This window comes from Hyla sarda, chromosome 4 (assembly GCF_029499605.1).
Source record: "Hyla sarda isolate aHylSar1 chromosome 4, aHylSar1.hap1, whole genome shotgun sequence".
Taxonomy (NCBI): domain Eukaryota; kingdom Metazoa; phylum Chordata; class Amphibia; order Anura; family Hylidae; genus Hyla; species Hyla sarda.
The window spans coordinates 27592049-27861358 of NC_079192.1; the positions used below are offsets into that span (position 1 = coordinate 27592049).

At 45.5% G+C, this 269310-nt stretch overlaps 2 protein-coding genes across 2 annotated transcripts in view; both read left to right on the top strand.

Annotated features, from left to right (window-relative positions):
* Positions 1 to 53376: 53376 nt before the first annotated feature.
* Positions 53377 to 216455, top strand: LOC130367336 (complement C3-like). Its single transcript, XM_056569745.1, has 40 exons — positions 53377 to 53384; positions 54386 to 54572; positions 56301 to 56463; positions 59302 to 59372; positions 60883 to 60971; positions 63181 to 63263; positions 65504 to 65597; positions 78319 to 78421; positions 78503 to 78623; positions 80376 to 80491; positions 81585 to 81725; positions 82823 to 83029; positions 87283 to 87483; positions 96316 to 96468; positions 99906 to 100035; positions 112088 to 112144; positions 113794 to 113887; positions 114205 to 114287; positions 117272 to 117411; positions 124055 to 124264; positions 149279 to 149345; positions 149623 to 149706; positions 153971 to 154165; positions 157451 to 157526; positions 157624 to 157783; positions 157864 to 157962; positions 162827 to 162977; positions 176525 to 176685; positions 185203 to 185352; positions 186868 to 186924; positions 187374 to 187464; positions 190719 to 190770; positions 191552 to 191639; positions 193471 to 193554; positions 198153 to 198258; positions 198343 to 198435; positions 202651 to 202737; positions 204236 to 204319; positions 211002 to 211137; positions 216092 to 216455. Exons 1-40 carry the CDS (start codon positions 53377 to 53379, stop codon positions 216234 to 216236), a joined length of 4617 nt encoding a protein of 1538 aa, XP_056425720.1. The 3' UTR covers positions 216237 to 216455.
* Positions 216456 to 252014: 35559 nt separating this feature from the next.
* Positions 252015 to 269310, top strand: part of LOC130367337 (complement C3-like) — a 56917-nt gene continuing 39621 nt past the window's right edge. The window contains exons 1-2 of the mRNA XM_056569746.1: positions 252015 to 252079; positions 263037 to 263223. Of these exons, the coding sequence (XP_056425721.1) occupies positions 252015 to 252079; positions 263037 to 263223 (252 nt within the window). The remainder of the gene's footprint in view (positions 252080 to 263036; positions 263224 to 269310) is intronic.

Consider the following 269310-nt stretch of genomic DNA (forward strand, 5'->3'; position numbering starts at 1 on the left):
CCTGTAATCCTATCAATCTGCGGGACCTGTAAGACTCCACAGACCTGGACTGTGCCCGTAATCCTATCAATCTGCGGGACCGTAAGACTCCACAGACCTGGACTGTGCCCGTAATCCTATCAATCTGCGGGATCTGTAAGACTCCACAGACCTGGACTGTGCCCGTAATCCTATCAATCTGCGGGACCTGTAAGACTCCACAGACCTGGACTGTGCCCGTAATCCTATCAATCTGCGGGATCTGTAAGACTCCACAGACCTGGACTGTGCCCGTAATCCTATCAATCTGCGGGACCTGTAAGACTCCACAGACCTGGACTGTGCCCGTAATTCTATCAATCTGCGGGATCTGTAAGACTCCACAGACCTGGACTGTGCCCGTAATCCTATCAATCTGCGGGATCTGTAAGACTCCACAGACCTGGACTGTGCCCGTAATCCTATCAATCTGCGGGATCTGTAAGACTCCACAGACCTGGACTGTGCCCGTAATCCTATCAATCAGCGGGATCTGTGGGATCCGTTCTCTGTAGTGTAAGTAAGAAGGTGACCCGGGAACTTCAGATGACTAGAGAAATGGACAAGAAGATGCTGGATCCCGGAATATTCTGGAATATTGGAATGACAGATTAATCTAGAAGATCTGCCCCCGGCTCTCCATGCTGCCTTCTTCATTATCGCTGATCACTATGTTGAGCTGACATTTTGGCCTACAGAGGTTTTTAGCACTTATTTTGCTGGACTTTCGTGAAAGATAAGGTGTCGTGGTAAAGAAAATCCATCATGAAAGGAATAACTTCTCTTTATATAGAGTTCTGGTTTCCTATTGGCCATAGAGCTGACTGTACTAAGGTCCAGGAAACATCGAAACAACAAGTACATAGGTATATATGGGACTATATGGCAGGAAAGGATCAGGGGCTAGAGGCTGAAGACAGAATACATCTGCAATAATTGTACGGCATGCCATACCTTACCGGATCGGGAGCTAGGGACTCACGTCAGAAGTAGTGTTGAGCTGCATCGGCCATATTTGAATTCGCAATATTTAGCGAATATATGGCCAAATATTCGACATATATTTGCTAAATTTGCATATTCGCAATATTCGCTGCCATTTTTTTACTATGCGCCATAAAATTTGCATGCGCATGCGCCCTAAAATTTGCATGCGCATGCGCAATATCGCGTGATAAAAGAGATAAAAGAGCTAAAAGAAGGGAGGGATCAATATGCCCGAAAATTCGCATATGCGAAAATTTGCATATGCGAAAATACGCATATGCGAATTTTCTGGCGCTCGCCAGTCTGACAGCAACTAGTATTGGAGCCTTGTTAACACCACAAGCTGGAAGCAGGGAAGGGATGATCATTGTGATGTGTACTGTGAAAAAAAAAATGTAAGCGAATATTCGTAATTGCGAATATATAGCACTATATTCGCAATATTCACAAATCGCGAATTTGCGATATTCGCGATAAATATTCGTATTGTGAATATTCGCGCCCAACACTAGTCATAAGGCACAATATAAATCTAGTAATAAACCATAACGTACCTATTGTGCCCCTACACGTCATAAGTAGTGATGAGCGGCAGGGGCCATATTCAAATTCACGATATTTTGCGAATATATTGTGGATTAGTCGTCCAATGTTCGCGAAATTTGCATATTCACTATGTTCGTTAACCTTTTGTTCCCATGGAAAATTTGCATAAAACTTTGCATGTGGGAAAAAAAAAAAAAAAAATGAATATTCGTCATTAAGAATATATAGCACTATATGCTAAATATTCGCGAAGTGCCGATATTCGCAATAAAAATTCACATTACGAATATTCATGCTCATTACGAATATATAGCACTATATGCTAAATATTCGCCAAATGGCGACATTCCGATATTCAAAAAAAAAAAATTAGCATTATGAATATTCGTGCTAATTTTTATCGCGAATATCGGCACTTCGCCATTTTGCAAATATTTAGAATATAGTGATATATGTTCGTAATGACGAATATTTTATTTTTTTTTAAATGTGAATTTTTTTTTTATGCAAACTTTTCATGCAAATTTGCACATGGGAAAAAAAAAAGTGAACAGACATAGCGAATGTACGAAATTCGCAAGCATAGGACGAATAATCGTCAATATATTCGGGAAATATCGCAAATTCGAATATGGCCCCTGCTGCTCATCACTAGTCAATAGGCACAATATAAATCTAGTTATATACTGTACCATTACATATTGTACATATTATGACTGACATCATAAGTAGTGTTGGGTAGTGATGAGCGGCAGGGGCCATGTTGGAATTCCCAATATTTTGTGAATATATTGTCGATTAGTAGTCCTATGTTCGCGAAATTCGCATATTGGCTATGTTCGTTCACTTTTTGTTCTATGCAAATTTTCATAAAAATTCGCAATAAAAATTTCACGATATTCGCAACAAAAATTAGCATTATGGATATTCGTGCTCAACACAAGTGTTGAACACGAATATTCGGAATGCAGATTTTTATCACGAATATCGGCACTTCACGATTTTGCGAATATTTAGAATATACTGCTATATATTCGTAATGACCTATGTCATAAAAAATCTCCTATATAAAGAGAAGTTGGTCTTCGAGGACTTATCTTCTGTAAGGGAAGTTAAATTGAAGGCACCTTACAAGTATAACATAATACCTCCAAAAGATTAGGAGCGAGTGACTCGTGTCATGGAAGAGAAGTCAGTCACCAAATTTTACAGATTTCCGAACTACTGAATGAGAGAAATGAATGAAGAACACGTGAATGGTGTTTGTAAAACGTACAGCCCGCCCCTCGAATGTGGCTGTTTTATGGACTTGTATAGACTTATCTCCAACCGCTGGTCGATTGGGGTCATTGAAAAAAACATGTGATTACTTTTTTTTTATATATATATATATATATATATATATATATATATAGAGAACGATTTTCTGTTCCGTATTAAAAGTTCTGTATTAAAAGTTCTGTACCATAAACCTACTGCCATGACTCAGCCTTGTGTCAGTGCCCCGGGGGGTTGTAAACATGGAGGATTATAGGACGGGGTCATCTCTGGGTTTTCATATTTGTCTACATAGCTTTCTTCTCACATCACGGAACGAACAGGTGTGAACACGCAGAGGGTTTTACTGTAACATTGGTTTTGACACTTCAAATACTTTCTACATTACTATTGGTGTTTGCAAGCTTCCAATATCAAGGGGTTTGACATTTTCCCTAATAAAGGCAACATGGTGGTCGTCGTGAACAGTCCAACCATCGGTGGGAACGAAGCGGGCACTGTGGACATCGAGTAACCACAAGGAAGTCATTGTTGGCTGAAAATAATGTCAGGAGATAGGTAATCCGGAACACGCACCACTAGGGGCAGATACACATCCAGCAAGAGAACCAACACCGCGCGGTTCACACCTTCTCTAAAAGTAAAGGCGCTCAGTCTATGAAGATACATTACCATACATGAAAAGGAACAACAGTAGACAGCACTCACCATTCAGATTGTTTCGCACGACAGGTGTGCTTCCACTAGCAGATAGCAGGCAGGGTCACATGGGGTGTACTGCTCCTCTCTTAAAGGTACAATTACACATAGAAATAACATATATAAAAATAACATAACATGATAATTAGGAAAATATATTAACTTTTTACAAAGTTCTGGGACATAATAGACACAAGAATAAGTCCCTCAGTGGTCCCAACACCGGTGCCGCAGGTCTGCCTGAGGAAGTCCGAAGCCACAGGACAGCCTTTGGTGCTGGGACACCACACAATCATTGACTTATTACTTATCAGAGTGCCCCCTCCCCACATCCCTGTTATTGCTTTATTAGAATATTCTTGTAGAACATGTCAAGGTTTATCTCCAGGACATTCATACATGACATTCTCCTATACAGTACAGGGTGAGGAATATGAGCCCATCCCTCCTTCCTCCGGCTTCAGTACGTCACAAGAGACCACCAGCTGTCTATCCAGTCTCCCAGAGACAGGTGCAGCTTGGGGTTGTGTGTATTTTTAGACCTCCATACAATTTATGAGGCTTTCTACAGTCAGAACCTTTCCAAAACATTACAAAGCAATGGGGCAAAAGCTTCCAAAGACTGGGTATTAAAAAAATATACATATTTACCATTCAGGTTACAGGGTTAAAGGGGCACTCCGCTGAAAAACATTTTTTTTTCTTAATTAACTGGTGCCAGAAAGTTAAACATCTATTTTAAAAACGTTAATCCTTCCAGTACTTATCAGCTGCTGTATGCTCCACAGGAAGTTCTTTTCTTTTTGAATTTACTTTCCACAGTGCTCTCTGCTGACACCTCTGTCCATTTTAGGAACTGTCCAGAGTAGGAGCAAATCCCCCTACTCTGCTCTGGACAGTTCCTGACATGGACAGAGGTGTCAGCAGAGAGCACTGTGGTCAGACTGGAAAGTAAATTCAAAAAGAAAAGAACTTCCTGTGGAGCATGCAGCACCTGATAAGTACTGGAAGGATTAAGATTTTTAAATAGAAGTAATTTACAAATCTGTGTCAGATGTCAAGGTAGAGGTGCAGGGAGAGCACACATGGGGAACAATATCCCCTAATGCGTCTGCAGCAAGGTCCGCGGTGACCTCCGATACCAGTCTCCTGCGGGGTGCACGTACAAGATATGAAGTATCAACTAGAATAACAAAAGGAGACGTAGGTGCACTCAACGCAAAGTTAAGACTTTCACATCTCGGTATCCGGTGTCGGGTAGCCGGGTCACGGAATTCGGCGCTGGTATCTTGTGGCGCTCCGAGGCTCCGCCGGCAGTTTCGCACGTAGGTGCGTGCTTCTTCCGGCCTCTCTGAGGCCGGAAGAAGCACGCACCTACGTGCGAAACTGCCGGAGTAGCTTCTGAGCACCACAAGATACCAGCGCCGAATGCCGTGACCTAGCTAAACGACACCGGACACCGAGATGTGACAGTCTTAAAGGGGTATTCCAGGCCAAAACTTTTTTTTTATATATCAACTGGCTCCAGGAAAGTTAAACAGATTTGTAAATTACTTCGATTAAAAAAATCTTAATCCTTGCAATAGTTATTAGCTTCTGAAGTTGAGTTGTTGTTTTCTGTCTAACTGCTTTCTGATGACTCACGTCCCGGGAGCTGTGCAGTTCCTATGGGGATATTCTCCCAGCATGCACAGCTCCCGGGACGTGACATCATCATTGAGCAGTTAGACAGAAAACTTCAGAAGCTAATAACTATTGGAAGGATTAAGATTTTTTAATAAAAGTAATTTACAAATCTGTTTAACTTTCCGGAGCCAGTTGATATATAAAAAAAGTTTTTGCCTGGAATACCCCCTTAACTTTGCGGTGAGTGCACCTACGTCTCCTTTTGTTGTTCTAATTTACAAATCTGTTTAACTTTCTGAAATCAGTTGAATTAAAGGGGTACTCCGGTGAAAACCTTTTTTCTTTTAAATCAACTGGTGACAGAAAGTTAAACATATTTGTAAATTACTTCTATAAAAAAATCTTAATCCTTCCAGTACTTATTAGCTGCTGAATGCTACAGAGGAAATTCCTTTCTTTTTGGAACACTGGTGACATCACGAGCACAGTGCTCTCTGCAGACATCTCTGTCCATTTTAGCAACCGTGCATAGCAGATGTATGCTAAGGGCAGCATGGTGGCTCAGTGGTTAGCACTGCTGCCTTGCAGTGCTGGGGACTTGGGTTCAAATCTCACTAAGGACAACAATAAATAAAGCGTTGTTATTATTATAATAACGTCAGCAGAGAGCACTGTGCTCGTGATGTCATCAGAGAGCATTCCAAAAAGAAAAGAATTTCCTCTGTAGTATTCAGCAGCTAATAAGTACAGGAAGGATTAAGATTTTTTAATAGAAGTACTTTACAAATATGTTTATCTTTCTGCCACTAGTTGATTTAAAAGAAAAAAGGTTTTCACCGGAGTACCCCTTTAAAAAAAACAAAAACTGTTTTCCAGCAGAGTACCCCTTTAATGGTCAGAACCGGGAAATATCTGGATGCACATATATCGAGTCAAGTATTAGAATAATAGGTCTGATTCAGGTGGATGGGGAGGAGCTGTCACCCCAAATCCAGCGACTGGACAAGACTGGAGTCGTTTTTTTCCCCAGCTTACTAATATAGGGCAGGTTATATGAATACAAGTGCAAGGCAGACAAGCCATAGTGCTATATTATGGTGGCTCCCAGGGGCCAAATATTGGTGAATGAATCAGTATTGTAAGTCACAGGTTACATGAAGTGCACCATAGTGGTTTGGAACTTCTTACTATCACAAGAGATGGGCTGCCCAGTACCTTCTTAGTGAACCCTAAAAAGTCATGAAAATCCCTGAGTTCAGGGCCGGTTCTGCCTATAGGCAAAATAGGCAGCTGTCTAGAGCGTCCCCTTGATGGAGGGCACCACTCTCTCCACGCTGAAAGAAAGTTAGTAGCCAGCCAGCATCTGAAGCCCCCGCACAGCCAGCACAACCGTTTCACCCCAGTAGTAAGGCGATTACATGAGGAGGAGGTTTGTTACAGTGTGTCACCCCAGTAGTAAGGAGATTACATGAGGAGGAGGTTTGTTACAGTGTGTCATCCCAGTAGTAAGGAGAGTACATGAGGAGGAGGTTTGTTACAGTGTGTCATCCCAGTAGTAAGGAGATTACATAAGGAGGAGGTTTGTTACAGTGTGTCACCCAAGTAAGGAGATTACATGAGGAGGAGGTTTGTTACAGTGTGTCACCATAGTAGTAAGGAGATTACATAAGGAGGAGGTTAGTTACAGTGTGTCACCCAAGTAAGGAGATTACATGAGGAGGAGGTTTGTTACAGTGTGTCACCCAAGTAGTAAGGAGATTACATAAGGAGGATGTTTGTTACAGTGTGTCACCCCAGTAGCAAGGAGATTATATGAGGAGGAGGTTTGTTACAGTGTGTTACCCCAGTAGTAAGGTGATTACATGAGGAGGGGTTTGTTACAGAGTAGCACCTCAGTAGTTAGGTAAGTACATGAGGAGGAGGTTTGTTACAGTGTGTCACCCCAGTAATAAGGAGATTACATGAGGAGTAGGTTCGTTACAGTGTGTCACCCAGTAGTAAGGTGAGTACATGAGGAAGAGGTTTGTTACAGTGTTTCACCCCAGTAGTAAGGTAAGTACATGAGGAGGAGGTTTGTTACAGTGTTTCACCCCAGTAATAAGGTGAGTACATGAGGAGGAGGTTTGTTACAGTGTTTCAACCCAGTAGTAAGGTGAGTACATGAGGAGGAGGTTTGTTAGCGTGTTTCAGCCCAGTAATAAGGTGAGTACACGAGGAGGAGGTTTGTTACAGTGTTTCACCCAAGCAGTACGGTAAGTACATGAGGAGGAGGTTTGTTATAGTGTGTCACCCCAATAGTAAGGAGATTACATGAGGAGGTTTGTTACAGTGTGTCACCCCAGTAGTAAGGAGATTATATGATGAGGAGGTTTGTTACAGTGTGTCACCCCAGCAGTACGGTAAGTATATGAGGAGGAGGTTTGTTACAGTGTGTCACCCCAGTAGTAAGGGGATTAAATGAGGAGGAGGTTTGTTACAGTGTGTCACCCCAGTAGTAAAGAGATTACATGATGAGGAGGTTTGTTACAGTGTGCCACCCCAGTAGTAAGGAGATTACATGAGGAGGTTTGTTACAGTGTGTCACCCCAGTGGTAAGGTGAGTATATGAGGAGGAGGTTTGTTACAGTGTAGCACTCCAGTAGCAAGGAGATTACATGAGGAGGAGGTTTGTTACAGTGTGTCACCCCAGTAGTAAGGAGATTACATGAGGAGGAGGTTTGTTATAGGGTGTCACCCCAGTAGTAAGGAGATTACATGAGGAGGAGGTTTGTTACAGAGTAGAACCTCAGTAGTAAGGTAAGTACATGAAGAGGAGGTTTGTTACAGTGTGTCACCCCAGTAATAAAGAGATTACATGAGGAGGAGGTTTGTTACAGTGTGTCACCCCAGAAGTAAGGTAATTACATGAGGAGGAGGTTTGTTACAGAGTAGCACCTCAGTAGTAAGGTAAGTACATGAGGAGGAGGTTCGTTACAGTGTGTCACCCAATAGTAGGGTGAGTACATGAGGAAGAGGTTTGTTACAGTGTTTCACCCCAGTAATAAGGTGGGTACATGAGGAGGAGGTTTGTTACAGTGTTTCACCCCAGTAATAAGGTGAGTACACGAGGAGGAGGTTTGTTACAATGTTTCACCCCAGTGGTAAGTTGAGTATATGAGGAGGAGGTTTGTTACAGTGTAGCACCTCAGTAGTAAGGTAATTACATGAGGAGGAGGTTTGTTACACTGTGTCACCCCAGTAGTAAGGAGATTACATGAGGAGGAGGTTTGTTACAGTGTGTCACCCCAGTAGTAAGGAGATTACATGAGGAGGAGGTTTGTTACAGTGTGTCACCCCAGTAGTAAGGAGATTAAATGAGGAGGAGGTTTGTTACAGTGTGTCACCCCAGTAGTAAGGAGATTACATGAGGAGGAGGTTTGTTACAGTGTGTCACCCCAGTTGTAATGAGATTACATGAGGAGGAGGTGTGTTACAGTGTGTCACCCCAGTAGTAAGGTAATTACATGAGGAGGAGGTTTGTTACAGTGTGTCACCCCAGTAATAAGGAGATTACATGAGGAGGAGGTTTGTTACAGTGTTTCACCCCAGTAATAAGATGAGTATATGAGGAGGAGGTTTGTTACAGAGTTGCACCTCAGTAGTAAGGTAAGTACATGAGGAGGAGGTTTGTTACAGTGTGTCACCCCAGTAATAAGGAGATTACATGAGCAGGAGGTTCGTTACAGTGTGTCACCCAGTAGTAAAGTGAGTACATGAGGAAGAGGTTTGTTACAGTGTGTCACCCCAGTAGTAAGGAGATTACATGAGGAGGAGGTTTGTTACAGTGTGTCAACCCAGTACTAAGTTGGGGCGTGTAAAAGGGGGGAGCCAATGGTCAAGGGCGGCAAAATTAGCTTTTGCCTAGGGTGGCAAAAATCCTTGCACCAGCCCTGCCTGAGTTGGTGGAGAAAGGAGATGTCAGGATTCAGTACTACTAATGGAAGGGGAAGTGTCTGTGTTCGTTACTTTCTGGATATGTACAAAGGAAAACTGGAATTCGTAAGAAACTCTTTGTATCCATGAGGTGGTCAATACCATAGCCGATTCCTCCATGCACGAGCACGTTCGACTTAGCAGAGCGCATGAGTCCTATATAGGAAGAAGAGGGAAATCTGTTTCCAGACTTCCCAGGTAGCGGCTTATCTCCCTGAAAATGGAAAAAGAGTCCAAATCTAACATGTCCGATCCTGGTATATCTGCCATCGGAGTCGGGAGGTCCCCATACATCTTAGTTGTATGGCCTCACATAAATCGGTGACATTAGATGACACTTATGGGTATGACCAGCTTTAGACACTACTTCAGGTTCATAAAATGTTCATAATATGATCAATTTAAGGGACAACATAAGTTGGCAAGCTGGATCATCCCTCCAAGTATCTCCAGGGAGATATTACATATGGTTGGGGATGAGTCCATGGAGCCATGTGGTCTTAGATTAGGGTTATATGGCGATTTTGGCTGTTACAGGGTCATACGACCAAAGATGTGTTGACGCTCTACGTTGACCTAGCTGCATCGTTGACCGCATTGAGCAGGGTGAGTGGGGATCTCTCCTCCTGTTAGCACCCCTGTGCTTTACAGATACGTCAACCGCGGCACTAAGGTTCATCTGCTGGGTCTATGGTCACTAAGACCCTCATCTGGGTAACGTGAGTACCCCTCGGGGACATTTCGATATGCACTTTTGCCTGAGCATGGAAGTAATATTTAATCATTATTTTGCCTTTGCTACAATAACTTTTTCCCATAGGCTGTAACTGCATCCTTCTCATGTGCCATAGGGAGAGACTATTGACATACAGGCAGTGATACGAGGTACTGCCCTTAAAGGGGTACACCAGTGCCACAGCCTTCTGAACATCCACTTCAGAAGGCCTGGAGCAGCGGCCGCGATGTCATGGCCACGCCCCTCATGATGTCACACCACGCCCCCTCTGTTGATGTCTAGGGAGGGGGCTTCACGCCCCCTTCCATAGACATCAATGGAGGGGGGTGTGGTGTGACATCGTGACCGCAGCCGCTGCTCCAAGCCTTCTGAACATCCGGGTGTACCCCTTTAATTAGTTAGGGGACGTCTACATGGTTGTGTCTGAAACTATGCTATTTGGACCTAATTTATTACTTCTTACCATTTATTTCTTACCACTTAAATGTGTAATGTTTTTTCATATTCCTGACTATTCCCCTGAGGTCTCATACAGGAAGAAGAAACGCGTAGGAAGGTCATATAGGGTGTAACAGGGTATATTGGGGACAGATACCTGTTTGAGGCCGCCCTTTTTAGGAGGGTGTTTCAGGGTCAGTTTGTAGGGCATTTTAGAACCAAATTGCCTATCCTCTGTCCTGACAACACCGGTCCCACCATCAGGGCTGCAGCTCCCATCAGGCGAGTGAGGCGATCGCCTCAGGTGCGCGGTTGCAAGGGGGCGCAGCTGCCAGGGCTGCATTGGCCCTGGCCGCTGCACTTGCTTGCACAGGGATTCCAGCACACATTACACCGTGAGGCATTCTTAATTCCCAACTGGGGTGCCAGGAAACTCTGGTGGGAAATATGGTGCTAAAATTTTTTGATTTTCCTGCCCAGGCCTGCGCTCCCGTGAATCACAGGTGTGCAGGCCAAGCGGGAGGGAAGTCTGTGTGCAGTGCCAGGACGGGTGATGCGGCAGCTCCAATCCTCGTGTATCCTCCCTCTCCTGTGGAGCAGCTCTGGACTTGGGATTCTCCCTGGTCCCTCAGCAGAATGATGGGGATGGAGGGAAGGAGCAGGGGCAGCTCTGACAGAGGCCTACTCAGATTCAGGTAGTGAAGCCCACCCTTCTTTCACTCCTCTACACCTCTCTGTCACTCCCCGTAACCTCTCTGTAACCCCTGGACACCCCTCTGTTATCCCGTACACCCCTCTATCACTCCTCTACACCCTTCTCTCACCCCTCTAAACTCCTCTGTCATCCCTGTAGACCCCACAGTTACCACGTACATCCCTCTGCCACCCCTCTACACCCCTCTGTCACCCCTGCATGCCCCTCTGTCACCCATGTACACCCCTCTACACCCCTGTCTCCCATGTTCAATCCTCTGTAACTGTGTGGGGTAAGGCTGGAGGCATTGTGTGTGGGTGAAGCAGGAGGCATTGTGTGTGGGGAAGGCTGGAGGAATATGGGTAAGGCAGGAGGCATTGTGTGTGGGTGAAGCAGGAGGCATTGTGTGTGGGGAAGGCTGGAGGAATATGGGTAAGGCAGGAGGCATTGTGTGTGGGGAAGGCTGGAGGAATATGGGTAAGGCAGGAGGCATTGTGTGTGGGGAAGGCTGGAGGAATATGGGTAAGGCAGGAGGCATTGTGTGTGGGGAAGGCTGGAGGCATTGTTTGTGGGGAAGGCTGGAGGAATATGGGTAAGGCAGGAGGCATTGTGTGTGAATTTTCTGTTCTCACCACAGGAGCAAAAAGAGCTAGCTACAGCTCTGCCCACCATTGCCCTTATCTATATCTATCAGTATCATTATTTATCTGCAGACTGTTTGCGTACACTGGGTATTTATCACTATGGTGTCAAATTTGTAATTATGTTTTAGGTTGTATTAAACGATCTATTAAAAGTTGCATTTTAAATGCTATTCCTCAGTACTGTTAGTCTCTTCTCTAGCTGCATTGTTGGTACACAGAGTAAACTTTGTGATGCAAATATGGCCATGACCTCAACCTCCTCACAAAGAATTCATTTAAGAAAGAATGTTTGTGGCTATAGGGTCATGTCCACTTATGGGTTACAATGCAACCACATTTACTAAGCTATTTTGTCATGTGACCCCTCTCACACCCCAAATTACTGTGCAGCCATAGATATTGCACTTTAGAAAATCTCTACTATGATACGCAATATGACCAAAAGTATGTTCATGAGACAGGTTCTTGGGGTCAAGCTGCTGTACACAGGTCAAAGTTCAGCATGCACAATGCCAAGTGTCTGCTGAAATGACGTAAAGCACGTCACAGCCCCACTTTGTAGCAGCAATGGTTTGAGTCTGGGTTTGGCAAATGTCCAGAAAACGCTACCTACCAGAATGCTTACTGCCTTAGTGCCCAGAAGAGGGGTAATGGTGACATTTGGCCCCTTATTACTAGTAAAGTTTAAAGGTGTTGTCCAGAGATATACACAGGATAGGGGATAAGCAGCATTTTTTTTTTGGCTGATTAACTTTTTTAAAGGGGTACTAAGTCCCTAGACATCTTATCCCCTATCCGATGTCTGATCATGGGGGTCCCACCGCTGGGGACCTGGAATTAGTTTAGAGCGTTGGGTGCAGCGCCGGAGGTTTGTGACGTCACAGCTAGTGTTGAGCGGCATAGGCCATATTCGAATTCATGATATTTCACGAATTTGTCATATATTTGCAAAATTCGCATATTCGCTGCCTTTTTTTAACTTTGCGCAATAAAATTTGCATGCGCATTCACCATAAAATTTGCATGCGCATGCGCAATATCGCGTGATAAAAGAGCTAAAAGAAGGGAGGGATCAATATGCGTGAAAATTTGCATATGCGAATATTCGCATATGCAAATTTTCGGGGGTCCGTCAGTCTGACACAGTAACTAGTATTGGAGCCTTGTTTACACCACAAGCTGGAAGCGGGGAGGGATGATCACTGTGAAAAAAAAGAGAATATTTGTAATCGCGAATATTTAGCGCTATATTCGCGAATATGCGAAATTCGCAATAAATATTTGCATTGCAAATATTTGCGCCCAACACTAGTCACGCTCACGCCCACTTGTGATGTCACAGCCACGCCCCCTCAATGCAAGTCTATGGGAGGGGGCATGACTGCCATCACGCCCCCTCCCATAGACTTGCATTGAGGGGGCGTGGTCATGATGTCATGAGCCTCCGCCCTGCATCACCAGTCATCCAGCAAGGAGCGAAGTTCGCTCCGTGCACCAGATGTCTGGGGTGCCACAGCCGAGATCGCAGGGGTCCCCAGCGGCGTGACCCCAGCGATCAGACATCTTATCCCCTATCCTTTGGACAGGGGATAAGATGTCTAGTGGCGGAGTACCCCTTAAAGGGGTATTCCAGGCAAAAACTTTTTTTTATATATCAACTGGCTCCGGAAAGTTAAATAGATTTCTAAATTACTTCTATTAAAAAATCTTAATCCTTCCAATAGTTATTAGCTTCGGAAGTTTTCTGTCTAACTGCTCAATGATGATGTCACGTCCCGGGAGCTGTGCATGATGGGAGAATATCCCTTGCATGATGGGAAAATATCCCCATAGGAGCTGGACAGCTCCCGGGACGTGAGCCATCAGAAAGCAGTTAGACAGAAAACAGCAACTCAACTTCAGAAGCTAATAACTATTGGAAGGATTAAGATTTTTTAATAGAAGTAATTTACAAATCTGTTTAACTTTCTGGAGCCAGTTGATATATAAAAAAAAGTTTTTGCCTGGAATACCCCTTTAATGTTAGTTCTGCCTTATACAAAGACATTACCCAATTGTTGCTTCCAACTTCATGGCAATGGTCCTTTCCTCTAGCATGACCATACAAAGTGAGGTCCATAAGGACATGGTGGGACCAGTCTGGTGTGGAAACATTTTTGACCTTCTCAAATATATTCTACAACATAGTCATATCCTCTTGCTATGAACACATGAGCCTCTTCCTTTGTAGACGCACTATTTTCATTTTGTGGGTATGACGGTTGATACTGGTTTACATGTAAGCGCACAGGATGTGTCTGCTAACCCTTTCGATTTCCTTGAAGGCACGTACAGTAAAAACTAAGTACCAATGTCTGGTGGGTGAAGCTGCTCTCACACACGAAAACCCCTATGAAATAGTCAGTGACACGATAAGGTATTTGGTATCACCAGCAAGATTGATAAAAAACCAGCTCTTCAGCGCCAACATGTCAATGTGTCTGATATGACTCCACTAGTCTAATGGCCCAGCCCAAAAGGTGTCTAGTGGTTAGATGTACCAGTCATCCTTTTCATCACCATTGTGCCCTGGTGTCCAGTCTTCAGTGAGGGGGGTTTATACCTCGTCCCCTTGTCAGTGGTCTTGTTCCTAGTTCCTTGTATCTAGTAGTTTTGTGCTCAGTCCCTGATTTTTTGTGGTTTTGCAACCATTCCCTGGTGTAAATTGTCTAGTAGTTTAGTCTCCAGTTCCAGGTGTCTAGTGGTTAGGTTTCCTGTCCTTGGTGTCTAGTAGTTTAGTCTCCAGTTCCAGGTGTCTAGTGGTTAGGCTTCCTGTCCTTGGTGTCTAGTAGTCTGGTGCCAGTCCCTGGTGTCTAGTGGTTAGGTCTCCTGTCCTTGGTGTCTCGTGGTTTGGTCTCCAGTTCCTGGTGTCTAGTGATCCGGTGTCCAGTTGCTGGTGTCTAGTGGTCCTGTGCCCAGTCCCTGGTATCTAGTGGTTTGATGCCTATTCCTTGGTCTATAGAGGTTATATGCCTGGCCCCTTGAATCCAGTAGTTTGGTGTCCAGTCATTGGTTAATGATTTTGTGCCCAGTACCCGGTGTCTAGTGCCAGTCCCTGGTGTCTAGTGGTTAGGTGTCTCTGGTGTGTAGTAAATAAGTGTTTTGCACCAGTGGATTAGTGCTCGGGTCTCTGATGTTGAGTGGTTTGATATTCGTATCCATCGGTTTGGTGCACTTGTGCCTGGTATCAGCGGTTTTCATTTACATTGGCCGTGTCTAACCGTGCGGTGCAGCAGTCCCTGGTGTCTAGTGTCTTCATGCTTTACATCATGGTATCCATAAGATTGGTGCCATAGTCCCTAAATGTATAAGAGTAAGTTTACACATACATCCATATGACTTAAAGGGGTACTCCACCCCTAGACATCTTATCCCCTATCCAAAGTATAGATGATAAGATGTCTGATCGCTGCTGGGGACCCCAGCAATCTCTTGTGATATCATGGTCATGCCCCGCTCGTGATGTCATGGCCACGCCCCCTCAATGCAAGTCTATGGGAGGGGGCATGACGGCCGTCACGCCCCCTCCCTTAGACTTGCATTGAGGGGGTGTAACCGTGATGTCATGAGCCTCTGCCCCACATTCCCAGTCATCCGGCACAGAGCGAAGTTCGCTCCATGCACGGATGTCTGGGGTTCCGCAGCCGAGATAGCGGGGGTCCCCAGCGGCGGGACCCCCACAATCAGACATCGTATCCCCTATCCTTTGCATAGGGGATAAGATGTCTATGGATGGAATACCCCTTTAATACCATAAAAGCAACAAGATGAAAATGATATACAAAACATCACAATAGGTATAGTAATAACACATACAATATACTACAATCCTCATTATTGTCTGTAAAGATCTTACAGGACCTTTTGATTAGGAGGGAAATGTATTTACTTTTCTTTTACATAATAGGAGGAAGTGATCACTCCCAACCACTTCCCGCACCCTGTCCGCCTCTGGGAGCTGCGGGTCTCTGACCTTAGTTATCGTAGATTGGTGACAGTATCTGCAATTGGACTATGTGACATAATTTACTGGTTATAAGTAGTGCCATATGTTACTGGACATGGCCCAATTTAACACTGGGACCCAGGAAGAGAGCCCAAACATTCCTGCCACTTCAGTCTAACACTTTAATGTCATTTTAAAAGATTTTTTAAAAGCCTTCATAATTTGCTCTCTCTATTGTTAGTGAACACGTGAATGTTCCCTCCATGGTGCTCAGGTAATTATCATTCTCTTTGTTTCAGGGTGCTGGGCTGTTTGCCTGTAGTACACATAGGACTTTCATTCCCTTAGTTGTCTGGCTAATCAAAGGATGTACCTCTCTCTGTTATGCCATGACATAGTGCTGCAGAAAATGCACTGGCCTGGACTGTGTTAGGCTGTTGGCTTACACATAGTACACTACTGAGATATGGAGGGAGAAGGGGTTACTGATGCACTGGATTTACAAGGTGCTATGTGAGCAGGAAAACAGTTGCAGCACAGCAAGGAAAGGGTTATACTAAGAACTGAGCTTATTAACTATATTCTGTATTATACCATGTTCTCACTATTCTGCTGGTGGAGTCACTGTGTACATACATTGCTTATCCTGTACTGATCCTGAGTTATATTCTGTAAATCTTTTTTATTAGAAAAATATAAATCATAACAAACACAAAACCAGCACAACTTTGCCATAACTGAAAACAACAACATAAAATAACATAAACTCAAACTTTACATTTCAAATAAAAGAACATAAATCCTGCCTAACCGGCCAGCCCAGTTTTCCCTAAAAAATACTAGAAACGCACCTTACATAACCAAATATCTAACAACACTCACATACATACTCAACTTGCATTGCCAAAAAAAAAAGAAGCATAAAAATAGCACTATTTAGCTTTAACTCAAAAACACCCAAGCTTGGTAAAACACACACAACAAGGACTCCCACTACACACCATTATTTTAATTTATATAATTTTTTTTTTTAAATAATAACTATAATGGTAATCATATGCCACACACATGCACACACATTTCCATATCTTGACAGAAAGAGAATTAAATCTATAACTTTTTTTTTCCTTTAACACCCAAACTTGGGGAAAAGAAGACCTAGACCAAAGAAAACTAAATCCACTACGGGATACAAAAATACCAAAGAAAAATTACTACAAAAATAGCAACTGGTTCGACTGCCATAATATAAGATAAACAAAAATATAACATATTATACATATAAACTATATACACTATATACACCTAAATATACAGAAAACACACCTACAAATACAATAAAAAAAAACTACACTAAACAGTCCCTTCACCCACACCACCCGCCCTCCTGTACATGGGTCAGAGTCCATACAGTTCATAGTTTTCAATGTCCAGTCCATAACTGACCCATGCCAGGTCCACCAAAACAAACAACCACCACCACCCACTAATATACCCTCCCAACCAACTTTATCATTATCAGCATTATAATATACATAAACAAACAATACAACCCACTTTAGGCCCAAGTTTGGTGCCTGTAAGCCCTTCATAACCTTAACATCTGAAAACAAAACAAAAAGCTATGGTGCACATGCATTAGCCCACCACCAGGAAGAAGGATGGCAATTCTGATACATACAAAATGTACATTCTTTCCCTAACTGCACCCTACCTCTCTCCCTACCATTATCCCTAAAAATAAACTGACCCTACTATCACCCTAACCCTGTCCCTACATCACTGTCCCTAACTAAATCAAGGGTACTCTACCCAAAAGGTCTAGTACCTAGGGCACATCAAAAGAAAACCCTCTCCATAGAAGAGAAGCCCTACTGGTACCAAGACTGCCATACTCCAAAGACCTGATGTTCCTGAGGTCACCGGTGATGTTCCTACAGACCTCCACCTCGGAGAGGACTTTCCGCTGTGTAGACACTAAACACTGTGCATTCCACATGTAGTACCTAACCACTAAACTGACTAAGAATAAAGTGCCCCGATCACGGCCACCCAGGGTCCTGAATGCCCCATAAGCCCACTCCGGATAGGTAAGGCCGGCAAGTTGACTCCAGCCGATGGAAGTGCCCACCCGGTTGTAGACCCCTATATTAAAGGGAGAATGAAGCAGGAAATAGTCCATGCTTTCCAGCATGTCCCCGCACTCTTCTTGGGGACACCCCTGGTCATCAGATCTCCTACACTTCAAATTGTCCCTCACATATAGCTTCCCCTGAAAGCAGCGCCAGGCCAAGTCCCAAAACTTCTGGGGGATGCTTTTCATGTTTAAAAGATACAACCCCACCCTCAGATCCCAACCTGGGCAGTCCCTGAGAGCCAGAGACTTCTGGAAGTGGGTCAACAGAACCCGTTTGTCAAGGAACTGCCTTGACTGGGTCCTGATCTCCCACACTCACAGACCCCACCGACGTATCGCCTTCAGAGTCGGGGTAGCGTAAGCCGGAAGATATCCATGGGGTGTACGGAGGTCCTTCACTTGCCCTCCTGTCTCCCATTCCTGGAAGAAAGGCCGAAACCATTCCCTGCAGGAGAGTACCCACGGAGGAGCCCTCTCTGACCGGAGGTTTGAGATGTTAGCTTTCATGAGGACATCTAAGATCAGGCACCTCCCCATTTCAAACTCAATAACCCGTCGGCATTCAACCGGAGCGGTAAAAAGGACCGCCACCCCACTATACGGCACAGCCGCAAGAGACCAGTGGGAGGGCCCACGCCTCCACTCTCTTCTGGCTTTAACCAGAGAGGCTAGATCTGACAACCTGGTCTCCTGTAAAAAGAAAATGTCGGCTTCAACACGGCCAAGAAAATCAAAGGCTGCGAATCTAGCCGTATCCGACTTTATACTGGCACAGTTAATGGATGCCAGCGTCAATGGGGTGAGTGCCGCTGTGAGGTGGTTTTTGCGCCCTTCGTAGATCTATGCGTCCACTCCTCCCCCAGCTCTCCGAACATTTCCGAAGCTAGAACTGGGGGAGGGCAGAGCAAGGGGAGAGAGAAGTTCACGACCCCTCCCTCATCTCCCCTCCCTGAGGACGTAAATTTCCACGGCAGGTCCCCCTCCCTGAGGACATAGAGCAGTGCGCCCAATGAGCTCTATGTGTAAAGGGGGACATACTGCACGGGCTAAAGGGGACATACTGCACGGGCTAAAGGGGGACATACTGCACGGACTAAAAGGGGACATACTGCACGGGCTAAAGGGGGACATACTGCACGGGCTAAAGGGGGACATACTGCATGGGCTAAAGGGGACATACTGCACGGGCTAAAGGGGACATACTGTACAGGCTAAAGGAGGACATACTGTACAGGCTAAAGGAGGACATACTGTACAGGCTAAAGGAGGACATACTGCATGGGCTAAAGAGCCGGACCAGACCCAGAACCACCATTCACACCACCACTCACGTCATCCTTTTTTCCATCCATACCAGACTTCCCATTTGTATCACTACTCCCACCAACATTCACTCCACTGACACTCCTCTCATCCACAACACTACTACACTCAGCATTTTCACATCCTGCACTCATACCCTGCCTAACTGATTCTGGGCTGACTGGGTATTGTAGTACCGCTGGTTTAACCAAGTCATTTTTCCGGCTTGGCTGCTGCTGGAGTCAATGCTGATGGAGATGGCTCCTCCTGAATGGGCAATGACGCCACCTGAGTCTGGGGCTGCCCCACCGAGCGCACCCCAGCTCCTCCAACGGTGCCATTACCGGACACTGATCCCGGCACCGGGACACTCCCCCCCCCTCACAGGGGAGTGCCCCACAATGCCCGCAGAACACATTGTACTCGGGGGACCCCCGAGCACACAGACCCAACACTCTCTGGCGCCCGGACACTCCCCCCCTCACAGGGGAGTGCCCCGCGGCGCCAGTAGTGCCCACAGTACTCAGGGAACCGACCCCCGAGCACACGGCAGCGTAGCTCGCCTCTGGAACTTGGACACGCCCCCTGCCACCCTGGGGCGGTCCTGCAGTGCCAGAGCTGCCCGGCATGAGCCCATCCTGCCCCTCCCTACCAACAGGATGGGTGGGCTTCACAACTAGGCCCTCAGCCTTTTCTGACGCCATGCTGTACCACGCCATGCTCCACCACAGGAACGGGGTCTGGCAGTTTGGAGGAGCCCGCAGCCTGAACCAGCTTTTCAGCTGGCCCAGACTGCTGGAAAGGGACAAATACATATTGCACCGTCTCCTTGGTCTTCCGCTTCTTGGACTTCTGCTTGACCACCTCATCCTCACACTCATCGTCGCCAAAGGTGAAATTCTGGAAGTGGGCTGGGGACTCCTGCATCACAATTGCCCTCAATAGACCCCCAGCCTCACCCTCCACGTCATCCTCCTCACTCTCACTTGGTGGTAGTGCCACCTGTCCAGCCTCAATGTAGCTGTCCTGGGTCTGGGTGTCACAGGGAGTAGCTACAGGCATAGCATCAACTTTCACACATTGTGCACTTTCCTCCACCTTCTCCTCTTCCTCCTTTACATCTTCACCACCATCCTCACTATCTTCACCGCCAATACTCTCCCCATCATCCACCTCCACCTTACCTGGGAATTTCGTGGCGGCAAACCGATCATTGTTTAGCAGTTTCTCTTTAAAGAGACCGCTCCCCTCCAGTATCTCTGCTCTCCTCGCCTCCAGCTTCACAACCTCGCCTCTCAGCGATGTTATCCTTTTCCTCAGTTCTGGCTTGCTCTTTCTGGATCCAGACTCTGGGCCGCACGCAGATCCTCTCTGGCCATCCTCAGCTCCCTGCCGCACTGATCATACTCCGCAAACCTTGCGGCCATGCGGGAGCAGTACGTGGAGCTGGACTCCTTGGGCCCTCTCTCCGACCACATCTCCACACCGCCTTTCTTCCACCTGTGGATCTCTGGCTGGCACCCGTAGCCTGAGAAGCAGAGCCTGCATTGCTGCAGACTCTGCCAGATCTTCTCCCGGCTGGAACAATGGCTGTCGAAGTTTTCACTCCATTCCCCGCCAACCTAGAACGGGAAGTGGAGCCATGAGGCTCCATTGCAGGAGGCTCTTCCCCAGGAATCTGCCACCTTCCTGGGAAAGCAGGTGGAAAAAATCAACCTCTCTCCTCCGGAAGTCTGGAGTCTCAGGAGCTCAGCAACAGACAGACACACCTAGTGACCACACCCTCCAGAGCTGTACTCACTATTCTGCTGGTGAGATCACTGTGTACATACATTACATTACTTATCCTGTATTATACTCCAGAGCTGTACTCATTATTCTGCTGGTGAGGTCACTGTGTACATACATTATATTACTTATCCTGTACTGATCCTGAGTTATATCCTGTATTATACTCCAGAGCTGTACTCATTATTCTGCTGGTGAGATCACTGTGTACATACATTATATTACTTATCCTGTACTGATCCTGAGTTATATCCTGTATTATTCCCCAGCTCTAGGCCATAAGCAGCTGCTCTACAGTGCAGAACAGTGGTTTATATGAACCCGCGATAACAGGTGCCAGATTATGAAATATTCAGCATTATTATCCGTCCCCCACCCAACTGCATCAAGTAGAGAGCGGTTAAAAAAGGGATTATCGGTAATTGAATATTTCTTTCAGAATTCAGTCCATTCAGTTTATTTAGATTTGTCAAAACATGCGACTTTTTCCTGTAAACCACAAGACAAATAACTCAGAGGTCACTGGAGCCGAGTGTGGTTTATACTGGTTACCACATGTTCAGGGGGAAGTTATTCCAAGGACGTACGGTTTCGTTCGGAGGCAAGTGATCGCCATCTAGTGTCCACTTGTGTCTACTGCATACACAAGTAACACTAGTTTTTGCTTTAAGGTATAGGGCAGTGGTCTCCAACCTGTGGACCTCCAGATGTTGCAAAACTACAACTCCCAGCATGCCCGGACAGCCAACGGCTGTCCGGGCATGCTGGGAGTTGTAGTTTTGCAACATCTGGAGGTCCACAGGTTGGAGACCACTGGTATAGGGGATACAGTATATAGTGTCAGAAAAGCTTGGTTTAAATGAAATTTGAAGAGTTGGTGAACACTACCGTATACGTCAATGATTCTAGGGCGTTAGGCCGAGTGCATAAGGGAGCATGGCCTTTTAACCCATTAGGGCACAGCCCTAATCTTCAACTTTTTTTTTTTTATATCTCAACTGGCTCCAGAAAGTTAAACAGATTTGTAAATTTCTTCTATTAAAAAAATCTTAATCCTTTCAGTACTTATGAGCTTCTGAAATTGAGTTGTTCTTTTCTCTTTAAGTGCTCTCTGATGACACGTGTCTCGGGAACCGCCCAGTTTAGAAGAGGTTTTTCTTCTAAACTGGGCGGTTCCCGAGACAGGTGTCATCAGAGAGGACTTAGACAGAAAAGAACAACCTTAACTTCAGAAGCTCATAAGTAGTGAAAGGATTGAGATTTTTTAATAGAAGTAATTTACAAGTCTGTTTAACTTTCTGGGGCCAGTTGATATATAAAAAAAAGTTTTTTCCTGGATAACCCCTTTAACTTTAAAAAATCATAACTCTTTAAAATTTTCACCTAAAATTCTATTTCATAGCTTATTTTTTGCGTCACTAATTCTCCTTTGTAATGACATGAGTCATTTTACCCCAAAATCTACTGTGAAACGTGAAAAAAAAATCAATGTGCGACAAAATTGATGAAAAAACACTATTTTAGAAGTTTTGGGGGCTTCCGTTTTTACGCAGTAAAATTTTTGGCAAAAATGATACCTTATCTTTCTTCTGTAGGTCCATACGGTTAAAATGATCCCCTACTTATATAGGTTTGATTTTGTATCACTTCAGAAAAAAATCATAAATACATGCAGGAAAATTTATATGTTTAAAATTGTCATTTTCTGACCCCTATAACTTTTTTTTATTTGTCTGTGTTAAGGGCGCTATGTGGGCTCATTTTTTACACCGTGATCTGAAGTTTTTAGCGGTACCATTTTTGTTCTGATCAGACTTTTTGATCACTTTTTATTCACCTTTTTGTGGCATAAAAAGTGATCAAAAATGCGCTATTTTGGACTTTGGAATTTTTTTGCGCGTACGCTATTGAACATTCGGTTTAAAAAGTGGTATATTTTTATAATTCGGACATTTCCGCACGCGGCGATACCACATATGTTTATTTTTATTTACACTGTTTTTCTTTTATTCTTGGAAATGCAGCGTGATTCAAACTTTTATTAGGGGAAGGGATCATTGAAAGGGTTAATGATTTTTTTACACTTTTCTTATGCAATATTATAGCTCCTATAGGGGGTGCTATAACATTGCATTAACTGATCTTTAACACTGATTGATGCATCTCCATAGGAATGGATCAATCAGTGTTTTCGGCGATTGATTGCTCAAGCCTGGATCTCAGGCTTGAAGCATTCATTCGGCGATCGGACAGCGCAGGAGAAGGTAAGAAGACCTCCTCCTGTGCTACAGCTGTTCGGGATGCCGCGATTATACCGCGGCAATCCCGAACAGCTCCCTGAGCTAACCGGGCACTTTTACTTTCATTTTTAGCCGCGCGGCTCAGCTTTGAGCGCGCGGCTAAAGGGTTAATAGTGCGCAGCACCGCGATCAGTGCTGTGAGCTTTTAGCGGCGGGTCCCGGCTTCACTATGATGCCGGGCCCACTGCGGTATGATGCGGGGTCACCTGTGACCCCGCGTTATATCGCAGGACCGGGACTCAGGGCGTAAGTTTACGCCCTGGGTCCTTAAAAGGTTAAACTCCTTCACTGTATTTGCAGCGAGCACTTCTGCAGGAAGACTATTCCATGCATCCACTACTCTCTCAGTAAAGTAATATTTCCTGATATTACTGCAGAAACCTTTCCCCTCAATATGACACTATGTCCTCTTGTGGTAGTTTTTCTTCTTTTATTTATCTTCTCCTCCTTTACCGTGTTGATTCCCTTTATGTATATAAAAGTCTCTATCATATCCCCTCTGTCTCCTCTTTCTTCTATACATGTTAAGGTCCTTTAACCTCATCCTGCAATCCATGTACTTGTTTAGTAACTTCTCTGAACTCTCTCTAGAGTATCTATATCCTTCTGGAGATACGGCCTCCAGTACAGTGGGGACATTATTAGTGAGGATATTATTAGATACATTATTATGGTACACTTATGAGGAAATCATACTCTGCAGAGACAAGTCTCATTTGGGAGAAATTGCCATGCCGTCTGAGTCTGATGGAGAAGAAAAGGGAAAGAGAACGACACCGATCAGAGAAGACATGAGTATAATCACTTATGGGGTATATATCTCGTGTTGTACTGGTATATACCTCTATATGGTCCTGTATTTAATCACTTATATGGTATACAGATCCTGTGTACAGCTGGTATCTACCTCTATATGGCCCTGTATATAATCACTTATATGGTATACAGATCCTGTGTACAGATGGTATCTACCTCTATATGGTACTGTATATAATCACTTATATGGTATACAGATCATGTGGACAGCTAGTGTCTACCTCTATATGGTCCTGTATATAATCACTTATATGGTATACAGATCCTGTGGACAGCTGGTATCTACCTCTATATGGCCCTGTATATAATCACTTCTATGGTATACAGATCCTGTGTACAGATGGCATCTACCTCTATATGATCCTGTATATAATCACTTATAAGGTATACAGATCTTGTGTCCAGCTAGTGTCTACCTCTATATGGTCCTGTATACAATCACTTATATGGTATACAGATCCTGTGGACAGCTTGTATTTACCTCTATATGGCCCTGTATATAATCACTTATATGGTATACAGATCCCGTGTCCAGCTGGTATCTACCTCTAAATGGTCTTGTATATAATCACTTATATGGTATACAGATCCTGTGTACTCTATATGGCCCTCGTTTCATAGCGGGTGAGTACCAGTAGCCAGGAACTGACTGCTAATGACAAACATCAGTATCACGATCGCACCCCATTGAACCAAGACGCTATAGAGAGTTTGATGGTGCAAGTGTTAAAGCCACCAGACATCTGAGTATCCACTACTAGTCCCTTTCAGGACGTGTGCGCTATTTTGAAGGAGTACTCCGGTGGAAAACTTTTTTTTTTTAATCAACTGGTGCCAGGAAGTTAAACAGATTTATAAATTATCTATACAGTGGAGAGTCAGAAAACATCGGCACTCACCAGTCTTCTCTTAAAAAGCTTCTTTATTGATACATACTCACAACATGAAATGCAGTCAGGGAGAGGGATCTGTGCAGGGGGGGTAAGTAGTAGGCACACTACTTACCCCCCCCTGCACAGATCCCTCTCCCTGACTGCATTTCATGTTGTGAGTATGTATCAATAAAGAAGCTTTTTAAGAGAAGACTGGTGAGTGCCGATGTTTTTCTGACTCTCCACTGTATAGAAGATTTGACCTTTGCCACTGCGTCAGAGCACCACCACATCTCTATTGGTTTGTCCTTGTCATACGCCCGTCTCATAGTCCAGCTTAGCCAGTAGTAGCAGTGCCGAATATCACATCCTCGCTTTGAGATTTGTAAATTACTTCTATTAAAAAATCTTAATCCTTCCAGTATTTATTAGCTGCTGAATACTACAGAGGAAATTATTTTCTTTTTGGAACACAGTGCTCTATGCTGACACCTCTGTCCATTTTAAGAACGGTCTAGAGTAGGAGACAATCCCCATAGAAAACATATGCTGCTCTGGACAGTTCCTAAAATGGACAGAGAAGTCAGCAGAGAGCACTGTGGTCATGATGTCAGCGAAGAGCTCTGTGTTCCAAAAAGAAAATAATTTCCTCTGTAGTATTAAACAGCTAATAAGTACTGGAAGGAGTAAGATTTTTTTACTCTTAAATCTGTTTAACTTTCTGGCACCAGTTGATTTAAAAAAAAAAAAGTTTTCCACCGGAGTACCCCTTTAAAAGTGCAACAGCCCATGTTATGAATGTGCTTAAAATAGCGCATATGTCCCGTACGGAGTCACTAGGGGGCTGGGATTCCATTGAGGTTTTTTTGTCCACCAGCAGAAACACCAGAAAAACGGTCACAGCTTCTTCCTGCGTTTTGTCAGTTTTTCTTGCGTTATTTGTTGCGTTTTTGTTGGTGTGTGGAAACAAACATTTTTGTATCCTGTGGCAGTTTTATCACAGCCTTTAGGGTACCAGTCCATGGGTCAGATGTTGGGGACCCGGCTCACTGAGGGTAAGGAGGTAAGGAATGATGTACAGAATATACAAATACAGGGTGTTATATACAGGGGTGCATGGTGTATCCATGTATACTATACAGGAGCCCAGCAAGGAAAGAGTTAACCCACACTGCTGCTGAGCACGTGTGGGGTAAGTCTTTGTGTGCTATCCTGTGTATACAGCCATCTATAGATGACTGTATATAGAAGATACATTAGGCAGGCATCAAAAATTGGAGGCTCCCTTTTTAGGAACACACTGCATTATGTACTAACCAATTTTTTTTTCTTCTCATTTCAGATACGTGAATGCGGAGGACTATGTCAGATTCGGTGCACTGCGACGATGACCAACTTTATTGAATTTCAATAAAAGGGTTAACGAGGGCTGTGTGGAAGTGTTTTTTTCAGTAAAAATTTTTTTCAATGTGTGGTGTTTTTTCTAATGGAATTTTCAGGCTAAGTAGTTGAAGCCATTTTATAGACGGAATCCATTACTAAGCCGGTGCTTAGTGTTAGCTCTAAAAACAGCTAGCGCTAACCCCCCATTATTACCCCAGTACCAACCACCACAGGGGTGCCGGGAAGAGCCGGTACCAACAGGCTCAGAGCGTAAAATATGGTGTTCCTGGGCCTAGGCGGTAACAGGCTGGCGTTATTTAGGCTGGGGAGGCCCGGTAACAATGGTCAACGCCCACCCTGGTAACATCAGGCTGTTGCTGCTTGGTTGATATGTTGTTTGCTTGGCTGAAAATATGGGGGAACCACACACATTATTTATTTAAAAATATTTAAAAAAATGCATACTTGTTTGTGTGTCCCTACTTTCTTTCCTTTCTCCCTTGTGCTTTACTAATGAAGGTGTCCTCGCTTAGTGGTTATTGGCCCCACTCCAGTCCTCTCTTTTTCTTTTTTTATATTACTGATTTATATTACTTTTATGTGATTATTATTGATAATTATGCTTTACACTGACGTGAAGATGCTTTTTAGGTTAGGATTTGTTTTTTCTTATGCCGCCCATAAGGATTGGGTTTATACCGCAGGACTTTTTTGGGACTGCTAGGACTACTACTCCCATCATGGACAGACTCTGTCCATGATGGAGGTAGTAGTCCAGGGGCTGGCGACAGATCCCAGAGGGTCATTCTTCTTAATCCGCATTTATTAACTTAAAAAGCGGGAGGCACATGACGCTCCACTGCCCTCCCCACCAGCTCCAGACGGGAAATACTGTATACGCTGTCACAATTCATAATCCCTGCCGATGGGAGATGGGAGCTCTGATTGGTGAATAGCTAATCTGGCTTCAAAGCAGGTATAGCACAAACAGATCCCCCAATAAAAGAGGAATACACAAACAATAACACACAGTCTGAATCCTCACCAGGTCTTAAAGGAAGTTCGCTCCGTGTACCGGATGTCTGGGGTGCCGCAGCCGAGATCTCGGGGGTCCCCAGCGGCAGGACCCGCACGATCAGACATCTTATCCTCTATCCTTTGGCTAGGGGATAAGATGTCTAGGGGTGGAGTACCCCTTTAAGTATATAAAGCAAGAAAAGAGAGGAAAGAAGGAAAGGAAAGAGGATGGCAAGTCAAGGTTGAGAGAAATCAGTTTCTGTGTGAGAGGTTTTTCATGCCTTTTGCTATTATTACCACCATTGCTATATTTGCTATATGCTGTTACAAGTCAAACCTGTTAATGTTGGGCGTCTGCTGTCGCTCCAAAGTTCGGAGCGAAAATGGCTTCTCCTCTTCTCCCTTTTTCTTTACAGAGTGGACTTGAGCATTTACCAGCTTTCCCTGTTAGTTATATCCTTTAAGGTTGACGCATTTCATTTGTAGATTCTGCATTATGTGGGGTTCAATCGAAGATCCACATTTTGATCTGGAGGACTCTGTATCTGCAAAAGCCTATAGGGACCCAGTATAGTAAAGATATAGGCCCACATTTATCATTGTCTTTAGACTGTTTTTTGTGTCTAAAAAAAGGGCCAAAAAAGGCGCAAGCAGGGTTTTTTGCACCTTTTTTGCCCCTTTTTGTTTACACATTTCTGCTGATTTTGAGTTGCAATCCACTGATTTTGGCAATAGACATGATATGGAAAGGAGTTATCATTGCCCCTTTTTGTAAAAAGGAGCAAAAAAAAGGAGCAAAGCCACTGAAAAGTCTCTAAAACGACACCAGCCCAGACATGTTGTAGCTTTTTGGTGTATGTGTAGACAGAAATGTCAGAAAATGTGACCTGCACAAAATTTATCAGAGCTCTTTTACCTTTTAATAAATTTGGCGCTCCTACACATTATCAGCACACAAAAAAAAGGTGTAAAAAAATGCTTCACTTGCACTGCAATGATAAATGTGGGCCACAGTCCTTCATGAGCACAAGAGTTAAAGGCCTTTGCCTTACTCCTTCGTTGATAAGGGAACACAAGAGGTGCTACTTGGTGGTCTTTTGTTGTTTTTACTTCACAGATCCTTTATATGTAGTCAGCTACTTCTTGGAATAATGATTTCCTTTTATCCTGTAACTCCTTGGTTGCCTGTGTAATAGAATGCATGGCCGATAAATGACAGCAGCAAGTACCGCACAAATGAGCCTGTAATGGTTCATGCGGCCCTCCCCACTTCATAGTCGACCCTTGTAATAGACTTACTAGATAAGCACCAATCAACTAGATTGGCACTTGGCTTGTGTAATCAGTCCTTAAAGAGAACCTGTCACCAAACTAAACTTTTAATATATTGTTCTTTATGTAATTATAAGACATTTTGCTATTTACTTGCAGTTAAAATTCTCAACCTTCATATGTTTTTCTTTATGTGACTGAAAAAATGGCCACTAGGTGGCTCTGTTCTGTTCCCTGTGCAAGTCAAAGACTTAGGCCTAGCTAGAAGTATCCGTGGTCCACCAATGTCTGCTGTCTGGTGTCTACAGCTAACTCTACCTAACCACTGCCTGCTGTCCACAGGCTACAGCTGTAACGCCGAGCGCTCCGGGATCCACTTCTCCCCCAGAGCGCTCGCGGCGTTACACGCCTGCTTGCAGCGCCCCGGTCAGACTCGCTGACCGGGAGCGCTGCTCTGTGTCTCTCAGCGGGGATGCGATCGCCCGCGGGTCGCATCCCGTGTCACTCACCGGCCCCGTCCTCAGTCCCGGCGCGCATGGCCCCGCTTTGGTGCCTGGCCCAATTAGTTCTAATCACTCCCTACACTATAAAAACCCAGGCCCTATCACGTTCCACCGATGCCACAGAAACTGAAGCCACTCCTCAACACATCATCCCCCCTTAGTGTCTGATTTCTGCTGCTCTTGCTTCCCTGGTGCCAGTTCCTCCAGGAAAAACCTATGTCCCTCCACGACTCTCAAATGGGGTCATTCCTCCCACTTGGCGTGGCACGCTGGAATCAAAAAATCCATTCATATAGCGATGGACTTCGTCCTGTATCCCATGGCAACACTGTCATTTGGGTGGTCGTTGATTGATTCTCCAAAATGGCTCATTTTCCCCGCTTCCTGGTCTCCCTTCTGCGCCACAGTTGGCGAAGCAATTCTTTTTGCACATTTTTCGTCTCAACGGACTTCCCACGCATATCGTCTCTGATAGAGGCATTCAATTCATCTCAAAACTCTGCAGAGTACTCTGCACTCAATTGAAGATTAAGTTGAATTTTTCTTCCGCCTACCACCCGCAGTCCAATGGACAAGTGGAGAGAGTGAACCAGATCCTTGTTGACTTCCATGCGACATTTGGTCTCCTCCCGCCAAGATGATTGGGTCGACCTGTTACCCTGGGCTGAATTCTCGTACAATTTCAAAAACTCTGAGTCATCCGCCAAGTCTCCATTCTTTGTGGTGTACGGCCGTCACCCGCTTCCCCCCCTCCCCATCCCCACTTCATCTGGAGTTCCTGCCGTAGATGAATTGACCCTGGACTTCTCCTCTATCTGGAAAGAGACTCAAAAGTCGCTCTCACTGGCCTCTTCTCGCATGAAGAAACATGCGGATAAGAAGAGAAGAACTCCTCCTGTCTTTGCCCCTGGTTACAAAGTGTGGCTCTTTGCCAAATATATTCGGTTTCGTGTCCCTAGCTACAAGCTGGGTCCTCGTTACCTCGGGCCATTTAGAGTCAAAAGTCAAATCAACTCTGTTTTCTACAAGCTCCATCATCCTCCTTCTCTACGTATTCCTAACTCCTTTCATGTATCCCTTCTCAAACCTCTAATTCTAAACAGCTTTCCCACCAAGGTCACCGTTCCTGCTCCTGTCACTGGGTCCTCTGACGTCTTCTCGGTCAAAGAAATCCTTGCCTCCAAGGTCGTCAGAGGTAAAAAAATATTTTCTTGTTGACTGGGAGAATTGTGGCCCCGAAGAGAGGTCTTGGAAGCCTGAGGACAATATCCTCGACAAGGAGCTCATCCATAGGTTCCTGGGCTCCAAAAAGAGGGGGAGACCTAAGGGGGGGTACTTCTCCCGCTTCTCCCCCAGAGCGCTCGCGGCGTTACACTCCTGCTTGCAGCGCCCCGGTCAGACTCGCTGGTCGCATCACGTGTCACTCACCGGCCCCGCCCTCAGTCCCGGCACGTGCGGCCCCGCTCTCTAGGGCGCACGCGCGCCGGGTCTCTCAGATTTAAATTAGTTCTAATCACTCCATACACTTTAAAAACCCACTTCCCCTTCCTGTCCCTACCGGATCTTGTTGCCTTGTGCCCTGAGAAAGCGTTTTGTGAATTCCCTAGCCTGTGTATCTGACCTTCTGCTGTTGCCCCTGACTACGAACCTTGCTGCCTGCCCTGACCTTCTGCCACGTCTGACCTTGCCTTTGCCTTGTCCTTTGTACCACGCCTGTCTCAGCAGCCAGAGGGGTCGAGTCGCTACTGGGGGACACGACCTGGTAGTTACCGCCGCAGCAAGTCCATCCCGCTTTGCGGCGGGCTCTGGTGAAGACCAGTAACTACTTAGAACCGATCCCCCAGTACGACCCGCGTCATCGCCTCTCTGGCACAGAGGATCCACCTCCAGTGTCCTCACCAGCCCCTAATCCAGGTCCTGACAACAGCTACCACTAGTCTCCGCTGTGCACAATCATGCAATGGAGAGGATGGGCCACTCCATTTTGTTGTCGATGTGCAGCACAGTGCATTCAGTGCAAAATTTTAAAAACCTAATTTTGTAAACCTCCTGTTGTACTCTGTGTACTACCAGTCCCTCTAGTCCACCCTTGCTCCTCCCACCTTCAGCCAGGTCATGAAAAAATTGGTAAACCTCATTTTTAAAACCTCCTTCTGTATGCTGGCTACTATGCCTCTTACTAGTCCTCCTTCCACCGATGTACGCTGACCACTACAAGTTTGCCTCCTTCTGCTGTAAGCTGGATACTAACAGTCCCAACAGTCTACCATCACCCTATTTCTTCTTTACTAATTTTGGATATCAATCCTCTTTCAACTCCCAAAGAGGGATCATTTTTGGAACACCTGAAAAAAGCCACTGCGTCTTCCAATACCTCCGTGTGCATTTTAACACTAGTAGGCATCTACCAACAAATAGGAATATATTGTGAAGCTTTATTTTAGTGTTAATAAGCCTACAAAATCTGTTGGCTCATTAAAAAAGCTGCTAGTTACCATGGGTTAATGCATGTCGCCATAACTGAGCCTTAAAACAACTTGAAACCACTTCATAAATACATTTCTAGCAGCGTTATACAGAGCTCTTAGGCAGTGTTATGCACATGTTTAGAGGCTAATTTATTTACTGCCTGTTCACAACAAACTACACTGCTCAAAAAAATAAAGGGAACACTAAGATAACACATCCTATATCTGAATGAATTAACTAATCCTATGAAATACTTTGGTCTTTACATAGTTGAATGTGCTCACAACAAAATCACACAAAAATTATCAATGGAAATCAAATGTATCAACCCATGGAGGTCTGGATATGGAGTCACACTCAAAATCACAGTGGAAAACCCCACTACAGGCCGATCCAACTTTATGTAATGTCCTTAATACAAGTCCCAATGAGGCTCAGTAGTGTGTGTGGCCTCCACGTGCCCGTATGACCTCCCTACAAGGCCTGGGTATGCTCCTGATGAGGTGGTGGATGGTCTCCTGAGGGATGTCCTCCTAGACCTGGACTAAAGCATCCGCCAACTCCTGGACAGTCTGTGGTGGATGGAGCGAAACATGATGTCCCAGATGTGCTCAATCGGATTCAGGTCTGGAGAAGGGATGGGCCAGTCCATAGCATCAATGCCTTCCTCTTGCAGGAACTGCTGACACACTCCAGCCACATGAGGTCTAGCATTGTCTTGTATTAGGAGGAACCCAGGGCCAACCGCACCAGCATATGGTCTCACAAGGGGTCTGAGGATCTCATCTCGGTACCTAATGGCAGTCAGGCTACCTCTGGCAAGCACATGGAGGGCTGTGCGGCCCCCCAAAGAAATGCCACCCCACACCAATACTGACCCACTGCCAAACCAGTCATGCTGCACATTGAGACGTTCTCCACAATGTCTAAAGACTCTGTCACATCTGTCACATGTGCTCAGTGTGAACCTGCTTTCATCTGTGAAGAGCACAGGGCGCCAGTGGCGAATTTGCCAATCTTGCAAATGCCAAACGTCCTGCACAGTGTTGGGCTGTAAGCACAACCCCCACCTGTGGACGTCGGGCCCTTATACCACCCTCATGGACTCTGTTTCTGACCTTATGAGTGGACAAATGCACATTTGTGGCCTGCTGGAGGTCATTTTGCAGGGCATTTTGCACAAAGGTGAAGGTAGCGGTCCTGCAGCTGGGTTGTTGCCCTCCTATGGCCTCCTCCACATCTCCTGATGTACTGGCCGGTCTCCTGGTAGCGCCTCCATGCTCTGGACACTACGCTGACAGACATAGCAAACCTTCTTGCCACAGCTCGCATTGATGTGCCAACCTGGATGAGCTGCACTACCTGAGCCACTTGTGTGGGTTGTAGACTCCGCCTCATGTTACCACTAGAGTGAAAGCACCGCCAGCATTCAAAAGTGACCAAAACATCAGCCAAGAAGCATAGGAACTGAGAAGTGGTCTGTGGTCACCACCTGCAGAACCACTCCTTTATTTGGGGTGTCTTGCTAATTGCCTATAATTTCCACCTGTTGTCTGTTCCATGTGAAATTGATTGTCAATCAGTGTTCTTCCTGAGTGGACAGTGGGATTTCACAGAAGTGTCATTGACTTGGAGTTATATTGTGTTGTTTAACCTCCTGAGCGGTAATCCGAAGCGTGACTCGGGGTTAATTTTCCCTGCCAGGATCGGTAACCCTGAGTCACGCTCGGGGTAGAATTGCAGAGTTGCCGGCCGGCACGATATATCACAAAAGCAATGCGACATAGCGATGCGGCCCCCGGGAAAACATGTGATTATCTGCTCGGGTCGGCTCCCGTTGCGGGGGCCGGCCAGAGCAGGTAAAGACATATACTAAAAGTCAGTGTTTCCCTACCAGGGGGCCTCCAGCTGTTGCAAAACTACAACTCTCAGCATGCCCGAACAGCCAAAGGCTGTCCGGGCATGCTGGGAGTAGTAGTTTCACAACAGCTGGAGGCACCCTGTTAGAAAAACACTGAGCTAAGTGTAAAAGGAAAAAGGAGTAAAATAAAAAAAAAACTTTTGCTCACCTAGTCCCGGTCCCTGAAGAGGTCGTTCCCCTCCGTGCGCTCTGGTCCCTGCTCTCTTCATCTTACAGGACCTTTCACTTTTCAGCCAATCACAGGCCGCAGTGGTGTAAAGCCTGTGATTGGCTGAAGGGGAAAGGGCTTGTTCTGCAACAAATACACTAGGTTTGAAATCTGCCCAGCAAACCTAGTGTATTCTGCTGCAGGACAAGGTGACAAGGGGGGGGAGAATGTGACAGGAGGGGGGGATGTGACAAGGGGGGAATGTGACAGGGGGGGGGGATGTGACAGGGGGGGGAATGTGACAGGGGGGGGAATGTGACAGGGGGGGATGTGACAGGGGGGGAATGTGACAGAGGGGGGGATGTGACAGAGGGGGGATGTGACAAGGGGGGAATATGACAGAGGGGGGAATGTGACAGAGGGGGGGGGGGGGTGACAGAGGGGGGATGTGACAGAGGAGGGATGTGACAGAGGGGGGATGTGACAAGGGGGGGGAATGTGACGGGGGAGATGTGACAGGGGGGAATATGACAGGGGGGAATGTGACAGGGGGGAATATGACAGAGGGGGGAATGTGACAGAGGGGGGAATGTGACAAGGGGGGGAATATGACAGGGGGGAATGTGACAGAGGGGGGGTGTGACAGAGGGGGGATGTGACAGAGGGGGGGAATGTGACAGAGGGGGGATGTGACAGAGGGGGGAATGTGACAGAGGGGGGATGTGACAGAGGGGGGATGTGACAAGGGGGGGGGGAATGTGACGGGGGGATGTGAAAGGGGGGGAATATGACAGAGGGGGGATGTGACAAGGGCGGGAATGCGACAGGGGGGAATGTGACAGGGGGGAATATGACAGAGGGGGGATGTGACAAGGGCGGGAATGTGACAGGGGGGAATATGACAGAGGGGGGAATGTGACAGAGGGGGGAATGTGACAAGGGGGGGATGTGACAGGGGGAGGGGAATGTAACATGAAGGGGGGAGAATGTGACAAGGGGGGGGATGTGACAGGGGGAGGGGAATGTAACATGAAGGGGGGAGAATGTGACAAGGGGGGAGAATGTGACAAGGAGGGGGAAGAATGTGACAAGGGGGGAATGTGACAGGGGGGGGATGTGACAGGGGGAGGGGAATGTAACATGATGGGGGGAGAATGTGACAAGGGGGGAAGAATGTGACAAGGAGGGGGAAGAATGTGACAAGGGGGGAATGTGACAGGGGGGGGATGTGACAAGGGAGAGGGAATGTGACGGGGGAGATGTGAAATGGGCGGGTCGAGATTTGAAATTCAAATTTCCAGACAGAATCATACCGCCAGGGAGGTTAAAGGGGTACGCTGGTGGAAAACTTTTTTTTTTTAATTAACCGGTGTCAGAAAGTTAAACAGATTTGTAAATTACTTCTATTAAAGGAGTACTCCGGTGCACACTTTTTTCATGTTATCCCGTCCGGGCTGCAAAATAAAAGAAAACGCACTTTATCTTACCTGCCAACGAGCCCCCGGTGCTCCGGTACAGGTGTTCGTTCCCCGGGCTGTATTCTTCTTACTTCCTGTTAGTCCGGCACGTCACACGGAGCTTCAGCCTATCACCGGCCGAGGCGGGACATCGCTGCGGCCAGTGATAGGCTGAAGCTCCGTGTGACGTGCCAGGCTAACCGGAAGTAAGAAGAATACAGCCCGGGGACCGAACACCTGTACCGGAGCACCGGGGGCTCGTTGGCAGGTAAGATAAAGTGCGTTTTCTTTTATTTTGCAGCCCGGACGGGATAACATGAAAAAAGTGTGCACCGGAGTACCTTTAAAACATATTAATCCTTCCAGTACTTATAAGCTGCTGAATACTACAGAGGAAATTCTTTTCTTTTTGGAACACAGAGCTCTCTGCTGACATCACAAGCACAGAGCTCTCTGCTGACATCACGAGCACAGTGCTCTCTGCTGACATCACGAGCACAGTGCTCTCTGCTGACATCTCTGTCCATTTTAGGAACTGGCCAGAGCAGCATATGTTCGCTATGGGGATTTTCTCCTACTCTGGACAGTTCTTAAAATGGTCAGAGATGTCAGCAGAGAGCACTGTGGTCGTGATGTCAGCAGAGAGCGCTGTGTTCCAAAAATAAAATATTTTCCTCTGTAGTATTCAGCAGCTAATAAGTACTGGAAGGATTAAGATTTTTTTTAAATCTTTACAGATTTACAGATATGTTTAACTTTCTGGCACCAGTTGATTTAAAAAAAAAAAAAAAAAAAAAGGTTTTCCACCGGAGTACCCCTTTAAGTGTTCCCTTTATGTTTTTTGAGCAGTGTAAGTTTGCCCAGAACTGGACATTTTGCTAGAGCCCAGTGAATTGTACTTTTCCAAAGTTTGCTCATCTCTAACCATGAGTAACATATAAATAGGCCAAATAAATCTCTAAACTCATCTGTGGGGTCCTACATTACCTGTATTTTAGTATTGCCATCTTTTAGAGGATATATATATATTAAAAAAGAGATGCGCTCCTAGTGGAGAATCATAAGGTGGGTTGACGTGTGGGCGTGTCTTTTGCACCTTACCGTGTAGCGTTGTGCTGAGGGCACAACACCTTGATGAGCTTGTAGACTCGCTGGGGTTTGTAGTTGAAAGTACGGGCGGCAGCCTGGGTGTCCTTCACCGTGACCTCCAGGTCGTGGTGCAGCTTAAGTGTGAGGAGAACCGAAAAATAGGACTTGCTTGGCCCTTGGCGCCTATTCCCCAAGTATCAATTCCAGCCGGTAGGCGCCAAGCGCCAAGCAAGTCCTATTTTTCGGTTCTCCTCACACATCTTTTAGAGGATAACTTTTTCATATAATCAATTTTATACTATATTCAATTTTCAATTGCCAGGTACAGATGATATTACTGCTCATGAGAATCGCTATTTTATCAGTCATGCTAAATGTGGCAAAGCCTTACACCTGGAGATAGGCCGAGACTATGTGATCTGGGGAGAGACGATAGATCTCTGGGAAACCGATTCTGGGTAAGTGACAATAACATTTTTGAATTAAGGGTATCAAATCTGAATCACATATGAAGAGTTACCAGAAGAGTTACCAGATAGGGTCGCGTCTCAGTTGGATAACGGATCTACCATTTGGACAGTGGCACAGGGTACTTATCCCTAATCTAATTCCGGTAGGCCGCCCCTTCTGATACCCACCTGCTGAGACTGGATAGAGGCGATCCGTCACACCTGACATTCTGGATGCTGTAAACTTTCCCTTCTCTGCCCAAATTATTGACTATAGCCAAATCTGAAGAGGGTCATATTGGTGTTTTATTTATTTATTTATTTTCTTATTAAAAACAGTAATAAACTGGTCTATCTTTCTTTGATTTTGCAACTTTTGGTTCCTTTCCAGATATTCCTACATTATAACCAAGGACACATGGATAGAGATGTCGCCAAATGACCAGGAATGTCAGAAACCTAAATACGAAGATCTCTGTGAACAATTTGTACTCTTTGCAGATGAGCTGGAGCTCCATGGTTGCATATGATAAATTATTTCATACACTTTCCCGGCAACATATTCTTCTCTTTGTATATGCTTGGAATAAATGAATCAATAAAGATTGTTTTCTGTTTGTTGGTTTAATGTTACTTATTATATCAGTAGCTGAGTACCCGGAAAAGCAACAAAGGAGGAAGCTTTTGTCCTTATATCCCATTCTTATATCCTGACCCTATATCCCCTCATAATATTCCAACCCCATATCCCTATCTCATATCCTGTCCTTATATCCCAAACCTCATATCTCAATACTCAGGCCTCATCTTGTGACATCAGTCCGTATCAATAGGACTTAGCCCAAAAGTTCCTTGAGAAACTCCGACAATGGGGGGGAAACGCGTCGGAACGGGAAAAATTGTAATGTCCTTTTTAATTTATTCACCAAGTATTACACAATAGGTGGTATGTGTTAAGGTATACACCTGAAAAATCTTTGATGGTGAGTTTTATAGTTCTCCTTTATCAAAATTGTAATGTTCGGAGAGCTGGAGCCACCCTTGTGGCTACAATAGGTTGCTCGGACTCCATTGTGGGAGATAATAATACACCTTAGATGTACGTTGGCCTGTCGATCCTGGGGGACTGGCATATGACTCTGGGCTCACCACTTATAGTATCTATATCATTAATTCATTAGTGAGGATTGACTTTGGATTGATTTTTTTGGGATGTGCCATACATTTTATCGTAAAATGAGTGATGTCATTACAAAGAATAACTGGTTACGCAAAAAACAATCTCTTATACTCCTCTGTGGATGAAAATATACAAGAGTTATGATTTTTAGAAGGCGAGGAGGAAAAAACATAAACGGCAAAATAAAATGGGATGTGTCCTTAAGGGGTTAAGCATGCAGCAATACCAAATAATTGTTAAAGGGGTACTCCGGTGGAAAAACAATTTTTTTTTCTTTTTTAAATCAACTGGTGCCAGAAAGTTAAACATATTTGTAAATTACTTCTATTAAAAAAATCTTAATTCTTCCTGTATTTATTAGCTGCTGAATACTACAGAGGAAATTCTCTCTGCTGACGTTATTATAATAATAATAAGTCTTTATTTATTTATTGTTGTCCTTAGTGGGATTTGAACCCAAGGCCCCAGCACTGCAAGGCAGCAGTGCTAACCAATAAGCCACCATGCTGCCCGTAGCATACATCTGCTATGCACGGTTGCTAAAATGGACAGAGATGTCAGCAGAGAGCACTGTGCTCTTGATGTCATCAGTGTTCCAAAAAGAAAGGAATTTCCTCTGTAGCATTCAGCAGCTAATAAGTACTGGAAGGATTAAGATTTTTTAATAGAAGTAATTTACAAATATGTTTACATTTCTGGCACCAGTTGATTTAAAAAAGAAAAAAAAAAGTTTTTCCACCGGAGTACCCCTTTAACCTCTTTAGGACCCATGACGTATGCATACGTCATGTCTTTTCCTGGTCTCCGCCGCTCACCCGGCAGAGATCGGAAGCGGATCCCTGCTGAAATCCTTCAGCAGGCATCCAGAGCAAATGCCGAGGGAGGCCATGTAGGCCCCCCATGTCGGCGATCGCCGCAAATCGCAAGGGAAATCGCCCTTGCGATCTGCGGCAATACCGGGCTGATCGAGTCTCTGGGACCCGACCACCCGGTAATTTCGCATGATCCCGGCTGTCACAGACAGCCAGGACCATGCTAACGTATAGGAGCGAGGTGGCAAGCCGGCCACCTCCTACTATTTCCTGCGATCTGTCGGTTAGTTAACCGACCAATCGCAGGAGGGGGGGCGGTTACTTCCTCCCGTCCTGCCCGGCCCCTGGAAGTCCGGAGAGGACGGGAGGAAGACTGGAGGACGCGGCGGGGGACGGGGGAGTGCTGGGGACCGGCCCCGGTACTTACCTCGTCCCTGAAGACCCGGATCCCAGCGAGGAAGATGGCGGCGGCGGCGACAGGTGAGTAGATCTTCAACCGCGATCGGGCCCTTTACAGCAATGCACGTCGCCATAAAGCGACATGTATTGCTGTATTGGGACCCTATATACTACAACTCCCAGCATGCCCAGACAGCCCTTGGCATCTGGGCATGCTGGGAGTTGCAGTTTTGCAACATCTGGAGGTCCACAGTTTGGAGACCACTGTGCCCTTCCAGATGTTGCAAAACTACACATTCTCAGCATGCCCTTACTGTCCAGGCATGCTGGGAGTTGTAGTTCTGTAACATCTGGCCCTTCCAGATGTTGCAGAACTACAACTCCCAGCATGCCTGGACAGTTTTGGCATACTGGGAGTTGTAGTTTTGCAACATCTGGAAGGGCACAGATTGGGAACCACTGTATTAGTGGTCTACAAACTGTAGTCCTCCAGATGTTGCAAACTACAACTCCAAGCATGCTGGGAGTTGTAGTTCGGCAACATCTGGCTCTAAAGATGTTGCCGAACTACTACTCCCAGCATGCCTGAGAATGTTTGGGAGTTGTGGTTTTGCAACAACAGGAGGCACACTGGTTGGGAAACATTGTCTGTTTCCTAACTCAGTGTTTCCCAACCGTGTGCCTCCAGCTGTTGCAAAACTATAACTACCAGCATGCACTGATAGACTGTGCATGCTGGGAGTTGTAGTTTTGCAACAGCTGGAGGTCCCCCCCCCTTGTGAATGTACAGGGTACATTCACATGGGCAGGGGGCTTACAGTGAGTATCAGGCTGCAAGTTTGCGATGCAGCAAATTTTGCGCGGCAGCTCAAACTCGCAGCGGGAAAATCGCTGTAACCCCCCCCTGCCCATGTGACTCTACCCTAAAAACACTACACTACACTAACACAAAATAAAATAAAAAGTAAAAAACACTACATATACACATACCCCTACACAGCCCCCCTCCCCTCCAAAATAAAAATGAAAAACGTCTGGTACGCCACTGTTTTCAAAATGGAGCCTCCAGCTGTTGCAAAACAACAACTCCCAGTATTGCCGGACAGCCGTTGACTGTCCAAGCATGCTGGGAGTTTTGCAACAGCTGGAGGCACCCTGTTTGGGAATCACTGGCGTAGAATACCCCTATGTCCACCCCAATGCAAATCCCTAATTCAGGCCTCAAATGCGCATGGCACTCTCACTTCGGAGCCCTGTCGTATTACAAGGCAACAGTTTATGGTCACATATGGGGTATCGCCGTACTCAGGAGAAATTGCCTTACAAATTTTGGGGGGCTTTTTCTCCTTTCACCCCTTATGAAAAGGTGAAATTGGGGTCTACACCAGCATGTTAGTGTAAAAAAATAAATTTTTTACACTAACATGCTGGTGTTGCCCTATACTTTTCATTTTGACAAGAGGTAAAAGGGAAAAAAGCCCCCCAAAATTTGTAATGCAACTTCTCCCAACTACGGAGATACCCCATATGTGGGCGCAAAGTGCTCTGGGGGCGCACAACAAGGCTCAGAAGGGAGAGTGCACCATGAACATTTGAGGTGATTTGCACAGGGGTGGCTGATTGTTACAGCGGTTTTGACAAACGGAAAAAAAAAAAAACACATGTGACCCCATTTCGGAAACTACACCCCTCACGGAATGTAATGAGGGGTACAGTGAGAATTTACACCCCACTGGTGTCTGACAGATCTTTGGAACAGTGGGCTGCGCAAAAATTTTGTACAGCCCACTGTTCCAAAGATCTGACAGACACCAGTGGGGGGTAAATGCTCACTGTACCCCTTGTTACGTTCCTCAAGGGGTCTAGTTTCCAAAATGGTATGCCATGTGGGGGTTATTTTGCTGTTCTGGAACCATTGGGGCTTCCTAAATGCGACAAGCCCCCCGAGCAAAATTTGCTCTCAAAAAGCCAAATATGACTCCTTCTCTTCTGAGCATTGTAGTACGCCCGTAGTGCGCTTCAGGTCAACTTATGGGGTACCTCCATACTCGGAAGAGATGGGGTTACAAATTTTGGGGGGTATTTTCTGCTATTAACCCTTGCAAAAATGTCAAATTTGGGGGAGAAACACAAATTTTTGTGAAATTTTTTTTTTTTTACGTATGCAAAAGTCGTGAAACCCCTGTGGGGTATTAAGGCTCACTTTATTCCTTGTTACATTCCTCAAGGGGTCTAGTTTCCAAAATGGTATGGCATGTGGGTATTTTTTGCTGTCCTGGCACCATAGGGGCTTCCTAAATGCGACATGCCCCCGAGCTAAATTTGCTCTCAAAAAGCCAAATATGACTCCTTCTCTTCTGAGCATTGTAGTTCGCCCGTAGTGCACTTCATGTCAACTTATGGGGTACCTCCATACTCAGAAGAGATGGGGTTACAAATTTTGGGGGGTATTTTCTGCTATTAACCCTTACAAAAATGTGAAATTTGGGGGGAAACACACATTTTATTGAAATTTTTTTACATTTTTTTTACATATGCAAAAGTCGTGAAACACCTGTGGGGTATTAAGGCTCACCTTGTTCCTTGTTACGTACCTCAAGGGGTCTAGTTTCCAAAATGGTATGCCATGTGGGGGATTTTTGCTGTTCTGGCACCATAGGGGCTTCCTAAATGCAACATGCCCCCCAAAAACCATTTCAGAAAAACGTACGCTCCAAAATCCCCTTGTCGCTCCTTCCCTTCTGAGCCCTCTACTGCGCCCCCCGAACACTTTACATAGACATATGAGGCATGTCCTTACTCGAGAGAAATTGGGCTACAAATACAAGTATACATTTTCTCCTTTTACCCCTTGTAAAAATTCAAAAATTGGGTCTACAAGAACATGCGAGTGTAAAAAATGGAAATTGTGAATTTTCTCCTTCACTTTGCTGCTATTCCTTTGAAACACCTAAAGGGTTAAAATGCTGACTGAATGTCATTTTGAATATTTTGGGGGGTTCAGTTTTTATAATGGGGTCATTTATGGGGTATTTCTAATATGAAAATCCTTCAAATCCACTTCAAACCTGAACTGGTCCCTGAAAAATTGTGATTTTGGAAATTTTGTGAAAAATTGGAAAATTGCTGCTGAACTTTGAAGCCCTCTGATGTCTTCCAAAAGTAAAAACTCGTCAATTTTATGATGCAAATATAAAGTAGACTTATTGTATATGTGAATAAAATAAAATAATATTTGGAATATCCATTTTCATTACAAGCAGAGAGCTTCAAAGTTAGAAAAATGCAAAATTTTCAAATTTTTCATCAAATTTTGAGATTTTTCACCAAGAAAGGATGCAAGTTACCAAAAAATGTTACCACTAAGTTAAAGTAGAATATGTCACGAAAAAACAATCTCGGAATCAGAATGATAACTAAAAGCATTCCAGAGTTATTAATGTTTAAAGTGACAGTGGTCAGATGTGCAAAAAATGGCTGGGTCCTAAGGTGTAAAATGGCTGGGTCCTTAAGGGGTTAAGTTTTTGTTGTAAAATGGAAAAAGGAGATTTGATTTTTTTTCTTTAATTTACACTTTAAAGGGGTACTCCTGTAAAAAAAACTTTTGTTTTTTTAAATCAACTGATGCCAGAAAGTTATACAGATTTGTAAATTACTTTTATTATAAAATCTTAATCCTTCCAGTACTTATTAGCGGCTGTATACTACAGAGGAAATTATTTTCTTTTTGGATTTCTTTTCCGTCACGACCACAGTGCTCTCTGCTGACACCTCTGTCCATGTCAGGAACTGTCCAGAGCAGGAGAAAATCCCCATAGCAAACATATGCTGCTCTGGACAGCTCCCAAAATAGACAGAGGTGTCAGCAGAGAGCACTGTGGTCAGACAGAAAATAAATTCAAAAAGAAAAGAACTTCCTCCATAGTATACAGCTGCTAATAAGTACTGGAAGGATTAAGATTTTTTAATAGAAGTCATTTACAAATCTGTTTAACTTTCTGGAGCCAGTTGATAAAAGAAATAATAAATAAATTTCCAGCGGAGAACTCCTTTAATTCCCCATAGGGGACTTTTATATGCAATCATTAGATTGCCTTCACTGTATAATTGTAGGCCTATGGCATAGCATTACACAATGTGGTCAGCGATTACACAATCTGATTTGGCCAAGCCAAACTACATCATTAGATTGGCAGAAAGAGGAAGGTAAGGGGATGGCCCCTTTGCCATTTAAGCTCACCAAACTGGTTCGATGAGCTTCTCTGAGCTACCACAAATGTTCTACTTTAACTTTAGACACCATGACTAGCAATGATCATGGCATCTAAAGGGTTAATGAACGGCAGCGGTGGTAGTAACCGACACTCACTGCTCTGAAGCAAGTGCAGCTCCTGCACTCACTTCAAAGTCCCTTAAGGATTCAGGGTGTACAGGTATGCCCTTGGTCCTTAAGTACCAGGACACAAGGGCGTACTTGTACGTCCTTTGTCCTGAATGGGTTAAACATACTTATTTTGTTAAAAAAAGTTTGACTTTTTTTTAAAGTAGGAAAGTAATAGATAGGCATGTAAACATGGGTCTTTGACTAACAGAATAAAGAGAACAAGTCAGTTTTACCATAAAGTAAAAATGACCCCGCATTTGTTTGACCCCCCTTCCCCTCAAATAATAATTAATTTGTTGCTCTGTTATTTATTTTGACAAGAATATCATACAGTAAAAACGTTTGTTAAAAAGCATAGCCATGGAGCTGTAAAGATGTAAGGAGTACAGTACTCCCGGAAGTAAAAATGATGTTTCAGACTGCAGGCAGCAAAAAAATATATATACATACCTGCTGCCGCTCCCCAGGTGCCCCCAGTAACCCGCTCTGGCCTCCACCGCGATCCTTTTCCGGGTTGCCTGTGGTCGGTGAATCATACTTAACTCAGCCAATCACCGACCGCAGAGAAGTCCCGCCTTGGATGGCGATAGGCTGAGTTGAAGTGTGATGTTTTTGGTCCCGGAACCAGGAAGAAGACCAGTGCTGGGACCAAAAATGTCACACTGCTGCTCAGCCTATCACCAGCCGATGCGGAACTTTGCTGTGGCCGGTGATTGGATGAGTGCAGTATGACTCACTGACCACCAGCAACAAAGAAGAGGATTGCGGCAGAGGCCAGAATGAGTTACCGGAGGCACCGGGGGAGCAGCGGCAGGTATGTATTTGTAACACTCAAGTTTCAGAAGACAGGAACCCCGATGGATGTGGATCCGCTGGACCGGTGTGGCAGATGACTCGGACCGTAACAGGGAGCGGAGTCTAAGGTGCTGCTGGTTTTCACCAGTGCCCGCCGCAAAGCGGGATGGACTTGCTGCGGCAGGCGGCACCCAGGTTGCTACCCCTGGCACGGTTCAACCACACAGGCAGCTGAGGAGGTGTGAGGTACAGGTGGGATAAGGCAGCTAGTAGTCAGCATAGTAAAAGGTCAGGTCAGGGGGCACAGTAGCATAGTCAGGAAGGTAGCAAATGGTTAGTAGGCAGGTGGCAAGGAGCAAGGTCAGGTCACAGAGCAAAGGATCAGATACACAGCAAGGCAAAAACAGGAATGCTTTCTCTCAGGCTCAAGACAACTGCTGCGACTGACGTACCGCAACGGAAGGAAGATCCGCGACTTCAGGCAGGGGTACCTCAGCGGGATCCATGGCCTGATCTTACTGTAACACTCACATTTCAGATTTGGATGGATGTGGATCCGCTGGACATGTGTGGCAGATGACTCGGACCGTAACAGGGAGCGGAGTCAAAGGTGCCGCTGGTCTTCACCAGAGCCTGCTGCAAAGCGGGATGGACTTGCTGCTGCAGGCGGCACCCAGGTCACTACCCCTGGCAAGGCTCAACCACACAGGCTGCTGAGGAGATTCGAGGCACAGGAGGGATAAGGCAGATAGCAGTCAGGATAGCAGAAGGTCAGGCGGCACAGTAGCATAGTCAGGAAGGTAGCAAATGGTCAGTAGGCAGGTAGCAAGGAGCAAGGTCAGGTCACGGAGCAAAGGATCAGATACACAGCAAGGCAAAAACAGGAATGCTTTCTCTCAGGCTCAAGGCATTTATCAATGGGCCACAGGGGAAGTACACTAATGAGCACACTGACCCTTTAAATCTCAAAGCTCCGGCGCGCACACGCCCTGGGGGATGGGGACACGCACAATGGAGCAGAGAGGCAGGGGCAGGAGAAACCCCCGATGAGTAACAGACTGGGGCTCGCATGCGGGCGCGTCCCGCGATGCGAGTCCCAGCCCCGTCAGCAGCAGGTAACAGGACCATGCACTCATGGCCAGCGTGTGAGGCCGGAACGCATAACATAACAGTGTCCCTTTATTTGTTTTACTGCTGGTAGTCTGAAACACAATTTTTGCATCCCGGAGTACTCCTTAAAGGGGTATTCCAGGCCAAAACTTTTTTTTATATATCAACTGGCTCTGGAAAGATAAACAGATTTGCAAATTACTTCTATTAAAAAATCTTAATCCTTCCAATAGTTATTAGCCTCTGAAGTTGAGTTGTTGTTTTCTGTCTAACTGCTCTCTGATGACTCACGTCCCGGGAGCTGTGCAGTTCCTATGGGGAAATTCTCCCATCATGCACAGCTCCCGGGACGTGACATCATCATTGAGCAGTTAGACAGAAAACTTCAGAAGCTAATAACTATTGAAAGGATTAAGATTTTTTAATAGAAGTAATTTACAAATCTGTTTAACTTTCCGGAGCCAGTTGATATATATAAAAAAAAGGTTTTGCCTGGAATACCCCTTTAAAGCGAGCTCTGTACAGGCAGACGCCATAATGTTACTCTCACTCACCAGTTCCTCCTCTCCGGGGATGCCTAAACGCTTCGGGCTGCAGTATAGAACTTATAGTGGCAGTTCTACACAGGGAGATATGAGGCCGACACTGACGAATCAAGCATTACGGTAGATGACTCTTGACGGTCCATGAACAACACAACCCATCAGGATCCCCTGGGGAGAAATGCATTTTATGTCATACTACTTTTCCTCCTTACCTTCTAAAAATCATAACACTTTCAATTGTCCACCTAAAAATCCATATCAGGGCTTGTTCTTTGCGCCAACAATTTTACTTTGTAATAACATTAATAATTTCACCAAAAAATCTGATGCGAAACCAGAAAAAAAATATATTTGTGGTAAAATTGAAGAAAAAAAAAGCCATTTTGAGATTTTTAGCAGCTTTCGTCTCTACGCAGTGCAGTTTTCGGTAAAAATTGCAGCTATTATTTGATATGTAGGTCCATACTGTCGCAAGGATACCCAATTTATATAGGTTTGATTTTATTTTACTACTTAAAAAAATTATAACTACATGCACGAAAATTAATGTGTTGAAAAATGTGGTGGTTTGAGGGCTCATTTTTTGCGCGGTGATCTAAAGTTTTTAAGTGACCAAAAATACGCTATTTTGGACTTTGGAATTTTTTTACGTGTACGTCATTGACGGGGCAGTTTAATTAATTATATATTTTTATAGCTTGGACATTTACCAAGTATGTTTATATTTATTTACACAGCTTTTTAAAAAACAAATAGGGAAATGGGGGGGGGGGGGTGATTCAAACCTTTATTAGGGGAGGGGTTAAATGATCTTTATTAACTTTAGTTTTTTCCACTTTTTTTTTGCAATGTTATAGCTTCCATAGGGGACTATAACACTGCACACACTGATTAAATACACTGATCACTGTGATGCAATAGCATAATACTGATCGCTGTTATTGCCACTTTACTGCTCCTTCCTAGGGATCCTCCTCGTGTCCTGCAAGCTGTTTGTTGCGGTCCCGAATAGCACCGCTGAGCTAACTTACATTATTTACTTTCATTTTAGACGCGACAATCAAGTTTGATCGCCGCTTTGAAAGGGTTAATGCCAGGCATCAGCCCGATCGGCGTTGTCCGAGATTAGCCGTGGGTCCTGGTTGTTTATAGCAACCAAAACCCACCCAGTATGATGCGTGCCCTCCTGCTGAGCGCGTTTCATATCTCGGGACCCGCAAATTAATGCGAATATACGTCCATTTGCGTTAAGGGGTTAAACAGATCAACCCGATATCCCCTTAAAGGGGTACTCCAGTGGAAAAAAAAAATGTTTCTTCAAAATCAACTGGTACTTGAAAGTTAAACAGATTTGTAAATTACTTCTATATAAAAATTGTAAACCTTCCAGTACTTAGCTGCTGTATGCTCCACAGAAAGTAGTGTAGTTCTTTCCAGTCTGACCACAGTGCTCTCTGCTGACACCTCTGTTCATGTCAGAAACTGTCCAGAGTAGGAGCAAATCCCCGTAGCAAACCTCTGCTGCTCTGGATAGTTCCTGATATGGACAGAGGTGTCAGTAGAGAGCACAGTGGTCAGACTAGAAAGAAGTACTGTTACGCCGAGCGCTCCGGGTCCCTGCTCCTCCCCGGAGCGCTCGCAGCATTCTCCTCTCTGCAGCGCCCTGGTCAGACCACTTACCTGTCCCGGTCCCCGGCTGTCACGTTCTGGCGCGCGCGGCTCCGCTCCTTAGGGCGCGCGCGCGCCAGCTCTCTAAGATTTAAAGGGCCAGTGCACCAATGATTGGTGCCTGGCCCAATCAGTCTAATTAGCCTCCACCTGCTCCCTGCTCATATAACCTCACTTCCCCTTCACTGCTTTGCCGGATCTTGTTGCCTTTGTGCCAGAGAAAGCGTTTACAGTGTTTGCCTTACCAGTGTTCCTGACCTCTTGCTATCTCCATTGACTACAAACCTTGCCGCCTGCCCCGACCTTCTGCTACGTCTGACCTTGCGTCTGTCTAGTCCTTCTGTCCCACGCCTTCTCAGCAGTCAGCGAGGTAGAGCCGTTGCAGGTGGATACGACCTGGTTGCTACCGCCGCAGCAAGACCATCCCGCTTTGCGGCGGGCTCTGGTGAATACCAGTAGCAACCTAGAACCGGTCCACCGACACGGTCCACGCCAATCCCTCGCTGACACAGAGGATCCACATCCAGCCTGCCGAATCCTAACAAGTACACAACTTCCTTTGTAGTATACAGCAGCTGATAAGTACTGGAAGGATTAAGATTTTTAAATAATTTTTAATAATAATAATTTTTGCTATTGCACTCCTTATGGTAAATAAAAAATATTTCTAAAGTACTTTGTTTAAAAAAAAAAAAGTTTTCTATGTTCTATTTGTGTTTAAAAAAGCTGCCACTAGGTGTCTCCTTACTTGTCCGGAGCACATTCCCCCCCCCCCCCCCCCCATCTCTTGCACAGACTTTGGACTCCTGCTGGCCTGGCAGAAGTCCAAAATCAGGAAATGCAGTCTGTAGTGCTGAGGGGTGTGTGTGCAGCCTTAGCCAGTCATAGCTCATCTGACACTGAACTGCTCTGTGTGTATCAGATGATGTCACGCCAAGGCAGGGTGTGGTTTATCATGATGGGGGCAGTGAACTGGGAGGATTATAACATTTTTCAAATCAGACCTGTCCCACTTTATGTTGTGATAACTTTGGGATGCTTTCACTTATCAAAGTAATTCTGAGATTGTTTTTTCATGACACATTGTACTTAAAGGTTTTTTTTTTTTTCATCCAACGGATAGGGGGTAAGATGTATGATCGCAGGGGTCCCGCTGCTGGGGACCCCCGCAATCTTGGTGCAGCCCCCGGCATTCTGCCGGGCACTGCCTTTGAGACAGGGATGTGACGTCAAGGCCACGCCCCCCTCGTGGCATCAAACCACGCCCCCTCCATTCAGGCCTATAGGAGGGGGCATGGCATGACGTCATAGACATGAATGGAGGGGGAGTGGTGTGACATCACGAGGAGGGGGCCACTATATCACGTCCCCGTCACAGAGGCAGCGCCCGACACAGAATGCCAGGGGCTGCACCAAGATCGCGGGGGGTCACCAGTGGCGGGCCCCTTTGAATAGGGGATAAGATGTATAAAGCCGGAATACCACTTTAATGTTAGTGGTCAATTTTCCCTGTCTCTCTTTTTGCTGTGCTGCTGTTTGTTAACCCTTTTGTGCACTACCCTGTTCCCTGACTTCTGTACTGTTTGTTTATTGTTTTGGCATTGTGATTCCCTGCACTTAGTAGTTTAGGGACACTCATTTGGGATGTCTGTCATATAGGGCAAACCATGAAGTAGGCAGGGACAGAGGTTGTGGGTGAGCTCTGGGCCACACGTACCCCTGTCCTTTGTGACACACACTTTTAAATATCACCATATGAATTTTAACCATTACCAAGACTGCAATGGAAATGCATTGGCTTCTGGAACTTTTGGTGTCAGCTATATTAAAGGGGTACTCTGCTGACAACATGTTATACCCTATCCAAAGCATAGGTGATAAAATGTTAGATCGTGGGGATCCCGCCACTGGGGACTCCCACGATCTCCCCTGTGCCCCCCCTGTCATTCAGTGCATGAAGCGAACTCCGCTCCATGCCCGATGACTGGCGATGCCAGCCGCCACACCCCCTCCATTCACGTCTATGTACTAGCCGTCACGCCCCCCTACCATAGACATGAATGGAGGGGGCCTGGCGCGACATCAAGCTTCTGTGTTCCAGACCCCGCTGCTGCTGCCGGCCCAGAGATTGCGGGGGTCTCCAGCAGCAGGACCCCCACGATCTAACATCTTATCCCTTTTAATTTGGATAGGGGATAAGATGTTTTTCAGCGGAGTACCCCCTTAATGGATGTGTTTTAAAGCCTGTAACAAATGAAGCTTGAAGATGTAATTCCTCTGCACTGACTGGATTAAAGTGTTTGTTTGTATTCTTACACGAGCCTGGAGCGAGGCCACAGTCCATGCCGGAGTAACAAAGGGAAGCTGGGAAAGAGCATTTACATACATACGTGCAGACTCTTTACAAACATTATGAAATATTTCACCTATTATTCCCGGTAATGCTGTAATCCGCAGCTCCTCCTTGTTACTCATTAATCTGCTCGCTCAGCGTCCATCACCACATTTCTACTATATACACCCTTCATAGCCACAGTTGTTCTTCAATTCCAGATACCAACATGGGGTGCAGAATCCCTTGTCTTCTACTTCTCTCACTATTCTCTGGAGCTTTTACTGAGTCACCGTAAGTATTTTTCGTCTGCCAAGGAAAGGATATATGGGTACAGGGTGTACAGGGGACCCAAACTGGGAAATATCTTACAATCTGACAGGTTCAGGATAAGACTTATTGATGACAGAGAGACATTCTGGTCCCAGCTGTTGTAGATTGGTATAGCACTTGTGGAGTCTTAAAGTGGTACTCCCCCCTAGACTTCTTATCTCCTATCCAAAGGATAGAGTGAAACTTCCTCCCCAACAGATAATAGCGGAGAGATTCGAGTGCCCACTTAATGGCCAGGCACTCTCTCTCCACTATACTATACCTGGTCTCGGCCGGGGTCAGTTTGCGGCTGAGAAAGACAAAGGGATGCTCTTCCCCGTTGACATCCTGGGAGAGTACAGCACCGAGACCTACGTCAGAGGCATCAGTCTGTACCACAAATTCCCTTTTGAAGTCAGGTGTCACCAACACCGGAGACCCACACAGGGCCGACTTCAATGTGGAAAACGCACCCTTCAGGAGGTCTGTTAAGGGCACAGCCACTGTAGCAAAATGGTGGAGGAATCTCATATAGTAACCCACCATTCCTAGAAATGACTTTACCTGTCGGGTAGTGACAGGTCGAGGCCAATTCCGATTTGCCTCCATTTTGTTTACCTGTGGTTTGACAACTCCACGCCGAATGACATACCCCAGGTATTTGGTCTCTTCCAGCCCTATGGCACATTTTTTGGGGTTAGCATTTAACCCGGCCTTCCCAAGGGAGTCTACCACTGACTGTACTTTTGGAAGGTGACTTTCCCAGTCTGTACTGTGGATGATGATATCATCCAGATAATCTGAGACATACCGACGATGTGGCTGGAGTACAATATCCATTAGCCTTTGAAATAAACCTTCTGGTATGACAAATGCTGTTTTCTCTTTGGCAGCCTCCATCAAGGGTGCCTGCCAGTACCCTTTTGTTCGGTCCAAAACAGAGAAGTACAGAGCTTGTCCCAGCTTCTCAATAAGCTCATCAACTCGGGACATGGGATATGCATCGAACTTGGAAACCTCATTAAGTTTCCGGAAATCATTACAGAACAGTAACGTACCTTCTGGTTTAGGTATTAAAACTATAGGACTGGCCCACTCACTTTTCGATTCTTCGATGACATCCAGTTTTAACATCTGTTGCACTTCTTCCGAAATGGCTTGTCGCCGCGACTCAGGTACCCAGTATGGTTTCAACCATATTTTCACCTGGGGTTCAGTGGCAATGTCATGGCGGATGACAGAAGTACATCCAGGAAGATATGAGAACACATTGGGTTTTCCTACTGAACAACTCCCTGGCCTCCTGAATCTGTGCAGAGGAAAGGCGGTCAGCAATCTTTACTGTGGCAACTGCTTCCATCGCACCAGACTGAGGGACGGGAAACTCCACCCCTCACAAAACTGGTCAGGGGGCTGTCATCCACACTAGTATCCCTATCTCTCCAGGGTTTCAACAAGTTTACATGATACACTTGCTTTGGCTTCCTCCGCCTGGGCTGGTGTACCATGTACGTCACCTCCCCTATTTTTTAGGTCACTTCGTAGGGACCTTGCCACCTAGCCAGAAACTTACTGTTGATCGTTTGGTACCAGAACCAGAACGCAATCTCCCGGGTTCAAATTCCATACCCGAGCCTAGTGATTATAGACTCTACTCTGGGCCCGCTGAGCTGCCTCCATATGTTCCCTAATCAAGGGCAACACTGTTTCCATCCGTTCTTTCAACTGTGTGATATACTCAACTACACTTTTGTGCGGCGTGGGCTGTTGTTCCCACACCTCTTTGGCTATGTCTAACAGACCACGTGGATGTCTGCCGTTCAGCAGTTCAAAGGGCGAGAACCCAGTAGAGGCCTGGGGCACTTCTCGGACTACGAACATGAGATAGGGCAGCAAAAGATCCCAATTCTTCCCATCTCTAGCCACCACCCGCTTTAAAATATTTTTTAATGTTTGATTAAACCTTTCTACCAGGCCATCCGTCTGCGGGTGGTACACAGAGGTCTGTAGCTGTTTTACATGCAGTAACATACTGAGCTCTTTCATTACCTTTGACATAAACGGGGTTCCCTGGTCAGTCAATACCTCTTTAGGTAAGCCCACTCGGGAAAACATCTCCATTAGCTCCTTAGCTATGAGTTTGGCCGAGGTATGTCGCAGAGGTAGCGCCTCGGAATACTGAGTCGCATAGTCCAGGACTACCAGAATGTGTTGATGCCCCCTAGCAGATTTCGGCAATGGGCCTACAAGATCCATAGCGATCCGTTCAAACCGGACCTCGATAATCAGGAGGGGGACCAGGGGACTACGGTAATGTGGCTGGGGGCTCGTTATTTGGCATGTTGGGCAAGATTCACAATATCTTTCAACCTCCTTATACATGCTGGGCCAGTAAAAATTATGCAAAATTCGGTCCTGCGTCTTCTGCTGGCCCAGGTGCCCCCCTAAAACATGTTAATTGGCTAATTCTAACACAAGCCTCCAATATGCTTTAGGCACCACTAATTGTTCCACACTCTCACCCCGCACCTGATTTACCTGGTATAGCATCCCCCGGTGGACCACAAAGCAGGGGTATATAGTCTCGGACCCCGGTTTTTGTGGTACACCTTCAACAATTAAGACATTTTCCCAGGCCCGAGATAGGGTCGCGTCCTGATGTTGTGCTGTACCAAAATTTTCTCCTGAGACATTGAGGTCTGCCAACTCTGGACTTGACGGCAGCTCCTCCACATCTCCCTCCATTACATTTAGTGGAGATGACTCCTTCTCTTCCACCATAGTGGTGGTCACCCCAACTGCTGTTGCTTCTGACTCAGGTTCTCAGGGTCCGGGGTAACCCCTGAGTAGGGCCAGTCTATTGGGGATACCCCTGCCTCACGGGTCTGGGGAACTCTTGTCTGGGGCCACAAAGATACGAACCCTGGAAATTCTCTCCCAATTATAAGTTCATAGGGTAACTTCATGGCAACAGCTACCTCTTGAGTCCAGCAGACGGTCGTTGCAGACAAAGTCACCAGGGCAGTGGGATAGTATTTTAAGTCCACGTGTATGCACAAAACTTCCGCTTGTCGTCCCGTATACTCAGTAGGCGGCACCAGGTTGGACCTCACCAACGTCACCATGCTACCTGAGTCTATTGGTGCCACCACGACACTATCTCCCACCTTTACCTGGAAGAGGTGATCAGAGTCCCCTGCCCTGGGGACACCGGTGGCACACAGTCTCTGGGCATACAGGGACATATAGTTGGTGTCCATAGGTTCCTGCTGCTGGGGACAATTAGCCCTAACATGTCCCAGTTCGTGACAGTTCCAACATAGCAGCAGGGTGGGGCTTTTATGGCTTTCCAGCTGCCTGGGCAAGGGTGGGGACCTCCTGGGTTTCAACCGCCACCCTCCCGCAGTTTTACGGTGGCCTTTCTACGAGGTCTACCATTCCCAGTGCATTGCTAGGGGACGCCTGGCCAATCCAGCTCTGGAGGGAGTAAGGCAGAGCCCTCCAGAACTTATCGGCAAGGAGACGTTCCAGCATGGCAGTGGGACTCAACACCTCCGGCTGCAGCCACTTCTGCAGGTGTTGCTATCTCACAAAATCCCTTTTTTCATTAACTCACAGTGTAAGAAAACCTCTCACAGTAAGGGGGCATGTCCCTCCCTTGTGGTGGTGGAGGTGATTGGTGGGAGGAGCCGTGTCCCTCCTTGTGGTGGTGAGAGGTGATTGGTGTGTAGTGGGATGGGGCGTGTCCCTCCTTGTGGTGGTGGGAGGTGTTTGGTGTGTAGTGGGAGGGAGCGTGTCCCTCCTTGTGGTGGTGGGAGGTGATTGATGTGTAGTGGGAGGGGGCGTGTATCTCCTTGTGCTAGTGGGAAGTGATTGGTGTGTAGTGGGAGGGGGCGAGTCCATCCCTTGTGGTGGTGGGAGGTGATTGGTATGTGCTCATGCAGTCTTGTCCATCAGCCATGTCTTGTCCATGACTCATGGACAAGCCTGATGCTGCTGCAGGACTGGTTGGTGTGCCATTAGGTATGGGGACCCCTAGTGGTGGGATTTCAGGAGCTGTTTTCTTTAATACATATGCAAAAATCTTTAAACAACCATATTACAAAAGGTCTTTAATTTCCATCAGTAACAACATATAAAAAAAGTATTTTGATCTGACAGTGCACATTTAAGTGCCTTGAAACAACAAATTCTCCTTTGTGCATGTGCAATTTATTTGGTTGATTTCTAATTATTATAACCCAGATCCACAATTTTCCATTCTATGTCAAACATTCATTGGATATTGTCTTCTGCTTCCAGATGTGTCCTGATAACACCTGCAGTCCTGCGAGTAGGGAGAGAGGAGACCATTATACTTGATGCCTATGAACAAACTTCTGCATTTACTGCCCAAATCCAGATCATTGACTTTCCCTTGGGCTCTCGCCTCCTCTTCCGGACTGATGTCCACATGAATCCCAAAACCAGTTTCTTAGCTGAAGTTAAAGTAAGTGGTAACATGTTCTGCTGGTATATACAGTGGTCCCTCAACATACGATGGTAATCCGTTCCAAATGGACCATCGTTTGTTGAAACCATCGTATGTTGAGGGATCCGTGCAATGTAAAGTATAGGACAGTGGTCTACAACCTGCGGACCTCCAGATGTTGCAAAACTACGACACCCAGCATGCCCGGACAGCCAACGGCTGTTCGGGCATGCTGGGAGTTGTAGTTTTGCAACATCTGGAGGTCCGCAGGTTGAAGACCACTGGTATTGGAGGTTATACTCACGTGAACCGTCACCGCTGCCCTGGATGTCGCCTTCCATCACTGTCGCCGTGTCCCCGGGGTGTCCCCGTCGCTCCGGCAAGGCCTCTTCTTCCCTGGCATCCTCACTCTCCGTCGCCGCCATCACGTCGCTACGCACGCCGCTCCTATTGGATGACGGGACGGCGTGCGCAGCGAAATGATGACGTCGATGGAGAGCGCCGACGATGCAGGGGATCCCGAAGAGGACGCTCCGGAGCCCCAAGGACAGGTAAGTGATTGTCAGCGGACCACACAGGGCACCGTAAACGGCTATCCGGGGGCAGCTGAAGCAGTCTGCGCTGCCGGATAGCCGTTTATGTGATGGCCCTGACATACAAAAGCATCGTATGTTGATGCTGCCTCTGAGAGGCCATCGTATGTTGAAATGATCGTATGTCGGGGCCATTGTAGGTCGGGGGGGTCACTGTACAAGGTTCATGAGGAAGAAAGGATATGCAAAGCAGCACTCACATCACCTTTCCCAAATGGTTTTCCTTTTAAAAGTCAGTGTTTTATAGATTTACCATTAAAGTCAGTGTTTTATAGATTTACCATTAAAGTCAGTGTTTTATAGATTTACCATTAAAGTCAGTGTTTTATAGATTTACCATTAAAGTCAGTGTTTTATAGATTTACCATTAAAGTCAGTGTTTTATAGATTTACCATTAAAGTCAGTGTTTTCCTCCTACTAGGAGTCTAGGAAACTAACTGGGAATGTATTCTAAGCCATAGATCTGTCCAGAAGGAGAAATACTCATCTGCAGACATCTGTGTCAGGGGGGCTGCCTCTCATCAGCAATGACCCCAAAACAGCTGTCTGCAGATGGGTACTGCAATACATTCCCAGTCAATTTCCTAGACTTATAGTTGGAGTGAAACGCTAACTTTTAACACATATCCTTTATTTCCAGGACTTCCCTCAAAGTATTAATGGCCTATAAGTCTCCACATAATCTTTATGACACTGTCCTCAAGGAGAAACATTACCCCTTTAGGAAAACAGGGGAATTGCTATAGGGAACGGTTTTGTTACAGATGGAGCTTGTTTTTTTTTTTTTATTTATTGACTGAAACTGTGATAGAGATAGGAGAGATAGAAAGAGTGAGATGGTTTATCCTAAACAAAGCCTGCGGCATTTTTCGGGAGTAAAGCTGAACATACATTATAGATACACTAGTTCGGCCAAACACTATTTTACCTGATCCCTCCCCATCTTAATTTTTTTGCCCCCTTCCTAGCTATTAGGTTTAGGTGTTTGAGCTATTGCAAAAAGGAGCATAAAATCAAGCACACAACCAGGTATTCCCCATAGACTTACATTGGTAGCTGTATGGTTGGTACTTATCAGTAGGATGAAACTCAGGCAGGGAGCGATTTCTCAAATCTTTTTGTTAGTCTTTTAAATGTTTTTTTTTTATTAAGTTGCAGATAAAAGACTTCTACAGGAATGAGAACACCAAGCAGTTTGTGCATGTCTCCGTAAACTCCTCCGTGTGTTCTCTACAGAAAGTCTTGCTCTTGTCATATGACAGCGGATACATATTCATACAGACAGACCAGCCAGTGTATACCCCGGGCTCAAAAGGTAAAATACTATATGCACATACATACTATATACATATATATATATATATATATATATATATATATATATATATATATATGTACAGTATATGTATATATCATGGACAATATCTCTGTTACACAAGGCCATGTCAACCTTTTCTGCAGATAATCACCCCACAAAATAGGGAAAGGCCCCTTTTTATCAAATTTCGGGTATTTTGTCAGTGTCTACTTTGCCGGCAGACTTCTTTAATGTACCTTTTAATGTTAAGTAAATGCTCTTTCTGTACAGGACTCAAAAAAATGTGGTCAGCTATGTTTTTGACTCCCACACAGAAAGCACGTACATCCGTGAAATTCGCCAAGCATAGTCACATTTTGACTATGTTTGGCCCATTAAAGCCAATCGGCCATCTGGGGACACATTGAGCAATATGTTTTTATCCTTTTTTCATTCTTTTTTTTTTTTTTTTTACATAATTTCTATTCTTTTTTTTTTTTACATTTTTTACCCATGTACAAAACGAGACCTGAAAAAATGGTTTGAATGCAGCCTTAGCTACTCAATTGTAACCTCCAGAAAAAAAAGGAGGGTGGGTCTACGTAATGTTTTCCTAATGACCTCTAAATTACCCATTAAAGGGGTGTTCCAGCTTATGAAAACCTGTATCCGTTGAGACCCCCTGTCATCTCTAGAATGAACCCTGTCTGCTCTGAATGGAGCTGTATACATTTATTTTCTTAGAGAGCACCGGTGATGCCAGAGCGGTGTACTCAGGTTTCTTGACGCTCTCATAGACAATGAATGGAGTGTGTGTCGTCTACAGCTTTATTTAGAGCTGAGAGACAGGGTTCATTTTAGAGATCACAAGAAGTCCCAAATGTCTGACTCTCTCCCCCCCCCCCTCCCCTGCCATGTTCAGACACTCATCTAATCCTCTGTGTATAGGGAATATGTTTTTTCCTGTTGGAATACTCATTTAACCTCTTAAGGACACAGGGCGTACCTGTATGCCCTGCGCCCGATCCCGGTGTTTAAAACGGGGTCACGCCGTGACCCCGCATCACACCGGGTTGGTCCCGGCTGCTATTGATAGCCAGCACCCTGGGCTAATAGTGCGCAGCACAGATTGTTGTGCCACGTGCTATTAACCCTTCAGACGCGGTGATCAAAGTTGATCACAGCGTCGAAAACGAAAGTAAAATCTTCCCGGCAGCTCAGTCAGGCTGATCGGGACTATCATGATACAATCTCGATGTCCCGATCAGCTAGGACGCGAGCGGAGGCCCCCTTACCTTGCCCCGTCACATCCGATCGGCGTTTGATTGCTCCAAGCCTGAGCTACAGGCTTGAACAATCAACCCCCTATTACGCTGATCCATGCAGGGATCAGGGTAAAAGATCAGTGTGTGCAGTGTTATAGTCCCCTATGGGAGCTATAACACTGCAAAAAAAGTGAAAAAAAAAGTAAATAAAGGTCATTTGACCCCTTCCCTAATAAAAGTTTGAATCACCCCACTTTTCCCATAAAAAAACAACAACTGGGTAAATAAAACAAAAAATAAACATAAACATATGTGGTATCGCGCGTGCGTAAATGTCCAAACTATAAAAATATATAATTAATTAAACCACACGGTCAATTGCGTACGCGCAAAAAAATTCCAAAGTCCAAAATAGCGTATTTTGGGTCACTTTTTATATAATAAAAAAAGAATAAAAAGTGATCAAAAAGTCTGATCAATGCATATATGGTACCGATAAAAACTTCAGAACACGGCACAAAAAATGAGCCCTCATACCGCCCCATACACGGAAAAATAAAAACGTTATAGGGGTCAGAATATGACAATTTTAAACGTATAAATTTTCATGCATGTAGTTATGATTTTTTTCAGAAGTGCGACAAAATCAAACCTATATAATTAGGGGATCATTTTAACTGTATGGACCTACAGAATAAAGAGAAGGTGTCATTTGTACCCAAAAAATGTACTGTGTAGAAACGGAAGCCCCCAAAAGTTTGTCGTAACTATACATTTTTTTTCCATTTCGCCATGGATTTTTTGGGTAAAATGATTAATGTCACTGCAAAGAAGAATTGGTGGCACAAAAAATAAGCCATAATATGGAATTTTATGTGCAAAATTGAAAGCATTATGATTTTTAGAAGGTGAAAATGCAAAAACGGAAAAACGCTGAGTCCTTAAGGGGTTAAAGGGGTACTCTACCCATAGACACCTTATCCTCTATCCCCACAATCTCCCTGCTGCACCCGGCATTTGTTTAGAGCGTCGGGTGCAGCGCCAAAGGACCTTACTCTAGAGGACCTGTCCCGTCGGGTGCAGCGCCGAAGTGCCGGAGGCTCATGACGTCATGGCCGTGCCCCGCTCATGATGTCGTGGCCACGCCCCCTCAATGCAAGTCTATGGGAGTGTTGGATGCAGCACCGGAGTGCTGGAGGCTCATGACGTCACGCCCCCTTCCATAGACTTGCATTGAGGGAGCATGGCCGTGACATGGTGAGCTGGGCATGACTATGACGTCACGAGCCGCCACCCCCGCATTGCCAGTCATCCATGCATCGGATGTCTGGGGTGCCGCAGCCGAGATCGCGGGGGTCCCATGCGGTGGGATCCTAGCGATCAGACATATTATTCCCTATCCTTTGGATTGGGAATAAGATGTCCAGGGGCGGAGTACCTCTTTAATGGAGTATTGATAAGGTCAGAACCTTCTGGTGAAGCTCATACCAAACATATCTGTTAAGCATTCCTCTCTAAAAATTCCGTATAGCCCCTCAAATCATGATTATGTTAACAAAAAAAAAAACTAAATCTCTTTTTATATTTCCAGTTATGTATCGTATTTTCCTCATGGATTCAGACCTAAAACCAGCAGAGCGTCATCTTGTGACTGAAATTCTGGTGAGAATGACCACTTTACATCATCTGTAATTGACCTGTATAGGGTATATTCCAAGACAACAATCCACAGTATTGCAGCTCAGCAGTATTCATGGAGCTTAGCGGCAATACCAGACACAACCAATGGACAGGTGCACCACTGTAAAGCAAGTAAGTAAAAAAGGAGAGGTCAGGATCCTAAACTCAACTAAAAAAAGAGAACAAGAGCAATTACAAAGAGCGTCTCTTACTCTGGAGGACCTGTACTGTCCTGCACAGACAACCCATTCATGTACATTAAGTGGCATTGTGTAATTCTTCATTGTTCCAGAGATGGTGCTGCAGGGAAACTGAACACTTATTGCCAAGTAGGGAAAATCCAAAGAAGAGAACCATTTGAAATAGTATTCCCCATTTTAAAGGGGTACTCCGCCTCTTGACATCTTATCCCCTATCAAAAAGATAGGGGATAAGATGTCTGATCGCGGGGGTCCTGCCAGTGGGGATCTCCACAATCTCCCTGCTCCGCCCAGCATTTGTTAAGAGCATCGGGTGCAGCGCTGGAGGCTCGAGACATTACAGCAGCGCCCTGCTGGTTACGTCATGGCCACGCCCCTTCAATGCAAGTCTATGAGAGGGGTGTGATGGCCGTCATGCCCCCTCCCATAGACTTGCATTGAGGGGGCATGGCCGTAACATCACAGGCAGGCGTGACCATGATATCACGGGCCTCCACCCCGAATTGCCAGTCATCCAGCACGGAGTAAAGTTTCCTCTTTGCACTGGATATCTGGGGTGCTGCAGATGAATTTGTGGGGGTCCCCAGTGGCGGGACCCCTGCCATCAGACCTCTTATCCCCTATCCTTTGGATAGGGGATAAGATGTCTAGGGACAGAGTCCCCTCCCATAGAGATGCCCCGCCCATAGACTTACATTAAGGGGGCATGGCCGTGACATCACAGGCAGGCGTGACTGTGACGTCACAAGCCTCTGCCACGCATTGCCAGTCATCCAACTCGGAGTGAAGTTCCCTTCTTACACCGGATGTCTGTGGTTCCACAGCCGAGATCATGGAGGTTCCGAGCGGAACAACGCCCCCGATCAGACATCTTATCCCCTATCCTTTGGATAGAGGATAAGATGTCTAGGGGCGGAGTACCCATTTAAGTCCATTGTTGGTTAGTTAAGTGGGATCCTCTAGGCGTACCCCAGTTTACTGTGCACTGGCAAAAGGAAGTCAGGGTGCCATTGTTTTTGTGGGTGGAGGATATCAAACACAGGGAGGCGAGGAGAAGGTGCATCACAAGGAAAAGGTGCATCACAAATCAGAGAAGCAGTACCTCCGATACCCAACATCATACCCATGGTGGGGCATTACAAAAAGACCATTATCTCAACTGGCATGCCTCTGGTACCAATGGAAGATATAGTCAACATAGTCACCTGACCTTTTAGTAAAGCCATTCCTAGCTTGTGCTTATGGTAACTTATTTTATGGTGGTACATGCAATTTTATTTTTTTATGTTCAGAACCCAGATGGAGTGATAGTGTCCATGGAAGACTTTTCAAGTAGACAAAATATTGTCCAGGGTTCAGTAAAGCTACCTGAATTTGCAAGGTAAGGGGCTTTAGATAACAATTGGACGTTACCGTGTTTATATGGTGTATAATAGTAAAATACTTGAAGGAGAAGGGTTATATTTTCTTAGAGAGTAGAGACCCTGGTAGAATCACCTTATTCAGAAGACCATAAATGAACCAATCTATGGCCATCATTGGGATCATTGGTGATCTAGGCTCAACTCACTTGAACTACGAGGGTGTCTGGCTTTTTCAGCTGCAACACACAGGTCCTAAATGTGGCCATAGTATGGTCTCCCATATGAGGCCTTACTCAAATCCTAGAAAAAACTGATGTCAAAGGGGTACTCCACTGCCCCAGGGTTCAAAACATTTTGTTCCGAACATTGGGTGCAGGCTGTGGGGGTCTTGACGTAATGGCCACGCACCCTTAATGCAAGTCTATGGGAGGGGGCGTGGCAGTTGCCACACCCCATCCCATAGACTTGCATTGAGGGGGCGTGGCCGTGACGTCACGACCCCCACAGGGAAATGTTCATGGCCTGGGGGTGAACGACAATTCTGTATCCATTGCTGTATTCTCACTAGTGTTGAGCGGCATAGGCCATATTCGAATTCGCGAATATTCGCGAATATATGGACGAATATTCGTCATATATTCGCGAATATTCGCATATTCGTTATATTCTCGTTTTATTTTCGCGTATGCGAAAATACGCGCATGCGAAAATTAGTATATGTGGAAATTCGCATATGCGAAAATTAGCATATGCTAATTTTCGCATATGCGAATTTTCGCACGCCAGTCTCACACAGTAGTATTACAACCTTCTTTACACCACACAAGCTGGAAGCAGAGAGGGATGATCACTGTGATGTGTACTGTGAAAAAAAAAAAAAAAACCGAATATTCGTAATTACGAATATATAGCGCTATATTCGCGAAATTCGCGAATTCGCGAATATGCGATATTCGCGAATAATATTCGAATTGCGAATATTCGCGACCAACACTAATTCTCACTACTGTACAGTCGATTGCCAATAGCATATTGTAAAAGAAAGGGACAAACAGTGCACTCCTGTGTAGGATCCTTTGCCGGCAATGGAATACCAGAGTCAGTGAGAAATACACTCACCTGGTATGGTTGTGCAATTTCCAGGCACAACACTGATGATCGCTTGTAGAATTTGCAACTGCTGCGGCTTCCCACGCTGGATCCACCAGCGTATTCGAATGTGTGAAGAGCAGAGGAAAACGGAAGCTTGGGATCGCTCTGTCGCAGAAATCACTGGATTCAGTGCGTATCTTTAAGTTATATTTATTGTCACACAACGCGTTTCTGGATATAAACTGATCCTTTCTTCAGGCGTGATGATCACGCCTGAAGAAAGGATCAGTTTATATCCAGAAACGCGTTGTGTGACAATAAATATAACTTAAAGATACGCACCGAATCCAGTGATTTCTGCGACAGCGCGATCCCAAGCTTCCGTTTTCCTCTGCTCTTCACACATTCGAATAGCATATTGTGCCTTGTGAAAGGCGTAGCCGTGTCTGAAGTGCTCTCTGCTGACACCTCTGTCCGTGTCAGGAACTGTCCAGAGCAGGAGAAAATCCCCATAACAAACCTCTCCTGCTCTGGACAGTTCCTGACATGGACAGAGGTGTCAGCAGAGAGCACTGTGGTCAGAGTGGAAAGAACAACACAACTTCCTCTGTAGTATACAGCAGCTGATAAGTACTGGAAGGATTAAGATGTTTATATAGAAGTAATTAACAAATCTGTTTAACTTTCTGGCAGCAGTTGATTAAAAAAAATATATATATTCCACTGGAGTACCCATTTAAGCCAAGATTAAAGGAGATATCCAGGATTGAAAAACGTATCCCCTATCCTAAGGATAGAGAATACGTTTCAGATCGTGGGGGTCCGACCGCTGGGCACCCCCGCTATCTCCCATATGCAGCCCCGGCCCCGTAGGCAGCGTTCTGGCTGTGCCATAGAGTTGTATTGAGGGGGCATGTCAACCGCCGATTCGTGCGGTAGTCGACGTGTCCTCTTCCCGTGAGCTGCTGGGGCCCCATACTGGAGATCACGGGTGGTCCCAACGGTCGGACCCCCCGCGATCTAAAACTTATCCCCTATCCTTGGGATAGGGGATACATTTTATCAATCCTGGATATCTCCTTTTAGAGTGAAATAATAATGAATCTGCCCCATTGTTTTTATTGCTCCTGACAGCCCCGGAACATGGACCATATCTGCAAGACATGATGAAGATGATAAACGTTACTCCACAGATTTTGTAGTAAAACTAAATAATGGTAAGAGATTGTGCTCTTGTTGTGGGGTTCTCGCAGTATTTACCTCTACTTAATATTTTGGATTTAGGACTCATTCAGAAGGAAGAATATCTGCCGGCATTCACCGACTCACATTCTCTACATAGTCTCCACTGACGGCAATGCGTGTCTGGAATTTTAATTTCCTGCGGCAGAATATGTGTGCACGGTGCCACTACAATGGAGTTTCCTAGGAAAATGTTTACATTGGATGCTGCTTCGTAATTCTGCGATGTGAATGGGTTCTATGGCTATGGTAACAGTATTAGGGTGCATTCGCTCCACGTCTCCAAAATCCGGCTGCCAGATCCGACTGGGAAATTTCAAAACTGTCACTGCCGTATCCCAGCTGGACCGGTGCCAAATCTCATTCATTTAAATGAATTAGTTGCAGTGGCGTGTCCGGTTGCAGTGGCGTGTCCGGCGGCGATACGGTAGCGGCTGGTTTTGAAATTTCCCTGCCGGATCTGGTGACCTTATTAGCTAAACGTGATGTGAATGCACCCTTAGTGAAACTAACAAAAAGGAAAAATATAATGGAAAGATGTGCATCTCTTCCTGTGTTCCACTCCTGGTTTTGGTAAAAACAAAAATACTAACCAAAATAAAGACAAAAATACTGTGTGTCAACATGGTCTTAGAGGAGCTGTAACTTTTTTGTTCTATCAGCATAGCTATGTAGGGGCATAATCTTAGTGGGTCATGTTTAAAGGGGTACTCCGGCGCTTAGACATCTTATCCCCTATCCAAAGGATACTGGATAAGATGCCTGATCGCGGGAGTCCCGCCGCTGGGGACCCCCGTGATCTTGCGCGCAGCACCCCAGTTAAAATCAGTCCCTGGAGCATGTTCGCTCCGGGTTTGATTACCGGCGACCACGGGGCCGGCGGTGTGTGACGTCACGCTCCGCCCCTCAATGCAAGCCTATGGGAGGGGGCGTGACAGCTGTCGGAGTACCCTTTAAATTTTTTAATTTATTCACTTTTCATTTTAAGTTTACACTGCAGCTTTCTTATTCTTTGGGTCAGTAGGGTTACAGTGATGCCAAATTTATATTTTATAATATACCAATTTTTTTAAAATATATTGTTATTAAAGGGGTACCCCGCCACTAGACATCTTATGCCCTATCCGTTGGATTGGGCATAAGATGTCTGATCGTGAGAGTCCGGCCGCGGGGACCCCCGCGATCTCTGTGCAGCAGCCGGCGTTCATTTAGAATGCTGAGTGCGGGCCACTGAGGTCATGATGTCATGGGAGGGGATGGCACCAGGGGTGTGGCAGTGACATCACAACCCCCCCGCTCCAAGCGTTCTGAACCGTAGTTCAAATTGTAACCCAGCCTTAGACAAAAATGTTTTAAAACTTTTCCCCACCCCTCATGCTGCTCAATTTATCCACTCTGAAAACCAGCTCAGCTTTGTCCTGTGTCTGCAAGACAAACATTACAAGTCTATAGAGGGGGGAGGAGTGAGCTCCGCTCACCAGCTCTGGGAGAACTGCAAATTTTAAATGAAGCCTGAAGAGTAGAAATCTGCTAAAACATACCATAAACAAGTTATATAAAGGGGGAAAATAGTTCTGCTCCTCATGTACGTACATGGGGCAGCTTATCCTGAAGAGTTACCTGAAATAAGAGGGATGTTTAATTTAACACTTATCACCAGATTTTCCCATAGATTATAGCAGATCTATGGGTAGGACACCCTGTGGCCATCCTCTCATTGTCTGTACTCTTCTAAAAAAAAACTATTACATGGTGGGCATGGCCGTATGTACAGTGGTCTTTGAAGCTACAATATTAATTGGTTCCAGGATGAACGTTGTACGGTCTTAAGACTTTAAAACTGACTCTAAAAAGTCCAAAATGTCTATCCAAGATAAATAACACAGATAAAACAAGTTCTTACATGTAAAAGTCAATCACAGACACAGAATGCCAGGGCCTGCACTGAGATCGCGGGAGTCCCCACCGGCGGGACCCCTGCAATCATACATCTTATCCCTTATCCTTTGGATAGGGGATAAGATGTATAAAGCCAAAATACCCCTTTAAGTTACAATGGTCCAGGAAAGACCATTGTATGTTGAAAATATTGTAACCTGAGGCCATTGTAACCCGAGGGACCATTGTTTTAGCCAGCTGTAAATTTGTAAGCTAATTTAACAATCTCCATTCTGTTTCCCCATTGTCAATATCTTCCACAATGACGTCTGCACAGAACTCATACAAACTGATGTGAAAGTGGAATTGAAGCCAGAGACAAATTATTTCCCCATTGATGATGAGAAGATTACGGTGGAGATCCATGCGCAGTATGTAGTCTGGACTGTTTAGTCTTTTATTAAAGGGGTACTCTACTGGAAAAAAAATGTTTTTCAATCAACTGGTGCCACAAAGTTAAACAGATTTATAAATTACTTCTATTAAAAAATCTTAATCCTTCCTGTACTTATCAGCCGCTGTATACTACACAGGAAGTTCTTTTCTTTTTGAATTTCTTTTCTGTCTGACCACAGTGCTCTCTGCTGACACCTCTGTCCATTTAAGGAACTGTTCAGAGCAGCATAGGTTTGATATGGGGATTTGCTCCTATTCTGGACAGTTCCTAAAACGGACAGAGGTGTCAGCAGAGAGCACTGTGGTCAGACAGAAAGGAAATTCAAAAATAAAAGAACTTCCTGTGGCGCATATATGTCACGATGCCGGCTGGCAGGTAGTGGACCCTCTGTGCCAGAGAGGGATTGGCGTGGACCGTGCTAGTGGACCGGTTCTAAGCCACTACTGGTTTTCACCAGAGCCCGCCGCAAAGCGGGATGGTCTTGCTGCGGCGGTAGTGACCAGGTCGTATCCACTAGCAACGGCTCACCTCTCTGGCTGCTGAAGATAGGCGCGGTACAAGGGAGTAGGCAGAAGCAAGGTCGGACGTAGCAGAAGGTCGGGGCAGGCAGCAAGGATCGTAGTCAGGGGCAACGGCAGAAGGTCTGGAAACACTGGCAAGGGACACACAAGGAACGCTTTCACTGGCACTAAGGCAACAAGATCCGGCAAGGGAGTGCAAGGGAAGTGAGGTAATATAGGGAGTGCACAGGTGATAACTCTAATTGGAACCACTGCGCCAATCAGCGGCGCAGTGGCCCTTTAAATCGCAGAGACCCGGCGCGCGCGCGCCCTAGGGAGCGGGGCCGCGCGCGCCGGGACAGAACAGACGGGGAGCGAGTCAGGTAGGAGAGCCGGGGTGCGCATCGCGAGCGGGCGCTACCCGCATCGCGAATCGCATCCCGGCTAGCAGCAGGATCGCAGCGCCCCGGGTCAGAGGACGTGACCGGGGCGCTGCAGCGGAGGAGGTGAAGCGAGCGCTCCGGGGAGGAGCGGGAACCCGGAGCGCTCGGCGTAACAGTACCCCCCCCCTTGGGTCTCCCCCTCTTCTTGGAGCCTGAGAACCTGAGGAGCAGACTTTTGTCAAGGATGTTGTCCTCAGGTTCCCAGGATCTCTCTTCAGGACCACAACCCTCCCAGTCTACTAAAAAAAAATTTTTTCCTCTGACCTTTTTGGCAGCCAAAATCTCCTTGACCGAGAAGACGTCCGAGGAGCCGGAAACAGGAGTGGGAGGAACAGATTTGGGAGAAAAACGGTTGAGGATGAGTGGTTTGAGAAGAGAGACGTGAAAGGCATTAGGGATACGAAGAGAAGGAGGAAGAAGAAGTTTATAAGAGACAGGATTAATTTGACACAGAATTTTGAAAGGACCAAGATAGCGTGGTCCCAACTTGTAGCTAGGGACACGGAAGCGGACATATTTAGCGGAGAGCCATACCTTGTCTCCAGGGGAAAAAACGGGGGGAGCTCTTCTTTTCTTATCCGCGAACCTCTTCATGCGTGAAGAAGCCTGTAAGAGAGAATTTTGGGTCTCTCTCCATATAATGGAAAGGTCACGAGAAATTTCATCCACAGCGGGCAGACCAGAGGGCAAGGGGGTAGGAAGGGGGGGAAGAGGGTGACGGCCGTACACCACGAAAAATGGGGATTTGGAGGAAGATTCAGAGACCCTGAAGTTATACGAGAATTCGGCCCATGGAAGGAGATCTGCCCAGTCATCCTGGCGGGAGGAAACAAAATGTCGCAAATAATCACCCAGGATCTGGTTAATTCTTTCTACTTGTCCATTGGACTGGGGATGATATGCAGAGGAAAAATTTAATTTAATCTTGAGTTGTTTACAGAGAGCTCTCCAGAATTTAGACACGAATTGGACCCCTCTATCCGAGACAATCTGCGTAGGCAACCCGTGAAGACGAAAAATGTGTACAAAAAATTGTTTAGCCAACTGAGGCGCAGAAGGAAGACCAGGAAGAGGAATGAAATGTGCCATTTTGGAGAATCGATCAACGACCACCCAAATAACGGTGTTGCCACGGGAAGGGGGTAAATCAGTAATAAAATCCATACCAATCAGAGACCAAGGCTGTTCGGGGACAGGCAGAGGATGAAGAAAACCAGCGGGCTTCTGGCGAGGAGTCTTATCCCGGGCACAGATAGTGCAGGCTCGCACAAAGTCCCCAACATCCGTCTCCAGAGTTGGCCACCAATAGAAGCGGGAGATGAGTTGCACAGATTTCTTGATGCCCGCATGACCTGCGAGATGGGAGGAGTGACCCCATTTGAGGATTCCGAGGCGTTGGCGTGGAGAAACAAAGGTCTTTCCTGGAGGAGTCTGTCTGATGGAGGCAGGAGAAGTGGAGATCAGGCAGTCAGGTGGAATGATGTGTTGCGGAGGGAGATCAACTTCTGAGGCATCCGAGGAACGAGAGAGAGCATCGGCTCTAATGTTCTTATCGGCAGGACGAAAGTGAATCTCAAAATTAAATCGGGCAAAGAACAGAGACCACCGGGCCTGGCGAGGATTCAGCCGTTGGGCCGACTGGAGGTAGGAGAGGTTCTTGTGGTCGGTGTAGATAATAACAGGAAATCTTGATCCCTCCAGCAGATGCCTCCATTCCTCAAGTGCTAATTTAATGGCTAGAAGTTCTCGATCCCCGATGGAGTAGTTCCTCTCCGCTGGAGAGAAGGTCCTAGAGAAAAAACCACAAGTGACAGCATGCCCGGAAGGATTTTTTTGTAGAAGAACAGCTCCAGCTCCTACTGAGGAGGCATCAACCTCCAATAGGAAGGGTTTGGAAGGGTCAGGTCTGGAGAGCACGGGAGCCGAAGAAAAGGCAGACTTGAGTTGTTTAAAGGAGTCTTCTGCTTGAGGAGGCCAGGACTTGGGATCAGCATTTTTCTTGGTTAAAGCCACGATAGGAGCCACAATGGTAGAAAAATGTGGAATAAATTGCCTGTAATAATTGGCGAACCCCAAAAAGCGTTGGATAGCACGGAGTCCGGAGGGGCGTGGCCAATTTAAGACGGCAGAGAGTTTGTCTGGATCCATCTGTAGTCCCTGGCCAGAGACCAAATATCCTAGAAAAGGAAGAGATTGGCATTCAAACAGACATTTCTCAATTTTGGCATAGAGTTGGTTGTCACGAAGTCTCTGAAGAACCATACGGACATGCCGGCGGTGTTCCTCTAGATTGGCAGAAAAAATTAGGATATCGTCCAGATATACCACAACACAGGAGTATAATAGATCACGAAAAATTTCATTGACAAAGTCTTGGAAGACGGCAGGGGCATTGCACAGTCCAAAGGGCATGACCAGATACTCAAAGTGTCCATCTCTGGTGTTAAATGCCGTTTTCCACTCGTCCCCCTCTCTGATGCGGATGAGGTTATAGGCGCCTCTTAAGTCCAATTTAGTGAAGATGTGGGCACCTTGGAGGCGATCAAAGAGTTCAGAGATGAGGGGTAAGGGGTAGCGGTTCTTAACCGTGATTTTATTAAGACCGCGGTAGTCAATGCAAGGACGTAGGGAGCCATCTTTTTTGGAGACAAAGAAAAATCCGGCTCCGGCAGGAGAGGAGGATTTACGGATAAAGCCCCTTTTTAGACTCTCCTGGACGTATTCGGACATGGCAAGGGTCTCTGGGGCAGAGAGAGGATAAATTCTGCCCCGGGGTGGAGTAGTACCCGGGAGGAGGTCGATAGGGCAATCATAAGGCCTGTGAGGAGGTAGAGTCTCAGCTTGTTTTTTGCAGAAAACATCCGCGAAATCCATATAGGCCTTGGGGAGACCGGTTACTGGAGGAACCACAGAGTTACGGCAAGGGTTACTGGGAACCGGTTTTAGACAGTTCTTGGAACAAGAGGACCCCCAACTCTTGATCTCCCCAGTGGACCAATCCAGGGTTGGGGAATGAAGTTGAAGCCAGGGAAGTCCAAGGAGAATCTCCGAGGTGCAATTGGGGAGGACCAAAAGTTCAATCCTCTCATGATGAGATCCGATGCTCATAAGAAGGGGCTCCGTGCGGAAACGTATGGTACAGTCCAATCTTTCATTATTTACACAATTGATGTAGAGGGGTCTGGCGAGACTGGTCACTGGGATGTTGAACCTGTTGACGAGAGAGGCCAAAATAAAATTTCCTGCAGAACCAGAGTCCAAGAAGGCCACTGTAGAGAAGGAGAAGGCAGAAGCAGACATCCGCACAGGCACAGTAAGACGTGGAGAAGCAGAGTAGACATCAAGGACTGTCTCACCCTTGTGCGGAGTCAGCGTACGTCTTTCCAGGCGGGGAGGACGGATAGGACAATCCCTCAGGAAGTGTTCGGTACTAGCACAGTACAGGCAGAGGTTCTCCATACGGCGTCGTGTCCTCTCTTGAGGTGTCAGGCGAGACCGGTCGACCTGCATAGCCTCCACGGCGGGAGGCACAGGAACAGATTGCAGGGGACCAGAGGAGAGAGGAGCCGAGGAGACGAAACGCCTCGTGCGAACAGAGTCCATATCTTGGCGGAGTTCCTGACGCCTTTCAGAAAAACGCATGTCAATGCGAGTGGCTAGGTGAATAAGTTCATGTAGATTAGCAGGAATTTCTCGTGCGGCCAGAACATCTTTAATGTTGCTGGATAGGCCTTTTTTGAAGGTCGCGCAGAGGGCCTCATTATTCCAGGACAATTCTGAAGCAAGTGTACGGAATTGTACGGCATACTCGCCAACGGAAGAATTACCCTGGACCAGGTTCAACAGGGCAGTCTCAGCAGAAGAGGCTCGGGCAGGTTCCTCAAAGACACTTCGGATTTCCGAGAAGAAGGAGTGTACTGAGGCAGTGACGGGGTCATTGCGGTCCCAGAGCGGTGTGGCCCATGACAGGGCTTTTCCGGACAGAAGACTGACTACGAAAGCCACCTTAGACCTTTCAGTGGGAAACAGGTCCGACATCATCTCCAGATGCAGGGAACATTGGGAAAGGAAGCCACGGCAAAACTTAGAGTCCCCATCAAACTTATCCGGCAAGGATAAGCGTATCCCAGGAGCGGCCACTCGCTGCGGAGGAGGTGCAGGAGCTGGCGGAGGAGATGACTGCTGAAGCTGTGGTAGCAACTGTTGTAGCATAACGGTCAGTTGAGACAGCTGTTGGCCTTGTTGCGCAATCTGTTGTGACTGCTGGGCGACCACCGTGGTGAGGTCAGCGACAACTGGCAGAGGAACTTCAGCGGGATCCATGGCCGGATCTACTGTCACGATGCCGGCTGGCAGGTAGTGGACCCTCTGTGCCAGAGAGGGATTGGCGTGGACCGTGCTAGTGGACCGGTTCTAAGCCACTACTGGTTTTCACCAGAGCCCGCCGCAAAGCGGGATGGTCTTGCTGCGGCGGTAGTGACCAGGTCGTATCCACTAGCAACGGCTCACCTCTCTGGCTGCTGAAGATAGGCGCGGTACAAGGGAGTAGGCAGAAGCAAGGTCGGACGTAGCAGAAGGTCGGGGCAGGCAGCAAGGATCGTAGTCAGGGGCAACGGCAGAAGGTCTGGAAACACTGGCAAGGGACACACAAGGAACGCTTTCACTGGCACTAAGGCAACAAGATCCGGCAAGGGAGTGCAAGGGAAGTGAGGTAATATAGGGAGTGCACAGGTGATAACTCTAATTGGAACCACTGCGCCAATCAGCGGCGCAGTGGCCCTTTAAATCGCAGAGACCCGGCGCGCGCGCGCCCTAGGGAGCGGGGCCGCGCGCGCCGGGACAGAACAGACGGGGAGCGAGTCAGGTAGGAGAGCCGGGGTGCGCATCGCGAGCGGGCGCTACCCGCATCGCGAATCGCATCCCGGCTAGCAGCAGGATCGCAGCGCCCCGGGTCAGAGGACGTGACCGGGGCGCTGCAGCGGAGGAGGTGAAGCGAGCGCTCCGGGGAGGAGCGGGAACCCGGAGCGCTCGGCGTAACAATATAGTAGCTGATAAGTACTGGAAGGATTAAGATTTTTTTAATCAAAGTAATTTACAAATCTGTTTAACTTACTGGCACCAGTTGATTTTATATTCTGTACAGTTCCTAAAATGGACAGAGGTGTCAGCAGAGAGCACTGTGGTCAGACAGAAAGGAAATTCAAAAAGAAAAGAACTCCCTGTGGAGCATATAGCATCTAATAAGTACTGGAAGGATTAAGATTTTTTAATCGAAGTAATTTATAAATCTGTTTAACTTACTGGCACCAGTTGATTTATAACTATTCTGGACAGTTCCTAAAATGGACAGAGGTGTCAGCAGAGAGCACTGTGGTCAGACAGAAAAGAAATTCAAAAATAAAAGAACTTCCTGTGGCGCATATAGTAGCTGATAAGTACTGGAAGGATTAAGATTTTTTTTAATCATAGTAATTTACAAATCTGTTTAACTTACTGGCACCAGTTGATTTATATAAAAAAAAATTTTTTTTCCAGCGGAGTACCCCTTTTATGTTTTTTTTACCGTGTATATCGGATACTTAGATACCAGCTGTTATTTATCCATGTATGTTACGGTTACTATTCTTCCAAGGCTTTGTTCACACTACCTCGGATGCCTCTGACGTATACAGCTTTATGCCACACATTTAGCTGCCCGTAAGACAAATAGGTCTTTATAGTAAAATTATCGGCAGAAACCAATGTATAACAACTAAAAGGACGTTTTTTTGGCATCTGTTTGGTCTACAGATATAAATTTAATATCAGGATACATACACTAAGGGGGAAATTTATCAAAACCCGTCCAGAGGAAAATTTGCCCAGTTGCCCATAGCAACCAATCAGATCGCTTCTTTCATTTTGCAGAGGCCTTGTTAAAAATGAAAGAAGCGATCTGATTGGTTGCTATGGGTAACTTTTCCTCTGGACAGGTTTTGATAAATCTCCCCCTTAGGGGGAGATTTATCAAAACCTGTCCAGAGGAAAAGTTGCCCAGTTGCCCATAGCAACCAATCAGATCGCTCCTTTCATTTTTAACAAGTCCTCTGCAAAATGAAAGAAGCGATCTGATTGGTTGCTATGGGCAACTGGGCAAATTTTCCTCTGGACGGGTTTTGATAAATCTTCCCCCTAAAAGTACATTGAATATTTTTTTTTACCTCTTCTTCATTTATATAGTTTTTTTTTATTATTACATTTATTATAAAATGTTATATTACAGTGGTCCCTCAAGTTACAATATTAATCGGTTCCAGGACGCCCATTGTATGTTGAAACCATTGTATGTTGAGACCATGACTCTATGGAAACCTGGTAATTGGTTATGAAGCCACCAAAATGTCATCCAAAAATAGGAAAAAGTGAGGATTAAAGAAAAATAAGTAGATAACTAATATAGATAAAGCAAATCCTTACATAGAAAAGTAATAAAGATCTGCTGGGAGCTGTAAATCACTGTCTAGGTCAGTGATTCCCAACCAGGGTGCCTCCAGCTGTTGCAAAACTACAACTCCCAGCATGCCCGGACAGCCGTTGGCTGTCCGGGCATGCTGGGAGTTGTAGTTTTGCAACAGCTGGAGGCACCCTGGTTGGGAAACAATGGTTTATGTAGAGGACAGGAGCTTCTTCAGGGTCCTATACAGTACACACAGTGTCCCAAATGGAGCCGCCCTTACTTGGTGTCCAAAAGGAGCAGCTAACCCTGGCATAGGTAAGGAGTAGTACAGAACTTGTAGTTCCTCCCTGTACTGCGGGGGGCGCTACCAGACCGCCAGTCGGTGCATGCACTTCAGTAATACAGGTGATTTACCAGTGAATGCCCATTCTGATTGGTCGGTTCCTCCAGCTGTGACACGTTTCACAGATCCTGACTGTCCTGACTGTACATTGTATGTTGAGTCTGGTTTCAAGTTACGATGGTCTAAAAAAGACCATTGTATGTTGAAACTATTGTATGTTGAGGCCATTGTAAGTTGAGGGATCACTGTACTTGAAATAATCCAATACAGAAGCCTTCTCCTTTTTTCTCTACAACTTACTCCAAGTGGAAGAAGAAGCTATTGATGTTTCCCTATTCATTGAACTTCTAACAATTCCTTGGGAGGATTTCGGGTGGGTTCACATGACGTTTACTTAGTACGGGGACCGGATCCGGCTGGGGGGGGGGAGTGAAAACCAGGCGCTCCTGTATCCCGGCTCATTTTTGCCCCGTATCCGGTTTTCTGATGGTTTGAAAACCGTCGTATGCTGCGGTTTTCAGTCCGGTGAGATAACTGGATACGGGGCAAAAATGAGCCGACCGGAGTCACTGTTTGACTCAAATAAATGAGAAGGGGGGCGGGTCCGACTGAGATACGGGAGTGCCCGGTTTTTACTCCCTTCAGCTGGATCCCCGTACTAAGAAAACGTGATGTCAACCCAGCTTTACAGGGTTTACTGGGAAGACCTCAGAGATAGAAGAAGAGTTCACATACTGTCCCAGAATCGGGAAGGGGAGATATCTCCCAATGTACCAGGAAGAGCTAAGGGAACATTCACATCACGATTTTCTCCTATGGTTCCCTTATACGGTTTTGTTTATGAAAACTCTAAGCTGCCGAATCGGAAACCGTAGACATTGAGATGCATCCGGTTGTGTATGGTTTTGTGCTTGTCCTTTTTTTCCCGGACAGCAAACCGTAGATTTTGTGTCCTTTTTCAAAACCATATATGGACAGCATCCATTATCTGTTAACATTGAAGTCAATGCAAACTGTATGCAAAGCGTATGTGTCAGTAGTGGCACACAGATTTTTGTATACAGTTTTGTCTTGCACATGCTCAGTAGAAGTATTGACCCTTTTGAAAAATAATAGAACTTGCTATTTCCCTTGAAATTTCAATAAAAAAATGGAATCTTTATTGGAATACATTTTTTTTAAATTAAAAACATATACTTGTTTTTATTAATTTTTTTACAAAAACTGATGCAACTGGACATAAAAATTTAAACCACATACGGTTTAAATGATGAGTTTGCATAGTGTTTTGTAGGATACGTTTTCCAAAAAAAAAAAAATTGAAAACAGTATGGCAAAATCGTGATGTGAATGGAATGTACCCTTAGAGCAAGCATGTCAAACTCATAGGCTAACATGGGCCACATTAGGTGCGGTATAGTTCCCCACATTAGGTGCAGTACAATTCCCACACATTAGGTACAATATATTTCCCCCACATTAGGTACAGTATAGTTCCCCCACATTAGGTGCAGTATAGTTCCCCCACATTAGGTGCAGTACAGTTCCCACACATTAGGTGCAGTATAGTTCCCCCACATTAGGTGCAGTATAGTTCCCCACACATTAGGTGCAGTACAGTTCCCCCACATTAGGTGCAGTACAGTTCCCCCCCCCACATTAGGTACAGTATATTTCCCCCACATTAGGTACAGTATATTTCCCCCACATTAGGTGCAGTGTAGTTCCCCCACATTAGGTGCAGTACTGTTCCCCACATTAGGTGCAGTACAGTTCCCCACATTAGGTGCAGTACAGTTCCCCACATTAGGTGCAGTACAGTTCCCCACATAAGTGCAGAACAGTTCCCCCACATTAGGTGAAGTACAGTTCCCCCACATTAGGTGCAGTATAGTTCCCCACATTAGGTGCAGTATAGTTCCCCCACATTAGGTGCAGTATAGTTCCCCCACATTAGGTGCAGTACTGTTCGCCACATTAGATGCAGTACAGTTCCCCACATTAGATGCAGTACAGTTCCCCACATTAGGTGCAGTACAGTTCCCCACATTAGGTGCAGTATAGTTCCCCCACATTAGGTGCAGTATAGTTCCCCCCACATTAGGTGCAGTACAGTTCCCCCACATTAGGTGCAGTACAGTCCCCCCCCCCACATTAGGTGCAGTATATTTCCCCCACATTAGGTACAGTATATTTCCCCCACATTAGGTGCAGTGTAGTTCCCCCACATTAGGTGCAGCACTGTTCCCCACATTAGGTGCAGTACAGTTCCCCACATTAGGTGCAGTACAGTTCCCCACATTAGGTGCAGTACAGTTCCCCACATAAGTGCAGAACAGTTCCCCCACATTAGGTGAAGTACAGTTCCCCCACATTAGGTGCAGTATAGTTCCCCACATTAGGTGCAGTATAGTTCCCCCACATTAGGTGCAGTATACTTCCCCCACATTAGGTGCAGTATACTTCCCCCACATTAGGTGCAGTACAGTTCCCCACATTAGATGCAGTACAGTTCCCCACATTAGGTGCAGTACAGTTCCCCACATTAGGTGCAGAATAGTTCCCCCACATTAGGTGAAGTACAGTTCCCCCACATTAGGTGCAGTATAGTTCCCCACATTAGGTGCAGTATAGTTCCCCCACATTAGGTGCAGTATAGTTCCCCCACATTAGGTGCAGTACTGTTCCCCACATTAGGTGCAGTACAGTTCCCCACATTAGGTGAAGTACAGTTCCCCACATTAGGTGCAGTACTGTTCCCCACATTAGGTGCAGTACAGTTCCCCACATTAGGTGAAGTACAGTTCCCCACATTAGGTGCAGTACAGTTCCCCACACATTATGTGCAGTACAGTTCCCCCACATTAGGTGCAGTACAGTTCCCCCACATTAGGTGCAGTATAGTTCCCCACATTAGGTGCAGTACAGTTCCCAACACATTATGTGCAGTACAGTTCCCCCACATTAGGTGCAGTACAGTTCCCCACATTAGGTGCAATATGTTCCCCACATTAGGTGCAGTACAGTTCCCCACACATTATGTGCAGTACAGTTCCCCCACATTAGGTGCAGTATAGTTCCCCACATTAGGTGCAATATGTTCCCCCACAGACATACAGCCTCCAGCCATATACAGTGTATGGCTGGATGCTGTATGCCTGTGTACTGCCCCACTTCAGTGCTCTGACCACCACACCACAGGGGTGGTCTGAGCACTGAAGCTGACAGCGCGCATCTTCCACCTCCATGTTCTGCTCCTCCGCGCTTCCGTTGCTATGGGCGCACGCACGGGACATCACTGACGTTCCGGCGTGCGCTATCTCCCGGCGGCCCCTGCATTTTTAAACTTAATGTGGGGCCGCTGAGAGTTGTCGGGGGTATTCCTGTGTCCCGAAAACATCTTTCGGGACACAGGGATGTCCTTAATAGTGATGGGGGGATCTGCCACTGCAGGGCAAGCACTGGCTCTGCTCGGGCCGCAAAAATATTCATTGTATGCCGCATGTTTGACACCCTTGCCTTACAGAGTAAATGAGAGGTTTTCTCACAGTTCCCAGGAGACCATAAAGGGGAAAGGAGAAGTTCTATCACAGAACCAGGGAGACCTAAAGGAGGGAAGGGTATGTCCTTGAAGCTGTCAAGGTTGCTCAAGAGAGCTCCCCGTCACTCCAAGTAGCCCCTCTCCCTTCCCCCTTACATCCCTACCCTTCCCCCCCTACATCCCTACCCTTCCCCCCTACCGCCCTACCATTCTCCAACCCCCATCTGGTCTTAGCCTTATACACTTTCGTGAATCCCTAGCGCCCTCCAATTTCTTTGTTCTAACTACATTTTACTCATTAGCCATATCATCTGACAGCTCCAATTTGGTCCAATAAGCTCACATAAGCCCTTTTCATGACTTTTTACCTCACTATTTACTTTCTATTTTAGTATGACTATTTGTCTAACAATTGTTTCAAGCTTTGAAGGATCTGTGAGCCGGATTGTTGTATTGTTATATTGTCTATTGTTTATCTAAAACAAAAAACAGTTAGATAAAGAAATTATAGATTAAAGGATACCTCCGGGATGTCCAAATTATCCCCTATCCTAAGGATAGGGTATAAGTGTTAGATCGCGGGGGGTCCGACCGTTAGGGCCCCCTGCGATCTCCCGAACAGAGCTCCAGCTCCCTGCATGGAATGGGCATTTTTGACTACCGCAGGAAGCGGCGGCCGACACGCACCCTCCATGCAGTTCTATGGCAGAGCTGGATCGCTGCTTTCGGAAATCTCCGGCTCTGCCATAGAACTGCACGGAGGGGTGTGTTGGACGCAGCGATCTAACACTTATCCCCTATCCTTAGGAAAGGGGATAATTTGCACATCCTGGAGTTCTCCTTTAAAGAGTTTTAGATTTCCCTAGTACAATGAGAAAACCTCCCCATTGTACTAGGGAAACCTGAAAGAGGGAAGGAAACGTTTTCTCATGGTGCCGGAGGTTTTCCTACCGTACCAGCAAGAACTTAGAGGGGACAGAGGAGAATCCTCTCATTGTACCAGGAAGAGTAAAACTGGTTATCCAGGAATAGAAAAACACAGCTACTTTTTATCAAAAAAATGCTCCCTGTCTGTCTCCAGGTTGGGTGTGGTTCTGCAGCTCAGTTGAAGAAAATGGAGCCAAGTTGTAAAACCAAACACAACCTGGGGACAGACATGGAGCTGTTTTTGAAAGAAATTAGCTGTGTTTTCTATTCCTGGATAACCCCTTTAAGAGACTGAAGAGGAGTTTTCTTACTGGACCAGGGAGTCCACACCTTAGAGAGGGAAGGAAATGTTTTCGCACTCCATAAGGTTGAGCTGAGAAAAGTAAGGGGTGGTTCTCTCCTTTTGCCAGGAAGACCCGAGGACAATTGAGTACGTCGACATTGAAGTATTTATTGAAGTATTTGTTCCTCTGCGAGTCGTGTAGTAATTGTTAATACCTTACAGGTACAATATTCACCTACCACTACATGGAAAAGCTTTTGTCATGTTTGGATTGAAGAAGAATAATGAGAAAGAACGTCTTACAGAAACCTTAAAACAAGTGGAGGTAATGAAAACCCTTTGGTAATTTGACCACTTGCTGGGTTACTTACATATTAATCCTACCTAATTTTTTATTTTCTTTCAGATTTCTAACGGGAAAGGGCGTTTTGATATCAAAAGGAAAGAATTATTGAATAACTTCAGAAAGCCAGAAGATTTACTAGATTTTACCCTCTACGTGGCTGCCTCGGTTTTTTCTGACTCAGGTTAGTGGAAGAAGCAAGAGACCAATAACTGGATATTATTAAAGTATCTTCCTAATGTGGATCAGTGTTTAAAAAAAATAATAATAATGAAACTAGTTCTTAATCACTTAAGGACCAAGCCCATTTTGACCTTAAGGACCAGGGCAATTTTATTTTTGAGTTTTCATTTTTTCCTCCTCGCCTTCTAAAATCCATAGCTGTTTTATATTTCCATCTACAGATCCATATAAGGGCTTGTTTTTTGTGTGACCAATTGTACTTTGTAATGAAACCTCTCATTTTACCATAAAATGTACGGCGAACCCCAAAAAATATTTTTTTAGGGAGGAAATTTAAATGAAAACCACAATTTTGGAGGGTTTCGTTTTCACACTGTACACTTTATGGTAAAAATGACATGCGTTCTTTATTCTGTGGGTCAATACGATTAAAATGATACCCATGGCTAGATACTTTTATATTTTTGTACCGCTTAAAAAAAATCAAACATTTTTTGCACAAAATCAGTAATCTAAAATCTCCGTATTTTGACCACCTGTAACGTTTTCAATTTTCCGTATATAAGGTGGTGTGGGGGCTCATTTTTTGCGCCATCATTCTACTTCTTATCGATACCACATTTGCATATATAAAACTTTTAGATAATTTTTAAATAATTTTTTTTTGGAATAAAATGAGACAAAAAAGCAGCATTTTTGGAATTTTTTTTTTTTACGTTTACGCCGTTCACTGTATGGGATCATTGACATTACTTTTTGATAGTTCGGACATTTACGCACACGGCGATACCAAATATGTTTATTTTTAAAAATTACGCTTTTTGGGGGAGGGGATTTTTCACTTTTTTTTACTTTTTATTTTTACATATTTCAACTTTTTTTTTTTTTACACTTTTTATGTCCCCATAGGAGACTATCTATAGCAATAATTTGATTGCTAATACTATTCAGTGCTATGCATAGTACATAGCACTGATCAATATTATCGGCGATCTTCTGCTCTGGTCTGCTCCATATCAGACCAGAGCAGGAGACGCTGGGAGCCGGACGGAGGCAGGTGAGGAGACCTCCGTCCCCTCAGGAATGCACGAATGTTGTATCTCCGTCTCTCCCATAGAGATACATGGAGGGGGCTTGTTGTCCAAGAGACGAGGCCCCATTTAGGAGATCGTGGGGGGTCCCAACGTTCAGACCCCCTGTGATCAGACACTTAGCCTCTAATCTGCACATAGGGGATTAGTTGCATTATGCTGCAGAACTCCTTTAATTTTTACATTTGTTAAACAGGGAACTCTGAAAAAGGGATTTAAATAGTATCAGGGATCCTCCCTGTGTCATGTTCCACTCCCTCGGGAACTGCATTCAGCATGATTCACTGGATAAGGTCTTTGGGTATATCACAGCCAATAAGTAGATAAATATAAACAAATTATTAATACTTTATTCTCAGGAGTAAATACATTTAAAGTAATAAGTAAAGTAGTAAGTAAAAAGTTAATAAAATTCACCAAAAATAGATTGAACCTCAGAGAAGAGGAGCTGAACAGAAAAAGGTAAAAGAGGGAAGGAAAAAGGAAGGACAGGAGCGGAAGGTAAGTGACCAGGACGATGAGACATACCGTATATCTTGTCTGATTATTCATGGCGGCCAACATCACCGGTGCTTAAAGAGTTCGGAAATGTTTTTCCATTGCTGTGTATTGTATATAGACAACGTGGGGTCTGTTGTTCACTAAATATTTGTCTATTTTAGGAAATCATATGCAGAACCCCAGACTGGAAAACATTCCTTTTGTGAAATCTCCATTTAAAATCTTCTTAACCCAAACACCAAATTATTTCACGCCTGGATATTACTTGGATCTGAAGGTATCTAGATTGCTTTTATTTATTGTCCTCTAAATTAGAAACTTTTATCTTTTTACTTCCCAAAAGTAAAAAAAAAAAAAAGTAATAATAATAATAATAATAAGAAAAAAAAAAAAAAAAAAAAATATATATATATATATATATATATATATATATAAAATAAATAAATATATATATATATATATATATATATATATATATATATATATATATACAAGTGGTCGCTCAACATACGATGGTAATCCGTTCCAAATGGACCATCGTTTGTTGAAACCATCGTATGTTGAGGGATCCGTGCAATGTAAAGTATAGGACAGTGGTCTACAACCTGCGGACCTCCAGATGTTGCAAAACTACAACACCCAGCATGCCCGGACAGCCGTTGGCTGTCCGGGCATGCTGGGAGTTGTAGTTTTGCAACATCTGGAGGTCCACAGGTTGAAGACCACTGGTAGAGGAAGTTGTACTCACCTGTCCCCGCCGCTCCGGACCGTCACCGCTCATCACCGCTGCCATGGATGTCGCCTTCCATCACTGTCGCCACGTCCACCGGGGTGTCCCCAACACTCCGGCAAGGCCTCTGCTTCCCCGGCATCCTCGCTCTCTGTCTACGCACGCCGCTCCTATTGGATGACGGGACGGCGTGCACAGCGACGTGATGACGACGATGGAGAGCGCCGACGATGCAGGGGATCCTGAAGAGGACGCGCCGGAGCCCCGAGGACAGGTAAGTGATCGTCAGCGGACCACACGGGGCACCGTAAACGGCTATCCGGTGGCAGCTGAAGCAGTCTGCGCTGCCGGATAGCCGTTTATGCGATGGCCCCGACATACAAAAGCATTGTATGTTGATGCTGCCATCGTATGTTGAAATGATCGTATGTCGGGGCCATCATAGGTCGGGGGGTCACTGTATATATATATTTTAAGAACCATATGGCGAAACACTGCCACCCAACATCTAAGGTTCTATGAGATCAACAGTGACTATGTAAGCAATATATATTACTACATCTAACTTGTTGTTAATATTGAGGGGTTATGCATTGCCCAATGAGGTCTAACGTTACTCTTTCTCCATTGGGTCTATCAGGTTCTTGTCACTTATCCTGATGGTACTCCTGCCAAAAAGATTCCAATAGTGTCAAGAGATGTTAGAGGAATGAGTGATGAAGATGGAATTAGTCACCTGAGAATCAATACCAGATTGGATACATTCTCCATCCAAATTACGGTAAGGAAGAGATGAAAAAAAAACCTGGAATCTCCTTGTATTTCTAGTTGTGCAAACTGGCTTTCCACATTAAAGGGGTACTCCACTGGCCAGCATTTGGAACATTTAGCTCTAAACGCTGTGTACGCGCTGTGGGGGTCGGCCGCGGCCCCTCGTGACATCACGCCACACCCCTTAAATGCAAGTCTATGGGAGGGGTCGTGACTGGTGCCACGCATACCCTCCCATTGACTTGCATTGAGGGGGCGTAGCGTGATGTCACGAGGGGGGCGTGACCGAATCCCGCAGTGCACACACAGCGTTTAGAACTAAGTGTTCTGAACGCTGGCCAGTGGAGTACCCCTTTAAAGAGCATGTATAGTCATTCTCTAGCTTCCTTGGGGGGGAAAAACTAGATTGACACCTCCTCACCACTTCTACTTTGGGTTTGTATGTAAATCCAAAGAAAAATTAATTCACTGCTAGCATTGAAATTATTCTTTACCATATAAGTATTGCCCCAGATTGTTGCGAGTAGAGATGAACAAGTTCATTTGGCCCACCAGATGATCACCACCCAGAGGGAAGCAAATGGTTACACCACTTGGCCTAACATATGTTCCTGAAGGAGCAAGGTATAAAATGGCGTGGTAGCATAGATAGCCACCCAAACTTCAAAAAGGACATAACTGGAGCCCCTACAGTAAGCAGCAAGTTCTTTGCATGTCTGCTTACTTTTCTTGGGAAAAAGCAGTGTATGTGGCAGTGCTATGCATTATCACTTAGTATAGTATATTCTTAGTATGGGACAGAATCCGAATTGGCCGCCAAATCTAAATCAGATCGACAGCAGATTTGTAGCAAATCCACCAAATTAATTTGGTCGCCATGATTGTTTAATTGATTAAATGATGTAAAAATGGCTCAATATTCCAGTAATATCACATTTAGGCCGATGGGTTGTCTTGTATTTTATTTTCATCGGTATGAGACTATTTTTCACTATGTCATAGAGGATGGTTTACCTTTCTCTGGATCCACATTGTGGGGCATTAGGTTGGACTCTCAGGTATATTCCTCTAAAAGCTGTGGTTCAATTCAATTGGTTTTCTTTCTAGGTCAAAACAGCTCTCCCTTCTCTACCTGTTGAAATGCAAGCATCTGCCTCATTTGTAGCCAAGGCTAAAAGGCAAGAATCTGGAAAGGTCCTATTCATTAATCCCTCATCCTACAAAATAAGGCCTAGAGAAAAGTTCTTCATGACCATCATTGTCTCTAAAGAAGATGCAGGATGGAGTGACCAGGACCAGTATTTCACCTATTTGGTAAGAAGATATTGGATTTTTGCGGCTAAGACATGTACAGTAACTATGAGATTTTCATCCATCAAAGTGTTCATTTTGACAGCAAATTTTGATTTCGTTTTAGTCGTATTTAAAGGGGTACTCCACAACTAGACATATAAGAAATAAGATGTCTGATCGCGGGGGTCCCACCACTGGGGCTCCCCTCAATCTCCCTGCTGCACCCAGCGTTTGTATTGAGCATTGGGTGCAGTGCCGGAGGCTCATGACGTCACAGCCGTGCCCCGCTCGTGACATCATGGACACGCCCCCTCAATGCAAGTCTATGGGAGGGGGCGTGACAGCCGCCATGCCCCCTCCCATAGTCTTGCATTGAGGGGCATGGCCGTGACATCACGAGTGGGGCACGGTTGTGATATCACAAGCCTCCGCCCTGCAGAGCCAGTCCAAAGTTCGCTCCGTGTATCGGATGTCTGGGAAGCTGCAGCCGAGATCGTGGTGGTCCCCAGCGGCGGGACCCCTACAATCAGACATGTTTGGATGGGGGATAACATGTCAATTCCCTTTTAGGGTATGTTCACACTACGGAATTCCGCGAGCGGAATTCAGCAGTGAGAATTTAACATTAGTCTGAATGGGTCTCCGCGAGACCCGTTCACTCTGCGGAATTTCAGCGGCGGACAATTCCGCCTCTGAAATTGTTCTGCGCAAAGAAAGAACATGTTCATTCTTTGCACAGAAGTCCGCGATTACTGCATAGCCGTCAATAGTGACGGCGCAGTGCCGCGCGGTCCTACCGCCGCCGTCGGCTGCCAGGCTAAATCTCCACTCACGGAATTCTGCGATCGGAGATTCCGTTCACACTCTGTAGTGTGAACATACCCTAAGTCAGCTGAATTGTTTTAGTCTAGTTTTAGCAAAAGTTTGTCAGAAAGCAAAAGTGACACTCACCCTTAAGAAGAAATCTTCTTATCTTTATCTCAGTTGTGCAGACACATATGTGCCGCGGTAGGACATACAAACAGACAGAGTGAACGATACCAATCAGCGACAGCTGTTTCAAGACATTGGTTCATCGGCCTGAAGAAGTGTGCTCTGATACTTGAAACGGTTGTAGCCGCTTGGTATTGTTCCTGCTGTCTGTCTGTATGCACATATGTATCTGCACAACTGAAATAAAGATAAGAAGATTTCTTCTTATGGGTGAGTGTCACTTTTCCTTTCTGACAAACTTTTGCTGTACGTGTATGTCTATATACTAGTGAGCACCCTCATTAGAATCTGCAGACTATTCCGCTTGATAAGTATGACCAGATGTGTACTCTATACAGAGGAGTGACAATACCAAAATTGACCCTTGAATGTCTGGATTAGTCTCCTTTTAGTCACTTAACTAAAAGTTGACTAAGTTTACAGCAGATATATTTGAATATCATCTTACTGGTTTAGTTAAAGTGTAATATTAATTCTAGAGAAATGCTTAAAGAGTTCCTCTCATGATCTTGTAAAATGTTATAATCCTCCCAGTTCACTGCCCCACCATGATAAACCAACCCCCTGCCTTTATTTTTGTTATTTTTTAGTTTTCTACCTTCATATTGCTCTGTATTTTCTGCTCAGTCCAGCTTAGTTTCCCAGCAGACGTGAAATAATCTGAAGCCATACAGGGGAGAACTTCCTCCCTCACTCTGCTAAACACAGCCCAGAGCAGTTCAGTGTGAGATGAGCTATGACTGGCTAAGGCCGCACACACCCCTCTCAGCACTACAGACTGCTTTTCCTGATTTTGGACTTCTGCCAGGCCAACAGGAGTCCAAAGTATGTGCAAAAGATGGGGGAGATGTGCTCTGGACAAGTAGGGAGACACTTAGTAGCAGATTTTTTTTTAACACAAATAAAACATGGAAATCTTCATTATTTTTTAAACAAAGTACATTAGAAAGATTTTTTTATTTACCATAAGGAGTGCAATAGCAAAAAATATTTTTAATGAGAGGGCTGATTTAAAGAAGTACTGTGGCGGAGGACAATTTATCTCCTATCCTCTGCAATCTCATGCCCGGTGCCCCAGCTCTCCTTGTGCACTGAACGACCCTGGCACAATGCTGTGGCTTACATGCTCCCTTCGTGTATCTCTTTGGGATGAGCCAGAGATACATGAATGCTGTATCTCGGGCTCTCCCATGGAAATGCATGGAAGGGGTATGTCGACCACTGCTTCCTACTGTGTCGAGACTCAGGACATGCATGTACGTCCTGGTGCGCCAAGTACAGGCAGCCAGGGAGTGCAGTCCTCTGTCCTCTAGGGGTTAACATCAGCATGTTTACATACTGTGTGCACAGACAACTACTTTCTCCTAGACTTACTTAGAGAACATTATTGTTAATAATACAGACGCATTTGTTTCACAATTTTGTGGATGCATATTTTACAATCAAATATGCCTGAAAAAAAGTACTGTGTGATCTTTGCATTAGGGCTGCAGGGGTCGTGATGTCACGGCCACGCCCCTTGTGATGTCACACTTTGCCCCCTCAATGCAAGTGTCAGGATCCGGACTGGTATGCGGAGAGGACACTGGTGGTGGATCCTCTGTGTGAGTGAGGTGATGACGTGGGCCATACCAGGGGAACGGAGTCTAAGGGGTTACTGGTTTTCATCAGAGCCCGCCGCAAAGCGGGATGGACTTGCAGCGGCAGGTAACCCCCAGGTCATTCCACCCGTTAGCGACTCAACCCCACTGACAGCTGAGACAGGCGCGGTACATAGGGACAAGGCAAGAGCAAGGTCGGACGTAGCAGAAGGTCAGGGCAGGCAGCAATGGGTCGTAATCAGGGGCAATGGCAAGGGTCTGGATACACAGGCTTGGGATACACAAAACGCTTTCTCAGGGCACTAGGGCAACAAGATCCAGGGAGGACATGAAGGGGAAGTGGGTTTTTATATAGAATGGGAGTGATTAACAACTGATTGGGCCAGGCACCAATTAATGGTGCACTGGCCCATAAAATTTCAGAGAGACGGCGCACGCGCGCCCTAGGGAGCGGGGCCGCGCGCGCCGGGACGTGACAGCCGAGGAACGGAACAGGTGAGAAGAACGGGATGCGACCCACGGGCAGGCACGTCCTGCCGCGCGGATCGCATCCCCGCCGGGGGACTCAGAGCAGCGCTCCCTGTCAGCGAGTCTGACTGGGGCGCTGCTAACGGAAGATGAACGCCGCGAGCGCTCCGGAGGAGGAGGGGGGCCCGGAGCGCTCGGCGTAACAGCAAGTCTATGGATGGGGGCGTGGTGGCTGTTAGAAACAACCTCTTGAATTTCACTAGTCATTCCTTCACAACAACTTTCCAAACAGCACGGGAACATCAATCCATGTGTTTAGGTGGAAGTCCAGAACAAAAAAGGGATCTAGAAGTGCAGAGTTGACATTTAAACTTCTAACAGAACTGGTTATTTTTTTGCCATATCCATTTTATTTCTAGAATAAAAACCATCCATGCCAGGTTGTGTAATGCCCAACCTAGGAGAGGTGGAGACACACTTTGTAGGCCTTCATGAGATGCTTACCCCCCATGGTCTCTGTTTCCTAAAAGTAACCACCTGACTCTTTCAGTTGGTTTAGACCTGGTTCTTAGTGCACTAGAGCCATGTAGCTCATTGGGGTTTATTTACTAAGAGTATTGTGTAGTTTTCTTTGTGGGTTTTGACTCCCGACAGGTATTTTCCTAAGGTATTTACTAATGTTTCCCTACATTTTACACTTTTCCCTACAACTGTTCTGATCTGTCGGCTTTATCCCAGCTCAAATCCACCACATTTTTTGTGGAAACCTTAGTAAATATGTTGTGATTTTTAAAAACTGTTGGGGACACACCCCTTTTGTCGGGACATGCCCCCTTTCTCAAGTGATCACGCCCCCTTTTGGGGTTTTCCTTGTAAAATGGAGGGTTTTGTTGTTTTTTTTTGGTCGCAAATTATATTCTGTTTCATATATCTGGTTGTCTGGTAGTTTTTCCGTTCTGTTTCTGCCAGCTTCACTTTAGCACAGGCAGGGACCGGCTCCAAGTTGTCGATCCACTGGATGGGCAAGTAGACAGGGAGAATGTTACTAGGGACAGTTTAGGGCTCACTCTCCCTGCCCACCCCCGGTCACAACACCCATTGTATGAGACTATCTCTCCATTGATTTATCATGCACCTTGTTACCCCACGACCGACCCCTTTAATGTTATTAATCTGCTCTTATCTGTTTCTTTGAAATGTTCATTTCTTGAGATTCTGAACAAGGGGAAGATCATAAGAAGTGATCGGGTGAAACGGAATGGTGACCATACTGACATAGTTATATCAGATATTACAGAGGAATTTATGCCGTCTTTCCGCATTGTGGCATATTGTACTATAAAGTCTACCACCGGGACGGAAATTGTCTCCGACTCCATCTTGGTAGAGGGCACCGATTCCTGCATGGGGACGGTAAGTCTATTTAGTAACAGCACCCAAAATGTATAATAGTAGTGTCTATATTATTTATATGTTTCATCATCTCTGATCTTTATGTTGCTTACAGCGCATATATATTACTATTTTACAATTTTTTTTAAAGTCTGTTCACACACAGTACAGTGATCCCTCAACATAAAATGGTAATTTGTTCAAAATGAACCATCGTTACTTGAATCCATCGTATGTTGAGGGATCCGTGCAACAGTAATATGGAAAGTTATACTCACGTGTCCCCGCCGCTCCGGACCGTCATTGCTGCCTTGGATCGTCACTGTCATTACGTCCCGGGTGTCCTCGCCGTTCTGGACTGTCACCGCTAGCCAGGATCGTCGCTCTCCATCGCCGTCATCACGTCGCCCCTATTGGATGACCGGAGGGCGTGCGAGGCGATGTTATGACGACGAAGGAGAGTGACGGTCATGCAGCGGAGCGTGAAAAGGACGGTCCGGTGAGTGTCCCTCACCTGTCCCTGACGTTCCGTCAGGGACAGGTGAGGGACACTCACCGGACCACACGGGGCACCTTAAATGGCCATCCGGTGGTAGCTGAACCAGTCTGTGCTGCCGGATAGCCGTTTATGCGATGGCCCCGACATAAAAAAGCACCGTATGTTGATGCTGCCTTCAACATGCGATGGCCTCTGAGAGGCCATCGTATGTCGGGGCCATCGTAGGTCGTAGGTCACTGTATATTATAGAAAAATGTTGCACTTTATGTGGCAGTTTTCTTTCAGATTACTTTTTGAGCCAATGTCAGAAGTGGATTTAAAGGAATAGGAAATACAAAGGAAGGACTTATAATTCTTCATGCTGGATCCACTTCCAACTATTGGTTAAAAAAATGGCATTTTCATTTAAAAATTTAATAAATAAATAAAGCCATGTGGAAAACCACCCAAAAGGTTTTTCTTTTTTGCTTTTTGTTTTACTAAATCTAGACAACATTGGTCAAAATGCACGTTAGTGGTGCCACTAACAAGTTGCGGAAAACTTTTCAGAACACTGTAGAGGTCAGATCTAACAAATAAGAAGGAGTTAAAAAAAAGCCAGAAGCAAGGCAGATAGAGACAAACACAGAAATAATGATTAGACCACCCCTAGACCATATTTTTTTGTGACAGAACATGTTCTCAATGTATTACGCATAGTCGCCATCCTTAAAGGGGTACTCTTGTAGAAAACATTTTTTTTTTTAAATCAACTGGTTCCAGAAAGTTAAACAGATTTGTTAGTTACTTCTATTTAAAAATCTAAATGTTTCCAATACTTATCAGCTGCTGTATGCTCCACAGAAAGTTGTGTAGTTCTTTCCAGTCTGACCACAGTGCTCTCTGTTGACATATCTGTCCATGTCAGGAACTGTCCAGAGCAGGAGAGGTTTATTGGGATTTGCTCCTTCTATATACAGTTCCTGAGACGGACAGAGGTGTCAGCAGAGAGCACAGTGGTCAGACAGAAAAGAAATTCAAATAGAAAAGAACTTCCTGTGGAGCATGGCCCAATGGCAGACACAGAGCCACATGCGCCTTTTGATAAATCCAACAAGAATTGGCAGAGCTCTACATAGGCGTAACATTTCAAAACACAGCACATATTTTCTTCCCCATTGTCTTGTGACAATTTGACTAATAAAAAATATCCTTGCTCAAATAGCTTTCATGGGGTTAAAGAGGTAGGAAATGCTCCAAACGCTGTGCTTGCGCTGTGGGGGTCGGCCACGCCCCCTCGTGCCATCCCAGCCATGCCCCCTCCCATAAACTTGCATTGAGGGGGCGTGACCGTGACATCACAAGGGGGCGTGACCAACCCCCACTGCGTGAACACAGCATTCGGAACATTTGTGTCACGATGCCGGCTGGCAGGAGGTGGATCCTCTGTGCCAGAGAGGGATTGGCGTGGACCGTGCTAGTGGACCGGTTCTAAGTCACTACTGGTTTTCACCAGAGCCCGCCGCAAAGCGGGATGGTCTTGCTGCGGCGGTAGTGACCAGGTCGTATCCACTAGCAACGGCTCAACCTCTCTGACTGCTGAAGATAGGCGCGGTACAAGGGAGTAGACAGAAGCAAGGTCGGACGTAGCAGAAGGTCGGGGCAGGCAGCAAGGATCGTAGTCAGGGGCAACGGCAGGAGGTCTGGAACACAGGCTAGGAACACACAAGGAAACGCTTTCACTGGCACAATGGCAACAAGATCCGGCGAGGGAGTGCAGGGGAAGTGAGGTATACATAGGGAGTGCACAGGTGAACACACTAATTAGAACCACTTGCGCCAATCAGCGGCGCAGTGGCCCTTTAAATCGCAGAGACCCGGCGCGCGCGCGCCCTAGGGAGCGGGGCCGCGCGCGCCGGGACAGGACCGACGGAGAGCGAGTCAGGTACGGGAGCCGGGGTGCGCATCGCGAGCGGGCGCCACCCGCATCGCGAATCGCATCCCGGCTGGAGGCGGTATCGCAGCGCACCGGGTCAGTGGATCTGACCGGAGCGCTGCAGTAGCGAGAGTGTAGCGAGCGCTCCGGGGAGGAGCGGGGACCCGGAGCGCTCGGCGTAACAGTACCCCCCCCCTTGGGTCTCCCCCTCTTCTTAGAGCCTGAGAACCTGAGGAGCAAACTTTTGTCTAGGATATTGTCCTCAGGTTCCCAGGATCTCTCTTCAGGACCACAACCATCCCAATCGACCAAAAAAAAAAGTTTTCCCTCTGACCTTCTTGGAGGCCAGTATCTCCTTTACGGAGAAGATGTCCGAGGAGCCGGAAACAGGAGTGGGAGAAACAAGTTTGGGAGAGAAACGGTTGATGATGAGTGGTTTAAGAAGGGAAACGTGAAAGGCATTAGGAATACGAAGAGAAGGAGGAAGAAGAAGTTTGTAAGAGACAGGATTAATCTGGCACAAAATTTTGAAAGGACCAAGATAGCGTGGTCCCAATTTGTAGCTAGGGACACGGAAGCGGACATATTTAGCGGAGAGCCATACCTTGGGGGGAGCTCTTCTTTTCTTATCAGCAAACTTCTTCATGCGTGATGAAGCCTGTAAGAGAGAATTTTGGGTCTCTTTCCATATGGTGGAAAGATCACGAGATATTTCATCCACAGCGGGCAAACCAGAGGGCAAGGGAGTAGGGAGGGGGGGAAGAGGGTGACGGCCGTACACCACGAAAAATGGGGATTTGGAGGAAGATTCAGAGACTCTGAAGTTATACGAGAATTCGGCCCATGGTAGAAGATCTGCCCAGTCATCCTGGCGGGAGGAAACAAAATGCCGTAAATAATCACCCAGGACCTGGTTAATTCTTTCTACTTGCCCATTGGATTGAGGATGATAGGCAGAAGAAAAGTTTAATTTAATCTTGAGTTGTTTACAGAGAGCCCTCCAGAATTTTGACACGAATTGGACGCCTCTGTCCGAGACGATCTGCGTGGGCAACCCGTGAAGACGAAAAATGTGTACAAAAAATTGTTTTGCCAACTGAGGCGCTGAAGGAAGACCAGGAAGAGGGATGAAATGTGCCATCTTGGAGAATCGATCAACGACCACCCAAACAACAGTGTTGCCACGGGATGGGGGTAAGTCTGTAATAAAGTCCATACCAATCAGAGACCAAGGCTGTTCGGGGACAGGCAGAGGATGAAGAAGACCAGCGGGCTTCTGGCGAGGAGTCTTATCCCGGGCACAGACAGTGCAGGCTCGCACAAAATCCACAACATCCGTCTCCAGAGTCGGCCACCAGTAGAAACGAGAGATGAGTTGCACGGATTTCTTGATGCCCGCATGACCTGCGAGATGGGAGGAGTGACCCCATTTGAGGATTCCGAGGCGTTGGCGTGGAGAGACGAAGGTCTTCCCTGGAGGAGTTTGCCTGATGGAGGCTGGAGAAGTGGAGATCAGGCAGTCAGGAGGAATGATGTGTTGCGGAGAGAGCTCTACTTCCGAGGCATCCGAGGAACGAGAGAGAGCATCGGCCCTAATGTTCTTATCGGCAGGCCGAAAGTGAATTTCAAAATTAAATCGGGCAAAGAACAGAGACCACCTGGCCTGGCGAGGATTCAGCCGTTGGGCAGACTGGAGATAGGAGAGGTTCTTGTGATTGGTGTAAATAATAACTGGAAATCTTGATCCCTCCAGCAGATGCCTCCATTCCTCAAGTGCTAATTTAATGGCTAGTAGCTCTCGATCCCCGATGGAGTAGTTCCTCTCCGCCGGAGATAAGGTCCTAGAAAAAAAACCACAAGTAACAGCATGCCCGGAAGAATTTTTTTGTAGAAGGACCGCTCCAGCTCCTACTGAGGAGGCATCAACCTCCAATAGGAAGGGTTTAGATGGGTCAGGTCTGGAGAGCACGGGAGCCGAAGAAAAGGCAGACTTGAGCTGTTTAAAGGCGTCTTCCGCTTGAGGAGGCCATGACTTAGGATTGGCATCCTTTTTGGTTAAAGCCACGATAGGAGCCACAATGGTAGAAAAATGTGGAATAAATTGTCTGTAATAATTGGCGAACCCCAAAAAACGTTGGATAGCACGGAGTCCGGAGGGGCGTGGCCAATCTAAGACGGCAGAGAGTTTGTCTGGATCCATTTGTAGTCCCTGGCCAGAGACCAAGTATCCTAGGAAAGGAAGAGATTGACATTCAAACAGACATTTCTCCATTTTGGCATAAAGTTGATTGTCACGAAGTCTCTGAAGAACCATGCGGACATGCTGGCGGTGTTCTTCTAGGTTGGCAGAAAAAATCAGGATATCGTCCAGATATACAACAACACAGGAATATAAGAGATCACGAAAAATTTCATTAACAAAGTCTTGGAAGACGGCAGGGGCGTTGCACAGGCCAAAGGGCATGACCAGATACTCAAAGTGTCCATCTCTAGTGTTAAATGCCGTTTTCCATTCATCCCCCTCTCTGATGCGGATGAGATTATAAGCACCTCTTAAGTCCAGTTTGGTAAAGATGTGGGCACCTTGGAGGCGATCAAAGAGTTCAGAGATGAGAGGTAGGGGGTAGCAGTTCTTTACCGTGATTTTATTAAGACCGCGGTAGTCAATGCAAGGACGTAGGGAGCCATCTTTTTTGGACACAAAGAAAAATCCGGCTCCGGCAGGAGAGGAGGATTTGCGGATAAAGCCCTTTTTTAAATTTTCCTGGATGTACTCAGACATAGCAAGAGTCTCTGGGGCAGAGAGAGGATAAATTCTGCCCCGGGGTGGAGTAGTGCCCGGGAGGAGGTCAATAGGACAGTCATAAGGCCTGTGAGGAGGTAGAGTCTCAGCTTGTTTTTTGCAAAAAACATCCGCAAAGTCCATATAGGCCTTAGGGAGACCGGTTACAGGGGGGACCACAGGGTCACGGCAAGGAGAACTGGGAACCGGTTTAAGGCAGTCCTTGAAACAAGAGGAACCCCAACTCTTGATCTCCCCAGTGGACCAATTCAGGGTTGGGGAATGGTGTTGAAGCCAGGGTAGTCCGAGGAGAATTTCGGAAGTGCAATTGGGGAGGACCAAAAACTCAATTTTCTCGTGATGAGGTCCGATGCACATTAGGAGGGGCTCCGTGCGGAAACGTATGGTACAGTCCAATCTTTCATTGTTAACACAATTGATGTAGAGGGGTCTGGCGAGACTGGTCACCGGGATGTTGAACCTGTTGATGAGAGAGGCCAAAATAAAATTTCCTGCAGATCCGGAATCCAAGAAGGCCATAGTAGAGAAGGAGAAGGTAGAGGCAGATATCCACACAGGCACAGTAAGACGTGGAGAAGCAGAGTTGACATCAAGGACTGTCTCACCTTTGTGCGGAGTCAGCGTACGTCTTTCCAGGCGGGGAGGACGGATAGGACAATCCTTCAGGAAGTGTTCGGTACCGGCACAGTACAGGCAGAGATTCTCCATGCGGCGTCGTGTCCTCTCTTGAGGTGTCAGGCGAGACCGGTCGACCTGCATAGCCTCCACGGCGGGAGGCACAGGAACGGATTGCAGGGGACCAGAGGAGAGAGGAGCCGGGGAGAAAAAACGCCTCGTGCGAACAAAGTCCATATCCTGGCGGAACTCCTGACGCCTTTCGGAAAAACGCATGTCAATGCGAGTGGCTAGATGAATGAGTTCATGTAGGTTAGCAGGGATTTCTCGTGCGGCCAGAACATCTTTAATGTTGCTGGATAGGCCTTTTTTAAAGGTCGCGCAGAGGGCCTCATTATTCCAGGATAGTTCAGAAGCAAGAGTACGGAATTGTACGGCGTACTCGCCAACGGAAGAATTACCCTGGACCAGGTTCAACAGGGCAGTCTCAGCAGAAGAGGCTCGGGCAGGTTCCTCAAAGACACTTCGAATTTCCGAGAAGAAGGAGTGTACAGAGGCAGTGACGGGGTCATTGCGGTCCCAGAGCGGTGTGGCCCATGACAGAGCTTTTCCAGACAGAAGGCTGACTACGAAAGCCACCTTAGACCTTTCAGTAGGAAACTGGTCCGACATCATCTCCAAGTGCAGGGAACATTGAGAAAGAAAGCCACGGCAAAATTTAGAGTCCCCATCAAATTTATCCGGCAAGGATAGTCGTAGGCCTGAAGCGGCCACTCGCTGCAGAGGAGGTGCAGGAGCTGGCGGAGGAGATGATTGCTGAAGCTGTGGTAGTAGCTGCTGTAGCATCACGGTCAGTTGAGACAGCTGGTGGCCTTGTTGCGCTATCTGTTGTGACTGCTGGGCGACCACCGTGGTGAGGTCGGCGACAACTGGCAGAGGGACTTCAGCGGGATCCATGGCCGGATCTACTGTCACGATGCCGGCTGGCAGGAGGTGGATCCTCTGTGCCAGAGAGGGATTGGCGTGGACCGTGCTAGTGGACCGGTTCTAAGTCACTACTGGTTTTCACCAGAGCCCGCCGCAAAGCGGGATGGTCTTGCTGCGGCGGTAGTGACCAGGTCGTATCCACTAGCAACGGCTCAACCTCTCTGACTGCTGAAGATAGGCGCGGTACAAGGGAGTAGACAGAAGCAAGGTCGGACGTAGCAGAAGGTCGGGGCAGGCAGCAAGGATCGTAGTCAGGGGCAACGGCAGGAGGTCTGGAACACAGGCTAGGAACACACAAGGAAACGCTTTCACTGGCACAATGGCAACAAGATCCGGCGAGGGAGTGCAGGGGAAGTGAGGTATACATAGGGAGTGCACAGGTGAACACACTAATTAGAACCACTTGCGCCAATCAGCGGCACAGTGGCCCTTTAAATCGCAGAGACCCGGCGCGCGCGCGCCCTAGGGAGCGGGGCCGCGCGCGCCGGGACAGGACCGACGGAGAGCGAGTCAGGTACGGGAGCCGGGGTGCGCATCGCGAGCGGGCGCCACCCGCATCGCGAATCGCATCCCGGCTGGAGGCGGTATCGCAGCGCACCGGGTCAGTGGATCTGACCGGAGCGCTGCAGTAGCGAGAGTGTAGCGAGCGCTCTGGGGAGGAGCGGGGACCCGGAGCGCTCGGCGTAACAATTTGGAACATTTAGTTTCCACGCTGGCCAGTGGAGTACCCCTTTAAGAGGAGTTTTATAGCTAATGGTCTGTTGTTTCCATTTTTTTCATTTATTTATTTTATTTTTTTTACTCTTTTAGGCTATAACCTACTTCATACATGAATTTAATTGTCAGATGAAAGATATCGAAATTTCATACAAATCACTCTGCCCCATTACTTTTCCTCTGATGTTAGCCGTCATGCTTCCTGACGTGTTTTTGGAATACAGCCCACTCCATGGTTGGTGCTGATCAGCCACTGCTGCCACTTAAGCCCTCTTAGGTTTTGTATGTTCTGTACAATAAATCTTCCAAAGGACAATATACAGTGACCCCTCAACTTACAATGGCCTCAACATACAATAGTTTCCCCATACAATGGTCTTTTCTGGACCATTGTAACTTGAAACCAGACTTAACATACAATGTACAGACAGTCCAGATCTGTGAAACGTGTCAATGGCCGGAAGAATCGACCAATCAGTGGGGCATTTTACTGGTAAAACCCCTGTTTTACTAAAGCGTATGCACTGACTGCTGTTTGGTAGCGCCCCCTACAGTACAGGGAGGTATTACATGTTCTGCACTCTTTACCTGTATTACTGAAGTGTATGCACTGACTGGTGTCTGGTAGCGCCCCCTACAGTACAGGGAGGCATTACATGTTCTGTACTACTCTTTACCTGTATAACTGAAGTGTATGCACTGACTGGTGTCTGGTAGCGCCCCCTACAGTACAGGGAGGTATTACATGTTCTGTACTACTCTTTACCTGTATTACTGAAGTGTATGCACTGACTGGTGTCTGGTAGCGCCCCCTACAGTACAGGGAGGTATTACATGTTCTGTACTACTCTTTACCTGTATTACTGAAGTGTATGCACTGACTGGTGTCTGGTAGCGCCCCCTACAGTACAGGGAGGTATTACATGTTCTGTACTCTTTACCTGTGCCAGGGTTAGCTGCTCCTTTGGACACCTGGTGAGGGCGGCTCCATGTTACTTTTTTAGGACATTGCGTACGTACAGGACCCTGAAGAAGATCATGTCCTCTACATAGACAGTGATTACAGCTCCAGCAGATCTTTCTTACTTTTATATGTAAGGATTTGCTTTATCTATATTAGTTATCTACTTATTTTTCTTTAATCCCCACTTTTTCCTATTTTTGGATGACATTTTGGTGGCTTCAGAACCAATTACCAGGTTTCCATAGAGTCATGGTCTCAACATACAATGGTTTCCCCATACAATGGTCATCCTGGAACCGATTAATATTGTAACTTGAGGGTATATATAGTAACATAGATCTGTATTCTTGCAGTTGGTGGTGACAGGCCAAGAAAACCGAGTGTACACCCCCGGCTCTTCCATGACACTCACGGTGAAAGCTGATCACAAGGCCATAGTGGGGTTGGTTACTGTGCAAAAACGACTCTATGAGCAGAATGAAAAGCTGAGGATGTGGCAAAAAAAGGTGAGTGCCCCCTCTCAATGACTATTAACTCCGAATCATGATGTCATCATATTATCGATTAGGGAGTCATGATTTTATGAGCAGGGACGCGGACATGTTATAATGCCAATAGGAAATGTAGGATTGGCTAGTTCCTGGTATCACGGACAGATGTGCTGGGTTTCATGGTCCTAGTGATCATCCATATCATTGTATCTGTGTCCCCTTTTCTTTGGTAGTGCCCAATGGTGCCCCTGGTATCTTCAGACTAACAACACCCCTGACTGGAACATTGGTGGGAATTTATTATTGGGGAACCCAAGGTCTCAGCTCGGTTTGTACACCAAAATGTTTGCACACAATCCTCACACCTAATCTTTCCATGTCATGCTCCAGAATTTTTTTGTATACCCGACAAACCCTTCAGTGTACATTTTAAAACCTAAAAGAAGAGTGTGTCAGCAGTTTGGAGCCAAAATCTGTAAAAGTTAATAATTAAAACCAAACTTTTTGCTTGGAAAATGTCAGAATCAAGCTGACCAGAATTAAAGGGGTACTCCCGTGGAAAACTTTTTTTTTTTAAATCAACAGGTGCCAGTACTTTTTAGGGGCTACATACTACAGAGGAAATGCTTTTCTTTTTGGATTTCTCCGATGCCATGACCACAGTGCTCTCTGCTGACCTCTGCTGTCCATTTTTGGAACTGTCCAGAGCGGGAGAAAATCCCCATAGCAAATATATGCTGCTCTGGACAGTTCCTAAAATGGACAGCAGAGGTCAGCAGAGAGCACTGTGGTCAAGACATCAGAGAAATCCAAAAAGAAAAGCATTTCCTCTGTAGTATCCAGCCCATAAAATGCATTGGAAGGTTTAAGATTTTTGAATAGAAGTCATTTACAAATCTGTTTAGCTTTCTGGCACCAGTTGATTTAGGTATAACACTATGTGAGAAAAAAATAGTGGTAAGGGAGGTGCTAAATAAAACTTAACATTTATTAATGTCCTGATAAAATATAAAGTCACATGATAGTGATGAAGTTTGATCAGCTGGGTACAGTGCCACCAATGCGACACTGTTTTATAGAAAGACACTGTTAATAACACAAGTCATCTCCTAGGTTTCTCAGGAGACTAGAACCCCTATTGAATCCTCTCTATTCCCAACGCGTTTCTGGCGCCCCTATTGGTATAGCTCCTTCCTCAGGGGAATTTTAAAGGGGGTATCGCATGCCTTACAACATCTGCTTTGCAGCCAAACAGAATATTTATTTATATATAGTTTGCTACATAAGTGTTGGGCTCCAAATACATTACAAGATCAAGCCAGCGCTTTCAGGATTTCTGCTGTGTACTCAGCCCTGAAGTGATGTACGATTAAGCTGATCTTCTCCTGATTAATACTCCGGGAGCGCAGCGTCCTGCAGTAGCAGAAATGCCGGCTTGTTTTAGCTCGGCGCGCGCCGAGCTGAAACAATACAATACAGTAAAGAGGTGGACACACAGAGGTTAAATGATTATAGATAATGGCCTGATGTTATGTTGGTAGAGATGCCCAAAAATATAGACTTGTAAGTGTGGTAAGATGATCACCGCATACCAAATATAAGATAGTTGCTTGATGAAATGAGATTATCCACACTAGAAAAATAAAGAAACATAGTCTCTTCAAATGAGGTATTTAACCCTTAAATCTTTGTTTGTATCTAATAATATACATGTTTTGTATCTAATATTTATATCTGTTGTGCCTACTAATTATTTTATCTAACATTTATATTGCTAATTATCTATTGTTGTAATTATCGTACCTATTGTCACTTAGTATTGTGACTACTAGACCTCATTTGCCTCCTCTCATTCCCTGATGAGCCCTACAAACTATCGGGTGAAATGCGTTGGTTAGAGAGGTTTGCTTATTAAGTGTCATCATAATTTTTGTGATTTGATCTTTCCTTTCCCCATCCACACTTAGTTTAGGAGTTACCAACCTAGATAGGTAGGAACTCTAGTGTAGATATTCACCTGTATCCTATCCCTTTATCCCATCACTTTATATATATATTTTTTGTGTATTGCTACCTTGTGGGCACTTTATTACTTTTAGTAAAAAATATTGAAATTATCTTTTGCCTAATTGGTGTTCATTTGCTAATATACAATAGTTCAATTCTCTACGCCAAAGGATTTATTTATCATTCTGGTTTTTAAGGTACCAGTCATCCTTTTCCTTTATAGTGGTATACCAGTTGATTTGAAAAAAAAAAAAACTTTTCCACGGGAGCACCCCTTTAAAGTGGTTAAAACTATCCAGTTTGTAGATGTTGCATTTACTGTTGATTTATGTTTGTGTTTTATTCATTTTAATTTGTCATTTTTTTATTATTATAAATATTAGATTTGCTATAAATTTGTGATAAATAAAAATGTACAGCTAATATAGAAAACAAAACATCCATTTGTGTAGCAATTTTTTTTTACGTTATCTGCAGGGGTCACGAGGCTAATAGAGCAAACTACCTTAAAGGGGTACCTCAGCTTGTACAAAAAATATCCCCTATACTGTGGATAGAGGATAAGTGTCTGATCGCGAGGGGTCCATCCAATGGTGATGACTTGCTTACCCAATCACCAGCTGAGGTGGAACATTGCAGCAGCAGCTGGTGATTGGCTGACTGGGCTGTCACTCCCAAAATAAGTTTGTCTAGGAAGGTTAGGGCCAGAGTGCTTAGGGAGATGAGTAGGTTCCCGTTCTGGAGATCACAGGGGGTCCAATCAGTCAGACCCCTCACAATCAGACACTTATCCTCTATGCACAAGAGAAGGGATATGTTACATACTTGAGTTCCCCTTTAAGGGATGGTCCTGACTAATATTGGAAACTAGATATAGGGTGGACACGGATAATGGGGAAAACTACATGGGAAACCTAGATAAAAAGGAGTGCCTGATGGGTATGTCACATGGCAAAATGGTATTAACCTGGTGTCCCACAGTGACCCACAACCTTCTTGTTATTGAAGACTACATACACAGGGAAGAAAATAGACTTCTCACACTTAGATTCCTTCAAACAACTTAATCCAAATCCAGTACAATATGTATACTGGAATATAGCTTTGGAGTTAAAAATGTTGTCACTGTCCCTTTTTTGAAATGCTGTTTACCCACTCTTTGGCGGTAATTTGTGACAAGACACTCAGACAGGCGCATCCAGAGACATGGCAGACAGCACCCAACCATTTGGCTCACATAAAGATTAGATCTTTAACACAGTGCACCGCTGAGTTGGCGCTGCGGCATTTTCACAGGGTAAATCACATTTGGCTTGAAATGATGATGAAGTATAAGTAGACAAGTAGATCTCAGAGATCGGAGCTCATTATCCTTTACTATCAGCCTTTGGAATAGGGTCTTTAGTGTACCATTTTAATAACCCTACCCCATTTGTATTTTGCAGGTATGGGATATAATTGATAAATCAGACCTTGGCTGCACCCCAGGAAGAGGAGTCGATAACATGGAAGTGTTTTATGATGCTGGACTGGCTGTACAGAGCAACTTCAAAGTGGAAACTCGCACGCGAGCAGGTGAAGAACATGGAAGTCTGTTATTTTTTTTTTAAGTGATCATAGTATATGTGCTTACACCCCCCCCCCCCCTCTACTATCCAACATCGATGGTCCCCAGTCTCCCTGCCATTGCAGGATTCAGGACATGCCATACTGGTATAAGTACAGCACCGATTGGCAATGTCCCTTAGATAAGTCCAATGTTTATTGGTAGAGATAGGCAAATCAAAGCTGACAAAGTCGAATTCATTAAGAATGTAATGAAAATTATGATTCGGAACAAATCCAAATTTCCTCGCGCTTCGTGGTAACAAATCGCTTCATTTACTACATTTTGTGTGGGGGGCTAAAATGGCGGCGACACGTGTGAGGACATGGGGCAAGGAACTCTGGGAAGGCGGGTAATTGGGATCATTGTGAATCACATGACGGCATGCAGCCTATCAGCAGCCAGCCAGCCCTGTGATGTCATAGCCCTATATATTCGGCAGTCATTGCCGAATACGTGCATTTTGCTGAGAGATCAGAGATTGTGTGTGCGCACTGACAATACAGATCTTTATAGTGGTGAATCCATTGACCTCAAGCCCACATTTTTTCTTGCTAGAGAGAGAGCAGACACTGTGTGGTCACTAATCACCGTTACTGCTGACAATTCAGATCAGCACAGGGGAAATCCATTGACCTCAAATCCGCATCACTGCAGGCAGGCAGGGAAAGTTTAGAAGACGTTTCATAGTCTGCCAATTTAGATCATCACAGGAAGCACTCCCCATTCAAAGACTGCAAGCAACCAGAGTTCTGAGAGAAAGAGTACGTTTTTTCTGTTGCAACTGTACTGGGGTGTATTACTGTAAAAAAAAAAGTAAAAAATATACACACTCTGCAGTTCTACATTTTTTTCTGGTTAAAACTAATAGAGGGCAGTAAGTGTAAAAGCAGGGATGTAAAAACACACATTGAGTGTTCCGCAAGTTTCTGTTGTAGCCGTATAGGGGCGTATTGCTCTATAAAGAGTAAAATATATACGCACACCACTGTTCTACAAGTATGTCAGGCAGAGAAGTGCCAGGCCGTGCAGAGGAGTGACAGAGGCCTAAATTCATCAGGCGCAGGCAGAGGTCACAGCAGAGAAAGGGCACGTGGCAGCAGGAGTCGCAGCGAGAGGTCTGAGCTCCTGGTGTCAGCTAGCGGTCGTGCCTTGACCAGCAACCCATCTGCTGTCATCGATTGGTTAACTCGGTCATCCACTTCATCCCAAGTGACATCCGACAACCCCAGTTAATCCTCAGACTCAACCCTCAGTTGGCATGTCCCTGTCCTCCAACTGCCTCTGTCCTATACTGTTCCCTCACGCAGAGAAGTATTATATGTTGTGGGTCCAGCTCCACTAAACAGCAAAGACGATGAAATAGAGGACAGTCAGCAGCTACTGCTTAGCAAAGATGAGGGAGAGACATTCGCCGCTTCCTTCGCTAGGCGGGCAAGTAGTGATGGGGAGAGTGACGTGGAAGGTGGTGTTGCGAGTGTTCAGACTCCTGAAACAGACACTGTTGAGTAACTTAAGGAGGACATCAGTGACGTGCAGACACAACTCAATGATGAAGAAGCCGATCGCACTTGGGAGCTGGGTGCTGAAGGGGCTTCATCATCATCAGGGTGGCAGATTGCCCGTGAGGCAGCAGCTGAGCCAGCAAGGTGTTAGCATGGTTGGGAGTCAGCAGAGTGGCAGTCTGGAGTCAAACATGCCCGGGGGAGACCACCTGCTTCACAACAGCCTACCTACCCGGGAGGTAGTGGAGCAGGGGTTCCTGGAGTCCGCGCAGACTGCTGGGGGGAAAATCAGCTACTCGGCGGTGTGGCAGTTTTTTTGTCAAATATCTGGAGGAGGTTAACATAGCCACATGCAAGATGTGTTGGCAGAGGGTGAAGCGTGGTCAGGGTCCCAATGTTGGCACCACGGCCCTGCGTCAACATTTGCAGCTTCACCATAAAGCGGCCTGGGAGAACCGTGGCTCTGATGTGGTGGTCCAGCCTGCTGCGGCAACCGCTGCATCACCCAATGGTATGCTGCTCTCTGTTTCAGCCAGGCAAAGCTCCACCACCTCAGACAAGGGGAGCTGTCTGCCATTCCCATCTTCTGTTGGTCCAGATGCTCCTGCTCCTCCTACTTCTCGTCAGTCATTCTGGCAGCAATCAATCACCAAAGAAACTTCCAAGTGACAGCAGTATGCACCCACTCATCCAACAGCACAGAAGCTGAATCTGCTCCTGTCCAAGTTGCTGGTGGTGCAGTCCCTCCCTTTTCAAGTGGTGGACTCTGCACCTTTCAGAGAACTGATGGCTTGTGCTGAGCCAAGGTGGAGAGTCCCAAGCCGTCATTTCTTTGCGAATAAATCAGTACCAGCTTTGCACAAATATGTAGAACAGAAGGTGGGCCAGTCCTTGAGCCTGTCAGTGTTTACCAAAGTGCACGGCAGCACTGACTTGTGGATCTGTAACTACGGTCAGGGACAATACATGTCCTTTACTGCCTACTGGGTGAATGTGGTTCCTGAACAGCTACACCAGCAACTTGGCCAGGTCACGCCGCTTCCGCCTCCACCTTCTCACGCTGTTGGTCCTGCGACAATGTCTGACTCCATTCTCCACCATGTCCTCAGCCTCCTCTGCCCTGACAAGTCTCAGTGCCCCTCCAGCATATCAAGTGTGCAGGGCACGGCGGTATCACACTGTTCTTCACCTAGTTTGCCTTGGCGAAAGGAGTCACACAGGGGAGGAACTGCTCAAAGTGATTAGTCAAGAAATCAAATCATGTCTTTCTCCGCGATGACTGAAAATGGGAACCATGGTGACCGACAACGGGAAGAACATCTTGTCTGCACTGCGTCAAGGAAGTCTGAGCTATGCGCCCTGCATGGCACATATGTTAAATCTGGTTGTCAAGCGGTTCCTAAAGTGTTCACCCATCTGCAAGGGCACTGTAGAGGTGGTGCCTACATGTAACGGCCACATGAGCCCTGTGGAGGCTGAAATTGAAGGGCAGGAGGAGGAGGAACGGGAGGAGGACAGTGGAGCAAAGGCAATGTGCAACCAAATGGGTTGTTTTGATACTCAGCTGACAGGAGAGGAGGAGTAGCCAGAGGAGCAGAGTGATTAGGAAGACAAGACAGAGGACCTAGACACACCGTGGCAGTATGCAGTGGAGATGGAGGCAGGGAGTCCTTCCGAGTCACTTGCACAAATGGCACGATGCATGCTTACTTGCTTGTATAGTGACTGCCTAATTGTCACCATTTGGCAGCGGGATGACTTCTGGCTCTCCACCTTGTTGGACCCTCACTACCGGCACAAAATGGGGGGCATTTTTTACACCTACTGAGAGAGAGGACAAACTAACCTACAACAGAGGCTTTCTGTAGTAGCTTTCTTCACCTGCATAGTGAAGCAACTAATCAACAGCAGCAGGTAGAACTTGAGCAGGACATGAACCAGCAGGTGGTGGCATACTTGGACATGACCCTGCCAACCCACATTGAAGATCCGTTGGACTTCTAGACAGCCAAACTGGATTTGTGGCTGCAACAAGCACAGTTTGCCCTGGAAAAGCTGTCCTGCCCGGCCAGTAGTGTGGCATCAGAGCAGATGTTTAGTATGGCAGGGGCCATAGGAGGACTCACCTGTCCACCAAAAATGTGGAGAGACTGACCTTTGTGAAGATGAATCAGTCTTGAATCAGCCAGGATTTCCACCCACCAATGCCTGATGCATCAGACTAGATTATCCATGGTGCCACACCAACACTTTGACAAAAGAGACCGGTTTCTTCTGCCTACCTGCTTCAGTTACTATTCAGATCCTGCCACCCGCCTGATGCCACACATCTGATGCCAAGTGCTCCTTCTTTCACCCACCTTTGTCAGCGGGTACTGGTATTGCCACCTACCACCCCACCCTGTCACCAGGTCACTTTCAGGACTCCTGATACTGCTGCTGCCATGTCCAGGCTCTGTCATTGTGCTGCTCTATGGCCTACATGGGCTGCCACCACCTCCAGGCTGTGTCATTGTGCTGCCATGTGATCTCCTCATGCTGCTTCCACCTCCAGGCTGTGTCATTGTGCCGCCCTATGGTCTCGTCATGCTGCTGCCACATCCAGGCTCAATGAGTCATTGTGCCACTCATTGCAGTTTCACAGTACCAGCCATGTTGACTTACATGTGTATGGCTTAATATTTTAGACAAGTAGCCCTCCCGGGTCAGGCCTGCACCACTGAGAGGGAGGACAAACTGACACACTACTCTGTCATTGTGCCGCTCTGCAGCCTACATAGCCTGCCACCACCTCCAGACTGTGTCATTGTGCCGCCATATGATCTCATGAGCTGATGGCACATTAAACTCAGTAATCTCTTTAAACTCTTCAATTGACATCTCAAAAATCTGTTTAATCTCTTTAATTGTGATGCCATATGGTCTCCCGACCCTGCTGCCATGACCAGGCTCTGTCATTGTGCCACTCTGTGGCAGTGATTCTAATAGCGACGCATGTAATCTGCATGTCATACTGAATAACTAACAGTATTATTTCACTGCCCCAGCACACTCCCTATGCGTTTTACGGCAAGGCAAAGTGTTCTACACCCCTGTGGAGGCTCTATGTAACCCAGAAATAGCCGTTTTTAATAGAAATTTGTCGTGAATAAATTTGGATCAAACCCAAATTTTTGGGGAGAATTCGGTGAATTGGCCAAGTCAAATTTTTGAAAAATTCGCCATCTCTATTTATTGTCATCAAAATACACAATTATGCAATGTTTCGACCTTTATGGTGTTTATCAGACATACCATAAAGGTCTGGGATGCCAAAAATCATGTGAACACTACTTCTATAATTGCTTTTGGACTTATTTATTGGATGAACATTTGGAACCAGCTTTTGGGATTACTGGATAACTGACGTCCATCCTGTGTGTTTGTCACGATGCCGGCTGGCAGGAGGTGGATCCTCTGTGCCAGAGAGGGATTGGCGTGGACCGTGCTAGTGGACCGGTTCTAAGTCACTACTGGTTTTCACCAGAGCCCGCCGCAAAGCGGGATGGTCTTGCTGCGGCGGTAGTGACCAGGTCGTATCCACTAGCAACGGCTCAACCTCTCTGACTGCTGAAGATAGGCGCGGTACAAGGGAGTAGACAGAAGCAAGGTCGGACGTAGCAGAAGGTCGGGGCAGGCAGCAAGGATCGTAGTCAGGGGCAACGGCAGGAGGTCTGGAACACAGGCTAGGAACACACAAGGAAACGCTTTCACTGGCACAATGGCAACAAGATCCGGCGAGGGAGTGCAGGGGAAGTGAGGTATACATAGGGAGTGCACAGGTGAACACACTAATTAGAACCACTTGCGCCAATCAGCGGCGCAGTGGCCCTTTAAATCGCAGAGACCCGGCGCGCGCGCGCCCTAGGGAGCGGGGCCGCGCGCGCCGGGACAGGACCGACGGAGAGCGAGTCAGGTACGGGAGCCGGGGTGCGCATCGCGAGCGGGCGCCACCCGCATCGCGAATCGCATCCCGGCTGGAGGCGGTATCGCAGCGCACCGGGTCAGTGGATCTGACCGGAGCGCTGCAGTAGCGAGAGTGTAGCGAGCGCTCCGGGGAGGAGCGGGGACCCGGAGTGCTCGGCGTAACAGTACCCCCCCCCTTGGGTCTCCCCCTCTTCTTAGAGCCTGAGAACCTGAGGAGCAGACTTTTGTCTAGGATATTGTCCTCAGGTTCCCAGGATCTCTCTTCAGGACCACAACCCTCCCAATCGACCAAAAAAAAAGTTTTCCCTCTGACCTTCTTGGAGGCCAGTATCTCCTTTACGGAGAAGATGTCCGAGGAGCCGGAAACAGGAGTGGGAGAAACAAGTTTGGGAGAGAAACGGTTGATGATGAGTGGTTTAAGAAGAGAAACGTGAAAGGCATTAGGAATACGAAGAGAAGGAGGAAGAAGAAGTTTGTAAGAGACAGGATTAATCTGGCACAAAATTTTGAAAGGACCAAGATAGCGTGGTCCCAATTTGTAGCTAGGGACACGGAAGCGGACATATTTAGCGGAGAGCCATACCTTGTCTCCAGGAGAAAAAATGGGGGGAGCTCTTCTTTTCTTATCAGCAAACTTCTTCATGCGTGATGAAGCCTGTAAGAGAGAATTTGGGGTCTCTTTCCATATGGTGGAAAGATCACGAGATATTTCATCCACAGCGGGCAAACCAGAGGGCAAGGGAGTAGGGAGGGGGGGAAGAGGGTGACGGCCGTACACCACGAAAAATGGGGATTTGGAGGAAGATTCAGAGACTCTGAAGTTATACGAGAATTCGGCCCATGGTAGAAGATCTGCCCAGTCATCCTGGCGGGAGGAAACAAAATGCCGTAAATAATCACCCAGGACCTGGTTAATTCTTTCTACTTGCCCATTGGATTGAGGATGATAGGCAGAAGAAAAGTTTAATTTAATCTTGAGTTGTTTACAGAGAGCCCTCCAGAATTTTGACACGAATTGGACGCCTCTGTCCGAGACGATCTGCGTGGGCAACCCGTGAAGACGAAAAATGTGTACAAAAAATTGCTTTGCCAACTGAGGCGCTGAAGGGAGACCAGGAAGAGGGATGAAATGTGCCATCTTGGAGAATCGATCAACGACCACCCAAACAACAGTGTTGTCACGGGATGGGGGTAAGTCTGTAATAAAGTCCATACCAATCAGAGACCAAGGCTGTTCGGGGACAGGCAGAGGATGAAGAAGACCAGCGGGCTTCTGGCGAGGAGTCTTATCCCGGGCACAGACAGTGCAGGCTCGCACAAAATCCACAACATCCGTCTCCAGAGTCGGCCACCAATAGAAACGAGAGATGAGTTGCACGGATTTCTTGATGCCCGCATGACCTGCGAGATGGGAGGAGTGACCCCATTTGAGGATTCTGAGGCGTTGGCGTTGAGAGACGAAGGTCTTCCCTGGAGGAGTTTGCCTGATGGAGGCTGGAGAAGTGGAGATCAGGCAGTCAGGAGGAATGATGTGTTGCGGAGAGAGCTCTACTTCCGAGGCATCCGAGGAACGAGAGAGAGCATCGGCCCTAATGTTCTTATCGGCAGGCCGAAAGTGAATTTCAAAATTAAATCGGGCAAAGAACAGAGACCACCTGGCCTGGCGAGGATTCAGCCGTTGGGCAGACTGGAGATAGGAGAGGTTCTTGTGATCGGTGTAAATAATAACTGGAAATCTTGATCCCTCCAGCAGATGCCTCCATTCCTCAAGTGCTAATTTAATGGCTAGTAGCTCTCGATCCCCGATGGAGTAGTTCCTCTCCGCCGGAGAGAAGGTCCTAGAAAAAAAAAACACAAGTAACAGCATGCCCGGAAGAATTTTTTTGTAGAAGGACCGCTCCAGCTCCTACTGAGGAGGCATCAACCTCCAATAGGAAGGGTTTAGATGGGTCAGGTCTGGAGAGCACGGGAGCCGAAGAAAAGGCAGACTTGAGCTGTTTAAAGGCGTCTTCCGCTTGAGGAGGCCAGGACTTAGGATTGGCATTCTTTTTGGTTAAAGCCACGATAGGAGCCACAATGGTAGAAAAATGTGGAATAAATTGTCTGTAATAATTGGCGAACCCCAAAAAACGTTGGATAGCACGGAGTCCGGAGGGGCGTGGCCAATCTAAGACGGCAGAGAGTTTGTCTGGATCCATTTGTAGTCCCTGGCCAGAGACCAAGTATCCTAGGAAAGGAAGAGATTGACATTCAAACAGACATTTCTCCATTTTGGCATAAAGTTGATTGTCACGAAGTCTCTGAAGAACCATGCGGACATGCTGGCGGTGTTCTTCTAGGTTGGCAGAAAAAATCAGGATATCGTCCAGATACACAACAACACAGGAATATAAGAGATCACGAAAAATTTCATTAACAAAGTCTTGGAAGACGGCAGGGGCGTTGCACAGGCCAAAGGGCATGACCAGATACTCAAAGTGTCCATCTCTAGTGTTAAATGCCGTTTTCCATTCATCCCCCTCTCTGATGCGGATGAGATTATAAGCACCTCTTAAGTCCAGTTTGGTAAAGATGTGGGCACCTTGGAGGCGATCAAAGAGTTCAGAGATGAGAGGTAGGGGGTAGCGGTTCTTTACCGTGATTTTATTAAGACCGCGGTAGTCAATGCAAGGACGTAGGGAGCCATCTTTTTTGGACACAAAGAAAAATCCGGCTCCGGCAGGAGAGGAGGATTTGCGGATAAAGCCCTTTTTTAAATTTTCCTGGATGTACTCAGACATAGCAAGAGTCTCTGGGGCAGAGAGAGGATAAATTCTGCCCCGGGGTGGAGTATTGCCGGGAGGAGGTCAATAGGACAGTCATAAGGCCTGTGAGGAGGTAGAGTCTCAGCTTGTTTTTTGCAAAAAACATCCGCAAAGTCCATATAGGCCTTAGGGAGACCGGTTACAGGGGGAACCACAGGGTCACGGCAAGGAGAACTGGGAACCGGTTTAAGGCAGTCCTTGAAACAAGAGGAACCCCAACTCTTGATCTCCCCAGTGGACCAATCCAGGGTTGGGGAATGGTGTTGAAGCCAGGGTAGTCCGAGGAGAATTTCGGAAGTGCAATTGGGGAGGACCAAAAACTCAATTTTCTCGTGATGAGGTCCGATGCACATTAGGAGGGGCTCCGTGCGGAAACGTATGGTACAGTCCAATCTTTCATTGTTAACACAATTGATGTAGAGGGGTCTGGCGAGACTGGTCACCGGGATGTTGAACCTGTTGATGAGAGAGGCCAAAATAAAATTTCCTGCAGATCTGGAATCCAAGAAGGCCATAGTAGAGAAGGAGAAGGTAGAGGCAGATATCCGCACAGGCACAGTAAGACGTGGAGAAGCAGAGTTGACATCAAGGACTGTCTCACCTTTGTGCGGAGTCAGCGTACGTCTTTCCAGGCGGGGAGGACGGATAGGACAATCCTTCAGGAAGTGTTCGGTACCGGCACAGTACAGGCAGAGATTCTCCATGCGGCGTCGTGTCCTCTCTTGAGGTGTCAGGCGAGACCGGTCGACCTGCATAGCCTCCACGGCGGGAGGCACAGGAACGGATTGCAGGGGACCAGAGGAGAGAGGAGCCGGGGAGAAAAAACGCCTCGTGCGAACAAAGTCCATATCCTGGCGGAGCTCCTGACGCCTTTCGGAAAAACGCATGTCAATGCGAGTGGCAAGATGAATGAGTTCATGTAGGTTAGCAGGGATTTCTCGTGCGGCCAGAACATCTTTAATGTTGCTGGATAGGCCTTTTTTAAAGGTCGCGCAGAGGGCCTCATTATTCCAGGATAGTTCAGAAGCAAGAGTACGGAATTGTACGGCGTACTCGCCAACGGAAGAATTACCCTGGACCAGGTTCAACAGGGCAGTCTCAGCAGAAGAGGCTCGGGCAGGTTCCTCAAAGACACTTCGAATTTCCGAGAAGAAGGAGTGTACAGAGGCAGTGACGGGGTCATTGCGGTCCCAGAGCGGTGTGGCCCATGACAGAGCTTTTCCAGACAGAAGGCTGACTACGAAAGCCACCTTAGACCTTTCAGTAGGAAACTGGTCCGACATCATCTCCAAGTGCAGGGAACATTGAGAAAGAAAGCCACGGCAAAATTTAGAGTCCCCATCAAATTTATCCGGCAAGGATAGTCGTAGGCCTGAAGCGGCCACTCGCTGCGGAGGAGGTGCAGGAGCTGGCGGAGGAGATGATTGCTGAAGCTGTGGTAGTAGCTGCTGTAGCATCACGGTCAGTTGAGACAGCTGGTGGCCTTGTTGCGCTATCTGTTGTGACTGCTGGGCGACCACCGTGGTGAGGTCGGCGACAACTGGCAGAGGGACTTCAGCGGGATCCATGGCCAGATCTACTGTCACGATGCCGGCTGGCAGGAGGTGGATCCTCTGTGCCAGAGAGGGATTGGCGTGGACCGTGCTAGTGGACCGGTTCTAAGTCACTACTGGTTTTCACCAGAGCCCGCCGCAAAGCGGGATGGTCTTGCTGCGGCGGTAGTGACCAGGTCGTATCCACTAGCAACGGCTCAACCTCTCTGACTGCTGAAGATAGGCGCGGTACAAGGGAGTAGACAGAAGCAAGGTCGGACGTAGCAGAAGGTCGGGGCAGGCAGCAAGGATCGTAGTCAGGGGCAACGGCAGGAGGTCTGGAACACAGGCTAGGAACACACAAGGAAACGCTTTCACTGGCACAATGGCAACAAGATCCGGCGAGGGAGTGCAGGGGAAGTGAGGTATACATAGGGAGTGCACAGGTGAACACACTAATTAGAACCACTTGCGCCAATCAGCGGCGCAGTGGCCCTTTAAATCGCAGAGACCCGGCGCGCGCGCGCCCTAGGGAGCGGGGCCGCGCGCGCCGGGACAGGACCGACGGAGAGCGAGTCAGGTACGGGAGCCGGGGTGCGCATCGCGAGCGGGCGCCACCCGCATCACGAATCGCATCCCGGCTGGAGGCGGTATCGCAGCGCACCGGGTCAGTGGATCTGACCGGAGCGCTGCAGTAGCGAGAGTGTAGCGAGCGCTCCGGGGAGGAGCGGGGACCCGGAGCGCTCGGCGTAACAGTGTTCAACCATGGCACCATTCAACATTTCCTTAGAGGTCATACGGTAAAGAGAAAAGGGATGAACTAGGCCCCCATTCTGGTGGTGATTGCAACCGATCTCACCCTTTGGGTATATGTAGAAAAAATTGCTGTGTTTTTTGACCCCTAGGCTGGATTCACACATAGTATTTGGATCAGTATTTTGGTTAGTATTGTAAATCAAATCCAGCAGTGAGTCCAAAAGACCAAAAACTTTTCATTAAAGTTTTTCTCTGTCGGTGATGTTCCTGGTGCACAGTCTATCACTACCAAGGCGGAACATCACAGTAGCTAGGGATTAGCTGATCATCGACCACAGGCAACCAGAAGGAAAACGCAGTCCAGATTGTTGTTTTATATGCCGACAGCCCAGGGCTAATGGTTCAAAAGAAAGTTCTAGTCTTTTTTTCAAAAGAACTTAAGGCTCTAAGTACCCCTTTAAGGCCAAATTAGGCCATGTCATTAAGAGGTCAAAGTGAAGTCCTCTAAATATCGCTTATGGGTACTAGAATTTCCCCCTACATCTGCCCATGCTATAAAACTACAACTTATGCTATACAGTGACCCCCCAACCTACGATGGCCCCGACATACGATCATTTCAACATACGATGGCCTCTCTCAGAGGCCATCGCATGTTGAAGGCAGCATCAACATACGATGCTTTTGTATGTCGGTCCCATCGCATAAATGGCTATCCGGCAGCACGGACTGCTTCAGCTGCCACCGGATATCCATTTACGATGCCCCGTGTGGTTCGCTGACGATCACTTACCTGTCCTCGGGGCTCCGGAGCGTCCTCTTCGGGATCCCCTGCATCGTCGGCGCTCTCCATCGTCGTCATCACGTCGCTGCGCACGCCATCCCGTCATCCAATAGGAGCGGCCTGCGTAGCGACGTGATGGCGACGACGGATAGCGAGGATGCCGGGGAAGCAGAGACCTTGCCGGAGCGTCAGGGACACCTCGGGGACGCAGCGACAGCGATGGAAGGCGACTTCCAGGGCAGCGGTGACGAGCAGTGATGGTCCGGAGCGTTGGGAACACGTGAGTATAACCTCCAATACCAATGGTCTTCAACCTGCGGACTTCCAGATGTTGCAAAAGTACAACTCCCAGCATGCCCGGACAGCCGTTGGCTGTCCGGGCATGCTGGGTGTTGTAGTTTTGAAACATCTGGAGGTCCGCAGGTTGTAGACCACTGTCCCATACTTTTCATTGCACGGATCCCTCAACATACGATGGTTTCAACAAACGATGGTCCATTTGGAACCGATTACCGTCATATGTTGAGGGACCACTGTACTTGAGAACACTGATATTTGGCTTAATGTATTTAATGGATTTTTTGTTTGTATTTTGTTCTATATATCATTGGGTTGTTTCTGATGACATCACTACTTCTTGTTTAATTAAGTCGCTCTTCTTTTCTCTCTTTTAGACTTGCATTGTAATACTCACAAAAGCCGGAGCCGCCGCTCTGCTGGCGAAGATGTTGGTAATGATGATAATAGTGATGATGGGGAGTGTGAGATGTATGATGATTCTCATGGTTATTCCTGTTCTAGGTGGCGAGTTCTAAGGCAATGACATCTAATCCTGCTTATGTTTTTATACATGTGTCCACTCCTTGTCAGAACTGTGCTTTGTGCTTCAGCCAATCAGTCTCCCTAAGGGTGCGTTCACACTGTGGAATCTCCGCTCGCGGAGATTCCGTCTGGTGGCCGCGCGCGAAAAATACTTTGGCGCTAGGGCCGCGTGGCACTGAGCCATCACCATTGACATCTATGCAGTGCACGTGGAATCCGCACTAAGAATGAACAAGTTCTTTCTTTGCGCGGAACAGTTTCAGCTGCGGAATTGTCCGCTGCTGAAATTCCACGGTCTCGCGGAGACCCATTCACACTAATGTTAAAGGGGTACTCCTGTGGAAAACTTCACAACTGGTGCCAGAAAGTTAAACATATTTGTAAATTACTTCTATTAAAAAATCTTCATCCTTTCAGTGCTTTTTAGGGGCTGTATACTACAGAGGAAATGCTTTTCTTTTTAGATTTCTCTGATGTCATGACCACGGTGCTCTCTGCTGACATCTCTGTCCATTTTAGGAACTGTCCAGAGCAGCATATGTTTGCTATGGGGATTTTCTCCTACTCTGGACAGTTCCCAAAATGGACAGCAGAGGTCAGCAGAGAGCACTGTGGTCATGACATCAGAGAAATCTAAAAAGAAAAGCATTTCTTCTGTAGTATACAGCCCCTAAAAAGCACTGGAAGGATTAAGATTTTTTTAATAGAAGTAATTTACAAATCTGTTTAACTTTCTGGCACCAGTTGATTTAAAAAAAAATCCACGGGAGTACCCCTTTAAGTTCGCACCACAGAATTCTGTGGAATTCCGCGGAAATTCTGTAGTGTGAATGTACCCTAGGGTACGGTCACACTACAGATTATGAATGGAATCTCCGCTCGCAGAATTTCCACGAGCGGAGATTCCATCGACAGCTATGCAGTGTTCGCGGACTTCCGTGCAAAGAATGAACATGTTCTTTCTTTACGCGGAACAGTTTGTCCGCCGCTGAAATTCAGCAGTGTGAGCGGGTCTCTCGGAAACCCATTCACACTGATGTTTATGTTCACAGCACGTAATTCCGTAGTGTGAACATACCCTAAAGCTTAGGGATCGTAATATGATCCCCTCTTCCCTGTCACCGCGTATAAGGAGAAACTGAACCTTCACCTCCCTCCTCCCCACCTTTTATGTTACCTACTGTTTTACACTTAATGGACTTTGGTGAGTGTGGAGGTACAATATCACAAAGGAATATCAAATTGATCAGTAGGTAAACTATGACATTTAAATTCTATTAGTAAGTCAGGCTAAAGCCTGCTCTAATCATTTCTTCTATGGGTCCTATAGTCCATGATACCTCATAGTTTAAGAAGACGGCACAATACCCAGGATTCGGTTGTGTTCACACCTGTGGGTCCTAGTAGTCTATTTCTGTGGTCAAAACGGATCCAATTCCTATTAATAGGCCTGTGAAATATTTTTGTGCCTACAGAATTGGCCCTCTTAGCTAATTTCTGTCAACATTTGTAAAAATATTTGGTGAAATAAAAAGATATCTCCCATTGCTACATACAGAAATATCTACAGAGGATGTCTTTTCCAGAACATTGTTCTCAGACTCATGGTCTTGGAAGACCGTATATATGTCAGAAAAACCTGATAAAGATGGGTGAGTAGCCCTATATTTCCTTCAGCCCTTCAACAAGGGCCAACCACGTGTTATGGTTCCATATACATGAGCTTTGGCCAATGGCATGTTTTCATATGGGTTTATAATGTTATCAATGTGTGTGTGTGGCTCAAGGGGTCCTTCCCACCGTGGAGAATTTGGGTTTATTTGGTCAATCCTATCTTATCTACCGGTAATTCTATTCGCCTGCCACAATCTCCCATTGAGAGCATCTTTATGACACAGTCTCAGTTTGCATCCAAAGTTCTGGGTAGTGTATTTAATTAGTTCTAAAATATTAAAATTTCCATTCACAGTATTTCAAGTAAACAAATACGGATGTTTTTGAAAGATTCACTTGCTACATGGCAATTTTTAGCAATAAGCCTATCTCCAAAAGGTAAGGAAATATCTACAAAAGTCAAATACAATAACGTAGATATGTGATATAAATGTTAAAGTGCGTCGAGAATGGTCTGTGATGGTTGATTGTGGCCAAAGTGATTTAATGCCCCAGTACCTGGTATCATGCTGCTTTCTGCCTCAGTCCCTCAACATGAGGTTTGATGGCTTTAACCCCCGCCCCCTCCCATAGACTTGCATAGCAGGGGCGGGGGTGACGTCACACAGGGGCGGAGTAGTGACGTAACGATACTCCGGCCCCGTGGTCGCCACCTGGCTGTTTGTGAGCTGGCACCGCGGTGGGACAGGGGATAAGATTTCTCAGGACCAGAGTACCCCTTTAATTTCAGTTTGGGATGAACTGGAGAAACTTCAAGTATTGTGTTGCAGAAGGTTTCTAATGGATATTAAAGGGGTTATCCAGGAAAAAACTTTTTTTTTATATATCAACTGTCTCCAGCAAGCTAAACAGATTTGTAAATTACTTCTATTTAAAAATATTAATCCTTTCAATATTTATCAGCTGCTGAAGTTGAGTTGTTCTTTTCTGTCTAAGTGCTCTCTAATAACACGTGTCTCGGGAACCACCCAGTTTAGAAGCAAATCCCCATAGCAAACCTCTTCTACTCTGTGCAGTTCCCGACAAGCAGAGATGTCAGCAGAGAGCACTGTTGCCAGACAGAAAACAACAACTCAACTTTAGCAGCTGATAATTATTGAAAGGATTAAGATTTTTTTTAAAGAAGTAATTTACAAATCTGTTTAACTTTCTGGAGCCAGTTGATATAAAAAAAAGTTTTTTCCTGGAATACCCCTTTAAGAAGCTCTGTGGTGTGGAGGCCATAGGGGAAGGGTACATGGCTGTTTTGGGTTAGTGTTGAGAAAGGACATGGCACAACTATTAAAATAAATCCTAGCAGTATACATCCATACTCTATGCAGCTTGCTGGCCCTACAGACATATTATGAAATTATTCAGCCAGAATTTTTAACCTAAAAACTGAGCAGATTTGCTATAAGGTCCTATGATTTCTACATGTGCCCTAAAAAGGGGTACTCCGCTGAAAAAACTATTTTTTTTTTTCAAATCAACTGGTGCCAGAAGGTAAAACAGATTTGTAAATTACTTCTATTTAAAAATATTAATCATTCCAGTACTTACAGAGGAAGTTCTTTTCTTTTTGAATTTCCTTTCTGTCTTACCACAGTGCTCCCTGCTGACACCTGTAATGTTTATTTATTTGTTTTTGTATTTTTCTGTTTAGGTGTGTATTCACACACTAGCATGTTCAGAGCAGTTTTTTATTCTCCCTGGAAAGGGAATGGTTAATGCTCTGAATGAATGAGAACTCGGGTGTGTCTAGATATCTCCAACTCAGTCTAGGTTCTGAGATGGTGATTGACATGCTGCTGGTTATTCAGTGCAATACACTTTGTCTGTTTGTGCAACAATGCTACTATGTCTGCTTGAGCATTTACCTTGCACTTATCTTGTTATTTTATCTGGGTTTTTACCCATGGTTATTTAGCATGCTCCTTAGATTTTAGTCTGTGTTTCATTAGTCGGTTTTTAGGATAAGTATGTCCTTTCTGCTAAGTAGCTGTTCACACTGTGTGTTTTCTTGTATCTGTTTTCTGAGTTTTTGTAACAAAACATCCCAGTTACCATTTCATGGGAACTCTGGGGAATTGAGATTTAGTACAAGATATCTCCGTGCTCCATGCTGGACTCTGGGAGATTGAGTTTTAGTATCAAGACATTTCTGTTTCTACTGGAGGTTTTCTGAGGGATTGAGTTTATTCCTGTTTGTTCCTGGAGTCTATTCTGACTTATCCCTTTCTGGTCTAGTGTTACCTGTGCTCTGTATGTTAAATCCTGTTTGTTCTTGGAGTCTATGCTGACTCAAACGTTTCCCAGTCTTTTGTTCTAGACCTAATCTGTTTCTGTCTCCAGTGTGAACAGTGTTCTATATTTATATCCTGTTTGGTTGTTCTGATCTTTGCCCTTTGTACTTGTATCTGTTTGTGAACAGTGTCCTATGTTCCTAATCAGTTTGCCTGTTTGTATTTGTATCCTGTCTGGTAGTCTTCCGTTTCTGTTTCTGGCTTGTGACCGACTATGTATATTATGTGTTTTTACGCCACTGCACTTTTTCGCAGGGAGGGACCGGCACCCAGTTGTCAATCCATCGGTTAGGATGGATGGGCAAGTAGGCAGGGAGAGTGTTTTTAAGGTCAGTTTAGGGCTCACTCTCCCTGTCTTCCCCAGTCGGTCTTGACAACACCTCTGTCCATGTCAGGAACTGTCCAGAGTAGGGGCAAATCCCCATAGCAAACCTCTCCTGCTCTAGACAGTTCCTGACATGGACAGAGGTGTCAACAGAGAGCACTGTGGTTAGACAGAAAACAACAACTCCACTTCCTCTGTAGTATCCAGCAGCTGAAAAGCACTGGAAGGATTACGATTTTTAAATAGAAGTAATTTACAAAACTGCTTCACTTTCTGGAGCCAGTTGATTAAAAAAAATTGATTTCCAGTGGAGTTCCCCTTTAACATGTTCTTTAGCAGGACCAAGGAGGACAAGCGTGTTAAGTCACTAGTTCACATTAGATATGTGTTGACCAAGTCTGCAAATCTCAGTCGGGCCATCTGACCAGTGGGGCTTCAAATCTTTCCCAAGACAGATGATTTCGAGGAAGGGAGATAATATCAAGCATGTTGAATTTCTTCTGCACTATTCTTTTTATCTCAGGGGGATAAGTGGTCACCAGAGGGGTCAAGCCTCTCTCCATTCTAAATACATGAACACTTGGCTGAATTGAGCATTTGTGTAAACGGGGGGGGGGGGGATCAGAAGAGAGGTAACCATGTAAAAGTGTTTGTCCGACAGCGATCTCAGGTCTTCAAGAACCTTTATTTCTTAGATCACAAGTTGTTCGATGAATGTATGGTCAATAATTACTGATTCTTTCCATGGAAAGGTATCTGTGTTGCTGAACCCTACGAGTACCGGGTTAGGCAAGACTTTTTTGTTGATCTGAAGCTCCCATATTCTGTGCCGAGAAATGAAGAAGTGGAGATCCAGGGGGTTGTATATAACTATCAAGATGTACCTGTAAAGGTAACTGAAAGAACAACATTGAAATAAAAATTAAAATGTTTAACTTAAATAATCTAAAATTGAATGTTCCAAATTTCAGGCTCGTTCATTTAGAGAAAGATAATGCATTGTGCACATGACAAAATTATTTAATTATAAACAACATTATCATTATTTAATTATTTTATTTAATTATAAAACACCTTCAAAAAGTATTCATCTATGGCTTTAATTACTGTAGTTTATTATGCTTTAATATATGCTTCAATGTCGCCTGTTTACTACTAATTACATCTACTTAATCATTCACCATCAGCACAGACAGAGATTATTTACTGTAAGAGCAGTGAGGATTCTCTTCCACATGATGTTGTGATGTCTGAATCAATAAACTATTTCAAGGGGGAAGGGTTTGTTTCTTGACAAATATAATATTAAAAGTTAGGGAAACTATTTTTATGGGGATAGGGCATTGATACAGGGATTTATTCTGATTATTCTGATGCCATATTGGAGTCAGCATAGAATTTTTACACCAGTATGGGGCAAATTACATCAGCCTCATTAGTTTTAGGCCTTCCCCTGGATTAACACAGTAGGGTTATAGGTTGAACTTAAAGGGGTGTTCCGGGGTTAACTATCCCGCCCATTAAGAATAATTATGCTAGCTTTACATTTACTTGCTATACCGCTCTGCCATGGATCGTCTTCTTTTTCTTCATTATATGGTCCCCCCAGGTCTAGTGTTTCCTTTCAGGTCCTGATGATGTTCATCTTACAATTCTTTGCAGCTCGATGCAGCAGCTGGTATACTGGGGCTTGGCCATTTCTTGTATTTCCTCACAAGCCAGCCCCCTGATGACGTTTGCGGTCCATCTGTACGTCCTGACGTGCCGCGATCCCTGCGCAGATTGCTGAGATCACGGGATGCCGGCACGTCAGGACATACAGATGGACCACAAACATCATCAGGGGGCTGGCTTGTGAGGAAATTCAAGAAATAGCCAAGCCCCCGATACCAGCTGCTGCATCGAGCCGCAAAGGATTGTGAGATGAACTTCATCAGGACCTGAAAAGAAACGCTAGACCTGGGGGGAACATATAATGAAGAAAAAGAGGACGATCCACGGCAGAGCGGTATAGCAAGTAAATGTAAAACTAGCATAATTATTCATAATGGGCAAGATAGTCAAGATAGTTAACCCCAGAATACCTTTTTAGGGTCTATTCACACGTACAGTATTCTGCGCAGATTTGATGCACAAGATTTTCTGCTGCAAATTTCAATATAAACTGAACACAGCTTGAAATCTGGCGCATCATATCTGCGCAGAATACTGTACGTGTGAATAGACCCTTAATGGACATTTGTCTTCTTTTAACCTTGACAACTATGTTACTATATAATTTAATAATGAAATGCAGGGAGCACCCAAGGGGGTAAATATTTTTTTATATGCCCATACCTTACCAGTTTGACTTAGGGCCAAATTTGGGAGTGGAGTATCCTCTAGGTTTTCACCCTTTTGCTACTAGAGGATAGCAGGTCGCTATCCCAAGAGTGGTCCAAGTATAACGGCTGACACCGGTGCCAGATACTGAGGAAACAGGCAGAGGTTAAGCCCTTGCAATAGGTCTGCAGCCCGGTGAATATAGTAAGAGATACAACACAGTCTGGAATGGGTTAAATAGGATTTCTCATCAGTGTTATCTGCAGAAATACAATGTTTTCATTTTAAATGCATTGGGTGAAAATTAAGTAAGAAGATGAAAATGACCTTGAATCCAGAATTGAGTTTTTGGTAATTACACAGCATTTCTGGCACCTATGTTATAAAGGGTAAGCAATGGAGACAGAGACCGGCATTGCCACATTAACTGAGAAACATGTGAGTGTTAGCAACAGCAGCATGAAAGCAGGACCACTCTGCGGCTTCCTCCGGTACTCTATCCTCTAGAGACCCGTCCACAACATGCACCAAAGAAGAAGAATAGATGGGGGAGCACTCACAGTTTAGAAGTCACTCACGTGGTATGACTTTTATTCTTTATTCTCGGTGCAAGTAAAATTCCATATCGCAGGACGCCAGGGTCTGTGGACAGGATAAGTGACTTGTCGCGTCCGAGACCCTGGCGTCCTGCGATATTCTTTATTTTCGGTGCAAGTAAAATTCCATACGTCATACCACATGAGTGACTTCTAAACTGTGAGTGCTCCCCCATTTATTCTTCTACTTTGGTGCATGTTTTAAAATGTACCTGTCGTCAAATTTTTTTAAAATATAATTTAGATAATACCATTATATCTATATTTGTAATATACATTGGTTAAAAATGTGTATATTTGTAATGCAGCTATTGCCTGTGTGTCTCTGTGAGAAGACCAAATACAGGAAGTGTGGGTGGACAAGCCGGGCTCTGTACACTGAGGACAAGCAGGGCTCTGCAGACTGAGGACAAGCAGGGCTCTGCAGACAGAGGACAAGCAGGGCTCTGTACACTGAGGACAAGCAGGGCTCTGTACACTGAGGACAAGTCGGGCTCTGTACACTGAGGACAAGCAGGGCTCTGTACACTGAGGACAAGCAGGGCTCTGTACACTGAGGACAAGCAGGGCTCTGTACACTGAGGACAAGCAGGGCTCTGTACACTGAGGACAAGCATGGCTCTGTACACTGAGGACAAGCAGGGCTCCGTACACTGAGGACAAGCAGGGCTCTGTACACTGAGGACAAGCTGGGCTCTGTACACTGAGGACAAGCAGGGCTCTGTACACTGAGGACAAGTAGGGTTCTGTGTAGTGAGGACAAGTAGGGCTCTGTGCACTGAGGACAAACAGGGCTGTGTACACTGAGGACAAGCAGGGCTTTGTACACTGAAGACAAGCAGGGCTCTGTAGACTGAGGACAAGCAGGGCTCTGTAGACTGAGGACAAGCAGGGCTCTGTACACTGAGGACAAGCAGGGCTCTGTGTAGTGAGGACAAGCAGGGCTCTGTGCATTGAGGACAAACAGGGCTGTGTACACTGAGGACAAGCAGGGCTCTGTACACTGAGGACAAGCAGGGCTCTGTACACTGAGGACAAGCAGAGCTCTTTACACTGAGGACAAGCGGGGCTCTGCACACTGAGGACAAGCGGGGCTCTGTACACTGAGGACAAGCAGGGCTCTGTACACTGAGGACAAGCAGGGTTCTGTGCAGTGAGGCTGCAGTGAGGACAAGCAGGGCTCTGTACACTGAGGACAAGCAGGGTTCTGTGCACTGATGACAAGCAGGGGTCTGTACACTGAGAACAAGCAGGGCTCTGTACACTGAGGACAAGCTGGGCTCTGTACACTGAGGACAAGCAGAGCTCTTTACACTGAGGACAAGCGGGGCTCTGCACACTGAGGACAAGCGGGGCTCTGTACACTGAGGACAAGCAGGGCTCTGTACACTGAGGACAAGCAGGGCTCTGTACACTGAGGCTGCAGTGAGGACAAGCAGGGCTCTGTACACTGAGGACAAGCAGGGCTCTGTACACTGAGGACAAGCATGGCTCTGTACACTGAGGACAAGCAGGGCTCCGTACACTGAGGACAAGCAGGGCTCTGTACACTGAAGACAAGCTGGGCTCTGTACACTGAGGACAAGCAGGGCTCTGTACACTGAGGACAAGTAGGGTTCTGTGTAGTGAGGACAAGTAGGGCTCTGTGCACTGAGGACAAACAGGGCTGTGTACACTGAGGACAAGCAGGGCTTTGTACACTGAAGACAAGCAGGGCTCTGTACACTGAGGACAAGCAGGGCTCTGTAGACTGAGGACAAGCAGGGCTCTGTACACTGAGGACAAGCAGGGCTCTGTGTAGTGAGGACAAGCAGGGCTCTGTGCATTGAGGACAAACAGGGCTGTGTACACTGAGGACAAGCAGGGCTCTGTACACTGAGGACAAGCAGGGCTCTGTACACTGAGGACAAGCAGAGCTCTTTACACTGAGGACAAGCGGGGCTCTGCACACTGAGGACAAGCGGGGCTCTGTACACTGAGGACAAGCAGGGCTCTGTACACTGAGGACAAGCAGGGTTCTGTGCAGTGAGGCTGCAGTGAGGACAAGCAGGGCTCTGTACACTGAGGACAAGCAGGGTTCTGTGCACTGATGACAAGCAGGGGTCTGTACACTGAGAACAAGCAGGGCTCTGTACACTGAGGACAAGGAGGGCTCTGTACACTGAGGACAAGCAGGGCTCTGTACACTGAGGACAAGCAGAGCTCTTTACACTGAGGACAAGCGGGGCTCTGCACACTGAGGACAAGCGGGGCTCTGTACACTGAGGACAAGCAGGGCTCTGTACACTGAGGACAAGCAGGGTTCTGTGCAGTGAGGCTGCAGTGAGGACAAGCAGGGCTCTGTACACTGAGGACAAGCAGGGTTCTGTGCACTGATGACAAGCAGGGGTCTGTACACTGAGAACAAGCATGGCCCTGTACACTGAGGACAAGCAGGGCTCTGTACACTGAGGACAAGCAGGGCTCTGTACACTGAGGACAAGTAGGGCTCTGTGTAGTGAGGACAAGCAGGGCTCTGTGCACTGAGGACAAATAGGGCTGTGTACACTGAGGACAAGCAGGGCTTTGTACACTGAGGACAAGCAGGGCTCTGCACACTGAGGACAAGAAGGGCTCTGTACACTGAGGACAAGCAGGGCTCTGTGCATTGAGGACAAACAGGGCTGTGTACACTGAGGACAAGCAGGGCTTTGTACACTGAGGACAAGCTGGGCTCTGTACACTGAGGACAAGCAGGGCTCTGTACACTGAGGACAAGCAGGGCTCTGTACACTGAGGACAAGCCGGGCTCTGTACACTGAGGACAAGCAGGGCTCTGTAAACTGAGGACAAGTAGGGCTCTGTGTAGTGAGGACAAGCAGGGCTCTGTGCACTGAGGACAAATAGGGCTGTGTACACTGAGGACAAGCAGGGCTTTGTACACTGAGGACATGAGGGCTCTGTGTAGTGAAGACAAGCAGGGCTCTGTGCACTGAGGACAAATAGGGCTGTGTACACTGAGGACAAGCAGGGCTTTGTACACTGAGGACAAGCAGGGCTCTGCACACTGAGGACAAGAAGGGCTCTGTACACTGAGGACAAGCAGGGCTCTGTGTAGTGAGGACAAGCAGGGCTCTGTGCATTGAGGACAAACAGGGCTGTGTACACTGAGGACAAGCAGGGCTTTGTACAATGAGGACAAGCTGGGCTATGTACACTGAGGACAAGCAGGGCTCTGTACACTGAGGACAAGCAGGGCCCTGTATGCTGAGGACAAGCAAGGCTCTGTACACTGAGGACAAGCAGGGCTCTGTGTAGTGAGGAAAAGCAGGGCTCTGTACACTGAGGACAAGCAGGTCTCTGTACACTGAGGACAAGCCGGGCTCTGTACACTGAGGACAAGCAGGGCTCTGTGTAGTGAGGAAAAGCAGGGCTCTGTACACTGAGGACAAGCAGGGCTTCGTACACTGAGGACAAGTAGGTCTCTGTACACTGAGGACAAGCAGTTTCAGTGCACTGAGGACAAGCAGGGCTCTGTACACTGAGGCTCTGTGACACACTCCTGGCTCACACAGCAGGATTGACAAGCCAGGAGTCTGCACAGAGCCCTGCTTGTCCTTCCCTAACTTCCTGTATTTAGACTACTCATAGAGACATAAAGGCAATAGCTGCAGGGACAGCAATTTTTACCCAATCAATTTTAATCAATGTGTATTAAGAATATACATATAATAGTATCATCTACTAGTGATGAGCAGCATATGCCATATTCGAATTCATGATATTTCACGCATATATATATATATGGACAAATATTCGTCCTATGTTTGCAAAATTCGCATATTCGCTATGTTAGTTCTTTTTTTTTTCATGCAAAAATTCGTAATGAAATTTGCATGGTGTGCATGTTCGATTATTAGTGTTGAGCGGCATAGGCCATATTCGAATTTGCGATATTTCACGAATATATGGGCGAATGTTCATTATATATTCACTACATTTGCATATTCTTAATATTCGCAGATGTGAAAATTTATTACATTCATAGCAAGTATACCAGTGTTACTTGATAGAAGCAGTAGAAGAAAGGGATCAATATTCGCGAATATTTGTATATGCGAATATTCGCCCGGCGGTCTCACACAGTAGTGATGATCACTGTGATGTGTACTGTGAAAAAAAAAAGTGAAAAATATGCGATATTCGCGAATAAGATTCGAATTGCGAATATTCGTGAGCAACACTATCGATTATATCTTTCACCTAATAGAAGGGAGGGATCAGTGTCCTCTGACTGGAAGTGCCGATATTCACGAATATCAGCACTATATTCTAAATATTCACGAAATCTCGAAGTGCCGATATTCGAGGTAAAAATTTGCATTTCGAATATTCGCCCTCAACACTATTATCTACATTATATCAAAAGTATTTGTTGAAGACAGGTACACTTTAAGGTGGAAATAGAACTCCATGGACAACAGTCTCTGGTATTGATGCTCCATATATGAATGATAAGCTGCAGTACACAGGCCTATGACAACAGTAAAGCTGTTTCCAGTCACGAATACAGACCTAAACCTGGATAGCCCCTGGATCCTCCCAGTTGATAATTTTCTTCTTTTTTTTGTGTTTTAGGTAAAGTTGTTTCTAATTTACAACAAAGATTTCTGCAGTCTGTCAACGCCGAATAAAGATTATTACCAGGATGTGACCATTGGACCGCAGTCTTCACATGTGGTGCCTTTCATCATTATACCACTTGTATTGGGTTCTTGCAGGGTAGAAGTGAAGGCAATTGGTTCTCCATTCAGAACAGACGGAATCCAGAAATTTGTGATAGTGACGGTAAATAAAATATGTTGTGCATCTCCCTATAGGATAGAAGATCAAAAAGTTTCCTGAATGCTGAGAAAACAGGAATCTCCTAATGAACTATTGTGTAGATGTAGTAAAATGGCAGGAAAAAAAAGAAAGAATTTGATCACTGGTTTGCTAAAAAAAAATCTTCTTGTCGGAATTACGGGGTTTGGCTCATGAAGATGACGGTCTCATAAGTGTTAAGCCTATCAGGCTGTGTTTGTGGGAGGGGCGTTGGATATATAAGCGCACACCGCCCCCTCCACAGATGCGTATGGACGTTTAGCGAAAATGCAGTTCCTATATACTGCTGTGTGCTGGTATCTAGTATTCCTGATCTGTGGGCAGTAAGTGCCGGTGTCCGGCGATGTGATTTTTTCATTCATTCTATGTAGGTTTGTGTATTTCTCCTGCCGTGTGCTTATGGTGGGGGCTTGGGGGAGGGGACTGCAGCGCTGCCGATGGGCAGCACGTATCTCCGATGTGGAGGTGTTTGGCGGGCGGTGCTGTTTAGCAGAAGGTGTTCAGCGCTCCATGCTCGTTTGCTGGACTTACCAGGTCATTGGCGCGTTTAGGTTTCCGTTGCGTGGTTTGCAGCATGGCCCGGTAGTTTATTCAGTTTGTTGTCCAACTGCGATGCAGGGATGCCATCACCAGGTGGCACTACGTGCGCTGTGTAGTATGGCAGGGCAAGATTGTTAGTTTGAATAAAAAATAAATACATTTAAAAAAAATTTAATAAGGGGGGGAGGGGTATGAATGGTAATATTAATTGTTATGTATAGGGGGACATTAGGTTTGCAGTCTTGGTTACGGCTCCTGTGCATTGGGTTTGTACTGGTCAGAATCGGGTGTTGTGTATATGTATAATAAAAAAGAAATACTAATTTAGATTTATATCTTAGCTAGCAGCCAAGACAGCCAAAAGTAATCACTGGCTGTTTTTTTTTAGGCTCATTGTAGCGCATTTTTCTGCTATCATAAGTGCATACCGCATACGTACATCTAAGTAGAGAACTATTTTGTACCTGTTAATCTGTCAATCTGGTGTTGTACTCAGATACTTTTTTAAATGCACTGTGAAAGGCCAGCCAAAAGGGCACACCTGCTGCTGTTCTAGACAAATACTGTTTTAAGAGTAGTGAAGCGTATTGTACTCCCCTCTTTTACGCATTAAGTATGTCAGGCAGAGAAGTGCCAGGACGTGCACAGAGGAGTGGCGGAGGCCTAAATCCTTCAGGCAGAGGTTGCAGTAGACTAGGGGGGACTGGCAGCAGGAGTTGCAGCTAGAGATCAGCAACCCATCTGCTGTCAATTGGTTAACACGGTCATCCACTTCATCACAAGTGACATCTGACATCCCCAGTTAACAGCCGGTGGGTTCCTCAGACACAACCCTCAGTTGGCAAGGCCCGGGAACAGTCCCTGTCCTCCCATTGCCTCTGTCCTATGCTTTTCCCTCTCCTAGAGAAGTATCTTATGCTTTGAGTTCAGCTCCACTATTCACTGAGGACGATCTAATAGAGGACAGTCAGCAGATACTGCCCAGCCAAGAAGTGGAGGAGACATGCGCTGCTTCCTCCGCTAGGCGGCCAAGTAGTGATGCGGAGAGTGATGTGGGAGGCGGTGTTGCAAGGGTTCAGGGTCCTGAAGCAGACACTGTTGGGGAACCTGAGGAGGACATCAGTGACGTGCAGACACAACTCGATGATGATGAAGCCGATCACAATTGGGAGCCGGGTGCAGAAGGAGTTTCATCATCATCAGGAGTTGAAGGTTGCCTGTGAGGCATCAGCGGTAGCATGGATGGGAGTCAGCGTGGTGGCAGAAGTGGAAATTCTGGAGCCAAACGTGCCCGGAGGAGACCACCTGTTTTACGGCAGCCTACCTTCCCAGGATGTAGTGGAACAGGGGTTCCTGGAGACGGCGGCAGTAGCAGTCAATTAGTGCAGACTGTTGGTGGGAAAATAAGCTACTCGGCGGTGTGGCAGTTTTTCATCAAGCATCCGGAGGAGGTTCACGTAGCCACATACAAGATATGTCGGCAGAAGGTGAATCGTGGCCAGGGTCCCAATTTTGGCACCACGGCCCTGCGTCAACACATGCTTCGCCACCATAAAGCGGCCTGGGAGAACCGTGGCTCTGATGTAGTGGTCCAGCCTGCTGCATCACCCAGTGGCACGCCGCTCCCTCTGTCATACCCTCCTTCTGTCGCTCCAGATGCTCCTGCTTCTCCCACTTTTGTCATCCATTCCGCCAACAATCCATCCGCGAAGCCATGTCCAAGAGATGCGCCAACTCATCCAACGGCGCAGAAGCTGAATGTGCTCCTGTCTAAGTTGCTGGTGCTGCAGTCCCTCCCTTTTCAAGTGGTGGACTCTGCACCTTTCAGAGAACTGGTGGCTTGTGCCAAGCCGAGGTGGAGAGTGCCAAACCGTCATTTCTTTGAGAAGAAGGCAGTACCAGCCCTGCACAATTTTGTGGAAGAGAAGGTGGGCCAGTGCTTGAACCTGTCGGTGTGTACCAAAGTGCACGGCAGCGCCGGCGTCTGAAGCTGTAACTACGGTCAGGGACTATACATGTCCTTTACAGCTCACTGGGTGAATGGGGTTCCTGCACAGCAACAACCCCAACTTGGACAGGTCACGCAGCTTCCTCATCCACGCTGTCAGCCCGTTGGTCCTGTGACAGTGTGTGATTCCGAATCCTCCTCCTCCACCGTGTCCCCAGCCCCCACTGCCCGGACAAGTTTCTATGGCCCGTCAGTATACCATGAGTGCAGGGCACAGCGGTTTCACGCTGTTCTTCACATGGTTTGCCTTGGTGAAAAGAGTCACACAGGGGAGGAACTCCTAAAAGTCATTCATAAAGAAATCGGAGCATGGCTTACTTCACAAAATCTTGAAATGGGAACCATAGTGACCGACAATGGGAAGAACATCTTGGCCGCGCTGCGACAAGGAAGGGTGAAACGTGCCCTGCATGGTACACATGTTAAATCTGGTTGTCAAGCAGTTCCTGAAGTGTTCCCCCCCATTTGCGAGACATCCTAAGGATGGGAAGGAACCTTTGCACTTCAGCCACTCGTACACCGCAAAGCACACCCTCCTTGAGCTGCAGCATCAGAATGGTATTCCCCAACATAGTCTGATTTGTGACGTTGCCACACGTTAGAATTCCACCCTCCATATGTTGGACCGACTGTGCGAACAGAGAAAAGCCATGACCGATTTCTTGATGATCCAAGCAGATAGGGGTACTCTCCTGTGTAACTTCAATGTGAACCAGTGGCAGCTCATACATGACACCTGCCGTTTGCTCAGGCCCTTTGAGGAAGCCACATTATATGTAAGTCACCAGGATTACGGGATGAACAACGTCATTCCACTGCTTCATTTACTACAACAAGTGTTGGAAATGATGGCTCGTCAGGGCAATGCGCCTTCATCTCATGGCCACATGAGCCTTGTGGGGGCTGAACTAGAGGAGGAAGGAGGAGGAGGATGAGGGGCACAGTGGAGCACAGTTTAGGTTTGATTAGATGGGCGGTGTTTCTAGTCATCTGACAGGAGAGGAGGAGCATGATCAACTAGAGGAGCTAGAGGGTTATGAGGAAGGGGAGACCGAGGACCCAGACACACCGTGGCAGTATGCAGTGGAGATGGAGGCAGGGAGTCCCTCCGAGTCACTTTCACAAATGGTACGATGCATACTCACTTGCTTGCGTAGTGACAGCTGAATTGTCACCATTCGGCAGCGGGATAACTTCTGGGTCTCCACCTTATTGGACCCCTGCTAACAGCACAAAATGAGTGCCTTTTTTACACCCACTGAGAGGGAGGACAAACTGACCTACTACAGAGAGATCCTACATAGTCAGTTGGCTGATGCCTATCGGCACCATGGTCCATCCACTAGCAGGTCTTATTCGGGGGGCTCTCTGCGCTCACCTTCCCCTGCCATTGCTGGTGGGGAAGGGTGGGGTGGCAGGAGCAGTACCAGCTCCATCAGCAGCAGCCTGAGTCTACAATTGCTGATGAGTACCTTTCTTCACCTGCATAGTGAAGCAACTCATCAGCAGCAGGTAGATATGGAGCATGACCTGAAACAGCAGGTGGTGGCATACCTTGGCATGGCCATGTCAACAAACATTGAAGATTAGCTGGACTTCTGGCAGCCAAACTTGATTTTTGCCCTGCAAAAGCTGACCTGCCCGGAGTGGGTGTTTAGTGCGGCGGAGCTATAGTCACCCCAAGGAGAACTCGTCTGTCCATGAAAAATGTGGAGAGACTGACCTTTGTGAAGATGAATCAGGCGTGGATCAGCCAGGATTTCCACCCCCCAATGCCAGATGCATCAGAGTAGATTGACCATGATGCTACACCAACTCTTCACAAATATGGATAGTGCCAAACAGATTTAAGGCACTGCTCCCCAGTTACAAACATTCCAGCCACTAGTGTTGAGCGGCATAGGCCATATTCGAATTCGCGAATATTCGCGAATATATGGACGAATATTCGTCATATATTCGCGAATATTCGCATATTCGAAAAATTCTCATTTTGTTTTTGCATATGTGAAAATTTGCGTATGCGAAAATTTATATATGCGAAAATTAGCACATACAAAATTAACATAAGTGGAAATTCGCATATGCGAATATTAGCATATGCAAATTTTCGTATATGCGAAAATTCGCACACCAGTCTCACACAGTAGTATTAGAGCCTTCTTTACACCACACAAGCTGGAAGCAGAGAGGGATGATCACTGTGATGTGTACTGTGAAAAAAAAAAAATTAAAAAAAAAATAAAAAAACGAATATTCGTAATTACGAATATATAGTGCTATATTCGTGAATTCGCGAATATGCGATATTCGCGAATAAAATTCGCATTGCGAATATTCGCGAGCAACACTACCAGCCACCTTCATCACCGGGTACTGGTATTGCCACCCACCGCACCCCTCTGTCACCGGATCACTTTCAGGACTCCTGATGCTGCAGTTGCCACCTCCAGGCTGTTTCATTCAGCCACTATGTTGTCTCCTTATGCTTCTGCCAACTCCAGGCTGTGCCATTCAGCCACTATATGGTCTATTCATGCTTCTGCCAACTCCAGGCTGTACCATTCAGACACTGTATGGGCTCCTTATGCTTTCCCCCACCTCCAGGCTGTGTAATTCAGCCAATATATTGTTTTCTGGTGCTGCTGGGACTGTCTTGGATATTACCTACAATTTTTTTTTATGTTAGCACAAGCAAACATACATGCTGAATCGAGATTTCAACATTGATCTTTTAATGTTAGGGGTTGTGAAGCCCTCTTATGTACGCATCCTGCTGCCTGATCCAGGATGTGTGTCTCCGCAACTACTTGGCTTACTGATGCTGCTGGGCCAGTGCCTAAATTTACTTGATGTTAGCACTGATTCACTCGATTATCGGAATTTTTCACTTGGCGATACTGTATCGATTGAAAATATTTTTGAATCGATCTTTTTAGGGATGTGGAATTCGTATCTCCCAATGCCCGGGACATGCAGTTCCGGGCGCAGGGCAGGTGAATTTTTCTGGCTCGTGTAAGCAGGCGGCACTCTGGGTGTATGGAGCGGGCTCCCGACTCATGCCCGCTCCGTACTCAGCGATCCCTGGCTGATTTCAGTAGCCGGGAGCCGCCGCTGATATGGTTATTAACCCTTTAGATCGCCACTGTCAAAGCTGACAGCGGCGTCTAAAGGGACCTGTGAATGCTCCCTGGTGGGCTAGTGGGGTGGATCGACCCCCCCCCCCCCCCCCCCCGCAGCGTGATCGCGGGCAGGCGATCCACTATAGAGGTGGCCGGAGAGCTTACCTCTGCTTCCTGCTGTCCCGTGGCTCTGTCATTGATAGAGCCTGGCTGGACTAGGCTCTATCAATGGATCACAGAGCAATGGAGTTCAATAGAACTCTATTCATCTGTCTGAGGAATCTAATGATTCCTCCTAAAAGTCTAATAAAGTGTATAAAAAATAAAAAACAAAATGTTTAAATAAAAGTTTAAAAGACACACATATTAACCCCTTCCATATTAAAAGTTCAAATCACCCCCTATTCCTATATAAAAGCATGTAATCATAATAAAAATAAACATATTTGGTATCACTGCGTGAGTAAAAATCACAATATATCGTTTTTGAGACAGAATCGGGATATATCTCGATATACCGTATCGTCATACGTGTATTGCGATACGTATTGTATCGCCAAATTCTTGCCAATTCACACCCCTATTAGCTGACATACATCTTCTATACAGATTTCAATATTTACCTTTTAATGTTAGGGGTTATTAAGCCCTCTTGTGTACTTCTGCTGCTGCCTGATCCAGGCTGTGTGTTTCAGCAATTATATGGTTTAGTGATGCTGCTGGGCATGTGCCGAAAATGTTTTCATGTTAGCACTAGCTAACATACATCTTATATACTGATTTCAACATTAACATTTTAATGTTAGGGTTTGTGAAGCCCTCGTGTAAACTCATGCTGATGTCTGCTCCAGGCTATGTGTTTCAGGAACTACTGTGCTTAGTGATGCTGCTGGGCTCGGGCCTTAAATTCTTTGATGATACCACGAGGTAACATACCTCTTCAATAGAGATTTCAACATTGATCTTTCAATCTTAGAGTTTATGAAACCCTCTTGAGTACTTCTCCTACGGACTGCTCCTGACTGTGTGTTTCATGAACTACTTGGCTTACTGATGCTGCTGGGCTTGGGCCTTACATTTTTGGATGTTAGCACTAGCTTACATAAATGCTTAATTGAGATTTCAACTTTGATCTTTCAATGTAAGGGGTTATGAAACCTGCTTCTGTACTGCTGATGTCTGCTCCTGACTGTGTGTTTCAGGAACTACTTGGCTTACTGCAGCAGCTGGGCTTGGGCCTTAAATTTTGGGATGGTAGCACTAGCTAACATACATTTTCAATAAAGATTTCAACATTCCCCTTTTAATGTTAGGGGTTGTGAACCTCTCTTGTGTACTCATGCTGCTGCCTGCTCCTGTCTGTGTCATTAAGCAACTACATGGTTTAGTGATGCTGCTGGGCCTAGGACATTACCTATATATGTTTATGATAGCACTAGGTACCATACATTTTCAATGGAAATGTCAAAATTCATCTTTTATTCTTAGAAATTGTGAGGCCCTATTGTCTCCTCATCTGCCGCCAACTCCAGGCTGTGTCATTCAGCCACTATATGGTCTCCTCCTACTGATGCCACCTCCAGGCTCTGTCATTGTGCTGCCATGTGACATGTGACTCCTTGTTAGATTTGGCCCTTTGTACCCACACGCTGGGGCCCGGGACACTAAAACTTGGGAGTTAAAAGTTCCATTTCAAAATACTCAATTTCAAAATCTTAAATTTCTATTTAAAATTCTTATATTTCAATGGTTTCCTCATGCTTTTGCCAACTCCAGGCTGTGTCATTCAGGCAATATATGGTTTACTAATGCTGCTGGGCCTGGGTCTGGGAATAAAATATTTTCTTATCATGGCATCAGCTACCCAAAATCTTCAGTTTAAATTTCAAACTTCGTCTTTTTTTTTTTTAGGGATTGGGAAGCCCTGGGGTCTCCTCATGCTTCAGCCAACTCCAGGCTGTGTCATTCAGCCAATATATGGTTTACTGATGCTGCTGGGCCTGGGTCTGGAAATAAAATTTTTGTTATGGTAGCACTAGCTACCCAAAATCTCCGGTTTAAATTTCAGAATTAATCTTATAATCTTAGGGATTGTGAAGGCCTTGTGTCAATTCATGCGGCTGCCAAATTCTGGCTGTGCTATTCAGACACTATATGGTCTCCTCCTGCTTCAGCCAACTCCAGCCTGTGTCATTCAGGCAATATATGGTTTACTAATGCTGCTGGGCCTGGGTCTGGGACTGTAAATTTTGTTATGGTAGCACTAACTACCCATATTCTTTGGTTTAAATTTCAAACTTCGTTTTTTATTTTATTTTTTAATTTTTTTTAGGGATTATGAAGCCCTGGGGTCTCCTCATGCTTCACCCAACTCCAGGCTGTATCATTCAGCCAATATATGGTTTACTGATGCTGCTGGGCCTGGGTCTGGAAATAAAAATTTTGTTATGGTAGCACTAGCTACCCAAAATCTTCAGTTTAAATTTCAGAATTCATTTTATAATCTTAGGTATTGTGAAGGCCTAGTGTCTACTTATGCTGCTTCCAACTCCTGGCTGTGCCATTCAGGCACTATATGGTCTCCTCCTGCTTCAGCCAACTCCAGGCTGTGTCATTCAGGCAATATATGGTTTACTGATCCTGCTGGGCCTTGGTCTGGGAATAAAAATGTTGTTATGGTAGCACTAGCTACTTAAAATCTTTGGTTTAAATTTCAGAATTTATCTTCTAACTTTAGAGATTGTGAAGGCCTAGTGTCTACTCATGCTGCTTCCAACTCCTTGCTGTGCCATTCAAACACCATATGGTCTCCTCATGCTTCTGCCAACTCCAGGCTGTGTCATTCAGGCAATATATGGTTTACTGATACTGCTGGGCCTGGGTCTGGGAATAAAAGTGTTGTTATGGAAGCACTAGCTACCCAAATCTTCGGTTTAAATTTCAAACTTCGTCTTCTTTTCTTAGGGATTGTGAAGCCCTGGGGTCTCCTCATGCTTCAGCCAACTCCTGACTGTGTCATTCAGGCAATATATGGTTTATTGATGTTGCTGGGCCTTGGTCTGGGAATAAAATTGTTGTTATTGTCACGATTCGGCTAGCTGGATGTGGATCCTCTGTGTCAGCGAGGGATTGGCGTGGACCTTTCCGGTGGACCGGTTCTAAGATGCTACTGGTATTCACCAGAGCCCGCCGCAAAGCGGGATGGTATTGCTGGGGCGGTAGCAACCAGGTCGTATCCACTGGCAATGGCTCAACCTCGTTGACTGCTGAGAAGGCGTGGGACAGAAGGACTAGGCAGAGACAAGGTCAGACGTAGCAGAAGGTCGGGGCAGGCGGCAAGGTTCGTAGTCAATATGGATAGCAAGAGATCTGGAAACACAGGCTTTGGACAACACTAAACGCTTTCACTGGCACAAGGCAACAAGATCCGGCAAGGGAGTGCAGGGGAAGTGAGGTATTATAGCCAGGGAGCAGGTGGAAGCTAATTAGGCTAATTGGGCCAGGCACCAATCATTGGTGCACTGGCCCTTTAAATCTTAGAGAGCTGGCGCGTGCGCGCCCTAAGAAGCGGAGCCGCGCGCGCCAGGACATGACAGCCGGGGGCCGGGACAGGTAAGTGACTTGGGATGCGATTCGCGAGCGGGCGCGTCCCGCTATGCGAATCGCATCCCCGCCGGCAATGTCAGTGCAGCGCTCCCGGTCAGCGGGTCTGACCGGGGCGCTGCAGAGAGAGGAACGCCGCGAGCGTAACAGTACCCCCCCCCTTTAGGTCTTCCCCTTTTTTTGTCCGGCAACTGCTTCACATGGGACGAGGACACTGGGAGTGATTGTAGGGTGTCCTCAAAGGCAGGCAGTACAGCAGGAGTGGGAATGGGGAGGGAGGGCAGAGGGTGAAGCTTGGCACGGGGCAGGGTGTCACCAGGACGGGGGCCATGAGGAGGCACGGCACAGTCCTGATAGGCCTTGGGGAGACAGGGTGTAGGAGGAGGCACTGAGGCTTGCCTGACGGGACTGGGAGGAGACGTGAGGCATCTCTTGCGGCAAGCAGGACCCCAATTCTTGATCTCCCCGGTGGTTCAGTCAAGGGTGGGAGAATGATGCTGGAGCCATGGAAGACCAAGGAGGACTTCAGAGGTGCAATTGGGAAGGACGAACAATTCAATCTTTTCGTGATGGGGTCTAATGCACATTAAGAGGGGTTTAGTGCGGTAACGCACGGTGCAATCCAATTTAACTCCGTTGACCGAGGAAATGTAGAGCGGCTTGACGAGACGGGTCACCGGGATGCAGAACTTATTCACCAAAGAGTCCAGAATAAAATTTCCAGAGGCACCAGAGTCCAAGAAGGCCACGGCTGAGAGGAAGGAGTTGGCAGAAGAAGAAATGCGCACGGGCACCGTGAGACGTGGAGAAGCAGACTTCGTACCAAGAGACGCCACACCCACGTGAGCTGGGTGCGTGCGTTTCCTAGACGTGGGGGACGAATAGGGCAATCCACCAAGAAATGTTCGGTACTGGCACAGTACAGACAAAGATTTTCTTCCCTACGGCGATTCCTCTCTTCCTGGGTCAGACGAGACCGATTCACTTGCATGGCCTCCTCGGCGGGAGGCACAGGCGTAGATTGCAAAGGATACTGTGGGAGAGGTGCCCAGAGATCTAGGTCTTTTTCCTGGCGGAGCTCCTGGTGTCTCTCAGAAAAACGCATGTCAATGCTGGTGGCCAAATGGATAAGTTCTTGCAGGTTGGCAGGAATCTCTCGTGCGGCCAGCACATCCTTGATGTTACTGGATAGGCCTTTTTTAAAGGTCGCGCAGAGAGCCTCGTTATTCCAAGATAATTCGGAAGCGAGAGTACGAAATTGGATGGCGTACTCGCCTACTGAAGAATTACCCTGGACCAGGTTCAGCAAGGCAGTCTCGGCAGAAGAAGCTCGGGCTGGTTCCTCGAAGACACTACGAACTTCAGCGAAGAAGGACTGGACTGTGGCTGTGGCAGGATCATTGCAGTCCCAGAGCGGTGTGGCCCAAGACAAGGCCTTTCCAGATAGAAGACTCACTACGAACGCCACCTTAGACCGTTCTGAAGGAAATTGGTCTGACAACATCTCCATATGCAGGGAACATTGAGATTGCAAAGGATACTGTGGGAGAGGTGCCCAGAGATCTAGGTCTTTTTCCTGGCGGAGCTCCTGGTGTCTCTCAGAAAAACGCATGTCAATGCGGGTGGCCAAATGGATAAGTTCTTGCAGGTTGGCAGGAATCTCTCGTGCGGCCAGCACATCCTTGATGTTACTGGATAGGCCTTTTTTAAAGGTCGCGCAGAGAGCCTCGTTATTCCAAGATAATTCGGAAGCGAGAGTACGAAATTGGATGGCGTACTCGCCTACTGAAGAATTACCCTGGACCAGGTTCAGCAAGGCAGTCTCGGCAGAAGAAGCTCGGGCTGGTTCCTCGAAGACACTACGAACTTCAGCGAAGAAGGACTGGACTGTGGCTGTGGCAGGATCATTGCAGTCCCAGAGCGGTGTGGCCCAAGACAAGGCCTTTCCAGATAGAAGACTCACTACGAACGCCACCTTAGACCGTTCTGAAGGAAATTGGTCTGACAACATCTCCATATGCAGGGAACATTGAGACAAGAAGCCACGGCAGAGTCTAGAGTCCCCATCAAATTTGTCCGGCAGGGACAAGCGGAGGCTAGGCGCGGCCACTCGCTGCGGAGGAGGTGCAGGAGCTGGCGGAGGAGATGGTTGCTGCTGTAGCAGTGGCAGAAGTTGCTGTAACGTGGCGGTCAACTGCGACAGCTGCTGTCCTTGTTGGGCAATTTGCTGCGATTGCTGGGCGACCACCGTGGGTAGGTCAGCGAGACTTGGCAGCGGCACCTCAGCGGGATCCATGGCCGGATCTACTGTCACGATTCGGCTAGCTGGATGTGGATCCTCTGTGTCAGCGAGGGATTGGCGTGGACCGTGCTGGTGGACCGGTTCTAAGATGCTACTGGTATTCACCAGAGCCTGCCGCAAAGCGGGATGGTCTTGCTCCGGCGGTAGCAACCAGGTCGTATCCACTGGCAACGGCTCAACCTCGCTGACTGCTGAGAAGGCGTGGGACAGAAGGACTAGGCAGAGACAAGGTCAGACATAGCAGAAGGTCGGGGCAGGCGGCAAGGTTCGTAGTCAATATGGATAGCAGGAGATCTGGAAACACAGGCTTTGGACAACACTAAACGCTTTCACTGGCACAAGGCAACAAGATCCGGCAACGGAGTGCAGGGGAAGTGAGGTATTATAGCCAGGGAGCAGGTGGAAGCTAATTAGGCTAATTGGGCCAGGCACCAATCATTGGTGCACTGGCCCTTTAAATCTTAGAGAGCTGGCGCGCGCGCCCTAGGAGCGGAGCCGCGCGCGCCAGGACATGACAGCCGGGGGCCGGGACAGGTAAGTGACTTGGGATGCGATTCGCGAGCGGGCGCGTCCCGCTATGCGAATCGCATCCCCGCCGGCAATGTCAGTGCAGCGCTCCCGGTCAGCGGGTCTGACCGGGGTGCTGCAGAGAGAGGAACGCTGTGAGCGCTCCGAGGAGGAGCAGGGACCAGGAGCGCTCGGCGTAACAGTTATGGTAGCACTAGCTACCAAAAATATTCGGTTTAAATTTCAGAATTAATCTTATAATCTTGTGTAGGGATTGTGAAGGCCTAGTGTCTACTCATGCTGCTGCCAACTCCTGGCTGTGCCTTTCAGCCACTATATGGTCTCCTCATGCTGCCAACACCTCCACACTGTGTCATTCAGCCACTATATGGTCTCCTCATGCTGCCAACACCTCCATGCTGTGTCATTCAGCCACTATATGGTGCCCTCATGCTGCCAACACCTCCACGCTGTGTCATTCAGCCACTATATGGTGTCCTCATGCTTCAGCCTCATCAAAGCTGTGTCATTCTGCCACTATATGGTCTCCTCATGCTGCCAACACCTCCACACTGTGTCATTAAGCCACTATATGGTCTCCTCATGCTGCCAACACCTCCATGCTGTGTCATTCAGCCACTATATGGTGTCCTCATGCTGCCAACACCTCCACGCTGTGTCATTCAGCCACTATATGGTGTCCTCATGCTTCAGCCTCATCCAAGCTGTGTCATTCTGCCACTATATGGTGTCCTCATGCTGCCAACACCTCCACACTGTGTCATTCAGCCACTATATGGTCTCCTCATGCTGCCAACACCTCCATGCTGTGTCATTCAGCCACTATATGGTGTCCTCATGCTGCCAACACCTCCACGCTGTGTCATTCAGCCACTATATGGTGTCCTCATGCTTCAGCCTCATCCAAGCTGTGTCATTCTGCCACTATATGGTGTCCTCATGCTGCCAACACCTCCACACTGTGTCATTAAGCCACTATATGGTCTCCTCATGCTGCCAACACCTCCATGCTGTGTCATTCAGCCACTATATGGTGTCCTCATGCTGCCAACACCTCCACGCTGTGTCATTCAGCCACTATATGGTGTCCTCATGCTTCAGCCTCATCCAAGCTGTGTCATTCTGCCACTATATGGTGTCCTCATGCTGCCAACACCTCCACACTGTGTCATTAAGCCACTATATGGTCTCCTCATGCTGCCAACACCTCCATGCTGTGTTATTCAGCCACTATATGGTGTCCTCATGCTGCCAACACCTCCACGCTGTGTCATTCAGCCACTATATGGTGTCCTCATGCTTCAGCCTCATCCAAGCTGTGTCATTCTGCCACTATATGGTCTCCTCATGCTGCCAACACCTCCACACTGTGTTATTCAGCCACTATATGGTGTCCCCATGCTGCCAACACCTCCACACTGTGTCATTCAGCCACTATATGGTGTCCTCATGCTGCCGTATGCTGATACGGTCACAGAAGTAACAACGCATTGCCAGAGTGATCTGTACTTGAGTTATTTGAAATTTGAAGGAGTGACTAATTGTGGAATTTTTGAATTGACTACTGTACCGATACTATCTATTCTGCAAGTATCTCTATGCTGACATGGTCACTGAAGTATTAACGCATTTATAATGTGAACTGTTTTCAAGTCACCTGAAAAACAGCGTGTATTTTATTCACACTGGAGCAATGCAGTACTGAAGTGTGAACTTTACAACTAGCTAGCACGTGTGATCAAGACGCAGTAATAGCACTTGCTAATGTGAATGGTGGACTACGAGCTACTGATCTGCAATTGGAATGTGAGATATCTATGGTGGGAAAATTATGATCTGGTGGAATAATTTGATACAATGCAGCAATAATATCCTCTAGGGTGCATCCACACAATGATATAATACGTGCATGACTTCACGGAGCTGTAAGAGAAAGACTCTCTAACATGAACATATAAGCAGGGCCAGATTAAGAGCATCATGGGCCTGGGGCTGAAGATTGCGATGGGCCTTTTTTTTAATCAAAGTATATATATATATATATATGTTCTCCTCACATATAATGCCCCATGTCCTGCCCCCTCAGGGGGCATTATATGTGAGGGGCACAGGACATGGAGCATTATATGTGAGGGGCACAGGACAGGGGGTATTATATGTGAGGGGCACAGGACAGGGGGGCATTATAAGTAAGGGGCAAATGTCAGGGGGGCATTATAGGTGCATTATATGGGCACATGACAGGGGAGGCCCCTGTCATGTGCCCCTCACATATAATGCGCCCTGACATGTGCCCCTCATAAATAATGCCCCCCTGTCCTGTGTCCATCACATATAATGCCCCCTGTCCTGTGCCCCTATAATACCCCCTGTTCTGTGCCACTCACATTTAATGCACCATGTCCTGTGCCCCTCATACATAATACCCCCTGTCCGGTGCCCCTCACATATAATGCCCCCCTGCCCTGTGCCCCACACATATAATGCCCCATGTCCTGTGCCACTCACATATAATGTCCCCCTGTTATGTTCCCCTCACTTATTGTGTTGGCCACGGGTGAGGTCCGCAGCCACCGCTGCGCTGGGGTTAGCTACTTGGTTCTTGGGCGGGGGTTATGAACCCAGGGTCGGAAGGTATTAACCCTTAATGTCACGTGACGCCACTGTAGTCTTGGTATTTCCCGGGGTACTACAGGTCCGGGGAACTCCGTCTCCCCACAGGCTAGCAAGGAAAGAATTGACTCCACACTAGGTTGCAGTTTAACGGAGGCTTTACTAACTTGAAGATAGGTGGTACAAGCTCCACAGCGCTCCACCAAAGTCTCCCAAAGGGTTAACAGACAGTCTCTAGAGGACCACACAGCTTGCAGTGCCTGGACTTGATATTGCATATATGCTTGGCTCTTACGGCCGGACTAGGAGTTTTAGGTCTGCGCTATATTAGGCTTGAGATTAAAGTCCCTTACTGAAGTGGCGGTAGATTTGTGGCTTTTCGCCAGAAGATAATGAATTGTCCTTTAGGAATTCTCTGATCAAGGCTGAAGTAAAGGCTTGTTATTAGTTGGGGTTACTTCATGCTTTTCTTATCTCTCTCTCATCTTTGCTCTCACTCCTCTGTAGATTCTTCACTCTGCACTCTGAACTCCACTCTGTACTCCTCCACACCTCTACTCCCCTACTCTCCTACTCTCAGGAAATGCCATCCCTTATAAGGGCAGGCTAAACTAAAGCCCATTGGCCAGGCAGCTGTGGATCATAGAGTTGTCTGTATCCCCTTTAGGATTTACAATAAAGTTACATACAAGTAATAACATAATATAACACCTTACACAAAAGTTTAGTCTAGCCCTCAGTCCTCCACTCTCACATACCCTGACTAAGCATGAGGTTGCTAGGTAACATACTTAAAGCTACAGACACCTAATAACGGATTGCTAAGTTATAACAGTGCAAATACACATTAGAAATGGTTGAGTCCCTGCAGGGGAGCCCCCAGGACACTGGAGGTCTCAATCTGACAGGGCCTAAAATATCTTGACACAATGTACCTGTACTGGGATACCACAAACCCCACCACTAAACAGAAGTCGTCCTCGACGATAAAGGTACTGTCGGATTGAAGAGCGAAGTGGCCTTGGGGCCATAAGAAGTCCTGAGGCATTTTATGCACAAACGTCCATTTCAGGCTTTGGAGAAATAAACACATAATAAGTCCTGAGGCATTTTTCACACAAACGTCCATTTCAGGCTTTTAGAGGTAGGATACGAAACATTATTGGTGTAGGATACGTGGTTATTTGGGTCCCAGACAGAATATATACCTATTATATCTGATCAAAGTGTTTTGAACAGGATTTTTTTTTCCAGTTGGACCTCTAACATAACCTTCAGCCTATACCTATGTGTATAAACTATTTATATTTATAGTTATAACTAGAAGCATTTATTGTCATTATATGCTTTGCTATATCACCTGTATAATCAGTAGGTGTAAATGGGATAGCATTTATCTAAGTATACTAACAGACTGGTTTAGTAGACTGATTATCCAGAGTATTGAAGGTTTCTTATTAATACGATTTAGCTATTTTACTATTTATAACCTGTACACATGTATATACATTTGTAAAGACCTTTCTATGTACTTTCTATAAGTGGACTATGCATATGATACACTATACACAATTGACATGTCTAACTAGACAATTTGGTATCTGAATATACAGACTTATATAACTTTACTGTACATTATATCACCTTATATTATGTAACATTAGATACATTTCTTATACTCATAGGTGCGGATTGGGCTGCCGGAGGCTCTCTACTCAATGCCTTGGCTACTGGGGCCCTTGGGTGATCAAGCACTTCTCCCCAGAACACATTTTATTAGACATTTTTATTTATACATGTAATACAAAGCTAGACATTTTTATATAACCCTTTTTCTTTACTGTAGTGCTTGTGTTCGGGACAGGATACTTACTGGCCAGGTAGGTTCCTGTGCACAAACAGGGTTAAGAGGCTTTGAGCTGATAATGGTTTACCCATTAGATACACTTGTAGTGAATTATCAATGAAGTATACTTGAGGTGTATACTGACTTATGTGTATGTAGTTTATCTACATATGTTTATGTACATGTTTTTAGACTAATCCCTATATCTTGCTGGGGGTTGTCCAAAATTAGAACGTGTGGATCTACGCAACACCATCTCTGAATTTTCTGGAGCAACAATTTCTTCTTGAGGATTTGATTCTGCTGGACTGGCAACAGCACTTTCGTTCTCGGCAACTGGGAAAGGTGATGATTCCTGATTCACAGAGCATTCTCCCACATTGGAAGGTTCAGATGAAATTGAGGCAGGTGGATGGATGACTGGAGTAAACTCTGAGGCTTCTGGCGCTAAGACTGGGGTTGATGGGGTAGCCTTGGCTGGCACTTAGCCGAAGAAGACAGTCTGATCTGGAGGGAATAGAGGATCATCTTCAAACATTAAGAGCGGTCTCTCCGGCTCAACCGTTCTTGCTGGCTGGACTTGTGCTGGCTGAACTGGAGGTGGAAGATTTGGGGGTGCAGAAGAAGGCGGCAATAAAGGCAAATCCCCTTTATGACACATCTTGATCCGGTTCCGGTGAACAACTTGCGGCTCATACCCTACTTTTGGACTGTGTAGACATCGGTGTCTGGGTAGGGTATGGCAATCACCATATAAGGTTCCGTTTCCCAAATGGAGTCCAATTTATGTGTCCTGGGGAAATTCTTCAACCAAACTTTGTCACCAATCTGCAATGGCTGGGCAGAGGCATGGCGGTTATAGTCCTGTTGCTGTCTACAGTGTGCCTCACCCATTTTTTTGTTGACAATCTCCTTGGCTTCTTGAATCCCTTTCTGGTGTTCAGAAACCCATTCCATAGAGGCTTGTGGCGAGTTGTTGAAAGGTGCTTGAAGGCCAAAGATCCTGTCCTTGGGCAGTTGGCCATGTCGGCCCATCATTAGATAAAATGGAGTGTATCCCGTGGAGCAGTGAGTGGTATTGTTATAAATTTCCAACAATTTGGGCATCAATCGAGGCCACTCTTCAGGTCGAGATACAGATGCAGCTCTCAGCATGTGGATGAACACCTGGTTGATTCTTTCACAAAGTCTAATCCCTTGCAGGTGATAAGCAGTGGTTCTGAGTTTCTTACACACATGGAACTGGCACAATTCCTGGAATAGTTGGGCCTCAAAGGCCGGTCCTCGGTCGGACAAGACAGTCTCAGGACATTCGAGTATCTGTACCCAATGGGTGTAGAACATCTGGGCTGTGGTCTTGGCCGTTAGATCTTTGACTGGCACAACCACTACCCACTTGGAGTAGTGATCTACCATGGTGAGGGCATACGAATACCCGGACCGGGTAGGCGATAGCTTGACATGATCCAATGCGACCAATTGGTTGGGCCTCTCACTCTGGATGGAATGGAGGGGTGCTCGGGCATCCTTGCGGCCATTCTTGGTGATACTGCAAACTGCGCACTCTCTGCACCATTTTTCAACATCACTTCTCATCCCAATCCAGTAGAACCGGCGTCGGACGGTGGCTTCTGTCTTGTGAACCCCAAAGTGTCCTCACTGATTGTGGTAGGCATTCAGAACCATTGCAGCATCTCTCCGAGGAATCAGGATCAGATGTAGCCTTTCGCCAGACACTGGGTCCAAGAAGTTCCTGTACACCATTCCCTTGTGTACAAACAGCCTCTTTCTCTGGCGCCACAGACGCTTCAATTCATAATTACTCTGACTCCGGCGTAAATGTGGAGGTACCCTTCTGGTCAATAAGTACTCTAACAGATCCCTCATGGTCTGACTTTCTTCTTGTAAGGTCCTCCAGGTATACAAGTCCTCCTGGACTGTTTTAGACCTAGACTCCCTCCCCTCGAGGGTGGTTGTAACTAGTGTTGAGCGGCATAGGCCATATTCGAATTCGCGAATATTCGCGAATATATGGACGAATATTCGTCATATATTCGCGAATATTCGCATATTCGTTATAGTCTCGTTTTATTTTCGCATATGCGAATATTCGCATATGCGAAAATTAACAGATGTGAATATTGACATATGCAAAATTAGCACATGCATATATTCGCATATGCGAATATTCGCATATGCTAATTTTCGCATATGCGAATTTTCGCACGCCAGTCTCACACAGTAGTATTACAGCCTTCTTTACACCGCACAAGCTGGAAGCAGAGAGGGATGATCACTGTGATGTGTACTGTGAAAAAAAAAAAAAAAAAAAAAAAAAAAAACGAATATTCGTAATTACGAATATATAGCGCTATATTCGCGAAATTCGCGAATTCGAGAATATGCGATATTCGCGAATAATATTCGAATTGCGAATATTCGCGAGCAACACTAGTTGTAACATCTTGGTTCACGAACCTCTGATAGAATGGGGGCATCTCCACATCTTCCCACCTATCCTCCACCAGGGGATCTTCGAGATAGCACATCTGCTTTGACATTGGATTTGACACTTCGATATTTAACCCCTTAAGGACCCAGCCATTTTACACCTTAGGACACAGCCATTTTTTGCACATCTGACCACCGTCACTTTAAACATTAATAACTTCGGAATGCTTTTACTTATCATTCTGATTCCGAGATAGTTTTTTTCGTAACATATTCTACTTTAACATAGTGGTAAAATTTTGTCGATACTTGCATCCTTTCTTGGTGAAAAATCCCAAAATTTGATGAAAAATTAGAAAAATTTGCATTTTTCTAAGTTTGAAGCTCTGCTTGTAAGGAAAATGGATATTCCAAATAATTTAGTTTTTTATTCACATATACAATATGTCCACTTTATGTTTGCATCATAAAATTGACGTGTTTTTACTTTTGGAAGACACCAGAGGGCTTCAAAGTTCAGCAGCAATTTTCAAATTTTTCACAAAAATTCCAAACTCAAAGACGAGTTCAGGTTTGAAGTGGATTTGAAGGGTCTTCATCTTAGAAATACCCCACAAATGACCCCATTATAAAAACTGCACCCCCAAAAGTATTCAAAATGACATTCAGTAAGCGTTTTAACCCTTTAGGTGTTTCACAGGAATAGCAGCAAAGTGAAGGAGAAAATTCACAATCTTCATTTTATACACTCGCATGTTCTTGTAGACCCAATTTTTTAATTTTTACAAGGGGTAAAAGGAGAAAATGTATACTTATATTTGTAGCCCAATTTCTCTCGAGTAAGCAAATACCTCATATGTCTATGTAAATTGTTCGGCGGGCGCAGTAGCGAAGGAGCGACAAGGGGATTTTGGAGAGTACGTTTTTCTGAAATGGTTTTTGGGGGGCATGTTGCATTTAGGAAGCCCCTATGGTGCCAGAACAGCAAAAAAAAAAACACATGGCATACCATTTTGGGAACTAGACCCCTTGAGGAACGTAACAAGGAATAAAGTGAGCTTTAATACCCCACAGGTGTTTCACGACTTTTGCATATGTAAAAAAAAAAAAAAAAATGTCACTAAAATGTGTGTTTTCCCCCAAATTTCTAATTTTTGCAAGGGTTAATAGCAGAAATTACCCCCCAAAATTTGAACCCCATCTCTTCTGAGTATGGAGGTACCCCATAAGATGACCTGAAGAGCACTACGGGCGAACTACAATGTTCAGAAGAGAAGGAGTCATATTTGGCTTTTTGAGAGCAAATTTTGCTCGGAGGCATGTCGCATTTAGGAAGACCCTATGGTGCCAGGACAGCAAAAAATACACACATGGCATACCATTTTGGAAACTAGACCCCGTGAGGAACATAACAAGGAATAAAGTGAGCCTTAATACCCCACAGGGGTCTCACAACTTTTGCATACGTAAAAAAAAAAAAAATTCACTAAAATGTGTGTTTTCCCCCCTAAATTTCACATTTTTGCAAGGGTTAATAGCAGAAAATACCACCCAAAATTTGTAACCCCATCGCTTCTGAGTATGAAGGTACCCCATAAGTTGACCTGAAGCGCACTACGGGCGAACTACAATGCTCAGAAAAGGAGTCATATTTGGCTTTTTGAGAGCAAATTTTGGGGAGCATGTCGCATTTAGAAAGCCCCTATGGTGCCAGGACAGCAAAATAACCCCAACATGGCATACCATTTTGGAAACTAGACCCCTTGAGGAACGGAACAAGGGGTACAGTGAGCATTTACCCCCCCACTGGTGTCTGTCAGATCTTTGGAACAGTGGGCTGTACGGAATTTTTAATTTGCACAGCCCACTGTTCCAAAGATCTGTCAGACACTAGTGGGGGGTAAATTCTTACTGAACCCCTCATTACATTCCGTGAGGGGTGCAGTTTCCGAAATGGGGTCACATGTGTTGTTTTTTTTTTTTTGTGTGTTTGTCAAAACTGCTGTAACAATCAGCCACCCCTGTGCAAATCACCTCAAATGTACATGGTGCACTCTCCCTTCTGGGCCTTGTTGTGCGCTCCCAGAGCACTTTGCGCCCGGGTATCTCCGTAGTCGGGAGAAATTGCATTACAAATTTTGGGGGGCTTTTTTCCCTTTTACCTCTTGTCAAAATGAAAAGTATAGGGCAACACCAGCATGTTTGTTTATTTTTTTACACTAACATGCTGGTGTAGACCCCAACTTCACCATTATAATTTGCCCTTTTTTGTGCATGCACACCTCCCCCAAGTTTTAATAATTCCCCTGTACCATACAGCCCCCGGGCACCTCTCTCCAGCTGTCACATTTCTCACACGCTGCTCCGTTCTTGCAGTGTGAGGGATGCGGGGAGGTGATCTCCGGGCGCCAGCGCGATGATGTGACATCATCGCGCCGGCCTGCCGTGGATGGCGTCCCCGTGGCCTACACTGCAAGAATGCAGCAGCGTGTGAGAAATGTGAGGGAATGGTGGAGCGGGACAACTGCCAGCTCCCGCTCCACCATGCTATAGTACAGGAGGGGCATCAATCTCAGGGGGCCACTGGCAGCACAGAGGTGATAGAGCAGGGGTCTCAAACTCAAATTATATGGGGGCAACTGGAGGTTGCAGCTGGGTGAGGTTGGGTCGCATGCGCCCCTTACATATAATGCCCCCATCATGTGCCCCTCATCATCCACCAGCAACATCCCCCACCAGAAGTAGCATCACCATCATCTACCAGCAACCCCCCCCCCATTCCCCCTACCACTGTGTGGTAATATCATGAGCTTATGGATGATGGGGTGCTACTTCTGGGGGAGAGCATTAGGCAGGCAACAGTTTCCCCACATTAGGTAGGTAGCATGTTCCCCACATTAGGTAGGTAGCAGTTTCCCCACATTAGGTAGTAGCAGGTTCCCCACATTAGGTAGTAGCAGGCTCCCCACATTAGGCAGTAGTAGGCTCCCCACATTAGGTAGTAGCAGGTTCCTCACATTAGGTAGTAGCAGGTTCCCCACATTTGGTAGTAGCAGGTTCCCACCATTAGATAGTAGTAGGCTCCCCACATTAGGTAGTAGCAGTTTCCCCACATTAGGTAGTAGCAGGCTCCCCACATTAGGTAGTAGCAGGCTCCCCACATTAGGTAGTAGTAGGTTCCCCACATCAGATAGTAGCAGGTTCCCCACATTAGGTAGTAGTAGGCTCCCCACATTAGGTAGTAGTAGGCTCCCCACATTAGATAGTAGCAGGCTCCCCACATGAGGTAGTAGTAGACTCCCCACATTAGGTAGTAGCAGGTTGCCCACATTAGGTAGTAGCAGGCTCCCCACATTAGGTAGTAGTAGGCTCCCCACATTAGGTAGTAGTAGGCTCCCCACATTAGATAGTAGCAGGCTCCCCACATTAGGTGGTAGTAGGCTCCCCACATTAGGTAGTAGCAGGCTCCCCACATTAGATAATAGCAGACTCCCCACATTAGATAGTAGCAGGCTCCCCACATTAGGTAGTAGTAGGATCCCCACATTAGGTAGTAGCAGGTTCCCCACACTAGGTAGCATTATCATCCCCCCCCCACATATATACACACACACAGACACACAAACGTACACACAAAGACACACACACATATAGACACACTTACCTGTCCTGCGCTGCGCTTCTCCTCTCCGCCGCCGGCCTGACGAGTGACGTCACTGTGCGGGTCTGCGGAGGGACGTCACATGTGCGACATCCCTCATTAGACTCGGGCCGGCCAACCGGAGACTGGGGAAGGAGGGTGGGGTAAGTGAAGTCTTCTGGCATTTTGCGTTGCTCGCCTGAAGCAGGGTTAAATGCCTGAAGAAGTTACCTGCCCAGCGCCCAGAACTGCCTGTCTCGGGTGTCGGGCAATACAAATTGCAAATGGTCCGCAGGCCGGGAGTTTGAGGCTTGATTGTCACGGGCGCCGGTCTGTCTGAGCGGGTCGCCGAGCCTATTTTAACGCAGGGGCCTGGAGCTGCCGCTCCATCCGCCCCTACGTTAATCCGGCCCTGCATATAAGCCGGCATTTATCATTGTAGGTGTAAGTGAAGTATTTTTCCACACTTTTTTTTGTGCACTGGTAATGTGTAGGAGCGCCAAATGTATTATATGGTCGCAGAGCATTTCATAAATTTTGTGCAGGTCACATTTTCTGAAATTTCTCTCTTCACATACACCAAAAAGCTAAGCTAAGTCTGGGCGGGTGTAGTTTTAGAGAATTTTCTGTGGCTTTGCACCTTTTTTGCGCCTTTTTACAAAAAGGCGCAGTTCATAAAAGTCTTCCATATCATGTGTATTGCCAAAATCAATGGATTGCAACTCAAAATCAGCAGAAATGTGTAAACCAAAAGGCACAAAAAAGGCGCAAATAAATCCTGCTTGCGCCTTTTTTGCACCTTTTTTTAGACACAAAAAACTGTCTAAAGACAATAATAAATATTGACCAGTGTGTATTAGCTCAAATGACCTAAACTGGGTATAGCAACATAGGTAAAATGGTTATCTTGACAGCATCAACTCTGCCAAGCGAACACATCGTTTAGGGAGGTTTGCTTGTACAGGGTGCCTTATACTGGAGTCAGATGGATTCCCATGAGGCAACTAGAGACACAGGAGCTGCCACTCATATTTAGTAGCAACAATCTCATGCTCCAAATCCAACAGGATAATCTCAGCAGACTTTTGAGGTAAATTTACCCATACTGTATAGACAGGTTTACAGGACACCTGTCATCACTAAACCACAAGTCACAGTGGCAAAAACTGAAGGAGAGTGGAATGGTCCGGCACATGCAGAACTAAGGCAGTGTGGATATAATAGCCGAGTGGTGCGACAGTAACACCAAGACTAGAGTTGAAATCGGTGGCGCAATGCCCAATACAGTTCAATATACGTAACGAATAAAGATGACAGGACAACACTCACCATACAATGAGGCTTTATTGAAGCATTCCGGTGGTGATAAGCGGATACGGCAGTGGAGGCGGGGGGGGGGGGGGCAAGACCGTGACAGACATACCTTCACATCGCTTCTTCAAGGCGTGAAACAGTCTGTTTTGGTGACTCGTTATCATTGGGAACTGTTTTGGTGACTCGTTATCATTGGGAACTGTTTTGGTGCCTCGTTATCATTGGGAACTGTTTTAGTGACTCGTTATCATTGGGAACTGTTTTGGTGACTCGTAATCATTGGGAACTGTTTTAGTCACTCGTAATCATTGGGAACTGTTTTGGTGACTCGTTATCAATGGGAATTGTTTTGGTGACCAGTGGTTTGGGCGGCATAAAAGTAAGGACAGGTTCCCTATACAGAAATCACAGAAAATTGCAGCCGCTCAGTGGAGGAGAAGCCTTTCTCCTGCCCCCCTCTCTCTGTATCATGTCTTGATCATTGGGTCCGCATGGGTGGTCCTTATTGGACTAACCAATCCATTTAATTGGCACTTGATATTATTTTTCAGCCACATCATTTTTCATTTTGTATTTCCTACATGATCCTCTGATGAATCCCACATTATTTTGTGTGTATCTATGAAAGGGGGGGAAACGCGTCGGGATTTGTGTGTTAATCCATTAGGATTATGTTTCATGTTGTATGAATTGATATATTTATCTGGTAGGCTGTGAGGGTTTAATATTTGGGCTTTATGTGCTCAGCCTCTTTACCCCACCTTCATTATGTACTGTGACTTTAGTATTATTTTGTATCTTTTGTAAGGACACTTATTTTATACAAAATTTATTAAATGCTAAGTTTTATGTGAGCTAACACTTCAATTTTCTGTGATTTCTGTCTAACATAGATTTATAGGGAACTATTGTATCTTGATTTTCTGTGATAGTTCAGGTTCCCTGTAAACCAGTCTATACTGTATTTATATTGTATTTTTTCTTACATAATTTTTTGTATCTCTCTTTCAGCCAGAAGGTGTTCAGGTGATCAGACCGCTGATACCAATAGTTTTGGACCCAGCAGTAAATGGAAAAGGTGACGTGTTACATCCTAAGAATATTATATTCCTGGGCACCATAAGGGCAATTCATGCACTCAGCCCCTTGGGCCCAAAAACACTTCCTTAATCTGCTCCTCAATGCCAATCCATGTAGCCTAGCGGCACAGTGCTTCGGCAAAAATACAAATGCCCATGTCAAAACAAGGTTCTTCTTGGGTCTGCACTGGTGCTACAACTTCTTTGTCCAGAGATACAATTTTGCCGGTGTTTTATAGGGTAACTTTTTAAAATATTTTTTTCTGCTTTTAATAGAAGGCATTCAAGAAGTGAAAATTCCAATGGTTCAAAGTTCCACTTATCTCCGAACGAATATCAGGACCATGGTCACCATTCGAGGTATAAAATGTCCTCTTGTGATATGTAATATAAATTCTCCAATTTTATAATACACTTTCTGTCTCAGTTGCTTACCGATTTCAAGATCTCTGCTTGCTTTCAGTGAATAGACCATTCCTTGTTTACTTTCATAGGTTTTAAAATGTACCGTGATCTAGTCCTTCTCACAGCTTGTTATAATATATGGGTTTAGGCCAGTGGTCTCCAAGCTGTGGACCTCTAGATGTTGCAAATCTACAATCCCTAACATGCCTGGACAGCCAACGGGCATGCTAGTATCGCGTTGTTAACCCCAAATACACAATTCCTGTGAAACAACCAACCACACAATCCTGACATGTTTCCACCTTTAAATTTGGGGTTCTTCAGGGGATCTGGACAATCAAAAGGCAGTACATTCAATGATAACATGGAATGGAATATGAAAGTTAAATCATCATGCATAAGCAAAACATTACAAAGGACCGAAATTGGACCACTAACCCAGGTCCTATGGGATCATGTGGATTGGTATCCCTCGGGGAGATAAAGGATATATGGTCAGGAGTCCCCCTCGCGGTCCCTGTAGCAGGGTAAAACATTTGGATTTGCCGTGCCCTTCACCGGCTTGTAACTCACGATCACAGCAGGTTTTAAAGGGACACCTTGCCCAATCCCAACTTTTGACATTTCTGCTTTTTGAAATGTCAAATGACTGGTGTAGTGGTGGACATTGATCTTTGCCACATTACAGATATTGTGGAAATGGTCAATAATTGAAATACTTGAACTCTACATTGCTTCTTCATATTTATGCCCTACCTAGTTGTATTCTGGACTGCAGCCAATAGACTTAAATGGGTGTTCCATGAAAAAACTTTTTTTTTTATATCAACGGGCTCCAGAAAGTTAAAAAAATTGTAAATTACTTCTGTAAAATAAATCTTAATCCTACCAGTACTTAGCTGCCGAAGTCGAGTTTTCTTTTCTGTCTGACAACAGTGCCCTCTGCTGACACCTCTGTCTGTCACAGGAACTGTCCAGAGTAGCAGAAAATCCCCATAGCAAACCAATCCTGCTCTGGACACACACAGAGGTGTCAGCAGAGAGAACTGTTGTCAGACAGAAAAGAACAACTCAACTTCAGCAGCTGATAAGTACTGGAAGGATTAAGGTTTTTTAATAGAAGTCATTTACAACTCTGTTTAAGTTGAGTTGTTCTTTTCTGTCTGACCACAGTGCTTTCTGCTGACACCTCTGTCTTTCTCAGGAACTGTCCAGAGCAGGAAAGGTTTGCTGTGGGGATTTACTCCTACTCTGGACAGTTCCTGAGACAGACAGAGGTGTCAGCAGAGAGCACTGTTGTCAGACAGAAAATAACAACTTAACTTCAGCAGTTGATAAGTACTGTTAGGATTAAGATGTTTTTAATAGGAGGTAATTTACAAACCTGTTTAACTTTCTGGAGCCAGTTAATATGAAAAAAAAAAAAAAAAGTTTTCATGGAACACCCCTTTAACCCCTTAAGGACCGGGGGTTTTTCCGTTTTTGCATTTTCGTTTTTTGCTCCTTGCCTTTAAAAAATCATAACTCTTTCAATTTTGCACCTAAAAATCCATATGATGGCTTATTTTTTGCGCCACCAATTCTACTTTGTAATGACATCAGTCATTTTGCCCAAAAATCTACAGTGAAACGGAAAAAAAATATCATTGTGCGACAAAATTGAAAAAAAAACACTGTTTTGTAACTTTTGGGGTCTTCCGTTTCTACGTAGTACATTTTTTGGTAAAAATGACACCTTATCATTATTCTGTAGGTCCATACGATTAAAATGATACCCTACTTATATAGGTTTGATTTTGTCGGACTTCTGGAAAAAAATCATAACTACATGCAGGAAAATTAATACGTTTAAAATTGTCATCTTCTGACCCCTATAACTTTTTTTTTGTTTCCGTGTATGGGGCGGTATGAGGGCTCATTTTTTGCGCCGTGATCTGAATTTTTTAACGGTACCATTTTTGCATTGATAGGACTTATTGATCGCTTTTTATTCATTTTTAAGTGACCATTTTTTTTGCGCGCACGCCATTGACTGAGCGGTTTAATTAATGATATATTTTTATAATTCGGACATTTCCGCACGCGGTGATACCACATATGTTTATTTTTATTTTTATTTACACTGTCTTTTTTATTGGAAAAGGGGGGTGATTCAAACTTTTAATAGGGGAGGAGTTAAATGATCTTTATTCACTTTTTTTTTCACTTTTTTTTTGCAGTGTTATAGGTCCCATAGGGACCTATAACACTGCACACACTGATCATCATTGATCACTGGTTTCTCATAAGAAACCAGTGATCAACGATTCTGCCGCATGACTGCTCATGCCTGGATCTCAGGCACTGAGCAGTCATTCGGCGATCGGACAGCGAGGAGGCAGGTAGGGGCCCTCCCGCTGTCCTGTCAGCTGTTCGGGATGCCGCGATTAGCCGCGGCTATCCCGAACAGCCCGACTGAGCTAGCCGGCCACTTTCGGTTTCGCTTTTAGCCGTGCGGCTCAGCTCTGAGCGCGCAGCTAAAGGGTTAATGGCACGCGGCGCCGCGATCGGCGCTGCACGCTATTAGAGGCAGGTCCCGGCTTCACTATGACGCCGGGCCCGCCGTGATATGACGCGGGGTTACTGTGTAACCCCGCGTTATATCAGGAGAGCAGGACCAAGGACGTACCTGTACGCCCTTGGTCCTTAAGGGGTTAAGGACCAAGACCTTTTTCACCTTAAGGACCAGGCCAATTTTATTTTAGCGTTTTCGTTTTTTCCTCCTCGCCTTCTAAAATCCATAACTCCTTTATATTTCCATCTACAGACCCATATAAGGGCTTGCTTTTTACATTACCAAATGTACTTTGTAATGAAACCTCTCATTTTACCATGAAATGTACGGCGAACCCCCCAAAAACAATTTTAGGGAGGTAATTTTAATTAAACCACAATTTTGCACATTTTGGAGGGTTTTGTTTTCACACTATACACTTTATGGTAAAAATGACATGTGTTCTTTATTCTGTGGGTCAATACGATTAAAATGATACCCATGGCTAGATACTTTTATATTTTTGTACCACTTAAAAAAAAACTAAAACTTTTTGTACAAAATCAGTAATCTAAAATCGCCCTTTTTTGACTACCTATAACTTTTTCATTTTTCCATATATAGGGCGATATGAGCGCTCATTTTTTGCGCCGTCATCTGTACTTTTTATTGATACCACACATTTATATATAAAACTTTTAGATAATTTTTTATACATTTTTTTAATACAATGTGACAAAAAAATCTGTATTTTTGGAATTTTTAAAAATTTTTTACGTTAATGCCGTTTACCGTACGGGATAATTAACATTATATTTGATAGTTTGGACATTTACGCCCGCGGCTATACCAAATATGTTTATAGAAAAAAAAATTACGCTTTTTGGGGGTAAAATGGGAAAAACTGACAATTTTTATTGGGGGGAGGGGATTTTTCACTTTATTTTTACTTTTTATTTTAATATTTTTAAACTTTTTTTTTTTTTTTTTTTTTTTTTTTTTTTTTTTTACACTTTTTATGTCCCCATAGGGGACTATCTATAGCAATCCATTGATTGCTAATACTGTCAAGTGCTATGTATAGGACATAGGAATGATCAGTATTATCTGTGATCTTCTGCTCTGGCCTGCTCGATCTCAGATCAGAGAAGAAGACCCCGGGAGATTGCCAGAGCCAGGTGAGGGGACCTCCGGCCGCCATGCTGGATGATCGGATCGCTGCGGCAACGCTGCGGGCGATCCGATCATCCATTCAAAGTACCGCACTGCCGCAGATGCCGTGATCTGTATTGATCACGGCATCTGAGAGGTTAATGGCGGACATCCGCGCGATTGCGGATGTCGGCCATTACCGGCGCGTCCCCGGCTGCCGTGTATGACGCGAGCACTGTTCCGATGCTCGCGGTCATACACAGGACGTAAATGTACGTCCTGGTGTGCGTAGTCCCGCCAAACCAGGACATACATTTACGTCCGTGGTCGTTAAGGGGTTAAAAAGCCACCTCATTAATGCATATGCCCATATGTTCCACAAATAAGATGTGTTTACAAAATAAAACTGACGGCAGGTGCAAAGATATATTAAAACATCACAAAACGTTTATTACAACGAATAGCGACAATGGGTCTCTGTATAATAATCTGGTTGTTGTCAAAACCACCAAAAATCTCATTTCTCATTTATAGGACTTCCCGCCTCCCATATTGCCGAAAAACCAATCGATGGCCTTAATCTAAAGCATCTGATTAAACCAATAGGACAAACCTTCAACAAGGAGCTGTGTATGAATATGGCTGCTCTTCACTACCTAGATGTCACAAGCCAATGGGAAAAAATAGGATTCCACTACAGAGCTCAGGCCTTGAAACATTTAACTGATGGTAAGCAAAGAAAATGATCAAGATGCTAGGATCCGTCAAGACCAGCCAGGCGTCTAGTTGTCGATGTCGAGTCAAGCTAAGGTAGCACTAACCAAATATTAAAGGCTCGACCAGGAACTTGTATCACAACCAGACCAGACCAAGGCCTGCAAAAAATATATGGGGCAAAAGTAGAAGCAAAGATAGAACATAGAAGGTAATGTTACCGAGAAGGAATATAGGAGGTACTGCGTTGAAAAAACTTTGTATTCCTTATGGATACGGTAGCAAAGCCAAAAAAACAACAGAGCAATAGCTTGGGACGATGACCGTTTCGCAGGTGCTACTTGCTTTAACTGGCCCCTACGAATGTTTCGCAGGGGCTACCTACTTCAACCGGCCCCTGTAGGGGCCGGTTGAAGCAGGTAGCACCTGCGAAACGGTCATCGTCCCAAGCTACCGCTCTGTTGATTTTATGACTTTGCTACCCCATCAAAAAAGAATACAAAGTTTTCTCAACTCAGTACGTGAGTGCCATCTTATATTCCTTCTCAGCAACATTACTTTAAATTTTGGGACTATATCTGTGAGGATTAAGCGCCACTACATACTGCGGACCTGGCGTGGTGGACCGTGCAGCTGAGCGCACCGGTGAATACATAACAGAGAAGAACGCAAATAAAATGACATTAAGGGCTCGTTCACACGGAGTAATTCAAGAGGAATTTACTTGAGTAATTCCTCTTGAATTCTCTGCTCCAAATGAATTCACATCTCCTCTGCCCATTGACTTTAATGTTTTTTCCTCTGTCCAGTTCACACTGCTAGCGGAATTCCGACGCTGAATTCCGTTCCGATTGAAGAATGAGCATGTTCATTCTTCAAGCGGAATCCGCTAGCAGAAATCAATAGAAGTCAATGGTAAAAAAAAAAAATCCGCCCGACATTGTTTTCGAGCGGAATTCGCGCACAATTTGTGCGCAATTTATGCAGAATTCACGTGGAAATGGCTGATAAACCCTTCACTTCTTTCTCCCCCATTTCCGAGCGCAATTCTGCGTGCATTTCTGCACGCAATTCCGTGCAAATATGCGCACAAATTTTGCGCAAATTTTGCGCAAAAATGTAATTCTTTCTTTCGCCCCGTAAATTTTTCGCCGTGAATTACTCTTGATTTACTACGTGTGAATGCACCCTAAAGGGGTACTCCACTGGAAAACATTTTGTTTGATCAAGTGGTGCCAGAAAATTTAACAGATTTGTAAATTACTTCTTAATCCTTCCAGTACTGTTTGATCCACAGGAAGCTCTTTTCTTTTTGAATTTCTTAATCCTTCCAGTACTGTTTGATCCACAGGAAGCTCTTTTCTTTTTGAATTTCTTAAAATTTTTTAAGAGCCAGATACTGAAACTTGTTTTTTTTTTCTAACCTTTTTTTGTTTTCTGATTGTAGGTTTAAGAAAGTTTGAACATTATTATGGATGTAGCCATCATGTCTGAACAATATTTAACAGCATTTAGAGATAGGCTTCATGCCAAGCCCATAGACATAGACCCAATAGACTGTACCAGACCCTAATTACAATAATAGGAGAATTTTCTAGGCGTGCCCTGTGGCCTGTGCAGAGTTCATTCTAAAGGGAGGGGGAGCCTAAGCTGTGGGCCTCGACTACCGTATATGCCGGCGTATAAGACGACTGGGCGTATAAGACGACCCCCAACTTTTACAGTTAAAATATAGAGTTTGGGATATACTTGCCGCATAAGACTACCCCTCCTACCGCTATGTACAGTGCCTTATAGTTCCCCCACATTAGGTCGGCAGCATGTTCCCCCACATTAGGTCGGCAGCATGTTCCCCCACATTAGGTCGGCAGCTCCCCCACATTAGGTCGGCAGCTCCCCCCCCCCCCCCACAATAGTAGGCAGCTCCCCCCCCCCCACAATAGTAGGCAGCTCCCCCCCCCACAATAGTAGGCAGCTCTCCCCCCCCCCCACAATAGTAGGCAGCTCCTTCCCCCACAATAGTAGGCAGCTCCCCCCACATTAGTAGGCAGTTCCCCCACAATAGTCGGCAGCTCCCTCCCCCACAATAGTAGGCAGTTCCCCCACAATAGTAGGCAGCTCCCTCCCCCACAATAGTAGGCAGATCCCTCCCCCACAATAGTAGGCAGCTCCCCCCACATACATACAACTTCCAGCCATATAGAGTGTATGGCTGGAGGCTGTATGTCTGTGTACTGCCCCCACAGTGTTCCGGTCAGCGCTTCTCCGGCCCGGGGTCACAATCTACTGCTATGGCCTATGGACCATATCAGCAGTCCCGGGACCGGAGGAGCGGTGATCGGAACACTGTAGATGACGCGCCGCCGGTCACTCACCAGGCCCCGGCCGCGCTCGTCCTCCTCCGGTCCTCCTGCGCCTCTATGGTTATACGCACGGGACGTCACTGACGTCCCGTGCGTACAACCATAGAGCGGTGGAGAAGCGCAGAAGGACTGGAGGAAGACCGCAGGAGGACGCGCGGCGGGCGGGGAATGGTAAGTGATTTTTCGGGACACAGGGATGTCCGGCATAGGAATGCTTATGATTATCGTGCCGGCTCCTGTGTGCGGCTGCAGGCGGGGGCCGGCCAGAGCATGTAAAAACTAATTCATGTATACTAAAAACCAGGGTGCCTCCAGCTGTTGTGAAACTACAACTACCAGCATGCCCGGACAGCCTTTGCCGGTCCGGGCATGCTGGGAGTTGTAGTTTTACAACAGCTGGAGGCACCCTGGTTTTTAAGTATACAGTTTGTACATAGTATATAGTTTGTATATAGTCTGTACATGCTCTGGCCGGCCCCCGCCTGCAGCCGCACACAGGAGCCGGCACGATAATCATAAGCATTCCTATGCCGGACCCCTATACCCGGCGTATAAGACGACCCCCGACTTTTCAGAAGAAAATTCGGGGTTATACGCCGGGATATACGGTATATTAAATGGTAGTAGATCTTCTGATATATATATATATATATACACACTGGCATCACTTTATTGTGTCTGTGATAATAAGATGGACACTGCTGCTGCTACAATGGTAGATAAAAAGAGACCCATACACGTTACAAAATCAACGATTCAGCCAACACATCAGAAAGGATCGGCATCCAATGCTTACCAGTGGCGTCGCTAGGGTCAATAAAAATATAAATGTCAGGCCCACCACTAGGTGGTCCCCAGAAGACAAAAAACTCCCCTCCCCCAATTATCCCAGAATCATGGACTCTTTACGTACTCTTCATTTTTTGTTGTTCGGCAGGTTTCAGTAAACAACGGACACTTAGTAAACCTAATTATTCTTATGGAATTTCCCAAGGAAAGCCATCAAGCACATGGTAACTTTTTTTTTAATTCTTATAGAAATGTCCTCATGCTGTGACCCCAACATTTTAATATTCTGTAGTTTCTCATTGTTCTGTCTCTGTTGCTCAGGTTTACCGCCTTTGTTGTAAAAGTTCTATATGCTGCTTGGACCAAGATCGAAGTTGACACGAAATTTGTTTGTGGCGCCATCAAATGGTTAATTTTAGAGAAGCAAAGTTCAGATGGATCATTTGTGGAGGATGACCCTGTCTCTGACCAATCAATGACAGTATGTAGAAAAGACACATAACTCTTCCACCTCCTATTAACAGATCCTTATCCCAATATGATGTTTTCTCTTCCATCCAGGGAGGACTGAATCAGTCTCCAGAACCAAAAACCCTTCTGACAGCCTTCGTGCTCATTGCTATGCTGGAGACACAAAACCTTTGTCACCAATCGATTAATGTGAGTGACGCCGGCACATAACTAGTCGTGCAGCATCAGATCCCAAACACCTTGCACTCAGTTGGCCTTGACTAAGAATGTCCATTGTGATTGTTCACTTACACCATTTCTGCTACAAGTTACACTATCTACCTTCTCCTCTTCTCCTTTTACCTCTATTGTTCCGTTTTGTTATTTGTTTTTCTTTTCTCTTCTTTCATCTCATCCGGCCTTTCCCTGAATATTCATCCTTCTCCTATTTACCTTCTTCTCTTTTTCCCCCTTATTCACCTTCTCATTCTTAATTTTATTCTTCTCACTATTATTTATTATTTTTTTTATTATTATTATTATTATTATTATTTTTATTTTTATTATTATTTTTATTTTTATTTTTATTTTTATTATTATTATTATTCTTCATCTTCCTATTCTGCTTCCGTCGCCTTATAACCATCTTTCTATTCTTATTTTTATTTCTCTATATTTTACTCTTATTTTTGTCCTCCTCTTCTTTTTCTTCTCCCCTTTTCTTTCTCTTATTGTTTCGTACCTTTTTTCTTATTTTTTTTTTGTCTTCTGATTCTTATTCTTTTTCTTCCCCCGTGTAATATTTCCCTCTTATTTTCTGTAATTTTCTTATCTTCCTGTTCATCTTCCGTTTCATAATCATCTATATATTGTTCTGCCATTTTATTCGTTTTTATTTCCCTCTTATTCATCTTTATATCCTTAATCTTCCTCTAATTTGTTTCCATTTTATTCACTTTATTATTCTTTTTCTTACCCATCTTCTTGTTATTCATTTTTCATTTCTATGGCTTTATTCACACACAGTATTTTTGTCCTCATTTTGGTCAGCATTATTTATTAAAGGGGTACTCCACTGCCCCAGCATTCAGAACATTTTGTTCCAAACACTGGGTGCGGGTTGCAGGGTTCATAATGCCATAACCACGCCCCCTCAATGCAAGTCTATGGGAAGGGGCATGACAGTTGCCATGCCCCTCCCATAGACTTGCATTAAGGGGACTTGGCTTGACATCTTGAGGGGTGATGCCATGACATCATGACCCCCACAGCCCGCACACAGCATTCGGAACAAAACTTCTGAATTCTGAACACTGGGGCAGTGGAGTACCACTATATAACGAGAAGTGGAAATAACACAGAAAAAAAATTTAAATCTTTTCATGAAATTTTGTTCGCACTTCTGGTTTTAGTGAAATAGACCAAAAATGCAGCCCAAAATGTTCTGTTCTGCCATTTTGCCAAAGTCTGGAAAATTTTTTGGCTTTAGACCAAATTAGTTCTGTCTGAAGCTTTACTTCAGCCCAAAACATGTGCAGCTCTGTATAAGAGCCCTAAAAGCCCAGTATATCACTGTTAAGTCACTTAGGGGTGTTCAGTAGACAAAACTGTTGGCACCTTCCGTTAAAGGGGTACTCAGGCCCTAATACATCTTATCCCCTATCCAAAGTATAGGGAATAAGATTTCTGATCGCGGGGGGGGTCCCGCCGCTGGGGGTCACACAGGGGTGTAGTCGTGACGTCACGATACTCCGGCCCCGTGGTCATCACGCTGCACACTCGGAGCCACCAGAGCTGCGGAGAGCTCGCAAAGGTGGATGCTGAATGACAGATTGCGGGGGTCCCCAGCGGCGGGACCCATCAGACATGGATAGGGGATAAGATGTATTAGGGCCAGAGTACCCCTTTAAAGACAGAAAACCCCACAAAACCCCTGAAATAAACTGAAACCGACAAACGTCATAATCAATAAAAATTTACTGAAAATAACTAATGAAAATCAGACATTGCTTGTGAATTGTGGGTCAGCAGAATTAGTTTGAAAAACAAAATAATGAAACTGTCCTGGACAAAAATAATGGTCCATGAACTTAATATTTTGTAACACAACCATTTGAGAAGTGTATTCTCCCAGAAGGTTTGTGGTTTGTCCTTTGGACAGATGAGACAAAATTGGATCTTTTTGACCAGACACATCGGCTCTATGTTCACAGACAAAAAATAAGGCATAAAAAGAAAATAACACTGTACCTGCTGTGAAGCATGAAGGAGGCTCAGGTATGTTTTGGAATGTCCTAAGTTTTGATTGGCAGGGGGTCTGAGTGTTCAGACCTTCATAGATCAGGAAAGCAAGCCAGTGAAAGTTTACGCATCGTGTTCTCACTCGGCTCAGTGTCACATGATCAAGACAAACTGACAATTTAAGTCAATGAGCTGGTTTTAATCATGTGACACAGAGGCAGGGAGAGAAGCGCACAGCAGCGGAGACTTCTCCCGGCAGGACATGTGAAAGGTTTATCCAAATGACAAGTAGTGTTGAGCGCGAATATTCACAATTCAAATATTTACAGCGGATTTCCCATATTCTCAAATATGACGAATATAGTGCCATATATATACGTAATTAGATAGATCGGTAGATAGTTATCCGCATGCGCACATGTTAATAAGCATATGCGCATGCGCATTTATGCAAAGCAAAAATAACCGCAAATATGTTGAATATGCGAATTTCACGAATATTCGTCCATATATTTGCAAAATATCGCAAATTCGAATATGGCATATGCCGCTCATCACTAATGACAAGTACACCTTAGGTCCAAGCTATCATCATTTATGTCCAGGACACAAAATCCTCTATGCACAGCCTTTTCACAATAATAAAACAAAAAAACCTGTCACACTTAATGACAGACAGATGCAGAAGGCTCTCTGCAGTGCTGACTTACTACAATTATTATTAGGGATGCCCCAATACCAAAACTGGTATAAGTATCGGCACCGATTCCAGACATTTGCATTAGTGCTTGTACTTGTGAGAAAGCCCTCGATACATAAACCAAAAAAATGTAAATCCCTCTTACCTTTTCTCCTCTGAGGCCTCTTCATCGTTTTCTCTGTTATCTATTATGCCATATGATAAAATGACATAATCAAATGGGGTGCAAGAGAAGGTCCTGCATTCCTAACAGAGAGAAGGATGCAGAGGCTTCAGTGTTGTAGGGGAGGGAAGGTGAGTGGGATTTACATTTTCTTTTGGAGGCGACTTATTGGAGGAAACTAACTAATGGGGGCATCTATGTATTAGGAAGTTCCCTACCTACCTGACTACCTAACTGTAGGGGACTTCTAGCTAAAATGGGCAGGAATCCCTACCTACCTAATAGGGGGATTCCCAATTTGTCTTTTTTTCCTGGGGGTTTCTACTCAGGGGAGGGTTTTTCTACCTACCTTCGAACCTTCTGGAGGCTTCTACGTAAAAGGGGGTTTCCCTACCTACTGGGGGCTTCTAACTTAAAGGGGATTCCCTACCTACCTCCTGGGGGTTTAAGGAGACAAATGGACTTCAAAGGTGCCGTGGGTCTTTTGCGGCGCCGACTCGCAAAAGGCACATCGGGTGAGTACAAAAAGTTTATTAAAATGCAATGCGTTTCACCACACATGCGTGGCTTCATCAGGCACTGATGAAGCCGTGCATGTGCGGTGAAACGCGTTGCATTTTTATAAACCTTTGATACTTCCGAGTCAGCGCCGCAAAGACCCACCGTACCTTTGAAGTCCATTTGTCTCTATCTACTTGGTTGGGAGGCTGCAGACCGGGCTCTAACAATCCTTACACGCTGTCCATTGTTGTGTGTGAGTTCACACAACCACCTGGGGTAAGAATCCTTCTACTAATACCTACCCAGTCGGTTTTACACTATGGAGTGCTCTCTTTTTATATTTTTAGTTTCTTGGGGGTTTAAAACTAATAGGGGGATTCCCTACCTACTGGGGGCTTCAAACTAATAGGGGTACTCCCTACCTACCTACTGGGGGCTTCTACCTAATAGAGGGGATTCCCTACCTACCTACTGGGGGCTTTTACCAGTAGGGGGATTCCCTACCTACTGGGGATATATCTGAATTATGGGTGTCAGTGAGAACCTTATGTTTGACTTTCGCCTAAGGTTTTAAAAAGTCTAAAGCCACATCTGCTGTCATATGACATTAAAAAAAAATATTACTCGGTATCAGTGAGTACTTGGTCTTAAAAAAAAAATAATGGCACCAGGACATGCCTTATTATTAGATATCTGTGGTTCTACTAGCTTTGGTCAATGCCATCTTTCCATGCTGGTGGTAAAGGTATGTGTCAGGAATGGGCAGAGAAGAAGTGCACACTACACTCGACCACTCCCCTGTCCCTGCCTACTTACGTACCTGCCCTAAACAACAGGTTAACCACGAAGACAGTCCCTTCCTTAATACGTGAGGGGTGTATTTGTCAAAATAATAAACTACAATAACACAGACTCAAGTCAGGGGACAGTAGGATACAGACAGACTAACAAAGAAAGACTAAACACTCACACAATAAGTCCAATGTCAACTATCCGCGTCTGAAGCCAGGAGATGTCACAGTACAAAATCGCTAATACCAGAGAGAACAGTCAGACAGAGGAGCCAAAGGTTCAAAAAGCCAGATATACCAAATACAGAAGAACGCTAGCTAGAGTACAAACTGAGCTCTATAGCAAGCACTGACTGGGAGTAGACTGCCAGCTTATATGGAGCCAGAACAGGTGCTCCAATCCAGGTCAGCTGACCAGTCCAGAGAGCCAGGCGTAACCCAGCAACAAAAAACAACAAAGAATCTGTCAGAACCTTTTTAACCCTATAGGTTCTGACAGTATGCATACATGGGGTTTATGTTGGATTTTTTGCACTTTCTTATCTCCTTCTACTTACTCATCTTCCACTTATTTTCCAAGTACATATCTCTACATGGAACACAATGGTAGCTATAAAATCAGAATGTTTATTTCTATTGATTTACTTTTATTTATTAAATCCTCCCCCCCCCCCCCAGAATTTAGAGTACAGTGTTGCCATGGCCTCCTTGTATTTGGAACAAACGTATACAGCTCTGACCGCACCATATTCCATCGCAATTACTTCCTATGCGCTTTCTCTTTCGGGAAGACTTAAAAGCACTACAAAATTGATGTCTGCAGCTACAGGTAATTCACATTAGACACAATTTACACAATATTATACGAGGGATATTCAAAAAGTTTCCCAATTCTATTTTTAAACTCTCTATATATTTCTAAATAAATGACATAAATGATAAATTCCGTCTTGGACTAGTCACAAGACACGACTGTTTACTACCGTCTTCACCATTTACTGCAAAATGTGCGTAAACTTTTTGAACATCCCTCCTCTCCTCAATGTATTATGTAACTGTGACATCTACTAATATTATTTACATTTTAATTACTAGTATTGTCATGAATGCCATAGCATTATATACTACTAGTACAGTATTATAATTATTATTCTTACAACTGCTATGTATACTCTGACTGTTATATTGGCTAATACTATTTATTGTCTCAATATCGGACATTCACGGGGAATAAAAAAGTGTCCGCTATTGGGAGATATCCCTTATTGGGAAAAAAGGCTCAAACATCTTTCCAAATGACACAATGGGGGAGATTTATCAAAACCTGTTGTTACGCCGAGCGCTCCGGGTCCCCGCTCCTCCCCGGAGCGCTCGCAGCGTTCTCTCATTCGCAGCGCCCCGGTCAGACCTGCTGACCGGGTACGCTGCGATATTACTCCCAGCCGGGATGCGATTCGCGATGCGGGACGCGCCCGCTCGCGATGCGCATCTCGGCTCCCGTACCTGACCCGTTCCCCGTCTGTGTTGTCCCGGCGCGCGCGGCCCCGCTCCTTAGGGCACGCGCGCACCGGGTCTCTGCCATTTAAAGGGCCGCTGCGCCACTGATTGGCGCAGCAGGCCTAATCAGTATTCTCACCTGTGCACTCCCTACTTATACCTCACTTCCCCTGCACTCCCTCGCCGGATCTTGTTGCCATTGTGCCAGTGAAAGCGTTCCCTTGTGTGTTCCTAGCCTGTGTTCCAGACCTCCTGCCGTTGCCCCTGACTACGATCCTTGCTGCCTGCCCTGACCTTCTGCTACGTCCGACCTTGCTCTTGTCTATTCCCTTGTACCGCGCCTATCTTCAGCAGTCAGAGAGGTTGAGCCGTTGCTGGTGGATACGACCTGGTTGCTACCGCCGCTGCAAGACCATCCCGCTTTGCGGCGGGCTCTGGTGAATACCAGTAGCAACTTAGAACCGGTCCACCAGCACGGTCCACGCCAATCCCTCTCTGGCACAGAGGATCCACCTCCTGCCAGCCGAATCGTGACAGTAGATCCGGCCATGGATCCCGCTGAAGTCCCACTGCCAGTTGTCGCCGACCTCACTACGGTGGTCGCCCAGCAGTCGCAACAGATAGCGCAACAAGGTCACCAGCTGTCTCAACTGACCGTGATGCTACAGCAGCTATTACCACAGCTCCAGCAACAATCTCCTCCGCCAGCTCCTGCACCTCCTCCGCAGCGAGTGGCCGCTTCCGGCTTACGATTATCCTTGCCGGATAAATTTGATGGGGACTCTAAGTTTTGCCGTGGCTTTCTTTCGCAATGTTCCCTGCACTTGGAGATGATGTCGGACCAGTTTCCAACTGAAAGGTCTAAGGTGGCTTTCGTAGTCAGCCTTCTGTCTGGGAAAGCTCTGTCATGGGCCACACCGCTCTGGGACCGCAATGACCCTGTCACTGCCTCTGTACACTCCTTCTTCACGGAGATCCGAAGTGTCTTTGAGGAACCTGCCCGAGCCTCTTCTGCTGAGACTGCCCTGCTGAACCTGGTCCAGGGTAATTCTTCTGTTGGCGAGTACGCCATCCAATTCCGTACTCTTGCCTCCGAATTATCCTGGAATAATGAGGCCCTCTGCGCGACCTTTAAAAAAGGCCTATCCAGTAACATTAAAAATGTGCTGGCCGCACGAGAAATTCCTGCTAACCTGCATGAACTTATTCATCTTGCCACCCGCATTGACATGCGTTTTTCCGAAAGGCGTCAGGAGCTCCGCCAGGATATGGACTTTGTTCGCACGAGGCGGTTTCTCTCCCCGGCTCCTCTCTCCTCTGGTCCTCTCCAATCCGTTCCTGTGCCTCCCGCCGTGGAGGCTATGCAAGTTGACCGGTCTCGCTTGACACCTCAAGAGAGGACACGACGCCGCATGGAGAACCTATGCCTGTACTGTGCCGGTACCGAACACTTCTTGAAAGATTGTCCTATCCGTCCTCCCCGCCTGGAAAGACGTATGCTGACTCCGCACAAAGATGAGACAGTTCTTGATGTCTACTCTGCTTCTCCACGCCTTACTGTGCCTGTGCGGATATCTTCCTCTACCTTCTCCTTCTCTACTACGGCCTTCTTGGATTCCGGATCTGCAGGAAATTTTATTTTGGCCTCTCTCATCAACAGGTTCAACATCCCGGTGACCAGTCTCGCCAGACCCCTCTACATCAATTCTGTTAACAATGAAAGATTGGACTGTACCGTGCGTTACCGCACGGAACCTCTCCTAATGTGCATCGGATCTCATCACGAAAAAATTGAATTTTTGGTCCTCTCCAACTGCACTTCTGAAATTCTTCTTGGATTACCGTGGCTTCAACGCCATTCCCCAACCCTTGATTGGTCCACAGGAGAAATCAAGAACTGGGGTACTTCTTGTCACAAGGACTGTCTTAAATCGGTTCCCAGTACTCCTTGCCGTGACCCTGTGGTTCCCCCTGTATCCGGTCTTCCTAAGGCTTATATGGACTATTCTGACGTTTTTTGCAAAAAGCAAGCTGAGACTTTGCCTCCTCACAGGCCTTATGACTGTCCTATTGACCTCCTCCAGGGTACTACCCCACCCCGGGGCAGAATCTATCCTCTGTCTGCTCCAGAGACTCTTGCCATGTCGGAGTACATCCAGGAGAATTTAAAAAAGGGGTTTATCCGCAAGTCCTCTTCTCCTGCCGGAGCTGGATTTTTTTTTGTGTCCAAAAAAGATGGCTCCCTACGTCCTTGTATTGATTACCGCGGACTTAATAAAATCACGGTAAAAAAACGCTACCTCTTACCTCTTATCTCGGAACTCTTTGATCACTTACAAGGTGCCCACATCTTTACCAAACTGGACTTAAGAGGTGCTTATAATCTCATCCGCATCAGGGAGGGGGACGAATGGAAGACCGCATTTAACACCAGAGATGGACACTTTGAGTATCTGGTCATGCCCTTTGGCCTATCCAACGCCCCTGCCATCTTCCAAGACTTTGTTAATGAAATTTTTCGTGATCTCCTATATTCCTGTGTTGTGGTTTATCTGGACGATATTCTGATTTTTTCTGCCAACTTAGAAGAACACCGCCAGCATGTCCGCATGGTTCTTCAGAGACTTCGTGACAATCAACTTTATGCCAAAATGGAGAAATGTCTCTTTGAATGTCAATCTCTTCCTTTCCTAGGATACTTGGTCTCTGGCCAGGGACTACAAATGGACCCAGATAAACTCTCTGCCGTCTTAGATTGGCCACGCCCCTCCGGACTCCGTGCTATCCAACGTTTTTTGGGGTTCGCCAATTATTACAGACAGTTTATTCCACACTTTTCCACTATTGTGGCTCCTATCGTGGCTTTAACCAAGAAAAATGCCAATCCCAAGTCCTGGTCCCCTCAAGCGGAAGACGCATTTAAACATCTCAAGTCTGCCTTTTCTTCTGCTCCCGTGCTCTCCAGACCTGACCCAGCTAAACCCTTCCTATTGGAGGTAGATGCCTCCTCAGTGGGAGCTGGAGCTGTCCTTCTACAAAAAAATTATTCCGGGCATGCTGTGACTTGTGGTTTTTTTTCTAGGACCTTCTCCCCGGCGGAGAGAAACTATTCCATCGGGGATCGAGAACTACTGGCCATTAAATTGGCGCTTGAGGAATGGAGGCACCTGCTGGAGGGATCAAAATTTCCAGTTATCATATACACTGATCACAAGAATCTCTCCTATCTCCAGTCTGCCCAACGACTGAACCCTCGCCAGGCTAGGTGGTCGTTGTTCTTTGCCCGTTTTAACTTTGAAATCCATTTTCGCCCTGCTGACAAGAACATTAGGGCCGATGCCCTCTCTCGTTCTTCTGATGCCTCTGAAGTAGAGGTCTCTCCGCAACACATCATTCCTCCGGACTGTCTGATCTCCACTTCTCCAGCTTCCATCAGGCAAACTCCTCCAGGGAAGACCTTCGTTTCTCCACGCAAGCGTCTCGGGATTCTCAAATGGGGACACTCCTCCCACCTCGCAGGCCATGTGGGCATCAAAAAATCCTTGCAACTCATCTCTCGATTTTATTGGTGGCCGACTCTGGAGACTGATGTTATTGATTTCGTGCGGGCCTGTACTGTCTGTGCCCGGGATAAGACTCCTCGCCAGAAGCCTGCTGGTCTCCTTCATCCTCTGCCTGTTCCTGAACAGCCTTGGTCACAGATTGGTATGGACTTTATTACGGACTTGCCCTCATCCCGTGGCAACACAGTTGTTTGGGTGGTCGTTGATCGATTTTCCAAGATGGCACATTTTATTCCTCTTCCTGGTCTTCCTTCATCGCCTCAGTTGGCAAAGCAATTTTTTGTACACATTTTTCGCCTTCACGGTTTGCCCACGCATATCGTCTCAGATAGAGGCGTCCAATTCGTGTCTAAATTCTGGAGGGCCCTCTGTAAACAGCTCAAGATCAAATTAAACTTCTCTTCTTCTTATCATCCCCAATCCAATGGGCAAGTAGAAAGAGTTAATCAGGTCCTGGGTGACTATTTACGGCATTTTGTTTCCTCCCGCCAGGATGACTGGGCAGATCTTCTACCATGGGCCGAATTCTCATACAACTTCAGAGTCTCCGAATCTTCTGCTAAATCCCCATTTTTCGTGGTGTACGGCCGTCACCCTCTTCCTCCCCTCCCTACTCCCTTGCCCTCTGGTTTGCCCGCTGTGGATGAAGTGACTCGTGATCTTTCCACCATATGGAAAGAGACCCAAAATTCTCTTTTACAGGCTTCATCCCGGATGAAAAGATTTGCTGATAAAAAAAGAAGAACTCCCCCCATTTTTGCTCCCGGAGACAAGGTATGGCTCTCCGCTAAATATGTCCGCTTTCGTGTCCCCAGTTATAAACTGGGACCACGCTATCTTGGTCCTTTCAAAATCAAGTGCCAGATCAACCCTGTCTCTTACAAACTCCTTCTTCCTCCTTCTCTCCGTATTCCCAATGCCTTCCATGTCTCTCTCCTTAAACCACTCATCCTTAACCGCTTCTCTCCCAAAGTTGTTTCTCCCACTCCTGTTTCCGGTTCTTCTGACGTCTTTTCTGTGAAGGAGATTCTAGCATCCAAGACGGTCAGAGGTAAAAGATTCTTCTTGGTCGACTGGGAGAATTGCGGCCCTGAGGAGAGATCCTGGGAACCTGAGGACAACATCCTGGACAAAAGTCTTATCCTCAGGTTCTCTGGCTCCAAAAAGAGGGGGAGACCCAAGGGGGGGGGGGGTACTGTTACGCCGAGCGCTCCGGGTCCCCGCTCCTCCCCGGAGCGCTCGCAGCGTTCTCTCATTCGCAGCGCCCCGGGCAGACCTGCTGACCGGGTACGCTGCGATATTACTCCCAGCCGGGATGCGATTCGCGATGCGGGACGCGCCCACTCGCGATGCGCATCTCGGCTCCCGTACCTGACCCGTTCCCCGTCTGTGTTGTCCCGGCGCGCGCGGCCCCGCTCCTTAGGGCGCGCGCGCGCCGGGTCTCTGCCATTTAAAGGGCCGCTGCGCCACTGATTGGCGCAGCAGGCCTAATCAGTATTCTCACCTGTGCACTCCCTACTTATACCTCACTTCCCCTGCACTCCCTCGCCGGATCTTGTTGCCATTGTGCCAGTGAAAGCGTTCCCTTGTGTGTTCCTAGCCTGTGTTCCAGACCTCCTGCCATTGCCCCTGACTACGATCCTTGCTGCCTGCCCTGACCTTCTGCTACGTCCGACCTTGCTCTTGTCTATTCCCTTGTACCGCGCCTATCTTCAGCAGTCAGAGAGGTTGAGCCGTTGCTGGTGGATACGACCTGGTTGCTACCGCCGCTGCAAGACCATCCCGCTTTGCGGCGGGCTCTGGTGAATACCAGTAGCAACTTAGAACCGGTCCACCAGCACGGTCCACGCCAATCCCTCTCTGGCACAGAGGATCCACCTCCTGCCAGCCGAATCGTGACACCTGTGCAGAGGAAAAGTTGCCCAGTTGCCCATAGCAACCAATCAGATCGTTTCTTTCATTTTGCAGAGGCCTTGTTAAAAATAAAAGAAGCGATCTGATTGGTTGCTATGGGCAACTGGGCAACTTTTCCTCTGCACGGGTTTTGATAAATCTCCCCCTATACTGTTCTGTACTCACTCCAGAGTGTAATTACCTACAAAACACGATAAAAAGCTAAATATAAATAAATAATTTTGCACTGTAATAAGGCTTTAAAAAAATCTCAACAATACAACTAATTAGAAAAAGTAATGCCAAATCATTTCCCCCGCATTGCCAAATCATTCCCCCATTCCCTTATCCCCATGCCAAATCATCCCCTCCTCAGGGAGGCGCAGAGGAGCGTCACTCATCACTGCCTGCTGGCCAGGTAAGAAGTAAGGAAAACAGGGGGATGAGGGAATGGAGGAATAATTTGGCATGAGGGGGGGGGGGGGGGGGGAGATTTGGCAAGGTGATGAGGAAATGGGGGAATGATTTGGCATGGGGGTATGATTTGGAACAGGATGATTTGGTACAAGTGGTGTGCTGGGGCTGCCAAAGCCACTTACTGGGGTATTGGTTGTACCCCGTGACGGCGGCCCTGTGTACAAGGTAGGGTGGCACATAAGCCCCGTTGTTCCCTATTGAGAGTGTTTTGTCCCCTATTGGGAGTGTTTTGTCCCCTATTGGGTCTGTCCACAACCGCTATTGGGAATGTCCCCTATTCGGAGGGTGCAAATACATTAAGTCCTATGGGACTCTGCTGTGGAATTAAAAACTGCCCATTATTGGGAGGTGCTTTTTCAGTTCTCCCTTTAGGGTACCCAGGGTACATAAATCTCTTTATTCCAATTCCCTTCAGGGTATACACACCCCTCCAGGACTAAGCCCTCTTACTAGGGTTTTCCCTTAAAACTGAACTTTTATTATTTACCACTAAAAAAGTTTAATCTGGTGAGGTGCAAATAATATAAAGTGTGTATTAAAAACACAACCTTTATGTTGATTTATGGGACCTTCTGGGCCTCTAGTAAATTGGAGATATTCTCTTAGAGGGGCATTTACTAATGGGTTTAGTCATTTTTTTCTGACTATTTTTGGCGCAAAATTGTCGCAATTGCGCCTACCCTATTTTTCGTGCGACTTTCTCTAGCAAGAGCTAGAAAGTAAAAAAAAAATTTCCCGCTAGATTTACGCTAGTTTGCATTTTTGACTTGCAGTGGTCAGGTATTTATTAACGGAGACAGTCGCGTTTGTGCAATAAACTGTCGCAACGGCCGTAAAAATTTACTAAATTTACTCCAGCTCCAACATGGAGCAGGAAAAGCTACTGCCGCCCGGGCTCCGACATACTTTCTCCCCGCTACCCTCACTGCGCTACCGGGACACTGCAGTGATTTACATCCCCCCCTCTCACCTGCCAGCGCCACGCAACTCCCATCTGTCTGCTGTTGCAAGACTACAAGTCCCAGCATGCCCTTACAGTGAGGACACGCTGGGAGTTGTAGTCTTGTAGCAGCGGGAGCTGAGCAGCGTGGGTGGGAGACAAGGGGGGGGGGGGGGTATCAGTGTCCCATAAGTGAGGGTAGCGGGGAGGCCGTATGAGGAGCCCGGGCGGCTGCACTGTAATGTCAGCCCAGGCTCCTGCCCTGAGAGCCAAAGGCTTTGGCTGTCAGGGCATGCTGGGTGTTGTAGTTTTGCAACATCTTGAGGGCCACAGTTTGCAGACCACTGGTTTGTGGTCTGTAAACTGTAGTCCTCCAGCTGTTGCAAAACCAAACAGCTGAAGGGGACTGGCGAAGACGTTCACTTACCCTTCCGACGCTCCAGCTACGATCGGTGACGGAGATCGTCGGGAGGCACTGTTGCGCGGCAATGTCGTGCGGCGCTGGATCCTATGGAAGCCGGTAAGTTGCCCAAGCCCTAAGACAGTGTTTCCCAACCAGGGTGCCTCCAGAAGTTGCAAGACTACAACTCCCAGCATGCCTGGACACCCTTTGGCTGTCCAGGCATGCTGGGAGTTGTAGTTTTGCAACATCTGGAGGCACCCTGGTTGGGAAACACTGGCCTAAAACAGTGTTTCCCAACCAGGGTGCCTCCAGATGTTGCAAAACTACAACTCCCAGGTTGGGAAACACTGTGCCCGGCCTCCGCCCCACCTTACTGTACGGGCATGCTGGGAGTTGTAGTCCTGCAGCTGGGGCAGGGGACAAGCTTGTCACTTGCCCACACATCTCCTGCACCACACAACTACAACTCCCAGCATGTCCTTACTGTAATATTAAAAAAAAACACATAGGGTTCCCCCTATTTTTATTCTCAGCCAAATACCAACCAAACAGTAACAGCCTGACGTTGCCAGGGTGGGCGAGGACCATTGTTACTGGCCCTCCCCAGCCTAAATAATGCAAGCCTGTTACCGCCTAGGCCCAGGAGCGCAATTTTTGACGCTCCGGGCCTGTTGGTACCGACTCTTCCCAGCACCCCTGTGGCGTTGGGTAACGGGGTAATAATTGGGGGTTAGCGCTAGCTGTTTTTGTGGCTAACGCTAAGCCCGGCTTAGTAATGGACTCCGTCTGTAAGACAGCTTCCTCTACTAAGCCTGTCTAGTAAAGTAAAAAAAAAAAAAACACAACAGGTTTTAAAAAAAATTTATTACAAAAAAAAACACTCCCCCACAAGCCCTCGTTAACCATTTTATTAACATCAAGCAAAGAAAAACGCTGGTCGTCGAAGTAGTCCACCGAATCCGAAGGAGTCCACGGATCTGTAGAAGAAGTAACAAAAAAAAAAAAAATCGTAAGTACATTTAGGGAGAAAAAACAGTGTTAAAAAAAATGTAATAAACACACACTCACACACACACACACACACACTAAACGCCGTTTACCACTATTCTGAGCCATGACTACAATTTAGTTATTGAATTATTTAGATGTGGTGAAAAAGGCTAAAAAAAAACTCAAAAACAAAAGATCCAGAAGGAAACCAGCAGCCAAACCTATTCAGACAGCTGGAAAGAGGAACAGACTATTTTTTCTACTACATGAAGTAAATTTCCCACTTTTGCCTATGTGTGCCAAATTTATTAACGCCGTGCAACAATTTAGTAAATTTGTCGCACATAGTCAAAAATGAAGTAGAAAAAAACAGGGTAAAAACCAGACTACATAGTAAAAGATTAGTAAATGCCCCTCTTAGTGATTTTTCCCATAGCGCCATATAAATGGATCAATTATTTTATAATGGGTCCCTTATTGGGATTCTATGAGTTACTCCTCTATCCAACTAGAGGTTGCAATTAAAAATGTATACAATAGTGTTGGGAGTTGTAGTTTTGCAACATCTGGAGGTCCGCAGGTTGAAGACCACTGAGAAAGGATTGACAGGCGGAGAGTTCACTCGAGTATAAGCCTGAAAAACTCTGCTTATGCTTTAGTATATACAGTATTATTACCATTATTATTTATGTCATTGTTCTATACAGTATTATAATTGTTATTGTACTAACTACTATGTATTTTCTTTCTTTTATATTGGCTAATATAATTTATCATACATTTTTATTATTAAACTACTCTTATTACTATTATTATTATTTATGCCATAGTATTATTCACTACTAGTACAATATCATAATTATTATTGTTACAACTGTTATGTATTCCCTTACTGTTATATTGGCTAATAATATTTATCACACTTTTCCTTTTTTTGAACTATTATTATTACTATTATTATTATTATTTATGCCATAGTTTTATACAGTGCTAGTCAGTATTATAATTATGATTGGTATATAACTGCTATGTATTCTCTTACTTATATATTGGCTAATATTATTTATTGTAAAAAAATTCTAACTACTATTATTTCTATTATTATTGATGTGGTAGCGGGGTGTGATGAGGGCAGATGTTGTTACCCTAGGGGCAGATGGCATTAACCCCTTGTATTCGTGACGCCAGGGCGTAGTTTAGCCTATAACCACCCAAAGGTATACCACCGCTGGATCCTGGGCGAGGCACGGGGGCAATAAAGACTCCGACGCCAAGTTACAGACAACAGTAGATGTATTGAGGGTAAACAGGTGGTAAAGTCTATACAGTTCAGTCAGGGCCAACGGAGGTGACCAGTGATGCAGAGACCTTAAAGGCTTGCTGGGACTTGTAGTAGGACTGGACAATTGAATGCAGACCACACTGACTTGACAGATGACAGGGACTGCCTTGACTCATAAAGCTGCGACTTTATCTTACTTGACTCGATGGTGGCTGCAGGACTGGACTTTGAGGTCTCCAACACTGCACTGGACCTCAGCAGGATACAAGAGCTAAGAGACCAGCAGGGAGCCCATAGATCACTCTTGGGATCACCTGATCACTGGTACCTACTGGGTAATAATCACATGACATATCACATGACATAACTCTTAAAGATACAAGACAATTTATAATACAATACACTGCAGAACATATGTACGGGGGGGGGGGGGGGAACAGGTTCAGGGGGCCCTGGGGACACTGAAGGAGGCTGCCTGACAGGAAAGCAAGGGTAACAACATCTCCCGTACTGGGCCACCTCACTGATACCATAGTATTATCCACTACTAATACTATATTATACTTATTATTGTTATATTTGTTATGTATTCTCTTACTGTTATATTGGCTATTATTATTTTTTGTACTTTTATTTTTTAGAAATACTATTATCAATATTAAAGGGGTATTCCAGGAAAAAACTTTTTTTTTTTATATATCAACTGGCTCCAGAAAGTTAAACAGATTTGTAAATCACTTCTATTAAAAAATCTTAATTCTTTCAATAATAATCAGCTGCTGTAGAAGAGGATTGCTATGGGGATTTGGTTCTAAACTGGGTGGTTCCCGAGACACGTGTCATCAGAGAGCACTTAGACAGAAAAGAACAACTCAACTTCAGCAGCTCATAAGTACTGAAAGGATTAAGATTTTTTTATAGAAGTAATTTACAAATCTATATAACTTTCTGGAGCCAGTTGATATATATATATATATATATATATATATATATATATATATATATATAAAAGTTTTTTGCTGGATAACCCCTTTAATGCCATAGTTTTATACTTATTCATAGTTTATTTTTGTTGTATATATCCTCTTACTGTTATACTATATATACTGCTATGTTATACTGCTATCTATATTCTTACTGACTATATTGGCTAATATTATTTATCGTACATTTTGTTAGAACTATTATATACTATTATTATTTATGCCATTGTTATATACGGTGCGTATGTAGCATATCTCAGTATTAAAAATGACTGTTCTATCTACTGTGTATTATGTTACTGTTACGTCCACTAATATTATTCATGATGTGTTTATTATTTTACTGTTACTATATGCTGTGCAGTATTATACAGCTATATTGTAGTATTTGAACTATGACTATAACATTGCATACTATCTAATAGACAGGGCTGGTGAAAGGATTTTTGCCACCCTAGGTGAAAGCCAATTTTACGGCACCTTGACCTCGCCCATAGGCTCCACCTTTTGACACACCCCACCTTACTACTGGGGTGACACACTGTAACAAACCTCCTCCTCATGTAATCTCCTTACTACTGGGGTGACACACTGTAATAAACCTCCTCATCTAATCTCCTTACTACTGGGGTGACACACTGTAACAAGCCTCCTCCTCATGTAATTACCTTACTACTGGGGTGACACACTGTAACAAACCTCCTCCTCGTGTAATCTCCTTACTACTGGGTTGACACACTGTAACAAACCTCCTCCTCATGTAATCTCCTTACTACTGGGGTGACACACTGTAACAAACCTCCTCCTCATCTAATCACCTTACTACTGGGGTGACACACTGTAACAAACCTCCTCCTCATGTAATCTCCTTACTACTGGGGTGACACACTGTAACAAACCTCCTCCTCATGTAATCTCCTTACTACTGGGGTGACACACTGTAACAAACCTTCTCCTCACGTAATCTCCTTACTGCTGGGATGACACACTGTAACAAACCTCCTCCTCATGTAATCTCCTTACTACTGGGGTGACACACTGTAACAAACCTCCTCCTCATATAATCTCCTTACTACTGGGGTGACACACTGTAACAAACCTCATCCTCATGTAATCACTTAACTACTGGGGTGACACTGTAACAAACCTCCTCCTCATGTAATCTCCTTACTACTGGGGTGACACACTGTAACAAACCTCCTCCTCATGTAATCTCCTTACTACTGGGGTGACACTGTAACAAACCTCCTCCTCATGTAATCACCTTACTACTGGGGTGGCACACTGTAGCAAACCTCCTCCTCATGTAATCACCTTACTACTGGGGTGACACACTGTAACAAACCTCCTCCTCATGTACTCACCTTACTACTGGGGTGACACTGTAACAAACCTCCTCCTCATGTAATCACCTTACTACTGGGGTGACACACTGTAACAAACCTCCTCCTCATGTAGCCTCCTTACTACTGGGGTGACACACTGTAACAAACCTCCTCCTCATGTAATCTCCTTACTACTGGGGTGACACACTGTAAAAAACCTCCTCCTCATGTAATTACCTTACTACTGGGGTGACACACTGTAACAAACCTCCTCCTCATGTAATCTCCTTACTACTGGGTTGACACACTGTAACAAACCTCCTCCTCATCTAATCTCCTTACTACTGGGGTGACACACTGTAACAAACCTCCTCCTCATCTAATCTCCTTACTACTGGGGTGACACACTGTAACAAACCTCCTCCTCATGTAATCTCCTTACTACTGGGGTGACACACTGTAACAAACCTTCTCCTCATGTAATCTCCTTACTACTGGGATAACACACTGTAACAAACCTCCTCCTCATGTAATCTCCTTACTACTGGGGTGACACGGTGGTAATGGCTGGGCGGGGGCTTCATATGCTAGCTGACTACTAACATTCTTGTAGCGTGCAAAGTGGTGCCCTCATCAAAAGGGCGCCCTAGACAGCTGCCTATTCTGCCTATAGGCAGAACCGGCCCTACTAATAGACCAATGTTTCCCAACCAGGGTACCTCCAGCTGTTGCAGAACTACAACTACCAGCATGCCCGGACAGCCGAAGGCTGTCCGGGCATGCTGGTAGTTGTAGTTCTGCAACAGCTGGAGGTACCCTGGTTGGGAAGCTCTGCAACAGACAGTCTTTTCCATATTTTGCTTTTTTCTTACCTTTCTATGAATGAATTTTATATATATATATATATATATATATATATATATATATATATATATAAAATTATATATAATATATATATATATATATATATATATATATATATATATGTATATATATAATTTTATATACCTGATTTCCTCCTAGATAAGTCCCAGTGGAAGGATATGGGCTCTGATCATGTGACTATAGAGGGGACATCATACGCTCTCCTCACACTCCTCACTATAAAGCAGTATGACCTGACCGCTCCCATTGTCCGCTGGCTCATAAGCCGAAGATTTTATGGAGGAGAAAGCGCTATGCAAGTAAGTACCGACTCTAAGTATTGCAGTGTACTATATACTATAGAAAAGAAAGAGGAGTCAGCTCACCATGTCAAGTAATCAAACATTATCGTCTGGGGGATCATTCATAGGAAGCACGGAAGAAACTGGGCCGGGTCCCAGGTAAATACGTAGTAGAAAGAGAAGATGCTCCAGCTTCCTTAAAGGGGTACTCCCGTTGAACCTTTTTTTATTTTTTTTATTTTTTTTAAATCAACTGATGCCAGAAAGTTAACCAAATTTGTAAATCACTTCCATTAAAAAAAATCTTAATCCTTCCAGTACTTTTTAGGGGCTGTATACTAAAGAGAAATCCCAAAAAGAAATGCATTTCCTGTGATGTCCTGACCACAGTGCTCTCTGCTGACCTCTGCTATCCATTTTAGAAACTGTCCAGAACAGGAGAAAATCCCCATAGCAAACATATGCTGCTCTGGACAGTTCCTAAAATGGACAGCAGAGGTCAGCAGAGAGCACTGTGGCCAGGACATCAGAGGAAATGCATTTCTTTTTTGTATTTCTCTTTAGTATACAGCCCCTAAAAAGTACTGGAAGGATTAAGATTTTTTTAATAGAAGTGATTTTAAAGGGGTACTCCGGTGGAAAACTTTTTTTTTTTTTATAAATCAACTGGTGCCAGAAAGTTAAAACAGATTTGTAAATTACTTCTAATAAAAAAAAAATCTTAATCCTTCCAGTACTTATTAGCTGCTGAATACTACAGAGGAAATTATGTTCTTTTTGGAACACAGAGCTCTCTGCTGACATCATGAGCACAGTGCTCTCTGCTGACATCTCTGTCCATTTTAGGAACTGTCCAGAGCAGCATATGTTTTCTATGGGAATTTTCTCCTACTCTGGACAGTTCTTAAAATGGACAGAGATGTCAGCAGAGAGTACTGTGCTCGTGATGTCAGCAGAGAGCTCTGTGTTCCAAAAAGAAAAGAATTTCCTCCTGTAGCATTCAGCAGCTAATAAGTACTGGAAGGATTAATATTTTTTACTAGAAATAATTTACAAATCTGTTTAACTTTCTGGCACCAGTTGATTTAAAAAAAAAAGTTCTCCATAACTTCAAAACTTTAATTAGTCCATTAAAAATCCAAAGAAAAAGTACACGGTAAAAGTCAAATGAAATGCCGACGCGTTTTGGTTTGCAAGTAAACCTTAATCATAACAATATTACACAGAAGAAAGTATCCAGCAATTATACCTGCCAGAGAAAGTAATGAGCAAGTAAAGGACACACCTCTCGTACGTATGGCTTGTGTTCCGGTAATTAGTATAAGTATGCAAGCAGCTGAGTATGTAAATAAAGGTATATGTGCTGTATAACAAATAGAAATGCAGAAAAACATCAAAATAAAGAAATAACAAAAATATGTTCAGTTCAGCACAGGTCCATTGCTATATGGGGGGAAGGGCCCAACAATAGATTTATGATAAGTCACTTCTGTAGTTCAATCCCCGTGGGTACCTGGTGTCCAGACGGAGGATCCAAAACGCCTCCCATCTGAACACCAGCTTACTCCAGTCACCACCCCGGCCGGGGGGCTTAACTCTTTCAATACAGGCAAAGGCAGAACTGACGGCTCACCTCAGCTGGACACCCACACCTGCGCCCGGATTAGCCGGCAGTGCTCCCGGTTCAAATAGTATAATACAAAGAAGAAAAGGATCCAGCGCAGGATGACATCAAACAGTAACTTTATTGAAGATCACATGGATAGCACTGAAAACACCAACGCGTTTCGGTTCAAGCTGGACCCTTAGTCATGGCAAGGGTCCAGCTTGACCCGAAACGCGTTGGTGTTTTCTGTGCTATCCATGTGATCTTCAATAAAGTTCCTGTTTGACTTCATCCTGCGCTGGATCCTTTTCTTCTTTGTATAACTCTTTCAATACCTTGAACGCTCAAACCAGTCAAATCACCCATATGTTTCCCGGCAAAGTGTCTCGTAAGTCCAGACATAGATCTTTGAAGCGTTGTGAGATAGTTTGGCACAGTGAGGTGTTCAGCAGTTCCCATTTTAAATTTTCTAACTCGTACATCCAATGTACTGTAAGTCGCAAATGTTGCACGTAGCAAGGTAGATCACATGTATAGTATGGCAGTTTATAAACGTATTTATGTCATATATGGTACCAGTGGATGTGGATTTGAAACGGCTTGATGTGTGTATGTATTTGCATAGACTACACCATGTGTGGCCACATTTATGGCATCCCGTACAGCTGAGCCAGTTCTGTTTGTCCTTAGTTTTGGTTTGGAAGTCACTGGGAGAGAGTTGGTTGTATAGGGATTTGCCCCTTCAGGGGACCACTCTGACCCCCTACGTTCAGTATTTTGAACAAAGTGTCATCATGGTGGAGAACGGGTAAGTGTTGTAAGACAATTTGTTTCACTTGTTCAAACTCCATTCTGTATGATGTGTTGAATGTGAGGGGATCAGTAAGAGAGAGGGTTTGGTTGCTCTTGGGTCTATTTCCAAGTAGTATCCCTTAGGTTTGGAATTGACAATATTCATAGCACGTTGGATGTCTTTATGTGCACATCCTCTATCAGTTAGACGATTTGTTATGTCTAGGCAGGTTTTTTGATAGTCCCATGTTTCTGAGCATGTCCTCCTTGCTCTCACAAATTCCCCTAATGGGAGGTTCCTGATGACTTGTCGTGGGTGACAGCTCTTGTGATGTAGTAAGCTATTGCCCACAGTTTCTTTATGGTATAGTTTCGTTACAATTTTGTTAGATTGTGGTACACCTATCAAGGTGACGTCCAAAAAAGTAGTGCTCAGATTATCCCGTTTGGTTGTGAACTGTAAATTATACTGATTATGGTTTAGAAATTCACTGAATTCGTTGGCTTGTTTCGGGGTACCAAGCCACACTAGGAGGAGATCGTCCAGGTATCTGCCATACCATCCAATAAGGTGGAAAAATGGATTGATAGTGTTATATAGGACGACCACCTCCCAGTGGGCCATGTATAAATTGGCTAAAGATAGAGAAAATGTGGCTCCCATGGGACATTGCAAGTACAGTGACCCCCCCCCCCCCCCGACCTACGATGGCCCCTACATATGATGAAATCGACATACAATGCTTTTTTTATGTCGGGGCCATCGCATTAAGTTCTATCTGGCAGCTGCCGAATAGCAGCTTAATGTTCCCCGTGTGGTGCGGTAAGTATTACTCACCCCTCCACGATGCTCCGGGGTGCCCTCCGGGTCCAGCACTGGTCTTCCGGCATCTTCTTGGCCCTCTCCGATGACGTCAATACGCTGCTGCGCACGCCATCCAATAGGAATGGTGTACGCAGCGGCGTAATGACGTCGCTAGGCCCAGTAAGGCCTTGGAGAAGACAGCGGAGGACTGGAGAAGACAGAAGAGGACCGGAGAAGACAGCAGAGGACCGGAGAAGACAGCGGAGAGCCCAGCGGAGGCCCGGGATCACCATCGGGAGTGGCGGGGACACCATCTCGAGCGGCGGGGACAGGTGAGTACAGCTTCCTATACTTTACATTGCACGAATCCCTCAACATACGATGGATTCGACAAACGATGGCTCGTTTGGAACGAATTACCATCGTATGTTGAGGGACCACTGTAATATTGTTTATTGAAAATGAAAAAATTATGTGTAAACAGAAAAAATAAAACATCCAAAATGTATTGTTTGAGTTCTGTGCTGTAGTTGCTGTATTTGTCAAGATGATATGCTACAGCCTGGACTGCAGAGGTATGTGGGATACAAGTATAGAGTGCCACCATGTCAGAAGATGTGTGGCTTGTAAAAGTGACTTGGTGTCTTGGATATATCCTGGGGTGCGGGTAGCGAGTGGTTGTAAAAGATTATCCAGCCATGTACCCAGTCATTTAAAAAGGGGATTGATCCCCACCACGATAGGCCTCAGTAGGGGTGGAAATACATTTTTGTGCATTTTCGGGAACGTGTGAAAAATGGGACAAACTGGTGTAGTAGGTAACAAATATTCCTTTTGTTTCATGGTTATCATGTTTAAACTCATTCCTTCCTGTAGTAACTTCTCCAATTTAATGTGGATGTTATTGGTTGGATCAGATTTGATCGGTCCGTTTATTGAGTTTATTCTGAAGCATTTCATTGACCAAGTTTTCGTACAATGGACGATCCATCACCATTACTGAACCGCCTTTATCAGATGGATGAATGATGAATTTTGTGTTATTTCTTAGGCTGTTTTCACACTATGAAAAGTACCCATTATATAACGCCCGGTACAAAATACCGGTTGATCGCGGGATTAAACGGCCATTAGAAAATCCCTAAAGGACGTTAGAAAATCCCATTTTAGTCTATGGGATTTTCTAATAGCCGTTTTAACCTGTTATCGCCAGTTATTAATAACGGCCGTTATTTTGTGATGGGCGATAGTAACGGGAGAATTAGTGCATGTACTATTTCTCCCGTTCATTCGCCTGTCACAACATAACGTCCGTTATTAATAACGGGTGAGAACGGGTTAAAACCGCTATTAGAAAAATCCCATAGACTATAATGGGATTTTCTAACGTCTGTTAGGGATTTTCTAATACTATATAAGCAGTCAAGCGACCCCCAACATTCAGGTCCCATAGGTGGAAGAAATATTTAATTTTTTTTAAATAGTTTTTTATTTTACAAACTAAAATTTTAAAAATATTTTTTTTTCAAATTCTTAAAGGGGTACTCCGCCCCTAGACATCTTATCCCCTATCCAAAGGATAGGGGATAAGATGTCAGATCGCCGCTGCTGGTGAGCCCCGGGATCTCCACTGCGGCACCGCGCTATCATTACAGCACAGAGCGAGTTCGCTCTGTGCGTAATGACGGGCGATACAGGGGACGGAGCATCGATACGTCATGACTCCGCCCCTTGTGACATCACGGCTCGTCCCCTTAATGCAAGTCTATGGCAGGGGCGTGACAACCGCCATGCCCCCTCCCATAGACTTGTATTGAAAGGGGCAGGCCATGACATCATGAGGGGTGGAGCCGTGACGTATCGATGCTCCGGCCCCTGTATTGCCCGTCATTACGCACAGAGCGAACTTGCTCTGTGCTGTAATGATAGCGCTGTGCCGCAGCGGGGATCCCAGGGCTCCCCAGCAGCGGCACCGCAGCGATCTGACATCTTATCCCCTATCCTTTGGATAGGGGATAAGATGTCTAGGGGCGGAGTACCCCTTTAGTCGAATAAACAAATTTATGTGCCAGTCTTAGGTAAACTCCCTGCAGCTGTTTGATTTGACAGCTTTATTAAGAGGCGCTGGCCCCTTAATAAATCTGCTCTTGCTTTCTGGCCTAAATTTCTGCCATGTTTGACGCTAGGTCACTGGCATAGATCATAGTAAATCCATTCCCCGTTCACACAGTGCTCCGCCCACTTTTTCGAAAGTGTCAAAAACCTGCTTAAAATTTTACTATTTTTGCACAACTGAGCATTGGGCAAAATTTAGCGAATTGTAAAAAAATGTAAAAACAAAAAATATATATTTGGAATTGCTGTGGTATTTAAATGTAAATATATCAAAACCATATGAAAAATGGTGTAAACTTAAAAAAAAATATATATATATATTTTAGTTTTTATTTGGTTATGTCATATCCCCCAAAAAATAAAAAATAACAAAGCAATCAAAGGTCCCATCTATGCAATTAAACGTAAAAACTGTAGATTCAACATGAAGATGAAATGTAAAAAAATTATAGGTGTCAGGAATCGGCAATATTAAAGATTGTCATTTTTTTTTAAAGCAGTAAATCATGATAAAACACAAATTGGTTATTGTTGTAATCGTACCAACCTGTAGAATACAGATGACATGTCAATTTCACCGCACAGTGAGCAGCATAAAAACTAAACTCCAAAATTTGGTAAATTGCCCTTTTTTTTCAATTTCTGCTTGCAGACAATTTTCTTTTTACTCTATTCTATGGTAAAATGGCGCAATTGGTCCTACAAAAAACAAGCCCTCATTTGGTTTTGTGGATTGAAAAGTAAGAGTTATGGCTTGTAGAAAAGGAGAGAGGGGAAAAAAAACGAAAATGCAAAAATTGCTCTAAAATTAAAATTTCCAGGATTGTTAGGGGGTTAAAAAGGCAATAAAAAGTAATTTGGGCCCCAAAATGTTATCAATAAACACAGCAGATGACCCCCACAAATAAAAATGCCCACAGCTATGCAAAAATAAAGTTATTGGTGTGAATATAGAGATGGAAAGTAATTTTATCATTTTCTGTTTGAAGTCTACCTGTCACTTTAAGAGACTTCCCTTTTGTGGTCTACATGATACAATGCACCAAGTGGGAAATAGGATGTTACATTGGCAAAACCAGCAAGAGACTCAAACTCAAAGAAAGGGGCTATTTCTCCTCAGTTGGACACCCTTTTACCCCCCAAAAAGTCACTCCATACATGACTTTAAAGGGGTACTCCGCCCCTGGCATTTTATCCCCTATCCAAAGGATAGGGGATAAGATGTTAGATTGCCGCGGTCCCACTGCTGGGGACCCCCGGGATCCCCGCTGCGGCACCGCGCTATCATTACTGCACATAGCGAGTTCGCTCTGTGCGTAATGACGGGCGATACAGGGGCCGGAGCAGCGTGACGTCATGACCCCTTAATGCAAGTCTATGGCAGGGGGTGTGATGACCGCCACGCCCCCTTCCCATAGACTTGTATTGACGGGGCGGACCGTGATGTCACGAGGGGCGGAGCCGTGATGTAACGATGCTCCGGCCCCTGTATTGTCCGTCATCACGTGCAGAGTGAACTCGCTCTGCGCAGTAATGATAGCGGGGCGCTGCAGCGTCAATCCCGGGGGTCCCCAGCAGCAGGACCCCAGCGATCTGACATCTTATCCCCTATCCTTTGCATAGGGGATAAGATGTCTAGGGGCGGAGTACCCCTTTAAAGAAGTAGTTCAGCCCCCATCCCCACCCCGGTGATCTCCTGCCCCGGCTCTCCTCCTGCATGGAGCTGTGTCGATCATCACACAAAGTATTAAAGGAGTAGTGCAGTGAAAAATAACTTGTCTCCTATCCAAAGGACCTGCAGTCTGCTGGAAGGGGACGTTCCAACCCCCGCTCTATGGGATACATGGAGGGTGCTTGTCTGATGGCGCTTCGTGCCGGAGTCAGCACTCCCCCTTCCAACAGACTGCTGGGGCCCCGTTCAGGAGTAGTGTTGCTCGCGAATATTCGCAATGCGAATTTTATTTTTTATTTTTTATTTCACAGTACACATCACAGTGATCATCCCTCTCTGCTTCCAGCTTGTGTGGTGTAAAGAAGGCTCTAATACTACTGTGTGAGACTGGCGTGCGAATTTTCGCATATGCAATTTTTTGTATATGCTAATTTATCATATGCTAATTTTCGCATACGCAACATTTTTCGCATATGCGAAATAAAACGAGAATATTATGAATATGCAAATTAAGCGAATATATGACGAATATTCGTCCATATATTCGCGAATATTCGCAAATTCGAATATGGCCTATGCCGCTCAACACTATTCAGTAGGTCATGGGGGCTTTCAGCAGCTAGACCCCCCCGCGATCTGTAACTTATCCCCTGTACTTTAGATAAGGAATAAGTTATCTTTCACTATAGGGCTCCTTTAAATGATGTGCTACTTGCCCCAAATTTTCAAAAGACCAAACACACTTCTGAAAATGAGGCACAGTTAACACTCTTTGAGGCTCAAAAACAGAGCACTAATAACACAAGTCTTTGAATATTCCCCCCATTGTGCCATAACAAGGGCCCAAGGGGCAAGATAGTACTACCTATGGGACAGCCACATAATAGTCCTCATACTTGTTCCTTAATGTCCCTTAGGACAATCTCACATTACTACAAATATTTAAAAGGGTACTCCTGTGGAAAACTATTTTTTTTTTTTTAAATCAACTGGTGCCGCAAAAAATCTTAATCCTTCCAGTACTTTTTTAGGGGCTGTATACTAAAGAGAAATCCAAAAAAGAAATACATTTCCTCTGATGTCATGATGACCACAGTGCTCTCTGCTGACCTCTGCTGTCCATTTTAGGAACTGTCCAGAAAAGCATATGTTTGCTATGGGGATTTTCTACTGCTCTGGACAGTTCCTAAAATGGACAGCAGAGGTCATCAGAGAGCACTGTGGTCATGACATCAGAGGAAATGTATTTCTTTTTTTGGATTTCTCTTTAGTATACAGCCCCTAAAAAGTACTGGAAGGATTAAGATTTTTTAATAGAAGTGATTTAAAAATTTGTTTAACTTTGTGGCACCAGTTGATTTAAAAAAAAAAAAAAAAGTTTTCCACGGGAGTACCCCTTTAAGATTGCACAGTCTATGATACAGCATTACTCTGTTGCTCTTCTTGAAATAGTGTATTTTTTTAACACAATAAGATGGTGGCGACAGAGACATGAAGGAAACTACACAAATCTTTGTTCTGGTAAATACAAATTATATTTTTCAGGCTACTATCCTCATGTTTAAGGCTCTGGCTCGGTACCATTCGGAAGTTCCATCACTTGATGAGGTGAACATGGAGATCACGGCTAGGAACATGCCTCTGGACTATACTTTTCATCTTCATAAAAAGGCTTTGGTGGAACGCACCTTTGAGGTAAAGTCTATGCTTCTCAGCTACCATACATACCATAAAACGTAAAATGGGTTGAGTTAAGTACTTCGACACCTTGAAATGGTTTGGAACATTACCGACCCTTGTGGGTATCCATAATGATTATTAATCGAGGTTAATAAGGAGAATATTTGCATATTTGCATATGTGAATATTCGCATATTCGAGGAAGAAAACAGTGGGGGGGTGGGCAACTTTACTATTGGTTGCTAGGGATGTTGTTGATAACCTCTGACAAGTGTATTTGCATCATTCTAATTGGCCCACAAGGGAAAAGAAGGAATATGCGCATATGCGGAAAAAAGTGTATAATCATAATTTCGAATATATAGCGAATATATTCGCAATATTCGTGAATTAGCGAAAATTCGAAATGCGAATATTTGTGCCCAACACTACTGGGGACCCCCGCAATCTCGGCTGCAGTACCCCAGACATCTGATGCACAGAGCGAACATCGCTCCCTGCCGGATGACTGGCGATGCGGGGTGGAGGCTCGTTACATCACATAAGATGTCTAGGGGTGGTGTACCCTTTTAAGCGTTTGCTTCTCCAGTCTCTTTCTCCTGATTGGTTTGCATCTCAGCACTGAAACTCTGACAAACCAAAACTGTTGACATGTCTCTCAGTACATATCTGGCACAATCTGATCCAACCAAAGCTGGCAGCCCTCATACAGTGTAGGTACTCACCCCCAATAGGTGACTCCTTATCAGAAGAAACATCGCTCTAGAGACCCAACTCCTCCTTCAGGCTCCTACTAGGGTTGCCACCCAGCCGGTATTTTACCGGCACTTTACCGGCCATGCAGTTGATGGTATTTTTCAGGGAAGAGCACCCGACCACTGCGGCAGTCTGGCCAGAATTGCATGTGTAGCCCCGCTGTCCCAGACCTGCCTGCAGCAGCCGCCACAGCTCACTGTTCTAAGACCATGGCCCAAGCTGCTAAACAAACCGCTGGCGCCGCAGCCACTTTAAATCAATGAGCTGAGGTGGTGGCTGCAGGGACTGATGAGGGACGCCCCTGACGTTGTGCCGAGGAGCCGCACAGGAGGACTTTGCTCATCAGTTCCGCTGGTGCCAAGATAAGCTACCTTTACCTAAGCCTGCTGAAGACATGCAGGCCAGGTGAGTAGGTACAGGCAACATCAGGATGACAGCAGGGACCAGAGGAAGGGGACACAGGGGGATCAGAGGAAACTAGAGAAGAGAAAGGGGTGGGGAATCAATTGGAATGGGTATGTGGCAGGGGTATCAAAGGGAGTGAAGCAATTGGAATGGCTATGGCAGGGGGATAAGAGGGGAGGCACCAGGGGATTGGCGGGGAGGGGGGTAAAATGGCACAGGGGATCAGAGGGGGTATTGAATTGGTCCCTTCCTCTGATCCCCTCCTACCCCCTTGCCATTTTAATTCTGCCCCCCCCCCCCCATGGCCTAAAGCAGCTCTTCTCTTCAGATGATGTATTTCTTCATAAATGTTCTTCCATTTTTTTGCAGATATACAACCAAGATGTTGTGGTGACAGCTAAAGGAAAGGGACAGGCTCTTCTGGCGGTAAGTTCCACCGTTAACAGTAGTCATTTGCATCCTAAAGGTTACAATTTTTATCTTTCCTGTGTCATATATACTGTTGTCAATAAAGACGTGACCGGCCTGCTCCCCTAAACCCCTTAGTCCAGGGGATGTGCATTCTTAAGTTGTAATACATGTAAGTTAAGGACAGCCATGTTTGTTCTCATGGCTTTTAATTCCAAACAGAGAAAATAGTCCAATGTTGGCACTACCACTGGGACATTGGTACTGGTTCCTATCACAATCACCACCGCTACTCACGGATTCTCCACCCGACACCGGTGCTCATCCAGACATTAGTTCTCATGATGGGTGCGGTGCCAGTAATCGGAAATTAATACATTGGTCGCCCTTCAGTACAACTGAATTTGTTGAGTTACTATTTTATCAAGTGGAACATAATGATGATGGCGGCTTTTGCTCTTGTGTAGGGTAAAACCATCTACTATGAAGCCAAACCAAAGAGAGAAACTATTTGTAAGAATTTTGACCTCTCCGTGACATTGAACCCAGAAACTACAGGTGAGAGTTTGTACATATTACTGTAATGCACAGATCCTATGCTTAATTCTGGTTGTGAGAACTCCAGTTAGAGTCATAGTTACTCATTGTTCATTCTATTTACTATATGTGAAAAGGGATAAATGTTGGGTGTCCAACTGCTACAAATCCATGAGAATGGGGGCGACAAGATTAAAAGTTTGGTCTTAGGGTCTATCCACACGGCAGAATTTCTGCCTCAAATTAAAGCCCATAGACTTCTATGGGATTCCGCGCTCCCATTCGCACTTCTGTTTTGCTATAACAAGGAGGAAAAAAAGCAAATTGGACATAATGTCACACCAATCTCCAAAAATGGTCTGGACAAAATTATTGGCCCCTTAACTTAATATTTGGTTGCACACCCTTTGGAAAAAATAACTGAAATTAGTTGCTTCCTATAACCATCAATAAGCTTCTTACACCTCTCAGCCGGAATGTTGGACCACTCTTCCTTTGCAAACTGCTCCAGGTCTCTCTTATTGGAAGGCGCCTTTTCCTAACAGCAATTTTAAGATCTCTCCACAGGTGATCAATGGGATTTAGATCTGGACTCATTGCTGCCACTTCAGAACTCTCCAGCGCTTTGTTGGAATCCATTTCCGGGGGCTTTATGATGTATGTTTGGGGTCATTGTCCTGCTGGAAGACCCAAGATCTCGGACGCATACGCAGCTTCCTGACACTGGGTTGTACAGTGTGACCCAAAATCCGTTGGTAATCCTCAGATTTCATGATGCCTTAAACACATTCAAAGCACCCAGTGCCAGAGGGAGCAAAGCAACCCAAAAACATCATTGAACCCCCACCATATTTTCCTGTAGTACTGTGTTCTGTTCTTTGTAGGCCTCATTCCATTTTCGGTAAACAGTAGAATGATGTGCTTTACCAAAAAGCTCTATCTTGGTCTCATCTGTCAACAAGACGTTTTTCCGGAAGGATTTTGAACTACTCAAGTTCATTTAGGCAAAATGTAGTCTTGCTTTTTTATGTCTCTGTGTCAGCAGTGGGGTCCTCCTGGGTCTCCTCCATAGTGGGGTCCTTCTGGGTCTCCTTCGTAGCTTTTCATTTAATTTAAATGTCGACAGATAGTTTGCGCTAACACTGATGCTCCGTGAGCCTGCAGGATAGCTTGAATATCTTTGGAAATTGTTTGGGGCTGCTTATCCACCATCCGGACTATCCTGCGTTGACACCTTTCATCAATTTTTCTCTTTCGTCCACACCCAGGGAGATTAGCTACAGTGCCATGGGTTGCAAACTTCTTGATAATGTTGCGCACTGTGGACAATCTAGATCTCTGGAGATGGACTTGTAACCTTGAGAATGTTGATATTTTTCCCACAATTTTGGTTCTCAAGTCCTCAGACAGTTCTTTTCTTCTCTTTCTGTTGTCCATGCTTAGTCTGGCACACACAGACACACAATGCAAAGACTAAGTGAACTTCTCTCCTTTTTATCTGCTTTCAGGTGTGATTTTTGTATTGCCCACACCTGTTACTTGCCCCAGAGGAGTTTAAAGGAGCATCACATGCTTGAAACAATCTTATTTTTCCACAATTTTGAAAGGGTGCCAATAATTTGGTCCAGACCATTTTTGGAGTTTGGTGACATTATGTCCAATTTGCTTCTTTTCCTCCCATTTTTGGTTTAGTTCCAATACACACAAAGGAGATAAACATTTGTATAGCAAAACGTGTGTTACTGCAATCCTTTTCTGTGAGAAATACTTTCTTCTCTTGAAAAAATTCAGGGGTGCCAACATTTACTGCCATGACTGTACATGTATGGCACGATTATACTAACATACATGTATGACACCATTATAATAACATACATGTATGACACCATGATACTAACATACATGTATGGCACCATAATACTAACATACATGTATAACACCATGATACTAACATACATGTATGACACCATGATACTAACATACATGTATGACACCATGATACTAACATACATGTATGGCACCATGATACTAACATACATGTATGGCACCATGATACTAACATACATGTATGGCACCATGATACTAACATACATGTATGGCACCATGATACTAACATACATGTATGGCACCATAATACTAACATACATGTATGACACCATGATACTAACATACATGTATGGCATCATGATACTAACATACATGTATGGCACCATAATACTAACATACATGTATGGCACCATAATACTAACATACATGTATGTCACCATGATACTAACATACATGCATGGCACCATGATACTAACATACATGTATGGCACCATATTACTAACATACATGTATGGCACCATAATACTAACATACATGTATGGCACCATGATACTAACATACATGTATGGCACCATAATACTAACATACATGTATGACACCATGATACTAACATACATGTATGGCACCATAATACTAACATACATGTATGACACCATGATACTAACATACATGCATGGCACCATGATACTAACATACATGTATGGCACCATAATACTAACATACATGTATGGCACCATGATACTAACATACATGTATGGCACCATAATACTAACATACATGTATGGCACCATGATACTAACATACATGTATGACACCATGATACTAACATACATGTATGACACCATGATACTAACATACATATATGACACCATGATACTAACATACATGTATGGCACCATGATACTAACATACATGTATGGCACCATGATACTAACATACATGTATGGCACCATAATACTAACATACATGTATGGCACCATGATACTAACATACATGTATGACACCATGATACTAACATACATGTATGACACCATGATACTAACATACATATATGACACCATGATACTAACATACATGTATAGCACCATGATACTAACATACATGTATGACACCATGATACTAACATACATGTATGACACCATGATACTAACATACATGTATGACACCATGATACTAACATACATGTATGACACCATGATACTAACATACATGTATGACACCATGATACTAACATACATATATGACACCATGATACTAACATACATGTATGGCACCATGATACTAACATACATGTATGACACCATGATACTAACATACATGTATGACACCATGATACTAAAATACATGTATGACACCATGATACTAACATACATGTATGACACCATGATACTAAAATACATGTATGACACCATGATACTAACATACATGTATGGCATTTACCTCTACAGAGAGAAGACCACAAGGGGCAAAACAAACATTCTCCATTGATATCTGTGTCAGGTAATTTCCTTTATACTAATGATCACCTCAATCACAAGAACATGGATGTAATTTTATGGGCTGCTATGTCAAAAGTCTAAATACTGGTATTTGGGCAAACTCTTAGCTGCCAAATTTGATCCCACTGGCTAGAAGTATCGATTTTGGAAGGTGGATACAATAATAAGAATTTAGGGCACTTTAGGGCTCATATTAGGAACCTCTGTCATCATACAGGCAGGGTCTTATCAATCATCTTGTATCACTGGTGCGGCTCTTCACCTTCATCATTGTCAAGGGTTGATGTGCAGCCTACCTACTACCGATGGTCTTTAGGCCTACAGAGTATACAATAACCTGATAGGTGTTTTCTTGTTTGCCGGCTGTTGGCTTTCCCTTTTACATGGGTCAGTTATCGGGAACTAGAGAGATGCCCTGAGACAAATTACTATTATATTGAAGGTCTGAATGGAGATTTTGTAAATAATTACAATGAGCATTTGTTTTTTTGCCAGTTTTTCTATGACCATTGCCATGTGGTAAAGCTGAATCATTATGTTATTTGACATATATATCTAATACCCCTAATCTCAGATCCTTAATTCCCCCAACCTCACACTGGGAAACTACCTTTCCCAAAAATCATTGGGTAATTGGACAATAAGACATCAAAATTTGTGGAATTCAACGCCTATAAACAAAACTAACGGGTGGGTTCATCCAGGACTAGGACGTAGGTTCTTCCACGAATACTGTTCAGAACTATTAACTGTTTGCGCTATAAAACATTTCATCTACATAGACACCAAAAAGTGGTCGACGCTGCCTCGTCCATCCTGAATATCACCATGCTGACTGGATTCTTTCCTGATCTCGAGGGTCTTAAAAAGGTAAGGGACAAGTTTGGGTTAAAGGGGGTGCTCCGCTGCTAGGCATTTATCTCCTATGGGCCCCCAACGATCTCCCGCAGAACCCGGCATTCTAAACAAATTCCTGCGGCAGTGGTCGTGATGTCATGATGTCACGCCATTCCCCCTCAGTTCATGTCTATGGGAGGGGGCATGTCGTCCGACATGCCCCCTCCCATAGACATGAATGGAGGGGCGTGACATCACTAGGGGGCGTGGTCATGACATCACGATCACGGCCTCCGGCTACAAGCGTTCTGGATAAAATGTTCAGAACACTGGAGCACTGGAGTACCCCTTTACGGTTTTGTCTTAGCACATAGGACACACTGCACATCGGAGGAAACTTTTTGCTTTAACCAAGATAAACAAGATGGTGAATAGAAACACTTGGCTGAAGAATTAAGAAAAAAGAACAATCTGCTGAACTTTAGGGGGAGAGGATGAGATTTGGAAGTCAAGGCCATCTTGAAGGATAAGGATAAGGTTAACGTGGGATAGTATGGGGATTAAAGTCTTCCTACAAAAAAACTTTTAATATATAGTAGATATAAGTGAAAATAGTTCATCGGTCGGGGTCTGGGTGTTCAGGAACGAGGAGGGAAAACCCTAGGCGAAAACTAATTTTGCTGCCCGATTGACCCTGCCCATTGGCTCCTACCTTGCACATACCCCACCTTACTACTGGGGTGACACACTATAACAAACTCCCTCCTCTTGCAATTACCTTACTACTGAGGTGACACTTTAACAAACCCCCTCCTCATAAAATTACCTTACTACTGGGGTGACACACTGTAACAAACCTCCTTCTCATGTAATCTCCTTACTATGGGGGTTACACACTAACAAATCTCCTCCTTATGTAATCTCCTTACTACTGGGGTGACCCATTGTAACTAGTGTTGGGAGCGAATATTTGCATTTCAAATTTCTATCGCGAATTCACAAATTTTGCGAATATATTTGCTAAATATTCGAATTTGCAAATATTCGTTTTACCGCATATTCCTTCTTTTCACTTGTGGGCCAATTAGAATGATCCAAATACACTTGTCAGAGGTTATCAACAACATCCCTAGCAACCAACAGTAAAGTTGCCCACCCCCTCACTGTTTTCTTCATCGAAGACGCGAATATGCGAATATAAGGAATACGACGAATATTCGTCTATATATTCGCAAAATATTGCGAATTCGAATATGGCCAATGCCGCTCATCACCAATTGTAACAACCCCCTACTCGTGTAATCACCTTACTACTGGGGTTACACACTGTAACAAACCTTCTACTCAAGTAATCACCGGGGGGATGTGGGGCAGTTGAATAGAGGCCTGCGCGATGTCAGGATGCTGGACGGACCTGATCTTAGTGATTACGCCTGTCTGCCTTCAGATTATTATGGTTATGGTCCCGATGGGGGGTTACGGGACATGACGTGGCAGGGTTTTGTTGGATGAGCGGGGGCTTCGGATGCTGGGTTACTCTATTGCAGTGGGTAGAGGAGTGCCCCCCTCAAGAGGCAGAGCCGGTGGTGAGAGGAGGTGGCAGGAGGTGGTGCCACTTTCTATAGAACTCGGTAACAAGACAAGATTGGAGAGACTGTTGTAAGATTCTCAGCATGGAGACCCCCGTTTGATCAAAACTTTTAACATGTTTCTAAATAAAAATGTTTTTAAGTGACTGTGCCTATTTGAGCTTCAGGCAGGAGATTTTTAACCAGGTAAATAATACCTGTAAAGAAAGAAATCATATAACTGTATACAGCAAAATTATGCATTAAATTAATTCCGCTATTTTTACATAATGCAGCTAAGGTCGGAGCCACTTGTTGGAAGATTTGAGATGGATATGGAAACGTCTGAGAGAAGTCACCTGATCGTCTTCCTGCACAACGTGAGTAGACCGAAATAGAACAAGATCTAATAAGTCATCGGAAGCTAACCAGATAAAATAACCTCCATGTAGATGGCCGAAGATGAACCCATGACCCCATGGGTCGTAACCACTAAGCCACCATTATGGTAGAAATGGTTACCGGTCTGCAGCTTAGTAAAATGAGTCTGAATTAAAATTGTTGGGGGGTACTTTAAATCACTTTGGCCCAATGTATGAGGCTAAGAGAGATATTACATAACATGACTGAGCACCAAGTGGGGATTGTTCCACATTATATGGTGATAAGTGAGCACTTTTGAGCAACATAAATGGGCACTGTCAGATCCAAAAACCTTTTACATGTTGTTATTGATGAAAATTAAAGACCTTTTGTCTTGTCCATGAGTCATGTGACACTGTGAGCTAATGAAAAGAGATGTATTTATAATAAATATAGGTTAAGGAGTGATAAAAAATTAGATGTACATGGTCAGGATTAGGTACTGAGTAACATTTAATTTTTTGTGTGGTATCTGACAGGTATGCATTCATTTAATAAGGGGTCGCTTCTAGGCATTATATGGTGGTAAGGGATCACTTCTAGGCATTATATTGTGATAAGGGATCACTTCTAGGCACTGTAATGTGGTAAGGGATCACTTCTAGGCACTGTATTGTGGTAAGGGATCATTTCTAAGCATTATATGGTGGTAATGGATCACTTCTAGGCACTGTATGGTGATAAGGGATCACTTCTAGGCATTATATTGTGGTAAGAGATCACTTCATAGGCACTGTATTGTGGTAAGGGATCACTTCTAGGCACGGTATTGTGGTAAGGGATCACTTCTAGGCATTATATGGTGGTAAGGGATCACTTCTAGGCACTGTTTGGTGGTAAGGGATCACTTCTAGGCATTATATTGTGGTAAGTGATCACTTCTAGGCACTGCATTGTGGTAAGGGATCACTTCTAGGCACTGTATTGTGGTAAGGGATCACTTCTAGGCATTATATGGTGATAAGGGATCACTTCTAGGCATTATATGGTGGTAAGGGATCACTTCTAGGCATTATATGGTGGTAAGGGATCACTTCTAGGCATTATATGGTGGTAAGAGATCACTTCTAGGCACTGTATTGTAGTAAGGGATCACTTCTAGGCACTGTATTGTGGTAAGGGATCACTTCTAGGCATTATATTGTGGTAAGGGATCACTTCTAGGCACTGTATGGTGGTAAGGGATCACTTCTAGGCATTATATTGTGGTAAGAGATCACTTCTAGGCACTGTATTGTGATAAGGGATCACTTCTAGGCATTATATGGTGGTAAGGGATCACTTCTAGGCATTATATGGTGGTAAGGGATCACTTCTAGGCACTGTATTGTGATAAGGGATCACTTCTAGGCATTATATGGTGGTAAGGGATCACTTCTAGGCATTATATGGTGGTAAGGGGTCACTTCTAGGCACTGTATGGTGGTAAGGGATCACTTCTAGGCATTATATGGTAGTAAGGGATCACTTCTAGGCACTGTATTGGGGTAAGGGATCACAAGTCAGCACTGTATGTGGTAAGGGATTACATATAGGCACTGCATAATTGTAAGATTGCACAAGGCACTGTATTGTGATAAAGGATCTCTTCTAGGCACTGTCTGATAGTAAAAGAGCACTTCTACGCACTGTATGGTGGTAAGGGATGCACTGTATGGTGGTAAGGGATGCCATGTAGGGTGGTAAGGGATGCTGTATGGTGGTAAGGGATGCTGTATGGTGGTAAGGGAGGCACTGTATGGTGGTAAGGGATGCCCTGTAGGGTGGTAAGGGATGCTGTATGGTGGTAAGGGATGCTGTATGGTGGTAAGGGATGCTGTATGGTGGTAAGGGAGGCACTGTATGGTGGTAAGGGATGCACTGTATGATGGTAAGGGATGCACTGTAAGGTGGTAAGGGATGCCCTGTAGGGTGGTAAGGGATGCTGTATGGTGGTAAGGGATGCACTGTATGATGGTAAGGGATGCTGTATGGTGGTAAGGGAGGCACTGTATGGTGGTAAGGGATGCACTGTATGGTGGTAAGGGATGCTGTATGGTGGTAAGGGATGTTGTATGGTGGTAAGGGATGCACTGTATGGTGGTAAGGGATGCACTGTATGGTGGTAAGGGATGCTGTATGGTGATAAGGGATGCACTGTATGGTGGTAAGGGATGCAATGTGTGGTGGTAAGGGATGCTGTATGGTGGTAAGGGATGCTGTATAGTGGTAAGGGAGGCACTGTATGGTGGTAAAGGGATGCACTGTATGGTGGTAAGGGATGCACTGTATGGTGGTAAGGGAGGCACTGTATGGTGGTAAGGGAGGCACTGTATGGTGGTAAGGGAGGCACTGTATGGTGGTAAGGGATGCACTGTAGGGTGGTAAGGGATGCTGTATGGTGGTAAGGGATGCACTGTATGATGGTAAGGGATGCTGTATGGTGGTAAGGGAGGCACTGTATGGTGGTAAAGGGATGCACTGTATGGTGGTAAGGGATGCACTGTATGGTGGTAAGGGAGGCACTGTATGGTGGTAAGGGAGGCACTGTATGGTGGTAAGGGATGCACTGTAGGGTGGTAAGGGATGCTGTATGGTGGTAAGGGATGCTGTATGGTGGTAAGTGATGCACTGTATGGTGGTAAGGGATGCTGTATGGTGGTAAGGGAGGCACTGTATGGTGGTAAGGGATGCACTGTATGGTGGTAATGGATGCACTGTATAGTGGTAAGGGATGCACTGTAGGGTGGTAAGGGATGCTGTATGGTGGTAAGGGATGCTGTATGGTGGTAAGGGATGATGTATGGTGGTAAGGGAGGCACTGTATGGTGGTAAGGGATGATGTATGGTGGTAAGGGATGCACTGTATAGTGGTAAGGGATGCTGTAGGGTGGTAAGGGATGCTGTATGGTGGTAAGAGATGCTGTATGGTGGTAAGGGATGCTGTATGGTGGTAAGAGATGCTGTATGGTGGTAAGGGATGCTGTATGGTGGTAAGGGAGGCACTGTATGGTGGTAAGGGATGCACTGTATGGTGGTAAGGGATGCACTGTATGGTGGTAAGGGATGCACTGTAGGGTGATAAGGGATGCTGTATGGTGATAAGGGATGCACTGTATGGTGGTAAGGGATGCTGTATGGTGGTAAGGGAGGCACTGTATGGTGGTAAGGGATGCACTGTATGGTGGTAAGGGATGCACTGTATGGTGGTAAGGGATGCACTGTAGGGTGATAAGGGATGCTGTATGGTGATAAGGGATGCACTGTATGGTGGTAAGGGATGCTGTATGGTGGTAAGGGAGGCACTGTATGGTGGTAAGGGAGGCACTGTATGGTGGTAAGGTATGCACTGTATGGTGGTAAGGGATGCTGTATGGCGGTAAGGGAGGCACTGTATGGTGGTAAGGGATGCACTGTATGGTGGTAAGGGATGCTGTATGGTGGTAAGGGATGCACTGTATGGTGGTAAGGGATGCTGTATGGTGATAAGGGATGCTGTATGGTGGTAAGGGATGCACTGTATGGTGGTAAGGGATGCACTGTATGGTGGTAAGGGAGGCACTGTATGGTGGTAAGGGAGGCACTGTATGGTGGTAAGGGAGGCACTGTATTGTATGGTGGTAAGGGAGGCACTGTATGGTGGTAAGGGAGGCACTGTATTGTATGGTGGTAAGGGATGCACTGTATGGTGGTAAGGGAGGCACTGTATTGTATGGTGGTAAGGGATGCACTGTATGGTGGTAAAGGAGGCACTGTATGGTGGTAAGGGAGGCACTGTATGGTGGTAAGGGAGGCACTGTATGGTGGTAAGGGATGCACTGTATGGTGGTAAGGGAGGCACTGTATGGTGGTAAGGGATGCTGTATGGTGGTAAGGGATGCTGTATGGTGGTAAGGGAGGCACTGTATGGTGGTAAGGGATGCTGTATGGTGGTAAGGGATGCTGTATGGTGGTAAGGGAGGCACTGTATGGTGGTAAGGGATGCTGTATGGTGGTAAGGGATGCACTGTATGGTGGTAAGGGATGCTGTATGGTGGTAAGGGATGCTGTATGGTGGTAGGGGATGCACTGTATGGTGGTAAGGGAGGCCCTGTATGGTGGTAAGGGAAGCACTGTATTGTATGGTGGTAAGGGATGCACTGTATGGTGGTAAGGGAGGCACTGTATGGTGGTAAGGGAGGCACTGTAGGGTGGTAGGGGAGCACTTCTAGGCTTTATTTGGCAGTCTACTGCACCATGTAACATGTATGCAACTATGTTACTCTGTCTATATGGACCCTGTAGTCCTATTAATACAGACATTTGGTAGCTCTATTATCTGGACACTATCTAATAAACATGGAAATGTTCCTTGAAAAATCAAAAGTATCTGCCCTTGATGTAAAAGTGATTGGTGACTTCTGTAAAACTAGAATCTAATCCCAGTCTCATAAATTTGTTGTTCTTCTAACCCTAACAAATACTTTTGCTTTATCGTAAGTCCCATCCAGAGCTGTATTCTATCGTAAGCTTCCTACTAGTTCATCATAGACACCTAATACAAGTTTGTATCCTCTCTCTCCTCTGCTGGTGTCAGATCCCCCACAAGGAAGAGAAGTGCCTCAAGATTCGTGGCCACCAGTATTATGATATTGGCCGCAATCAGCCGGCCCCTGTCACCGTCTACGAATATTATGCACCAGGTAACCAAATGAACCATTGATTTTCTATTACTGAATAATAAGCAGGTTTTGTAAAAAAAAATTTGAAGACATGTTTTTGTTTAGCAGAAAACAGCTGTACAGCCTATTATAACGTGGAAAAGCTCCATGCCATCCCCTCCGCCATCTGCCAAAATGGAGAATGTCGCTGCTTTCAAGGTAAGAAAAAACAGAAGAAAATTTGGGAAATACAAGAAATTATTGCTGCTCTAAATTCTTGAACTGACCAATTTTAGAAGAATGTCAACCTAGTGTGTATGGAGTAGGGATCGACCGATATTACCGATATTATCGGCCGATAATCACGATTTTGGGCATTATCGGTATCGGCAATTACCTTGCCGATAAGCCGATAATGCCCCATCCCCCGCACCGCCCCCACCGCATCGCGACCGCCCCCCCCCCCCGACCCACCGCGTCGCACCCCCCACCATAGTGCTGGGCGGTATACCGGTATGAACCGGATACCGGTTTTTTTTTCTCCCACGGTGTGGATTTTTTCCCATACCGCTATACCGGTCGGGCCCCTCCCCCACCTTCCGAGTCAATAAAAAAAATTAAACTTATCCGTAATGGGGGTGGTCCGGGCCATCCATCCTTCCTGTAGTATCCGGCGGCATTCCGGGTGGAGGGTGATCCGGTCCGAGCTGTCATTCTCCGGGGGTCATCTTCTCCACTCTGGGCAGGCTCCGGCCTAGTACGCTGCATAGACGCCGCTACACCGTGACGTCAGGTGCGTCGCTGCGCACGGGCGTCACTGCGCAGCGGCGTCTATGCAGCGTGCTAGGCCGGAGCCTGTCCGGAGTGGAGAAGATGACCCCCGGAGAAGAAGGACAGCCCGGACCGGTTCACCCTCCACCCGGAATGCCGCCGGACACAACAGGAAGGATGGATGGCCCGGACCACCCTGACAGGTAGGGGGAGAGAAGCGGGTGGTGGCGGCGGCGGCCTATGGCACCGCAAAAGCCACTGCAGTGCATTGATTTAAAGTGCCCGCTTTAAATCAATGATCTGCAGCGGTGTCGCGGGGGGATAAATAGCCGATAACTTATACCGGAATATCGGTATAAGTTATCGGCTATCGGCCCTAACCTGCACAGATTATCGGTATCGGCCCTAAAAAACCTAATCGGTCGATCCCTAGTATGGAGGCCACATGACTTCACTTTGACAGCAAAAGTCGGAGGAAAGAAGATTTGTCATGTTGGATTTCAACATGTCCTATATCCTTCGTTCCCACTGAGAGAAATCCAGCTGCCAGTGATGCTGCTGATCCTACAGTAGTGTACGAATTATTGTTTGGTGACATAACATGAGTCTGCCTTATCTCTCAAGGTGGGGAAATGGAAATAAGCGCTCCATAGAACAGTATTGTTTGGACCCAAAGTGTGAATTTAGTATATAAATTGGTTGCTCACCCTGGGTGGTTGTGTAAGCATATACACAACAATGGAAAAGGTATGTAAAGTAGGTCGTCTGCTGCCCTCAGGAACATATGCGGTAATTGGATGTTTGGCTTCCAGGGAACCCGGCTCACGGTGCTGATCGGCCAGACAGGTAGATAGACTAAAACAGGTTTATTGACCAGAACGCAACGCGTTTCGATGCGCATGCGCAGCGAAACGCGTTGTATTCTGGTCAATAAACCTGTTTTAGTCTATCTACCTGTCTGGTCGATCAGCGCCGTGAGCTGGGTTCCCTGGAAGCAAAACATCCAATTATCTCAAGGTGAAGAGCGTTATTCTATCAATATTCTAACAATATCTGACAAGTTCCCGCTCCTTCAGCTTTAAAGGGGTATATTCTCAAGAATAAATGGCTTGTACGGCTTGGACAACCCCTTTATTTCTTGTACTGTAGGTTCCTCCAATAATGTGTTGGCCCCATGAACAGCTGCTATCATTGCCATGACCCACCAGAAAGCCCTCCCCATTGCCGCAGCCTTACAGGGATGTTAAGCATTTTATGGTTCCCACTGAAATCAATGTGTAAGCCAGGTCCTCTTGATGAAAGGAAGGTCACCATTTACAAAATTTATGTCCCTAATAAAGCATATACATAAGAGTTGTTCACAGGGGTACTCCGCGGAAAAACATCTTATCCCCTATCCAAAGGATAGGGGATAAGATGTCCGATCATGGGGGTCCCGCCACTGGGGACCCCTGCAATCTCTGGTGCAGCACACCAGTCATCCCACACCCCCTAACGTTTCATGTCTTTGGCAGGAGGCGTGATGGCTACGTACTAGGCTACAGGCCCGGAGATTGCGGGGGTCCCCAGCAGCAGGGCCTCAGCGATCAGACATCTTATCCCCTATTCTTTTCGGCAGAGTACCCCTTTAAAATGGACAACCTCTTTTAACCCCTCAATCAGTACTGATACACCATTTTACAACACACTTTACAGCATTGTAGAATTTGGCCTGAAGCTGCCTCCATGGTGAGAGAGGAAGGCAAATTGGCTCTAGCTAATGTGGTCAGGATGGGAAAAAGCTTTAAAGGGGTAGTCCAGGACTACAGGAGATCACAGGAGATCGCAGGGTCCCCAGCGGTCGGACCCCCCGCGATCTGCAACTTATCCCCTATCCTTAGGATAGTGGATAAGTTGCTCACCACTGAGTCACCACTGGACTACTCCTTTAATGGTCAGAATGGGAAAAAGCTTATAGTAAGGATAGGAAAAAGCTCTAATGGTAAGGATTGGAAAAAGCTCTAAAGGTCAGTATGGGAAAAAGCTCTAATGGTAAGGATTGGAAAAAGCTCTAATGGTAAGGATTGGAAAAAGCTCTAAAGGTCAGTATGGGAAAAAGCCCTTGCCCTGGCCATTTAACTTATCTTGTTACCTTGAATGGATGTGCCATAAAATAATTATCATCGAGAGGTTGGGACCCTGCTGGTTCTGAGAGTGCAGTGGACCATATTTCTGTGCACTGTCCATGGACAACAGGCAAGGGTAGAGCTTTCTCAGTATCCCTAGGGTTGATCCTCCACTTTTATATGTATATGGCCATTCTAATTGACAGGTTGGATTCTGGATTGTGCATAAAGTTAAAGGGGTTCTCCAGCATAAGGTGATTTTAGTACGTACCTGGCAGACAGTAATGGACATGTTTAGGAAGGATCTGCGCTTGTCTTGGGGCTAAATGGCTATGTTGTGAGATTACCATAACACTGTGGCTAGCTTTCTGTGAACTTGTATTTCCTATTTTGAGTTTTCTTTTTTGCCTACAAATCCCATGATACCATTTTCCTCCTTCCCACACATCAGCCACCCCACCCATTGAAACATAAATGAGCTGCAGACCTGTGGTCTTCAATCAGGGTGCCTACAGCTGTTGCATTAGTTGTAGATTGATCTCTCTCCCACCAAGTGATCCCTCCACCCATTGAAGCAGACAGGCTCCCTGTCATCAGCTGACTAGTGAGTCAGGTCTGGGCCGCATTGCAAGCTGTGAAAAATCTGAGACAACAGTCATTTTGTATGCTGGTAAAAATAAATATTGGGGTGAAAATCACAGAAGAATTGTGAGAAAACCGTCACACACAGGTACAGACACTATATTATGAACTACACTAACATTACAGCCCCTGTAGCATAGTCAAATAAAAAAAAAATCCCGGAATACCCCTTTAAATAAATCTTATACTATATAGTAAAATGTTCTGTATTTTTCTAATATACCTTAGACTTTTAAAATGCAGACACTAATAGAAACCCTCTACAAACCATAAAAGTGATACTCCGGGGGAAATTATTATTATTATTATTATTTTAATTCAACTGGTGCCAGAAAGTTAAACAGATTTGTAAATTACTTCTATTAAAAAAATCTTAATCCTTTCAGTACTTATTAGCTGCTGAATACTACAGAGGAAATTCTTTTCTTTTTGGAACACAGAGCTCTCTGCTGACATCATGTTCCCAGTGCTCTCTGCTGACCTCTGCTTTCCATTTTAGGAACTGTCCAGAGCAGCATATGTTTTCTATGGGGATTTTCTCCTGCTCTGGACAGTTCTTAAAATGGACAGAGGTGTCAGCAGAGAGCACTGTGCTCGTGATGTCAGCAGAGAGCTCTGTGTTCCAAAAAGAAAAGAATTTCCTCTGGAGTATTCAGCAGCTAATAAATACTGGAAGGATTAAGATTTTTTTTTTTTTTTATAGAAGTCATTTACAAATCTGTTTAACTTTCTGGCACCAGTTGATTAACGAAAAAAAAGTTTTCCACCGGAATACCCCTTTAAGACCTGCATTGTTTGTACCAGGCATAACATCATCCTTATAGCTACATACCCTCAACTTGCGGGACCACCCTGATCCCAGCTCACACTCATTGTGCATATATGGAGACTATTGCAATCTGATTATCTTCTACAGATAACTGTGCTGGATCCCAGACAGCACAAGAAGACTTCAGTGTAGCCACGAGACTGGAGAAGGCGTGTAAAGCACCAGCCGATTATGGTAAGAACCATGAGAAGACAGGGGGGTTACGAACTGATACATTTTGTAAAGCACGGGTACTATCCACTGTCTTATAAAATGAATTTATTTTATTACTTAGTGCTCCGATGAATGGCAGATTAAATATCTATATTAAACCAATTTGTGCTGCTCAGGGGTAGATTTTGCCTTAAAGGGGTAGGTACTCCGCTGCTCAGAGTTTGGAACAAACTGTTCTGAACGCTGGAGCTGGAGCCGGGAGCTCGTGACGTCATAGCACCGCCCCCTCATGACGTCATGCCCGGCCCACTCAATGCAAGTCTATGGGAGGGGGCGTGACGGCCGTCACGCCCCCTCCCATAGACTAGCATTGAGTGGGCAGGGTGTCATAACATAAGGGGGCGGGGCTATGACGTCACGAGCTCTCGGCGCCAGCTCCAGCGTTCGGAACAGTTTGTTCCAAACGCTGAGCAGCCGAGTACCCCTTTAACAGCACACCATGAGGCCAGGCTCGGTATTGCAAATAAAACGTAACAATGGTAGAAAGTTACGGTTTTAGGTCCGGTAGAAAACCGCATACAGGGAAAAAAAATGAGCCGACCGGACGGAACGTTTCACTCCAGTCGGCTCATTGAAATGAATTACATACGGGAGCGCATACGGCAGGCATACGGGAGCGCACGTTTTTAGCTCCCCCCCTGCCGTATGCGCTCCCGTATGGGGAAAAACGTGATGTGAACCCAACCTAAGTATTAGAGATGAGCGAACTTACAGTAAATTTGATTTGTCACGAACTTCTCGGCTCGGCAGTTGATGACTTATCCTGCATGGATGAGTTCAGCTTTCCGGTGCTCCGGTGGGCTGGAAAAGGTGGATACAGTGGATACACCTTTTCCAGCCCACCGGAGCACCTGAAAGCTGAACTAATTTATGCAGGAAAAGTCATCAACTGCCGAGCCGAGAAGTTCGTGACGAATCGAATTTACTGTAAGTTCGCTCATCTCTACTAAGTATGTTCCAGCATAACTTCCAAGTGGCTGGATATATTTTGATGAACTTACATGTTACTTATATGTCAACTAAAAATATGGCAACGTTAAATCAACTCTAATCAAGGGCTGCCGAGATTGCCCAGGACTTTTAAATATCCTGACGACTGTCCAGCAAGCAGGTGTAGAAAAAAGTTGGTGCAAGTGCGGGGGATGGATATGTGGATGGGATATTGGCTCAGAATATGAGGATAAGATATAAGGACGAAATAAGGACGAAATAAGGACCACAAGGTTTAGGCAGATAGACCGGGCAACGCCTGGTACTCCGCTAGTATTAGATAAAGTGACAAATATGAAGGGAAATTCACCTTGCCAATATTACGACATGGTGAAATTGTAATTGCGCACCATTGGTAAATGTTTCATCAATCATCCGTCATTGCCGAATCTCATCCCCCCCCCCACAGAGAGGTGGCATATAAGCTTGTAACATGTAATTCACTATAATAATACTTCTGCTTTCACAGTCTATAAAGTCACTATTGCAGACATCGAGTCCGGTGATACATATGACTCCTATGTGATGTCCGTAGACAGGATTTTTAAGTCAGGTAAGTCTTTATTGGTTTTGGTATGGTTTTCCATTGTGTGGCCTGTAAGACTCCCTGTGCTAGCTTGGAGATCTCCTCAAGAAGACACCTTACTCTTTAAAGCCCATGTCATTGGTCTCTCTTCCAGCCAGTCATGTTGGGGAACAAAATCCCTGAACCAGCTGTTTAAAGAGGAGAGTTTTTTCCTTTGGAAAAAATTTGTTTTTTGTTTTTTAAAACAAATTTTATTGAATTTTCATTGTTATAAACAGACATCACACATTGATGGTTAAGTGCGGAATATCGTCGAATAAGAGCCATAAGAACATTCAATAAATTACAAACCAGAAACTGTAAACTCCACACAGCTAATGGAGAACCCAAGTGGAAATGCGCGGCAGTATCACAATATTAATTCGCCTCGCTCAAATTAGGCGTGCCATGCTCGTAGTATGCTAGAAGTCAAGGTCAAGAGGTAAGTCGTAATGGCCCCAGTGAATTAAAATTTGTTTTAATTTAAAGTAGAACTCCACAGGATAGGGCATAAGTCGCTGATCACAGAGGGTCCGGCCGCTGGGGCCCCCCGCGACCTCCAGGACGGGACCCGTCGCTCAGTGAGCAGAGTGTGTGCAGCCAGCACGTGTTACATTCATTTCTAAGGGAGCACCGGAAAATACGGCTCTCGGGCATCTTCAGCACTCCCATAGAAATGAATGGAACTCGTGCCGTCTACCGGTAGACGACAAACGCTCCTCACTGAGAGTGCCGGGGTTCCATCCTGGAGATCGCGGGGGGGGGGGGGGGGGGGCACCCAAAAGTGTTAAAAAATTAAAATAAAAAAAGGTGAAAAATGTCAAAATAAAAAGTAAAAAAAAAAAAGTAAAAAATCCCCTCCCCCAATAAAAATGAAAATTGTCAGTTTTTCCCATTTTACCCCCAAAAAGCGTAACTTTTTTTTTATAAACATATTTGGTATCGCTGCGTGCGTAAATGTCCGAACTATCAAAATATAATGTTAATGATCCCGTACGGTGAGCAGCATAAACGTAAAAATAAAAAATAAAAAAGTCCAAAAATGCAGCTTTTTTTGTCACATTTTATTCCCCAAAAAATGTATAAAAAAATGATCTAAAAGTTTTATATGAGTAAATGTGGTATCCATAAAAAGTTCAGATGACAGCGCAAAAAATTAGCCCTCATGCGACCCTATATACGGAAAAGTGAAAAAGTTATAGGTGGTCAAAATAAGGCGATTTTAGATTACTGATTTTGTACAAAAAGTTTTAGATTTTTTTTTTAAGTGGTACAAAAATATAAAAGTATCTAGCCATGGGTATCATTTTAATCGTATTGACCCACAGAATAAACAACACATCTCATTTTTACCGTAAAGTGTACAGTGTGAAAACTAAACCTTCCAAAATGTGCAATATTGTAGTTTTCATTTAAATTTCCTTCCTAAAAAAATATTTTTTTGGGTTCGCCGTACATTTTATGGTAAAATGAGAGGTTTCATTACAAAGTACAATTGGTCACATAAAAATCAAGCCCTTATATGGGTCTGTAGATGGAAATATAAAGGAGTTATGGATTATAGAAGGCAAGGAGGAAAAAACAAAAACCCAAAAATAAAATTGGCTTGTCCTTAAAGGGGTACTCCGGTGAAAACCTTTTTTCTTTTAAATCAACTGGTGGCAGAAAGTTAAACATATTTGTAAATCACTTCTATTAAAAAATCTTAATCCTTCCAGTACTTATTAGCTGCTGAATGCTACAGAGGAAATTCCTTTCTTTTTGGAACACTGATGACATCACGAGCACAGTGCTCTCTGCTGACATCTCTGTCCATTTTGGCAACCGTGCATAGCAGATGTATGCTAAGGGCAGCATGGTGGCTCAGTGGTTAGCACTGCTGCCTTGCAGTGCTGGGGACTTGGGTTCAAATCCCACTAAGGACAACAATAAATAAAGCGTTATTGTTATAATAACGTCAGCAGAGAGAACTGTGCTCGTGATGTCATCAGAGAACATTCCAAAAAGAAAAGAATTTCCTCTGTAGTATTCAGCGGCTAATAAGTACAGGAAGGATTAAGATTTTTTAATAGAAGTAATTTACAAATATGTTTAACTTTCTGCCACCAGTCGATTTAAAAGAAAAAAGGTTTTCACCGGAGTACCCCTTTAACCTCTTAAGGACCCAGGGCGTACGGGGACGTCCCCGCACCCTGGGCCTTAAGGACCCAGGACGTCCCCGTACGTCCTGGCGTTTTCCGGTCTCTGCCGCTCGCCGGGCAGAGATCGGAACTGGATGCCTGCTGAAATCCTTCAGCAGGCATCCAGGGCAAACGCCGAGGGGGGCCATGTAGGCCCCCCATGTCGGAAATCGCCCTTGCGATCTGCGGCGATACCGGGCTGATCGGGTCTCTGGGACCCGACCGCCCGGTAATTTCGCATGATCCCGGCTGTCACAGACAGCCAGGACCATGCTGGAGCCTAGGAGCGAGGTGGCAAGCCTGCCACCTCCTCCTATTCCCTGCGATCGGTCGGTTATTTAACCGACCAATCGCAGGGGGGGGGCGGTTACTTCCTCCCGTCCTGCCCGGCCCCTGAAAGTCCGGAGAGGACGGGGGGAAGACCGGAGGACGCTGCGGGGGACGGGGGAATGCTGGGGACCGGCCCCGGTACTTACCTCGTCCCTGAAGACCCGGATCCCGTCGAGGAAGATGGCGGCGACGGCGACAGGTGAGTAGATCTTCAGCCGCGGTCGGGCCCTTTACAGCAATGCACGTCGCCGTAAATGCTGGGAGTTGCAGTTTTGCAACATCTGGAGGTCCACAGTTTTTGGACCACTGTGCCCTTCCAGATGTTGCAAAACTACACATCCTCAGCATGCGCTTACTGTCCAGGCATGCTGGGAGTTGTAGTGCTGTAACATCTGGCCCTTCAGATGTTGCAGAACTACAACTCCCAGCATGCCTGGACAGTTTTGGCATACTGGGGGTTGTAGTTTTGCAACATCTGGAAGGGCACAGATTGGGAACCACTGTATTAGTGGTCTGCAAACTGTAGTCCTCCAGATGTTGCAAAACTACAACTCCAAGCATGCTGGGAGTTGTAGTTCGGCAACATCTGGCTCTAAAGATGTTGCCGAACTACTACTCCCAGCATGCCTGAGAATGTTTGGGAGTTGTGGTTTTGCTACAGCTGGAGGCACGCTGGTTGGGAAACATTGTTTCCTAACTCAGTGTTTCCCAACCCGTGTGCCTCCAGCTGTTGCAAAACCACAACTCCCAAACATTCTCAGGCATGCTGGGAGTAGTAGTTTTGCAACAGCTGGAGGTCCCCCCCCTGTGAATGTACAGGGTACACTCACATGGGCAGGCGGCTTACAGTGAGTATCAGGCTGCAAGTTTGCAATGCAGCAAATTTTGCGCGGCAGCTCAAACTCGCTGTAACGCCCGGCCCGTGTGACTGTACTCTAAAAACACTACACTACACTAACACAAAATAAAATAAAAAGTAAAAAACACTACATATACACATACCCCTACACAGCCCCCCTCCCCAATAAAAATGAAAAATGTCTGGTACGCCACTGTTTTCAAAATGGAGCCTCCAGCTGTTGCAAAACAACAACTCCCAGTATTGCCGGACAGCCGTTGACTGTCCAGGCATGCTGGGAGTTTTACAACAGCTGGAGGCACCCTGTTTGGGAATCACTGGTGTAGAATACCCCTATGTCCACCTCTATGCAAATCCCTAATTCAGGCCTCAAATGCGCATGGCGCTCTCACTTTGGAGCCCTGTCATATTTCAAGGCAACAGTTTAGGGTCACATATGGGGTATCGCCGTACTCGGGAGAAATTGACTAACAAATCTTGGGGGTCTTTTTCTCCTTTCACCCCTTATGAAAAGGTGAAGTTGGGGTCTACACCAGCATGTTAGTGTAAAAAAATAAACTTTTTACACTAACATGCTGGTGTTGCCCTATACTTTTCATTTTGACAAGAGGTAAAGGGGAAAAAAGCCCCCCAAAATTTGTAACGCAATTTCTCCCGAGTACGGAGATACCCCATAAGTGGGCGCAAACTGCTCTGGGGGCGCACAACAAGGCCCAGAAGGGAGAGTGCGCCATGTACATTTGAGGTGATTTGCACAGGGGTGGCTGATTGTTACAGCGGTTTTGACAAACGCAAAAAAAACAAAACCCCACATGTGACCCCATTTCGGAAACTACACCCCTCACGGAATGTAATGAGGGGTGCAGTGAGAATTTACACCCCACAGGTGTCTGACAGATCTTTGGAAGAGTGGGCTGTGCAAATTAAAAATGTTGTACAGCCCACTGTTCCAAAGATATAACAGACACCAGTGGGGGGTAAATGCTCACTTTATGCCTTCTTACATTCCTCAAGGGGTCTAGTTTCCAAAATGGTATGCCATGTGGGGGTTATTTTGCTGTCCTGGCACCATATGGGCTTCCTAAATGCGACATGCCCCCCGAGCAAAATTTGCTCTCAAAAAGCCAAATATGACTCCTTCTCTTCTGAGCATTGTAGTTCGCCCGTAGTGCACTTCAGGTCAACTTATGGGGTACCTCCATAGTCAGAAGAGATGGGGTTACAAATTTTGGGGGGTATTTTCTGCTATTAACCCTTGCAAAAATGTGAAATTTGGGGGGGAAACACACCTTTTAGTGAAATTTTATTTTTATTTTTTTACATATGCAAAAGTCGTGAAACTCCTGTGGGGTATTAAGGCTCACTTTATTCCTTGTTACGTACCTCAAGGGGTCTAGTTTCCAAAATGGTATGCCATGTGGGGGATTTTTGCTGTTCTGGCACCATAGGGGCTTCCTAAATGCAACATGCCCCCCAAAAACCATTTCAAAAAAACGTACTCTCCAAAATCCCCTTGTCGCTCCTTCGCTTCTGAGCCCTCTACTGCGCCCGCCGAACACTTTACATAGACATATGAGGTATGTGCTTACTCGAGAGAAATTGGGCTACAAATATAAGTATACATTTTCTCCTTTTACCCCTTGTAAAAATTCAAAAATTGGGTCTACAAGAACATGTAAGTGTAAAAAATGAAGATTGTGAATTTTCTCCTTCACTTTGCTGCTATTCCTGTGAAACACCTAAAGGGTTAAAACGCGGACTGAATGTCATTTTGAATACTTTGGGGGGTGCAGTTTTTATAATGGGGTCTTTTATGGGGTATTTCTAATATGAAGACCCTTCAAATCCACTTCAAACCTGAACTGGTCCATGAAAAATTGTGAGTTTGGAAATTTTGTGAAAAATTGGAAAATTGCTGCTGAACTTTGAAGCCCTCTGGTGTCTTCCAAAAGTAGAAACTCATCAATTTTATGATGGAAACATAAAGTAGACATATTGTATATGTGAATAAAAATTTTTTTATTTGGAATATCCATTTTCCTTACAAGCAGAGAGCTTCAAAGTTAGAAAAATGCAAAATTTTCAAATTTTTCATAAAATTTTGGGATTTTTCACCAAGAAAGGATGCAAGTTGCCACAAAATTTTACCACTATGTTAAAGTAGAATATGTCACGAAAAAACAATCTCGGAATCAGAATGATAACTAAAAGCATTCCAGAGTTATTAATGTTTAAAGTGACAGTGGTCAGATGTGCAAAAAATGGCCGGGTCCTGAGGTGTAAAATGGCTGGGTCCTTAAGGGGTTAAGGTGAAAATGGACTTGGTCCTTAAGGGGTTAAGTTGTCAAGCATTGACCTACATGGAAGTTAACCCCAATAAGTGGCACTAGAGAAAAAGCTCTTTTCCTTCTAAAGGAGAGCTACTTTGCGTGAAGTGTATGGCACAAGGCTCCATATCTCAGCAGGAAGAAGAAACATTTTACCACTTCTCATGAAAACGTTACGATATGTAACAGTCATTGTGTTCTTCTACATTAATGATATGGTATTTAATTAGCACTTCATTTAGCTTTTAAAGGGGTATCCCTCTGCTAGACATGTTATCACCTATCCAAAGGATGGGGCATACCATGTCTGATCGCGGGGTCCGGTCGCTGGAGACCCCCACGATCTTTGCCACGGCACCTCAGTCATCCGGTGCACGGAGCAAACTCTGCGCAGTACCGATTGACTGGAGAACACAGCCACCACGCCCCCTCCATTTATGTCTATGTGAGGAGGCAGGACAGCTGTGTACTAGCCATTGCACCCCCTCCCATAGCCATTAATGGAGGGGGCGTGGCGTGACGTCACGATCATGGATGCAATGCCAGCCAGGAGATCGCGGGGGGTCCCTGTGGGGGGTAACCTGCGATCACACATCCCTTGGGTAAGGGATAACATTAGAGATGAGCGAACTTACAGTAAATTCGATTCGTCACGAACTTCTCGGCTTGGCAGTTGATGACTTTTCCTGCATAAATTAGTTCAGCTTTCAGGTGCTCCCGTGGGCTGGAAAAGGTGGATACAGTCCTAAGTGACTCTTTACTAGGAATGTATCCACCTATTCCAGCCACCGGAGCACCGGAAAGCTGAACTAATTTACGCAGCAAAAGTCATCAACTGCCGAGCCGAGAAGTTCGTGACGAATCGAATTTACTGTAAGTTCGCTCATCTCTAGATAACATGTATAGGGGCGGAGTATCCCTTTAAGTTTTACAACAATAAGTTAAATATGTTTTATTTTTTTTCATTGGTCAAGGTACAGATCAAGTGCTTCCTGGTGAATCTCGGAAGTTTGTCCGTGGCAAGAGCTGCTGGCACCAATTTGGTTTTGCTGTTGGAAGAAGTTACCTGGTGTGGGGGAAGATTGACAGTATCTGGGACCAACATTCACAGTAAGATTCCATCTAACATTCTTGAGTTGGTTCAAATCTTGTTTATATTAATTATTCTGGTATTCAGGTTCTTGTCTATGCCTTGTGCTTACCTATTTTGGCTGATGTGACAGGTGTGGGTTTTCAGACATGTTGCATTTTCTTATTCCAAGTGTGTTTTTAGAGAAATATTGAGGAGAAAGTGATTTGATAAAAAATCACAAGGGAGGAGTATTAAGATTAGAAGTCTATGTTCACATGTTGGGTTTTTACTGCGCTCTTGTAGCATTTTTATCACATTTTGGGGGTGAATATGCTGTAGTTTTCACTGTATTTGTGGAATACAACCCCATTTTCTTGCAATTGCAAATCTGCAACATTAAAAAAAATGTGAATACAGCCAGTTTATATATCCTGATTTCATAGAAAAAGCAGCAGTATACAGGTAGAGCTAGAGGGAAGTTGTATAACTAATATATATCCTGATCCCATAGAGATAGCAGCAGTATACAGATAAAGCTGGAGGAGAGGTGTATAACTACTGTATATCCTGATCCCATAGAGATAGCAGCAGTATACAGATAAAGCTGGAGGAGAGGTGTATAACTACTGTATATCCTGATCCCATAGAGATAGCAGCAGCAGTATACAGATAGAGCTGGAGGGGAGGTGTATAACTACTGTATATCCTGATCCCATAGAGATAGCAGCAGCAGTATACAGATAGAGCTGGAGGGGAGGTATATAACTACTATATATCCTGATCTCATAGAGATAGCAGCAGTATACAGATAGAGCTGGAGGGGAGGTGTATAACTACTATATATCCTGATCCCATAGAGATAGCAGCAGTATACGGATAGAGCTAGAGATGAAGTGAATAACTACTAGATATCCTGATCCCATAGAGTTATCAGCAGTATACAGATAGAGCTGGAGGGGAGGTGACTAACTACTATATATAAGGATCCCATAGAGATAGCAGCAGTTTACAGATAGAGCTGGAGGGGAGGTATATAACTACTATATATCCTGTTCTCATAGAGATAGCAGCAGTATACAGATAGAGCTGGAGGGGAGGTATATAACTACTATATATCCTGATCTCATAAAGATAGCAGCAGTATACAGATAGAACTAGAGGTGAGGTGTATAACTACTATATATCCTGACCCCATAGAGTTATCAGCAGTTTACAGACAGAGCTGGAGGGGAGGTATATAACTACTATTTTTCCTGATCCCATAGAGATAACAGCAATAGCAGTATACAGATAGAGCTGGAGGGGAGGTGTATAACTACTATATATCCTGATCTCATAGAGATAACAGCAATAGCAGTATACAGATAGAGCTGGAGGGGAGGTGCATAATTACTATATATCCTGATCTCATAGAGATAACAGCAGTATACAGATAGAGCTGGAGGGGAGGTGTATAACTACTATATATCCTGATCTCATAGAGATAACAGCAATAGCAGTATACAGATAGAGCTGGAGGGGAGGTGTATAACTACTATATATCCTGATCTCATAGAGATAACAGCAATAGCAGTATACAGATAGAGCTGGAGGGGAGGTGCATAATTACTATATATCCTGATCTCATAGAGATAACAGCAGTATACAGATAGAGCTGGAGGGGAGGTGTATAACTACTATATATCCTGATCCCATAGAGATAGCAGCAATAGCAGTATACAGATAGAGCTGTAGGGGAGGTATATAACTACTATATATCCTGATCCCATAGAGATAGCAGCAGTATACAGATAGAGCTGGAGGGGAGGTATATAACTACTATATATCCTGATCCCATAGAGATAGCAGCAGCAGCAGCAGCAGTATACAGAGAGATCTGGGGGGAGTATAACTACTATATATCCTGATCCCATAGAGATAGCAGCAGTATACAGATAGAACTAGAGGTGAGGTGAATAACTACTATTTTTCCTGATCCCATAGAGATAACAGCAATAGCAGTATACAGATAGAGCTGGAGGGTAGGTGTGTAACCAATATATATATATCCTAATTCTATAGAGATATCAGCAGTAAAGAGATCTGGGGAGAGAAGGCGTCTATGAGCAGCAAGAAATCTACTAGGTGATTATGTCATCTTGTGTTTTACAGCTGAATCAGGACAGATAGTTACTGGTGGCTTAACAATTTATACTCGTTACCAGAATCAATCGATTGATCAAGACAAATGATTAAATCAATTGGAATTTATTTAGTATAAATGGGCAAAACACACTTACTTCTGGACCTAGAGTAAATTAAAGGGGTTATCCAGGAAAAAAAAATATTTTTTTTTTTTAATATCAATTGGCTCCAGAAAGTTAAACAGATTTGTAAATTACTTCTATTAAAAAATCTTAATCCTTTCAGTACTTATGAGCTTCTGAAGTTAAGGTTGTTCTTTTCTGTCTAAGTGCTCTCTGATGACACGCGTCTCGGGAACCGCCCAGTTTAGAAGAGGTTTGCTATGGGGATTTGCTTCTAAACTGGGCGGTTCCCGAGACACGTGTCATCAGAGAGCACTTAGACAGAAAAGAACAACCTTAACTTCAGAAGCTCATAAGTACTGAAAGGATTAAGATTTTTTAATAGACGTAATTTACAAATCTGTTTATCTTTCTGGAGACAGTTGATATATATATATATATATATATATATATATATATATATATATAAAAAGTTTTTTCCTGGAATACCCCTTTAACCTTCCCAAGGCACAAAGTTTAGTGAGGGAAAAGATCACAGCAACTTGGAACTCAATGGAATCAACTTGCAAAAATTCTTTTTTTTTCTTTCGGGCACATAGTATTGAAAATTGTTCACGTTCCTTTCCAGTCCACGAGCCACTAACTGGTAGACCTGGAGGCCAGAGAAATAGAAAAAAATAGGATACTGGAGTGGTCATTGCAAGGAGTACATCCATATGGGTCCATAAGAAACCTCCAAGTCTCTTATGGACTTGGAGGTTTAACTCACCTTCCGACGTTCCCCCCGTTGCGCGGATATCGCGCAACGGGGGGGGGGGGGGAACGTCGGAAGGTGAGTTAAAGTTTTTTTTGCTTTTTTTATTCTCAGAGATGGGATCATCTCTGAGAATAAAAAAAAAAAAAAACTTTAACTCACCTTCCGACGTTCCCCCGTTGCGCGGATATCGCGCAACGGGGGGGAACGTCGGAAGGTGAGTTAAAGTTTTTTTTTTTTAGTTTTTGCAGCCTGGGCACAGGGAAAATGGAAAAATGTTCAGTACAGTTCTCCTTTAACCCCTTAAGGACACGGGGTTTTTCCATTTTTGCATTTTCCTTACCTTTAAAAAATCAGAACTCTTTCAATTTTGCACCAAACAATCCATATTATGGCTTATTTTTTTTTAGCCACCAATTCTACTTTGCAGTGATATCAGTCATTTTACCCCAAAAATCTACGGCGAAACGGAAAAAAAATTATTGTGTGACCAAATTGAAGAAAAAAAAAACGCCATTCTGTAACTTTTGGGGGCTTCCGTTTCTACACAGTAAATTTTTCGGTAAAAATGGCACCTTATCTTTATTCTGTAGGTCCATATGATTAAAATGATACCCTACTTATATAGGTTGGATTTTGTCGTACTTCTGGAAACTAAACTTCATAACTACATGCAGGAAAATGTATACGTTTAAAAGTATCATCTTCTGACCCTTATAACTTTTTTATTTTTCGCCTATGGGGCGGTATGAGGGCAATTTTTTTGTGCTGTGATTTTGGTACCATTTTTGTATTGATATCACTTATTCATTTTTTCATGATACAAAAAGTGACCAAAAGTGCACTATTTTGGACTTTGGAATTTGTTTGCGCGTACGCCATTGACCGTGCGGTTTAATTAACAATATATTTTTATAATTTGGACATTTCCGCATGCGGCGATACCATATATGTTTATTTTTACTTACACTTTTTTTTTTTTATGGGAAAAGGGGGGTGATTCAAACTTTTATTAGGGAAGGGGTTAAATGATCTTTATTCACTTTTTTCCCCTCTTTTTTTTTTTGCAGTGTTATAGCTCCCATAGGGGTCTGTAACACTGCACACACTGATCTTTTACATTGATCAGTGGTTTCTCATGCCTGGATCTCAGGCACTGAGCAGTCATTTGGCGATCGGACACCAGGAGGCAGGTAAGGGACCCTCCTGCTGTGTCACAGCTGTTCAGGATGCCGCGATCCCGAACAGCCCCCTGAGCTAACCGGCGATGATTTACTTTCACTTTAGACGCAGCGATCAACTTTGAACACCGCATCTAAAGGGTTAAAAGCACGCGGCACCGTGATGAGCCCGACCCGTTATGACGTTATAGAAATGGAGCGGACTCATGACTTACCGGTACGTCATGGGTCCTTAAGGGGTTAATACCAAGGCAGATCTATCGTGGCCGGAGGAAGCACGATCACCGTGCGAAACGGAGCTTGGTCGCCATCCTGTGTCCCCCCACTACCCTCTTCCTATGTAACTTATATGTGAGTATGCAATAAAAAGAAGAATTCAATCAGCTGGGTGCGGTGAGTTGCCGATTTTTTCTTCTGCTCTTTCAAGACGCCTTTTTTTTTTGCCAACGTGCGACTTTCACACATGATAAATTTGTGACCACTGCAAAGTGAAAATTGAAATTTTCTTAGGTAAGGCTCTTTGTAACTTTTTGTTTACTCACAAAAGTCACACAAAAAAAGTGTTCAGGCGCATGTGCGACTTTTTTGTGGCACGGTGTGAGCAAAAAAAATGGGGTAAATGTCCCCCCTGTGATTTAAGCAGTGTTCATGTTCACAACTGTGATGATAGACCTGCCACGGGATTATGGTAAGAAGCTCCATGAGTGGCGCCATCATGGATCAGCCAACATCTCAAGAGTTTCATTTAGTTTCTTGAAGCTTTCGGGGATATGATCTTAATGATTACCGATGATCTTTGCTTTATTTTTAGATACATCTACTTCATTGACAACGATTCATGGATTGAGTCATTTCCCAGTGAGACAGAATGTCTACTTCCTAAGAACGGAAAGATTTGTGATGATCTATCAACCTTCACGGAGCATCTGGAATTCTTTGGTTGTCATCAAGAATAATTTCCTTTTTCTTTGCAGTAAATGTTCCATTAAAGAATCTTTCTAGATCTTCCATCCCGGACCACCACTGGATTAGGTCCTATTTTACGGTTTCATTTCACGATATTCAATGAAAATAATTTTAAAAAATCCCACTTTTTGATATTTGTTGGTGATGTTTTCTTGGATAAGTGTAATTATACCTTGAAAGGACTATAAAGATTATAATAATAAATCACATGAAACAGTATGGCATCTTTTAATGTACCATTATTTGGTACAAGAGATGAGCGAGCTTAGCCCGCCTTCACTCCAAATTTCAGGGTGACAGCGGCTTGACGATCTTTCGAACATTGTCAGGTTGGGCTTGCACGAACCTGGCAAAGGGAGTAATAATAGCAAAAAAGGAGGAGAAACACATGATGTTTGGCACTTAAAAGATAGGAGGAAGTACTGGGAACACTAAGATGACATCAGGGTAGCCCAGCATACCTTACAGCTATCAGCAAGATCACATGACCCCAGGTTATCCAATCATTGTTTGCATTTATGTGTCATACAGCTCCCAGGCCAATAGGACACAGCACAGGGGTGGGTTTAAGAGGCTAAAAAAAAAAAGCCCCATGCTCTGCATTGCAGCTGCCATTTTGGAGAGCGAAAGCTGAGAGAGAACAAGAACTACTGATACCAGAAAGCCTTGAAAGCCATGTAAACAATAAACGCCACACAGATGCCATAAATATAAACCCCACAGAAATATGAGACCAAAAATATAGAAAAAATAAGGGGTGCCGATTTATACCTTACAGTTTATTGTTTTCATAAGTAAAAGCCAGCAGATGAAGAAGTGCGATTACCCAAAAGAGAAAAAAGTAAAGAACCATTAAGGTCCAATGTACAAAGAAAAAAGAATGGCTCATAACACATACAGTGATCCCTCAACTTACAATGGCCTCAACATGCAATAGTTTCACCATACAATGGTCTTTTCTGGACCATTGTAGGTTGAAACCAGACTCCACATACAATGTACAGACAGTCCAGATCTGTGACACGTGTCAATAGCCGGAAGAACTGACCAATCAGAATGGACATTCACTGGTAAAACCCCTGTATTCCTGAAGTGTATGCACTGACTGGTGTCTGGTAGCGCCCCCTACAGTACAGGGAGGTATTACATGTTCTGTACTACTCTTTACCTGTATTACTGAAGTGTATGCACTGACTGGTGTCTGGTAGCGCCCCCTACAGTACAGGGAGGTATTACATGTTCTGTACTACTCTTTACCTGTATTACTGAAGTGTATGCACTGACTGGTGTCTGTTAGCGCCCCCTACAGTACAGGGAGATGTTACATGTTCTGTACTCTTTACCTGTATTACTGAAGTGTATGCAATGACTGGTGTCTGGTAGCACCCCCTACAGTACTGTGAGGTATTACATGTTCTGTACTACTCTTTACCTGTATTACTGAAGTGTATGCACTGACTGGTGTCTGGTAGCACCCCCTACAGTACAGGGAGGTATTACATGTTCTGTACTACTCTTTACCTGTATTACTGAAGTGCATGCACTGACTGGTGTCTGGTAGCGCCCCCTACAGTACAGGGAGGTATTACATGTTCTGTACTCTTTACCTGTATTACTGAAGTACATGCACTGACTGGTGTCTGGTAGCGCCCCCTACAGTACAGGGAGGTATTACATGTTCTGTACTACTCTTTACCTGTATTACTGAAGTGTATGCAATGACTGGTGTCTGGAAGCGCCCCCTACAAAACAGGGAGGTATTACATGTTCTGTACTACTCTTTACCTGTATTACTGAAGTGTATGCAATGGCTGGTGTCTGGTAGCACCCCCTACAGTACAGGGAGATGTTACATGTTCTGTACTCTTTACCTGTATTACTGAAGTGTATGCAATGGCTGGTGTCTGGTAGCACCCCCTACAGTACAGGGAGGTATTACATGTTCTGTACTACTCTTTACCTGTATTACTGAAGTGTATGCACTGACTGGTGTCTGGTAGCGCCCCCTACAGTACAGGGTGGTATTACATGTTCTGTACTACTCTTTACCTGTATTACTGAAGTGTATGCACTGACTGGTGTCTGGTAGCGCCCCCTACAGTGAAGGGAGGTATTGTATGTTCTGTACTCTTTACCTGTATTACTGAAGTGTATGCACTGACTGGTGTCTGGTAGCGCCCCCTACAGTACAGGGTGGTATTACATGTTCTGTACTCTTTACCTGTATTACTGAAGTACATGCACTGACTGGTGTCTGGTAGCGCCCCCTACAATACAGGGTGGTATTACATGTGCTGTACTCTTTACCTGTATTACTGAAGTGTATGCACTGACTGGTGTCTGGTAGCGCCCCCTACAGTACAGGGAGGTATTACATGTTCTGTACTACTCTTTACCTGTATTACTGAAGTGTATGCACTGACTGGTGTCTGGTAGCACCCCCTACAGTACAGGGAGGTATTACATGTTCTGTACTACTCTTTACCTGTATTACTGAAGTGTATGCACTGACTGGTGTCTGGTAGCGCCCCCTACAGTACAGGGAGGTATTACATGTTCTGTACTCTTTACCTGTATTACTGAAGTGTATGCAATGACTGGTGTCTGGTAGCACCCCCTACAGTACTGTGAGGTATTACATGTTCTGTACTACTCTTTACCTGTATTACTGAAGTGTATGCACTGACTGGTGTCTGGTAGCACCCCCTACAGTACAGGGAGGTATTACATGTTCTGTACTACTCTTTACCTGTATTACTGAAGTGCATGCACTGACTGGTGTCTGGTAGCGCCCCCTACAGTACAGGGAGGTATTACATGTTCTGTACTCTTTACCTGTATTACTGAAGTACATGCACTGACTGGTGTCTGGTAGCGCCCCCTACAGTACAGGGAGGTATTACATGTTCTGTACTACTCTTTACCTGTATTACTGAAGTGTATGCAATTACTGGTGTCTGGAAGCGCCCCCTACAAAACAGGGAGGTATTACATGTTCTGTACTACTCTTTACCTGTATTACTGAAGTGTATGCAATGGCTGGTGTCTGGTAGCACCCCCTACAGTACAGGGAGATGTTACATGTTCTGTACTCTTTACCTGTATTACTGAAGTGTATGCAATGGCTGGTGTCTGGTAGCACCCCCTACAGTACAGGGAGGTATTACATGTTCTGTACTACTCTTTACCTGTATTACTGAAGTGTATGCACTGACTGGTGTCTGGTAGCGCCCCCTACAGTACAGGGTGGTATTACATGTTCTGTACTACTCTTTACCTGTATTACTGAAGTGTATGCACTGACTGGTGTCTGGTAGCGCCCCCTACAGTGAAGGGAGGTATTGTATGTTCTGTACTCTTTACCTGTATTACTGAAGTGTATGCACTGACTGGTGTCTGGTAGCGCCCCCTACAGTACAGGGTGGTATTACATGTTCTGTACTCTTTACCTGTATTACTGAAGTACTTGCACTGACTGGTGTCTGGTAGCGCCCCCTACAATACAGGGTGGTATTACATGTGCTGTACTCTTTACCTGTATTACTGAAGTGTATGCACTGACTGGTGTCTGGTAGCGCCCCCTACAGTACAGGGAGGTATTACATGTTCTGTACTACTCTTTACCTGTATTACTGAAGTGTATGCACTGACTGGTGTCTGGTAGCACCCCCTACAGTACAGGGAGGTATTACATGTTCTGTACTACTCTTTACCTGTATTACTGAAGTGCATGCACTGACTGGTGTCTGGTAGCGCCCCCTACAGTACAGGGAGGTATTACATGTTCTGTACTCTTTACCTGTATTGCTGAAGTACATGCACTGACTGGTGTCTGGTAGCACCCCCTACAGTACAGGGAGGTATTACATGTTCTGTACTACTCTTTACCTGTATTACTGAAGTGTATGCAATGACTGGTGTCTGGAAGCGCCCCCTACAGTACAGGGAGGTATTACATGTTCTGTACTACTCTTTACCTGTATTACTGAAGTGTATGCACTGACTGGTGTCTGTTAGCGCCCCCTACAGTACAGGGAGGTATTACATGTTCTGTACTCTTTACCTGTATTATTGAAGTGCATGCACTGATTGGTGTCTGGTAGGGCTGCCTACAGTACAGGGAGGTATTACAAGTTCTGTACTACTCTTTACCTGTATTACTGAAGTGTATGCACTGACTGGTGTCTGGTAGCGCCCCCTACAGTACAGGGTGGTATTACATGTTCTGTACTCTTTACCTGTATTACTGAAGTACATGCACTGACTGGTGTCTGGTAGCGCCCCCTACAGTACAGGGTGGTATTACATGTGCTGTACTCTTTACCTGTATTACTGAAGTGTATGCACTGACTGGTGTCTGGTAGCGCCCCCTACAGTATAGGGTGGTTTACATGTTCTGTACCTGTATTACTGAAGTGTATGCAATGACTGGTGTCTGGTAGCGCCCCCTACAGTACAGGGTGGTATTACATGTTCTGTACTACTCTTTAACTGTATTACTGAAGTGCATGCACTGACTGGTGTCTGGTAGCGCCCCCTACAGTACAGGGTGGTATTACATGTTCTGTACTACTCTTTACCTGTATTACTGAAGTGTATGCACTGACTGGTGTCTGGTAGCGCCCCCTACAGTACAGGGTGGTATTACATGTTCTGTACTACTCTTTACCTGTATTACTGAAGTGTATGCACTGACTGGTGTCTGGTAGCGCCCCCTACAGTGAAGGGAGGTATTGTATGTTCTGTACTCTTTACCTGTATTACTGAAGTGTATGCACTGACTGGTGTCTGGTAGCGCCCCCTACAGTACAGGGTGGTATTACATGTTCTGTACTCTTTACCTGTATTACTGAAGTACTTGCACTGACTGGTGTCTGGTAGCGCCCCCTACAATACAGGGTGGTATTACATGTGCTGTACTCTTTACCTGTATTACTGAAGTGTATGCACTGACTGGTGTCTGGTAGCGCCCCCTACAGTACAGGGAGGTATTACATGTTCTGTACTACTCTTTACCTGTATTACTGAAGTGTATGCACTGACTGGTGTCTGGTAGCACCCCCTACAGTACAGGGAGGTATTACATGTTCTGTACTACTCTTTACCTGTATTACTGAAGTGCATGCACTGACTGGTGTCTGGTAGCGCCCCCTACAGTACAGGGAGGTATTACATGTTCTGTACTCTTTACCTGTATTGCTGAAGTACATGCACTGACTGGTGTCTGGTAGCACCCCCTACAGTACAGGGAGGTATTACATGTTCTGTACTACTCTTTACCTGTATTACTGAAGTGTATGCAATGACTGGTGTCTGGAAGCGCCCCCTACAGTACAGGGAGGTATTACATGTTCTGTACTACTCTTTACCTGTATTACTGAAGTGTATGCACTGACTGGTGTCTGTTAGCGCCCCCTACAGTACAGGGAGGTATTACATGTTCTGTACTCTTTACCTGTATTATTGAAGTGCATGCACTGATTGGTGTCTGGTAGGGCTGCCTACAGTACAGGGAGGTATTACAAGTTCTGTACTACTCTTTACCTGTATTACTGAAGTGTATGCACTGACTGGTGTCTGGTAGCGCCCCCTACAGTACAGGGTGGTATTACATGTTCTGTACTCTTTACCTGTATTACTGAAGTACATGCACTGACTGGTGTCTGGTAGCGCCCCCTACAGTACAGGGTGGTATTACATGTGCTGTACTCTTTACCTGTATTACTGAAGTGTATGCACTGACTGGTGTCTGGTAGCGCCCCCTACAGTATAGGGTGGTTTACATGTTCTGTACCTGTATTACTGAAGTGTATGCAATGACTGGTGTCTGGTAGCGCCCCCTACAGTACAGGGTGGTATTACATGTTCTGTACTACTCTTTAACTGTATTACTGAAGTGCATGCACTGACTGGTGTCTGGTAGCGCCCCCTACAGTACAGGGAGGTATTACATGCTCTGTACTCTTTACCTGTACCAGGGTTAGCTTCTCCTTTGGACACCAGGTGAGGGCGGCTCCATGTAACTTTTTTAGGACATTGCTTGTACTGTACAGGACCCTGAAGAAGCTCCTGTCCTCTACATAGACCAGTATTTCCCAAGCAGGGTGCCCACAGCTGTTGCAAAACTACAACTCCCATCATGCCCGGACAGCCTTTGGCTGTCCGGGCATGATGGGAGTTGTAGTTTTGCAACAGCTGGAGGCTCCCTGCTTGGCAAACACTTACATAGACAGTGATTACAGCTCCCAGCAGATCTTTATTACTTTTATATGTAAGGATTTGCTTTATCTATATTAGTTATCTACTTATTTTTCTTAAATTTTCACTTTTTCCTATTTTTGGATGACATTTTGGTGCCTTTAGAACCAATTACCAGGTTTCCATAGAGTTATGGTCTCAACATTCAATGGTTTCAACTAGTGTTGAGCGGCATAGGCCATATTCGAATTCGCGATATTTCACGAATATATGGACGAATATTCGTCATATATTTGCTAAATTCGCATATTCGTAATATTCGCGTTTTATTTTCGCATATGCGGAAAATTTGCGTATGCGAAAATTTGCATATACAAAAATTAGCATAAGCAAAAATTTGCATATGCGAAAAGTAGCATATGCTAATTTTCTCACATGCGAAAATTTGCGCGCCAGTCTCACACAGTAGTATTACAGCCTTCTTTACACCACACAAGCTGGAAGCAGAGAGGGATGATCACTGCGATGTGTACTGTGAAAAAAAAAAAAAAAAAAAAAAGAATATTCGTAATTATTTTATTAAAGGGGTTATCCAGGAAAAAACTTTTATATATATATATCAACTGGCTCCAGAAAATTACATGTAAATTACTTCTATTAAAAAAATCTTCATCCTTTCAGTACTTACGAGCTGCTGAAGTCAAGTTGTGCTTTTCTGTCTAAGTGCTCTCTGATGACACCTGTCTCGGGAACCGTCCAGTTTAGAAGCAAATCCCCATAGCAAATCTCTTCTACTCTGTGCAGTTCCTGAGACAAGCAGAGATGTTGTTACGCCTAGCGCTCCGGGTCCCCGCTCCTCCCCGGAGCGCTTACGGCGTCTCTCTCTCCGCAGCGCCCCGGTCGGTCCCGCTGACCGGGAGCGCTGCACTGTCATGGCCGTCGGGGATGCGATTCGCACAGCGGGACGCGCCCGCTCGCGAATCGCATCCCAGGTCACTTACCCGTTCCCGTCCCCTGCTGTCATGTGCTGGCGTGCGCGGCTCCGCTCTCTAGGGCGCGCGCGCGCCAGCTCCCTGAGACTTAAAGGGCCAGTGCACCAATGATTGGTGCCTGGCCCAATTAGCTTAATTGGCTTCCACCTGCTCCCAGACTATATCTGATCTCTGCCCCTGCACTCCCCTGCCGGATCTTGTTGCCTTAGAGCCTAGTGAAAGCGTTACTGTGTTTGTCCATACTGTGTACTTGACCTCCTGCTATTACCTTATTGACTACGATCCTTGCTGCCTGCCCCGACCTTCTGCTACGTCCGACCTTGCTTCTGTCTACTCCCTTGTACCGTGCCTATCTTCAGCAGTCAGAGAGGTTGAGCCGTTGCTAGTGGATACGACCTGGTCACTACCGCCGCAGCAAGACCATCCCGCTTTGCGGCGGGCTCTGGTGAACACCAGTAGTGACTTAGAACCGGTCCACTAGCACGGTCCACGCCAATCCCTCTCTGGCACAGAGGATCCACCTCCTGCCAGCCGGCATCGTGACAGATGTCAGCAGAGAGCACTGTTGCCAGACAGAAAACAACAACTCAACTTCAGCTGCTGATAATTATTGAAAGGATTAAGATTCTTTAATAGAAGTAATTAACAAATAAGGATGCATGTTATACCCTGATAAGTACACTAATTTAATCTTACAGATGGGTTCACTGTTGTCAGCAGCCAAAATGGCTTATATTAAAGGGGTTATCCAGGAAATTTATATATATATATATATATATATATATATATATATATATATATATGTGTGAAGGCTAACGCAGTTAGCCTGTATTTGTGAGAGGGGGCGGGGTTAATCACTATAAGAACCCGCGGTGCCCCTAGCACAGTACGCCGCGGGTTCTTCACGTGATGAGAGGTCAGCTGACACACCAGTCAGCTGACCGGAAGCTGTTTCCGGCGGTGCGGTACGGGTAAGTGGCCGGGGCTGGCCTTGGTGGCGGCGTTTCTCCGCAACCACCTCTCCGGAGGTAAGCCGGAGTCCGGGGGTGTACCCTCGGCCAGGCCCCGGCCCCGGTTTCATTAACAGTGGGACACGTGGCCCGTTCTCTTCCTCCGGCGGGTTTGGAACGGCACCTCCGGCAGTGGGACCCGTGACGGGGGCATGCTGCGGCTATTGTGTTGGGATGGCTGTGCGAGTCCTCGCTCCCCCACGAACCCGCGTGGCAGTACGGTACCGGCATTTCTACAGCCGGGTCGGTGCTGTCACCTTAGGGTTTTCTGCCAGGGTACTGGCCCCTGTTGTGGTATCGGGGAGCTTATAGGCTATCATCATACCCCCGCCACCTGTCATGGTTATGTAGTGTATATTGTGTGTGTTGGTTACCGGGTTCGTTCTCAACGGGGGAAGGGGGGGGGGGGTTTAGTCACATGCCGACACGTTCTCTGGCTGCTCAGCTCTGCATTTTACTACAAGGGGTTAATTATATGACGGCACGATTCTCTGGCTGCTCAGCTCTGCATTTTACTACAAGGGGTTAATTATATTACTGCACGATTCGCTGGCTGCTCAGCTCTGCATTTTACTACAAGGGGTTAATTACATGCCGACACGTTCTCGGGCTGCTCAGCTCTGCATTTTACTACAAGGGGTTAATTACATGCCGACACGTTCTCGGGCTGCTCAGCTCTGCATTACTATAAGGGGTTAATATATGCCAGCACACTCTCGACTGCTCTGCTCGGTCATTCCTTCCACGCATACGATCAGATAGTTGTGCCGAGCACACGATTCATTTTCTACGCATACGATCAGATAGTTGTGCCGAGTACACGATTCATTTTCTACGCATACGGTCAGATAGTTGTGCCGAGCACACGATTCATTTTCTACGCATACGGTCAGATAGTTGTGCCGAGTACACGATTCATTTTCTACGCATACGGTCAGATAGTTGTGCCGAGCACACGATTCATTTTCTACGCATACGATCAGATAGTTGTGCCGAGCACACGATTCATTTTCTACGCATACGGTCATGTAGTTGTGCCGAGCACACGATTCATTTTCTACGCATACAGTTATATAGTTGTGCCGAGCACACGATTCATTTTCCACGCATACGGTCATATAGTTGTGCCGAGCACACGATTCATTTTCCACGCATACGATCAGATAGTTATGCCGAGCACACGATTCATTTTCTACGCATACGGTCATGTAGTTGTTGGTGTTCACACTCTTATAATTTATTCCTCATACACGGTCATATAGTTGATCTGTGCAGGCTCAAAAAAAAAAAAAAAAAAGGGAAATCCCCCCCCCTATAATTATTCTACGCATACGACCATATAATTGGTTCCTTGCACACGCCCCCCTTAATTTGCTCCATGTATATGATTATATATGTATATATACGTACACATTTTAGTTTATTCAAGGTTTACGACACGGCCCTCCTGATCACAAGGAGGGTATTTCATGTGTTTGTCAAGGCACATGCACTGGTAGCATTGGTGCAGTTCAGGCGCATGTAGTATGGGCGCTGGTAATTCTGTACATGCACTCATGGTATTTGTACGATTCATGCACTCGCGCACGTTGATTACGCTCATGGCATTTTTCTGTTTATTCGTTCGTAACATTTGTGCCTTACGCTTGTGGGATTTGGGCCTTACAGGTGCTTGTGGGATTCATGCCTTACACGCTTGTAGAATTCATGCTGTACACACGCTTGTGGGGTTTATACCGCACACACGCTTGTTGGTTTCATGTTGTACACATGCTTGTTGGGTTTATACTGTACACACGGTAGTAGCGTTTGTGCTGTACACACGGTTGTAGTGTTTGTGCGGTATACACGCCTGTACATGCTTGTAGGATTCATGCTGTACACACGCCTGTAGGGTTTATACTGTACACACGCTTTCACATGCTTGTTGGATTTATACTATACACGCTTGTAGGATTTATGCTGTATGCATGCTTGTAGGGTTTATACTGTTCACACGCTTGTACATGCTTGTTGGATTTATACTGTATACACGCTTGTTGGATTTATACTTTACACACTTGTATGATTTATGCTGTACACACGCTTGTAGGGTTTATACTGTTCACACGCTTGTAGATGCTTGTTGAAGTTATACTGTACAAACGCTTGTTGGATATATACTGTACACACTTGTAGGAATTATGCTGTACGCACGGTTGTAGGAGTTATGCTGTACACACGCTTGTAGGGTTTATACTGTACACACGCTTGTGCATGCTTGTTGGAGTTATACTGTACACACGCTTGTTAGATTTTTACTGTACACACTTGTAGGAATTATGCTGTATGCACGCTGGTAGGGTTTATACTGTACACACGCTTGTTGGATTTATACTGTACACATGCTTGTTGGATTTATGCCGTACACACGCCTGTAGGATTTATGCTGTACACACGGTGGTAGCGTTTATACTGTACACTCGTGTGTCGGATTTATACTGTACACGCTTGTAGGATTCATGCTGTACACTCGCTCATAGGATTCCTACTGTACAAACACTTGCACACACTCGTAGGATCCATACTGTGCACGCATTTGCTGATTTAAACTGTGCACACTGGTACGTGCGTGTGGGGTTTGTGCTGCACGCGCGCTTGTAGGATATATTCTGTGCACGCGCTCGTGGGGTTCATAATGTACACACGCTTGTAGGATTTATACTGTACACAGGCTTGTAGGATCATCCTGCACACGTGCTTGTAGGATTTATTCTGCACACGCGCTCGTAGGATTCGTATGGTACACGTTCGTAGGATTTGTACTGTACACACGCTTGTAGGAATTATACTGTACACATGCTTGCAGGTTTTATACTGTACACACGCTCGTAGGATTTGTTCAGTACATGCTCTTGTAGGATATATACTGTACGCTCGATACATACTGTGCACTCACTTGTAGGATTTATACACGCTCGTAGGATCCATGCTGTACGTAGGATCTATACAGTACATGCGCTCGTAGGATTTATACAGTACACACGCTCGTAGGATTTGTGCTGTACACGGGCTCGTAGGATCTGTGCTGCACACTCGCTCGTAGGAATTATACTGTGCAGGCTCGTACGGTTGTATTGTACATGTGCTCATGAGAACCATGCTGTTCATGTGCTCGTGGCATACGTCATGTGCATGCGGTGCTTGTGCGGCTCTTGCGCTTGTAGCGTTTGTTCCGCGCGTGTGCTCGTACAGCGCATGTAGTGTTGTTCTGTGCATGGGTACGTGGTCATAGAATTACTGCATGCGTGTATTGGTTATCGGTTGTCATTGGCCATACGCACATGCAGTTTGGTTGTGCATTTGCGCATATAGTTGGCCTGAGTATAGGTTCGTCACGTTTGTTGGTTGAGTCACTCATAGCTGTTAGACAGCACAGTTCTATACATATGCACATAGTTGTTCCGTAGATATCTGTGTATAGTGGGGCCGGGCTTACATATATAGTTTGTTCTGGGCGTTCGTGTACACACATTTAGTTCATTCGGTTATACGCTCAGGGTTTCTGTGCATACACTCATATAGTCTGTCCTGTGCATATGTTCATCCAGTTGGTTTGGACAGTTGCCCAGTTTATTAGAGGCCATATAGTTTTGTGCATACGCCCATATAACTTGTTCTGGGTGTTCACTTAAGCAGTTCGTTCTGTGCATGTAGTTCGCTTATGCATACACTTCATTCGGTGGACACGTGCAGTGGTTCGGCCATGCGTCCGTATGGTTCGTTCTCTGCACACGCGCATACAATTTGATCGGTGCATACGCTCACATAATTGTTAGGTGCTCACATAGTGTGTTCCATACATACCAACATATAGTTTGTTCCCTGCATGTTCACATAGTTTGTTTGTGCATATGCCCGTATAGCTTGTTCTTTGCGGTCATAGACTCATGCTGTACATACGCGCACACAGTTCGTTCTCGGCATGCTCACTTAGTTCTATGCATGTGCGCATAGTGGTTTCGGCATACGCTTACTTAGTTAGCCTATGCAGACACACTCATAGTTTGTTCTGGCATACGTTCACTCAGTTAGTCCTGTACATACCCGCAAATAGTTTGTTCTGTGCTTACGCTTATGTAGTTGCCAAGCGCACTCGCTCATAAAGTCTTGTGCATTCACTTACTTAGTCTGTTCCGTGGACTTGCTCTGGTAATCGGTTAAGTTGTTAAATGTTTCTGCTAGTAGTTATTGTTATGTACATATTTGATTGGTGCATACACTCGCTCGTGTAGTTCATTCCAGCTCGCGTTCTTATAGTTTGTGCGGCACAGGCTCTCATATAGTTTGGTCGGTGTATACGGTCTAGGTGTCTGGTTTGGACATGTGGTCTGGGTATTATTGATCAACACATGGTCTGGTTGGTTTGCCGGGCCCACGTTCAGTGTCATGTGCAGCATATGTGCCAAGGAGTTATGCTTGGTATACGCTTACGGTGTTCATACTCGGTACATGTTCATATACATTCAGCACATACGTTACTTTGGTTGAGGTTTTCAATTGCGGATTGACCAGTCACGTCTACAGGTCGGTCCGGTTACAACCTGTCACCGCTTCAGGTTGGCGACAGTGTCATCACATACGTTGTGTTTAGGTAGCAGTTGGTTCAGGCTACAGGTATAGCTTGGCGGTGATACTTTTAGTTTCATAGTTAATTGCGTTTTCAGACCTGTCACGTCTACAGGTCGGTTCAGTTACTACTCGACGCGGCTTCGGGTTGACGACAATGTTATGTGTTTTCACAAGTTAATTTAGCATCGGGGGCCACGTATATACGTCAATCATGGTTACGATCTGTCGCGGCTTGGTGGTGATACTTTGTTTCATAGTTAATTGAGTTTTCAGACCTGTCACGTCTACAGGTCGGTTCAGTTACTACTCGACACGGCTTCGGGTTGACGACAATCTTATGTGTTCTCACAAGGTCATTTAGCATCGGGGTCATGCAAATAGCTTGATTTCATTTGGAGTTTGGGCTGTCTTAGCTTCAGGTTGATCATTATTTTGGTTATACATTGGTTGAGTGTCATGATCATGCTTGCCGCATGAGTGGTGTCATCACCTGTCACGTCCACAGGTCGGTTACAGTCACAACCTAACACGGTTTTAGGTTGACGACTAGGTAGTTATGTTTTCTGTACATATGCACTTGGGATAAGCATACGGTCAGGGTTTGGTTTGTAACATGTACTCGGAGGAGCTTACACACACACTTTACTTTCCTACTTGGTTTTATTGGGTTTTTGCCACTCTTCTCTTCATCAAGCACGATTAAGTCATACCTAGCGGTGGTTCAGCTCCACATCTCATTGGCACATTCCGACTTGGCCTCCTTGTTTCATTCGATACAATTAAAGCGGCGCTGAAAGGTGCGCTAAGGATCCAAGCCTTCTTCCCGTCAGCCTTTGTCGGCCGACTCGTTCAGACAGTTAGTAGATGTTCTAGACAGGACCCCCGTTCAGCTACAAAGATAGTCTGTGTTGGAAAGCAGCTTTATCTCTGGGTTACTATGGCTTCCTCAGACCTGGTGAGTTCTCTAGTAAAACGTAAAATGATATTTGTTGGAGACTGAGCCAACTGATATGGAATTCCAATCACTATTAGCTTGAGTTGAGCGCTACTAAAACATCGTTACCCGGGCAAGGCATTACCATCTGCTGCTTTTCCACATTTCATTTCATAGGTAGTGCCTGGTTCGTCTGCTACGTGACCTGTTGTTCACACGCCAGGGAGCCAGTAGGTCGCAGCCGTTATTATTATTCTGAGGTTTTGCTCTCACCACGCCGCAATTCGTTAAAGTACGCATTTCAGTGATAGGCTTTGGGGGGTGACTCAACTGTGATATCTGGACACCCCCTTCGCATCGGTGCCACCTCATTAGCGTCACGTCAGGGGATGCCAGCCCGTGTGATTCGTAATTTGAGTCGCTGAATTCTAGCTCATACATGCGCCCATCCCCTATCCAAAGTCTGGAAGGTCCCATGCTTTCCAGTTTCTGGTTTTGTAATGTTGTCTTATTTCATAAAGCGTTTTTGTTTCAAATATTGAAGTTTTGCCCTCTATTTTATTCAGGTGTACCTACACGCGGCAGTATATGGCACAACTCAGACTGCCTGTTAGTTAGTATATCAGTGGTTAGGCTGTTAGGTAGGTACGCTACGCATTTGAGCCACCGATCACAAGTGTGAAGGCTAACGCAGTTAGCCTGTATTTGTGAGAGGGGGCGGGGTTAATCACTATAAGAACCCGCGGTGCCCCTAGCACAGTACGCCGCGGGTTCTTCACGTCCCACCCAACCCCCCCTCTTTTAAAAAATTAATTTAATCTCTTAGGAGTCTTTTCTATCAAGGTATGCCCTCTATTTTATTCAGGTGTACCTACACGCGGCAGTATATGGCACAACTCAGACTGCCTGTTAGTTAGTATATCAGTGGTTAGGCTGTTAGGTAGGTACGCTACGCATTTGAGCCACCGATCACAAATATATATATATATATATATATATCAACTGGCTCCAGAAAGTTAAACAGATTTGTAAATTACTTCTATAAAAAAAAAATCTTAATCCTTTCAGTACTTATGAGCTGCTGGAGTTGAGTTGTTCTTTTCTGTCTAAGTGCTCTTTGATGACACGTGTCTTGGGAACCGTCCAGTTTAGAAGCAAATCCCCACAGCAAACCTCTTCTACTCTGTGCAGTTCCCGAGACAAGCAAAGATGTCAGCAGAGAGCACGGTTGCCAGACAGAAAACAACAACTCAACTTCAGCAGCTGATAATTATTGAAAGGATTAAGATTTCTTTAATAGAAGTAATTTACAAATCTGTTTAACTTTCTGGAGCCAGTTGATATAAAAAAATAAAAAAATAAAGTTTTTTCCTGGAATACCCCTTTAAAGTCCTACAGAAGCAAAATCAAGACCCTATGGATCTAGGATCCTAAAGGCCCACCTCCCTGATAAAGCAGAATGAAAGATGTTATGGAAAATACTGGCGGACAGGTTGGCACCTTTCTTGCCTTCCCTGATTGGCTTTATCACGGCACTTTCTGCAGTTACGGATATCAGTATGGTGTTGGCAGCCATGGATAGTGCGGAGCGTCAATCCTGCCCGGATTTCCACCCTTCAGCCTTGTGATGCTTGATGCGGAGAAAGCTTTAGATAACATTTGGTGGGACTGGCTGAGGCTGGTGCTGGACAAGTTGGGGGTCACGGGCCACTTTAGCTTGTTTCTGTTGGGTATATATCAGAATCTCACCTCAAGGATCTATACCCCAGGAATTTTTTCCCAGTCTCTCCCTTTAGTTAAAGGGGTATTCCAGGCCAAAACTTTTTTTTACATATCAACTGGCTCCGGAAAGTTAAACAGATTTGTAAATTACTTCTATTAAAAAATCTTAATCCTTCCAATAGTTATTAGCTTCTGAAGTTGAGTTGTCGTTTTCTATCTAACTGCTTTCTGATGACTCAAGTCCCGGGAGCTGTGCAGTTCCTATGGGGATATTCTCCCATCATGCACAGCTCCCGGAACGTGACATCATCATTGAGCAGTTAGATAGAAAACTTCAGAAGCTAATAACTATTGGAAGGATTAAGATTTTTTAATAGAAGTAATTTACAAATCTGTTTAACTTTCCGGAGCCAGTTGAGATATATATATATATATATATATATATATATATATATATATATATATATATATATATATAAAAGGTTTTGCCTGGAATACCCCTTTAAAGGTCCACATTGGCAGTGTGGTTTTTTCAGGTACTTTGCCTTTTACATACAGACACATAGCTGTCCCACACAAAAAGTTCACATATGACTTATGTTGATGAAAAAATAATTAAGTTATAGCTCTTAGAATGCAATGAAAAAAATAAAGACCACTGGGCAATAAGGCCTACATTGGCTTGTCACTTAGGGGTTCTGAGGTATGTTCTCTGACACTGAATGCATTGCGGCACGTAAATAATAAAAGGGGTACTCCAGTGGGGAAAAAAATGTACAAATTAACTGGTGCCAGAAAATTAAACAGATTTTTAAATTACTTCTATTAAAAAATCTTAATCCTTCCAGTACTTATCAGCTGCTGTATGCTTCAGAGGAAGTTGTGTGGTTCTTTCCAGTCTGACCACAGTGCTCTCTGCTGTGCTGACACCTCTGTCCATGTCAAGAACTGTCCAGGGTACAAGCAAATGACAATAGCAAACCTATCCTGCTCCAGACAGTTCCTGACATGGACAGAGGTGTCAGCAGAGAGCACTGTGGTCAGACTGGAAAGAACTACACAACTTCCTCTGAAGTTTTAAAGCAAAAGCCAGCTCACCCCTGGTCCGGATATTGAGCACGGAAAAGTGCAAACTTGCACTGAAGCACAATGAAAAAATAGAACGGAATCCAGCTCAAATGCAGATCAAATATGTGCAGCTTTATTTCGACATCACGCCCAAAGCAACAGGTACAAGCCGGAAATTATGCGTTTCGGCCAGCACCTGGCCGAAACGCGTAATTTACGACTTGTACCTGTTGCTTTGGGCGTGATGTCAAAATAAAGCTGCGCATATTTGATCTGCATTTGAGCTGGATGCCGTTCTATTTTTTCATTGAACTTCCTCTGAAGCATACAGCAGCTGATAAGTACTAGAAGGATTAAGTAATTAAAAAATCTGTTTAACTTTCTGGAGCCAGTTGATATGAAAAAAGTTTTTTTTTCCCACCAGAGTACCCCTTTAAGGCCAAAGTGTCCTTTAAGGGGTTAAAGGGGTATTCCATGAATTTTTTTTATTTGACTATGCCTATAGGGGCTGTAAAGTGAGTGTAGTACATAATATAGTGTCTGTACCTGTGTGTGACGGTGGTCTCGCAATTCTGCGATTTTCGCCCCAAAATGTATTTTTAACAGCGTACACAATTACTCATGTCTCCCAGGTTTTCCCAGGTTGCAGTTCATAGAGATATGACATCACTATTCAGGTGATCAGAGGGAGTCTATCCTGCTTCAGTGGATGGAGCGACTGCTGAATAGGAGAGAGATCATTCTGCAACTAATTATATTTTAGCAACAGCTGGAGGCACCATGTTTAAAAAAAAACACTGGTCTTTTGAATGGAATGCAACTCATTTGTGTTTCAATGGCTGGGGTGGCTGATGTGTGGGAGGAAGGAAAGTGACCTCACACTTATAAACATAGAACTATGGGACTTGTAGTTTGAGAAAACAAATTCCAACAGGAAATATCCACAGTGTTATGGTAATCTCAAAACATAGCCACTTAGCCCCAAGACAAACACAAATCCTTCCTAAACATGTCCATTACTGTCTGCCAGGTATGTACTACCTGCCAGACTACAGACCACATTTCCCATCATACATTGCTGTCATCTACTCCAGGCTGAGCCACCTATATTTCCTTGACTTCTATTTATATGTATGTATATATATATATAGATATATATGTACATATATATATATATATATATATATTTTTTTTTTTATATATGTGTGTGTGTATATATATATATATATATATATATATATATATACACACATCCAACTGTCTTTGTTGCCCAAAGTAACAAATCAGGGCTCAGCTTTCATTATACCAGAGAAGCAGAAATAAAGGCTGAGCTCTAGTTGGTTTCTATGGGCAACAAATATTTATTTTTTCATTTATTTAGACAGTTTTGATAAATGTGCACCAGAACAGTTGCCCAAAGCAACCAGATTCTGCTTTTAATTTCCAAAAGTATGTACCCCTTTAACTAGTGAAAATCCCCTATGTCTCCACCCTTTTTCTCCTGTGCTGCTGAGCCTCTCACCAGTGGGACCCCCTATGATCTCTGTGCAGCAATCGGCATTTGGGGGTAGTGCTGTCACAGCCAGACCCCTCTTGATGTCACACCACGCCCCATCAATGCAAGTCTTTGGGAGGAGGCGTGACGGCCGTCACGCCCCCTTCCATAGACTTGCATTGAGGGGCATGAGCGTGGCTTTGACGTCACGACCCCCGCCGCCTACTCCCAGCATTCAGAACAACATTTTTTTATTGAAAACTTTTTTGTAATACAACATGGCATGAGAAATGCACAGCATACCATGTACTAAAGAGAGCGTTACCAATTCATTGCAGTACAAACCAAAAACAATAAAAATAAATAAATAAAAACAGTCAACCAATGGTCGTGTGGTATTCAAATGGGAATCTGTGCCAAAGGCATACCACCACTGACTCCTAAGGGTACGCTCACACGTCGGAATTCTCGCGGATGAATTCCGCGAGCGGAGCTTCCGCCTGGCGGCCGCCGCCGAATATAGTTCGGCGCTAGGGCCGAGGGGCACTGAGCCGTCACCATTGACGGCTGTGCAGTGCTCGCGGAATCCGCGCAAAGAATGAACATGTTCTTGTCCGCCGCTGAAATTCCGCAGTGTGAACGGGTCTCGCGGAAACCCGTTCACACTAATGTTAAAGTTCACACCGCGGAATTCCGCCCGGAAATTCCGCGGGAATTCCGTAGTGTGAACGGGGCCTAAGGCAGTGGTTATGGAAATTATTGTAATCCATGGCCCGATGGAACACTCTAGGTACACTTCATATTGTCATTCTGCTCCGTCCAGTTCTTGTTCCATTGTGCTCTTTTTTTGTGCCGAATGGACCAATGCCGAAGCACAACTGACAACACCCAGGGCCCCGACGGCTCCCATTGAATTAAGGGGGTGTTTGTTGTGTATTTGGTTTTTTTTCTGCTAAACTAACATTGTCCCTATGAACTGACTGACAGATCTTCATATACAGGAGCATAACGGCAATGTGAACGGGCCCTTAGTAGCCTTGTCCAGGACAGAATTTACACGCTACTGATTGTACCAGAAATGCATTAGAGGGGTACTCTGCTGGAATTTATTTATTTTTTTTATCAACTGGTGTCAGAAAGTTAAATAGATTTTTAAATTACTTCTATTTAAAAATCTTAATATTTCCAGTACTTAGCTGCTGTGTGATCCAGAGGAAGTTCTTTTCTTTTTGGATTTCTTTCCAGTCTGGCCATAGTGCTCTCTGCTGACCCCTCTGTCCATTTTAGGAACTTTCCAGAGTAGAAGCAAATCCCCATAGCAAACCTCTCCTGCTCTGGACAGTTCCTGACACGGACAGAGGTGTCAGCAGAGAGCACTGTTGTCAGACTGGAAATAACTACACAACTTCCTATGGAGCATACAGCAGCTGATAAGTACTGGAAAGATTAAGATTTTTAAATAGAAGTAATTTACAAATCTGTTTACAAATCTGTTTCTGGCATCAGTTGATTTAAAAAAAATTAAAAAATAAAAACATGTTTTCCAGCGGAGTACCCGTTTAACCCCTTAAGGACCCAGCCCAAATATACCTTAAAGACCCGGCAATTTTTTGAACATCTGACCACTGTCACTTCAAGCATTAATAACTCTGAGATGCTTTTACCTTTCATTCTGATTCAGAGATTGTTTTTTCGTAACATATTCTACTTTATGTTAGTGGTAAAATTTTGTTGATACTTGTTTCATTTCTTGGTAAAAAATTCCAAAATTTGATGAAAAAATTGAAAATGTTGCATTTTTTTTACTTTGAAGCTCTCTGCTTATAAGGAAAATAGACATCCCAAATAAATTATACATTGATCCACATACACAACATGTCTACTTTATGTTTGTATCATAAAGTTGACATGTTTTTACTTTTGGAAGACATCAGAGGGCTTCAAAGTTCAGCAGCAATTTTCCAATTTTTCTCAAAATTTTCAAAATCTGCATTTTTCAGGGACCAGTTCAGTTTTGAAGTGGATTAAAAGGGCCTTCATATTAGAAATACCCCACAAATGACCCAATTATAAAAACTGCTACCCTCAAAGCATCCAAATTGACATTCAGTAATTGTGTTAACCCTTTAGGTGTTTCACAGTAATAGCAGCGAAGTGAAGGAGAAAATTCAAAATCTTCATTTTTTACATTCGCATGTTCTTGGAAACCCAGTTTTTGAATTTTTACAAGGGGTAAAAGGAGATAAATCTTCCTAAAATGTGTAACCCAATTTCTCTTGAGTAAGGAAATACCTCGTATGTTTATGTCAAGTGTTCGGAGGGCGCAGTAGAGGGCTCAGAAGGGAAGGAGCGACAATGGGATTTTGAAGAGTGAGTTTTTCTGAAATGGTTTTTGGGGGGCAAGTCACATTTAAGAAGCCCCTATGGTGCCAGAACATAAAAAAAAAACACGTCATACTATTTTGGAAACTACACCCCTCAAGGAACATAACAAGGGGTACAGTGAGCCTTCACAAGTGCACTGCGGGCACACTACAATGCTCCGAAGAGAAGGAGTCACATTTGGCTTTTGGAAAGCACATTTTGCTGAAATGGTTTTTGGGGGGCATGTCGCATTTAGGAAGCCTCTATGGTGCCAGAACAGTAAAAAAAAAAACACATGGCATACTATTTCGGAAACTACACCCCTCAAAGAACGTAACAAGGGATACAGTGAGCCTTAACACCCCACAGGTGTTTGATGACTTTTCATTAAAGTTGAATGTGTAAATGAAAAAAAAAATGTTTTTTCACTAAAATGCTGGATTTCTCCCAAATTTTACATTTTTACAAGGGGTAATAGGAGAAAATGCCCCCCAAAATTGTAACCCCATCTCTTCTGAGTATGGTAATACATCATGTGTGGACGTCAAGTGCACTGCGGGCGCACTACAATGCTCAGAAGAGAAGGAGTCCCATTTGGCTTTTGGAAAGCACATTTTGCAGAAATGGTTTTTGGGGGGCATGTCGCATTTAGGGAGCCCCTAGGGTGCCAGAACAGCAAAAAAAAAAAAACATGGCATACTATTTTGGAAACTACACCCCTCAAGGAACGTAACAAGGGGTCCAGTGAGCCTTACCACCCCACAGGTGTTTGACAACTTTGGATGTGTACATATTTTTTTTTTTTTTACTAAAATGCTGTTTTTTCCCCAAATTTTAGATTTTTAGGAGAGGTAATAGGAGAAAATGCCACCCAAAATGGGTAACCTCATCTCTTCTGAGTATGGTAATACCCCATGTGTGGACGTCAAGTGAAATGCAGGCGCACTACAATGCTAAGAAGAGAAGGAGTCAGATTTGCAAATATTGCTGAAATGGGTTTAGTGCCAGAACAGCAAAAAAAAATTTAATTTGTAAATACATTTCTATGGAATAAGGACATACCTCATATCTGGACCGGTCACAAAAGAACAGGAGTGCAGTCAGGGACCTTGAGCTTCGAAATCGCTGCCTGTGAAGCCAGAGCAGTGGGACCCCCCCTCAAGGGGCATTACATTAAGGGGTAATTAATAAACGGTACATGGGGTAAGTTACTAAAATGGGGTACAGTGGGACATAAAATTATAAAACAGGTTATGTTCCCAGAATGATGACCCAGAGCATAGCCAAAACTAAAGAATATGCCCACCCCAAACCCTATGCTCTGAATCATCATTCTGGGAATGTGATGTGTGTGGCTGTCCCTAACCTGTTGCCTCAAATGCGCACCCCGCTCAGGTGGAGAGAGAGCGCTGCACATAAAAAGTCCCTGATGATAGTGATTCAGTGACCCATGACCCGTTTTTTTGGAAAAATACCCCCAGAGGTCTTATCAGTTTATTTATTTATTTATTTTTTGCTGAAATTTTTTTTTGGGCAATTTAGTGATTTTATGGGGTTAAAATTTGGAATGTACTCTGGACTTGGTACATTGGGGTCAAATTATGGAAAATTAAAATGAAAAGGGAAAATTTAGTACCGCATGGAAGTGTGATACTCCCTGAAGCAGTTTTTAATGCAGAGGCCCGGATGATCAGGGCAAGTGTCACATTGATAGGTGGTGTCCTTCCGAATCCCCCTCCTGTTACACACTCTGCATTTTTTCTGGGATCGTCCCTTCTTTCCAATGTGGGGGACCTCACCTGGAAAGTGTTGGCCGGGAACGATCTGGCACCTATAACTCCAGTTCCTTCTGAACTCCGGCCTGCTCTTTCCCGGTCAGCAAAGATCAGGACCTTTAGGACTTCTTCTTGGGACTGGAGGAATGTCCCTGTGCTGCCAGTGTTCTGGTACCAAGTAGACCGCAACTTTCTTGTACCATACACGTGTTTTCCGCATGACGTTATATGGCTTCAGGATTTGATCAGAAAGATCAACTCCCCCCATATACCGATTGTAGTCCAGAATACAATCGGGCTTGAGGACCGGTCCCGCGGTACCTCGCACAGGGACAGGGTTGCTGCCGTTGCCATGAATAGTGGTCAGCATGCGGACATCCCTCTTATCCTTATACCTGACCAGCAACAGGCTTTCATGGGCAAGGGCACGGGACTCACCCTTGGGCATAGGTGTCGGCAGAAAATTTAGAGGGAGGCCTCTCTGATTCTTCCGCACGGTCCCACAAGCGGGCGTGGATCTGGCGGCAAGGGATGTGAAGAGAGAGATGCTGGTATAAAAGTTGTCCACGTACACGTGGTAACCCTTATCCAGCAATGGGTACATAAGGTCCCAAACGATTTTCCCGCTAACACCCAGAGTGGGGGAACAATCTGGGGGTTCAATACGGGAATCTCGTCCCTCATACACCCTAAACTTGTAAGTGTACCCGGAGGTGCTCTCACAAAGTTTATAGAGCTTCACTCCATACCGCGCCCGCTTCGAGGGAATATACTGGCGGAAGATGAGTCTCCCCTTAAAACTGATGAGAGACTCATCTACAGAGAGGTCCCTGAGCGGTACATAGGCCTCCAAAAATTTGGACCCAAAGTGATCGATGACCGGCCTCACTTTGTAAAGCCGGTCATAGGCGGGATCACCTCGGGGTGGACATGCCTCATTATCTGCATATTAAGGCATTTCCGAATGGCCTCGAACCACCTCCGTGCCATGGCCATACTGTACAGCGGCTGGTGTAACTATTAGATATAACGGTGTGTGATTAGAAATCACCCACCGTTATATAAGGGAGGGAAAAAAATTGCGGAAAAAAAAATGGGGGGGGGGAAATTCAGCGCCCTGAACCCCTAACAGGGCCCGGGTCACACTGAAAAATTTGTGGCGGACCCTTGGGGACCTATTAGGGGGTCAGGGGGGGGGGGGTATTTTTTTTTTTAACCTTGTTTTTACTTTTTTACACTCACTCCTACCTTGCCCTGAAGTGTATTCTTTCCCTGCTCTGTCCCTGCAGATCTTCTTCCCTGAGGGGGCTCTGATCGCACAGATGGGGGGTCCCTGGCACCTTCGAGCAGCTTTTCCCGCTGACTGAACTCAGTTAACGGGCAGAGCTGCAAGAAGATGCAGTTAACCCCTCCCCTGCCGGCTGCTATTGGCTGGACGATCGTCCAGCCAATAGCAGCGCTCCTGGGGGGAGTGACGAAATCGCCACCCCCCATAGGTACAGTGGGTGATAGGGGGTGTATTGTACACCCCCGATCACCTTGTATCACCGGGTCATCGGGTCACACGTGACCCGTATGACCCGAATCCCGGCAGATTGTTAGTGTGAATTTACTAACGATCTGCCGCGATCGCCGACACGGGGGGGTCTGATGACCCCCCCCCTCGGCATTTGCACGGGATGCCTGCTGAACGATATCAGCAGGCATCCTGGTCCGGTCCCCGCCCGGCAGGAACCCGAAAATCCCACGGGCGTATGGATACGTCCTGGGTCCTTAAGTACCAGAAAGCCAGGGCGTATCCATACGCCCTAGGTCCTTAAGGGGTTAATGCAAGAGGTGAAAGATCTTATATTGAGGAACACTTAAGATGAAGTCAGTGGCACGGTCCAGTAAACGTTGTTGGGAAAGTCCCAGTAAGCAATGATTTATTATGATTTTCAGTTTCATTTCTATGTAAATGACCTATCGAATAAGCAAATAAGAAATAAATATTGAGCAACGCAGTTAGATTTAAGCCGCTAATCCTTACATAACCTTATGTAAGAAGGTTTCAACAACTACACAAAAAAAGAGAGTTCCGCAGCACTCTTCTGTGTGTTCCAATAACTAAATACCGGATTTTTCGCCCTATAGGACGCACCGGCATATAAGACGCACCCTATTTTAAAGGTGCAAAATCTAAAAAAAAAGATTCTGCACCCAACAGTGATCTTCAACCTGCGGACCTCCAGAATTTGCAAAACTACAACTCCCAGCATGCCCGGACAGCCAACGGCTGTCCGGGCATGCTGGGAGTTGTAGTTTTTCAACATCTGGAGGTCCGCAGGTTGAAGACCACTGGTATAGTAGGTAATACTCACGTGTACCCACCGCTCCGGACCCGTCACCGCTGCCCTGGATATCGCTCCATCGCTGTCGCCGCGTCCCCTTGGTGTCATCAACGCTCCGGATGTCTTCTTCCCCGGGATCCACGCTCTCCATCGCCGCCATCACGTCGCTACGCACGCCGCTCCTATTGGATGACGTCGAAGGAGAGCGCCGGCCATGCAGGGGATCCCGGCACGGAGCAGACACCGAAGAGGCAGGTAAGGTCCCTCCCGGTGTCCTGTAAGCTGTTCGGGACGCCGCGATTTCACCGTGGCGGTCCCGAACATCCCGACTGAGCAGCCGGGTTAGTGTCACTTGCGCTTCAGACGCGGCGGTCAGCTTTGATCGCCGCTTCTGCTGTCCTGTATTAGACGCGGGTCCCGGCCGTTGATGGCCGCAGTGACCGACCCGATAGGTGTGTATATTCGCTGTATAAGGTGCACCAACTCCCCCCCCCCCCCCCCCCAAGTCTTGGGGAAGAAAAAGTGCGTCTTATACGGCGAAAAATACGGTATACCATATGAACATCATTAATCCTGTATTGGAGCAATGTTTAAAGAGAAAATTGACCACAGCCTCCAGAACACACAGTCATAGGCAACCGACTATGGCGCTGATTTACTATTGTAAAGACGAACTGTTTTGTCAGGTTGGGCAGCAATTTTTTTTATTTATTTTATTTTATTTTTTTCATTTTCAGAACAATCCGACATATCTACTAAGGTTTCCACAGAAAACGTGGTGGATTTTTGCTGAGAAAAACCCCACAGCTCAGAACATGTGTAAAAAAAAAAAAGCGAAGAGTAGGGAAAAGTGTAAAACGTAGGGAAACCTTAGTAAATACCGTGGAAAAATAAATTCTTGTAGGGAATTAAAACCCACAGAGAAAATTACACTCAGGGCCTATGGGGGAGATTTATCAAAACCTGTGCAGAGGAAGAGTAGTGCAGTTGCCCATAGCAACCAATCAGATCGCTGCTTTCATTTTTAAAGAGGCCTGTCCATGGCTGGAGCTAAGCAGCAATACTAGACACAGCCTGTGGATGTGAGGAGCTGTTTCTAGAAGAAAGAAGACACAACCTTTTAAGATTGGATAACCTCTTTAAAGGGGTACTCTGGTGCTTAGACATCTTATTTATGATGCCTGATCGCGGGGGTCCCATCGCTGGGGACCCCCGTTATCTTGCACACAGCACCCCAGTTTAACCCCTTAAGGACACATGACGTTCTCATATGTCTCCATTTCCGAGTCCTTAAGGACACATGACGTATGAGAACGTCATGTGTTTTACCGGCCCCCCGCAACCATCTGGAGCGGAGCCGGTCCCCGATGCCTGCTGAAATCGTTCAGCAGGCATCGGGGCATATCGCCCAGGGGGGTCATTATGACCCCCCATGTCGGCGATGGCCGCAGATCGCTGGACAATTCAGTCCAGCGATCTGCGGCGGATTCCGGGTCAATCGGGTCTCCAGTGACCCGGTGACCCGGAATTATTGGCTGATCGGGGCCGTCAGAGACGGCCCCGATCAGCCAGAGCCAGCAGGGGTGAGGTGGCACTGGTGCCACCTCACGATCGCCCTGATTCGTCGGCCGGATTACCGGCCGACCAATCAGGGCGCCTGCTGCGGGTGTCACTCCCGCAACCCGCTCCGCCCCTCTTCCGGAGGACGTGAGCGGGTGCGGGACGTGCACCCCGGGTGCTGGGGACCCCGATCCCCGGCGCCCCTGTTGGGATCGGGGCCCCAGGAGCGGCGGCGGCGGCGGCGGAGGCGGGACTGACCTGGTGCAGCGAGGATCGTTGGAGGTGAGTGACAGCCTCCTGCTGTTGCTTAGCAACAGCTCCCAGCATGCAAAAAGGGCATGCTGGGAGCTGTAGTTATGCAACAGCAGGAGGCAGACCCCCACAACTCCCAGCATGCCCTTATGGGCATGCTGGGACTTGTAGTTTTGCAACAGCTGGAGGCACATTCTTTCTATGGAAAAGTGTACCTTCAGCTGTTGTGTAACTACAACTCCCAGCTTGCACAATCAGCTAAAGTGCATGCTGGGAGTTGTAGCGGTGCATCTGGTGGTTGCATAACTACAACTCCCAGCATGCCCGTTGGCTGTCGGTGACTGCTGAGAGTTGTAGTTTTGCAACAGCTGAAGGCACACTGAGTTAAGTAGTAAACCAGTGTGTCTCCAGCTATTGCATAACTACAATCCCCAGCATCCCCAGCCAATGTAGTATGCCTCCGGCTGTTGCATAACTACAACACCCAGCATGCCCTTCCGCTGTCCGTACATGCTGGGGGTTGTAGCTTTTGCAACAGTTGAAGGCACACTGGTTGCAAAACACTGAGTTTGTTACCAAACTCGGTGTTTCACAACCAGTGTGCCTCCAGCTGTTGCAAAACTACAACTCCCAGCATGCACTGATAGACCGTACATGCTGGGAGTTGTAGTTTTGCAACAGCTGGATGTCCCCCCCCCCCCCCAATGTGAACGTACATGGTACACTCACATGGGCGGAGGATTACAGTTAGTATCCGGCTGCAAGTTTGAGGTGCGGCAAAATTTCTGCCGCAGCTCAAACTGCCAGCGAGAAACTACTGTGAACCCCCCGCCCGTGTGACTGTACCCTAAAAACACTACACTACACTAACACACAATGAAATAAAAAGTAAAAAACACTACATATACACATACCCCTACACAGCCCCCCTCCCCTCCCCAATAAAAATGTCTGGTACGCCACTGTTTCCAAAACGGAGCCTCCAGCGGTTGCAAAACTACAACTCCCAGCATGCACTGATAGACCGTACATGCTGGGAGTTGTAGTTTTGCAACAGCTGGATGTTCCCCCCCCAATGTGAACGTACAGGGTACACTCACATGGGCGGAGGATTACAGTAAGTATCCGGCTGCAAGTTTGAGCTGCGTCAAATTTTCTGCCGTAGCTCAAACTGCCAGCGAGAAACTACTGTGAACCCCCCGCCCGTGTGACTGTACCCTAAAAAACACTACATATACACATACCCCTATACAACCCCCCTCCCCAATAAAAATGAAAAACGTCTGGTACGCCACTGTTTCCAAAACGGAGCCTCCAGCTGTTGCAAAACAACTACTCCCAGTATTGCCAGATAGCCGTTGACTGTCCAGGCATGCTGGGAGTTTTACAACAGCTGGAGGCACCCTGTTTGGGAATCACTGGCGTAGAATACCCCTATGTCCACCCCTATGCAAGTCCCTAATTTAGGCCTCAAATGCGCATGGCGCTCTCACTTTGGAGCCCTGTCGTATTTCAAGGCAACAGTTTAGGGCCACATATGGGGTATCGCCGTACTCAGGAGAAATTGGGCTTCAAATTTTGGGGGGTATTTTCTGCTATTACCCTTTTAAAAAATGTAAAATTTTTGGGAAAACAAACATTTTAGGTAAAAAAAATATATATTTTTTTACATATGCAAAAGTCGTGAAACACCTGTAGGGTATTAAGGTTCAAATTACCCCTTGTTACGTTCCCCGAGGGGTCTAGTTTCCAAAATGGTATGCCATGTGTTTTTTTTTTTGCTGTCCTGGCACCATAGGGGCTTCCTAAATGCGGCATGCCCCCAGAGCAAAATTCGCTTTCAAAAAGCCAAATGTGACTCCTTCTCTTCTGAGACCTGTAGTGCGCCAGCAGAGCACTTTTCACACCCATATGGGGTGTTTTCTGAATCGGGAGAAATTGGGCTTCAAATTTTGGGGGGCATTTTCTGCTATTACCCTTTTTAAAATTGTAAAAATTTTGGGAAACCAAGCATTTTAGGTAAAAAAAATATATATTTTTTTACATATGCAAAAGCCGTGAAACACCTGTAGGGTATTAAGGTTCACATTACCCCTTGTTACGTTCCCCGAGGGGTCTAGTTTCCAAAATGGTATGCCATGTGTTTTTTTTTTGCTGTTCTGGCACCATAGGGGCTTCCTAAATGCGGCATGCCCCCAGAGCAAAATTTGCTTTCAAAAAGCCAAATGTTACTCCTTCTCTTCTGAGACCTGTAGTGCGCCAGCAGAGCACTTTTCACCCCCATATGGGGTGTTTTCTGAATCGGGAGAAATTGGGCTTCAAATTTTGGGGGGTATTTTCCGCTATTACCCTTTTTAAAAATGTAAACATTTTGGGAAAACAAGCATTTTAGGTAAAAAATAATTTTTTTTTTTACATATGTAAAAGTCGTGAAACACCTGTAGGGCATTAAGGTTCACGTTACCCCTTGTTACGTTCCCCGAGGGGTCTAGTTTCCAAAATGGTATGCCATGTGGTTTTTTTTTGCTGTTCTGGCACCATAGGGGCTTCCTAAATGCGGCATGCCCCCAGAGCAAAATTTGCTTTCAAAAAGCCAAATGTGACTCCTTCTCTTCTGAGACCTGTAGTGCACCAGCAGAGCACTTTTCACCCCCATGCGAGGTGTTTTCTGTATCGGGAGAAATTGGGCTTCAAATTTTGGGGGGTATTTTCTGCTATTACCCTTTTTAAAAATGTAAAATTTTTGGGAAACCAAGCATTTTAGGTAAAAAAAATATATATTTTTTTTACATATGCAAAAGTCGTGAATCACCTGTGGGGTATTAAGGTTCACTTTACCCCTTGTTACGTTCCCTGAGGGGTCTAGTTTCCAAAATGGTATGCCATGTGTTTTTTTTTTGCTGTCCTGGCACCATAGGGGCTTCCTAAATGCGGCATGCCCCCCAAAAACCATTTGTCGCTCCTTCCCTTCTGAGCCCTCTACTGCGCCCGCCGAACAATTAACATAGACATATGAGGTATGTGCTTACTCGAGAGAAATTGGGTTTCAAATGCAAGTAAAAATTTTCTCCTTTTTATCCCTTGCAAAAATTCAAAAATTGGGTCTACAAGAACATGCGAGTGTAAAAAATGAAGATTTTGAATTTTCTCCTTCACTTTGCTGCTATTCCTGTGAAACACCTAAAGGGTTAATACACTTACTGAATGTTTTTTTTAATACTTTAGGGGGTGTAGTTTTTATAATGGGGTCTTTTATGGGGTATTTCTAATATGAAGACCCTTCAAATCCACTTCAAAACTGAACTGGTCCCTGAAAAATAGTGAGTTTGAAAATTTTGTGAAAAATTTCAAAATTGCTACTGAACTTTGAAGCCCTATGGTGTCTTCCAAAAGTAAAAACTCATAAATTTTATGATGCAAACATAAAGTAGACATATTGTATATGTGAACCCAAAAAAAATATATTTTGAATATCCATTTTCCTTACAAGCAGAGAGCTTCAAAGTTAGAAAATGCAAAATTTTCATTTTTTTCATCAAATTTTGGGATTTTTCACCAAGAAAGGATGCAAGTTACCATTAAATTTTACCACTAAGTTAAAGTAGAATATGTCACGAAAAAACAATCTCGGAATCAGAATGATAACTAAAAGCCTTCCAGAGTTATTAATGTTTAAAGTGACAGTGGTCAGAATTGCAAAAAAACGCTCCGGTCCTTAAGGTATAAAATGGCCTGGTCCTTAAGGGGTTAAATCAGTCCCCGGAGCACGTTCGCGCCGGGTCTGATTACCGGCAACCACGGAGCCATCGGCGTGTGACGTCACGCCTCCGCCCCCGTGTGACGTCACGCCTCCGCCCCCTCCCATAGGCTTGCATTGAGGGGCGCAACGTGACATCACACGGGGGCGGAGGCGTGAAAGCTGTCACGCCCCCTCCCATAGGCTTGCATTGATGGGCGGAGCGTGACGTCACACAGGGGCCGAGGCGTGACAGCTGTCACGCCCCCTCCCATAGGCTTGCATTGAGGGGCGGAACGTGACATCACACGGGGGCGGAGGCGTGAAAGCTGTCACGCCCCCTCCCATAGGCTTGCATTGATGGGCGGAGCGTGACGTCACACGGGGGCCGAGGCGTGACAGCTGTCACGCCCCCTCCCATAGGCTTGCATTGAGGGGCGGAGCGTGATGTCACACGGGGGCGGAGGCGTGACAGCTGTCACGCCCCCTCCCATAGGCTTGAATTGAGGGGCGGAGCGTGATGTAACACGGGGGTGGAGACGTGACGTCACACGCCGACGGCCCCGTGGTTGCCGGTAATCAGACCCGGAGCGAACGTGCTCCAGGGACTGATTTAAACTGGGGTGCTGTGTGCAAGATAACAGGGGTCCCCAGCGCCGGGACCCCTGCTATTAGGCATCTTATACCCTATCCTTTGGATAGGGGATAAGATGTCTAAGCACCGGAGTACCACTTTAACCTTTTCCTGACACAGAGATATTTGAATACAGTGGTTTAATTTTTATATTTATGCCTTTAAAGGGTTATCCGGGAATCCAAAAACAGAATCCAACCATAATAGGCACACGTTACTGTGACATGAGGGCCTGCGCCCACAATCGTACCGGACTGGGAGTCTTCTATGATTGTGGGCGCATGTCACAGTGACGTATACCTATTACACTTGGACTAGTGACACTGGTGTTTTCAATCATATTTTTGGGGTTAAACCTTTTAATAAACATGTTAATAAAAGTATAGTTTTAGGGTGGGGTGATAATAGGGATGGGATTTGTTGGTTTGAACATTAAAATGTGAGACCCACACGTTTTTTATTCTTATCCCAATGGAGTGTGTTAAGACCTGTTTTCTGCTGGTATAGTTTTCATTGATACTGGTTTCGGGGACTTTTGATATTTTTTTCTTATCTCATTTTTTAGGGGGAATCAGGTGACCAAATAACAGCAATTCTGCCATTTAGTGGCAATTTGTTTTGTTTTTATTCACCCACCACGAAAGGTAAAACTTGATATTTTAATCATTGGGACTTACAAAAGTGGAGGGTTTTAAATTTGTAGTATTTGTGGGGTTTGTTTAATACTTGAAAAAAATTTAGACTTTTTTACTTCATTTTTTTTTGTTTTTAATTTTAAATTCCACTAAAAAAGTGGGAAGGGGGCCCTGCTTATACAATACACTGCAAATGTTTTCCAGTGTACTGTACTGCTCTCGTATTATGAAGTTCGGCTTGTAGGGAGTAATAGGACTACTTACATGGCAGATCGGGGGGGCCTTACACTAGGCTACCAGCTGCCATGTTAAAGGGGAGTTCCGCAGAGAAGATTTTACAGGTGACATGAAGTTTTGTCTCTATTTTAATCCTTCAGAGAGGTTAAAGCTGGTTCAGTACCTTGCATAATAATTCCATTTAAGATGTTTGTAATCTCTTTAGTGATGTTTATCTTCCTTGTTCCTCCATTCATTGTAAGTTCATTGTTTACTAAAAATGTGAACATTTGATTTCCTGAATACATGTAAATGGCGGACCCATGAAAGCATTTTTCTCTACCCTCAGATTAAGTGGGCATTGTCAAATAGAAAAACTTTTTATATGTTATACATCATGGCAAAACAATAGTTTTTCTAATATACTTTAAAAAAATTCAAATTTTATTAAAGAAAACTGCCTTTGAAAATCCCACCACTAGGGGGTCCCCATACCTCCTGGGACACTGATGAGTCTCATATCAGCATGAGGGTGTCCAAGGGTCATGGACACAAGATGGCTGATTGACAAGGCTGCATGAGGAGCACAGCCAACAACAACAATACTGTAACACTGAGTTTTACCAATCATGTGCCTCCAGCTGTTGCAAAACCACAACTCCAAGCATGCCTGGACAGTCAAAAGGATGTCTGGGCACGCTGGGAGTTGTAGATTTGCAAAAGCTGTAGGCAACACTACTGCAAAAAAAATAGTGATCCAAACAGTGTACCTCCAATTATACCAAAACTACAAGTCCGGGCATTACACTACTGGCAAAGGATGACATACATAAATGACATAGGAAGATGTATATTATAGACTCACCATATTGTCTTTGGTGGTAGAGTACAGGCAATCTCCAATAATCAGTGTGTGTGTGTGGGTGTGCAGCAGAAAACCAGAAAGGAAATGGTTACAGAGCAGGGCTGCCAGGTGCCTCCAAGAGCAGTAAGTCAGCAGAGTGAGGGAGGGGGAGGATGCAGGCAAGAGAAGGACACAAACCCTCCCTCTGGGAAGATGAAAAAGACAGTGGGCAGCTGTAATATGCTATGTTTTTATGAAATATGGGTGATAGATTAAATGACATGTACACGGTCAGTATTAGGTACTGAGTAACATATAACAGTTTAGTTTTTTTGTGGGATCTGACAGGAATACTTTAAGGCCTTAGGCTCAAGACAACTGCATCAATGAGGTTGTGTCAGGTACAGTGTTTTCTGTATGCTCTCATTTGGTGTTTACTTTTTTTTTTTTACATTTAAATGAGTTTTTAAGTCCTAGCAGTAGAGGGTGTCCCCTTGGTTCACCCCCTAAATGTGAAGGCAGACTGCTCCTTGCCATATTTAGACTTCCCTTTCGCGCACTCTGTCCTTACCACATCTGTAACTGGCTCCCATGGATATCAGCATTTTCCTGTCCTTTATTGGCCAGCAGCAGGTCCTTGATGCAGAGCACAGTCTCCCAGTCTTCCCATGTACCCCACGTGGTCTCACACGACCTCACTTCATGATTCTCTCACATCCTAATAATGCAGATTATAATACAACATAATAATAACCAGTGTAACATTATCCCTAACAGTGTCTATCGGTGTACTGGAGACAATATAGTTTGCAATATGGTAGATACCAGGGTAGGGTAGATACCAGGCACTTACAGGTCACCTCCCTTTTATAGACCCTTGCTAGATGACAAACGTCCGTCCAGTCATAATAAAAACCATACAAGAGGAATCAAAAGAGAATCCTGCAGTGCTTTACCAACCGAAAAGACAGGAGTAGGGGTGGGGTAAAGGGTAACAATGAAGATAAGAAAAAAGATGGAGGTCAATTACATGAATAAGAATAGCCACTGTGCTACTATTTATAGGAGAATTGAGTTTCTAGTAGTCACACAGAATTTGTAGGATTGAGCTTGGAGTAATTCACGGTTTTGTGGCTGCTGGACTTTAGGCTTGAGGCCTAGCTTGATTTAATATTTGTGCTGAGATGTGCTTGCTTGATAGTCCAGCAGAAAGAGAGAGAGAGAGAGAATTTAGTGGCTGCAGCCCCTTATATATTAAGGGGGTGGGACAAAGCTCATTGGTCAGCAGACCTGTAAATCCTGAACCAGTGAACTCTGGGTATCACATGACCTAAAGGTCCTTAAACCATAATACAATTTAATTAAAGGCACGTGACCTCTAAGGTCCTATACAAAGGTATTCCTATATAACATATTAAATATATATATATATATATATATATATATATATATATATATATATATATTTATACATTAAATAACATTAATATGAGGCGACTAGGGGTTAGTCCTACAGGAGAGCCCTATTGACATGGAGGGACTCTGGCTGAGGGGACTTTAGACAAAGGGACATGACCAGGTCCTGTACCGGGACACCACACTATAAGAAAGTGCCCTGAGTTGTACCCAATATTCATTAATGTGGGCCTCATTGTAGCTTGGCTACTTGTGGGGGCAGGGCCGGATCATCATTGGCGCTATGAAGCGCCTGATCCGGGCCCCGTGCCCGCAGGGGGCCCCGTCACACTCGGGGCATCCCTGTGTCCTGAAAAATCTTTTCAGGACACAAGGATGTCCCGGTGGTTACCTCTCTGCGGCGGCCCCCGCGTTAACTTTAAAAACGCAGGGGTCGCCGGGAGGTCGTGCACGCACGGGACGTCAGAAGAAAAGCAGAGCGGAGCAGTGAGGAGGATGCGCGCGCATGGTAAGTGACCAGCGGCACATGATCTTCAGAGTTCCGACCTCCGCTCCCGGGACCTACTGGGGTCCCTGGACCGGAGGAGCAGTGGTTTGAACACTGAAGTGGGGCAGTATACAGACATACAGCCTCCAGACATGCATTGTATATGGCTGCAGGCTGTATGTCTGTGGGGGAACTGTACTGAACCTAATGTGGGGAACTATACTGCACCTAATGTGGGGGACTATACTGCACCTAATGTGGGGGAACTGTACTGAATCTAATGTGGGGAACTATACTGCACCTAATGTGGGGGAACTGTACTGCACCTAATGTGGGGGACTATACTGCACCTAATGTGGGGGGGGGGGGACTATACTGCACCCAATGTGGGGGGGGACTATACTGCACCTAATGTGGGGAACTATACTGCACCTAATGTGGGGGACTATACTGCACCTAATGTGGGGGAGCTATACTGCACCTAATGTGGGGGAACTGTACTGCACCTAATGTGGGGGTCTATACTGCACCTAATGTGGGGGGGGGGGGCTATACTGCACCTAATGTGGGGAACTATACTGCACCTAATGTGGGGGAGCTATACTGCACCTAATGTGGGGGAACTGTACTGCACCTAATGTGGGGGACTATACTGCACCTAATGTGGGGGGGGGACTATACTGCACCTAATGTGGGGGGGGACTATACTGCACCTAATGTGGGGGACTATACTGCACCTAATGTGGGGGACTATACTGCACCTAATGTGGGGGAACTATACTGCACCTAATGTGGGGGAACTATACTGCACCTAATGTGGGGGAACTATACTGCACCTAATGTGGGGAACTATACTGCACCTGATGTGGGGAACTATACTGCCAACCTAATGTGGGGGAACTATACTGCACCTAATGTGGGGGAACTGTACTGTACCTAATGTGGGGGACTATACTGCCATCCTAATGTGGGGGAACTATACTGCACCTAATGTGGGGAACTATACTGCACCTAATGTGGGGGAACTATACTGCACCTAATGTGGGGGGACTATACTGCACCTAATGTGGGGGAACTATACTGTACCTACATAATGAAGGCCCTGTGTGTGGGGAAAACCCCTCTGTCTTCACCAAGATATTTAGATACAGGTTTAAAGCCGCAAACTTAACTCTGCCTCTCTGCCAAAAGGAAGTAAATGGAGGAGCCAGGCTGCCAGGAGTTTCTATAGCTTCTGTTTCTTAATATAATTCCTTTGTTTGCAATCTGTATAATCTGTTTGATCCTCTCTTTTCTTCTTTCCCTCTTTTTGACATTATGAAATATTACTTTAGAAATCCTTGCACTTGCCCAGCAGTCAGTTATTTGCATATCTCTGCCCCTATATCTTTACTGTTTCTTATGAAAAGGTCAGAGGGAGGGGGCACAGCCTAAAATCCTTTATAACCCCCACCACATCTCCAAGACAGCACATACCTCAGGAAGCATCATGGGGTTTGGAGCTCTGTGCCTCATTCTACTATATGGATTCATTGGGTCCTACGCGCAGCCACAGTGAGTATAACTTCACCCCATACATTTTGAGTTTACACATATATACATCTACTATATATTCAGGTGCAAAAATATACAGTGACTGTAAATTACTACCTTTCTTTTGCATTTGTCCAGTCTCATATCTATCTAAAAAAAAAAAGAAAAAAGTCTTGAAATGGCTTGGTGAGCAAACCGAAATGTCGCACACGCTGTTGTCTGAATACAGACCACCATTCATTTCACAAGACTGGAGTGCTGCTGCTCATTTGGACCAGGATCCAGGGTCAGCAAGCAGCGTGCATCCGTGCATCTATATGTCTTGGAGTGCTGCTCTCCTTGGGGACTATCTATCTATCCATCTAGTAGTAGAAAATGGGCAGCGCAAACAAAGTTGAGGTTAGTGCAGGCTGGATGACTCGGTCGCAAGTCCAGTAAATCAATGTAGAAAAACAGCAGCACTCTAGGAGTCCATGAAAAAATGTGAGGCTTTATTCAACCAAACATCAGGAGTAGCGACATTTCAGCCGTCTCACACGGCCTTTGTCAAGCAGTGACTACTACACCGTGCAGGGTATATATGATACACAGGTGTCACACAATTAATGAAATTCATTGTTTACAATTAAGAAAAAGAAAGGCACAGTGGTTGTCCGATCATATGTTACAGGACGTAAAATATACACAGCATAAACGTAGGACGCATATGAAATAAAATACAGTGAAAAAATCTAACACAGCAAAAAGTCCGTATATCAAAAAAAGTTCATAATTAGGGTGCAGGTGATGAACGTGATTAGTGTACCTTCTTAGAAGGAGGAACAACACGAGGACGCTGTGTAGTATACAGTGCATCCATGCTTGCACCGCAACCGGTCAGCGCCGGAAGTGACTTCATGTAAACAAAGGGCAGTAGTGGGGTGTATAAACCTGTTCCCCTTCTGCATTAGGGGGCAATTCACACAGGACCTACAGGGGAAAGATCCAAAGTTAGCACTGGTAATAAAACTTTGCTTAGGACCCTTTAGTGACATGTCTGCTCTCACCAGGTGGTCCCTAAGGTTCCCTGATCTACGATAGGACATTATTGGGGGTAATGTATGTAAATTCTTTGACTTTCTCATATCCGTTTCTTAGGATGTGCCAGTGTCTCTGTAGGACTCCTGACACTCTTCCTGATATCCCAGAGAATGTGGAGACAAAGGCAACCCTTGGGGGAAGACCACTTTTTTGTTTTGTGTGTGTCACCTGTTCCTTCATGTTTAGAACCTGCTGTTTGCATTGATCAACGAGATTCCGGGGATAGCCATGATCTGCAAAGTTGGAAGCCATCTTGTTGAGGGCTGGCTCCAACTTTTCATCAGAACTGATTATCCTCTTGGCTCTCAACATCTGACTAGGGTGTTGGCTGTCATACCTTAAGATTGAATTACTGACAGTAGGTTTGACGAACAAGTCCATCTGCAGACAGCATCCCTCAATCCATACCAGTGTATTTAAGAATTGAACTGCTGTAGAAGAATAGGTAAGTGTGAACTGGATGTTACTGTGTATATGATTGAGATATTCGTGGAAGGCCTGAAGTTGACTTTCATTACCGGACCAGATGAGGAAGATGTCGTCAATGTATCTCCACCACCCCAGGACATGGCTGAAGTGTTGGGACACAAAGACGACATCCTCCTCAAGGTGGGCAACGTATACATTTGAATAAGTAGGTGTGACGTTCGTCCCCATCGCGGTCCCGACACATTGTATGTAGAACTGCTCGTTAAATTTGAAGTAGTTATTAGTTAGGACTATCTTTAAAAGATCAACAAGCAAGTTCATGGGCATGTGGATGCCAGGATGTCCCTTTCTAATGCGAGGGAACCGGAGTACCGTCACCTGATTGGGCCCACACTCGGAGTGATGAAAGACCGGTATGTCTGACGGAACGGGTCCCCGCTCTGAGACAGCGCTCCGGATTATGGATACATCCCCACCCCCATGATGCACTTGTATAACTGTCACGATGCCGGCTGGCAGGTAGTGGACCCTCTGTGCCAGAGAGGGATTGGCGTGGACCGTGCTAGTGGACCGGTTCTAAGCCACTACTGGTTTTCACCAGAGCCCGCCGCAAAGCGGGATGGTCTTGCTGCGGCGGTAGTGACCAGGTCGTATCCACTAGCAACGGCTCACCTCTCTGGCTGCTGAAGATAGGCGCGGTACAAGGGAGTAGGCAGAAGCAAGGTCGGACGTAGCAGAAGGTCGGGGCAGGCAGCAAGGATCGTAGTCAGGGGCAACGGCAGAAGGTCTGGAAACACAGGCAAGGAACACACAAGGAACGCTTTCACTGGCACTAAGGCAACAAGATCCGGCAAGGGAGTGCAAGGGAAGTGAGGTAATATAGGGAAGTGCACAGGTGAAAACCCTAATTGGAACCACTGCGCCAATCAGCGGCGCAGTGGCCCTTTAAATCGCAGAGACCCGGCGCGCGCGCGCCCTAGGGAGCGGGGCCGCGCGCGCCGGGACAGAACAGACGGGGAGCGAGTCAGGTAGGGGAGCCGGGGTGCGCATCGCGAGCGGGCGCTACCCGCATCGCGAATCGCATCCCGGCTGGCAGCAGGATCGCAGCGCCCCGGGTCAGAGGACGTGACCGGAGCGCTGCAGCGGAGGGAGTGAAGCGAGCGCTCCGGGGAGGAGCGGGGACCCGGAGCGCTCGGCGTAACAGTACCCCCCCCCTTGGGTCTCCCCCTCTTCTTGGAGCCTGAGAACCTGAGGAGCAGACTTTTGTCAAGGATGTTGTCCTCAGGTTCCCAGGATCTCTCTTCAGGACCACAACCCTCCCAGTCTACTAAAAAAAAATTTTTCCCTCTGACCTTTTTGGCAGCCAAAATTTCCTTGACCGAGAAGACGTCCGAGGAGCCGGAAACAGGAGTGGGAGGAACAGATTTGGGAGAAAAACGGTTGAGGATGAGTGGTTTGAGAAGAGAGACGTGAAAGGCATTAGGGATACGAAGAGAAGGAGGAAGAAGAAGTTTATAAGAGACAGGATTAATTTGACACAAAATTTTGAAAGGACCAAGATAGCGTGGTCCCAACTTGTAGCTAGGGACACGGAAGCGGACATATTTAGCGGAGAGCCATACCTTGTCTCCAGGGGAAAAAACGGGGGGAGCTCTTCTTTTCTTATCCGCGAACCTCTTCATGCGTGAAGAAGCCTGTAAGAGAGAATTTTGGGTCTCTCTCCATATAATGGAAAGGTCACGAGAAATTTCATCCACAGCGGGCAGACCAGAGGGCAAGGGGGTAGGGAGGGGGGGAAGAGGGTGACGGCCGTACACCACGAAAAATGGGGATTTGGAGGAAGATTCAGAGACCCTGAAGTTATACGAGAATTCGGCCCATGGAAGGAGATCTGCCCAGTCATCCTGGCGGGAGGAAACAAAATGTCGCAAATAATCACCCAGGATCTGGTTAATTCTTTCTACTTGTCCATTGGACTGGGGATGATATGCAGAGGAAAAATTTAATTTAATCTTGAGTTGTTTACAGAGAGCTCTCCAGAATTTAGACACGAATTGGACCCCTCTATCCGAGACAATCTGCGTAGGCAACCCGTGAAGACGAAAAATGTGTACAAAAAATTGTTTAGCCAACTGAGGCGCAGAAGGAAGACCAGGAAGAGGGATGAAATGTGCCATTTTGGAGAATCGATCAACGACCACCCAAATAACGGTGTTGCCACGGGAAGGGGGTAAATCAGTAATAAAATCCATACCAATCAGAGACCAAGGCTGTTCGGGGACAGGCAGAGGATGAAGAAAACCAGCGGGCTTCTGGCGAGGAGTCTTATCCCGGGCACAGATAGTGCAGGCTCGCACAAAGTCCCCAACATCCGTCTCCAGAGTCGGCCACCAATAGAAGCGGGAGATGAGTTGCACAGATTTCTTGATGCCCGCATGACCTGCGAGATGGGAGGAGTGACCCCATTTGAGGATTCCGAGGCGTTGGCGTGGAGAAACAAAGGTCTTTCCTGGAGGAGTCTGCCTGATGGAGGCAGGAGAAGTGGAGATCAGGCAGTCAGGTGGAATGATGTGTTGCGGAGGGAGATCAACTTCTGAGGCATCCGAGGAACGAGAGAGAGCATCGGCCCTAATGTTCTTATCGGCAGGACGAAAGTGAATCTCAAAATTAAATCGGGCAAAGAACAGAGACCACCGGGCCTGGCGAGGATTCAGCCGTTGGGCCGACTGGAGGTAGGAGAGGTTCTTGTGGTCGGTGTAGATAATAACAGGAAATCTTGATCCCTCCAGCAGATGCCTCCATTCCTCAAGTGCTAATTTAATGGCTAGAAGCTCTCGATCCCCGATGGAGTAGTTCCTCTCCGCTGGAGAGAAGGTCCTAGAGAAAAAACCACAAGTGACAGCATGCCCGGAAGAATTTTTTTGTAGAAGAACAGCTCCAGCTCCTACTGAGGAGGCATCAACCTCCAATAGGAAGGGTTTGGAAGGGTCAGGTCTGGAGAGCACGGGAGCCGAAGAAAAGGCAGACTTGAGTCGTTTAAAGGAGTCTTCTGCTTGAGGAGGCCAGGACTTGGGATCAGCATTTTTTTTGGTTAAAGCCACGATAGGAGCCACAATGGTAGAAAAATGTGGAATAAATTGCCTGTAATAATTGGCGAACCCCAAAAAGCGTTGGATAGCACGGAGTCCGGAGGGGCGTGGCCAATTTAAGACGGCAGAGAGTTTATCTGGATCCATCTGTAGTCCCTGGCCAGAGACCAAATATCCTAGAAAAGGAAGAGATTGGCATTCAAACAGACATTTCTCAATTTTGGCATAGAGTTGGTTGTCACGAAGTCTCTGAAGAACCATACGGACATGCTGGCGGTGTTCTTCTAGATTGGCAGAAAAAATTAGGATATCGTCCAGATATACCACAACACAGGAGTATAACAGATCACGAAAAATTTCATTGACAAAGTCTTGGAAGACGGCAGGGGCATTGCACAGTCCAAAGGGCATGACCAGATACTCAAAGTGTCCATCTCTGGTGTTAAATGCCGTTTTCCACTCGTCCCCCTCTCTGATGCGGATGAGGTTATAGGCGCCTCTTAAGTCCAATTTAGTGAAGATGTGGGCACCTTGGAGGCGATCAAAGAGTTCAGAGATGAGGGGTAGGGGGTAGCGGTTCTTAACCGTGATTTTATTAAGACCGCGGTAGTCAATGCAAGGACGTAGGGAGCCATCTTTTTTGGACACAAAGAAAAATCCGGCTCCGGCAGGAGAGGAGGATTTACGGATAAAGCCCTTTTTTAGATTCTCCTGGACGTATTCGGACATGGCAAGAGTCTCTGGGGCAGAGAGAGGATAAATTCTGCCCCGGGGTGGAGTAGTACCCGGGAGGAGGTCGATAGGGCAATCATAAGGCCTGTGAGGAGGTAGAGTCTCAGCTTGTTTTTTGCAGAAAACATCCGCGAAGTCCCTATAGGCCTTAGGGAGACCGGTTACTGGAGGAACCACAGAGTTACGGCAAGGGTTACTGGGAACCGGTTTTAGACAGTTCTTGGAACAAGAGGACCCCCAACTCTTGATCTCCCCAGTGGACCAATCCAGGGTTGGGGAATGAAGTTGAAGCCAGGGAAGTCCAAGGAGAATCTCCGAGGTGCAATTGGGGAGGACCAAAAGTTCAATCCTCTCATGATGAGATCCGATGCTCATAAGAAGGGGCTCCGTGCGGAAACGTATGGTACAGTCCAATCTTTCATTATTTACACAATTGATGTAGAGGGGTCTGGCGAGACTGGTCACTGGGATGTTGAACCTGTTGACGAGAGAGGCCAAAATAAAATTTCCTGCAGATCCAGAGTCCAAGAAGGCCACTGTAGAGAAGGAGAAGGCAGAGGCAGACATCCGCACAGGCACAGTAAGACGTGGAGAAGCAGAGTAGACATCAAGGACTGTCTCACCTTTGTGCGGAGTCAGCGTACGTCTTTCCAGGCGGGGAGGACGGATAGGACAATCCCTCAGGAAGTGTTCGGTACTAGCACAGTACAGGCAGAGGTTCTCCATACGGCGTCGTGTCCTCTCTTGAGGTGTCAGGCGAGACCGGTCGACCTGCATAGCCTCCACGGCGGGAGGCACAGGAACAGATTGCAGGGGACCAGAGGAGAGAGGAGCCGAGGAGACGAAATGCCTCGTGCGAACAGAGTCCATATCTTGGCGGAGTTCCTGACGCCTTTCAGAAAAACGCATGTCAATGCGAGTGGCTAGGTGAATAAGTTCATGTAGATTAGCAGGAATTTCTCGTGCGGCCAGAACATCTTTAATGTTGCTGGATAGGCCTTTTTTGAAGGTCGCGCAGAGGGCCTCATTATTCCAGGACAATTCTGAAGCAAGTGTACGGAATTGTACGGCATACTCGCCAACGGAAGAATTACCCTGGACCAGGTTCAACAGGGCAGTCTCAGCAGAAGAGGCTCGGGCAGGTTCCTCAAAGACACTTCGGATTTCCGAGAAGAAGGAGTGTACAGAGGCAGTGACGGGGTCATTGCGGTCCCAGAGCGGTGTGGCCCATGACAGGGCTTTTCCGGACAGAAGACTGACTACGAAAGCCACCTTAGACCTTTCAGTGGGAAACAGGTCCGACATCATCTCCAGATGCAGGGAACATTGGGAAAGAAAGCCACGGCAAAACTTAGAGTCCCCATCAAATTTATCCGGCAAGGATAAGCGTATCCCAGGAGCGGCCACTCGCTGCGGAGGAGGTGCAGGAGCTGGCGGAGGAGATGACTGCTGAAGCTGTGGTAGCAACTGTTGTAGCATAACGGTCAGTTGAGACAGCTGTTGGCCTTGTTGCGCTATCTGTTGTGACTGCTGGGCGACCACCGTGGTGAGGTCAGCGACAACTGGCAGAGGAACTTCAGCGGGATCCATGGCCGGATCTACTGTCACGATGCCGGCTGGCAGGTAGTGGACCCTCTGTGCCAGAGAGGGATTGGCGTGGACCGTGCTAGTGGACCGGTTCTAAGCCACTACTGGTTTTCACCAGAGCCCGCCGCAAAGCGGGATGGTCTTGCTGCGGCGGTAGTGACCAGGTCGTATCCACTAGCAACGGCTCACCTCTCTGGCTGCTGAAGATAGGCGCGGTACAAGGGAGTAGGCAGAAGCAAGGTCGGACGTAGCAGAAGGTCGGGGCAGGCAGCAAGGATCGTAGTCAGGGGCAACGGCAGAAGGTCTGGAAACACAGGCAAGGAACACACAAGGAACGCTTTCACTGGCACTAAGGCAACAAGATCCGGCAAGGGAGTGCAAGGGAAGTGAGGTAATATAGGGAAGTGCACAGGTGAAAACCCTAATTGGAACCACTGCGCCAATCAGCGGCGCAGTGGCCCTTTAAATCGCAGAGACCCGGCGCGCGCGCGCCCTAGGGAGCGGGGCCGCGCGCGCTGGGACAGAACAGACGGGGAGCGAGTCAGGTAGGGGAGCCGGGGTGCGCATCGCGAGCGGGCGCTACCCGCATCGCGAATCGCATCCCGGCTGGCAGCAGGATCGCAGCGCCCCGGGTCAGAGGACGTGACCGGAGCGCTGCAGCGGAGGGAGTGAAGCGAGCGCTCCGGGGAGGAGCGGGGACCCGGAGCGCTCGGCGTAACAATAACTAGTAAAGGCTTGCATGAAAATGAAGCGTAACACTTGACAGGAAGGTATTTCCCGGTCCCAAGATGGCGCGGAGTCTCACATGTGCCCTTTGTTTACATGAAGTCACTTCCAGTGCTTACCAGATGCGGTGCAAGCATGGATGCACTGTATACTACACAGCGTCCTCGTGTTGTTCCGGTGAGCGAGATATGTGTGATGAAGCTCCTCCTAAGAAGGTACACTAATCACGTTCATCACCTGCACGCTAATTATGAACTTTTTTTGATATACAGACTTTTTGCTGTGTTAGATGTTTTCATTGTATTTTATTTTATATGTGGCAGGCGTCCTATGTATATGCTGTGTATTATATATACCCTGCATCGTGTACTAGTCACTGCTTGACAATGGCCGTGTGAGACGACTGAAACGTCGCTACTCCTGATGTTTGGTTGAATAAAGCCACACATTTTTTCATGGACTAGAGTGCTGCAGTTTTTCCACATCTATCTATGTAGCTATCTCATATCTACCTATCTCATATCTATTTCATATCTATCTATCTATCTATCTATCTATCTATCTATCTATCTATCTATCCAATATCTATCTATCTATCTAATGTCTATTTATTTATCTATCTATCTCATATCTATCTATCTATCTATCTCATATCTATCTATCTATCTCATATCTATCTATCTATCTCATATCTACCTATCTCATATCTATTTCATATCTATCTATCTATCTATCTCTCTATCTATCTCATATCTATCTATCAATCTATCTATCTATCCAATATCTATCTATCTATCTATCTATCTATCTATCTAATGTCTATTTATTTATCTATCTATCTCATATCTATCTATCTCATATCTATCTATCTATCTATCTATCTCATATCTATCTATCTTATATCTATTTAATATCTATCTATCTATCTATCTCTCCATCTATCTCATATCTATCTATCAATCTATCTATCTATATATCCAATATCTATCTATCTATCTATCTATCTATCTATCTAATGTCTATTTATTTATCTATCTATCTGATATCTATCTATCTCATATCTATATATCTATCTCATATCTATCTATCTCATATCTATCTATCTATCTCATATCTATCGATCTCATATCTATTTCATATCTATCTATCTCATATCTATCAATCTATCCAATATCTATCTATCTATCAATCTATCCAATCTATCTATTTTCATTTTATTTTATTTTATTTTAATCATTTATTTATATTTTCTTTTGGACACATAGAGCACTAGTCTGATAAAGTACGGATGACTTTATGGATGCAGTGGCCATTAAAGGGGGTGACCCAACCTCATGATTTGGCCTTCCATAGTTGGCGAGATGACGTTTAATTACGCCTTCACGTCTCCTGTGGTCGGGCTCACCTGGGTGAGGATACACCACCTTCCTGGGTGGCCCTATAATAGGCACAGAGGTACTACTACATTTATAAAAAAAACATTTTTGGCCCTGAGTGATTGATATACATGCCTGGTTAACAGACAGTAATGTGCATCTTTGTCCATTTCTATTTATCTTATATTATTTTTCATTTTATCTTTATTTTTATTTACATTTTTACTTTACTTTATATTTTATTTTATTTTTTATATACATTTTTTTATTTTTTATTTTTTACATATTTTTTATATATATATTTTTATATTTATTTAACCTCAATTTTCTTTCATTCTTAATTTTACTTTTACATTTATTTATTTTTCCTTATTTCACCTGTATTATTTTATTTATTTATCTATTCTTCATTTTTATTTTTCCTTTTTTTTCTCTATTCCACTTATACTTCATTCTATTACTCTACACATTTTCTCTGTTGAATTTATCTTATTCCAATTATTTTTTCCTTATACCTGCTACTTCTCAGACTCTATTCTGACTTCTTTTGCGGCCGTTGCGAACCGCACTTAGAGTCATATTGTTGGACATGCGCACATGCGCATTTGTTCCAATGTAGCCGTTCATTGTTTACATGTCGGTGCGCATGGCCGGAAGTACCCGCGGACACGTGACGCGGTGGAGGAGGATCATGTGATTTGGCGTGTCACGTGGCCGCGCGCGCGGACGCCCATGCTGCATCGCTGGTTACACTGTATGCATGATCTGAATATAACATATAGGGTGAGTGCAACTGAACCATCCCGCCTCCCGTATTGCTATTAATTATGTAACACATGTTTGAACTTAATGATGCAATTACTGTATTGTGATATTCTTGTCTGTAAAACGTGGCCTTTGTAAAGTTTTAGTGTGCTTTTAACATACACGGTCCACTATGCACTTTACCATTATAGTGGTAGCTTTTACCCTATATCCTATTGCACTTTATATGGTATATACCTCTTAATTGTTTGATTAGTCACTTTATTGATTTGTTTGTGCATTTACATATATATAGCACCCATGTGATCACTGTTTGTTGCTTGAAAAAGGCTGCATTGGCAGCAGAAACGTTGCACTTTTTGTATTGATATGGAATAAACACCTTTTTTACACTCATAACCTTGAGTGCTGCAGCCTCTTCTTGAATGTGTTACCTACCTTGACCTAGGATCTTTTCATCGCTGCCTGCACCATCTACTATCTACTTGGGCGCTGCTCTACATTTTGTTTGCTATCTATCTATCTCATATCTATCTCATATATATCTCATATCTATCAATCTAGCTATCCAATATCTATCTATCTATCTATCTATCTATCTCATGTCTATTTATTTATCCATCTATCTCATATCTATCTATCTCATCTCTATCTATCTGTCTCATATCTATCTATCTCATATCTATTTATCTGTCTGTCTCATATCTATCTTTCTATCCATCTATCTCATATCTATCTATCGATCTATCTCATATTTATTTATTTATATAGCGCCTACAGATTCCGCAGCGCTATCTATCTATCTCATATCTATCTATCTCATATCTATCTATCTATTTCATATCTATATATATCTATCTATCTCATATCTATCTATCTATCTATTTCATATCTATCTATCTCATATCTATCTATCAATCTATCTCATATCTATCTATCTCATATCTATCTATCTATTTCATATCTATATATATCTATCTATCTCATATCTATCTATCTATCTATTTCATATCTATCTATCTCATATCTATCTATCAATCCATCTCATATCTATCTATCTACCAAAATTTCATGAGAAATCAGGACAGACCCATTATTCTAATCTTGGACAAACCAAATTTTATACAAGAATGGGAATATTTTATGGAATATATAAACTACTGATCTTTTCTCTCCATGTATTTCTTCCACCAGTTGCAGCCTGATAACACCCAACGTTCTGCGTGTGGACAGTGAAGAGACCATTATAGTAGATGGACAGGGGACTGCGTTTGTTGCTGACCTCACAATCCAAGACTTTCCCCGAAAGAGATTTAATTTAGTTACAAGCAAAGTCTCAGTGGACAGCAATAACAACTTCTTTGGCAATGTTAAATTGACGGTAAGGCAGTGTTTCATGTGTAGTAGAAGCCCAAAAATCTATTACCTCTCCTTGCCATTTCACAGTAGTCACCCATCTTTCCTCATCATGTCCCCCTATGATCAGATCTTATGGCTTGTTCACACTGAGGGATTTCCGGAATATTCCCAAAAAAATTTCCCCGCAGAATCGGCGCTATGCAAAATGGCATAGAATGGGCACTTATTTTGATTGGAATATGCACCATTGACTATTGGGCCTTTCCTCATATGAACAGATTTTTATTTTCGGTGGAAACCAGATCCGTGTCGGAAATTATGCTGGAGAAATGATGCAGCGTGAAGAGTGCAGCAGCCTACCATTAAAGTCAATGTGAGGCTGCTGCAAGTGTAATTCACGTAGAATCTCCTCTTGGATGTTCCAAGTGAAACTTTCATACTGTGAGCGAGTCCTTGTTGTTAAAGGGGTACTCCGCTGCTCAGCATTCGGAACAAAACCCCTCATGACGTTACGCTCCGCCCCCTCAATGCAAGTCTATGGGAGGGGGCGTGACGGCAGTCACGCCCCCTCCCATAGACTTGCATTGAGGGGACGGGACTTGATGTCATGACGGTGCGGGGCTATGGCGTCACGAGCTCCCGGCTCCAGCATTCGGAACAGTTTGTTCCATATGCTGAGCAGCGGAGTACCCCTTTAAGGTCTGGGTCTAGACATTTTCCTGATTTTCAACTTTACTATTGACCCTGATTCTGAAACCTCCTGTAGTTCTAAGTTCAGTTTCCTCCTTGATGTTTCTTTTGGTTACATTTAGGTTCCAATCCTCTTTAGGTTCATCTTCTAGCTATGACTTTGACTTCCATATCCTGACTCAACTCAGTTAAGGTGGTTCTTGGTAACTCCAGCTATATAGATGGCTACACCACCACTTTAAAGGGGTACTCCAGTGGAATTATTATTTTTTTTTTTAAATCAACTGGTATCAGAAAGCTAAACAGATTTTTAAGTTACTTCTGTTTAAAAATCCTAATCCTTTCAGTACTTATCAGCTGCTGTATACTACAGAGGAAATTATTTTCTTTTTGAATTTCCTTTCTGTCTGTCCACAGTGCTCTCTGCTGTCACCTCTGCCCGTGTCAGGAACTGTCCAGAGCAGGAGCAAATCCCCATAGCAAACCTCTCCTGCTCTGGACAGTTCTTGACATGGACAGAGGTGTCAGCGGAGAGCACTGTGATCAGACAGAAAAGACATTCAAAAAGAGAAGAACTTACTCTGTAGTATACAGCAGCTGATAAGTACTGGAAGGATTAAGATTTTTAAATAGAAGTAATTTACACATCTGCATAACTTTCTGGCACCAGTTGATTCAAGCAAAATGTTTTCCACCGGAGTACCCCTTTAATCTCTCAGCTTTCACCTAAAACTTGGTTTCCAGCAATGGAACTAAGTTGAGGGAAGTAAATGTGACATCATTGGATGGTGCCGGTCCCTCTGTTGTCCCTACTTGCATCCCTCCCTGAGTCATTGGGGGACAGGGTTTGTCAGATACATATTGTGTATACTTACCTTTTTCATTTTATGATTTTGGTATTATCACTTACCTTTGGATTTATGGTATCTATAGTGGCTGATGCAATCCGTGTTAGGCCGGGTTCACACTACGATTTGAACTACGGTTCCCGTATACGGCTGGGAGGAGGGGTGGGCGGGGCTTAATCGCAGCACCCGCACTCAGCCGTATTCAGGAACTGTAGTTAATTTATGTCTATGAGCCGACCGGAGTGAACCGCAGCCTCCGGTCGGCTGCTTTTTCAGCCGTATGCGGTTTCCCGACCGCAGGCAAAAACGTGGTCGACCGTCACAGCAGTTTTCCTCTAATGCTTCCACAACCCCATAAATTAGGGGTGATAGGCCTATTTATATATGTTGTAAGGTGAGCAGCTACAGTTTAGTTTCCACTCCCGGGGGGGTTACCGTAATCTACGCTAATGGTGATACACAAGGTGCTATCCTCCTTTTTTTTAATTTAAAGGAAAACTGTCACATATTTGCTCCCGCACTATCCACAGGTACTGACGGATAGTGCGGGAGAAGCTAATTCCTACGATCCCTACCTTTCCCGGATCCGCCCGGCCATTCGTCCGCAATCTTAGTTTTATTATGTGTGGAAATCTGGCTGTAACTGGCACGGGCGGGGCTTCTGCAGCTTAACCCCTTAACGACGCAGGACGTCCTGTTTGAGGTGGTACTTAACGCACCAGGACGTACATTTACGTCCTAAGAATTACCGCGAGCATCGGAGCGATGCCCGGATCATGCGCGGCAGGTCCCGGCTGCTGATTGCAGCCAAGGACCCGCCTGTAATGGCGGACACCCGCGATCCCTCAGATTCCGTGATCAATACAGATCACGGCATCTGCAGCATCGCTGGCATTAAAATGGATGATCGGATCGCCCGCAGCGCTGCCACAGCGATTCGATCATCCAGCACGGCAGACGGAGGTCCCCTCACCTGCCTCCGCTGCCTTCCCAGCGTCTTCTGCTCTGATCTGCCTTCCCGCAGACCAGAGCAGAAGATGACCGATAACCCTGATCAGTGCTATGTCCTATACATAGCACTGAACAGTATTAGCAATCGAGTGATTGCTATAAATGGTCCCCTATGGGGACTATTAATGTGTAAAAATAAAAGAGAAAAAAGTAAAAAAAATAAAGTAAATAAAATTTGAAAAACCCCCCTCCCCAATAAAAATGTAAATTGTCCCATTTTCCCTATTTCACCCCCAAAAAGTGTTAAAAAATATATTTTATATACGTATTTGGTATCGCCGCATGCGTAAATATCTGAAATATTAAAATAAAATGTCAATGATACCGTACGGTGAACGGCGTGAACGCAAAGAAAAAAAAAGTCCAAAATAGCTGCTTTTTTTTAATAACATTTTATTAAAAGTTCTATATAAACAAATATGGTATCAATAAAAAGTACCCATCACGGCGCAAAAAGTGAGCCCTCAACCCGCCGCTTATACGGAAAAATGAAAAAGTTATAGGTCTTCAAAATAGGGGGATTTTAAACGTACTAATTTGGTTAAAAAGTTTGCGATTTTTTTTAAGCGCAACAGTAATAGAAAAGTACCGTATATACTCGAGTATAAGCCGAGTTTTTCAGCAGGATTTTTCGTGCTGAAAACACCCCCCTCGGCTTATACTCGAGTGAACTCCCCCCACCCGCAGTGGTCTTCAACCTGCGGACTTCCAGAGGTTTCAAAACTACATCTCCCAGCAAGCCCGGGCAGCCATCGGCTGTCCGGGCTTGCTGGGAGTTGTAGTTTTGAAACCTCCGGAGGTCCGCAGGTTGAAGACCACTGCGGCCTTCAACATCATCCAGCCCCCTCTCACCCCCTTTAGTTCTGAATACTCACCTCCGCTCGGCGCTGGTCCGGTCCTGCAGGACTGTCCGGTGAGGAGGTGGTCCGGTGGGATAGTGGTTCCGGGCTGCTATCTTCACCGGGGAGGCCTCTTCTAAGCGCTTCGGGCCCGGCCTCAGAATAGTCACGTTGCCGTGACAACGACGCAGAGGTGCGTTCATCGCCAACGTACTCCTGCGTCATTGTCAAGGCAACGCCTCTATTCCGGGCCGGAAGCGCGGAGAAGAGGCGCCCCCGGTGAAGATAGCAGCCCGGACCACCTCCTCACCGGACCACCTCCTCTCCGGACAGCCCTGCAGGACCAGACCAGCACCGAGCGGAGGTGAGTACTCAGAACTAAAGGGGGTGAGAGGGGGCTGGATGATGTTGAAGGCCGCAGTGGTCTTCAACCTGCGGACCTCCGGAGGTTTCAAAACTACAACTCCCAGCAAGCCCGGACAGCCGATGGCTGCCCGGGCTTGCTGGGAGTTGTAGTTTTGAAACCTCTGGAGGTCCGCAGGTTGAAGACCACTGAGGGCGAATGATGAGAAGAGGATGATGAAGGGGGGTGGGGATGATGAAGGGGGTGTGTGGGATGATTACAAGGGGATGATGAAGGGGGGATGTGTGGGATGATAAGGGGATGATGAAGGGGGGATGTGCGGGATGATAAGGGGATGATGAAGGGGGGATGTGTGGGATGATAAGGGGATGATGAAGGGGGGATGTGTGGGATGATGACAAGGGGATGATGAAGGGGGGATGTGTGGGATGATGACAAGGGGATGATGAAGGGGGGATGTGTGGGATGATAAGGGGATGATGAAGGGGGGATGTGTGGGATGATGACAATGGGATGATGATGAGGATGTTAATGACGGGTCTGGATGATGACAGGGGGGGATGAGGTATTTCCCACCCTAGGCTTATACTCGAGTCAATAACTTTTCCTGGGATTTTGGGTTGAAATTAGGGGTCTCGGCTTATACTCGGGTCGGCTTATACTCGAGTATATACGGTATCTAGCCATGGGTATCATTTTAATCGTATTGACCCAAAGAATAAAGAAAACATGTCATTTTTACCATAAATTGTACGGCGTGAAAACGAAACCTTCCAAAATTAGCAAAATTGCGGGTTTTCTTTTTAATTTCACCACACAAATAGTATTTTTTTGTTTGCGCCATACATTTTATGGTGAAGTGAGTGATGGCAATACAACGGACAACTGGTTGTGCAAAAAACAAGCCCTCATACTAGTCTGTGGATGAAAATATAAAAGCGTTATGATTATTTGAAGGCGAGGAGGGAAAAACGAAAATGTAAAAATAAAAAAATCTGTCTGTAACTGGCACGGGTGGGGTTTCTGCAGCTTAACTTGCACTGACGTCAGCGCCGTCCGTCCGCAGCGCTGCCCGCTTATGAATATTCATCCCCCCTCCCTCCAGTTAGGAGCGGCGAAGAGAGGGAGAGCTGGAGGGAGGGGGGATGAATATTTATAAGCGGGCGGCGCTGCGGACGGGCGGCGCTGACGTCAGTGCAAGTTAAGCTGCATAAACCCCACCCGTGCCAGTTACAGACAGATTTCCACATATAATAAAACTAAGATTGCGGGCGAACGGCCGGACGGATCTGGCCAAGGTAGGGATTGTAGGAATCAGCGTCTCCCGCACTATCTGTCAGTACCTGTGGATAGTGCGGGAGCAAATATGTGACACTTTTCCTTTAAGCAATGGAACTTTTCTGAGTTTATGGTGAGGATAAGGATCCGGTCCCAACAATCCTGTGTGAGCAGAACTACATTGTCATAGCTGGTGCCTGGCCAAATGTTACTGTGGTCAATGAGAACAATGACTAATGGAGAGCTCTTTAGTTTTCATTTTGTTTAGTTGATGAGTTGCCCATAGCAACCAATCAGATCACTTCTTTCATTTTTGAAAAGGCCTGTGAAAAATGAAAGCAGCGATCTGATTGGTTGCTATGGGCAACTCAGCAACTTTTCCTCTCCACAGGTTTTGATAAATATCCCCCCATGGAGCTCAAATGGGAGATGATCTAATTAGATGGTGAACGTTATTAGAATGTTCCTATTACAGTGACCCCCCCGACCTACGATGGCCCCAACATACGATCATTTCAACATACGATGATCTCTCAGAGGCCATCACATGTTGAAGGCAGCATCAACATACAATGCTTTTGTATGTCTGGGCCATCGCATAAACAGCTATCCGGCAGCGCAGACTGCTTCAGCTGACACCGGATAGCCGTTTACGGTGCCCCGTGTGGTCCGCTGACGATCACTTACCTGTCCTCGGGGCTCCGGCGCGTCCTCTTCTGGATCCCCTGCATCGTCGGCGCTCTCCATCGTCATCATCACGTCGCTGCGCACGCCGTCCCGTCATCCAATAGGAGCGGCGTGCATAGCGACGTGATGGTGGCGACGGAGAGCGAGGATGCCGGGGAAGCAGAGGCCTTGCCGGAGCGTCGAAGACACCCCGGGGACGCAGCGACAGCGATGGAGGGCGACATCCAGGGCAGCGGTGACGGTCCAGAGCGGCGGGGACAGGCGAGTACAACTTCCTATACCAGTGGTCTTCAACCTGCGGACTTCCACATGTTGCAAAACTACAACTCCCAGCATGCCCGGACAGCCAACGGCTGTCCGGGCATGATGGGTGTTGTAGTTTTGCAACATCT

Excerpts from the sequence above, each read along its gene's own strand:
- LOC130367336 (XM_056569745.1), top strand. Across the intron at positions 185,353-186,867 it reads TGGTGGAACGCACCTTTGAG|ATATACAACCAAGATGTTGT; the intron begins GTAAAGTCTATG and ends ATTTTTTTGCAG. Across the intron at positions 186,925-187,373 it reads AGGGACAGGCTCTTCTGGCG|GGTAAAACCATCTACTATGA; the intron begins GTAAGTTCCACC and ends GCTCTTGTGTAG.